This window comes from Canis lupus, chromosome 36 (assembly GCF_003254725.2).
Source record: "Canis lupus dingo isolate Sandy chromosome 36, ASM325472v2, whole genome shotgun sequence".
In the NCBI taxonomy this organism is placed as follows: Eukaryota; Metazoa; Chordata; class Mammalia; order Carnivora; family Canidae; genus Canis; species Canis lupus.
Window position 1 is genome coordinate 10796654 of NC_064278.1, and position 245868 is coordinate 11042521.

General features: G+C 37.8%; 1 protein-coding gene across 3 annotated transcripts; it reads left to right on the plus strand.

Moving 5' to 3' along the window:
- Positions 1 to 29192: 29192 nt before the first annotated feature.
- Positions 29193 to 218710, plus strand: CSRNP3 (cysteine and serine rich nuclear protein 3). 3 transcript variants are annotated; one of them, XM_025471000.3, is made up of 7 exons: positions 29193 to 29266; positions 46142 to 46312; positions 73182 to 73270; positions 146238 to 146408; positions 197784 to 198043; positions 214971 to 215267; positions 217593 to 218710. In XM_025471000.3, the coding sequence occupies exons 3-7, from the start codon at positions 73258 to 73260 to the stop codon at positions 218688 to 218690; spliced, it is 1839 nt and encodes a 612-aa protein (XP_025326785.1). In that variant the 5' UTR covers positions 29193 to 29266; positions 46142 to 46312; positions 73182 to 73257; the 3' UTR covers positions 218691 to 218710. The 3 variants fall into 3 exon arrangements, with proteins under 3 accessions (XP_025326785.1, XP_048962284.1, XP_048962285.1); XM_049106327.1 differs by lacking the exons at positions 29193 to 29266; positions 46142 to 46312 and adding an exon at positions 70833 to 70895; XM_049106328.1 differs by lacking the exons at positions 29193 to 29266; positions 46142 to 46312; positions 73182 to 73270 and adding an exon at positions 129054 to 129346.
- The last annotated feature ends 27158 nt before the right edge of the window (positions 218711 to 245868 follow it).

Consider the following 245868-nt stretch of genomic DNA (forward strand, 5'->3'; position numbering starts at 1 on the left):
CCATCCAGAGTTGCTGAATCTGAGGAGCTGGGGCAAAAATTAAAGTTTTAAAACAAGCTTTACAAGTGATTGCGATATGTCACAAAGTGACAACTTGCCTCCAATTAGTAAACCAAAGTAGAGACACAAGCTTACATCAGATTCAACTTGGGATGCCTGTTAAAAATGTCTAGACCCTGGATTCTATCCAAGGCAAGATAAAACCAAATCTGGAAGGGTGAGACCTGGAATTTTATATTTTTTAAGTGATTTATCATGCAGGACCAAGTATAGAGACCACTGCAGTTTATAGCGTTGAAGGAAGCCTTGAAATAAGAGCTGACATTTTTTTTATTCCTCTCAAAATTCTCTTGCTAGCAAGCTTTTGGAGTTCTCTGAGGTTCTATGGTTCTCAAAATGCAGATCCAGGGTCAGAAGCAACAGCATCACCTTGGAACTTCAGAAATACAAAGTCCCAAACCCCACCCCATCCCGCTGAATCGCTTAGGGTGTGGGGCTCAGTGGTCTAAGTCTTAACAAGCCCTGCATGCAATTCCAATACACGTTAGTTTGAGATCACTGGCTGAGGTCAAGTAATGAAAATTATTGTCCTTTTCTTTTCTTTTTTTCTTTTGTGGGAAGAGGAACTTTATCAGAAGCAATTTGAAACTGAAAAAATAACTTAATTCCTTAGAAGTTGTATCACTGGCAATGAATGAAGCATCATATTTTCTCTCTGGGTTTCCCTTTATGTTGTGTGCTGCAGATGTTGGCAAGGAAAGCACTGTTTTATGTATTTACATTGGGGGAGTCTGAGATCAGGGTTGAGAAGATCTTTTAAGGTTAAATTCTCACAAATACTTCCTCCCGAAGACCTTGTGCCAGTCGGTGATTTCCCAGCAGATGTTTTCCATATACAGCTACTGGGTCATGACAGACTTTCCACGGTTTGCAGTTGCTATGACAACCACATTTTTTGGTCTGCAGAGAATAGTATACAGCTCAGAGGTGTACGCTTTCTCTCAGTAATGGAAATGTTGATCCATCAAAGAAATGGATTAGTTGACAACTGTACATTTGATAAATCAGCAGTAAATTTGAAGGATCACATTTATTGTACACGCTTTATCCAGTGGACAGTATGCTGTTTCCACTAAATTTTCTAGACAAATAAAGATCCTGTGGTAAGCATACCAGTCTTTGAGACTATGAAAAGCTGGGGGAAATGTTTTGTTATTATTATAAACCATATTTTATGTGTAGGAGGAAATGATTGTAAGGAAAAGTAGCCACAAATTTTAGTGATTCATATTTTCTGTTTTACATTCATTTTGAGCCTATTTTGCCCTTGGTCACTTACTATAAAAAATGAAAGCAAGTATTAATTTTGCAAAACAATGATAATTTAAGAACATTGTAGGCTTGAAAACGATATATGTAGCATCTAATTGTTTGTAATTTCATCTGGGAACTTGTTATCTAGGGTATCATTAGATTTTATATACAGAAAAAGTCTATGGCAAAACATTTTCAGAATTAAGGTCCTTTGAAAAATGAACCAATTATCATTTTCAAATTAAATCAAGAGAAAGGTTTTTTTTTTTTTTTTTTTTCCTCTACCAGTATATGCATGGACCTGGTAATTTTTCTCTCAAGCATTATTCATAACATACTGAAATCATGTTCTGCTTGGTTTATGACCTATATGAGAATGAAAATCTTTCAAACGGAGGTATTTTAAGTTATGGTAATTACTTTTAGTACTTGGTCCTGTGAAGTCTGGGTCAATAAGTGTAGTGTTCATCCAGTAATTGTGAAATTGAACTCTAGTCCTTATATTACCACAATGATTGGGGACAAGCTTAATATTCTAATTTTTTTGGCAATAGTTTAATTTTTTAAAAAAATATTTTATTTATTTATTCATGAGAGACACAGGAGAGAGAGAGAGAGAGAGAGACACAGGCAGACGGAGAAGCAGGACTCCATGCAGGGTCCCAATGCGGGACTCAATCCCAGGTCTCCAGGATCACACCCCAGGCCAAAGGTGGCGCTAAACCACTGAGGCACCTGGGCTGCCCTGTTTAATATTTTTTTATCTTGGAATAATTTTGATTAAGTATAACCATGTATATACATCACATTGATAGGCAATTGTTTTGTTTTAGCCAATTCTTTATTTTTTGAATTGCATTAAATTTTCGATTTAATTTCAATTTTCACTCAATGAAAATTTGAAAATGTATTCCTTGTCTTGGATGATATAAAATCCTTTATATTTTTTTATTAACAAGTTTCTCTAAATTACAGGACCTTGAGAGTATTGCATTTTGGTCTTTTTTCCTTACGCTGGTGATATGTAACTTGTATTATTTCCTCTTCATAGATTACGTGCTTCCTAAAGTTCAATATTATTTCTTTGGTTTGTCTTTGCATCACTTGTAGTGCCTAACACACATATAGGTGCTCAATAGATGCTTGTTATAATCAATTGATATAAACTATTTTATCTCTCTGTAGATTTGACTTCAATGAATGTTAATCTGAAACTGCTTTATACAGATTTTTAAATTTTCCAAATGTTCTGAAATGAACATAAATGATTTTATAATCTGAAAAAAAAAAAAAAAAACTAAGCTAAGTTTCAGAGCACCTGGGTGGCCCTCTTGGTTGGGCATCTAGCTCTTGATTTTGGCTCAGGTCATGATCTCAGGGTTGTGGGATAGAGCCTCCTGTTGGGCTCCAGGCCTAGCTTGGGATTCTCTTGCTCCTTCTCTCTCAGCCCCTCCACCTTCCCTACTCTAAACAAGGAAACAAACAAACAAAAAAACGAATCTAAGCTTTATAATAACAGAAATGAAATTTAGTAGCTACTTTTCTATCTTGGCATTCTCTCAGTTCCACATCACTTGGTAAATATGACTGTGGTGTTTGTATGTATTTCTCACCTTTTACCACCTCTGAGATTGTGGATCAAATTTTTGAAGGGAGTAGGTCTGTTTATTGAAGAGGAATTCTATATACACAAAGGAAGTTGAGAGTCCCCCACCCCATCCTCCCTATCTACCTCTCATCCTGTCCTGCTCCATGTGTTTATGCCTAAGAAAAAAAGAGAAGCATGGGATTTCAGACCTGGAAGGTATTGAAGAGATATCTTTTTTTTTTTCTTAGATTTTATTTATTTATTCATGAGAGACCCAGAGAGAAAGGCAGGGACATAGGCAGAGGGAGAAGCAGGCTCTCTGCTGGGCAGCTGGATGCCAGACTCGATCCCAAGATCCCGACCTGAGCCGAAGGCAGATGCTCAACCACTGAGCCTTCCAGGGGCCCCAGGACTGAAGAAAATTCTTAAGGGCCACAGATTACAATATGGACTGCTCCTGGAGCCAGGCAGTACCACAGTGTGTGAAGTAGGTCTGCTAGGGGGAATGTCTCAGAGAATAAGCCTCATCTAAAGGGGGAAATGAAAACACAGTGTCAGCTATTATTGCTAAGTGAGAATGTAGGCCAACTCTACCAAATTTTTTTCAAAAAAATTAAAAAATGGATTTGTATGCAAGCATTCCAATTTTGAAATGTTGGCACCTGGTACTTGCAAAAAAAAAAAATACTGCCTGTCAATAAAATATATCTTCAGGCCAAAATGAGGCCATGAGCTGCCAGTTTTCCCATGTGGTTAGACTATATTCTCATTTCACAGTTGAGGAAACCTAAGCTCAGAATGATGCAAAAACTTACCTAACACCATCCTGGATCTTAGACAAAAAACTCCAGTGCTCTTCAACATAGATGTTAGTGATTTGAGTAGATATTTCTTTAAGTCAGGAAGGAAGTTTGTGAGTGTATCCTCTGTAAGAATGGAGTGTCTGGAAACCATTTTATATCTTTAATCATGAAAACAAGAAGTCATTTGTCTTGTGGATCACAAAGTAGAAACAAGGGTTTGTTCGAGTAGGTGATGTGGTCCAACATCTGAGAGGAAGAAATGGTAATACTGTTTACTTTGTATTCATTGCAATTTTTTTTTAAGTAAATCCAAACTCTTTTGTTCAGTAAAACCTAACAATCTCTGAATTTCAGTTGGAGGTTTGCACTGGAAGGAAATTTGTATATTCTATATTACTTCTACTAGACTATTATTTTGATTTAGGGGTTACTCGTAATTTAGAAAAAGAGAAAATTATTTCCTAAAGTGGCAAGAAGGATCTCTTTCCCTGAATTTATATTGTTACATTGCATTTTGTTTTTTGTTTAGTGTTCTTTCCCTAAATACTCAAGAAACTTCCTATAGATCTTTGGTAGTATCAAACAGATCATTCATAAAAGGTTTCTATTTCCTTAGACAAAATTTTAGCCATTGATGAGATTTTATATTCAAATGGGGTTCAGCATGCATTGCTCCTTGTCCCACAAACTATGCAAGATCAACTAGACCAGAAAAGGCTGAAATCTGAAGATGGGAATATGACTACAAAGATTAGGGAAGGCCTAAATCACAAAATACAATACAAGGCACACTTCAAATCTGTAAAAAAAGACTTTCTTTATCAGAGATTCTCGGGCTAGATTCCTTAGATCACCTGGGAAACTTAAAAAATATCCGTGTCCAACCATGGATTCTGATTTAATTGATCTGGAAGCTGGGCTCACATATGTCTTATGACAGTCCATCTGCATGTATGGGACTAGCACAATGGTAGAAATGGTGATGGGTCCAGAAGTAAGACAAATCTTCCTCTAAATCCTCACACCAATCCCTGTCATGTATCCCAGGATATCCAGCATCAGTATCTAAAGAAGAGGGGCAAATCTGCCTTGGCCCCCTATTGTATTTGCAATATGAGGAGTTACAGAGTTATAAGAGGTTGGTGAAGGCTATGGGGTTAACCACATACCCCAGCCATGTATTTATAATGCTTGTGATGGTCTAAGGACTGGCTGATTGTCAAAGCAATTCTTGAACACAAAGGTTAGCTCAGAGGGGGAGGCTAGATCCTCTAGTATGGCCGCTGCCACAGGCCTTGAAGTGAAAATGTTTTTGGGAAAACATTAGTCCTCTGAATCATACTTAGTGGTGAGGCCTTCATTCTTGACTAGTCTTGACCATACAGAGTTATAGCTCCTGGTGTTCATTTATTTAAATTCACCAACACAATTACCTCTCAGAGTGCTGAGCCAGTGTCATTACCAGGATGTATCCTTCCATGGGCTCAAAATCCTCATCTTCTACCTCCTTTTCAATGGCCACTCTAATCGCTAAATTTTTTCAAAGATTTATTTATTTATTCATGAAAAACAGAGACTGAGAGAGAGAGGCAGAGACATAGGCAGAGGGAGAAGCAGGCTCCATGCAGGGAGCCCGATGTGGGACTTGATCCAGGGACTCGAGGATAACGACCTGAGCCAAAGGCAGGCGCTCAACTGCTGAGCCACCCAGGGATCCCTGATAGCTAAATTTTTGACCCAATAACATCACAATTCTTATTATCCTTATGTATAGAATAACTAGAACAAATTGCCATGAGATTGTTCCTCTAGGAAACACAAACCTCAGGGATCCCATGGTGATTTTCTATGCCAGGATTTAAAGATTTGCCACTTATTTTAAGGAAAAGAAAACATGAAAAAATACTTATACATATTTTATATATGTATTTTATATACGTATATATTTTTATATATTTATTTTATCCATATATATTTTTTACAGTAAAGCTCTGAGCAATTCCCTAATTTACATTTAATTCTCTGAGCGCCTTCAGATAGAGGTTTACACAATACAGACAACTTTTATAAATTTCAACAGTTTAAGCTTCTTTAAGTTTTCATTTTAAGACTTGAAATTTTAATACTTAACTTCAAAAGAATATGCCTAGTGAGCACAAAACTTTAAATTGGTATTTCCCACACTATGTTCTGTAGATCTTGAGGTTTATGGTTTGTTAACAGTTGCTTATACACTTACATATGGGTGTAAACACACCCCCAACAGGATTTACTGGATTGGGAAATGCTGCCTTAAACGAATGTAAATGGGTTTATTTACTTTAAGATTTCAAAAGTTTTTACCAGTTAACATTAGAAAGACATAGTTTAGTATATTTTCAAAATTATTCAACCAATCAATCTGTTTTGGAGGACCACATAATGAGACTAGTGTTTTTTAAAAAGAACTTTAGAAAATGTCCAATATGATGAATTGGAAAGTTATAGATTTTGGAATTCCAGACAGGGTTCAAAAATTCTAGCTCTGTCCCTTGCCCAGCAACACGACTGTGGGCAAGTACTGGGTGTCTTGAGTAGAAATTGGACAAATGGCATCTGTCTCACAAAATTGATCTGAGATTAAAAGAGAGAAATTATGTAAAGGTATCAGGACACTGAGGTCCTCCATGTATCAATAAATCTGAATTCATTCCCTTTCTTCACTTCAGAGTCTCTGCTGTTGGCCTTTTATGCATAGGCCTATGTACTTAAACGATTCTAATCAAGTTTCACAGATGGCTCTTATTTTATTTTATTTTATTTTATTTTATTTTATTTTATTTTATTTTATTTTATTTATTTTATTTTATTTTTACTTCACTCAGTTATTTAATATGACCAGTATGAACATAGTCCATACAGGGACGCCTGGGTGGCTCAGCGGTTGAGCATCTGCTTTGACTCAGGTGTGATCCCGGGGTCCCGGGATCCAGTCTCGCATTGGGCTCTGTGCATGGAGCCTGCTTCTTCTCTCTCTTCCTATGTCTCTGCCTCTCTCTCTCTCATGAATAAATAAATAAAATCTTTTAAAAAAAAAAAAAAAAACATAGTCCATACAATTTAACAGGCCAGCTAGTATTTCATAGTATTAAACACTAGTTTCCTTGGATAATCATTTATTGTTGGACATTTGAGTTATTTTCAAATTTCCCCTTTCATAACAGCTTTGTATGAAAAGCTTGGAACAAATTACTTGTTTGCTTTTAGATTATTTTCTAGGAGTATATTCCCCAAAGTGAAATTACCAGGTCAAAGGAAAGAAACCATTATACAGTTTTTGTCACAAATAGCTCTGCACAAAATTTGAACCAATTTACAATGTCACTTAAAATATATAAGCGTATCTTTCTACCTTAACCTGTCACCAATGGATTTTTAGTGCTTTTGCTAGTTTAATGGGTACATAGTGATAACTTAAATTTGCCTTAAGGTAATTTTATTTAATATCCATAATGCTGTGAATTTTTGAGTATGCCACTTTACTGTCTTTATTTTTGTGTAAGTGTGCAAGCTGTTTATTTTACTCCTTGGATGTTTATTGACTAAAATCTGATTTTCAAGGGGTAGGATCTCTAGCCAACCTCATGTTTTAGGGCAAATATGGGTTATAGAACAATAACAACTGCTTCTGTAGGATGACTAGCAAGCTTTGTCATGTGACTCCAACCCTTTGTTCTCTTGCCACTTCCCTTCCCCCACCTTACTCTCTGAACTTGAATTTAGTGGATCTCAATTTTTTTAAATACAGGAATGATACTACAAAATATCCAGTGCTTAAATCTCTGCTTATGGTTGGCCAAAAGTGTTTATGATATCAAAATTCCTCTTAAAACTCAGTAGAGCCATGATCCCAAACTTATATCAATAATTTATACCCATGGGCAATCTTTAAATGGGATTCTGATAACTTTTAAATTAATATGGAGAGTGATAAACTATATTATATTAAATTATTACAGAGGATTGTCTACTTCATGTGTCAAACTCTCCCTACAGTATTTTTCCTTATTGCCAAAGCCACTTGGCCACTGTCAACTCTATTCTTTAGGACCAATCCTGACTTTAGACAGTAGTTGCCATCTCAGTAATATATAGCTTAGCATTAAGTTACAGGTCCTGCTAGTCCAGCCTTGGTGATGAACTTCAGTACTGATAACTAACTAATCTGCCTTGAACCCAAGGATTAAGCTTGCCTCTATTGGCACCTCATAGGGATAATTGTCTGTTTCCCAAAACTCAAACTTATTGGTGAAGGAAGAGCTGGTCTGTGACCTGTTGACTAACTGTAGACATTGACTTTCTGCTTGTCCTACGCCTTAGCAAATGCAGAGTCATCTTATTAACTCTAACAGATGAAAAGCTAGGTGAATCATAATCCAAAGCCTGAAATCCAAAGTCTTTGTTTTTCAGAGAAAAGAGCATGTGTTATTTGCATGGCAAACTGAACAGCTCTCTCTTGCCAAGGTGCACAAAATGAGAAATCTCATTTATGCCTACACATGACTCACATATTGTCTTCTCTATATTAGGGACATATGCATGCTTTGAAAAAGAAAAGATATGAAGGACTATGTACTAAAATAAAAGAGGCAGGAGAGGGAGCCATAGAGGAGATAACCCAGGAATCATCTACAGAAACAGTTCACTAGATGTCACCCCACACTTAAGTCAGGATTAATGTTTTTCTAACAGAACACATTAGCAGAAAAGGGGCCCTCAACAAACTCTTGTTCCTCCCCAACCTAAGTTGGTGGTATATCAGTATCTTTGTGTTGAAAATTATTTGAAGTCATAAAAGTAACTTTTGGCTTTAACCAAGGAGTTTTTTGATGCTCATGTAGTCTTGATATTTGGACACGGATGTACTATGCCGACCTGCTATGTAATTTTATATAGTGCATATTTATTACATAGAAATTTGAAAATGCAAATAAGCAAAAGATAAAAGCCTATATGACATGACCTTACCTCCAAAAATAAAATCACAAACATTTTTTTAAAGATTTTATTTATTTATTCATGAGAGACACAGAGAGAGTGGCAGAGACACGGGCAGAGGGAGGAGCAGGCTGCCGGCGGGGACCCAATGAGGGACTTGATCCCAAGACCCCGGATCATGACCTGAGCTGAAGGCAGATGCTCAACCACTGAGCCTCCCAGGCATCCCAATTACAAACATTTTGAAATATTTTTCTAGAGTTCTTTCTATACGTGTGTATAGAATGTGTATAAAATGTTGGTTCAAAAAAACATGTCGGTTCAGAGAATCCTTGGGTGGCTCAGTGGTTTAGCACCTGCCTTCAGCCCAGGGCATGATCTTGGAGACCCGGGATCGAGTCCCATGTCAGGCTCCCTGCATGGAGCCTGCTTCTCCCTCTGCCTGTGTCTCTGCCTCTTTCTGTGTCTCTCATAAATAAATAAAATCTTTTAAAAAGTTAGTTCATAAGGTACATATTATGAATGTTTCCATATCAATAAAAACATATTTACTATGAATATACAATATCACTTAAATGGCATAATAGCATTTTATTGTTTTTTAATTTTTATTTATTTATTCATGAGAGATAGACGAGAGAGAGAGAGAGAGAGAGAGAGGCAGAGAGGCAGAGACACAGGCAGAGGGAGAAGCAGGCTCCACGCAGGGAGCTCGACATGGGACCTATCCCAGGACTCCAGGATTACACCCCAGGCCCAAGGCAGACACTAAACCACTGAGCCATCCAGGGATCCCAGCATTTTATTATTAATCAGCTCTACATAATTAAACATTGATACTATATGCTTGAGATCCTAATATGTCAAAAAAAGACGTGAGCCTCAATATATTTTCTCATGTTTTACATTAATATTTATGACATCATCAAATCTTACTTAAAACATTTTAACATTTTTCTTTGAAGAAATTGTTTAGACTTTAAAAAATCTGAGAGTAAGCCACCTTTATCCAAGTACTCAATATAAAAATCTGTGTTACCACTTTGAAAATTAATAAAGGGGAACCTCAGTAGAACAAAGTTGGGAGGTTCGGCAGGGAAAGCTCTCTTGCCCCACCACTCCTCCTTAATTGCAAATCCAACAGGAAGAGAGGGACCTTGCACATGGATACTACTTTACTACCATCCCCACCCCCAAAACCCCAACCCTCCCCCCACCACAACAGCCCAGCCAATGAAGGACTGTCACAACTCAGCCAATATGAAGCCACTATACTTTGAACTCCCAGTTCACTCCAGTGGAGTAAACTGCTTATAAGGGTCCTCCCAACTTCCCCCTTCCCTCTATAAAAGAGTGCTCCTTTCCTTTATTCAGCAGACTTGTCTATGGCTTGTGTTGTAGCTTTGTTGTCCAGGATGCAGTTCTCTGCTATCTCCAAATAAATCCATTTGCACTGGTAAAATAACGGACATTTTTTAAAGGTTAAGCCCACCAAATTTTCAATTCTGAGGAAGAAAACTGATGGCTTGCTTGATGTGTGTATTCACTCTGAGGAAGCCTAAAATGGCCCAGGTGTCTTGTCTGACAATGGGCAGGACTGGGGAAACCAGTGGACGGGTTCTATATCCAAAATACTGTATGTATGCTCTTTACTGGCAAGAGACTATAGATTTCAAGATTTTTGAAGGGTATTAGTGATATATTCTGGAGAGTCAGATGTTCCCGTGTCCAAATTCCTTACTGAGTTAATTTAGGCAGCTTCTTTAATTTCTGTGATCTCATTTTCCCACGTGTAAATCAGAGGTCATGATACCTACCCTGAAGTGTCATTGGAATTAAGTAAGACCCTGCTTTTAAAGCTCCTGGTTCATAAAAGCACCAGGAATTTGTTTTTTATTTATTTAAATAGATCTTTCTTTTTTTCCGAAATATAATCCATACGTTCTCACATCAGTTGAGTGTAGGAGTAAATAATACATGTTTAACTCTGTATAGTTCTTCACTATGTTTTATTGAACTGCACAATTATGAGTAAACCATGTTTGCTGCTGTTGTATACATGCGGCTTTTATCATTATGTGTTTGATCTGTTTACTCTAGGCCCTATACATCCTTACAATTTTTTTCTTCCTCTGTTTCTTTTCCCCCTCCCTTTTGAATCCTTTCCTATCTAGCAAACAAAGTCATTAAAACCATCGTGAAATGAGTCCTGTTGGGTTATGAATGTATCATTTCTGTTGATATTTGCCACGTACTTATGAAATACACTCGGTTTTGAGAGAAAATAATGAGGCGATATTCTTGACAGCCCACCCTCCACTCCACATCCTTTCCATAATAGCTTGAATAACAATAGGAAAGAGGTTGCTTTCATTTGACAAAGCTTTTTATTGTCTAGCCTGATCAAGCTTCATAGCTTTGTTGGCAACTACCTAGAAGCTGAAGAAATAAAGCAAAAAAAAAAAAAAAAAAGTCTATCCTTTCTCAACAGTACATATGTTTTTTTAACAGTCTCCCCCAAAAGGATATTGTGTTCAAGGCGTACTCTATTGACCCTTTGTATTACCTTTGTCAGAAAAGGTTTCTTTCTCAGGCATGTTACTAAATAGAAAACACTACTGATCTTGACTTAGCATAGAAACAAATGAGTGTACTTGGTATACGTGTGGACATGTACATGATTTTATATACAGAAAATCCAGTTCTTTGTTCCTTAAAATTTCTCCACATTATAACAATAATAAGAAAAAAACCCAAAACTCAGTGAGGTGGGAATTTATTAATGCCTATTTGCAAGCCTTCCTCTTCTAATACCATTTTTTCTCCTTCCTTCCTTCCTTCCTTCCTTCCTTCCTTCCTTCCTTCCTTCCTTCCTTCCTTCCTTCCTTCCTTCCTTCCTTCCTTCCTTTTTTCCCAAGGTGGGCTTGTCTGAATGTTTCCAGAGGTTGGTAGGTGGCGACTTTCATCTATGCTTTCTGTGCTAAGCATGTCTGCTTTTACCTTGGATACTGTGCAGATTGTGAGGCTCCAGCTGTTTTACTGGTTAGGGTTGTACTTCCTCCAGCTGTTTACAGCAGGTTCACCACTGCTGTAACATTGAGATTGAAACATTTAAAAGAGAAGTCAAAATAAACACATCCTGTTCCTTTACTCAGTGGGTATTTATGCTTAATATGCACCAGATACTACCTGTGTTATTAAGTGTTCAATTCTTTTTATTAAATTCTCCTTCTTTGGTGTGTTTATTGTCATTTGCAGAAAGTTTTTATTCAGACTACAGTATTATATTCAACATATACCTTAAATTCAATTTGCTGCTGATTGTATACGATTCATGAGGTTTACTAGTTTTTACCTTTTTTTTTTTTTAATTTTGTCAGAAAGAATGGAAACATTTAGAATCTATTCCATCATTTCAAAGTTTAGGAAGGATTTATCCTAAGCTCATTGAAGTAGTCAGTTGAATAATTGAGTCTACCTACCTCCCCCATCAGACAGATTTCCCAGTCCCTATAAATTGCGATCAACCAACAGGAATAAAACCAGATATTTGAGGGGCTCCTGGGTGGCACAGTCAGTGAAGCTTCTGACTCTTGGTTTCAGCTCAGGTCATGTTCTCAGGGTTATGAGACTGAGTCCCTTCTAGAGTTCTCTGCTCAGTGTAGAGTCTGCTTTGGGTTTCTCTCTCCCTCGGCTCCTCCCCCCTCAAATAAATAAATCTTTAAAAAAATTAGATATTTGGTCTTGAACCCAACTGTAAATTGATATGGATAAGTGTTATTTATTCTGTTATATTTCGCAACATCTTTTTACACAAACTGGCAGAGTGCTAAACTGTGGAGATTGAATGATGAATAAAGCCACTACCTTCACAGAGGCTTCAGAGGTAAGTGATGTGCTGAGCCGTTTCGCTCCATCTGATGGAAGGATGATAGAAGCTTCCATGGGTTTTCCTGTTTATACACTACCTAAGGGTTAAATTATAAACTCAACACTGAGTTACCTAGAGTTCCTAAAATTAAGTATTTATTAGTTACTAAAACCAGTACACTATTAATATGTACTGAAAAATCTATATTACTATTTTATTATTTATTCTTTCAGCAAATATTTATTTTTAAAACATCTAGTGGGGATGCCTGGGTGGCTCAGCGGTTGAGCATCTGCCTTCGGCTCAGGGTGTGATCCTGGAGTCCCGGGATCGAGTCCCACATCGGGTTCCCTGCATGGAGCCTGCTTCTCCTTCTGCCTGTGTCTCTGCCTCGCTCTCTGTGTCTCTCACGAATAAATAAATAAAATCTTTTAAAAAATCTAGTGTTTATAATTGTTACATGCACTGTACTAAATATATATATGCATATGTGCTATATATAGTATATAAGTATAGTATTTAGTATGTTATATGCTAAATATATATATATATATACACACATATATGTGCTATAAATACAAATGTTGTCTCTTTAAGTATAAAAACAATCCTAGAAAGAAAGTATTAATACTGATTGAATTATACAGAAGAAGAAACCAAGCCAACTTAGAGAGGTTTACAATGATAGAGCCTGGACTGGAATCAAGGCTCTAGATCTGGGCCCATGCTTTTAATTCCATTGTACTAGAGGATTGAATGCCGAGCAAATCAAACACTTGTCTGACCTCATGGAGCTTATAGTCTATTAAGGAAACAGATACTAACTAAATCATCACCCCAATATATAAACACAAATAATAACATGTACTTGAAAGTACAAATACAGGATGTTAGAACAAAAATATAACAGGGAACATGACAAAATCTGACAGGGCAAGATAAAACGTTCCTGAAAAATTTAGATTTGAGCTGCTTTCTGAAGTGTAAGCAAGCATTAAGTCGGTGAATGTAACAGAAAGAGAATGGAGGTGAGCTAAAGCGCCCACAGACAGAGGGCAAGGCTGTGAAGCAGAGGAGTATGGGAGAATGAAGGGAAGTCCAAAGGGGCTGAGACAGCTCTGGCGAAAGAGAGAGTGGCATGAAAATGGTGAAGCGTTCAAGGCCAGACTGTGCTGGACGATCCAGGCAATGTTAAGAATGCTTGTCCTTTTCCCAAGAGCTATGCGAATCCATTCAGTGATTTTAAGCTTCTAAAAGTTCTATTTACCTCAAAACCCATGGGAATTTTGCAAACGTACTGCACAAACATAAACAAAGACATATTTGAAATTTCTTCAATTTTTGGCAAGAACATTTCGTTCTAAGTATGTCTTGAGTTTACTGAAGTCTTTATTTGGACTTATTATTTAAAAATTTTAATTACTTTTAGCTTATCTTCATTATCTACTTAGCTGGTTATAGAATTTTTGGCTAACCCCATTCACCTCGAATGTGTAATATTTTTTGGTTTATAATTTTTGAAGTATTACCTCAAGATTAGTATATGTTACAGTGTAAATATGTCTTAGTCCATTTGCAGCTTATAACAGACTAGGTGGCTTCTAAACAAACAAACAAACAAAAAAACCCTTTTTTTTAACAAAATAAATCTCTCTCTCACAGAGGTTGAGAAATCTCAGATAAAGGCACAAGGAGATTGAGAGCCTGGTGAGCACCTGCTTCCTGGTTCCTAGAAGGCCATCTCCTCACTGTGTCCTTACATGATAGAAGGCACAAGAGAGCTCCCTAATTCCCTTATTAATTATAAGGGAATTAATCCCATTCATGACATCTCTACCCTCACGACCCAGTCACCCCCCCAAAGGCACCGTTTCCTATACCACCACATTGGAAATTAGAAATTTAACATACAAATTTGGGGGGGAGGCAAACTTTCAGTCCATAACAAATATGATGATGTCTATCCATATTTCTATAGAAAATGCATACAACATTTCACCCTCAAAATTTTATTATATGGGAGCACTGTATGGTTATCCTTAGGGTCTTTTTTTTTTTTTTCTTCCTGCTTTGGAATATTGGGCCTAAAAAGAATATGTTTTAGGAAAAGTCTGTTTGCAGTGGGCCAAGTTCAAGAACTATTTGAGAGCCATATGGACCCACATTGCATGAGTCAGCCATGAAAAAAACCATTACCACATAATAACCCTGTTTCTGTAGTGGAGACAGGACAACGGACAGCAGAGGTAGAGGGCAAAGAGACCCCCCACCCCCACCAACCGGTATCCCCGGAAGACTTCCTAAAGAAATAGGAAGCGCTCCACACCAGGCAGTGTCTGGTCTGAGGCTCTGTGGCTAAGTGGAATTTGCCAGTTTTCTTTAATGGAAGAGAACAGAAGAAATGAAATATATGACTGCATGGAAATGAGAGAATATTACATAATTGCAGAATTATGATGGACTTAGAATTTCAGAAAGCGAACAAAGCCATGGCAGGTGATAAGGCAGGACAGGTATGCAGGTTGTGAGACATCCAGGTGGAAGTGTCTAGTTTGTTGGCTTTTGGAAACAAATCTGCTTTTCACTGAGATAGATTTTATGACCTATAACAACAGAAGACCTGTGACCAACAGAGAAGCCAGAGGCCGCGTTCAACCATGAGACTGTCTCTTGAGAATGGTTAAGTTATTCAACTTTCGTGTGAGAAATCACATAAAAATATTGTGATAGATATTGTTCAAAGGGAATGCACATTGTTGAGACTCCTTAAGCTTCCTATTTTTTATGGAAATCAGTAGTCAGGAAAAACACAAAAAGGAGATGATCAATATGTATGTACAGAGATTTGGCTCCTGATAAACACCCATATGATAACATCGGGTCTACTCAGCACATTAATGAAATTTGGCAAGATTTATGAATTGTCTTAGCAACCTCCCCAGGAAATGGAATTTGGCTGATGTAATGCCATCTTAAGAAAGGCCAGATCTGCATATCATTAACATTTGTGTTGGTGGGTTCCCAAAAATGGGTGTAGTCTGACCCAAAATGAATGTTATAATAAAAGCCCCCGCTTGCTACGGGAGTGTGAAACCATCTGAGGGAAGCAAAAAATTAGACATTTCTTCAAGCACAAATGGCTGGTGTCAAAACTAGCTGCAACAGTGCTATGTTCAGCAGCTGCACCTGCGTGGTAACCAGGGAGCTATCTGGCTATGAATGTTTGTTTCACACATCAGAATTTAAAGTACAGGATGGAGTACACTGGGCAACATCTCATGAAAATGGAATGGGGTTTTCTTCCTCCCTCCATAATTTGAGCCTCAAGCCTTAAAACAGGAGTAAACCATGACATAATAGTGTTTTCATCTGTGGAAAAATACATATTTTTCTCTGCTAGTAATGGCATTTAAAAGGGAAACATGCCTATTTGGTCACTGACCACTCCCACATCATAATTATCTTGGAATTTCCTTTTTAAGCAATCTTTCCTAGAATCCCAGTATTGGCCTGAGACCAATTTGCTCTTTGCCAAAAAGTTATTTCTCAGGCCCAATTATCTAGAAAGCTCATGAAATGTGTGCCTTGGCAGGCTGGAGAAAAAAGATTTTGTAATCAGGTTTTCCAGAGGAACTCTCAGAATTTCCAATCCAAGATCCTGTTTTGGTTGGAAGAGGGCGCACAGATAGAAACAGTAAGAAAGAAAAAAGGAGAGGCGTTGTGTCTTATACAACTCTAGGCACATTTGTTGTATCCAGTCCCTCCTAGTGGACGTGAAGCTAATGGTAAAAGGAAGGGATCTAGGATGGTTTAGGATCTCCTAAAATGCCCACGCTCCACATGACCATCTGGGTAACATTAAAGAAAGGCCTAGGGGTGCCTGGATAGCTCAGTAGTTGAGCGTCTGCCTTTGGCTCAGGGCATGATCCTGGAGATCCGGGATTGAGTCCCACGTTGGGCTCCCTGCGTGGAGCCTGCTTCTCCCTCTGCCTGTGTCTCTGCCTCTCTCTTTCTGTGTCTCTCATGAATAAATAAATAAAATATTTAAAAAAAAAAAAAAGAAAGAAAGGCCTAAATGTTAGAAGCAGTATAAGGTTTTTCTTGCCTTGATTTGAGCCAGATGAGCACATCAAAAGCAAAAAGGATCAAGAGATTAGTCTGAGATCCATATTAGATGGAGGTCCATGAGATTAATAATGACCTGGAACTTCACTTATTTATACCCAGTTGCAATGCCAGGTATGTGGCTAAGTCCAGACAGGAGCTGTCACACACCTTCAGTTGTTCAGAAACTACCTTGAATCCCTTTATTTCTGCTCCCTTATTTCTACAGCTTAAAAAAAATTCTCTTCATCCGCAAACCCAAGATCTACTCCCTTCTATTTCTTCTTTCTGAGGAGAACAACACTCTTTTAAGGAAAAAAGAAAAAAAAAGTTAACTTGAAAGGAAATGGATTTTGATCTTTAGCATTTGCTAAGCCTATCTCTTGTCACTTCTTACAATTAGCTTCTAATTTCTGCCTTTGAACATATCTCCCAAACTCTACTGCAGAAACAAAAGCATCCTCCATCCCTTTCTACTTAAAATCCAGCTCACATCTGAAAAAACCCAGGATATACTATATCTAATCATGTATTGTAAGTTCTCTATTCAGAAGTCCTACATTTCATTGATCACCAATCTGACAGACAAATTCAAAAGCTTTACAAAATACTATGTTGATGAGGCTGTGGCAAAACAAACACCAACACTTTGCATGACTCTGATGGTGATGCAGAATGGTAGGACCTCCTTTAAAAAAGGAGTTTGTTAAATTCTAGCAAAATTACACATATGGAATCTTTAATCTATAAAATTAATATAATCTTACTATTTTGAAAAATGACAAATGAAGGGGAAAAATAGATTTATTTTGCCTTATGTATATGAACTCTTAAGACAGAATAAAAATTGAAGTAAGTTTCCCAATCCCAATCTCAATCATAAGGAATGATAGGATTTGATTGTCACTGATTTTCAGCTTCCAATCAGTGGATCTAAATTATAAGTATGAATACCTAATATCAAAAACAAACAAAACAAACCCAAGTCATATTTATACTGACAGAAGCACTTATACCACCTAGAAAGTAAAAGCCTGAAGGTGATCAAAACTCAAGGTCCAAAGACAAGAGGAGCATAAATAATACCATGGAGATGCAATCAGCAAAACTGGAAGCTAATTGAGTTGTCTTGTTTTCGTGACAATATAGTTACATGCAAAAGTTCAACAAGAATATATTTCCCTTGTTTTTTTTTTTTAAGATTTTATTTCTTTATTCATGAGAGACACAGAGAGAGAGAGAGGGAGAGAGGCAGAGACACAGGCAGAGGGAGAAGCAGGCTCCCTGCAGGGGAGACCGATGTGGGACTCCATCCTGGGACTCCAGGATCATGCCCTGAACCAAAGGCAGATGCTCAACTGCTGAGCCACCCAGGCATCCCAAATCTATTTCCGTTGTAACAAGACACGACTGGAAAATTTACTTATGTTACCAAGATTTTAACTGTCAAATAGAGAGTGATGTGCATAGAATCAATATGACTAGTGTTAAGGAACCAAGGTGGAGACAATAAAACCCTCTCCAAAAAAACCTCCTAGTTTCTTGCTGTCAGGGTTTCTGGCCCCCTCCCCTCTGATGTGAGTTGAGGAAGGTCACTTCCTGACAGGTTCAGGAACCTCAGGAAAATTGGGGGCCTTGGAAAGAGAGAAATTCACCCAAATCTATAGGTATTAGAGGTAAAGTCTTAATGGCAAGCCTTGGGCTTGGCTCCCTAGCCGTGAGAGATTTTTAAAAGTCGAATGTGGGATTTCTTATAAGAGGGGCAGCAAAGCAGACTTCAGAAGGTCGTATTATGGTCATCACTGTTCTTGCTGCACTTGTGTAAGCAATCAGGCCAAGTTTAATGAGACAGGACTTATTTTGCAAAAAAATTCGTCTTACTGTGATTATCTTTGATAGAAAAGGGGGTGAGTGTAGATAGAGAAATTATGTTTCAACGGAAAACTATCACACACCCTTGAGGATATCAGATTCCAGTCCTGTGCATTGCCTGTGCAAAGGTTTTCTTACCCCATCTCTAAACTGGACTGGATCATGAACTTTTCTAGTTTCTTCAAATATCTGGCTATGACTCTCTGAACTAACATTTCCAATTGTCGCCTACCCTTCTAACCCAGAATAACTAAGAACAAAAATCACCCTTTTCCCAAAGCCCTGCCAACTGAAGTTGGACGACTCAATATAAACATAAGAGAAATCACCACAACAGTGCATGTGTGGACAAGCTTCCTGTCTGTTGCTGTGTGGGCCACTCAGAAAGTTCACCCGAATACCTGATGATATCACCAGCGACTTTGAAACTATACAAGATACTTCAAGCTTGACATGCAGGGATCTCGACGAACTGCCCTCCAGACTCAAATTGGGTTTATAGTTGACTCCAATCATTAACTTTCTTTTTCTTTTTTTTTTTTTTTTGCTTCCATGTAAATGCCTCCTATGAAATATCTGATTGCTCCCACCACACAAGCCTGACTTTGGGAGCCCACCATGCATCACCAATTCCTGAAATGAGACAAAACTGTTTAACTGAACTGATCTTTTCTCAGGACTAAGAAACGAGTTTAATGAGATGTCTACTAACTCAGATTCTAGACTGTGAAACTTCTTGTAGAAGTTCCAAATGTAGAAAACGAAGGGAAGAGAAGATGCCACCCCAACGTACGATGCTTTGGCATAAGGATAATCTTGGGCTGGTTATTTTGAGAACCAGGAGACACAGAAGAAGCTCTGAAAACATTAGAAGCCACCTTTTTGTAAGGAAATTTAAAAAGGAAATCTCCATTTGTAAGGGTATCTCTCTTTTTGTACCAGAAAGAAAGGATGACTAAACCATGAGAAACTCCCATCTTGGGAGAAAGCATCAACTTAAATCTGCCTAAGAAACCGTACCCTTGTTTACCGGGCTTTTCCTGGGGATCTCTCTGGGACAGGCCTTTCCACACCTCTTTCATCTTCAGCTGAAGATGGTCTTTAGGCCACCTTGAGTGTTTCTCATTTTAACCTGGGTATCTCCCGTGTATACATGTCAATAAACTTCTGCTTGTTTTTCTTTTGTTTATCTGTCTGTTGTTACAGTGGTCTCAGCCAAGAACTCAGAGGGTAGATGAAAAATTATTTTTCCTCCTCTACACTGCTGAATGGAATGGGAGGATGTGAAGTGGAGAATCTCATGCATGCACCCTCAGAGGAAACAAATTTAAGAATGGAGAGACTGATTTCCCACAAATACCTGATTCACAAAAGACCAAGACTTATCTTCTGTTCAATGAACATCCACCAAGAATCCTTTCCAATCCTCAAGCCAACGAACTTACTGCTTGGATTCTGGCGGGACAGGCCCCTCTTTGCACTCCTTGTTCACAAATATAGCCCAACCCAACCCCTCAACACACTCGCCAGCTTGCTACAGTAGGTGTTACCTACAGCAGTGGACAGGAACGTGACTGACACGGTACCAGTCATGAGTTGATTATCATTGAAGCTGGGTGATGGATACTTTGGGGTTATCTCATCTTTGCTTATTTTTGTATCTGTTTGGAATTATCTTTAATCAGATGCTAACGAATGTAAGGTACATTGCCTTGTGAAAAAGATAGATTTCTTGGGCCAAAGACTCCATGATTTTGATTCTGCAAATCTGAGATGAGGAACAGGGATTTGTTTTCTAGTTCAGGTCCCAAATGTTTATCATGTAGGTTATCAAAAATATACACTTCGTGTCTCTGCAGCCCTTGAATCATAAAATAATACTTGGCATGTAGATCAGCCATGATTTCAAGGAGTGTTTTTATGTTCACAACTAGACAGCAGTTCATCTTTATTCCTATTTTCCCTATCTCTCTAGTACATCCTTTATATAATAGACCTTCAAACATATTAACTTCTTAAGTGTCCTCTTGAAGAACGTATATGTGCATCAGCCTAGAAAACATTCTCCTGAAACCCACAAGTCGAAGGTAGGTTGCTAAGACATTTTATTTTATACGCTTCTCATCAATCAATTGCTATTCGCTTCAAACACTTAGATGAGAAAAAGATCACAAAACATACCCTATTCATTTTTATCCTTTTGTAAGCTTAAGAGTTTATTCCTAATCCCTTGCTTTAAAGGACTTCAGGACTGCAAAGTGATATTTATCGAAAATAATAATAATAATCACTTCACAGCATCTGCTTTGAGGAGATCAGAATTTAAAATCTCAATGTCATTTTTGTTCTTGAAAATGGAGATAGGGAGAAACCTGGGTGGATGAAAAGACTTCAGAATTGTGTGTGTGTGAGGGTGGCAAAGAAATGCAGTGATTTAGGCTGGATTGGTTTAAATTGGATCAAAAAGTTTAAACTGGATGAAAAAACTGGCCCTGGTCAATTACCCTCTAGAGATTGTTTTAAGAAGTTAGTGTAGGGTCTACTGAGTGTCAGGGTGGATCAGCGGCTGTTTTCTTTACTTCAGGAGACAAGAAAACCCAGAGTTATTCTTTGAAATTTACAGAAACTGAGAACTACCTTTGAACTAATCAAGAACCCTTTTAAAAATTGTATTGGGATTTTCAGTTTTGAAGGACATTTTGAGAAAAAGAAAATTCACCTGAAAGATTTTTACTGCCCATGTCCCTCAGGATGCCTGCTGCCATTTCAAAATTTTGAATTCCACAGGAAACTTTGGCCAAACCTCACATTACTGTACAGCCATGGCGAGATTTTCCTTGTTCTTCTTGCTGTCTTGCACATAAAACTCTTCTGTTTGCTGTGTGCAGCTGAGGATACCATTTATTTTCTTCCTGTATGAGTAGACAAAACAAATGGACTTCGAGGTTTCATTTATCAAACAGTATTATTTTGCTACTTGCCTTCTTTCACTTACTGAAAATTCATATTTAAATAATAGGGTTTTTTTTTTTTTTTTTAGAAATTCCAGGAAGTAATGCGTTCGCCCTCATTTTTATCTTTAATATAAACGGCCCTGAGTTGCTACGATTTCTTGCTGTGATCATCCCAGATTTGTAATAAATATCTATTTACTGATAAGGAAAGAGTGCCTATGCACAACACTGAGGGAGAAATGCCTCCCTGGGGGTTATGGCTGAGATCAACTTGGAGGTAATAAAATGACAAAGCATCTTTCATTTCTATCATTCCCTCGGAGATGACTACAGAACACGATGTATGGTCCTGAAGTACCCATCGTAAAGATTTACACAAATTGTTCCTTTCTTTCAGATTGCTGTTACTTTCCTCAGTGTTACATACTGTCATTAAATTCTCCACCCTCACTATTACAGCTTCCATTACCACCCACATGGCACTACGGCTTTATCCATGGGTGGCAGATGTTATCACCATATGTCATCCGATCAATTTTCCATTCAAGGGTAATGTAATGTTTGGGGGAAAGCCAACTCACACTTTAGTAAAGGCTTTCTCTGTAGTCTTCACCAGCCGTAAATGCAAGCTTCCTTTCAACTTCTTGGCTCTGATACCTAACCAAAAATCAGCAGGCATCTTAGAGATGCTTTGCATGTTTCCGTGTTAGTTGGGCTCTCTCTCACTATCACCTGCCAAATTGTTTCCTATTAAGGAGTTTGGCACTATTTTGCTTTCCTCTACTTTTATTCATCTCAGAATATTCTGGACAGAGAATCATTAGCTAGATGAATACCCAAGAAGAGTAGCAGTTTCAGTCTGGTTCACAAGGCTGTTACTTCTTGTTTATTTCTAGGATCTATATCTCACCTCCTTGTCCCAGAAGTTGGCTTTGCTCAGAGAGTTTGAAATTCTTTTTCCATATAATTCTAAAGGGTAGCCAAAGTTAAGACAAGATCAATTTATCCATACGGTTCTGATTTGTGCTTGCACGTGTTCTCTCCCTCTTTCTCTCTCTCTCTCTTTCACTCCTTTTTGTTTCCTTTTTTTTCTCCACATTTTCTCCCAACTCCACCCTCACTGCGGATTTTTATCTTTCCACACTTATCAAACCCTTATTATTTGCCACCCCCTGTGCTATGTGCTGCGTATTTAAATATTAAATAGAAGTCTTCCACGTTTTAAAGAAATCTTAAAGGTAAACCTTAAATTATTTTGGAAGCAGTCCAGTCTAAATCACTGCATTTCCCATCCAAGTTAGGTAATTCCGATGTGGAGTTTTTGGGAGGATAGGAAGAGGAAACGATTGCTTGTTTTTATTGAGCATGAAATGATCTCCCTTCCAAGTGCTCACACTGCCTATAATTTGGTAAAGAAATTTCTGTTTACATTATCCACACTCATCAATAATTTAAAGACTTGGATTATGTCTTTTTTCCATTTTTGTACCAGTTTCGAGTTATCCAAATCTCATGGCCAAACTCATTTGAAACCCCTTTTCCAACGATCGCTTGATTTGCCTTTCTCCGGATATCTTCTAGTTGTTCTAGGTCTTTCTTGAAATGTGGTAACTGGTAACTACTATGGTGTTTCAAGTGTAGACAACAAGAAATAATGTCTTTAGGCACCAAAGTGATAATCCTATGTTACCAATGATGTTCAAACATCATCATCATATTTTGAAGTTTAAATTATTTGTCCTTAAGTTATAACTTTATATCTACTCCTAATTAAACCCACCTACTACTTTATGATCCATTCATGGTGACCTGTAAAGTTCTCTATAGCTTATCCTCATTTATTTCTTATGCACCCTCCAGAAAATAGAAGTAGAATCAGAACACTTGGCTCTTTTGCTGCTCTTTAAGAACATTTTAATAATATTGCTTATTACAAGATTAACTACCATATTTGCAGCTGTTTTCAGTATGAATCCCTGGGGAAACTATGTTTTCAATTTTATTTTTTATCCAGAACATCTCATCACTAAGAAAATTCTTTATTTTTGACACACTGTTTTCCATAATCTTCTCCTAGCGGAAGTGTCATATTTTGTGACTGTTTTGGAAGCAATTTTTTAAAATTACCCTTACCCACATAAAAATTTATACTCTGATACCTCTTTTTTTAAATAATAAATTTATTGTTTATTGGTGTTCAATTTGCCAACATGCAGAATAACACCCAGTGCTCATCCTGTCAAGTGCCCCCCTCAGTGCCCATCATCCATTCACCCCCACCCCCGCCCTCCTCCCCTTCCACCACCCCTAGTTCGTTTCCCAGAGTTAGGGGTCTTTATGTTCTGTCTCTCTTTCTGATATTTCCTACCCATTTCTTCTCCCTTCCCTTCTATTCCCTTTCACTATTATTTATATTCCCCAAATGAATGAGAACATATAACGTTTGTCCTTCTCCGATTGACTTATTTCACTCAGCATCATACCCTCCAGTTCCATCCACATTGAAGCAAATGGTGGGTATTTGTCATTTCTATTGGCTGTATACTCTTATACCTCTTTAACCAAGAGATTATAAGACACATTTTTTTTCTTGCAAAAATATATCGTCACCTTTGCTCCTATAGTTATTCCAATTATTGCTATAGTTCAAAATCCTCTTTGTTATGCATTCTGTTGGGATGCATCCTGAGGGTAGGAAGTGTATCTGCTGTTTACTTTGGGTCTCTACACACTGCTTAATTAAGCACTCCACTTCCATAATATAGATCTTATATGTAATGTAAGATATAATTTCCCTCCATTAGAATGGAAACTCCATAAAATCAGAGACTTGCTTTTGTTTATTGTAGTATTTTAATACCAAAGACAGTACGTTTCACATAAAATGCTTAATACACATTTGTGAATTTATACTTTTAAGAGTACATAGTTACTTTCCTATAAGCAACTAATGAATAGATTCTTATTAAACTACATTGAACCCTAAGTGATTTTATTAAATATCATTGAGCATCTCTTACTCTCTGATGGTTATCATGGTCTTCTCACATGGGAAGAAGCCACACTAATTGATGGTCTACTAGTCTCCTGGCACCCAGGCAACTTACAGCAACATGCAAAATACTTTGGCCTGTTGCACCAAATTTTATCCTTGAATTCTTACAAACATTTGGGTGGTTGCCAACAAGTCATGCTGGTCTGTTTACTAAAGAGTCTTAGTACCTTTTTTTGTTGTTGTTTTTTGAGTCTTAGTATTTTTTTTAACACCTTTTGATTTGATAGTTCTGAATCCCAATTTCAAAAGGCAAATTAGGAATCCTTTAATGACTTCCTCTGTGAAGTTGGAAAAAAAATAATTTTCTATATACTTTTTAACCCTTGAAATGCTTATGAGACCAGAAACATGAAATAGTTCATTATTCTTCAGCTTGAATTAATATTTTTGAGGTTCTTTTAACTTTGACAGTTTGGATCCTTGCAAAGGTCTTCCTGCTTCTGAATTACATAATTTTGGATGCATCTGGACTATCACTCCTCAAAATGGTCCCAATTCCATTCACTTGGCAAGTCCTTGACTTTCAAAAATACAAGTTTTATTAAAATAATCTCTTTAGCCAGTTAAGCACGAATAATTTTTATTTAATCATTTGGAGTGCTAAGCATCATCTATTTCCTTAGTGGTCATTTGTATTATTCTGAAGCCTTACCTCCACAGCTCCACTGGAGGAAGCTTCACCCAGTTAGTGCATAAAATATTGAAGTCCCTTCCTATTACAACCAGCTCTAATTCTGAGACTTCCTTAAAGACCGGCAATTCTTTTATTCTTTTGGGTTATCTTTATTTTCCAGGTTTTTAAGAATACTTAAATGATTTAATAATAGTATTTGACTTTTAGAAAATTTTGTAATATTGCCTTGTCATGAAGGATTTTTAAAGTTACTCAGACCACTCTCAGAAGGTCTATTACCTTTGCTCTTGGCAATATGTGGCTGAGCTCCTGTGGTGATCAAGGGTCTAACTGTCATTATTCCATAGGAAAGTGTCTCGTCTCTCACTACCAGCCTCTGTTACTCTTATCACCTCTGTCAGAGGAGTGGACAAGGCAGAGACCTGCATCAGCAAACTAGGCCACTTTACACCACTGTTCATATTCAGCTCCTTTGAATTGAGACAGCCTGGTGATCAGTGTGCTAGAAGATCCTTGTTCTGGGTGTACGAAAGCACTGAACTTGTCTTCATTTTTTATTTCCCATTCATTCTTAAAACCACTTTAATCTGCCTCTTGCCTCAGCCACTCCACTGAAACTGCTGACTTTCAGTTCACCAAGAACTAAGTCATATTCAATGGGTGGCAACAGTGTTTCTAAAACTCAAGTCAGAGAAAGACAAGTACTGTATGATATCACTTATATGTGGAAGTTTTTAAAAAGCCAAACTTGTGGTTACCAGGGCCTGCGGGTTGGGGACAAGACAGATGTTGTTTAAGGGTACAAACTTACAACAAGTAGTAAATAAGTCCTAGAAATATAACGTACAGTACAGTGAATATAGACAATAATACATATTATAAACATCAGGCTTGCTAAGAGACTAAAACTTAATTATTCCAACTACTAAAAAGAAAGGATAATTATATATCCTGATAGTGATAGAGGTACCAATTATCACCACAATGATATAAAGGTATCAAATTAACATGCTGTATACCTTAAATTTACACAATATTACATGTCAAATATATTTCAATTAAGAAAAATGAATAAAGACGGGATCCCTGGGTGGCGCAGTGGTTTGGCGCCTGCCTTTGGCCCAGGGCGCGATCCTGGAGACCCGGGATCGAATCCCACGTTGGGCTCCCAGTGCATGGAGCCTGCTTCTCCCTCTGCCTGTGTCTCTGCCTCTCTCTCTCTCTCTCTCTCTCTCTCTCTCTGTGACTATCATAAATAAATAAAAATTAAAAAAAAGAGTCTCATGCTAAAAAAAGAAAAGAAAAGAAAAATGAATAAAGAATAAAACTTAAATGTGCGTACAACTCACCTGAAGATCTTATTAAAATAAAATGCAGATTGTCGGGGCACATGGGTGCCTGGGTGGCTCAGTGGGTTAAGTGTCTGCCTTTGACTGGGGTCATGATCTCAGGGGGTCCTGGGATGGAGCCCCAATCAGGCTCCCTGCTCAGTGGGGAGTCTGCTTCTCCTTCTCTCTCTGTCTTTCCCCCCACTCATGCTCACATGCTCTCTCAAATAAATAAAATATTAAAAAAATAAAATAAAATGCAGATTGTGATTCAGTTTACTGGAATGGGACCAGTGATTCTGCATTAAAGGAAACTCCAGGGGATGCCTGAACTGACTTCAGTGAATTGCACTTTGTATAACAAGGCATTAGACCCTGACATAAGCCCTTGAGCATCTTCCCAAAGGGCATCTTTCCAAAATTCTCTACTCCTTTGGATTTTGGTAGACCACTCTCTTGGTTTGCCTCCTACTGGCTAACTGTTCCTCTCATAATCTTTTCTTCATTCCACTTCTGTTTGTTCTTAAATGTAAATATACCCCAGAGTTTCATTCTCAATCTACTTCCCTTTCTAGAATGATGATTCTCAAACTTCAGTATACAATAGAGAGTTGGCTGGGAAATTTATTAGAAATGGAGCTTCCTGAACTTCACTCCAGAGATTCTGATTCAGGAGGTTTGGGTAGAGTCCATTAGTCTGCATTTTTAATTCTGTTAAAAGAATATTTTGGGCCACAATTTTGAGAAGCACTGACCTAAGGAAGCTCATCTACTCTCAATGCTGTAGCCATACTCTAGATGATCTCTAAATCACATCTACACTCCAGACCTGTACTTCATATCAACTAACTACTTAATATTTCAGTCTGGATATTCAAAAAATTCAAAATCTTCAAGCTAAATTTGTTAACCTCCCTCCCCCGCCCATCCTCTTTTTCTTCCCCTAAAATCATGATGAAATTTGGTTAGAGTTTGTGCCCAAGGAATACTTGTCTACTGGATATTGCTACCTATAGCACAGTTGGCAGAAAAATCACCCAGGAGAGTTTGCTAAAAATGCTGAGTTGCCAACTCCTGAAATGTTGATTCCTTAAATCTGGAGTGAGGTTCACAGATCTGACTTTTTAACAAGGCTTCCGCCAATGATTCTGATATAGATAGCCCCCAGCCCCCACTTTAAAAAATGCTGTCCTCGGGCTTCCTCCAGCAATTCCAAGCAATAGGACAGAGGTTTTGAAAGCATTTTCCATAGTAGAGGGGTTTGGTGGGAATAAAGGATAGTTTAACCTTCCCCTTGTATCTAGTAGGGTCTCCCAGAACTACTCCAAATAACTGCACACACAAAGTGAAATCAGTGCGCTTCTATCTGAAGTCAGCTTCAGGTCAAGTCACTAGCACTCTCTGCTAAAAAGATTGATACCCCTAAACCCTTTCCGTACAGTTATTTCTAGACTACCAATGATTTGCTCCCACGTTACTCTTGGAGATAAGGAACATTTTCTTAGCATTTTTTTCCTCTTTGTGGTCTTATTTCCATGAGGATACATTAATGATTTGAGAAATTGAATACCAAAACCTGTAATATCTCAGGTAGACAGTACATACCCCTAAGGGGGACAAAATATCTATTAATTTATATCTCCCCAAGGAAACTTTTTCGGACCACCTCCACTAGCAGAAGCTCAATTAATACCTTTTTATCTTAAAGGGCCATGGTTTGCATTCTATTTTTAAAATCAAGAAAACAATCTGTGTATAGTTTAAATTCTTTGTTAGTCCCAACCTAGCCTCTCTAAAGCTGTAGGTGGGTTTGCTTTGTTGCCTGAAAGTATTATAACTGGATGCTTTCCTCAGTTGTCCTTTTATACATGTTACGTTCTTAGTTCAAAAGTGAAATGATTTTGCCCAAGGTTATTAGAATAAAATTGGAGTTCAATTAGTCACTTTGAGACATGGCAACTAAGTGGCTGATCCCTTTTTAATCTTTAACAGGCTCCATTATTCACAAAGGCAAATTGATGCCAGCTTTTAAGGAATCTGAAGCAATGCAAACCACACAGCTTTGAAATATTTAAATATTCTAATTCTCAGGATGAAATATCTTTTTCATACTGATTAGACTCTGAAACTGGTTTTAAATGGAAACTGTGCCAAACAGAGGTTGAAATGCAAATGCATTGCATTTACATCAACGTAAAGGGTCTTGATTCATTTTAATTTTATCTCTTTGCAAGCTGCATATGCATAATGTCATCTTGCTGTTCAGTCTTAACCTCCTCTATCTACATATCAAAATATACAACGGAGAGAGAATTTCTTTTTCCCCTGAGGAAAATCAGTGGGAGCTGAAAAGACAGGCAATTTACCTAGGTCTCATCCTGAATATTTGGCTCTAATTTCAGGTGGTTGAGGCACTGATTAACGCTCTTTTCCTAAATTCAAAGCGAGACACTGTGCTTCAGCTGAGTTCACCTGCAGATTTTGTTTATGGTTTGGAGCTATTTTTTGAAATATCTTTCATCTCTTTATTCCTTTCCTCTTCATGTTCCTGTTCTCCACTCCCTCTCTCCCAGCTGCAAGGATTTGCCCTCTAAGAGAGTGGGGGTGGGAGGAAACACGGGATGGAGGCAAAGCAGGGAGCATGAGCCGGAGAATGCCAGGATCCGGCTTCGGGATTGGTTGGCTGCTGCCTGATGGATAGACGAGGGAGGAGTGAAGTCTTCAGTCTGTTCTGACGGAGCCGAAGTACAGAAACCATATTTACAGGTAAGAGCAAAAAAGAAAAAAATCTTTTTCTTCAAAACAGAATGCTTCTCAGTGCCTATTGAGACAATTTTATGATGCGAAAATTATTCTGAAGACCTTTCCTGCAAGTGTGTCCCATTCATTGCTTAAGGAAGCTTTGCAATGAGCTGGGGTTTTTCTCCCTGCCACACCATTAGCTGATAAAAACACCAGAGGCATGTCTTACCCCGGATAACTTTCTAGGAAAGTGTGATTGAAGCAAAATTAATAGATAAAATGAGTCACCGTGTGTCTTTTTTTGTTTCTATTCAAGTTTACGTGATTGGGAATGAAAGGAAAGATGAGGAAAGCCTGGGAAATTCCACAGGTTCTGAGAAAATGGAGCTTTCTCTGAATAGACGACATAAAATTTCATGTGGTGTCTTTTAATGTTTACAATACAGTAAATGGTTTAGGAAAATAATTTTTGCCGGTTGTAGGCTCTTTAAGTGCTGAATTAGAAGGAATGGTTCGTATGCATTTAAGCTCTTTTATTTAACTTACTCCTCTTGATAAATCTCATGCTATTGAGTAGTTGTATCATTTCATTTTGTAAATTGTAAACTTATGTGATGATAAAACAACTATATTTAGCAACATGCATAGGGTTGTTTTCATTTAAAAGCTCAGAAACCTGTTTATGAAGGATTAAACATTGCTGTAAAAAATAGCATCTTAATAGGCAAATTTCATTGGCGGTTTCATTTATCAATCAAATATATCTAGATAAGGGTTCCTTCGCAACATTTATATTGTTGGTAAGATCCCTAGGGCAATAATTTTTTTCTTTAACAGCTCAGAAGTTCAGATTTTACTTTACCAGCTGCTTGTATCTCTTAATATTGTCTTTTTTTAGGCAAGAGTTCTAAATGTGTAGACTACATGACACACAGGAAAAAGAAGAAAAATAATTTTATTACAAGTCATTTAATTATATAGTTAAAGTCAGAAATATTGGGTGGTTAAGGGAGGAAGGAGCTCATTAAGATCAAGCTTCTTTTAAGAGATACTGCTCTTGACTTAGGCACATTGGCGATCAATTAAGACTTGTTGATTATAATAAAATAAAAGTCTTTCACTGATTTAAATGATATGTTCAAGTACTTTTAAAATACTTCCTTTGAATGAATCACAAACTAACAATGAATATGTATAATATATAAGAATTTTTTTGATCCGGTTTTTGCTTTTTTTTGTCTGAGAAATGGATTTTGTTTTTTTAATGACAAAAGCACAACAGTTCTTGAAAAATTAAAAATAAAGGGGGAAGAAAAACTACTGGATGTTGGGAAAAGATCATCTAAATGAATGGAGAACTATCTTAAATTTCCTACACACACTGAATATAGCTAATAATATGTTTACATGCTTACGTCCTATTGATCCAAGCAAATACACTTGCATGGTTTATTTTTGCACTATCTGGTTTTCAAAAATTAGTTTATGATACTGAAGTATTGCCATGTTTCTAATTATTGATAGAATCTTCTGATCTTGGTTTTTAAAACAAAATGATGCTACAAATTTACCTCTCCCTAGATTGGAATTTAAGGTGATATATATGACTAGATAGTCACCTCCTGAAATGTATTAGAAAAAATAAATCAAGGCAGTTATATTTTTTGGAAATTATAAATTCCGAGTAAAGCTACCTCCAGGAATGAAGGGGAATTGATGAAAATTAGAGAGCAGAGTTCCACATGGTTTTAAATTATTCTGTTTCCTTGGAAACCAGCTGCTGCAGATGCATTTTGCTTTCTTTGGCTAAAAATATCATCCTTTTAATAATCGCTAAGGGAAAGGTTCTGAATAAAACCAGAGTATATTGTTGCTGCTTTTTATAATTTCCTTAATGGTTCACATATTTTGGATGAAAAGTAGATAAACCCTTTCTCAATCAGCATTTCCTATCATCCACTGGCAGACGTCTGCTTGAGGCGTCTGCATGAGACGTCTCCAGGAGATAACTATGGTAGCTTTTACTGCAGAGACTACAGGAAAAAGAGAGTGTGTGTTTGGGTGGGGGGTGGCTGTGTGTTGGGGTGGGGGGAGTGTGTGTGTTGGGGGGCAGTGTGTGTGTGCGCGCGCACACTGGAGTGGAGGCAAGAGAGAAAAAAAGAAGCATGAAAGAAAACAGTTAAGAGCTTCCTGTCCAAGTGAAGGATGGAAATAAAGCAAATGAAAACCATGTAAGGCTGTTCTGTGGGAGATGGCAAACACAATACCATTTGTTTTTTCCTTTAGAGCATTTCTTAGATTCAAATATAGGTTTTTATATGTTATGTGTTTATATGTTATGTATGTTCCTGTTGCATAATACTTTCCTTTTTCTCTTTATGTTTGTAGTGTTTAGTAGTATACTGAATGAGACAATAAAATTAAGAAACATATTTTGATGCATCAGTCATTTTAATCATAGAAAGCTTGAGATCTATGCTCAGGCTATGGGCAGTGAAGAGGATCAAATTTATATTTAGACAGATGAAGACTTTTAAACTTAGTGTCCTTACTGTTTCTGTAATACAGTAATTTCCTTACTTTTGTAGTCTAATATATAAAAAATTAAACATCACAACAACCTAAAAACCATTTAAATATTAACATATGTATCTGAAATTTAAAAGAAATTATTATAAATATACATATATTCTTTTTGTTTTATTTGAAGCCTTTTGCATTACTTGGAAATAAAATTCCATTCTATGTGGCCTTTTTTTTAATAAGAAGTAAAAATCAGAATTATCATATTTTGCCCTAGGCAATTTCCTAAGTTAAAACATTGTCATGATAATTTTTTTTTCTCCCGGCTAATTGTTGAGAGGGAAAAATCATCAAAAAGCTGTTATATCTTTCCTATTATTTTATTATAATTCAGTTAAGATTCTTATTTTCTCTTTTATTTCTCATTTAAATGTTTTTGACATATAATACTTAGTTTTCATAATATTAACCTTAGTCTATTAGATTCATTAGTCATACAGTAAATAAAGTACCACATGCTTGAAATATATTTTAATATATTTAATATTTAGCCACTACATTACTTAAATTAATTTGGTACGTCAGAACATTATTTTTCACAAAGAGGATAATGGGAGGTGTTTAGTTTTCATCAGTTAACACGAGCAAAGCACTTCAGAGGCAACACGTTCAGCGTAAAGACAGAAGACATTAACGAGCACACTGACAAAGCAGATGGATGAGGAGATGGGTCATGCAACCTATGCAGATGACCCTTATTTCAGGCACGATCGAAGTTATGAAGTGCATTTCAGGTTGCTGAAAATAACGCATTGCATAGGCTCACTCTCAGTTACAGATAATTTTAAAATTCCATTTGTTAGTAATGCCTCTTTACTGCTCTCTGGTTCATTATTTACAGAAAGAAGCTTGCCATATTCATAGGTAAGTTTACTTGGGTCTCTGAAGTCTCACAAAATGTCTTCAGAAAGATGAAATATCAATAGCTGCCCCTATAATGTAGGTAGACAACTTTATACCTGTCATGGAAACATGCTAGTTTGGCAAATAACCCATCTCTGGGAATGGAAGGGTGGGATTGAAAAGAAATGGAAGTTACATGGGGATAAGAAAGCTTGGTCCAGTTTCAACATTCAAATTGTACTAGGTACTCAGGTAATTCAAGCAGATGAGCAATTGCTTCCACCTTTGTACTATAGTAATCCATAACCCAAAAATATTGATCAGAAGTTAGTTTTGACTTAGTATATATTTAATGCCTGATAATATAACATAGGGCTTATTTAGGTATGGAAAGGGGGTTGATCCAAAGCAGCATCATTACTCTTTAATTACCACTTTGAACATCAAAAAGTAAGAACTGGATTTGATAATCAAACTAATGATCACATTTAGATCTTTCTCATACTCAGTGAATCAGTTGGGCAGATCATCTGATTTGTCAGTCAATTGTTCAGATCTCAGTTGTTATAATGGATGAAATAGTTTGACCTGAAAATTGCTGGATGTGCATATTCTGAGAATACAGACTCAACATAACTTTTCAAGCATTTAGTTCAAGATTATGATGACCTTGATAAATGTCAGTGCTAATTCTAAGAATAACACTAGCAAGAATACCACTTGACAGGAGCTCAACTTTGACATTCCTTTTAATCTTATGGCTAAGAGATGAATAGAACCTATGTGATTTATTTCCAAAGACATTCTACTTTAGTTAGATCAAGTGCTTAATGCACTAACTTGCAATACAACAACAAAAGGTGATAGACACGTTTCAATATTTCTCCTGACTCACATGCACCTTTGTACATAAACCACAAATCACCAGGTAAAAGTAGTTCTTATGTGAATTTATGTATCTTTAAAGAATATTGACTATAAAATCCTTTAGCAAATACTCATTTGATTTTCAAATATTCTCTTTGGATATTTTAGTCTTCCGTTACCTTAGAAACATGGGACTGGCCTGTAGAGATAGTTTCTTCCTGGATTGCTCGTTTTACCTATGAAGAAAGAAAGGCACAGAGGGGGATTCCCACAGTGATTTTTTAGTAAGAAACTGAGCATTTGCTTATGCAAAATAACAACAGCCAAACACTATGTGTTTGTATTAAATATTGGATATAATGCATTAAATACTGGATGCAAGAAAAGCATCCAGTTTAGAACTTTGGAAAAGACAAAAAAGCATGGTGTGGCCAGATGGTCCACAAAGCATAATGGCACAGGAATTTTAGAGTTGCACAGAACTCTCCACTTTAGACCTGCCCCTGGTATCCTTTTACTGATCTCTTTGACTTACTGTCACAGTCTCCTTGACTTTTTGTGAGCTTGCTGTCATGGTAAAAAATGCATTTTAGTTTTGTTTTCTAGTAAGTGTTGATACAGTTAGTTGCTGTCATGTTGTGGATACATCACAATATATTTAATAAGTGAAACAAATAATTTCCCAAACAGGACTCCTGAATGCATTTACAAAGATTTCCTTTTCTATCCCAGGTTAAGCTAGCCACAGAAAATCAATATCTGTCATCAGGTATGACTCTGGTACTCCTGGTTGTGATGCTGTCAGCATATTAAGCCAGAAAGAGTCTAGAAAAGGTTTTCAGACATTATTTAGAAAAAAAAAAATTCTTGTTTTGCTTTCTCAAAATTCCTTTCTGGTCACTCATAAAACTCATACTTAAAGCTTGGGATGGTTAATCTACTGTTATACCTAAATCAGTAAGGACCCCAAGTGGACTCTCCCATGCTCACAATGAAGTCCTCTAGGGCTCAGTGTCAGATGGGAAACTGAACTTGGGGACTCCCCTCTTCAGCTTATTGTTCAGAGATCTCCATACAACTTCTGTGCAGAGCCAATGAAAACAACCCAGAACTACCTAGGGCTTGTCCTGCACTTCCTGGCTTCTTGATGTGGTCACGACAGCCACTTTTTTTACCTCTCCATACATTTTTATTCAATTATCTTAACTACAATTCTTGGCGGGTGGGGTGTCCTTTGTCTCTAGCAACAACATCTAATACGATGTCTGATACATACTATGTGCCCCTAAATTGTTTTGCCGACTGCCTAAGGGAATAATTGTGTCAGATAGTTATCTTACCCTTTTCTTGTACCCTCCCAGCGACAGACACGCATTCCATTCTGAGATAGTACCTTCCTTCCAGGGGCTTCTCTGTTAATGCTTTTCAATGCAATAATGTCCATGTCCTGTAAATGTCGTTAAGTCATGCAAAATTATGTACTGCAGACAGTTTATTGTGCAAACTCCATTTGAGCTCACCTACTCTAACAGGGGATTTCATCTGCATACGTTCTGTATCTCACGACTCCCTGCACTGTGCTGTTCATTATCTGTTACTGTTTTTTTTTTTTTTTTAAAGATTTTATTTATTTATTCATAGAGACACAGCTAGAGAGAGAGAGGCAGAGACACAGGCAGAGGGAGAAGCAGGCACCACGCAGGGAGCCCGACATGGGACTCGATCCCGGGTCTCTAGGATCACACCCCGGGCTGCAGGCGGCGCTAAACCGCTGCGCCACTGGGGCTGCCCTGTTACTGTTTTTGATACATACACATACACGTCGTCATCATCATCATATATTAAGGGAATGGGTTAAATGTAAATTAACACAATTAATTATACTTTTGTATTAATATGCAATAAACATTAAATAATATTCACATAAGAAAATGTAGTGACATGTATTTTACCAATCTCTGAGTGTTCTCATATGTATACTCATTCAATTATTCTTCACTCTCTTGAGTTAAATTGTTCAGCAACATTTGATTAAAAATAGAATTACTCAGCAATATTTTTCTTCTCCTCTGGACTGTCTTTCTGCCATTTATGTTGTGTTCTGGTGAACAAGTCTAAGCCATAATGCTTGACAAGTGACAATGTTGACTTAGCTATGAAGAAATCGAGGTTGCATGCTGAGAGTTGATATATCCATTTTACTGGGGTTTAACATGTCTCGAGGTAAAGGTTGGCAGATAATATAACATTAGTAGAAGTCCTATAGTCTACCACAGCCAGGTAGAACTGACCAAAAAGAAAAAAAAAATGCCCTGATGTGATGTCTAGGAGTTTAAAGAGAAAGAGTGATTCCTAATATACCCTACTGTGCTCATTTATGTGAGAACTGTACTGTGGTGTACATATATACCCCTTAAATGGATGATTTAGTCAGCCAGTCAGTATGCCTGTTTCTAGAAATGCGTACTTTGAGCTTACAGGGTACTTTAACTTTGGCTTGCCTATTAGTTTTTAGGTAGTACAGCATAATAATTGATAGGATGCATAATGAACTTTGCAGTCAGGCCAACTGTAGTTTATCTCTTACAGATGCCATCTTACTGCCTCTGTAAATTTGGACAAGTGACAAGCTATCTGAGCTTCTGTTTCCCTTTCTGTAAAATTTGGTTATCAACCTGGGTGATATTGTAAAGACTGATAGATATGCTTCTCACCACAGAATTTGGAACATAATATGGAATTGTCTGTAATTTTCATTTGTTATTGCTAGTCATCCTTTTCTTTTCTTTTTTTTTTTAAGATTTATTTATTTATTATTTATTCATTCATTCATTCATTCATGAAAGACACACACAGAGAGAGAGGCAGAGACACAGGCAGAGGGAGAAGCAGGCTCCATGCAGGGAGCCCGACGTGGGACTTGATCCCAGGTCTCCAGGATCACACCCTGGGCTGAAGGCGGCTAAACTGCTGAGCCACCCGGGCTGCCCCATTAGTCATCCTTTTCTGTTTAGAAGCTAAGAATGGAAAGCAGGAATGGCAGAAAGGAGCCAAACAATCCCCAGGGCTTTTAATGGCCTCCTAAGTATTATTCTTCATTAAGGGATTAGAAAACTCATAAAATTCCCCTTGATTGGCAAGTTTTTCTACTTTTCCATATTAACTGCAATTAAATCATTGGATATCAGTTAGTCAAGTTAGTATAGTAGGAGATGGTATTTTTTCCATATTTTCATAATGGTGAAACCGAATCCTAGAATCAGTGACAATTAGCAATGGTAGGACTTTCAAAATATCAAACTGGTAAAACATTTTCAAAGTTCGGAAAAATTTTTTTGAATATTCCATGAAAAAAAAAATTCTGTGTTACATTTGCACGAATCTGGACAAAATTTAAACAACACCAATTTCTGTATAGCTTTTATTATACTAATGCAGTGAGATTCTTCAAAAAGGGTTTATAGTATTAAGAATTTTCAAGACTTATTTGATCATAGACCTCCCCCCCCCTTTCCAACATGAAACTTCATCCATTAAAATTCTGTGAGTCAAGTTTGGTATATGCTACATTAATCATTTTTAAGACAGACATACATCTATAATCTCCTGAAGAATCTATAACTCAAAGGTTAAAGCATGGTATATGTTTTAACAATTTTTTCAATATGAAAATAGTTCCAATGTTTTCAATATAAAAACATTTCTGAAATTACTCCATGAAATGCATATTCTTCATACTAGTAATATATTCAAAGTGTATATTCTCTTTCCCCCCATAGTTTGTTTTTAAATTTCTACAAAGTAGCATGTGCACTTATGTTTCAAAATATTTGCTGTCACAAAGGAGCCTTATGTCCAAAATACATAAGTAATGTACATTCTAAGCTTCATGTTGCTCAGTGATAACAAGGAAACAATAATACTCATTTCAGAGTCATTATAGGTGCAAATGAGATAACACATTCACAGAATTTAATTTCTGGCACCAAGTAGGGACTCAGTAACATTATTATGATCTACTTATTTAAAAGAAAGGCAATTTATTAATTAAGAAAAAAAACAGAACATAATGGACAGTATGAAGAAATCCCAAGGAATTCTGATTTAAATTCTAAGAAGACACTTGGATGTAAAAAGTGTTCATGACCTATTTCTTCTGTAAAGGTAATGTAAAAATACCAGAATCACAAACGAGTGTGCTCCTTATAGCTATAATAAAATGTCTCTAAACACAAACTCGATGAACACTTTACTGGGGAAAAAGGATGTTAAGTAATTTAGACAAATGCACACAACACGCAAACACACAGAAACCGTTAAGAATGGAAGAAAGCCTTTGGGAAAAAATAGTCCTAACTAACAAATATTCAGAGAAAACCAATTTCAAGCAGTAAGATAACAACAAAAGTCAAAAAAGAGTGTGGTAATTAAAACTATGATTACAAGTGCCAAAATGCTTGAGTTCGAATGCTTCCTCTAAGACTAATTAACTCTATGACCTTCGCCTAGTCACCTCCTTTCTCTATGCTTTGGTTTTTCTTTGGAAAATGTTATTAATAATAATGTCTACTTCATATATGTGCACTGGGGATTAAATCAGATGATGTTATATTGGTTTTTTATTATTGTGTAACAAATTACCACAAATTTAGCAACTTAAAACAAAGCTCATTTATTAGCATACAGGTCAGAAGTCCTGCACTGTGTGGCTCAGTTCTTTGCTCAGGATCTCTCAAACTGAAAACCAAGGTGTCAGTTTGGGTGAGTTCTTGCCTGATAACTGTGGGAGGCGGAAATCTACTTCCCAGCTCCTCCTTTTTGGCAGAATCAGCTCCTTTTGGTTATAGGACTGGGATCCCTGTTTGCTGCTTGCTGTGGCTGGAGCTGCTCTCAGAGCTCCTGGAGGCACATCCCATGTCACAGGACCCCTTCTATCTTCAGAGTCAACTATAGGAAATCTTATTTTGAATCCTTCTCACCCTTTAATTTAAAGGGTGAGATTTAAAGGGTTCATGTGATCAGATCAGGCCCAACTAGATAATCTCTTATCAGGTCACTGAAATGGGACCTTAAGTATGTATGCAAAATCCCTTTGCCCTATAATGTGAACAGAGTCACAGGAGTGGTATTTCACTATATTTGCAATCCTGGGGATATACAGGGTATGCACACTAGGGGATAGAGATGCCACCTTAGAATTCAGTCTAATATATATGTGAGATGCTAGGACACATGCAGTAATTACTCTAGGTGTGTAGCTCTTATTCTTAGAATATCTGAAAAACTCAGATTTAAAAAAATTTTAAACATTTATTTATTTATTAGGGAGAGAGAGAGAGAGAGTACACACTCAAGTGGAGGAAGGGTAAAGGGGGAGAATATCCAAGCAAACCCTCCTGAGTGCAGAGCCCAACATGGGACTGGAGCCTGACACGGGGCTCAATCTCATGACCCATGAGGTCAGAACCTGAGCCTAAACCAGGAGTCAGATGTTTAACTGACTGAGCCACCCAGGCACCCCAAAACTCATGAATATTTAAAAAAATAACAACGTGGGGGATCCCTGGGTGGCTCAGTGGTTTAGTGCTGCCTTCAGCCCAAGGAGTGATCCTGGAGAACTGGGATCAAGTCCCATGTTGGGCTCCCTGTGTGGAGCCTGCTTCTCCCTCTGCCTGTGTCTCTGCTTCTCTCTCTCTCTCTCTCTCTCTGTGTCTCTCATAATAAATAAATAAATAAATAAATAAATAAATAAATAAATAAATCTTAAAAAATAAAAATAAATAAAAAATAAAAAATAGCAATGCCACAGCGATGGCAAGGGTGTGGTAAAATGATACCCCAATGCACCATTGAAGAAAAAGATTGGTGAAAGCTCTCTGCCAGGTAATTTGACGATGTGTATTGAAAGCTCACTACTTCCACTTCTAGGGCTTTGTTGTAAAGATATAATCAGAGATATAGACCAAGGTATGTGAAAGAAATGTTAATTATCCTTGATTTATAATAATAAACATTTAAAAAGAAGCCAAGCATTTCCCTTTAGAATTTTGGTTAAATATTATGGCATAGCTATTCAGGGAAATGCTATTAGCTAGCCTTAAGCACAAAAGTAAAAATCAAATAAAAACACATAGGTTTTGAAAAATATTAAATGAGAAGGTCTTCATGATATAAGCGGAAAATTATAGGTTACACAATTGCATATGTGATGTTAAACAACTCACACTTTTTCCTGGAATGGTAGGTGGCCTTTTGGCTAGACATGGTCACTTGACAAGGAAGGGAACATACCCTGACAAGCCTCCTCTGATTGCTGTAGGTGAGAGTAGGTTTCTAGAGACTTTTAGGGAGTCTCAGCATCCTTCCTAGAGTTTGAAGGTAGGCTTTTGGCAAGATGGGGTCACTTAACAAGGAAGGGCACATAACATGTCTATATGGCCATGTCCATCAATCAAAACAACAAGGGCATCCTCATAAGAAGACTTTACATCATCTCTTCTCCATTTTGTGTGTGTGCGTGTGCTGTTGACGTTCATTCAACGTCTCAAAATGCAAATAATGTGGTCTGGTCGCTCATGGCTCAATTACACTCTCAGCCAAGATTTTAGAGAATGGTTTTGTTTTGTTTCAGCTATAATGCAAGACATCTGCAATACATAATGCATACCAATGGCAGAGGTAGAAGTTAACGATTATGAGGAAAGCACCAAATTTTTAAGCAACTGGCTTCCCTCTTTTCATCATATCATGATTCTTAATGGTTCTTGGGACTCTATATTTTTAAAGATATCCTCTGGAAATGTCAATGATTAGCCTAGTTTAAATCCTCTGCAGGACGTATCACTGCTTTCCCGTACCTGGAGGCAAATTAGTGGTGACAGTAACAGCGCAGAGTGCTTTTTTTTTCTCCTAAGCTTTTTCCAGCTTCAGCCTCTCAGATCTTAAATTTCAAAGTAACAGATGTGTTTTTCATTGGGGATCCAGATTATCACCACAAATTCAGATTAAAGAAATTCTTCTCTGCTCCCTCTCAGCACAAAGGTTCCATAATCTTTGGAACTAGCATTTACTAGACTCTACAGGCCAAGGTAGTTTCTCCTACCTTGTGCTCTCTACAACTAAATCCTTAACAAAAATCAATGCCCAGATGTCTCAAGTCACTGCATTGTCCATTTCTCCTTTGGGGATTTCCCTCTCTCCTTCCCAGCATCTTCTCTTTTGCCCTACTTTCCCTCCATATTCCCAGGATCATTCATTCATTTCTAGTCACCTTTATTCTGCCTCCATCTCTAGCTCCAGCAATCTATCCCACTCTTATTCTAGTTTTTCCCAGTTAACCTCAGTAATCAACCGAAGCCTACAGTTGTATCCTAACTCTGTAGGAAGTGTTCTTATTGTAGGGGAAGTAAAAAGAACATAAAAATGCATTTAAATGATTGTGGAGTTTTACTATTTAGATATTTGGGCTGTCTGATATTAGAGTTATCTAATCAAAAAATCAGCCATTGGGTATTTTGTTCTGTAAAACTTGCCTAATAACAACAACACTACGTTATTAAGGGAGATCCATATAAGTTCTAAACTATTATGTTAAAAAAATTTCCCTTTGTAGAAAGGCCAGTGTACCCAACATTCCTAGTAGTTCAACCTCAAAATGGCAAATTATATTTTTACCTTTACATTTTTTTAGTGATGTCTTGACTGTTACTTCTCATTACATCATAAGTTGAACATAAAAATAACTTACAATTTACTTCTCTTAAATGCTAATAATCTCTTGCCTTTTGAGCATCTGGATTTGTTTAAAAGTATTAAACTGTTGTTTCAAATATTTTAAAAATCTGACTATTCTATTTGACAGGTATGCAAATTGTAACTATTTTCATATTAGAAGCAGTATCAAGAAAATTATATTATTTTATATACTTCTCAAAAGGAATTATTGGATATAGGGTCAGTAATAACATAGTATTCCCATTAGGCAGATCAAGAAAACCAAGGGAAAGAAAGAAAGGGAGAAAGAAAGAAAGGAAACTAGCCAGCCTAAGAAAACTTTGTTTTTTTTTTTTGAACCTTGGAAACACAAGACCTTTTTAGGGGACCCTGAAGTAGAATTATAAAAAATACTTGACTTGTAAAAAATACACAAAAGATAGCGCAATCTTTTGGATGCTTGTAAATTTTAATTAAGTCATCTGTATGTCCTATTTGCTAACATTTTCATCCAGCTACATACTCTCAAGTCGGTATTCTGTCATGGGGTGACTTAATATTGTTTAAGAGTACTTCCACTTGGCTATGTAGATGGGAAAGACTCATGCAAGGACATTTATAACTTTCTTTGGTCTTCCTTCCCACTTCTTACTGCAGAAATCTGAATGGGGGAATATCTTTAATCTCTCACAATTTAGCTTCTCCTGCATGATCTCATGTCTGTTGCCATGGAAATAATTGTAGTATTGCAATTTTAGTACTACAACCAGAGCACACTCCAGTGGAATCAGATTGGCAGACACAATCTGTGGGATGAAATCTTTCTCTTTCAACAAGTGTCTGTTATACTTTGGGACATTTTTTTCAACTATCTCTTTTTCTGTGTGTATTTCTTCTGCTGTCTAGGTATACAGTCCAATCTCTCTTCAATGACTTTGTCCAAGATTCTAGGGCCACCAACCCACTAAATCCAAAAGCACCAAACGCAAAAGCATAAACATGAGTAAATCCATATAAATTATTTCTATTGATTTCATATCAGTCAAGGAAAAACTTCCAAATAGTTTCCTATAACTAATAAACTTCAGTTTTATCAACATTAAAAAAAATGCATCAACACCTTTCAGTCTTTAGGAGTTTTTCTGTGATTCTTCTAATACCTCTGTATGTCACTTGAAGATAAGACAGTCTCTTCAGCCAAATACTGAATGGTTATATTAGGTCACCAAGTGTCTTTTTGAGCTGGAGACTGTCTGACTTTTAAAGATATCCAGAGTCCTATAATCCCTGCAGTAACAGGTGGTGGTTGTATGCTTGACTTTAAAAATCTTAAATAAATAACTTTAGAAAGGATGGTGAATAAAATAGTTAACTCTTCGCCTCTATTTTTCCATGAATAATGGTCATTGTCCATTTATTCCCTCTTTTCTGTCAAACTAAAATATTCTTTTAGAGTGATAAAAGAGAGCTTACTTTTTTATTGTTAATTTTATTCGCCCAAGCAAGATCATAAAGTGGTACCATTGTATCTGAATTGGTCCTATTTGAAACTTAGCAGATAAGATGGCCACTGTCATAAAATAATTGGTAAATCTCGAGACAGAGATGGTTCTAGATAAAATTAAGTAAATCATATTGTTTTGGGAATCACTTTGATTCCCTCCCCCTTTTAACCTCCTTCTAAATTCTTTCCCCTGAAAAGAAACTATGACCTCTCCAGGCCTCTGACCAGTCAGGTTTTCTAACTTTAACTGCTCATCTGAGTCACTAAGTCCTCTCTAGGTATGTTCCTTAATTCTAGACCTTTCCTTTTTCCCATGAAATCTGTCATTCTTTTACCATATGCCCTGTGTTTTCTTGTGAAATAATAGGCTAACGGGAACACCTTTAAAAATGTAAGTTAGATTTTGTCACTCCACAATTTAAGCTCTGTGGTGGTTTCCATCTCCTATTGAGTAATGGCCAAAGTCCTCCCAGGTGCTACACAATCTAGCCCTCATATCTGTCTAACCTGATTACCCACTGTGCCCTGCCCAAGACCTTGGCACACACCATTGTTTTTGGCCTGAAATGCTTTTCCCCCAGATGTCAAAATTGCTGGCCCCCTTCCTTCCTCCATGTCTTCATTCTATCCTTCCTCACTGTGACATTAGCTCTCCCATCAATTAAAAATGGAATGTTCTCTATCAGCCAACCTTGTAGTCACTATACCACTTAACTGCTTGTTTTTCTCCATAACATTGATCTCCATATGACATATTGTATTTAATTTAAATATCTGTTTATTATTTGTTTATCCCTTGCTCTAGCAATACCCAGTAAATAAGCACGATAGGAGAAAGGAATATTTTTCCTGAGCTGTTATTTTATGATCCTAAATGACAGTCACTAGTTCCTGATAGAAGCATCTATTGAGATTTTCTAAATAAACAAATAATGGATAACCTCTAAAATAAGGGCAACAAACAAACAAATCTCATTTCTATAGAATGGCAAAAATGACTAAATGAGGATTCACTTTCTTAACAATTCGAACTGAGGTATACAGAAAGAATGAGCCAACTACTGTTCAGAGTTGAGACTTGTAAGATACAATGAAGTGGAGGCAGATCAGTCAAAAGCCAAAGAGCCATGTGTCAGTCGGGGATACAAGAAATCAGAAAACACAGGCAGAGGAAGCCAGTCAGCAGAAAGACTTGGACCAAATATATTCCAAGGAAATGTAGCTGCCGCAACAGAAGGAGACTATGAAGTCAATGAGAGGCACAAGGAAGGTAGCCAGTCCCAAAGTCCTTATCTTTTCTACGAAAGTCACTCTAGTTAGACTTGTTCCAAATTACCAAAAGGCATAGATAGGCCTGCCATACTGAGATATAATGGCTTAAGATGTTACCTTTCCTTGGTTCCATGTATTGTGCAATGTCTTCTGTAAAATCAGTTTATTCCTCCGGCTGATATTTTCTAGCAAAGGCAATTCAGGTATTGTGGTGGGTGACTAGAGAAGACACTGTTTTGATTTCTCAGTCTGTTAGCCCCTCCGAGTCACATATCTGAACCATTCTTCGTCTTTCTTGTAGAGCCAGTCCAAGCTGGGCTTCAAATTACAGTGTAATCTAAAAACTGACCCTTTAATGTTATAAATAAGATTAATAAGGGAAAGGGGGATGGGGAATGGAAAATGTAACAGTGTAAAAGCCTGCTTCTGAACGTGAGTGGGACATTGGCCAAGTGTTAGAGCAACTTCAGCTTGGAAACCCTGGGCTAAAATGACCTGGACCTAAGTAGCAGCATCCCCACTCTGGCTGGGTGTGTATCTCTACTTCGCCACAGTTCATGCTGCTTAGTACTGGCTCTTTGGTTGTGAAACCATTTCTTATAGTGTCTATGCTATCCTAGTGATGTGGGCTGGCTGTGTGAGGTTTGAGGACCCAGAGGGGTCCCGCAGGACCAGCCGTGTGGATCCTTGGCTTTGCACAGGATAGAAATCAAACGTGCACCGAGAGGAAGAGAGAGCAGAGTTTATGTAGAGAGAGAGCAGATAACAGGGAGAGCATCTGGGAGACTTGAAAAGGAAAGAAGAGTGAATCTCATCATTGCTTGGGGTCTGGGGGTGTTATTGAGGATTGTGGTCTGGTGCACGTCTTCTAGGCATCACGGAACAAAGACAAGTGTTTAGGTGTCCTCCATGGGTCACTTATGCCCCAGAGCCAGGGGTCTTGGAAAATCCTGCCCGGTCACTCCTTAGATGTTATCTACTGTGCTGGAAGACTCCAGAGAAGTCATTAACTCTTTGACCTTTGCAAGGAATACATACATGATCTGTTCTATAAGACATGTGGAGGTATATATCCTAGCTGGAATGGAAGCGGGAAAAGGAGCAAAGAAAGGAGTTTTTCTTGGATTCTCTTTCATTTTCCTATCTTAGTAGGGTAAAGGAGTCTTTCTTGATACCTTTGTTACAAATAACAGTAGACAAAAAAGAAGACTGAGATGACTTTATGATTTTATTACATCTGACCTTCTTCACTCATTGAGGTTACCTGCCACTGGAGGAACCACTAATCATTGTAACAGTTACTCTGGAGCTATGAAGAAATTATTACTCTCAGAGGTTTAATGATTCATCTAAATTGACATGAACAAATTTTTTAAATACATCAGGCTACCTCTGACTGGCTTTCACTGACCATGCTGATACAGAGAGTGAGATTAACATTTTATCCAGTAAAAGATTTAGGGACTGTGGTTTACCCTGCATAAAATCTATTCAGCCAACCTCCTTGGCATAGGACTCAAGTATCCCCTGTAGCTCTGCTGAATTGACTAGAAACATGATAAGGCATCTAAATTCTGCAGGTATAGCCAGCCATTCCTAGCAACCAATTTGATTTTTGACGGACAAAGAGCCCCAGGAAAGTAGATGCCTTTGTACCCGAGAAAAAAAGAAATCCCAAGCAAGATAGACATGCCCTAATCAGTATGCTCTGGGTATGACAGCATGCAAGTGAGTGATCTATTTTGTTCTGAACTCTAGCTCTGTCAATGACAGTACACGATTTACTAGAACAAATCAAATAAGTGTAATGGACTCCTGTTTTGACGTTTCAAAACATTGAACCATATTTCCTTATGCAGGGCTCTGATTCCACATTCTTAATTCTGGCTTTTTCTTCTAAAATGCTATTGTCAGAAATGAGAATGCAAATAACAGTGAATCAGGGTGCAGTGATTTTCAACGCTTTAAAGCATTATGGGAAGAATAATTTCTGCATGGGTATGATAATGTGGTAGATGTGGCTCAAAAAAATCACAGCCTCAAAAAAACGATTTGGAGACTTGGACTATGCCATGGTCAAATGTTTCAGTGCTTCGTTGCTCCCGTTCCTGTTACAGGTACATGTGACAGCGTCGCAGCTATGAGTGGAATTTTAAAGAGGAAGTTTGAAGAAGTTGACGGCTCCTCACCCTGCTCCTCTGTGCAGGAATCAGATGATGAAGTTTTTAGCTGTGACGGTGCTGACAGTGTTGATAGTGTCAATCTGTCCACTTGTAATCTTTTCACTGGTGAGTGTCTGAAGCTATATTTCAGGCTCTACTCTAAATTGGGTTGTATGGTCGATTCCTGGAGTTGCTATCTTTATCCACTGCCTTGTATCTGCTCCAAGTTTTTCATCATATCAGACATATTTGCAAAACGTGATATCATTTTGGTTAATTAAATCTCAGTAGCATTCTTCTGTTCATCTCTATGGAGTGTGAGAGGCAGAAATCAGTCCAACTGAAGGTAAGCAATTGAAAATGATTTCATATGTGCCTTCAGCTCTCTGAAATCCATCTTTTCAAAACCTGATCAATTGAGCTTTCTCGAACTTCTAATGATACTGGTCAATGTGTTATGGAATTAGCAGTGCTCGGTACAACACATTTATTTCCTAGGTGAGAAAATGACGTTTACTTTTAAAAGAATGCTGCTCTGAGATCAAAGCCTTGAAAGCCCTCAGCTTCTATCATTGTTTGAACACTGCTAACCCTCAGACTTGAGGCCCGGTTCATGCAGCAGAATAAGTGCAGCTTTCCGCATGTATATGCCTTTCCTAAGAAGTTAATGTGAACATCATTAGTGTGGGATGTTCTGACTTAAAATTCCAGCCATTCCAAACCACCTTCCCTGTAACTGACGCACATGTAACTGATTTCGGAATAGGTGAATCTTTCCCAACATCTCTGTGTCTATTCAATCCATCATTAGGGAAAGAGGGACCTCTAAATTATTTTTATTTATTTATATATTTTTAAGATATTCTTTTTAAAATTGTTTTACTTATTTATTCATGAGAGACACACAGAGAGAGGCAGAGACACAGGCTGAGGGAGAAGGAGGCTCTCTGCAGGGAGCCTGATGCGGGACTCGATTCCGGGACCCCAGGATCACAGGGGTGCCCCTGAGCCACCCGGGTGCCCCTCTAAATCAGTTTTAGAAGTTAATCATACAAAGCAAAACTAAATAAGGTCAAAGAAAGGTCCATGGGATGATGGATATCTACTTCCTTCTGGAACTCCAATTCATAAATAAAGGTAAAAATCATCCAACACAAAAGAGAGGTCTTTTTTTTTTTTTTTTTTTTTTTTTTTTTTTTTTTAAAGAGAGGTCTTGTATTTTACTTTTCCATCGTGGTTTTTTTTTCTGTAATATTTTTCTGAGGCATTTGTGTTTGGGGATTTTTAACTTACCAAAACAACCTTTTGAATTCACACTGATGTTCATGCAGTGTGGCTCTGCAACCCCTGAAATTCCATTTTTAACAGTCTTTCCTCCACTCCCAAGAATTCAAAACTTTGTTTGATATTCATGAATTCTCCTTCATCTCTGTTAGGAGCATTTAGAATAACAATAGGAATAATTTTATAAGAATGTTTATTTAGCCTCTGTGTCATTTACCTCTTGACCAAAGCCGAACTTACTTTTACAGTCTTATGGGAAGTATACAAAGTAAGGAGGAGATAAAGGAACCCTTAGGAGAAGGAAGGGAGAAAGCAACAGCTGTTTTGAGAATGGGATTTCCTAGTTACACAGAAAGGTTACTGTCAGTCAGTGGGTTTGGGGGGATAGGTTTGTTTGAGATTTATCTATATAGCCTTTCACCCCTCCCCGTAGGCGACTATAGCCCTGTGGAGGGCACATACCTTGCTGTTACTCACGGTGCTGAAGAGTACTGAGCTTTGAATGATGCTTAGACTTCTTTATTGAGTGAATGGATTACATTTAGATAATTCTTTGTTTTTCTTTTTATAATAGTTCTCTTTTTTGACAATAAACATTGTACATATTTGAGGAGTACAGCATGATGTTGTGATATATGTATGCATTGTGAAATGATCAGCACAATCAAGCTAATTTGTATTTCCATCACCTCACATAGTTACAGTTTTCATTGGTGGTGGGGAGAACACTTGAGATCTACCGTCCTGGCAAATTTCAAGTATACAATACATTATTTTTATAATTTCAGACAATTTTTAAAAGCCAGAGAGGATGAATCTATTGGATGTCTTAATCCTTAGTGTATATTTAAATTCAAGACCCTCAGGGACACTATTAAATACCTTGCCTGTGTACCTTGGAGAGCTCTCCTTCTCCAAACCCCAGAACACTGCAGGAGCTGCCTAGAATTTTTCAACTTTTTCCTTTTAGCCACTCCTGAAAAACATCATCAATCTAGACTCTATTTCTTTGAGTCTTCATCCAGTGCAGCAATTTTCACATGCTTGTGTTGATTTTTTTTTTTTAACTTTCAGCATGCTTTCAACCTCCCTGGTGTCTATGTCTCTCCTAAAGTTACAAATTGACTCTCTCCTGGAAAAATCAATTGTAGGACTCTCTATGCAAGATACCTATTGATTTCTATAGCTTGTGAGTTCACAAAGTACCTATAATGTTCATTTAAACACCATCAGGTCTTACAATTGTGGCTCAAGATGCTTTCCAGATGAAAGTGATGTTCTGGTGGCTTAGAGTAGTTTGAAAAATTATAGGTCAGGCACTTGTTATGAGCGCCTGAACACCCTGGAAAAGAAAAAGTCTGAGTGGAGAGTGGTTTTATTTGGATAAAACAAACTACTTGATAACTATTTTGGTATCTATTCACAACTTTTCTGTTTCATCATCATTGTGATGGTCTGTGGAGGAGGAGGCTCCAAGGTGCACAGAGGAGAAGTCAGGCTGATAAAGAAAGTAGCTTCAAAGTCTCATTAGCTTTCTTCTAGCACTGTTGTTAATATAATTTTCTTACTGCATTTTCAAAGGGTTTTGAGGGAAACATTTGCTGATGCGACTCTGCAAGGAAATGATATGTATTATTGACCAAGTTGTAATTGAATGTGTGATCAGAACCATGATTTGAGATAAACAATGGGAAGGAGGGGAAGGAGGAATGGATGGAAAATGTGACCTATGGATGGTTTCCTGTTATTGTGAGATATTCTTAGCTTAACCACCAAAATAAAATCTTACTGATTATTTCATAATGTTGGGCAAATGGGGGAAGAAAACTCCTTTTAATTCTTGAGAGAATACAACACTGTATAACAGAATAAGATAAAAACAATAGTAAAGAGTCAACCCTCATTTTGAATGAAAAGAGTGTTAGGACTAGTAGGGCCTTTCAGAACATGTAGACTATTTCTTATTTTTGCAGATTTGGAGATTGAGGTCCAGTGAGAGTAACTAGAGAGGAATCCAAATGTCAGCTCCTGGCAGATGACTTTCTACTAGACTAAAGGTGCTCCTTTCTGGGTCTGTTATATCATTGACTATGAAGTAGGACCCAAATAATCAAAAGAGAGACATTGCCTATATCTTTTGTGCCAGTTCCTCTTAGAAATCAAAAGAGTCTATCCTTTGGTAAAAGGGCAATTGGCATCTCATCTCTTGTCCTTTTTTTTTTTTTTTCCAATTGGTTTCTAGTGAAAGTGCTTGTATCTCCTGGATGTAATATGTGCCAGTGATGAGTTTATGAATAAATTCAATGAGCTAAAGAAATAGTGGACAGAGAATTCAATTTGAGTGTGAACGAACACTTTGCCTTCCCCTTTCAGTAAGTAAGTGACAGGGCAGACTGTTGAGACTTTCCTTGTATGTCACTGACATTGATGGAAATATCTTACAGCAAACATGTTGTTTTACATTTACACGAAGGAAATTGGTTTGTCTTGGTGACATAATGCTACTTGTGATAATGTGAAAATGTTACAATGAAAAGAAGATGAGATGAAGTATGCAGTGTGCATCTTTAACAGCAGCTAACAAACAGAGGGTTATTTCATTTACCTTAAAAGTAAAACCTTTGTATGTTCCACTTTTGCCAGAGGGGTGAACGGGCATCCTAGACTCTCTGGAAGAAAAAAAAGATAATGATATCTTTCCATCCCTTGAACTCCAGGACCCTACATTACTTGTTCAATAATTCAAGACTTCAGAAACCCACTTACCTTGCATTTCGATTAGACTCACTTAGTCACAGCTTCTGGCTGAATGCAGTAATTATATTCCATTTTGCTGCCTAGGTACAGAATTGGCTTTTATATTTGCTTGTTTGTTTTAAGCCCTGAAAAACTTAAATTTGGCTTTAAACTTAAAAGCACAATTGGTCTGAATTTCAAATAATTTTTTATATATCACTGTCATAGTGAATCCAGAAAAACCATGCTTTTTGCTTGTGGTTTTAACTCTCTGTTAGCAACCATAAAAAACTGAATGTAAATGTAGTCCTCATGGTGTTAATGGTACTATTTCTCACATCATTCAAGTGATAAAGCCCTAGTAGGATGGGATCCAAAATATATCACAGAAAATCTTTCGATTTCCCACATCTATTATTTACTCAGGATGTCTATAGGTGGAACTGATAGGGTAGCTGTATTTCATAAGAGTACAAGAATTAGAGTTGCTATTAAATATTAAAGACACCATCTTCACATTAGTGATCAGAAAATTTTCATCTGATGTAATTTCTTTACAAATATTTCATAGAGTATTTGCATGTTTTATAAACCTCTTGATAAGAATCACATCCTTATTTTGGGGTCACCTAGGAATAGTCACAGGCAATAAATAGATGATCACCCAACTGTAAAATATTGTGTGGCTTCAAAAATGGATCCAAATGAAATTTATGTGATTAAAATTCTACTAACCATTTTCAAAGCCCCATAATCTTTTGGCTTTGGTTTGAATACCAGAGGTTGACTGGCTTTATACTTGTTTATGATGATGACGATGAAATCATAGTGCCTGAAGCAAATGTCCTTGTGTTTCTCAAAAGATTTTAAAATTCATCATGCAGATTAGGCAATCTGATGCTTTCTGACAGCTCGAGGGAAGTATATTTGTGTGCATGTGAATGCAGAAAAGAATTAAATCTGGTCCTGCTTAAAAAAAAAAAAAAAAAAAAAAAAAGCCAGTTGGTGCTATTTCTAAATTGGCTGCGATATTTAACCATTTCACTCTGGAAAGTACATGTTTGTACTCTGAAAATGTTCCTTTTTTTTTTTTTTTTTTTTTTTGATCTGAGGAATTTGGGAGTAAACTGGGAATGTTTTAGGGCCACAGAATTGTTGTAGCATATGTCTTATCTGTTCAGCTGCAGTGATCTGGCTTGAACTAGAATAGTTAAATATTTCAAGTTTACTGAATTCATTTGACAGTGGGATTAAGGTTAAAAAGTATAGTTTTTACATGTAATGAAAAAATCAAATAACGAATATAACAAAAGATAAATATTTGATTTTCAGTCAAAGGTCAGCACATCAAAACTGGAAAGACATTTTTAAAAATGCTATTTAATGTTTAGGTTGGAAAGTATACTGAGTTAAAATTGAAATGGAAGCTCAGTTTGCTGCGTTTGGTTTTATCTTATCTCACAAGTATAGTAATAGAATAGTAATAAAGATTGATTTATGTAATTTCGAATTCTAGGACTTTGAATGAAATGTTATGAAACTTGATTTACATAATGAACTATTAAATCACTTGAAGATCCTTAATGGATAGCTGCAGTGGTCTTAATTAGCATGACCAAAAAAGCAAACTCTATTAAAACAATTTACAAAGCAACATGAAAGCTAGTGAAGATTGCTAGCCAGAGTGCTAAAAGCGTTAGATATTTCTGACTGCAATGCAAGAGTGAGCCCCATTAGTTGCGATATTGTGAAGACCTGAAATGCATGTAGTGCTACATATTTTTATGCCATGATTGGATGATAATGTTAGTGGATAGATTGTAAGATGAAAAATGTACATATTTAGTATTAAATTACGTTAATAAAATTACTTTAAAATATTCATGATCGAAGAATATTTAGCATATTTCATCTTAAAATTGCCCTAATGCTTACAACTCCTACATTTAAAAAACCATATATACTTTAAATCTTAACAATGCCAGGGTTTGCGGTACTTAATTCCATCCCTGAGAAACTTTGGAAGAAATAATGACTATTAATTTTAAACATTGTTAATTTTTCTAATATAGCCTGTCCTATTTCACAATTTCTCCAGAGACGTTGCCCACTATTTTCTTATTTTGTCAGATCTGACTTTCTGCTGTTTACTGTTTCTATGACAACTGTCATTTTAGCTTGGAGAGAGTAGTACCCATTTTAGATATATTTACGTTTTCAGAAACACATACACAAACATGTTTTAAGAATTTTTTACTTACCAAAATAATTGATCATTAAGCTGGCAATTGCCATGGTCATTAATCAATACCAATTTTAAATGTTATGCTAACTAAGATCATGGCTACATTAAGACGTGTATATCTTACATTTGAACTAGATTTTTTTTAATATATGCATAAAGCTAGAGAGGCTGCAAAAAAAATCTAAGAAGTAATCTTGACTTAAGTAATTTATGGATACTAATAAAAAAGTGTATATACCTAGAAATTCCCTTCAATATGAGGTAAATAAAAGTTTTGATGAAAAATTTTAAGATGAATGGAATCCAAAAAGGGTAAATGCAGCCTAAGTAAGTATTGTTATATTTTAAATGACATTTTTTAAAAAAGATTTTATTTATTCATTCATGAGAGTCACAGACTGAGAGAGAGGCAGAGACACACAGGCAGAGGGAGAAGCAGGCTCCATGTAGGAAGCCCAATGTGGGACTCAATTCCGGGACCCCAGAATCATGCCCTGAGCCAAAGGCAGATATTCAACCCCTGAGCCACCCTGGTGCCCCATGACTTTAAAAAAAAAAAAAATTCACTAGCTTTGTAGCCAGAATATGGAAAACGGTTGAAATTTATCATTACAATTATTTTAAACTCCTTGGTGGTAAGGGCTGCATACTATATTTGCCCCACATTGCTTAATGGTAATTATCACAACAAGCTTTAATTTGCCAAATGCTGTGCTAGATGCTTTAAAAAAATTGTTTTATTTCATTCTCATGCTAGATCTTAAATTTACTTTTGATTGGCATATTCATTCTTTTTCTTGAAAAAGGAGATACTTAATTGATCAAATGATTGTCAACTTGAACATGATGAGAGTCAACTGAAATAGGTTAACTGTAGAGAAATTAAGATTTGGGGCTACAATTGGGGTTACCTTCAACAGGTGCAGACTCATAGGAAAAAATGTTTTTAAATCAAATGTTCATGAAATTTCCAATTTATGCACACAATATTGCCAGTATAAGTGAAATCACTCTCCAACTCCCCCTGCATAGTTTTACCAACCTTTATTTTTTTTTAATTTTTAATTTTTTATTTATTTATGATAGTCACAGAGAGAGAGAGAGAGAGAGGCAGAGACACAGGCAGAGGGAGAAGCAGGCTCCATGCACCAGGAGCCCGACGTGGGATTCGATCCCGGGTCTCCAGGATCACGCCCTGGGCCAAAGGCAGGCGCTAAACTGCTGCGCCACCCAGGGTTCCCCCAACCTTTAAATTTATTCATTAAGTCTGGGACACCTGGATGACTCAGGGGTTGAGCATCTGCCTTTGGCTCCAGGTGTGATCCCGAGTCTGGGCATCGAGTCCTACATTGGACTTTGCGAGGAGCCCGCTTCTCCGTCTGCCTACGTCTCTGACTCTCTCTGTGTCTCTCACAAATAAATAAATATAAACCTTTAAAAAAGTTTATTCATTAAGTCAGAATATTCTAAAATTAGAACATTGAAATATTTTGAATCAATATATTTTACATTTACTTATTACTTTCAGAAGCTAAATGTATAAAACTTACAGCTTTAAGGATAATTTTTGCAGTATTTTTTCTTACGGTGAAAAATTGCACAGACTATATGGTTAAATAATCAGTGGAAAACCCATAGAGTCTATTACTATGTGGTCAACAAAAACAGTTGAGCAAATGTCTCTATTGATGTAAAACATCTTCACATTAATAAGTTTGTAAAATTATATTACATTTTCATGCCATTTGTAAAATCATATATGTATGAGGTATATATAGAATAAGATCTAGAAGTAAAAAGAGAAACATGTTTTCTGCAGAAATATAGAAAATCTTGACACATTTTTCTGGATAGTAGGTCTTGTTGTTTATATATTTCTCAGTTTTCACAATATCTAAATATTTTCTCAATTTATTTTAATGTATTTTTAGCCTAATAAGACTTGTGTTCATTCATTATAATAGGTCTTTCTAGATTTTTCACTAATATTATTCCTGCTGTTATTGCATGCTTATAGATAAATTTTAGAATAAATCCCTAAAAATAGAAATCATGGTTCAAAGGGTATCATTTTAAGATTTTTTTTTTTTCCATGAGAGACACATAGAGAGAGGCAGAGACATAGGCAGAGGGAGCAGTAGGTTCCCTGCAGGGAGCCTGATGTGGAACTCCATCCCCGAACTCTGGGATCAATCACACTCTGAGCTGAAGGCAGAAGCTCAACCGGATGAGCCACCCAGGAGTCTCTAACGGGTATCATTTTAATTGCCCTCTGGAAAGCTTTACTAATTTACGTACTTGCTTTAAGTAATTGAATGCGCATCGCCCCAACATTTTGCAAGTTGCCCCACACCATCTCCCCTGCCCTCCCCGGGGGGCAATTTGGTTTAAAACTGATTCCATTGATGGTAATTTAATTTGAATTTCTCTGAATACTAGGAAGCCAACTATTTACAAATTTATTTATTTGCCTTTTTTTTTCCTATATATATATCAGCGGTCTATTCTGGCTCTTTTTTTTACTATTATGATGATTTCTCTTTCATCATTTTATAATATTAAGAATTATTTGATGAACACATACACAATGGTGTCTTTTCTATTTTACCATTTGTCTTTTAACTCTGTTTATGTTTGCCGTGGATATATGTTTATGTGGTCAGATGTATCATGGATTCGGCTTTTAGAAAGTACGTAGGCAGAACTCTGCTCCCAAGATTAACTGTGCACAAATAATTTCTTCTAGAGCTTTCATAACTTTCTACTTTATATTTAAGTCTTTAGGCAAATTGAAAATTATGTTGGCATATTACGTGAAGTAGAAAGATGATTTTCCAGTTTTCCTAAGGTCATATACTGAATAGTATATCTTCTATTAATATGAAATTGTATTCTTTTGTTGAACCAAATTCTTACACACAATAGGATCAGTGTCTGTGGTCTCTTCTCTGTTTCATGATCTGGATGGTTATTCTAAAACCAAGAATAATGTTATATAATGACTCTATAGTGAGTTTTACTATCTCACATAAGAGTTCCCAATTTTCCTTTACCAGAACAGAAAAACCACATCCTACCATACTCTAAAGGCCCCATAAGCTATTTCACATGATCATTATTTGAATTTTAAAAGAATTCTGTCAAGCTACCAAACAAACCATTGCTAGGTCATGGAAATTACATTGAATGTATAGATGAATTTGATTCACAAGGAAGATTAACATCTTCACCGTAGTGCTTTTCCATTTTAGGAATGCCAGTGTCTTTTCATATTTAACTGTTATTTTGCCCACAGTAGAGTTTTGTGGTTTTCTTCTTGCTGTGCATTTTCCTTTCTGAGTCCCTAAGTTTTTAAAATATTTTTGTCCCTATTAGGAATGAGATTTTTTAAATATGTTGTAACAGTTTATTTTTGGCACTAAAGAGACATTGTTTTTCTTTTTTTAATGGAAATATTTCCATGGTTATATTTTATTTGGCCATAGGATAGTCTTTATCCTACATGAAGGAGGTATCCTTCCATTAAGAGTTTTTAATTAATAATCACTATAAAGTTACATCAAATTCCTCATTAGTACATATCAAAATAATCTAGTTTTTTTCTTTGACCTGTTAATAGTATGAACTGAAAAATATTTTTTTCAAATATAAAACTATTATTACCTTTCACTCTGTTACATCAGAAGGTAATTTAATCCCACATGAGGATCAAATTTAGTCTGGTAATATGTGTGCATTAAAGGGCCCTTGAAATGTTCAAGGTTAATTTAAAACCCATTTAAAAATGTGTTTCATTATGAAAAGCTGAAGGCAACACGCTTCCTGATTTCAAACCATATTATAAAACTACAGTAATTAAAGCAGTATGATACTGACATAAAAACAGATACATGGATCAATGACACAGAATAGAGACCCCAAAAATAAACTTATGCATATATGGCCAACTAATAATTCACAAGGGAACCAAAAGATTCAATGGAGAAAGGTTATTCTCTTCAGTAAACGGTGTTTTAAAAACTGGATATTCACATAATATAATATATATATAATATATGATATAAAAGAGGACCTCTGTCATATGTCATTTACAAAAATTAACTTGAAACAGACTAAGGACTTAAATGGATTAAGGACCTGAAACCATAAAACTCCTAGAAAAAACGTAGGTGAAATAGCTTTGACTTAGCAGACTTGGCAGTAAGTTTTTAGACATGACATGAAAAGCACAAGCAACAAAAGCAAAGATCAACAACTAGGACTATATCACACTAAAAGGTTCTGCATAGCAAATGAAACAATGCACAAAATTAAGAGGCATCTTATGGAATGAAGGCAATATTTGCAAACCATTTATCTGATAAGGTATTAACATCCAAAATACAGAAGGAACTAAGGCAACTCAACAACAACAGCAACAACAACAACAACAAAACAATCCAACAAAAAAATAGACAAAGGGGGATCCCTGGGTGGCGCAGCGGTTTGGCGCCTGCCTTTGGCCCAGGGCGCGATCCTGGAGACCCGGGATCGAATCCCACGTCAGGCTCCCGGTGCATGGAGCCTGCTTCTCCCTCTGCCTGTGTCTCTGCGCCTCTCTCTCTCTCTCTCTCTCTCTCTCTGTGTGACTATCATAAATAAATAAAAATTAAAAAAAAAGAGTAAAAAAAAAATAGACAAAGGACCTGGATAGAATTTTCCAAAGAAGATATGATGGCCAAAAATACATGAAAAGGTGATAAAATTTCTAATCGTCAGGGAAATGCAAATTGAAATAATAATGAAACATCACCTCAATCTTGTTAGAATGGCTATAATAAAAAAGGCAAAAGATAACAATTTTTTTAAAGATTTTATTTACTCATGAGAGACACATACATTGAGAGAGAGAGAGACAGAGAGAGACAGAGAGAGACAGAGAGAGATAGAGACATAGGCAGAGGGAGAAGCAGGCTTCATGCAGGGAGCCTGATGTGGCACTTGAGCCCAGGACTCCAGGATCATGCCCTGAGTCAAAGGCAGATGCTCAACCCCTGAGCCCACTCAAATGTACCAAGATAATAAATATTGATGAGGATGTAGAGAAGAGGGAATGTTCATGCACCATTGCTGGAAATGTAAACTGGTACAGCCCCTATAAAAACAGAATGGAAGTCCCTCAAAAAATTAAAAATAGAAGTACCACATGATCTAGCAATCCCACTTCTGGGTAAATATCAAAAGGAAATGAAATCAGTCTCTCAAAGAGAGGTCCAGAATCCCATGTTCATTAAACCATTAATTATAATAGCCATGACATGGAAAAATGAAGTGTTCACTGATGAATGAATGAATGAATAAAGAAAATGTGAGATATCTCTATCAAAATATAAAATAAAATACAACTCAGCCATAAGAGAGAAAATCCTGCCATTTGCAACAGCATGGATGGAGCTTGAGGGTATTATGCTAAGTGAAATAAGTGAGAGAAAAACTGTGTGATTCCCCTTATATGTGAAATCTTTAAAAAACACAACTCATTCGTGGTTACCAGATGCTGGAGGATGGGGAGGAATGGGGAGATGTTGGTCAAAGGCTATTGCACTGAGTGTTATAATATATGGTAGCAAATTGAATTTAAATAAAATATATACAAATAAATAAAACATTTCAAAATATATTTCAAATTCAGACACAAACGCAAATGGTAAGAAGCTAATGGTCCAAAAAAAAAAAAAAAGCCACTACCAATAACCCTTGTAGTTTTGATCTTCATTTTAATTTTAAATGCCTTGGAAACATTATCTCATTTATTCCTCACAAGACAACCTATGAGATGAGTGAGGATGATGAGCTTGGTGGGATTATTCCCATGCTGTAGATGAGGAAACTGAGAAGATAGGATAAACACGCCTAAATTCACACAGCTTGTACATGCTTGCACTGGAATTAAAAACAGCTCAAATGCCAGAGCAGCATTGCTAACCACTACACTCTGGTATGTGTTCTAAAATCCATAAGAACATAAAAATAATCATTCTATTTCCATGCCATGTAATAAATATTATGTTTCAAAATCCTTAATTTTTTGAAGAACTTTCTACATTATAGACAAGTGGTTCTTCAGTCCTCATTTACATTAAGACTACTGAGAATAAAATGAAATATCCCTGGAAGAGATAGAGATTGAGATTCCGATCAAGTTTAACCCCATCTATGCTGATTGTTGCTAAAGTTAGTTTCGTTAACTGCCAAGACTCTTGTGTCCTTGCCTGTAGTACCTCCATGACTGAAGGAGTATAAATTCTTCCCGCATCTGAAGAGTCTATTAAGATGCTATTCCTGGGCAGCCTGGGTGGCTCAGTGGTTTAGCGCCTGCCTTCAACCCAGGGCATGATCCTGGAGACCCAGGATCAAGACCCATGTCAGGCTCCCTGCATGGAGCCTGCTTCTCCCTCTGCTGTGTCTCTGCCTCTCTCTCTCTCTCTCTCTCTCTCTCTGTCTCATGAATAAATAAATCAAATCTTAAAAAAAAAAAAAGATTCTATTCCCAAGAGAATTAATGGAGAACACTGTGTATGGAAGACAATACTGGCTATGCATTACAAAATACAGGCAGAGTAAAAGCATGCTCCTATCCCGGGGAATATTCTCTCTAGATAAGTAGTCCAGAGTAATAGACATGAAACCATAATGAGAAATATCAGTTTCTATCTGGTAAATTATGTAAAATGGAGAAAAATGAACTCTGATGTCCAGGAAACTTTAACTAGAAGAGAGTACATCATTGAATGGAAACAGACTTTGGGGGTAGGGGGTGGTTTGTTGTAAGTTCATTCTTCAAAAATATTTATTGGAGAGTAAGATCTGACTTAGTTCTAGGTAGTCATAGCAAACAAACTGCTAACTACCTTTAGGATTCCGAGGATTTCTATTCTATAAAGCAAAACCCATTAATTTCTATTTTTCACTTAGCTGAGGAGTAATAAAAATATAAAGTACAGATATTGCTTGATGTGCAAGATGGAAAAGATAGAAACAATACTGTTCAGCAAACAGATCCAGTGGTCGATTGGGCCTCCTTTACCTTTCTGTTAATGGGTTAAAGGATAAATCATACACTTACATTATTAAAAAATTCTCTCTTGAATTGTTGAGGTAGGATAAAAGAGGATGAAACTGCTCTGTTTAGCATCTTATATATTATAGCTTCAGATTAACTTTAAATACATTTTTGTTTCTTTGTGGCCAATTTTTGTTTTGATAGCCTCCATCTGGCATTGATCTGCATTCCTTTTGTAGTCTGATTACCAGGCATGAATCAAAGAAATCAGTCGGTTCCTCTGTCTTAAGAAGCTGGGGGAAATTACCTTTTTAGATTCCTTTTTTTTTGTATTTAAATTCCTTATTTAAGATAAAAGAGAGAGAGAGAGAGAGAATTCACTCAGTATTATGTCAACCAAGACCTGTCAACATAACCACGTTCATTTAATTTCTTTTACTGGTAACACAGAACTATATGCATTCTTTAATTTCTTTCTTTCTTTCTTTCTTTTTTTTTTTTTTTTTTTTACTGATAATACTTGGCATTTGTCCTTGAACCTCTTTAAAACATTCAGTTAATGGTCACGGTTATATTAGTCAAGACTTTTTATTGCAAGGGAAAGAAGCCCTACATAATTAAGTTTAAACCAAAAAGAAACCTCTTAGTTTATGTAATCCAGAAAGACAGGGGTGAAGTCATATCAGGCAAAACGAATTTGGGGCTCACACGGCAGCCTTGGTGCTTTCCCCGCCCCCTATGACTTGGTTGTCTTCTCATTATGAGAAGGCCTCATTTTCTTCTACTACATATGGGATTATCGGCTTCCCTAATCTGTGGAAGGTACCTGCCTGCACATAGACATACACATCTTCCTGGCACCATGAAGGTTAGGAACAGTCTCTCCTACTCGTGGCTCCAACAGCTTAGATGGTGAAATCTCTTGTCTTGGTGTGAATTATCTTAGTATGTCAACTATATGCCCCTTTGTGCTCAGATCTAGTTTGCCCTTCCTCTGAATATTGTACCTTGCCCACTGATTTCCAGGGGGAATCAACAAATGAGAGGCACTGGTGGGACAATGGAGGGCAGGATAAAGGGATAAACCAGAGCATTCCCACCCACTCAGCCTTGCTTCAGGTGATACTTCCACTGGCCACCGCATCTCCACCATAGTTCTGGCCCTTGCTGTAATAACCCTGCTTTTGTGATCACAGATTCATGCAGCAGCCTTCCCACATATCTAGCTCCCACGAAGTAGCACCAGGTTTTGAGCTCTGGTGACATCAATCCTTCCTTTGTGCCTCTAGCTGAAGGAGTGTTAGCTTCTTCTTACTATTACTATTCCGGGTTCCTTTGTTTTCTGTTTTGTTTGGCATCCTGGGCTTAGAAAATCTTTATAACCAGTTTACCATATGAAATTCCTTCCATTGGACCACTGAACATTGCCTCTGTTTTCTGAACTGGATCCTGACTGATAACCCTAGCATGGGTCACCAGCCCTTCACTGAACCAGTTGGCTAGATCTTGTTCATTTACCCATTCTTGTGGTAATAAGAAAGGAGAAGTGGAGCATGTTACCAGAAAAAAAATAGAAGAAAGAAAGATACGTTGGATCACTGATATTAATGGCTATCATATCAGTAATTTATTTTGATACCCTCGTTAATAAACATGAAGATCTAAATTGATTTTTTAAAAAACAGCACTACACAATAAATTGTCAGTAGTGGAAATATTTCATGTCACTTGCTTTGAAAATTCATAAATACTCTATTAAAATTCTGCCCTTTTTGCTTACAAAATAATAAGAGTAAATACCAAATAAATGAGAAAAGTAAGGGAAAGGGAAAATAGGGTAAAAACAAGATTAAGTCAGGAGTGGTGTTAGGTTACCCTTTTTCTGATTAAGAGAACTAATACATTGAAGATCTGCTGTGAATCACATGATGTTTTAAATGCCTTATTTCTCTTTCCTGAAGAATACAAAATCAGAGTTTATATACCCATTTAACAGATGAAGAAATGATGTTAAGTAATTTGCCCAAAGGCACAAAGGTAAGATGAAAACATCAGCAAGATGTTATCCTCCGTGTTTTTGGTATTCCAGAGCCTAAGCACTTTCTATTACATTATTATGCCACTAATATTTCTCCCTTGAACTGTATTGAATTGGCATTTCTTTACTCATATTTAAAAAAAAAAATCTTCACTCAGGATTCATTCATATTCACCTTCTGGTAAGATCACTTTATTGTATACTCATCTATCATAAAGTCTATCAACAGACTTCTGTAACAAAATTCACTCATATAACATCCAGAATGAATCCCTCTCTCATTTATTCACACTTCATACTTAATATTGGCACAATGTCTAACAATATGGTGTTACAAGCAGACAAATTTGTGACCAAATTAATTCCATTCTTATATACACCCCATTTCTGCCTGCCACAACATGCAATGTTTCTGAAATATGAAGAAAGTACATAATCATTTATGAAATCCTAGGTGCTGGGCATTTTCTACAGGGACATAGTTGTGAGGCTTCTTATATCTTATGGTGGCAGAGAAAATAAGAATATTATATAACACAATGTCTCTGGTTTGTTCCTCATTATTCTTTAAGAGAACCCAAGTTGCCAGGGCAGCCCCAGCAACCATTTAAGACTTTATTTGGGTGTTCCGACCCTGTGGGACAGTAACTGTGTGGTTTCCATCAAGGAAATTGCCCACTATGGCTATTAAGGTGCACACCACAGGCTGCTTCAACAACTAAATGTTGAGTGAGCAAATTCTGGAAAATTTTTCCTCTTTTATTCCTATCCATGGATATTTCTTTTTCTTTCTTTTTTTTTTTTTTCTAGATTTGGTTTCTATTTTCTACAGTACACTGAAAGTACACCGTCTAACATAGGCTGCAATTTAGCTGTGTTCCTAGGACCATCTGTAAGAACTTATGCATTTCCTGGGAATCTGATCAATTTCCAGCAGCAATCCGCTATTTTCTCTCTGAGATTGAGGAGCCCTGCAATCAATTTTATATTTAAAAGTTTGTTTCTGCTTGAAAAAATTGAGCTCCCAATGTCCAGAAACCATTCTGTGCTTCAAAATTAATTTCCTGAATAATACATCCTTGTCATGGCTCTATTTTATTCTTTTTGATGATTGCAAAATATTCCAAGTTATGGGTATTTCACGTTTTTATCAATCTTTGCCTTATGAGTGTTCATTTGTTTCAGCTTTTTTAAAAAAAGATTTTATTTAATTATTCATGAGAGACACAGAGAGAGATTGAGAGAGAGAGAGAGAGAGAGGCAGAGACACAGGCAGAGGGAGAAACAGGCTCCAGGCAGGGAACCTGATACGGGACTCAATCCCAGGTCTCCAGGATTATGCTTTGGGCTGAAGGTGGTGCTAAACTGCTAAGCCACCAGGGCTGCCATGTTTCAGCTTAGTTTTTATGCTACTATGAACAAGGCTGTAATGCACATTCTTTTGAAAAATTCCTTATATACTGGTACTTTATTTTTTTCTTTTTTTTTTTAGAGAAGGAAGGAGAGAAAGAGAGAAGAAGGAGAGAGAATCCCAAGCAGCCTCCACACCCAGCATGGAACTGTCATGGGGCTCGATCTCACGACCCTGAGATCATGCATGACCTGAGCCAAAACCACTAGTCAGAGGCCCAACTGACTGACTAGGTGCCCCTAGTGTTTTATTTTTTTGAGGATAGATTCTTAATAGTAGGAGCGTTGACCTAATAGAATTGCTTTTTCAAAAAGGCAGCAAAACACATATTTCCACCTTTGGATATGATTATATTTTTCTCCATATTCCCAATAAAATGTGTTTATTTATTTATTCAAAAAGATAAAATCCTTGCTTTTAATATATTTATTTACATTAGTAGTCAAGAAAACTAATAAGTGAATAATATGATGATGACACAAATATACTGTGAAGAAAAATAAAGCAAGTTTGGGGTAGAAATAGGGATGTCTATTTTAAATAATTTGGTCATAAAAAGCTTCTCCAAGGACATGCTATTTTGATAGACATTTAATGAAGTGAAGGAGTAGGCCATGTAATATCTGGAGTGGAAGGAGGTTTCTAGAAAGAAGGAAGAGGAAATGCAAGATGTCAGCAAAGAGCTTGACACTTATATGGATGGGCAATGGGGAGTCAGTGGGGATCAGGCAAAGACCAAGTGTAAGATTGTTGTTGAATGGTGGAGGAGAGATTTCTGGGACTTGGTGAGAAGTGGTCAGACAAATATTCACAACAAATATTAAAGGTAGAGCTGATGGGAGATGCTAATGTTCAGATGTGAAGTTTAAGAAAAAGAGATACACATGAATAATTCCTAGGGTTTTTAACCAAACTCTAAAGGTTTCGAAATAATTTTAGATTCATGGCAAAGTTGCAAAAATAGCACAGAATTAGCTAAACCCTTTGCTCAGCTTCCCGCAGTGTTAACATCTTACATAACCATGGTACAGTTGTCCAGACTAAGAAGTTAACATTGTTATAGTTTATTATTATATTAGCTAAACTACAGACTCTTTTCAGATTTATTCATGGATATTCTTTTTCTTTTCTAATAAGATCTACTCAAGGATCCCATGTCAAATTTAGTTATCATATCTTGTTATTTTCCTTTGATCTGAGGTGGTTTCCCCGTCTTTCCTTGTTTTTTATAACCATTATGTTTTTGAAGAGCTTAGTTAGACTGTTCCTCGATTTTAGTTTTCTCTGGTGTTTTCTCATGATTACATGGGAATTGTGGCTCTGGAAGAGGAAAGCCACAGAGTTGAAATGCTCTTCTTGTCCGATTATATGAGGGGCTGGATGATAACCAGCAGGCTGCATCACTGGTGATGCTGTTAGCCACTTGGATAAAATGCTATCTGCCACGTTTCTCCAATCTATCATTACTTTTTTCCTCTTTCTGCATTCTAGTCTCTGGAAGTAACTTACTAAATACGGCTCACACGTAAGATAGGGGGTGGGTAAAGTGTTCCACTTCCTGAAGGGGAGAAACATCCAGATATATTTTTTGGAATACTTATAAGAAAGACTTGTTCCTTCTAACCTATTTATTTATTCAGTCATTTATTTACATCATAATTGACTCATAGATATTTATTTCATTCTTTGGGTTATAATCTAATACTGTTATCATTATCATCATCATTTTTATTTTTGCTTAAATTATTTTAACTCTGATCATTGAGAGTTCTTTCAGGTTGGTTCCTGTATCCTTTTGATATGCTTGTGCCTATTTTTTTTCCTTTCCCTTCCTTACTTTCCATCACTCTAGGATACTTCAAGTTCATTTTGTGTTTTCCCTGCCCCAGTCCCAGAATCAGCCATTTCTCAAGGAGCTACATTTTTATTACGAGTCACTGGGTAAATACTGATATCATTTACTTCACTGGAAAGACTAGAGTAGGAGGAGGAAGCCTAGATATGTTATTTTCTTTCTTTCTCTCCCATCTTTCCTTCCTTCCTTTTCTCCTTTGTTTCTTCCTTCGTTTCTTTCTTTCATTTATTATTATTATTATTATTGTTATTATTATTATTATTATTATTATTATTACATGTTAACTTTCAAAAGTATATTAGCCATTCAAGAGGAGCTGTGGAACAGGCAGTAGATATAAGAATCTACAGCCCAGAGAAGTGGTTCAAGCTAAAGAGCTAAATTTGGGATTCATAAATAAATGGTGGCATTTAAAGACATTAGACTGGATCTGCTTTTGTAAGAAAGAGTCAGAGAGAGGAAATCTCAGTCCTCAATCTACTAAAGGATTTAGGTGTCAGGAAGATTAGAAGAAATTAGGCAAGAGGTTAAGAAAGGACAGCAAATGAGGTAGGAGATAAGCCTACTTCGTGCATGGTGTCCTAGAAGCCAAGTAAAAAAGAAAAAGAAAAAAAAAGGAAAGAGATTATCTGAGTCAAATTCTCTTGAGAGACAATTTGCGATTTGGTTTGTCAAAATCCAAGTTCACTGCTGACATAGGGAAGTGCTACTTCAGTGGAGTTGTAAAAAACGAAGCCTAATTTGGAGGAGTTCAATATAGATTTGCATCTAAGCAATGGAGAATGCCCTCTCTGGGGAAGTTGCTATAAAATGGACTTGAGAAATAAGATGATGAGATGGGAAACTGTTGTAAAGGGATTTTTAAATTAAGTTTTAAATTTTAATTCCAGAATAGGTAACATACAGTGTAATACTAGTTTCAGATGTACACTATAGTGATCCAACAATCTATACATTACTCAGTGCTCATCAAGATAAGTGTACTTTTAATCCTCTCCATCTATTTCACTCATCTCCCCACCCACCTTCCCTCTGGTAACCATCTGTTCTGTATAGTTAAGAGTCTGTTTCTTGGTTTCTCTCTCTCTCTCTCTCTCTCTCTCTCTCTCTTCCTTTGCTCGTTTGTTTTGTTTCTTAAATTCCATGTATGAGTGAAACATATGGTATTTGTCTTTCTCTGACTGACTTATTTCACTTAGCATAATACTCTTTAACTCCATCCATGTTGTTGTAAATGGCAAGATTTCATCCCTTTTTATGGTTGAATCATATTCTATTATGTATATATATACCACATCTTCTTTATCCATTCATCTATTGATGGGCTGCTTCTATAATTTGGGCATTGTAAATAATGCTGCAACAAGCATTGGGGTGTAAGTTTCCCTTCGAATTAGTGTTTTTTGTAATTTGGGGGGTAAATATCCAGTAGTGCAATTACTGGATTGTAGGAAAGTCCTATTTTTAATTTTTTGAAGAACGTCATACTGTTTTCCACAGTGGCTGCACTACTTTGCATTCCCACCAACAGTGCATGAGAGTTCCTTTCTCTCCCCATCCTAACCAAACCTAGCTGTTTCTTGGGATTTTGATTTTAGCCATTCTGACAGGTGTGAGGTCATATCTCATTGTGGTTTTCATTTGCAATTTCCTGGTGATGAATGATGTTGAGTATCTTTTCATGTGTCTGTTGGCCATCTGTATGTCTTTGAAGAAATGTCTGTTCATATTTTCTGCCCATTTTTTAATTAGAATTTTTGCTTTTAGGGTGTTGATTTTATCAATTTTTTTAAACAAATATATTTTGGATATTAACTGTTTTTTGGATATGTCATTTGCAAATACCTCCTCCCATTTGGTGGGGTACCTTTTAGTTTTATTGATTGTGTTCTTTGCTGTGCTTTTTATTTTGATGTAGTCCTAGTAGTTTATTTTTGCTTTTATTTTCTTTGGCTTGTGTCTAGAAAAATAGTGCTAGAGTTGATGTCAGAGAGATTACTGCCTGTGCCCTCTTCTAGGATTTTTATGGTTTCAGGTCTCACGTTTAAATATTTAATTCATTTTGAGGTTTATTTGTGTGTATAGTGTAAAGAAGTGGTACAGTTTCCTTCTTTTGCATGTAGCTGTCCAGTTTTCCCAATACCATTTGTTGAAGAGACTTTTTCCCATTGTATGTTCTTTTCCTCCTCTGTTGAAGATTAATTGACCATATAAGTGGGTTTATTTCTGGGTTTTCTATTCTATTCCATAGACCCATGTGTCTGTTTTTGTGCTAGTACCATACTGTTTTGATTACTACAGCTTTGTAACATAGCTTGAAGTCTGAAATGGTGATACCTCCAGTTTTGTTTTTCTATTTCAAGATTGCTTTGCCTGTATGGGGCCTTTTGTGGCTCCATGTACATTTTAGGATTGTTTGTTCTGGTTCTGTGAAAAATGCTGTTGGTAATTTAATAGGGATTGCATAAAATGTGTGGCTTGCTTTGGGTAGTATAGACATTTTAACAATATATATTCTTCCAACCATGAACATGGAATGTCTTTCCATTTCCTTGCGTCATCTTCAATTTCTTTCATCATTAGATTGCAGGTCTTTCACCTCTTTGGTTGTTTATTCCTAAGCATTTTCTCATTTTTGGTGCACCTGTAAATGAGATTGTTTTCGCAACTTATTTTTCTGCTGCTTCATTTTTAGCATATAGAAATGGAAAAGTATGCTGCATTGATTATATATCCTACAGCTTTACAGAATTCATTTATCAGTTCTGGTAGTTTCTTGGTAGTCTTTTGGGTTTTCTGTATACATCTGCAAATAGTGAAAGTTTTACTTCTTCCTCGCCAATTTGGATACCTTTTATTTATTTTCATTGATTGCTGCAGCTAGGACTTCCAGTACTTCCAGTACTTGCTGAATAGTACTTCCAGTACTTTTTTAAAGTTGGGAGATACCACAACGTATTTGCAGACAGTTGGGAATAATCCAGTAAAAGGAAGGAATGGGGGAAGAATGATCCAAGAGCAAGATAAAATAATCACAGTAGCAAAGACCTAAAATTGGTGAGAGGAAATGGAATCCAAGAGAAGGGATTGATCTTAGGTTGGCGAGAGAAGTGTCTTCATTCTAACAGGATTGAAGACTGACTATATCAGTATAAATATCAAGGGTATACAAGATATAGATAAAAAGAGGAAATTGAATCGTTGTTCTTTGAATTTTCCTAGAAGCAGTATCATAAACTGAGAGAAAGGAGATGAGAAGAAATGTTGGAGAGTTGCAAAGAAGCAGAGGTGCTTCTGTTAGTAGTATCATAGGGTTGAAGTCTGTGGTCATATATCAAGAGCTATGGCAGTGATACAATATCCTACATTTTCTCTAGTCATAATTATCTGTTCAGCAACTATGAGTAGTTTCATAGGAAGAGAGCTGATTTTGGCCAAGTGATTTTTTAAATAATCATGCTGATTTGAAAAGGAGAGAGAAAAGTCTTGGAGGTGAGACTATATGCAAGGATAGTCTACCATATTGAATAAGAGACCCTAAATTAGGTGAGTAGAAAGTATTAACATGAGTGGAGGGAGTGAACAATGTGTAAAGGTCAAGAAACACTTTTGTTTGTGAGATTTATAAACAACTTGCAACCTTTTGTTATAAAGGTTTTTTAAGGCTTCCCTGTAACCTGCTGATCCTAACTGCCCTTGTGATCATAGAGCCTGAAACATCTTTTTAATCTCTTCTAATCTGTTTTATCAAGTTTGTACCTCTTCTTGGGTCAATTTCACTAATTGAAAATTTTCTAGAGAATTATATAATTCTTCAGGTTTTAAAATTTTTATCTAAGTTTTCACCTAGATTTTCTTATAAATCTTGCAAATTTCCTGTATTTGTTACCTCTTTTCCCATGTGTTAAATAGAGATCCGTCTGAACAATTCCAGAGAAATGTTTGTAAACTTTTGAGCACAGCTGATTGAGTAGAGGAATCCCATGGTGACTACCTGATACATAAATACCTAATTAGGACTGATTTAATTTGTTTTGATAACTCTTGTCCACTTTACTGAAATGGAACGACTAAGTGCTATCATTTTAGAAAACTTTTTGGTCGTGTGATACTACTTTATTATAGTTCAACACATGTTAGGAAAACATGACAATTCATTTTTTGTTGTTTGGTAAATGAGTAGATGCTGCATGTATTTTGATAACTGCACGTCAACTGTGTGTGGAGTAGGAAATTAGAATGGTGTTGTTACTTAAGAATTAATTCTAAGTAGAATCAATGTGACTGTTAGTGAGGTTTTATTCTTTTAGGAAGTCAAACTCTACATGGCAGATTCATCTTTCCTGCTAGATTCTTTTGCCCTAGGCCCTTTGTTTCTGTCAGGAAGCTGTCCTTCAGAGAGAATGATGCTTTTACTGGTTGCAGGCATATTAATTATAGAATACTCTACTTTAAGATGCAGTTGCAAATGCAATTTAACTCTTGCACTGAGCTTCTAAGTCTTATTATCACCTTAGAAATAGTGAACAGCAAAATCACCTTTCTTCACTCGTGGTCACACATTGACATTTCCTTCGGACGTACTAAAACTGATATGAGCCAGGCTTCCAGACATGCAGAAATGGTCAGCCTGGGGTTCTTAAATTCTGTGATCCTGAGAGGAACAAGTTTATTCTCAAAAACGTGGCAAGAGATTTGCAAGAGATTTTTTTAAAGATAGGAACAAGATAAGAGTGTATCTTAAGCAAGTTATATTTCCTTATAGTTAATCAATGAATCATTCATTCAGAATAATACAAGATGATCTTATGTTCAGTCAAGACTACAACTGAAATGTGACCTTCAGTAACCTCAGTGAAGTCTCGCATGATTATTGATCAAAACATGCCAACAGGAGCTTTGTGCCTCATTGGCCTGCTAAAAGTGCCCGTTAGGGAAAATGTTGAACATGGGAGAGTGCCTTTACCCTTGCCGCTCCAAACAGCTGCTGAGATTTGTAGGATGGTTTGCACTAAGGTCCATGGGCAACCAGGAAACCAAAGAATCTTGGTAGTATGAGAGGTGATATTTGCTATTCCCTCTAGCTCTGCAAGATTGCAGAAATTTCTAAAAGTGAAAAACTAGGGCTCAGGGAATTTCTTAATCAAATCCTAGATTTTAGAAAAGACCAGATAGGAACCATGAATGTTAGATGCACATTCCTAAATCATAGCATAGTAGTTTTATGTTAATGTTAATTTTCATAGAATTTATCATCATAAACTGAGCTTCTTCAGATGAACACCACAAAAATTTATGAGGACAGTGATGTTGCATTTACATTAGTATCCATGTTTCTGGTATTCCATAAATGTCACTCTCCTTGAATATTTTCCTTAGTGCCTGGGATGGTTATATTTGTCCACAAATCAGTCTTAGATGTCACCTTGTCACTGCTAAGGCCACCCATAGGAGGACTGGGACCCCTTCAAGTACTGGTATAACAGGCTATGCCAGGGGTATCCACTTTAGGTCATGATTCCTTTATAGACATAGGATTCCAGGAAAATGGCAGTCCCCACCTATCTTGCATAATACATCACCACTCATGTGCCCAGAGGCCTTGCAGGGGAAGAATACCAGCCCCTAGACTTTTCTGAGAGATACACTACCTATGGGTTATTCCTTTACAAAGTTGCCTGGGTCTCAGCATGAGTGCTCTTGATCCATAGATCTTAGCACAATTCTATAAATGCTGTCATGTATGTGTCCACACACTTCCTCACACAGTCTCATACAGCCCAAGTCCCCAAGTCACATCCAGAGAACCAAGGTGCTGAGTTGGAATGGTTTCCAGCAATAACTACAGCACCCTGTGCCCAGAGCTAGCATTGATCTTCAGATGCCCGATCTTGGAACTTTGCATTGAAAATGACATGTTCTTCCAGAATTATTTTTCCTTTGTGATGAGCTCCTTCCAGGGCCTTGACTGGCCTAAGGTTAGTCCTGTCCATTAAATATATGCTTATATATTTGACTTTCAAACAGGTCAGAGTTTGGGTTCCTTTTTCCATTACCAAGGGTCCTTTGGCCTCGTCTAAATTACATGGTAATTGCAGGTATGTAAATTTAGATACTTTTGTTTTTCTCAATAGACTACCTTAAATGCCTATAAAAAGTCTTTTATTTATTTAGTTGTAAAATACAATTCTGTTTTCAATTCCAGTTTTAACAATAGTGGTCAAAAACACTCATCTCTTTCTTCAGATTTAGCTACATGTCAAATATAGAGCAGTTAGTTTTCGTATTTATAAAATAAGGAGACTGAATTAGATAGCAGTTTCCTCTTTTTTTAAAAAAGATTTTAGTTGTTTATTTGAGAGAGAGCGTGCACGGGAGAGAGAATACACAGGGGAAATAGCAGAGGGAGAGGGAGAAGCAGGCCCCCCTGCTGAGCAAAGAGCTCCATGTGGGGCTCAATCCCGGGACCCCAAGATCATGACCTGAGCGGAAGGCAGATGCCTAACTGACTGAGCCACTCAGGCACCCCTATTTTTTTTAATAAAAACAAAACCTTTTTATTTTTAGGATAAAATCTAAAATAATACCTCAATAGGTAAAAATGACTTTAAATAATATGGAATTCATTGTAATTAACAAGAAAATTTAAATTGAGATTATAAATGACATTTATAGACATAATGCAGCATCTAACTTATTTTTAATATTTTGTTTTAATTGCAAATAATTTGCAAAGTCTTTATTCAATGGATATATTATGAGCAGGTAGAGAGATCTGTTAATATACTTGGTTACTGGTTTTTAATTGCTTGAACTGCAATCTTCAGGACATGTAGATATCATTAACAGAGAAGATGGAAAAGTTATATTCTGAAATATTCCTCAAAATTAGTGCAACAGACAATGCAAGTAATTGTTTCAGCGGTCTTAAGTATGCCATATTCTAGGATATAATGTTTTCAACGGAGTTTAAGATATTTAAAACTATACTTAAAACTGAATTTTGAATCAATCTCTCCGAAATTTCTTAAGTTCTTCTGCTGAATCTGGACTTCCTCAGAACCACACTGGACTAATAATGTCTAGTTATCTCTATAATTCTAACCATAATTTGCTAACACTTGTGAGTGAGTACTATGGATATTCTAGTCTGTTCTAAATCCATGTATACATACAGATATACATAAAGTTTAAAAGAAGAAAGAAGCATCCAGAGACACAATGTGCCTGAGAACTTTTTTCCTTAAAGATTTTGATGTTTTAAGCTTATTTGAACAACCTCAGCCTATGTTGTTTGCTCATGCTATTTCTTCTTCAAGCAACTCATATATAGTATTTCTACACTACCTATTGTTATTGACCATGGTCTATGATAGTTCATTTCTAGCAATTGTGGAAATAATAAATGAACCACTGTTCACAAACTTCTCTACCTCATCATTAAGGAAAACTTACATTTGTATATGACAAAATTATTTACTTTAACATGTTAGAATGGAAAGTTCATTAATTCTTTTTTTTTTAATTATTTTTTTTAATTTATTTATGATAGTCACACACACAGAGAGAGAGAGAGAGAGAGGCAGAGACACAGGCAGAGGGAGAAGCAGGCTCCATGCACCGGGAGCCCGATGTGGGATTCGATCCCGGGTCTCCAGGATCGCGCCCTGGGCCAAAGGCAGGCACCAAACCGCTGCGCCACCCAGGGATCCCCATTAATTCTTTAGAGAAAATGATTATGTACACTTTAGTATGAGAAAAATACAAGTGTATAATTACTGTGAGGATTTCATCACCTTCTAAATTATTGCATTAATAATTTTGAATTATGGCACTGTAATTTCAAATATAAGATTTTTCTTAAAATGTGTTTATTTTAAATTATTTATAATTTGTCTAAATTATTTTCTTAAAGCCTAAGGTATCTTAAAACCAAGCCATGTAAATGTTGGAGTTAATTTTATTATTAAATAGTTTCCTTTAAGCAAATCAGAAAACAATAAATATTCATCGTGATCTCTATCAACTATTTAGCTATATCATTTTGGTTGAGTTTCTGGATTTTTGTTTGTCTTGAAGCTATGAATCTCCTGGAAACCAGAAAGTTATTGTAATCTAATGTAATGCTGATTAATAAGATGAAATGTCTTTAGCTTCTTGCACGTAGTAATATTTGTTTATTGATTAGAAATTTGCTACATTCTTCTAGGATGGATATTCTTTCTGCTAAATTATATACGGTGTGATTATTTAGTTCTATATTTAATGCCTTGTTTGTATTTCAAGATTCTTTCCTGTGTCGCATTATATTTACATCATGCAGTTAGCTTTTCTTTTTGCAAATATAACTTTATATGACATATTGACATATTTTCTTTTTTAAGGAAAAAATAAGGAGATATCAACAGACTGAAAAGATGTTTTCAGAAGCATAGAGTCTTCAGGAAGATACTGGAGTTCATGAGATCTCAAGGTTAGCAGTCTACACATTATTTTCATGCTTTTACAGATCTGAGATATAAACTGTTCCAAGTTGTTCCTGCTGATGTGTAATTGAATACTAAGAATACATGTTTACTTAAAATACATATTTTAATGAGATCTCTTCAAAATCTTTAAAAATTCATTTATACCAGAAATCTATTGTTTAATTCAACTGGGGATGTTTAAAGGAAATGTTGCTTCAGTAGAAAACCTTTGGTTATTAAAATTTGCTTTGTTCTTTCTAATGGGTAGCACTGTTAGAATACAAATAAATAAATATTAAGCATCCTTATAAAATTTTATTTCTGATTTGTTTAAGAAATGTAATCTACTTTGCACAGTTTTCATTTATTTGTATATCTTTGGCTGCAACATATGCATATACACAAATAATTTAGAAGGATAGATGATCATCAACCTTCTACAATCCTTTGAAATTCACTCCCTGACTTTCCCTAAGTACAGTCAAAGAAATTATGCTTTTGTTGGAAAATGTGGCCTCAATAAAATGACTGTTTATATGAATGAGCAGAAGGGTTTTTGAGAACCTTCTCTATGTTGCTTAGAGTCCTAAGTCTGGAAAAGAAAAGCAAAATAAAACAGCTTATTAAATAGCTTGTAATAGTAACCTAATATAAAATACTCATTTGGAAGTTTGAATTACAGTGTAAGTTGAAATAGTTTATTCTCATGGGATAGCTGGAGAAAATGAATGATTTCTTCCTTCTTTATTTTGTAGGACCCAATATCAAAAACTCATAATTTAAAATGAGAAAATATTGATGATCTTTTATTTTGATTGCCTTGGTCAGGCTTGTCTTCTACATCTTCTACATCTTTCCTCACTCATCCAAGGATATATTCATTCAAAATTTATTTAGGACTTACCATGCACATGGCAATGGGCTAAGTGCTTTGGTTGTTTCAAAATGAATAAGATATGATTCTTCTCAAGAATTGCCCAACCAATATGTTACTCAGAAATTAATTTTATTATTAACACAAGCAACAGATAAATAGACAATCCAGATTTAAAAGGGCATGTAATGAATTCTAAAGTGCAAAGAGAATTATTTGGGGATTGTTCATATCTTCACATTATGGCTTTTATTAGCCTAGCATAGTGAGAGTTTATACCAATGGGAGTGTTGTAATCTATTACAACCCACACCCAATTGACATTTATAAAGTAACTCTTCAAGTACAACACAAGTAATATGAGATTTTAAAAAAGAAGCTTCTGTTTTTGCCACAACTGCAAATTTAATGTTGTAGAAAGTAGTTATGCAAACATCTATGAAAAGAACAAAGATGAGCATTGCCTACTTGGTGTTCTTTTTTTATTTCCAGTATATTCAGCTTCATTATTAAGCTCACCAGAGAATTAAATCATTTCCCCAATGACCTAGAAAGGCATGTATGTAGGTTTGAAAGGATTGAAAGCTATAAACCTCTAAGGGATCCACACACAAATAGTAGCTGGATGAGTAAAGAATTTACAGCTGTGTGGGAGTCCAGACTGCTTGAAATGGTGTTGCATACCACTGTGCTCCTCATGAAAAGCTTTTAAAAAGGTGATATCTGAATAAGCGAAAACAGATCAAGTCATTAAACATAGTAAAACTTTTTTGAAAAGTCAGTGAAGACATCTCCTGCTTAATTGCACCATTAGATAAGTGGTTAGATTAATTTACATAAGAGCCACAATCATTCAACAAGTATTTATTTATCAAGTGCCTACTATGTGCATGGGAGCAACAGCAGTGAATAAAACACCAGTATTTTCGCCTCAGTGGAAATTACATTCTAGAGGGTGAAAATATATAAGCAATAAAAAAATAATTATATATTATGTTAGGTGGTTAGAGTGCTATGAAGAAAAAGAAAATAGGAAAAGGAATATAGACTGTAGAGTTGGAGTGTTAAAATAAGCTGAATGACTTAATATTGCATAGTTTATACAAAAGAAATAGATACTACCTTTGCCCAAATAGTGCCAACTGAAAATGAATGTTATGAAATATGATGCCTGCTGGTGAGTTTTCTAAATCATCATTTGTTAAAGTAAATGTTGTTAATGTATATAAAATAGCTAGTATGTGTCTTAATTTCACCAGAAAGAAAAGATGTATTTTTAAAATGATAATATACTTACTACTTAATACACCACACTTACTACATGTACAGAAAATGTTGTCAAAATGTTTGCAATAAAGGCACAGTTGGATTAGTCCAATCACTTACTAAAGGGGTAAAGGCTATGACTATTCATCTGTGTAGGGGAGAAAATTAATCCAATTTTTTTGAATTGAATAAATATCATGAGCCTAAGTAGTTATAGATCTCTATGATGATACATATAGATGACACTTGGTGCTAAAAAGCTCTATATAATTGTCTTTCTGTTGCTTCATCAACAGTCTTGTTATCATTTTAGGAGAGCCCTAACTACTGGGACTAAATACAGAAGGGAGTTATTTAAATACCATCTCGTTCCCATAGTACTAATTTTTTAAAGGACACATATCTTTCTTTGTACATTTAGTAAAAGATATATGCAGATTTGGAAATTAAAATATTAATCTATTTGTGATCATCAACAAATGAGTTATCAAGTTTCTTTTGATGGTAACCTGGTTGGAATTTTCTATGAGATGTTAAGAAACATTAAGTACAGAGTAGCACAGGGATCTGGAGGTGTGTATGGCCCAGATGACCTGTGCATTTTTTGCAACCCATCTAAACTATAGATGAATGCGTCACAAGGTTTCACTAACTTGATATTTAGAAAAAGAAGTTAAATCAATTCTTTTTCTGTGTTAATAAGTCAATGCGAAAGGAATATCTAACCATCCAAATAAGCAAAAATTGGATTAGGAGGTCTCAAAACCTATCAAATATTGTAACTTCTTCAATATTACAAAAGTCAGATATTGTAAATAGTATATCATCTAAAAGAAATAAATTCCAGTATTGAAGTACTACAAGAACGATGCAGTGGGGGTGACAATTATTTGGGAGGTCTATTTTAATTAAACCAAACCAGAGAGTACTTATTACATGTAGTATGAACAGAACAGACAGTCAAGTCTATGAGTTTGACCAAAAAGAGGCAACTGGTACTCTCTGCTTTGGGAAAACCAAAAGAAAAGAAAACATAAGAGATGCAGAAGACTAGTAGAAGGTTATAAAGAAAAGAAAGACTTATTAAAATATGTTTTTTAAACTTAAAATTTTTTTATTTAAATTCAATTTAGTTAACATATAGTATATTATTTAGTTTCAGGGGTGGAATTTAGTGATTCATTACATGCAAATAACAAGGACTTCTCATGTAATTTCACTGTGTCAGAGATAAATTCCTTCCAAACCAATATTAATCTTTTTTGTATTCATCTGGAAGCTTCAAAGGAAGCTAGAAACTCTACTGTTTAAGGGTAACTGAAATGTGACTTATCAAAGGCAAGTAGAAAATTTAAATTCCCTTGCTTTCATCCTCCCTATATTCGCTTTCTAAAAGTTAAACCGAGAAATAATTTATAAATTCATATGACAAATCCAGTTCCCCATGGACTGACTCTTCCATCCTCTTGCAAACCACCACCCAGAAATAAACATTTTTGAATATCACATTACGTGGCATGCTCATGCCCTGGGTGGGGCCTTCTCCACCTTTCTTCAGTGGTTCTCCAGATGATTTCCTACCATTCTCACTCTTTCATCAGTCTTATAAATAGTTTAATCCAACTTTCTCAACCTCAATAATATTGACATTTTGATCAGATAATTCTTTATTGTGTAGGCAATGTTGTGCATTGTAGGAGGTTCAGTAGCATCCCTGGCAGTAGACACCAGGAGTACTCCTCACCTTCCATTGGGAAAACCAAAAATGTCTCTAGATGTTGCCTTTGTAAAGGCCCCTTGGGACAAATTATCCCAAGATGAGAACCACTGATCAAACCCTAACCTCCACAACCTCAATAAACATCCCCCCCATATCAACCACAAAGCCTCCTAACCACCTTCAGTATCTTGTTTTCAATTAAAACTCAACGAAAACACTTGACAGCTTCTCTTATTACTGTGAAACTCACCTCTGTCTGACCATCTATGTGGTTTTAGTTTTCTTTTATTTGCCTTTATCTGGCCTTGTGTCGAAAATGTGTCATACGACATAATGAATGGATATGAGGAAAATTAGGGAAAGGGAAAAATAAGGTAAGAAGAAGCTTAAGTCAGGAGTGGTGCTAGGTTACAAACGACATAAACCCTTTTTCGTTTCACTTCTTTTTCTTTGAATTCATGGAGACTTGGATTTTTCCATGTTCTCCAAGTCTTGCTTGAAATTTAGCTTGGGCACCAGGAGCTTAATCTCTACATTTCTACAGCCTGTCCTTTCTTACACTGTACCTGCAGTCTTCAATCCAGTAGATAGGGAACCTTCTCTTTTCTCACACCCAGGCCCAAAAGTACTGCAGGATGAAATGATCCACTCTGCAGATTTATGGTTTTCTAATCCAAGTTAGCTCCTCGATAGCATCCACTAATCCTTTCGCTCTGACCATGGTCAGCCACTATTTCAAAAGTTTATCACCCCACTCCAGCCATGCAATCTCTCCCCTTCATTCTCAGTTGCACCTGCTATTTTAACAAGAAAATTGAGGTTATTGTGTGGAAACAACTCGTGCATCCTTGCAATTCCCTCCAGCATCAAACAGCTACATCTATCAACACTCTTTCTTTCCTCCAATCTTAAATGATCAGGAATCCTTCCTATTCAAGGCAAAGCCTGTGTTTGATTGTATTCCCTCTCACTGATGCCGAGGCTTTTGGCCAGTAGTTATTTCGTTTTTGTCCTTTATCTTCAACCTTTTCTCCTTTGCTCACTCTTTTCCTTCAACCTGTATACATTCTTCAAACTTCCATCCTAAAAAGTAAATTGACAAACAAAAACAAACTGACCTCTCTCTTCAGTAGATTTCATGGGCACTACCATCCAATTTCTCTCCTCTCCAGCCCATTCAAACACTCCATACAGCAGTCTACATTCATTATCTCCGATTTCTAAGATCCAGTCACTCTGTAGCACAATGCCATCTGATTTCTAACCCCATTTAGCAGAGCACGCTCTCTCTGAAGGCACAGATGACCTAGCAGCCTGTATCTTGACTGGCTCTCTCAGGGGTATTCGACACTGTTAACTTCATTTTTCTTCTTCCACTTCCAGGACTGTTGTGACACCTCTCCCTCTTGGTTTGCCTGACACCTTGTAGACCCTTTTGTAAAGGCCCCTTTGACAGGTTCTGCTTTCTCTATTCTCTCACAAAGTTGTGAATCACACACTCAAATACTGATATGTGGCCATAGGTAATATAAATGAGTGAAGTCAGCTAATTTAAAACAATAAACAATGTAGAGGTTAAATACCAGGCCCACAAAAGTTCTTGAAATTTTACCCTTGCTCAAATTACAGTGCTCCCCAGAGATCCACCCTCAGCTTATTGTTTATCTACCTTCCTTGCTGACCCTGATCCAGCCAAACCACTCTTAAGACTTTATTAATTAGATAGCAATGACGCCAGCTTTTTTCTTTGATTAGGGGACAGAATTATATATTACACACACATGTCTGTAGGATAACAATGCCTACAAATACACATGCACAAACAAATCATCAGAGCAATGAAACAGAATGGAAAGTCCAAAAAATAGACACCATACACATTGCAATCATAAAATGCAACAAAGAAATAATCATAAGTCAATGGAGAGGCCCCTCAATGAAAGGCTATTAAGACCTCAAGCACATATAATTAATTAGTGTCTGCTAAAGAGGGTGTTTCAAATGGGGGAGAGGGAATGAAGCAGAGAAGGACGACGGCTTATGAGTAGAAGGTATTAGAACAATTCTTTAACTACTTGGGGAAAAATAAGGTGTGATCTACACATCATACAATAGTGAAGTAAAATATAGATAAATATTTAAGATATTATTTTAAAACATTTTAAATTATATACTTTTCAACATTTAAAATATTATTAAACATTAAATTCAATAGCTTTCAGGTATTTACGTGCCTTTGGTTTAGAAAAGCATTTAAATAGTGCAAAAAATGAGAAATAATTTATTCATTTTTATATTTATAAACAGTAAAATTCACTCTTCTTGGTTTTAGTTTCATGTGATTTGATCATTGCACAGAGTTCTGTAACCTTTACCACAGTCGAGATATGGAACAGTTCTGTCACCCCCAAAATAACCTTGAGCTTCCCCTTGTCAACTCTCCCCTCCCCCCGAAATCCCTGGCAACTGATCTGTTCTGTGTCACTATAGTTTTGCCTTTTCCAGAATATCATATGAATAGAAACATACAGAATGTAGTCTTTCAAATCTGGCCTTTTTCAGTTAGCATAATGCATTCGAGATTCATTCTTGCTGTTATGTGTATCTCTAGTTTGTTTCCCATTATTGGGAAACAGATTATTACTAAGTAGTATTCCATTGTCCGCATGTACCGCAGTTTGTTTATCCATTCACCCATCGAAGGACACTTGGGTTGTTTAATTCTTGATGTTTTTGAATAGAGCTGCAATAAGCATCCACGTAGAAATTTTTGTGAGAAACTATGTTTTCATTTATCATGGGTAGATGCCCAAGTGAGATTGTGTATCACATGTTAACTATATGTTTACCTTTCTAACACTGTTAAGACTGTTTTCCAGAATAGCTTACACCATCTTGCATGTCCATCAACAATGTACGAGCATTCATGTTGCTCCACCCCTTCACCACCAGCATTTGGTATTATCAGTTTTTATTTTATTTCAGCCATTCTAACTGTCATTGTGGTTTTTAATTTTCAGCTTCTTAAAGAATAATAATATTGAGCAAATTTTCTTGTGCATATTCACCACCTATATATCTTTGTGAAGTATTTATCCAAGCATTTGAAATACTTTGTCCAACTTTTTCAAAAACTGTTTTTAGACCCGTTTTACCTAGATTCACAGCAAAATTGAGAGGAAGATATAAAAATTTCACATATATTCTCTGCCCCCACATGTGCACAATCTCCCCCATTATTGACAGCCTCTACCAGAGTGAGACATAGGTCATAATTGATGAACCTCCCTTAATACATTATAATCACTCAAAGTTCACAGTTTACTTTAGGTTTCATCCTTGGTGTTGTATATTCTGTGGGTTTGGACAAATGTATAATGCTATCACTGTGTCATAGAGAGCATTTTCACTATCCAAAAAAATCTTTTGTAACTCCATCTATTTATCCTTCCTCCCCATCCCCATAATCCCCTGGCAACCACTAATGTTTTTACTGTCTCCACAGTTTTGTCCTTTTCATAATGTTGTATAGTTGGAATCATATAATATGTAGACTTCTCAGGTTGGCTTTTTTCACTTAGTAATATGCATTTAAGTTTTCTCCAGGTCTTTTTTGTGGCTTGATAACCCATTTCTTTTTAGCACTGAAAAATATTCCCTTGTCTGGGTGTATCACACTTTATTCACCTACCCAAGGACATCTTGGTAGCCTCTAAGTTCTGGCAGTGATGAATAAAGCTTCTAGAAACATTCATGTGCAGAAGTTTTGCTTGGATATAAATATTCAACTCCTTTGGGTAAATACCAAGGAGCACAATTGCTAAGTCAAATGGTGAGAGTAGATTTAGTTTTATAAGAACCCACCAAAGTAGGGCCCCTGGGTGGCTCAGTCTTTTGAGCCTTTGACTCTTGATTTTGGCTCAAGTCATTATTTCAGAGTCATAGGATTGGTCCCCAAGTCTGGCTTCATGCTCAGCAAGGAATCTGCTTAAGATTGTCTTTGCCTCCCCCTATACTCCCCATCCCTCACATTCTCTCTCTCAACTCCCCCCCCCAAAAGAAAAACAAAAAGCAACAAAAAAAAAACAAGAACCCACCAAAATGTCGTCAGAAGTGTTGTACCATTCTGCATTTCCAACAATGAATGAGAATTTTTCTTGCTCCTCATCCTCTCCAGCATTTTGTACTGTCAGTGTTCTGGATTTTGGCCATCTAATAGGTGTTAATAGTACTTTATTTTCATTTGTATTTCCCTGATGACATAAGATATGGAACATCTTTCCATATGCTTATTTGTCATCTGTATATCTTTTTAGGTGAGGTGTCTGTGCAGGTCTTTGGCCATTTTTTTAAATGCTTTGTTTCTTTTCATTAAGTTTTAAGAATTCTTTGTATATTTTATTTTGCTCAATTTTTTATTGAGTTGCTTTCTATTTTTGAGTTTTGAGAGCTCTTTATAAATATTTTGGATAAAAATCTTTTGGGGAATGTGAAATTTGTAAACTTTTCCCTTTCTGTGGCTTTTTTTTTTTTTTATTCCTAACTTGTGCACAGAGTAAGCGTTTTTTACTTTTTTGAAGTCTTATCTACCAATTACTTTTCTCTTATGGGTTGTGGTTTTGGTTTTGTATCAATAAATTCTTTGTCTAACCTAAGATCACAAGGATTTTCACTTCTTCTTCTAAGTATTTTATAATTTCATGTTTTACATTTAGCTTATGATTAATTTTGAGTAAAGTTTTGATAATGGAAAAAACTGAGATTCAGTATTTTGCATACAGACATCCAACTGTTCCGTCACCATTTTTTAAAAAGACTATCTTATCTTGATTAAATTGCCTCTGTACCTTTGTCAAAAATCAATCATATTTGTTTAGGTCTATTTCTGGCCTCTGATGTTCTTTCCCACTGATGTATGTATTTATATGTTATTCCATTATCACATTGTCTTGATTACTGTAGCTTTATAGTAAATCTTCAGATCAGATAGTGTGCATCCTCTTCTTTTTCAAAAATTGCTTTGGTATTCTAACTCCTTTGCTTTGACCTATAAATTTTAGAATCAGCTTGTTGATATCTGCAAAAAATCCTGCTGGGATTTTGATTGGAAAATCCCTTGATGTATATTAGAAAATGCTCCAAATACAACTTACATAAGAAAAGACACTAGAAAAAATATTCACAGGATATGTACTCACAAATGGTCAATATTATTAAAATACAGAGAGTTGTTAGATATCACTGAGAAAATCCAAACTTCATTAGGATAACTGGCAAGGCCTTGAAGAAACTTTTTACAAAAGAAGTTCTGGTGACCTCTAAGCTTGAAAAAGAAAATGTTCAACATAACCACTGAGAAAATCCAAACTTCATTAGGATAACTGGCAAGGCCTTGAGGAAACTTTTTTACAAAAGAAGTTCTGGTGACCTCTAAACTTGAAAAAGAAAATGTTCAACATAACCAGTAATCAGACACTTGATAAATAATGCTCACATAAACATAAAAAACTTTGTGAAATAGTGTAGCATACTGACAAAGTGCATCATTTTTAAGGTCAGACTGAACTTTGAGTCCATTTTCTACTTGTCTATGAGGTTTTAGGAAAATTATTTTTTTTTAAGATTTTATTTATTTATTTTAGAGAGAGAGGGAAAGGGAGAATGCATGAGCAGGAGGAGGGCAAAGGAAGAAGAGAGAGAGATTCCAAAGCAGCCTCCATCCTGAGTGTGGAGCCTGATGCAAGACTTGAACCCAAATTATCCTGACAAGCCAAAATCAAGATTTAGAAGCTTGATTGACTGAGCCACCCGGGTGCTCCAGGAGTTAGGCAAACTTTAAACTTTCTGATGTTCAGACAATTTACCAGTAAAATAATAATAGAATCTGGTGCATTGTAAACACACATGTATATTATCATCGTAAGTATATCAAATATTGGTGAAGATGTGGAGAAATGAACCATGTCACACTACAGGGATGGACAGGTAAATTGATTCAACTTTTCTAGAAAGCAATTTGTCATTATATATAAATGATCTTACTCTCTGTATACTCTTTGACCTAGGGATTCCAAATTTTTTTAAAAAAGATTTTATTTATTCATGAGAGACAGAGAGAGAGGCACAGACCTAGGGAAAGGGAGAAGCAGGCTCTCAGCAGGGAGCCTGATAAGGGACTTGATCCTTGACCCGGGATCAGGCGCTGAGCTGAAAGCAAATGCCCAATGGCAATCCAGGCACCCCGGGATTCCAAATTTTTATTTATTCTTCTTTTTTAAAGATTTTATTTATTTATTCATGAGAGAGAGAGAGGCAGAGGGAAAAGCAGGCTCCATGCAGGGAGCCTGAAGTGGGACTCAATCCCGGGTCTCCAGGATCACACCCTGGGCTGAAGGCAGGCGCTTAGCTGCTGAGCCACCCGGGCGTCCCCCAGGATTCCAAATTTTTAAAAGCCTTAATGAATAGTCAATTGTGAACAAAGAACTATGTATACAAAGATATTTACTGAGATAATATTGAAATTAATGAAAACTAGAAACCTCTGCGTGTCTGGAAATAACGAATTAATTAAATAAATTATTAAATATCCACTCAAAGCAGTATTCTGAGGTAGTTAAAATAAGAGTTTTCCCACAACATATTTTATTATTGGAGACCTCTCTGAAATATACTAATAAGTAAAAAAGGAGGCTATAAAACTGCACTCACCGTATGATGCCATTAATGCTCTCAAATGATGTGTAATGCATGAAAGAAAGGATGATTATATAAATGCATATTACATACATATATACATTACATAAATGCATATATGCATGCATACACATATACACATAATAAAACTGGTTATATTTGCATAGTTAAGTATACATTTAATTTATCGTCTTGGTGTTTTCCAGTAGCCTCCAAATTTTCTCAAAATACATCTTATTATTATAAGAAAAGATAACTTAAAATATAAAATATGAAAGAACAGAAAATCATAAACTGCTATCAACTATAAAAAGATAAATAGCCAACTACTTAAAACATTATTTCTTAGGTGACAGCGAAGGGTGATTATCCTTATTATTTAAGGACATCCACAAATTAATAAGAGCATCAATAAGACTCCATTTAAAAAATGGCATAAAAGAAATGAAAGAACAACTTACATAAAAAAGAAATATAAATAGCTAATTAACAAATGAAAAATTCATCTTCAACAGTACTCAAATGGCAATAAAATGTTATAATTTTATGCCTACCAAATGAACAAGATTTTTTTTTTAAGATTTTATTTATTTATTCATGAGAGACACACAGAGAGAGAGAGAGAAAGAAAGAGAGAGAGACAGAGACACAGGCAGAGGGAGGAACAGGCTCCATGCAGGGAGCCCGACGTGGGACTCGATCCTGGGACTCCAGGATAACACCCTGGGCTGAATGTACTGCTAAACCGCTGAGCCACCTGGGCTGACCTGAACAAGATTTTTTATTGCAAATCTGTTTCACTGTCCTATATTCTTGAGGGAAATATGTTATTAGCAAAATATGTCAAACTTTCATATGCTTATGTTTTCTAAACTTAAACAAGCAGTAGATTCCCAGACAAAAGGAAATATATCATAATATTATGTCTATAATGCTCTTTATCCTTGTTTGAAATATTGAAAATAACACACTTGTCCTGTATTAGACGAATTGTTTTACATATTGTGGTACCTCCAGAAGATAAAATATTACATAGCTGCTAAATTTCATTTACAAGAAATTTCAAAGACATGAAATGTCATTAAATATAAAATTTATTAGACTATGTTAGGTGAGAAAAATAGACATAAAAAGAGTGGAGATAATATAAATTATATATACACAAAGGACCATTAAAGTAAATAAAGGACTGGGAGAAATTAAATGATTGGCCAATATTTTATAATAATGTAAATATTATAAATAGTGTCTGAAATACAGAACTTTCCTTTCAAAAGTAGAATGACAAGTGATTTGTCTTTTTTATTCATTTATAAATGTTTATAATTTTTTTTAAGAATTTATTTATTCATGAAGGACACAGAGAGGCAGAGACATAGGCAGAGCCTGATGTAGGACTCGATCCCAGAATCCTGGGATCACGACCTGAGCTGAAAGCAGATGCTCAACCACTGAGCCACTCAGGCACCCCATAAATGTTTATAATTTTAATATAAATCTTAATTTTAAAAAGAATCTGCTTATCTCCTCTCTGGCCCAAATCTTTTCCTGCTAATGTGTTTACTATCTCAGTTAAAAATAGCTGATCATTGGGACACCTGGGTGGCTCAGTCAGTTAAGGGATCAACTCTTGGTTTCAGCTCAGGGCCTGATCCCATGAGAATGAGCCCCATGTCGGGCTCTGTGCTCAGTGTGGAGTCTACTTCAGATTCTCTCTCTCTCTCTCTCTCTCTCCCTTCAGCTCACACATACTTTCTCTCTCTCTCTCTCTCTCAAATACATAAATAAAATCTTAAAAAAAAAAAAAGTAGCCAGTCATCTAAGTTAGAAAGCTACAAAGTAACTAAGATTATTCCTTCTTACTCACTGGACACTTCCAGAAAATCATGACTGAATTCTATGGAGTTTCTTCCTCATGCTACTTTTCATCTCCTCCTGAGTGCTGCGTTGTCACAGCTTTAATTCTGTTGCTTTTCATCTCTCACCTGGATAATGTGAGAGCCTACTGATGAGTATTACAGATTCCATTTGTGTCTCTTCACATCCAATCTCAGTACAGCTACCCAGAGACTCAACCTGAAACAAACATCTGACCATGACCTTCAGTCACCCTCTTAAATTTCTTCAAAGATTTCCCATACATTGACAGGATCCAAGCTCTACCACTGAGCCAGCTGGGTGCCCCATCACTCTCCTCTTTATACAGAGAGGTTTATTATATCTAATGACTTTTCCAGAAAGTCTCTCTGTGTTCTAGCACCTTTTTATTTATGTCTATCAGATAATTGGCCACCTTATTCAAATTATCTATGTACATGTTATCCTCCCCTCAAGACCAGTGAGCTCTAAAGTCTAATGCATATAACCTGTGGGGGTGAGCAAGATCTTTTGAGAAGCAAAGGAAAAATAGCATCTAGAATTTAAATGAAAATTTGAAAAAAAAAATGAGAAGTGTTATTCCTATTATTTTTATTTTTCACATGAATATTATGCTAAAAAATTGTTGAAAAATAAAGAAATCAACTAAATTGATCAAAAATATCTATATTTATGATTTTTGTCATTTTTAACTTCTATGTCTAAATATTCATATAATTTAGATAATATATTTGTAGTTATATATTCTATCACACACACACATGTATATATATATGAGTGAAGTACATGCAGAAACTTTTTTTTACTGATGGGGATATATGATTTAAAATGCTTGAAGACCATTGCTCTGAAGCTTCTCAAGAGCAAGGAATACACTTTATTTATCCAGAACATCATACAGCAAAGTGTTGGGCACTTACAGATTCTATGTGAACTTTACCGAAATTAAAATTTTAGCAAACTCCTATCCACATTTATGAAGTTAGCAATGAAGTCATTAAAAATTTGGATTAAGGTGGTAAATTCTCCATCTCATTTACTAAACCGAATGTGTATGAGAGTTAGAGGGAACTTAAAAGAGAAAAATAGAAAACAACAGAGGAAAAGGTCCATGCTAAAGTAATTTTCATGATTGCAAATATTTTTAAATTGCAAGGAATATAAAGGTTTTTTTTTTCTTTAGGAATATAAAGTTTTAACAGATGCATGCTTATAGTTTTTCAAAGGTAGCTAAAATAAAGTGTTATAGACTAGATCTATAGTGATTTATAAGAGTATACATTTTTAAAGCAAATGAAATTTTGAGGATAGCCTATGTTTGTTGATCCCAACTCTACAAGGTCAGAATTCAAAAGTCCTTTACAATTTTACAAGGAGCTGTCCAATTTATGCAGTATTGACATGCTCATGGGGATTATCTGCCAATCAATTCCAATACTAATCTCATAGAAGAACTAGAAGTCTAAACCACAGAGAGTTCGGTTCAAGTAAGTTTGATTATCTTACAGTGAATGACTTTCTTAATTTTAGTAAAATTATAGTTCCAATTTTGTATAATTCCAGGCAATAAGCATAGGAAAAACGTAAAAAAAAAAAAAAGTCAACTTTTGTATAAGGCCATGGATACATAAGTGAATGAATAAAATATTTACAAGCTATGTTTTAATTTTGTTTTCAGGGTAAAGTTGAAAGTATATATCTAAATATAACATCAGATATTGGAGAGGAATTTTTCTCATCTAATTAGTTTTTAAGAAACATTTTCTGAACATGATGAATTTGGAGATCCTTTTGGATTTTCGTTTTCTACACAATATTATAGCTCTATGTTTTTCCTGCTCTCTCCTTTATTTTAAGCAGAGCTGGTTCTAATTTAATTGTTTTTAAGTTTTTAACATCAAGCCCAAAATAAGCATCTAAAACTTAGTATTACTCTTTGAAAATTTTGTTCTATTCTAACATTTTCTGAAACAATGTTATTTTTATACCACTCATGATTACCTTTAAGAATCAAAAGAAATGAATACACAGTATGAGATAGTTCTCATATGGCCTCACATATTAGAAAAAAAAATAAAACCAACAGATGGAACCTATTTCAGAACACCTAAAAAAAATCCCTTAGTATTAAAGTTCTTTTGTTTTCCAAAATGGTTTTTCAAAACAGGATAATATGATATAGTTTGAGCACAATCAGTTAAGGAATTTTTTCAACACAGGTATGATTTCCAGTTGTCAGTACCATATAACTATTTCTTTTACACCCAGCAGAGGTGGCAGCTTTACCATTTTCTTCAATATAAAATGGAAGTGTTGGGAGAAAAAATGGCTGTAATTTTGTGCATTATTTTATCTCGAGGTATTTTCTTTTTCAGGTCTAAAGAAAGAAATATGGCCTAAGTAACAGCCCAAAATACAAAAGTGCAATTAGAATTATACACTGACTCATTCCCAAACTCTCCTTAATTATCATCACCCTCGTCTCAGACTGATTGAGGAACTATCCTGCTTTGAAATCCATTTTTTGATGCATCCTATTGCAATGGGAATCCTTTACTGGGCTCTCTCAACTCAACAATTTCATAAGGGTAAAGGGCATAACAAACTGCTAAAAGAGGCCAAGCTGCCTCATGCTCACATTGTGTGCTCTGTGTTGAAACTTCCAGAGGTTTATTGATGCAGTGGGACTAGAAAAATGAGAACAGAACCAATTTTCTCCATGGCCTTCACCCTTTCTCATAGACCACAAGATAACCGCTGTTATCAAAAGGAAACTAGAATTTTCCTCTTCTGTTTTTTGTCAAGCTAAAATAATGGGATTTCTTTTTTCTTCTCAAGGATGTTTTACTAGGTTAAATATAATCTTAGCAGGATATGGCTTACATTTGGAACAAGCAGTGTATTTCCATTTCTTTTCCTCTATTACTGATATGTGAATAATATGAGTATTAAAATGATCTTATATTTAAATTTAAAGGTTTTACACCAACTTGACAAAAGTTAGAAAATTTTGTGTATGCAAGAACAAAATATAATTTTTTATGGTTTCCAACATACCATAAAAAGTTTGTGTTGATAAAATCAATACAACATATAATAAATCCTAAATCTAGAAGAGAATGAATTCTTCTCATAAGTATAAAATTTGAGAAAAAATATAAAGAAAGAAAATAAGGCTAAAATAAAATGTGTGTACTGAAATTAATTCATCAAAGATTATGCTACTTTCTCTAGTAAAGGAAGATCTTGCTTTAAAATTAAAGAATCAGGATCACGCCTGGATGGCTCAGCTGTTGAGCGTCTGCCTTTGGATCAGGGCATGAACCCGGGTCTGGGGATCGAGTCCCACATGGGGCTCCCTGAAGGGAGTCCGCTTCTCCCTCTGTCTATGTCTCTCTGCTTCTCTCTGTGTGTCATGAATAAATAAATACAATCTTTAAAGGAAAATTAAATTAAGAATCAAAATGTGGTGTATTCCAGTAAGATGAGGGCTGAAAAAACTGGCAGCCTGAGAACTAAAGATTTATTTTGTGTAGCCATCATAGACTAACCCCCACCTAGTCAAAATTGCTGAATTTCCACTACTTCCCCTTTTCTTACCTTCTGCTGTTTCACATATTTTTTTTTTGTCTGTCTGGCCCTGAAGTCGCCTGAATTTGTAACCTCAGCTTTAAAAAGTAATTGCATGTTTTCAAAAACATTGACAAGTGTGTAAAACAGATCCTCTTACATATTATTCGTAGATATGTAAATTCTTTACAATGTTTTTGAGAATATTTGTCAATATTTACCAAAACATTAATTCCTTCAACTCTTCTATCTTTTGGAAGTTATTCTACAGAAACACTCATACAGGTGCATAAAGGTTGTTCACTGATACATTGATGAAATTAAAAATTGGAAATCTTCCAAATACTTGTCAATAAGCTATTAATTTAATAAATTATAGTCAATCCATATAATGAAATATTATATAGCTCTTATAAAAAAAGAATAAAGTAATTCTAATAAACACTGACATGAAAAAAGAAATATTAAGTAAAAAAAGAAAGTGGAAATTTCATGTTTCTGTGAAAAAATATTTCATTAATATAATAATACAATAGTATATTGCTAATATAAACCAAACTGGTATTAGTAGCTATCTCTGATGGGGTGGGTAGAATTATGATATATTTCTTGTATTCTAAACCCATATTCCTGTAATATTTAAATTAGTAGAACAGGCATATATGACACATAATAAAAATCTAAGCTATAAAATCTAAAACACCAAAACTTTCTATTAAAAAAATCAGATAAAAAATACATTTTCCTATATTTAAGAAAATGGCTATTGACAGTAAGAATAATGGTATATAATATGGTTCAAATTATAAACAATCCTTGGGTTATGTTTACTAGCCTTTTGTTACTTTTTTGTTTTCCTATTTAAATGAATAAAATGTATTTTTAGATATATAAGAAAATTGTCAAATTCTAACTCATTCTTTGATAGAGGAACACTTAAATATTTAGGAATAGATTTTTCATAGACATAAGAAGAAGAACATGTTTGGAGCTTCATGAATAGTGTTATGCTGAGGATCAGGTCTATTCCAAACGCTTTAGATATCTCTTCTTCTGACTCACACTTTTTAAAAATTCTGTAATAACCTGTTTTGGAAGGAAAGGAAAGAAAAAGTGTAATCCTCCTACTGTTGAGAAGAAAAATTTGTCATCTCTGACTTAATCATGAACTAGGCAGTAAGTTACAAAGTAAACTGGGCAAAATTTAGATGCCCTGTCCTTGTAAACCACTTGGTCTACAAATGGACAGATGATTTACAGTATGACCTTCCTGTCATCAAGGATAGGATCAAGAGTGAGGCAAGCTTGCATGCAGGAGAAGGAATTTGTGTGCTAGCCTTGTAAAATTTTATGTCTGACCTGATCTCAGTGACAGGTTTATTGCCATGATGAGAGAGAATTAAAACCTTCCTGGCCTAGAGAGAAGCTTGAAAATAAAGAGGGGATCACACTCTGGAAAATGAGATCATGGCTTGGACTATTGTCATCATTATCAATAGCAAACATATACCGAGAACCCACCAGATGAAAGGCACTGAATAAAGGGTGGTGAGCCTGATGTTATAAAAGCCACATGAGAAGCTGACAGAATGATATATATTTACACAGTTGATTTACTAGTGTATTTAGTTATTGTGGACATCATCAGAATTGGTAACATTTGAACATTTCTGTCTCCGTGACACCAAGTCTCCTCCCTGGCGAAAAATGCACACAGAAGTTTGCATGTAAAATTGGAGGTTTGTTCCTCCATATATCCCTGGCTTTACTTTAAAATGAGCTTTTTAGGTTAACACTAGAGATGGAAAAGACAATCTGGATTTGAAAGCCAGGGTGTATGTACATTTGTGTGCCAATAATAAGCTTTCAAAATTTATTTTAATTAAATATTGACCAAATATGTCAACACAACCTTTCTGAACATTCGTCAGTTTAAATAGAAAATGTCATATATCCTAGTTGCTTGTCAAATGATTGTTGTTGTTGCCGCCTTAATGTTAGTTCGGAATACGCAGCCTCTAGGCTTAAAATGCAGATTGATTTGACCTCAAATAACTCTTATCTATTTATTATTAATCATGCTGAAATGGGTTGCTTCAAAGTGCATCTGGTATGCTTTTTACTCCTTTCCTAAGAGTCGATGACTAAAGTTTCTACAGTGTCGCCATAAATTAAAGCTGAATATACTTTTCCCACAATTCTACTCATTAAAGAACATGCCAATATCCCATGACCACAGGAAAACTATACTTTATCATTGATAGTATTGGTTCCGTCAAGTGACAAATAGATAACAACTGTCTTTAAGACTTAGGTATTTTTCTAGGTGTTTATCGACCTCACCTTTATGAAATTACTCTTAAAATTTCTGGAGTATGTAACATCAAATATGTGTCAAGCCCTTCAAATCAATATAGCTATCAGGAATGTGTATAAGATTGTTTGAACTCTGGGGCTCCTGGGTGGCTTAGTCGGTTAAGTGGCTGCCTTAGGCTCTGGTCACGATCCTGGGGTCCTGAGATCGAGCCCCGCCTCAGGCTCCCTACTCAGCGGGGAGTCTGCTTCTCCCCTTCCCTTTGCTCCTCATCCAGCTCCTACTCACGCATGTGTTCTCTCGCTCTCTCTCAAATAAATGAGATCTTTAAAAAAAAAAAAAAAAAAAAAGATTGTTTGAGCTCTGACTCTGCCACAGAGATGCTGATACAAACAGATTCTGGCAAAATCTGCTCATCCTTCCAAAAGTGATATTTAATCATGATCCACGATAGGTACTTCTTTCACATTTGTTAGTTATTGGACACATTAGGTGTTACAGGAGAACAAGATTTTAAATTATGTTTTCGATTATACAGATGAATAAGTAATATGCATTCATATTAATTGATACGTATTAATTAAGATCTGCTGCAAGACTGTATGTCATTGCCCTGGGTACAGCTATTGTCTCCATATTGTGTGTATGACAGTCCCCAAAGGGACACTGAAAACAGGACACTTAAAGTGAACAATCGAACAGGAAGCTGCCTTCCCTCTCCTGTCTCAGTGGACCTTCCAAAAGAACTACCCACTGCAGTTCGTACATCTATTTTCGCATCGCTCTATTGTCTCTGCTGCCCAGCACGAAGATAAATCAGCTCCTTCAAATGTCAGGAAAGAAGGACAGTGGATAACCAACTTGACTGTTACTGACACATTCAACTCCATGCTGCTTTTTTTGTATTTGTGGCAAAGGGACAAAGCACGGGGGTGGAAAGTAACCACTTGCTGAGTGCCAGTGTTTTACAGATTCTGACTTGGTGAATACTGAGCCTCAGCGATTTGTTGGCCATCCAGTAAAGACATTCAGACACCGAACAACAGGGCACCCAAAGACCCGTAATGCCAGAAACTTTGCCTTGAATTTTGCAAAAGGGAGTATCTTTGGATCCTAGATATATGATGAATCATATTTATCTGCTCTCTTATATCAGTGTTGTATTATGAGTACCTGAAAGAGTTTTTGCCATCCCTATCTTCTGTCAATATTGTGTATAAAAGGGGAAAAGTTATTACTAACTTCAGCCTCACTTCATATGGATTATTAGTAATTACACAGAATGTAACACAGCCTTCAACAACCCATATAAATATATATTTATAAATATAAATATATTTATAAAAATATAAATATATATTATTCATAAATATAAATATATATTTATATAAATATATATAAATATATATTTTTTACATCTCATTTCTGGTACCTCAAAGGAGCATCATTATACTTCTTACTCGGAATTTCCTTCTCTGTGCCCTCTTGCTCTTCCTTTTCCCCACCTTCCCCTCCCCCCTTTCCATTTTCTTCTCTTATTGATCTTTGAGTTGCCTTCCTTCTGCCTTGATTACATGTATGACCCAGAGCTGCTGCTTGCCTTCCATTTTTCTTTTTGATTCGTTCAATTCAGAAAGCATTTATTATCTACCATGTGTGCAAGCACTGAGCATCGTAAGTAAAGAAGAAATAGGAAACTAGGGAGCTTTTTTCCCTTTGGCTCCTAAGGAGGGGTGAGAAAAGCAAAACTAGAACGCTTGAGGATAGAGGAAGAAGACAGAGTCAGCCTTGATCTTTAGTATTCCTAGCGAGGACCACCGCGCCAGCAGTAACCCCAGTAGTTCAGCAGTGGCTACAGTTCCTCAAAGGGGCAAAATCTTCCACTTGATGCTATAGCAGTGTCTATAAATACAAATACCCCTAAGAGAAATCTGGTTAATTAAGCTCTCCCTATTTGGGATTCCCATGGTGCATTGTTTAATTTATTTTATTATTATTATTATTATTATTATTATTATTATTTACCTCTTTGTCTCTAATTGTGCTATTTCCCCCAAACCAGTAGGAGAAAAGTGGGGCAGGCCATTTTGAGACTCTGGGATTCCAATTTCCAGTGATACCTTTTCCCACTCACTAGCATTCTCTCTTCTTTGGAGATCATATTAGCTGCCTCTACTTTTCCATATTCTTCATAAAGTCATTATCTTGTGTTCTCTACCACTTACTCACTGGCCACACTTCCATTCTACCTGTTTCCCTATAACTCTAAGAAAGGAGGAACATGTCCAGTCTTTCATTATTTCCAGGTAACTTTAAGAACCATTTTTCTGGAATTGCTTTTGAAATGGATCATTGCCTTTTTCAATGGCATTCCTCCTTAGCATCTTGGCTTGACATTTCTTCCGTGCTTTTCATAATAGTCTCCAGGAATAGAAACAGATATTCTATTCCTTTGCTTCAGTTGAAGTGTCCCTTTCCCCTTAATTAAATAATAATGAAATGGCTTCTCTTTACTCTGAGTCTTGACATATTTTCTGGAATGTGACAATACATTTGTGAATACTATTTTAGGGATATACTCCTCATTTATGAAGGATCTAGCATCTGTCACCATTGCTAAGTACCTGCCTTAGCAAATTCTCAAATAGCAAAACCTGCTATGGGTAACATTTCTAGCACTTCTTACTTTAAAATCACCCCAAATATATTTAGGATTTTCCCCACATTTGTTAAAGAACTATTCTTTTTTTTTTTTAAGATTTATTTATTTATTTATTCAGAGAGAGCGAAAGAGAGGCAGAGACACAGGCAGAGAGAGAAGCAGGCTGTACGCAGGGAGTCTGACGTGGGACTCGATCCCGGGTCTCCAGGATCACACCCCGGGCTGCAGGCGGCGCTAAGCCGCTGCGCCACCAGGGCTGCCCAAGAACTATTCTTCACGATGGACTACAGCAAACATGAGCTATCATAGGATAGCAGGTTGAGAAAGTAAAATGTTATTCAAGCAACCATGATAGGCTTAAGTTTTCTTTGAGTCTTACTCTTTTTCTTTAAAATTCATGCAACTCTCTGTATTCAGCTTCATGGCATACTTACATGTATTATAACACAATGGGATGTTTTGATTGCTTAAAGCATTTTCTCCAAAATGTTTTCAGTAAAACCAAAAGATCAATATGCCCTGTTTTTACTCTGTGGTTTCATATTATGTCCAACTTGCCTCACTTGATAGGCAGCGAAAGACAAGAATTTGCTTTTTCCTTCATCCTGCTCAACTAGGATAGAATTTTTGTAGCTAACCTACTTGATTTTCTTCCAGTCATGTACTTTTTCCCTCACTCTTAAGTAAACTGACATTTCTCCTGACATTATATAAAAGCCTCACCTATTTGTCCAATATGTAATTATTTTTCCCAATACTTATATATTTTTAGCATTTTTTATAGCTGTTTCTAGATGTCTTTGATTAAGAACTCCAAGGGGACAAATGCTTTGTTCTTTTCTATAATTTACGTTGTGACCTGCACAGCTAATGTGTAACAGGATGTTTAATAAAGGCATCTTGATGATGATTTTAAAATTTATTTTCCACAGCTTTCTTTATATAACCTTCTTGCTTGAACTAACGTGGATTTATATTGCACTGCAGGTGATTCCGTGTCAGAGACATGGTTAACAATAAGAAAGAAGTAGGCAATAACAGCAGCAATTGTTGATATCAAAATGGCATACATTTTTAAAATTAATATGTAAGAGATTTTATTTTTATTTGAGACTAGTTCTTGGCTGAGGATGTCTGTTAGTGACTATTTTTGGGACAAATTATAAAAATACTCTCTTGACTTAAAACCAAAGGTGCTAGAGATCAGAATAAATCTGCAGGTGAAGCCTCATCCTTGAACTAGAGAGATCTCCAGAGTTGTTGGTAATATGCCAATAAACCCAAAAGATGAAATGCCAGATGTAATTGACCTATAGTCCATCCCCAATAAAACAACATGAAATTACAATCTTCTGCAGCCCAAACCTCTAACCTATTACTATTCCTGGAGAGAAGAGTGCACTGTTTCACTGAGGCAAGGTGTCGGCAGGCAACCAGAGCTCCTTCTCTTTTTGCTCTAAAATGCATTGACTAGGCTGTTGAACTTGTTTATATTATTTGCTTCAGTGGCTTGCCTTGGCAAATTACTCCCTGTCTTTATTGTTAAATTCAGTGTTCTGGTTGTGTTTTAATTTTAGTTTGTAGCCTAGTGTTTAACGTTTCCACTAGTGTAAACAATATTGGATAAGTTAATATTCTCTCTGAGATAGAAGTTCATAAATTTTATCTGGTCCTCTATTTGGAAGTCTTTTACTCAATACGCCTTTATTTTTTGCATTTAAAAGTATCTTAATTTTATGGGAACCATAATTAATACCTATAATTTTATCCTCTGCTCTGCTGCTAGGCAAGACATTCTCTTCCTTATCTTCTTTGAATGCTTAATGGTGAAGTCAGTTTCTCCCTACTGTTCTTTACTCACTAAGCTCTAGAGACATACAGACTTCCCCCTCTATTTCACAAGACACCTCATTGATCTTTCCAGTTTTATTGTACCAGTTCTTTGTTTTCCACAGGAATCCCTGCTGGCTTGTACCTACAGGATTCTTGCTATATTCTGAATTACCTCATTAGTCTAAATCTCTAAACCTGAATTCTGAGTTCTGTAACTCAGAGGGAGAACTTAGCTGCCCGGTCCTGACTAGAAGAGACAGTCCATTTTCTGGGCGCGGTAGTTTGATAGTCCTTCTGTATTTTTCTTTAACATGGTTTCTAGATATTTGTGTAATTTATACATCTAGAAATAGCATCCCAGGAACATTTTGCATATATTTTAAAAAGTCAAATATTTTTATATGGCAGGGTTTTCTCTGAAAGTGCACCTTTCCAAAAAAACTGTCAGATAACAACATCATATATTACCCTGACTTCTTGAATTTGGAGTATTTAATATTCCATCGATCAACTTCTTTTGCTTGAATACCAGCTGAACAGTCAGTTGCTGTTCAGAGTTCAAATTCTAGTCCAATCCGTAATCTGGAGCTTCTGGCCTCTCTCTACCCCATGGCCTGGTAGGTAATCACATGCTTTCTACCACTTGGATTTTTTAGACAGTGAGAAAGGACTGTGGGGTTCTTTTATTTATTGTGTTACTCACTATTGGAGACTGTAGTTTATGAAGGAAAAATCCTTTTGCTTTGTTCTCTACCCAATGGCTTTTCACATAGCTTCTAGAAATTGGGCTCTCGTGACTGATGAGCATTATAGAGATTGTCCTAAGGCCTCTCTCCTTTGTCTTTAGCGTCTTCAACCTAACTTTAAAATTGGAGGTCTGCCTACCATATAATGGGTGGTACCTTCCTCTGAAATTTTCTGCTCATTTTTTTCTTTCTTTTTTTTTTTTTTCTGCTCATTTTATAGCACAGATTCTTCTCACACATCTAGAGCACTGCAGGGCATCCAGCCCCACTGACACATACCATGAGATACAAAGATGAATTAGGTCATCTATGCCTACAGAAACCATGGATATGGACACAATAGCTACCGAGCTCACACATGGCCGTGACAAATGTCATGCCCCTCTTTCTACTCTAAGTACATAAGTCATAACCTAAGCTGTTGTTTCCATTCCTCCATTGTGTACTCCATGCAGGGACAAATGTCCATAAACCTCAGGTTTAGGGTAAATGCTCACATTTGCCAAACTAGTGGGGTAGACAGTCAATTAATTCCTTTCACAGATTTTTTTTTTCAAGATGTTTATATAGTATCAGAAAATCAAGTCACATAGGTACAGGACAAAACTGTCTTCTTACCACTGAGGAAACTTGGACTATGTGGGGTCAAGTGATTTGTCCAAAGTCTTGGCCAGGTCTAGAACCTGGAAATCTGTTTCCTACTATAGTGTCCTTGCAGGCAGTTTTGAAATCTAGCTATCACAGCCTTGGAGCAGTGGTTAAAATTGTCAAAGACTATTTTTCAAATTGCTCATTCTCTTCTAGAACTTTTAATACTTCACCCTAACACTTCTGACATTCTACTCCCTCCTTTGGAAAATTAGTTTGCTTATTTCAGAGTATCCCTGATGGGATTATTCTGTGTGAGTGAATGGCATGAAAAAACTAGACGTGTTGAAAACCAGGCCTTTGAGAATCAGATGAACTTTCTTAACAACAACAACAACAACAACAAAACCCCACACCCCAAAATGTTTATATATGATTTCCTAGAACTCATGAAATTCTTAAAACTCATTATTACTACTTGGTACTGATGCTGTCAGCATTTGTGAAAAAAAAATATGATACATGCTGTGAAATAAATATATTGATACACGATAGATATGTGTATGTATATAAACATCTTATATTTAAACCAAAAGACTCAATTTATAGTGTAACATTAGTTGCTTTTTTCAGTTGTCAGTATATTATGAACCTTTTTTCATATCAGCAAATATTCAGTGATCTCACAATTTTAATGGCTGAGTTATATCACCCTGTATGGGTATATCATATTATACTATACTAAGACATATACTATGTTCTAAACAATGAGGTTGTTTATAGTTTCCCACTATTCCTAATGAACCTTTTAAATCTTTGAATACATATAGGATTGTTTTCTGTGCATAAATTCCTAGAAATGAATTTTAAGACTTTTGATAAGCAATATCAAATCAATGGACATTTATCTTACATAGTTCTAATTGCAAATGATTGTGACAACCTCTCTTAGTAATAGACTATTATGTTGGAATAGACATGATTATTTAGAGTAGTCATACCTATTAAGATCTCTGGTGGTAAGTTTTTATGGAGTATTCAAAAGTAAATCTGAATGATAGTTTTCTGAATTTATCAGGAATCTGTGCTTTAATATGTAGCAGTGGACTCTCAAACTCCTCCGAATCAGATTGAACAACCAGTGGGCTCTTATTAGTAGTTGAGATATGTTGTGTGGCTGTGTCCTTTCCTGAATAGGCTGAGGGGACAGATATCTGGCTTCTTGGAATGGCTGAAACATCAACTGAGGCCTTAGGATTTTCTTCTACCTGAACCAGACCAGGCTATCTCATCTATCTTCCCTAACTATGCCAGACATCTACCTAGACTGCAAAGCTCCAGCAGCTCTTGTCCCTAAGTTCTTTCTATTTTTTTTTAAAGATTTTATTTATTTATTCATGAGAGACACACAGAGAGAGGCAGAGACACAGGCAGAGGGAGAAGCAGGCTCCATGCAGGGAGCCCAACGTGGGATTTGATCTCAGGACTCTAGGATCATGCCCTGGGCCAAAGGCAGGTGCTAAATCACTGAGCCACCCAGGCATCCCCCTAAGTTATTTCTAGATTCTTATATTTGTTAGCCTTTCGTTAATGAAATGTATATCTAATTGGTCAGTTTTTTTAATTAATAGAATAAAACGCTTGTCACAAGAGGCCTGCAACTTAAATTATACTTAACTAGTAAAGATAGAAATAAAAATTAGTTGAAATGATTTACCTAAAATCTTGTGAACATTTAAATTATATATTTTTTTAAGATTTTTTTTTAAATTCCTGAGAGACACAGAGAGAGAGAGAGAGAGAGAGAGGCAGAGACACAGGCAGAGAAAGAAAGAAGCAGGCTTCACGTAGGGAGCCCGATGTGGGACTTGATCCCAGGACTCCAGGCCCACACCCTGGGCCGAAGGCAGGTGCTAAACCGCTGAGCCACCCAGGGATCCCCTTAAATTATATTTTAAACAGAATTTGAAACTGGATGTGCAATTATTATTATTAGTAGTAGTAGTAGTAGACTCTACACCCAGTGTGAGGCTTGAACTCATGACCCCAAGATCAAGAGTCATGTGTTCTCCCAACTGAACCAGCCAGTCACCCCTGAATATGCAATTATTACCACATTTTCAGTATCATCTAGTTCTAGATTAAAAAGGTTAAGTATATTATTTTCTGTTAATTAAAAAAAAAAAAGCTGATTTACCCAGAGGAAGGACAGACTTCTCAGTCATTGAAATCAGTTATTTTCATTCTATTCAGGATTGTGTTGATTCCTCTAATGAAGGTAGAAGTTGATCAAAATAGTAGGATTTAGCTTATTTTAAACCTGCAATTACATCAGTGATTTTAAATCATACATTCAATAAATACTCATGAAGCTTCTACTATGTGCAAAGTCTTATTCTAGGGCCTTGAACACATCAATGAATAGAAGAGATCGAAATACCTGCCTTCCAGGAGTTTATTTTCCAGTGAAAGAGGACAGAAATTAGAAACTCTATAAAATTATGTTATATTTCTATATTATATATACATATTGTGTATCATATAAAATATCATGTACACATATTATATAAAAACATGTAGAAAGTGATATGAAAAAAAGAAAAACAGAACTGGGGAAATGGGATCTGAAATACAGAGTGGGAGGCAGATTGTAAATTTAGGCTTTACCGAAAGGGGAAAAAAGGAAAGAAGTGGTGGCCCAGGCTTACCTGGGACGTTAGTGTTCCAGGCAGAGGGGACAGCCGGAATGGAGGCCCTTGGTGGGAGGAAGCTCTCATGACCACAGTACAGCAGGGAGGCTATAAGTGGCTCAGGTGATGAAGACTGAGTAAAGGAAGAGTTGTAGGTGGGAGAGTCAGAGGAGTGGAAGGGCTTTGTTTATAGAGGCTCTTTTGGCTAATAAAAGACCTTATTACTCTGAGTAAAAGAGAGAGCCCTTGAAGGGTTTTGAGAAGAGTGTGGCATCATCTGACTCAGAGTTTTGAAAGGATCCACGAGGCTGCCATGTTAAAAAATTTACTGCCCAAGAGAAAAAAAGGCAAAACATGGAGACCTTTCAGGAGGCTTAGGCTGGGTGAAAGCTGTGGAGGCACTCAAAAAAATAGGGTCTAAATTCTGGTTCTGTTTTGAAGATAGTTCCAATGGGGTTTATTGACAGTTTTCATGTGCTAGAATAGGAGAAGAAATCAAAATAATGGAGCAACTGGGAGTCAAATATGATCAGTAGACATAGAGAAGGTGACAGCAGGATTGAGCAGAAAATCAGAAGTTCAGGTGAGAACATAATAAGTTTAAAATTATTGGCATCCAGGGTGCCAGGGTGGTTCAGAGAGTTAAATGTTAGACTCTTGATTTTGACTCAGGCCATGATTTCAGGGCCACGCACTAGATGTGGAGCCTGCTTGGGATTCTCTCTCCTTCTCCTTCTGCCTCTCCCACTGGTCTCTAAATAAATAAATAAATAAGTTATACATTGAAGTGGAGATATTGAGAGGGGCAGCTAAATATCAGGCATGGAGTTCAGAACAGTCTTGACAAGGACACCAAGTGGTTCAGCAGTTGGGCATCTGCCTTTGACTCAGGGCATGATCCTGGGGTCCTGGAATTGAGTCCCACGTCGGGCAAGCCTGCTTCTCCCTCTGCCTCTGTCTCTGCCTCTCTCTCTCATGAATAAATAAATAAAATATTTTTTAAAAAAGTTTAAAAAAAGAACGATCTTTATAGAACATACAGGTTTGGGAGTCTTCAGACTATAGGTGATAGGTAAAACCATGAGGCAGCACGAGATCACAAAGGCAGTAAATATAAATTAAAACAAGAGCCAAGTCTTGAAATCTGACCCTCTCCAATTTAATTAAGATTTGGGAGAGGAGAGCAGTACCACCAGAGGAAACTGAGAAAGACTAACCAGTAAAGTAGGATTGTAACCCCAAAGATGTGGCTCCATGGGTCACAAGTGAAGAATGTGCATCAATGAGAAGGGAATGATTGGTTCTGTCAGTTGCTTCTGATGGGTCAAGCAAAAGGCAGATTGAGAATTAGCCATTGTGCTTAATTAACACCATGGAGACCACTGATGGCCTTGATGAGAGCAGTTTTATTTAGTGTACTGGTGAGATTAAAGTCTGATTTAGGGAGGTTTAAGAGAGAATGGGTAAAGAAGATTTAGTGTGCATAGATAATTATTTCAAGGAGTTTCTCCACAAAAGGGAGCAAAGAAAGCGACAGTAACCAGAGGGGAGATGGCATCAGGAGAAGGTTGTTATTTTTTTAATCAAAGAGATAACAGCATATTTATAGGAAAATAATCCAACGGAGAGTGAGGGATTAATGACATGGGAGAAGGAAAGAATTACTGCTTCAGTGTCCTTGACCAAGCAAGATGGGATGGGATCTAGTGCATAGAGAAAAGGAAGATAGTGGAGAGATTTTTAAATATACTTTGACCCTATATAATGTCAAGGGGTCATTTTAAAAATAGTTCAAGGAGTCCGAGATTCAGAGTGGAGGTTGGGAGCGCATTGATAGGTGTCTGGGGTTGTTGTCACTTTTTTTCCATGTTATTAATTTTTTAGCTCTTAAACAGTGGCCATGAGGATAGCAGCCAAATATATTTGATCTACTCTGTGTGTCTGGTGCCTCACATGGATCCTGGCACATTAAATAGGTATTTAATAAATATTTACCAATTGGCTGATTAGATGAAGGAGATATTTTATTTTCTTCTCCTTTACTTGTATTTCTTAAAATTAACTTAACATTTATTGCTTTTTAAATTAAAGAATGAACATTATTAATCTTTTTTTTTCTAAAAAACGTTATTTATTTACTCATGAGAGACACAGAGAGAGAAGCAGAGACCCAGGCAGAGGGAGAAGCAGGCTCCATGCAGGGAGCCCGACGTGGGACTCGATCAGGGGCCTCCAGGATCACGCCGTGGGCTGAAGGCAGGCACTCAACCACTGAGTCACCCAGATGCCCCAAGAATGAACATTATTAATCTTAAAGAGATTCCTGGATTCAGGAATCTATGATTGATGATTTCAAGTGAAGTACAACATTTGAAACAGTCTACCGTGGGTGATTGCTAAATACTGTGTAATTTTGAACCAAAATTAAAGAATTTATTTATTCATGAGAGACACAGAGAGAGAGAGAGAGAGACAGAGACACAAGCAGAGGGAGAAGCAGGCCCCCTGCAGGGAGCCCAATGTGGGACTCAATCCCAGGACCCCAGGATCACACCCTGGTCTGAAGGCAGATGCTCAACCGCTGAGCCACCGAGGCATCCTTGTGAACTAAAATAATGTGCACTGGATGCCAATAATTTGGTAAAGTTTCACATTTATCTAGTAAAATATGAAAACCAGCTCCATTTTACAGATGAGGGAAACTGAGGCTCACAGATATTAAGTAACTTGTCTGAAACCACAATGAGAAGTGAAAGACCTGGACCCATTCTGGATCCGTCTGACTCTCCGCTCCTTTCACAAAGCTGTCTGTTGCAATGCCAGCACCCTGCACAAAAATCTTACCCAAATGCCCGGTGCAAAGCTTTCTTCAAATCAGACTCCTTCTGAGCTGTTTCTTCACCACAAAAATTCAGAACTGCCTTCTATTAGCCTCTTAGGATGTCTAGAAGCACATTTGAATGAGGTCAGATTGTCCCCCAACAACATAATGTACAGCCAGGATGTGTTTGATGGTAGATACCTATCTAGTACCCAAGGGGTGGTGCGGGGAGAGACGCCCCTTCCCATATTGAAAGCCATCCTAATCTGGGACCCTAGAAAACTACAAAGCAGAAAGTGAATTACTTGTGCTTTTTTCAAAAGTGGAATGCCAACTGACTGAGGGAAAAGTAGAGAACTTAAGTCAACGTTAGCTGTGTTCGGATCTTTTAAGAACTTGTGGTGCATTAGTAAGCGTTGTAAAAATCTTTTCAAACAACATGAAATCTATTAAGCAAAAGGTGAACGCTTCCTCCGTATCTCCCTCTGATTTACCCCCCTCATAACTGATAAGCACAGTCCACACAAGCCAGGTGTCCTCTGAAGCCTTTTTCTGTATACAGTAAAAAACCCAGTATCTTAGTGTTTTCTTCTTTGGAATCTACCGATGACCCACATTCATGTTAACACTTGCAGAGTATTTCACACTGTGAATGTGTCATTACTCATGCAACTATTTCTATATGGAAGGACATTTGAGAGTCTCTTCAGAGTTTCACTATTGCGGATAGTGCTGCAACAGCATCTATGTATTTCCAAAGAATATGTTCCTAGACATAAAATTACTAATCGAAAGTTTTGGCCATTTGAAAATTTTGACAAATTATGCCAAATTGCGGAACAAAAGAACTGTGTCCTCAACAATGTAGGCAGAAGCCTGCTATCAAAGCCCTTTGCCAACACTGGATATTATCAGTCTTAAAATCTGCCAATCTGGGGTGTGTGTGTGTGTGTGCATGTGTGTGTGCGCGCGCGTGTGTGTTTTATTGGTGTCTGAGGTTTGTTGTTGTTTTGGGTGCCTGGATTTTAATTTGCAGTTTTCTGATTATTGGAGAAGATGAGCATCCTTTCATATATGTATTGGCAGTTGGTATTTCTTTTCTCTGTGAGGTACCTGAATAGAATTCAAAATATGCTCAGCTTCTCAAAGATTTCTCCTTTTAGTTTTTACTGAAATATTCCAGAGGGTACCTGAATTTCACCCAGAAAATAATAGTGTATATGTCCAGGTCGTTATTTTCAAAACACAAAGTATTTATTTTCGTGGAATCTTTTCTTGACTATAAAAGTAAGTTGCAAAAGATCCAGGTGTGTAGAAAACTATTAAAAAAAAAACTATTAAGAAACCATTAAGAAAAATGTTAAAACCACGTACAATAACAACATGGGTAGCCACTAGTAACATTTGGGTTAAGATATATATGTGGTTAATGTGGTTTTATAATACACCATTTTACAAAAGTGACAAAAGATTACACATTTTGAAACCTGCAGTATTATTTTAAATTTTAAAATTTTATTTTGCTTTTATTGTGAAAATAATGCACACTCATGGTAAAGCATGCAAATACACAGAGAAGTGTGCTGTGGAACTCAGAAGTTTCTGCGGCACCCTGCCCTGGTGATTTTTTGGTTTATTAAATTACTTCCTTAAAACCTGCCTTATTATTTTGGCATTCAGACCCATATGGAAAGCCTACTTAAATAAGAGTGAGGTAGAAATTCCCTCAAAATATGCACTGACAATAACTAATCCAGAATTTTGCTTTCCCTGAAGTGGCATACATAGCCTTGGGGTTTGAAGACATGATCGGAGTCCCATTTCTGCCATTTAAAACATTAAAAACTGCTTCATTCCTTCTTGGTTGTAAAATGAGATTAGTAACACATACTTCTCCAAGATATTCTGTGAATTAAATGACAATACTGCCTGACACATGGGAAAGTGCCCAATAAATTTGATTTGACTTTGAATTATCCAAACTACTCTATATAACTGTATTTATCTTATAACTAGATTTATACAGGAAATGATGTTATTTTCACCTCATTTATTCATAACCCAAAGTCTGTCTTATCACAAAGATGCCAGAGAAGATTTCTTTTTAAGTACTGTGTCATAAAACTTAAGAGCTTCACCAGGTCATAACATTTATTATTTTCAAGCAAAGGGAGTCTAAACTGTTTGAAATCATTTACGTCCTCAAAATTAAGAGATACATAAATATGAACAAGCACATAAAACCTACAAGTAGTCCCTGGTTTTGTTGTTCTTGTTTTTATTGACATGAGAGTGATATATTTAATCATGATATCTTAATATTTCTGTGAAGAATCTATTGTGGACAGGAGTAGTCTCTAAATAAATGGTTTAGCCAGAATGATGTCAACAATTAATATAATCCATATCTTTGGCATTTTTCAGAACTACTCCTTTAGGAATTTCTGTTCCAGTCTAAATAAAATGAGAATTAGCTTTTAAAAATATTTTCCCACTACTTACTTTCCTATCCTTTTAACTTTTTAAAAATTGTTTTACTGAGGTAATGTCTATGATTTTTTTTTTTTTTTTTGGTAAGTTGTAAAAAGACTTTTATGGCTTACTTAAGGGAAACACTTCTGCATTCTGGATTTTTTTGAATCTAGCTACTTAATCTAATCTTAGTTATATTGAGATTGCCTGAAAGGCCTTGAAGGAATAATTTTGAGCTGGTGTTTCCTATTGTAAAGATATTTCTATTTATAATCTGCGCTAATAGAGACTGCATTGTTATGAAGTCTCCATCTTAGAACCCTACTAAATCTGGTAAGGACGAGACATGGTTGTCATTTTTTTTCAGCGTGAAAATATGATATTGTTTCCAAGACTCAAAACTAAAATCTATTCATTTAATTGGGAGAGTTGGAAGTCAAGGTAATAAATGTGAATTTATACTTGTGTGACCAATTTGAAAGTTTATATCTACATCTACTAACCTAAGGTAACAGCAATTGCTGCTTATGAAACTAGGCTAATAGAGAACTTGGCCTCTCTAACATTGATAGTGCTGGGGTTCAGTCAATTCTTTACTTAAAAAAAATACCCTAGCTACTTACTCAACCTTAATTTAAGCTTAACTGTGGTCCTCTCAGCTACATAAACATTATTGTTCTCAATGAGCTGTTACATTTTTCTTCTGTGTTATTCCATGTAAATCTTCACAAAATTTCTCAAAGACCCATCTCTTTACTAGCACTCAATTTGGGAAGAATCGAAGGGGTGGGGAATATGATACGATCTAGCATGACAATGCTAGATAGAGACCCTATTTTTCTTTATCCATTAAAACCCCCTACAAGGCCACAAAGGCTCTAGAGTACAATGAAGATTCATTGTTATGGCCGCCTGAAGGAGCTTTCAGTTTTTCTGTAGTCCATATGGTACAGATGATGTGTCTTTCCACGTTTGTATTGATGTCTAGAGATAATCATCAAAATGACCTTGGAAATGTGCAGAGGAAAAAAAAAAATCAGCCCAGCCCATGGTTTTCCTATATAGTCTGTGGCTCCTCACTGAAGTATTCTAACATTTTAGAGTGGGAAACATAATCAAATATTTAACAATAAAATTGTTATTACATGTGTAAGACCATGAGTATTCTAAGATCTGGCCAAATAACCTTAGCCTTAGCAAAGAATTCTACATGTAGTAAGATATAAACATTTTTCCCAGACTATGCTGATCCTTGTTAATGATTTGAGGGCAAAAACAAGGACATTAATAAAAAAAAAAAACTACCAAATTTTCAAATGTCACTGGAAATGCATGAACAAAAACAGAAAAGAGAAAGGAAGAAATGCAGGCCAACTGAAAGAAGGCAAAATGTTATTCTGATATTGTAGAATGCTACTGTAAATAAGACCCTGTTTTAGAGAGCAATTTACTATATCAGTGAGCCTGTGGATGAATTATGATGTGGTCCTGTGGGAGAAGGAAAATCAAGGGGAACAGAGTGGACAATTTATTTTGAGTAGAGTGGGGATGGTATTAACAGCTCAATTAAGTGCCAGCAGTTTAGAATTAGCTAAGAGTCATTGTCTTCCTGGGACAGATAAATTCTAGCTGATATAACTTGTTTTATGTTTCACATAAATGTGAACTAAAATGTGCTTACATTGTTCTGTTGATAACAGAACAAACCAAAAAAAAGGCTTCATCTGCCGAGTAGAAATGAAGACTCATCCACCCTTGTTTCCTAGCTCACTGTCAAGGCACAAATTCTTTTATGTTTCTGCACTTAGATTAATGTAGATGCATTTTGATGGGAGAAATTTGGCCCAGTCTATTCTGAATCTCCCCCATTCTTACCTGTCCTACTTTCTCCCTCCAGCACTTGTTCCCTGGTGGGCTGTCTTAGGAGGCCACCATCACTCTGTAGGTAAATAAGGTTTTTTCATCATTTGTTCTGCACTGGGTTCAGGGCTCTGACAAGAGCAGAGGTCAGCTTTTCCTCAAACACAGGTTTTTTTTTTTTTTTGCATTTTTACTATTATCACATCATCTTACTTGTTCCACCTCACCTCCTGAAGACTTATTTTCCTTTACCTCTAAAGTCACTCTTTCAGGTCTACCTTCTTTTGACATTCTCCATCATTTGTTTTCAGAGCTAGATAGCTTTTACAGTCCCTTCCTGGGCTACCACTCTGTGATTCCAGATCTGCCTGAGACTAAACATAATCCCAAGGTCATTCCCACAGGGAGTGTTAAAGCTCTTGTTTCACACTTATTGGATCAAGCTAATACCCCTGGAATTGGGAGAAAGTGGAGTCAGTTCAGCTCCACTCCGAGACCTAGGATAGACATACTGTTACGCGTTGTCCCCACCCAGTACAAACTCTATAAAAGAATATTGAAACAGACATTTTGAAAGATCCCACCAAGAGAAAATGAAGTATCCTTCACACCTTATTTCCATAGTGCCTTGTTTATTCCCACCCCCCCCCAAATCTTTTAGTCTCCTCCAATACCCAAGAGGATAGTGGGAACTCCTGCTGTCTCTCTGTTTGCCCCTCATCTTTCTCCTTCTCTGTTGTCCCTAAGTGCTAAATCACGAGAGGAGATGGGGAAATTACACATTAAAAACTCTCCTGTGTACCCAGCAATGGCAGAAGTCAGTTTCAAAAGCCCCTGCAGATCTTGATAATAACTATTTCTTTCTAATTCTAGCTGTTCGTTGTTAAAATAGAAAGCCAGGAGCAGAACAAAGTCATATTTCCAGAGGAATCTAACTGGTAACACTTCGTAACAAAGTAGAAATTATGCTTACTAAAGTGCTGGTTTATAAACTATGACTATATCATAAAATCCTGGGTTACCTCTTTGGATCCACTAGTAAAACAGGAAAATGTAGATAATTCCAAAAAGATTAGCTCAGAACTCCCTACACGTTTAAGCTATAATGTCAACCTGTCTTCAAATGAGCCAGATACAGCGAAGGAAATCTTCAAGAGTATTTTAACAGTCACAGAAATTCGATAAATACAAAAAAAAAATGTGAAAAAGCAATCATGTTTATTTCCAGTAAAGAGTCTAGCTTATTAATTCTCATGACATGATGATAAATCAATAAGAGAGCCTCCGTCCTCGGTTTATGAAGACTTTATAAAGAATACTGGCCTCCAAAATATGGAAAATTCACTCTACTGGGAAAGCTAGTGTTCTCATGTAAAATCTCTGATCACTTTCATTTATAAGCATGTCGAGCAGGGTCACTCAAGGAAAATTTAATTAAAAGAAAAAAAGGCTATTAGTTTGTCTAAATAGGGAAACCGTAATTACGTGGAATTCCTTGTTAATATAAGATGATACACTGTAATAGCCTCATCACAGGAATTCCACTTCTTGGTGCTCTGCTTCTTGGTGCTCCTCAAGCCCACCCCTACTACAGACCCCTGCAGCCATCTAGATCAGTAATCTGGTTAGGAAACCAAACAGTAGTTGCAACACAGAGCTCATCCTGACAGTATTAAGGTGAGTCATGCTTTGGTGTTGACAACATAGTTGTCAGCTATGGACAAGATGGGATAATACAAGGTGGTATTTATTGAGTTCACATGGATTGGTTACTCTGTTAATTGCTTAATATTCATATCTCCTGTAATCTGCAGCAACCTGAAAGGTACAGACTATCATTACCTTCCTATACAGTTATTTACAGGCCCCATATCACTCCCTCCTTCCCTGAAGATTGCAGCACTTGTCTCACCAATACTCTCCCTAACACCACACCTTCGTAATTTTCGGATTATATGAATATCCGTGTAGATGATATCCAGTAGTAGCTTTATGACTACCTTCTCCAATAGTGTTCTCTTTTACTTTCCTTCTGTGTACAAACCATACAACTTTTTATCATCAATAATTGCAGTCCTTTCATGATCTCAATCTTAAGGAGCCCATTCTCCAACCACTAATTCTTATCTTTCTAGCTCCTTCCCTCTAGTAATCTGATTCTTTTAAAAAAAAAGATTTTATTTATTTATTCATGAGAGACACACACACACACAGAGAGACAGAGACACAAGCAGAGGGAGAAGCAGACTCCATGCAGGGAGCCCAACACAGGACTCGATCCCAGGTCTCCAGGATCACACCCTAGGCTGAAGGCGGCACTAAACCTCTGAGCCACCTGGGCTGCTCTAGTAATCTGATTCTTATAATTCTTCAGCCTCATTAGGACCTATAATGCATTGATCCCACCACCTTTCCATTCATATCTTCCTGAAATAAATGAGATTCCGTGGTCCATGATTGTAATTGCTTTCTTTAATTTACCCCTGACTCCCTACCTCTTTTGCTGGCATGATCCCAGCCTAGGTTCATACTCTGCCTATTTCATACCTATTTCTAGCTGAACATGGCTGGGAAAAATGTGCAACTATTTATTAAAATATTTAAATTAATAACTGCCAATTCAACTGAGCTGTGTTGGTAGCCACCAATCCTATCTTATTTTCCAGATCCACCCAGTTCTTTCCAGATTCTCTCTTCTTACAACAAAACTTTAACACTATCCCCACCATCTTCAAGATCAGCTTATGATCTTATTTTCTCTTTCACTGGAAAAAGAAGAGAACTTTCTTAGGTTCTCTCCTGGCCTACCCATATCTCTACTTTCTATTTGTCATTATGGATGAACTGTTGATGTTTCTATTTAAGACCAGATGCTCAGCTTGTGTACTGGATCTCATTCCTTGTCGCTTACTCAAATATATTTCTCCACTAGATACCCTCTCTACTATATATATTATCAGTATCTCCCTCTTCTATATCATCTCTATCAGCATATGAGTATATTTTTTCCTTAAAAGTGAAAAGTATCTTTTCTCCTACATTAGCTTCCACTAACTTCCTCATTTCTATCTACTCACTTAGTAAAACATCTTGAAAGAGCTGTTTGCATTCTCTGGTCAAGCAATGCCCCTACTGCTTTATCAAAACTGCTTGTCAAGGTCACATTGTTTTCCATGTTTCTAAATCTAATTGTAAATTCACAGTCTTCCACTTACTTGACCTATCAGTAGCCTTTGAGAGAAAGGATCACTCCCTCCTTCACCTAACTCCCCACCTTTTTAAAACCTTCTTTACTTTGCTGTCAGAAAAATCACACTTTCCTGGTTTCCTCTTACCTGGTTTGCTGTCTCTTCACAGTTTCCTTTGCTGGTTCTTCCTCATTTCCTCAGTCACTGCACATTGGCGTGCACAGGTCTTAGTCCTCAGACTGCCTCTCTGCTCTGTTTATGGTCTGGAGGCTTTAAATATTTGCTCAATGGAAAATTTTTATCTTTAGCTAGAATCCTTCTATGGACTTCATCTCATATGAATAGTTAGATAGAGCTACCTATTTGACTTCTCCACCTGAATATATAGTAGGCATCTCAAAGTTAATTTGGCTGAACCTGAACTCCTGTTCTTACCCATCCTTTGGAAAACTTTTGCAGGCTTTCCCAGCACAAAGTGCTAACACCCTCCTTGAAACTACACAAGTGAGAATCCTTGGAGTCGGGTTGTCTCCTCTCTTTTCTCCCACTCAGTATCCAGCAAATCCTTTTGATTCTACTCTAAAATATATTCATAACAAACCATTGTTTGACCATCTTCACCTGATCCAAGACACCATCATCTTTCATCCAGATTAGAGTAGCAGACTCCTAACTTGTCCTTCTTTGAACCCCTGCTCTGCTACAGTGTATTTTCAACACCACAGCCAAAATCATCTTTGACCTTAATCAGATCATTCATTCCTCTGCTCAAGATCCTCCAGTGACTCTTTATTTCACATGGAATAAAAATCAAAGTCCTTAGCATAGGCTACGAGTGATAGCACTGTCTCCAGCTCTTCTTACTCCCTGAGCACCTTGCCCAAATCTCTGGTCTTATCTCCTCTTCCTCCCTCCCTTGCTTACTATTCTCCAATATTTTGCTTCCATGTTATTCCTGGAACATGCCAGAGCCTTTGTACTTACTATTTCTTTCTGGAATTTTCTTCACCCAGCTATTCTTATGGCTCATTTCCTCACTTCCTTCGGGTCTGCGCTCAAATATCACTTCAGAGCGAGGCCTATTCTAATCACTTTATTTAAAATTTGCCAACCACTTCCCATGTTTCACTTTATTCTCCATCCCTTGTGCACTTACCACTATATAACACACTGTATATTTTATGTAGTTGCTTTCTTTTTACCTACTTATTTTGTCTCTTTCATCACCTACTTCCACTAGAATGAATGTTCCTAGAAGGTGAGAAAAAGTTTGTGTCTAGAAGAATACCTGAAACATAGTATATGCTTAATAAGTATTTTTTTCAAGAATGAATTTCATTTCCAGTTTAAAGATGAAGCTTAGAACATATAAGCCCAAAACCATAGAGCAAATTTGCTTGCTGCTAGGATTGGAACCCAGGCAGTCTGACTCTCGTGGCTTGCCAAGTGTTCTTCACCCAGGCCTGATTACCAGGTACTGAAGGAGGAGCTGGAGAGGCAACAACAAGTCATACCTTGATTACTCAATAATGGTGAAGCTGAGACAGTTACGGAAGACAGAAGTTGTACTTTCAATACAATTTGGCAAATCAAATGGAAACAATGAGGAAAGCCTTTTGACTAGTTTTACAATTTCAGAGGCTGAATCTTAATAGATGAGTAGGCATTAGCTAGATGAAGAAAAGAGGAGATATTTTAAGTGATAGGAATAGCATCTACAAAGATGTGAGGTATATAGTTGCATTTTATGTTCAGTTCCCTATTCCTGGGAGATAATAATAATGAACACACACACACACACACACACACAAACACACGGGATTTGATAGAACATAAGACTGAGGCAGGAAGCAGAGTCCAAGTGGTGAAGAGTCTTGGAACCATGCTAAGAATACTGACAATGAGTCACTCAGGAGTTCATTAGAGAAGTTTCTTGATTACAGTTGTTTTAAATTGCCCACCTGGTGGCAGCATGAAGGGGAGACTAGTAACTAGACTTGGTGCCATAGTCCAGTTCAGCAAAGAAGCCCTGGCCTTGGACTGTGGCAGTCAGGATGCTGCTGAAGAGGCAGAAGAAAGAAACTTTTGGAAGGAAAGCCAGTTATTGTTAGTACCTAACTAAGTAGAACCAGGAGTGACAGCAGGGAAGCATTGAGGATGATTCTAAGTTTCTTGACTGTAGCAGCAGAGTGGTGTTGCTGGAATAAGACACAGGATGTAAGAGAAAAGTGTCTGGTGGTAACAGTACAGGTTCATTGTTGGACACACTGACTTTGAGACACCTCAGGGAAATCCAAGTGGTGAATGAGTCTGACTGTCTAGGTGAGATGTGAAGATCAGAGACACAGACAGGAAGGGCACCTGCGTAGAAGTGAAAAGTCAAACCCTAAGAGTAGATCAGACGGGCAAGGCAAGGACAGGGTACACAAAACAGGGGGTCAGGAATGCTGGGGAATACCTAGTGGGAAGGGTTGCAGAAAAGAGGCTTGACTGGAGGGGAACTGCCATGGAAGTCAAGAATCAAAAGTCAGAGAGGTAGAAGATAACTAGAGGAATTTAATGCAAGTAATGGTATTAGAATATTTTCAAAAGGGGAAAAGGTAAGGGGAAAGTTTCTTCTGGAAAGTTCAGTTTTAAAGGAATGGTGGGAGCACATACCTTATTAAAGAACGGATGAAGAATTAGAACAATTTTCAAAAATACTGGCAATAAAGAGGAGAGAAGGGGGCAATATCAAGATGGCAGTACAAGAAGAGTTTTGTTTTGTTCTTTGGGTGAGATAAGAAAACTGTGATCTAGGCTATTAGTTACAGCAAGATTACCCTCTATTTTTTTCCTTAAAGATCTATCTATCTATCTATCTATCTATCTATCTATCTATCTATCTAAGGGGGGGGAGAGAGAGAGAGAGAGAGGGAATGCTGGGGGTGGGGGGATGGCAGGAAGGGACAGAGGGAAAGGGAGAGAGAATCCAAGCAGACTCTGTGCTGAGCATGGAGCCCATTGCGAGGCTCTATCCCACAACCCTGAGATCACAACCTGAGCCAAAACCAAGAGTTGGATGCTTGACCAACTGCAGCACCCAGGTGCCCCTACCTACTAGTTTTTTATGGCTGGTACCAATCTGGTTGGCTGTTTTATCTATTCTGAATGGTCAGAACCCAGAGTCATTAGTTAATGCCCAGAGTCCCTGCTAAATATCTTTAACATTCTCTTTTTAAATGTTTTTGATATTCTCTCAATTATAGGCTGAGGGGAAGAAAGCAGAGAAGAGGAATGGCAATCTTTTATAGCAGAGGTCAGCAAACTAAGGCTGAGGGCCAAATTTGACCACTACCTCTTTTCAGAGTCCCTCAAACAAAGAAGGGCTCTTAGGTGATTGAAAAAAAAAACTAAGAGGAACATTTCACAGCACATAACAATTTTATGAAATTCAAATTTTGGTGTCCATATATAAAGTTTTATTAGAACATGGACACATCCATGTGTTTCTGTATTGTCTACAGCTGCTCTTGCATTAGAGCAACAGAGTTGAGTAGTTGTGACAGCCACCATATGTCTTGCAAAAATCTAAAATATTTACTATCTGGTCTATTACAGAGAAGACTTGTTGACTACTGATTTATAGTACAATTTCCAAGAAGATAAAGGAAGATGGGATCAAGGTACATAAAGGGGTATTGGCCTTGAACGGGCAAATGGATACTTGATCTTATGAAGTTGGGAAAGGGTGAGAGGATTGTGCAAATACAAACAAGTTTGTAGCTAGAGGAGAAAGAGTTCGGAGCCCTGCATCACATCCACCCCATGCTCTCAGTTAAATGCACTGGCTGCCATCGACCATGACATTCTGGAGGACAAAAACTGTGTCGTGTTCATCTGTCTCCCCCACAGTGTTCAGCACAGTGCTTTCCTTTCAGCCACTCTCACTAAATATTTAATTGAATCCCAGGTGAAACTCTATTATAAGCACATTCCTAGAAACCTCTGCCCTTAGGGCCTTGCATTTAATTCTCTTGCTATCTGGGTTCACATTTATTAAAGTTTGATGTTATGTTTAGAGGTGTGAAAAGCATGGAAGCTGGCTTCCTATTTAGTTAATTTCCAGTTCGCTAAATGGAGGCAATATAGCAGAGAGTTAATATTCTTATTCAAATTGACCTGTTTTCCCCCTTTTTCAGCCTGAATAGTTCCATAAATCACTAATGGGTTCTGAGACTAAAACTATACAAATAGCATTTATTAAGCTACTAACAATGTAAAAAACAAAAACAAAAACAAAAAAGAACCGCCAGAGAGTTGAGAAAGTTAAGGGGGAAAAATTATTACAGAGTACAATATATGGCAACCCTTACTTATTTTATTTAGCCAGCTTTTAAGAGTTTGGGTTTTAACACCCTTGGCTATATACTACTCACTCACAATTCACAGTCTCACACCTGCTCATACAAATATACTGCCAGCCTGGACCTGAGAAGTACTTAAATTTGCTAATGAAGAATTATCTGAAAGCACAAGAACAGTCCAGATGACCAGCTTGAGTTTAGTTTTATTATAACCCCCCCACACACACACACACATTTATGTTCACCCCAATCACCCAAATCACCAGATCTCTCTTGTTTACCTAAGAAGTAGCAGCATGATAGTGGTAATCATATTGCAATACGTAGATGTATCAACACGATTATACACCTTAAACTTACACAATGTTATATGTCAATTACATGTCAATAAATTAATAAACACCAAATTAAAAAAATAACAGCATCTATGTGAAAGTCTCTGTGATTTTACCTCCTAATCTATTATGAATGGAAAAATTAATTTTTCAGGCATTCAGCTATCTAATGGTCTTTAGTCTCTTCAATAAATCTTCACATCTCCAAAGGGAGTTAAACATGTGATGACCTATAATGCTATTCATCTTGCCATGATCGTCCTTATCACTAATCTTCTATCTAGTAAGACAGAGATTGCTGAAAAGAATACTCTAAAGTGACTGATAGAACTGTAGTGCTTGGACACAGAATGGATCTACGCGTGCAACCTCATAGCCACGAGCACATTTTCATACTGTCATACCATAGCCTCTAATCTACAGACTAACTCTTCTGTAGTATAGTACCAACTTCTAGGAAAGTGATGTGTCAGAAACTGTTAAGTGAGAGAGAATGAAGAAGATGTGGAAAGAAAAAGAAAGCACAATAGGCTGCCTGTTAATTCATATGGGAATCGGAATATAGGAATATAGTTTCTTCTTTCTGATTGCATTATTTTCAACATATACAAAATGTTATTTCTTTGCTACTTTCTTCAATAAATAACCCTGATACCAGAAAAAAAAAAAAGCAGTGTTTGGTCTGTGAAGGTGAGAGAAACAGCAATAAAAATATGGTCTGTCAACTGTTGATTTCTACCAATAAAGGTGTACCACTAAGATTGCTTGTTCTAAGTGGTATTAAACTCCTCATAAATAAAGGCTAGGGAAAACAGGATATGGTCGTCAGTTGTACATGCTTTTTTCCAAATGTCTTATTTAGGCTTTCTAACTGAACAACTTGAAACGCATTAGACCAAGATAAATGTTGGAAAGCTGACTTTAATAAAAAAATGAACTAAACATAATTTATTAGCAGACTGTTCTTTGGAAGGTGTCCCAGAGTCATTCATGAAGTAAAGAAAAGGGATATAAAATGGAACTAATAGTTGTACTAATGAGAAAAATCAGGTTCTGTTGCCACCATTTAGCTTTGACACATTAGAATTTAAGGGAATATAACTAAATTAAGAGATCTGTAAGAATGAATAGGAAAAATATTAAATTTGTGTTTTTAAGTCATCTTTCTGCAATCCTATTTGTTCTATATTATGGAATTACTCTCTATATCATACTTTTAAAAAATGCACAGACTTTTTTATTTATCTTTAGTCCAAGGACTAACGGTTACAGTTAGGAAGCTCAAAAACCTTTTAATTGTTTTACCTGGAAGTCTCCTCCTTTTTAAATGATGGAGGGAATAGAATTTTTCCTAAAAATATTTTTTGAATGGGAATATCAAACTTAAATAGTATAGATATACTCCTTCTAGAGGCAAAATAAATTGTTCAGTGACTTCTCTGTAAAGCCATTTTGTATCTTTTTTTTTGTAAAGCCATTTTGAGGATGACCAATGGTTACCACCCTTTGTTAGCACTCCCCTCGACCACACTTTCCATAACCAACTCTGGACGATGCTTATCTATCTCTTTTCCTGCATCCTCCTCTGTCATGTTACTCTATAGCCAGCCTGAGACGTATGCTATCTTTTTCCTCGTGGTTCTTGATGAATGTTTCTGACTGCTCCAAAGCTTTCCCATCTTCTCTGAGTGTCCACCAAACCACCAGAAGTCTGGCTGCTATATTGTCGCATTTGCTACCAAACTGAGCTCGAGTTACTCAAATCATTCTTTTTTTTCACAGTAAAATCACTGTGGTAATCAGGTGATAAAGTATTACCTAAAAGCAAAGCTCAAAATATTTATGTATAATTTGGTGAACTACTCAATCCGATCTGAAATGCAGGTCCGTATGGGGAACTAGATGTTGTCCCTTTATGTACTTGGCTTGTCGATCTAGTTTTTTAGTGATCTGTCTTTAATCTCTAAACCATTTTTTTCATTAGTGTGTATGATGTGGTTTGGTTCACTGAAGCTTAAACATTCAAGAGACCAAAAAAATGTTATTATTTTTATATTTAGTTAGCTGTCCACTTTGTGTGTTTAAGGCCAAGAAACATCCCTTTAAACCCTATCCATTCATCTAACATATAAAAGGAAATACTTTAATTCCTTATATTAGTTACTAAGGACTACCACTTGTCAAATATATTCCTGCAGTTAAATAATAAAAAGCCAGAGCACTTGAGTGAAAAAAAAACATTTCTCTAAGCTAAGAAAATGGCCACTTGAAGTATTTATGCCTTACTTTTCCTGTCGGTAAAACAGGATAAAGTTACAAGTGATCTTTCTACTTTGCATGGTAACTTATGAGGGAAAAAATTGTTTAAAACATCTCAGGAGAAAATTCAAGTCCTTCCAAAGGTTGAACAAATTCAAGTTCGGCAGCACAAACTCCCTAAAAGGCCACGTGAATTTGGACTTATAAAGACAGAATGGTTGAGATCTTTTTTCTTCCTCTCCAAGAATAATTTCTTACTTTTTCTATTCAGTAATAATTCTTCTGTTTGTTCTGTGTTCTTTTGATATTGTACAAAAAGTCATTGCAATTTTGGCAATATAGTCACTGAATCCCAAAATGGACTGTTCATTTGAATTTTATTTTCTCTGCAAATATTATAAAATTACATTTACTCTTTCTTCTACAAATTTAATGCCAATGTTTATAAAATTGGTGCAATATAGGCCACATTAAAAGCTCTTTGGTCCTGTGAAATTCTTCATTACTAAATTGAAATTTTACTATTTTCCACGGCACAGTATGCCCCTTTCCTGAAGAGGAAATAGGCAGTTGTGATAGACAAAAACTTAGGAAGGAATTTCTACTTTGTAAACCCTTTTTCTTTCTGGTCCATCTGTTGTAGGTTTGATGGGGGATAGGGGTTTCTCATTATCAATCAATGTCTGAAGCAGTATTTCTTATGTTAATGACTATTGAAGTCCAGTGAAATTAATGCTAAATGAATACAAATGAAAAGCTCCTCTACATGTAATATCAACACATGGACATTTTTGTCTACCTTATATAGTTTTGACAATATGAGTTGACAGAGAGCCTCTATGGACAGAAATAGTCCTCTTAAAATGTCTTACCTCTTGGCAGATGTGTTGATCCAAAATATGAAAATGTTTGTAAAGGCTCATTAGCAAAGCCTTGATACCTCTTGCTGTGCAAGTGTCTGTATTCTCAAAGAACTCTACCTATGACTTCAAAGAGCCTGTGTTAGGTAAGTAAATGTGTGCAAAGTAACTGTGAAACACATCTTTTCTGCATTTGAAGGAAAAGAAGGAAAGGGAAAAAATTATTGGCAAGAGGCGTAGTAATAATGATTCATATTTGAGAAACAGGCTTAAAAATTTTATCAGTAGGAGAAATTTTCAACAAAGGTGTAAATGTGTTGCCAACTGTGGAATGGCTATAAGAGGAGGTAAATTGCAAGATATCCTATCTGATCCAATTTTCCTAACTGTTGTGGGGGACGTGGAAGGGAAGGGTATGCAAGATCTCCAGCTTTTTATGTCTTTTTTTTTTTTTTTAAGACAAGCTCCAAAAACACAAACTGGAAACTGGTGTGAAACAGTAATTCTGTCCTCTGAATAACAGCCTGTAGGTTACCAGCATCATCAAACATTCTAAGGACAGCTTTCTAAAGGCCCGTGTATACTTTATGTTCTAAAAACACACTCACAAGAACTTGTTCAACAGCAGTGAGCATCTCTAATGTGAAAGCCTTGAGGTAGGCTCTAAGGATATAAACATGCACATGACAGAGCCTTTATCTTTGAGATCCCAGTTTATTGTTATCTTTCTAGAATGCAAACACATTAATACAGTATGATGTTGTAAAATGTATAGTCAAGTAATAAACATGAAAGAGAGAGAAAGGAATGCTTTCTTTCTTCCCATGTGCAGAGGATATGGAGATAGGCTTTAAAGGGACAGCACTTTTGAGCCGAGTCTTTAAAGGGACTCAGAGTTCACCTGATAAGAAATCAGAGGGGCATCTTACAATTCATACTGTGCTACGGACTGTGAGTGGGCTTCTATTCCAAACTCTCCCATTTACAGCCAAAGATTTATTGGTCAATGCAGATTAAACGTTGCCCCTCACTTTGTTGCCTGGGAAACACTTTCAAAATCTATTATGGTTGGTTCTTACCTATGTACAATTAATATCTGTACCCAAATTCACTGACAGTGTGTTTGGGTTTGGATGTCTCAGCATCATGCCTGTCTGGGAGAGCAAGAAAGCAAGAGTTCAGTTGCTGGACTTCTGTATGGCAAGCACTCTCCAAGCATAAGGGAGACTTAGTATGAAGACACTAATATTTTCCCAATTCAGCATTTCACTCCAGGCCTTCCACTTTTTCTGTTGTTAAATTTCTACTGGAACTACATAATGCCCAGCTACAGATTTTTTTTTTTTAATTCTCAAGCTCTTTCTCCATTTTAAACATGTAACATGTCCCTCTAGTATCCTAACTAGTTTTGCTATAATACAATCTCTTTCCTCCAGGCAAGTGAAATAATTCACTACAATGTGGGGGTAAGAAGGAAGGTTCCTCACTCACACCTTACTGCGTCACCTGCAATCACCCATTTGGGTCCATTGCCACTGAGACAGGGGGTGGGAGTAGATAAATGAACCTCCTTGTAGTGTCTCAGTAGTGAATTTAGGGAAACAACATAGTGTATGATTTCCTGAAGAAAGCGTTGGAAAGATTTCTGTTCATCAATCAAAAGCAATAATGTCTTAAGGGAGCCTCGTAGACAGGATGGCATCAAGCACCAAATCCAGCCTGAGGATAGAATATGGAGACAGAGTTCAATTTCCCTGACATCTAAAAGCTTAAACTTATAGCAGATGAAATCATTTGAACAATATTCTTATTTTGAAATGCTTTTCTTATTATTAAACTAATTCTAGCATAGTTAATTTCAACCTACCAATTCAAATATCGTTAAATTTTACATTGTGTTATTAGTAACAGGAAAAAGAACACCTGTGAAATACATAAAAAGCTAAAATTGAAAACCAAAATCACCTATTACCAAATATCCAAGAGATAATTATTTTTATGATTTTTATGCTATTTTTCCAATCATTTTATGCTTTTATATATTTAAAATATTGAGATCAACGTGTGCATATTGCTTTATAGACTCACATACTCCCTTAAGGCCTTTAGTTCCTCTCTAATCTTTTTCCATGCATCTTAATCATAATAGTATTTGTTAGTATTTCTGGTGAATTTTTTCACTAATTTTGGAAACTTTTTTTTTGTTTTTATATAGTCAGAATGATTCTGATTCTAATGGCTGTCTCATATTGAACTACATTAATAAACATGTATTAAGTATATTTAGATGATTTCAAGTTTTAATTATTCTAAGTGTGGTTTCTTGAAATATCTTTGTATTTAAAAGCCTTTTTCTTTCTGTAGTCCATGAAATCATAAATTTATTGCTGGTACCTGGTTCTGTAGTGGCCACAGAACATAGTAAGTTAGAGTATGCTGGAAGTGGGGCGATGTCCCCATCAGCTTCCTGGGTCAGAGGAACACTATGTAAATACAACGTAACAAACATATACAGACAAGGTTAAAGTCACTCCACTGTGAATGGAATGGAAAACAGTAACAATATGATGCTCAATTTTTTTCTCAGCCATCATAATTGCATGTTCCACAGATGACTATCAGTAATTAAAGAGGCAAAGATCCCAGTTATGCTCTGGCCTCCGAAGAGTGGCAATTGCTGCAGTATCCATGGTTGTCAACTAAAGTTATCTGAGATCATAATACTCAAATAAAATGTGTTTACACTTTTCTCTATTCTTAATCCCACATGGTTTGCTATTGACACAAGAAATTCTTAGGATATCCAGATAGATTTTATTGAGACTATGATCAAAACTTGTTTTCACTAGTTTATTTATGAGGCTAATGGCTTTTTATTTCAATGGCATAGTTTTAATTCTAAACTAAAACAGGTATGAAAAGAATATCTATCCTTTAGCCTGACCACCCAAACTAAATAGCACCACATTCTAATATGAAGGGACACGTATATACTATGATCACATATGGACAGAATAATCATATTCCAGTATAGTAAGGGTGTATAATTTTCTTCTCTCTACAGATAAAAATTAGAGCCAAACATGCTTGGATCATGGTTTCATGTAATCGTGCTCTTTGATAAAAATAGACATGAATAATGAATACTAAATAGGAAGCTGACTATATGAACAAGAAAGAAAATGCATGCCTCATTTCAAAGAAGCCAGTCACTAGCATTAATAGCAAGCCACAGGATTAAGCTCATTAAAATATTTGCCTAAAGGAGAAATCTAATTTATTTCTTGTATTTCTTCATGTTGTATGATTATTAGAAAGTATGGATGTGGATTTTGTGATCTGGATCATGATTTTAATCTGCACAGAACACATATATTATATATATATATATATATATATATATATATATATATATATATAACCACCACAATTAAGTTCAATTGATGGTATTCCAGATTTGAAGTTTTATTATGGACAAGTCACCTTTGTTCTTTTTTAACCTTTAATCAGGCCACTGAGAGAAATCCTATACTCTTACAAGTTATCTGTGATGGAGGGAATTGCGTATCTGGGTAATAGTTTCTGTCTGTGAGCTCCTCTGGCAGGCATTGAACACACAAGGGGCCCAGATGGCATCTTTGTATCCTTAAAACCTTATACTCTTGCCTGATACATGGTGGGCCTTCCGTGTTTACTACTGAATGGCTCTACATCTAAGCTTCTTTCGCTGTTTCTAACCATGGCTAGTGGTGTCCTCATCCATGCTGTCTCCCAAATTAAAATTCCTGGATTTAGGGATTTTGTTCACTTCCAGACTAAATATCTGTTGATTTACTTTCTCAATATGTTTCCTCTCAGTTCCCTGGGGTGCCACTGTCTTCGTTCAGAGCTTTGTAAATTTTCTGGGATATTTCAACCGTCTCATTTGGTATCCCTTCTTCTAGACCCTCTCCAATTCATTCTCCAGAGTTACCTAATAAATCACAAGCAAGCCACTTAAATACCCGGGGGTACAAACTGATGCCAAGGTGAGTTCCAAACATCCCAGCATCCCAAATGCACCATCCCATGAAGATCAAATAACCCTACCATTCTCACAGTGAAATTTTTAGTTTCCTTCACACATATATTAGTCATGCCTCGGAATCTATATATTCCAGCCCTCTGCCTAGAATACACTTCTTCTTTTCCAAAAAAGAACTCCTACTCGTCCCTTGAGATTTATTTCCCATGTCACCCCTTCTGTAAAGACTGACATGACTGCTTTAGGTTACATGCTCCTAGTAGAGCCGCACTGCATTAAAGCCATACTGCCTGGGTTTGGATACTGATTGTCACATTGGCAAGTCACTTAACCAATCTGGGCCTCAATCATCTTATCCATGAAGTAGAGATGGTGAAAGTAGCTATTTCATAGGCTTTTGCAATGGTTACATGAGTTAATTAATACATATAGAGTAAAGCACTTCAGTCTTAGTAAGTGCTTGATAACTATTAGCTATTTTTATATAGTATTATTCACTCCTGTCCTGATGTTCTTATATATTCTTCAATTATAAAACCTACCCCGTTATGCTGTAACTCTTTATATCTGTTTCTACCTCTAGATGGACAGCCACTTAGTTTGTAGACTGTGACTTATTCATCACTTTAAGCTATCAGAGCAATGGGGATCCCTGGGTGGCTCAGCAGTTTGGTGCCTGCCTTTGGCCCAGGGCATGATCCTGGAGTCCTGGGATCGAGTCCTGCGTCGGGCTCCCGGCATGGAGCCTGCTTCTCCCTCTGCCTGTGTCTCTGTCTCTCTCTCTCTCTCTCTGTCTATCATGAATAAATAAATAAAATCTTTAAAAAAAAATAAACTATCAGAGCACTGAACCAGTTTCTGAGCACATAGTACTCAGTGAATGTGAAATGAAAAAATGTATGAATGAATGAATGAACAAATGAATGAACTCAGGTAAATAATATGCCAAAGCTGTTTCTGTATAATTCTATTATATAAGCCAAAGTAGACTCAGCCTGTCAGCCAAGTATTTACAGACTTACATGGATGAGATAAAATATAGGAAACTTTTGTGCGTGCCTTACCCCAATAGCAGCCCTTTAGTTATGGTGCAACCTTCCCATTGACAAGGAAAAGCCACCAATCCTATTAAATTATTCTTTTTTTTTTTTTTTACCTGCTCAGTTTATGTTTGATTTTTGCTGATATGCTGTTTGACTCCATATTTTTTTGTCCCAGGTTAGACATCTAATTCAGCAAAGAAGAAATCATTGTAATTAACTTTGATGGTTACTGAGAAATAAATGTATTCTTTGTGTTCTCAGGGAGGAGGTTTGCTTCATTTACTCTATTCTCTTGATAAATGCTGTTTTCTAATGCCTTTGTGGTGATAAAGAGACTGAAGGGTAGTGGGGAAATCTGGATACTTTCTTCTCTGGGTCACTTTGCATAAAGACTTCTTACAGCCATGTTCCCATGATTTATGTACATAATTGTATGTGCAGTACAGCAATTATAGAGCTCTTCCTACCATTTAACCTGCATCATTCTGAGTGGCCATTCACTGGCCACTTAACATCTGCTACCTTGGTAGCCTCATATCCAGATAGAAAGAAGATGCAAAAGGATAAAACTCCCAACAGGCTTGTTTACTTTGGTAGGTAAAGGTGTGTATGTGTGTGTGTTGTTTCACTTTGTGTCATCCAAAATTACCTGTTTTTTTATCTTTACAGAATGAGGGCATATTTGTCATTTCCCTACATTGTTTTCCTAACTTAGGAATCAGTCAACAGGGAAATATAAGTACTCTCCCCAACGTACGTTATTTAGGGAAGGTCCTGTTGCTTTTGTCTTTTGCAGTCTCCCAAACACAGCATATCTGATAAGAACAATTTTTCACAATATCTGAATGTTGACAAACTGAGGCCAATACGAATGAAAATACTGGTGACATGACTAAATCTGTCTAACAAAACCAGTTTAATGTGCTCTCTGCTTGTCATATCTTTGGTAACTGACTCATAGAACCATTGACTTTTAAAGCCGTAAAAGATCAGAGACTGGCTCGTCCAACCTTCTTTCTTCATGACTAATTCTTTTCTTCTCATTCCTCACTCAGTATCTTTAGTTCAGATGCTCATCATTTCTTCCTATCTCCTCTTCATCAGCCTCCCTGCTGCTGCCTCAGCTCCCCATGGTCTAGCCACTTCCTAAGTGTCAGAGCTGCCTTCTTTACCACTTTGACCACACCTCTTTGCTTATGTGTTGGTGACTTTTCAACATCAATGTTGCAAAAATCTCCTCATCTCAAGCTTCAGAGCACTCCTAGAAAGATCATCAGATTTCTCTTTTCTCTTTCATCCTCCCATCACTTGCCTGTCATCCCAATTTCCTCAGAGTTCCTCTCATAATAAAGCTCTTACATTGGTTCTGGGATTTTCCCAAAGCACCATTTTGCAAATGGGAATTACTATGTCTCTCAGCTACTTATGCAGTTTCTTTTCTATTTGTTCAGAAACCCCCTTCCTGCAGTACAATCTTCTCAGATAACTCAGTCCTTCTTATTTTGAACCCTCCTTGAATATTTTTGCTTCTCTTTTTTTCATGCTTCCAAGTTGTAGTTCCTTTTTAATACACCCATTCGGTGCCTTCATTTTATTGAATGAAATTGCTGGACTTCACTGAATATGTGTATCAGATTGTAGTTTTGTGTACTTTAGATTTATTATATTGTCTCTGTCATATGTTCCAGTTAGTCATTGCCGAGTAACTACCACAAGGCTTAAGTCGCTTAAAACAGCAACCATTTTATTATATCTTACGAATTCCAACAGACAAGAATTTGAGAAAAGCTCAGCTAGGTGATTCTTTTCCACATAGTGGCAACTAGAATCATTTTTTGGTGTCTATTCGGTGGATGGGTAGGTTTTGAGGGGCCAAGATAGCACTTTATACATGTGTCAAGCATCAGGAATGGCTAAGATGTTGGGCTCAGTTGCGATTGTTGACCAGAGAGTTTATATGTGGCTTCACCCTAGCAGTCTTAGGGTACTCAGATCTTTTCTGTGGCAGTCAGGCTCCTGAAGAGTGGTCCAAGAGGTTCAAGTATAAATGGCAACATTTCTTAGCACTGCACTGAAATTTCCAAAACATCAACTTCGCAGCCTCTGTTGGTTAAGCAAATCATTAAGACTACCTTAGAATAAAGGTGGGGGAAATGAGATTCAGCCTCTTGATGAGAAATATAGCACAGAATTTGCAGCTATCATATGTGTGTGTGTATTTGATAAACGATTCTTAATTACCGTAATGATTTTCTGATTTTAGTAAACAATACTTAAAATGTAGAAATTGTATTGATTGTACATAAAATGCATGTTAAGTCAATAATATATTCAAACTTGAAAAAACATGTCCATACTTTACTACCCTCCTATAACATGTTCAGCAACTTCTTTCTTTCTTTTTTATTTATTTATTTGCTAGAGAAATTAAAATCTTCCTAGGAACAATGTATATTTCATTTTTTATATCCCTAGCAACTGTTTCAGAGCTTGGTACATGGTAACCTCTCAATAGGGGTTTGTTGAATTGAATTGAATTAGCCCTGGATTTTGATGCTGACATGGGCAACTTATTGACTTCTCTGAATTTGTTGTAAAGGAGGATGAAATGTATCAAGAAAATCCTGCCTGGTCAAGAGTAAATCCAACAGGAGGTGCTGGTATATATGCCAATTAATACGGTTCCAGGAAACACACGTGATGGTATAAGTACCTCTCCTCCATCTTCCTTCATGCAATTGAATGTTCAAAAGATCATTCATTTAGCATATCTCTGCCCAAATTACTGCATGAGCTCAATAGCACACATTTTGGGTCACATTTGAGTTATACAATAAGCTTTGGTTATTTTGTAGAAAAGGGAGGGGGCAAATGAAATGATTCTATGATGCTTCTTTCTCATTAGAGAAAAACCAAGCCAATAAGAGTCAATTGTAAAAATCAAATATCTTTTTTCAATTCACAGTTTTTAGTGTAACAGTAAATTAAAACATCCTTTTAATCTTGGATGGAATTTGCTCCTTTAAGTTGTGATCTTGTGTTTCTCTGTTAATTTCAAATTTTAAGAATTCTTGGCTGATGAAACTGTTATATAAGCAGAGGCACCATTGTTCATTGTGTAATGTGAGAATCAGATGCTCTGCTGTAATTCTCTTGTCATGTCACTGACAGAGAGTTCCAGAATTTTTTTTTTTTTGGAAAGATGGGTATATTTTGTAATTTGTTTTAATCCTAAGATAATTTTATGAGTGTTGTTCTCAAATTAGTTACTACTTTATTTCTATTTTTTTCTGCATGTAATAGAATAAAATCATCTCTTGCTTCTGTTTGTCTCTGCTAGTAGGATAATGTGTTTAAAAATTCTTTTCAACAATCATTAGGATTTTACATCATCTTTTCTTATTTTACTAATATTCGTTGACAATGCTTGATTAAGGCCAATTTAGAGAACTAAACTATAAAAATATTGCCATATATTAACATGACATACTTCCCAAAGACCTTTCTCTTCCTGTTTGCAGACTTAAAAATTAAAGCACGAAATGCTAGAATAATTCACCAAATGACCAAGGTCATTTAAGACAATAGCAGACCTGGAAAGATTATTACTATTTCATAATCATTCTGTCCTTTTCTAGATCTTTCTAGTTCTGTTGTCCACCTTTAAATACCTTTTATAAAATATTATTGGACTAAATAGGCTTTTACATTTAAGTTTATAGACTATGGTCTTTCCATGGGAGACTTATTATTTTGCCGGTATTTGTTTTAATTGCTAGTTATTTCTATATTCCTTGTGTTTGATTATTTATTCTCCTTATTGTAAATTATTTATTCACATGCATTCATTCAAACTTCACATACATGTAGTTTTTATTTCCAATTTCACACCCCGTGCCCTCCCTTTCCTAAGATTTTGGAAGTAATTTAGTTTTCTGCTGATTCTTTCCTTCCATTTGGCAACCATTTTATTCACTGTTTTTGAAGTGATGCAGTAAAGGAAAAATGGCTGCCTTTTGTTTATTTCCTTGTACATTAACATGATGACATCATCAAAGATATTAGCTAGAATGTACATATCTTTAAAAACCTAGAAGCACATCATAATATAAGAGCACCGTTTCCCTTTTTCTTTTAATGCCCCAAGGTTTTGTGGCTTTAGCGTAGCTCTTGTGTGCAGAGGAAAAAATGAACATGAGCATTTTGGAACAAATAAATTAAAATGGTGGCACTTAAAACATAGCTAAATAGTTTTCAATGTTAAGAAAGGCCTACCAAAAGGCATTTACTTACGTCACAAAACATTCTAAATCAGTGTTAACCCAACAAATATTGTAAAGAACAATGTTAGGTCATTGTATACAAGGACTGGGCTATTTAGCTACACTTGCCTAGTCTGGCTTAAAATTATTTTTAAAAAATTTCAGTTGACAACAAAAATTTTAAGTGGGAGTTGGTTCCAGAAAATAATTTCTTATTAATGGAAGGCTTAAGCAGGTATATACGTTTACTCATTTTAAGATTACTGTATTATTTACAAACACTATTAAAATGCACTGTACGTCTAACTATACAGAAAATTTATTTTCTGGTCTTCATTTATGGTGCTTCCATCCTTTCCTTCTGTGCTCTTTGTTGCACTTTGCATGTATCTGTCATAAAATTTCAACTGAGATTAGCAAGCAACAAGCTTTCAATTACCAATTCAATGTAGATAGATTATTAAAGAGATAAGAAATTGATTTTTTCATCAACTTCCGATAACTAAATAGCTTTTTCATTTGGAAATCCACAATCCATTTTTGAATGGGAGGAAATAATTTTAAACAATTATTTAATTATTTAAAAAAACATTTTTAGATAATCTGCCTATACATGTGTACGTACATACATATGCATGTGTGTACATACACACATATGTACATATGCACATATGTGTGTGCATATATTAATTCAATATCTATAGAGCAGAAAATTCCTGTGAATGTTAAATAGTCAGCTCTGAAACTACTTGTTAACACTGAAATCAGATAAGGTAAACCATATGCTTTATTGAGGTTAGCTGTCTAGAATAAGTTACTGCGATTTTAAGAATTAATATGAACCACATGTCCTTTAGATCTTTAAATTGAAATCTTCATTGTTCTTTTAAGTCAGCTGTTCTAGGAATGTGTCATCTTTTGAGAAGATAAATTAATCACCTACCTCATTTATATACATCAATAAGAGACTCGCCCTCTTATCTACTTTATCAAAAGTAATTAGAATAACTCTATTTTTATTCATATGTAGTATCTCTCAGTGATTGAAATTTTCATTGAGGAGATTTTCAGAGAAACAGCCACTTGTCCTTTTAGAGAATAACCTCCTCTAAGAAAAAGAAACACCAGCAATCTAAAGGTTAAAAACATACCGTCAAATCATTCAGTTGAGCAAGGCTCTTTAATAACATTTGTACAAAAGTACTTGCAGAAAGCAGAAGGTAGAAAACCGCTTTTTGCTAGTTCCCTTTCCTTAAATTATTATTCAGCCTCTTATTAAAATAAAATCTAGTTAACTTCTTTTGAATGCCTGTTCAAACGTTTTCCATAATAATAACAATAAAAAAAATCTTGTGAAAGGATTTCCATAAGTCGGGCTGCATTAATGACTTAGAGCAGCTTCATAATCTGTTATTCCTTCCTCCTAGCAGACCTCAGCTGATAAAAATATCCATAGACACAGTGAAGTCAGTGGCATGCCTGGCTTTCTCAGACAAAACTCCCATGTGATCACATATAGGCAGCCTCAGTGAGGCTGATGCCGTGCAGCAAGCAGTAGGTAATGAGTCTTTGTGCAGAGTGAAGCTCTTGTCGCTGAACAATAAAGCATACGGTACCAGCAATAAAACACAGGGCTGGCAAATTTAAGAAGATTCCGCTGAACCAGGAAGAACAGTGCCTTCGGTGATGCTGACACATATTATAAAATGATAATCAATTTATTTTGGATTCTAATGAATAAAGAGTGCAAGGACTAAGACTACAGCTATTTGAACAGGTCAGTGATTTTATAAATTACTCCAACACTTCCTTGTGTTTGATTGGATTTAAATGAGGATGGGCTAATATGTGTTTTCCCTTAAACAAAAACTTTGCAAGATATTCGCAGTGTGTAATATGAAGGATGCACTTGAATTGACCCAATGTGATTAAATTGTTGCTGTAGTCAGATGTGATAGAGAAATGTTTGTTTGAATCTAGTAAACTGAAAAGTTATTTATCCTATTTAAAAATTTATGGGTAAGAAAAAATTCATCCAGTGATTCCTAAGCTTCTCTATATGCAGAAATAATAGAAGTCAGAATACTACTAATAAATAGCTCAAATTAAAAGCTCCAGATTTATTTTTCCAGTGTTAAAAAATCCTGTATTGCAATAGTTTACATGTCCTATAAATTGATGATATATCATTCAGATTTTATTGATGTCTTTCCGTACACAGCAAGAGGAAGGTTTGGCATATTTAATGATTTAAATGAAAAATTTCTAAATAAGAAAATTTTGAAACGTTAATAATGCTACTATTAGAACAATGCATTTTATATTTAACTACCGTAATATATACCTATATTAATTTGTTGTGTGCCTTTTATTTTCATCTTATGTTTCTTTTGATAGGTGGAAAATAAATACTTCCTAAAACCTTTTATTTTATAGATATCATTCCCTCACTAATGGAGAAAAACAAATTAGCTTAATTTTCAAAACAAGAATGGATTAATTTTGTGATGATGCATATTTCCATCGACTCACCATTTAGAAAAGAATGTGTGCCTTCATGTCTATGTATAAAAATATGTACACACATGACCTTCTGTATCTAGAAAATAACCACTTCTTAGGTTTATGAGCAATAGAGAAGTTTATGTTTTAAATAGAGAGATTGCTGTGTGTAGGAAGACAAGGGAAGAAATAACTCTAGCAAATAATAGCACAACACTGAACATCTTTGGCAAAGACAGACAAGCATTACTGCTACATGGATCTTTAAATTTCAATGCACAGTTTAACTTTGCTCTACATTTTTACTGCTGTATTGTTTGAAAGGCATCTTGGGACCTAAATTCTTAACAATTAATGTCTTGGACACCATTTAGGAGACGATCGTCTTTAAAACACGAGGGCACATTTAACATTTTATAGAATTACTATCGTGACTTCCTATATTTGCATAGTAACTAAAATACATCTATGCTTGTAAAATGCTGTTTAAACCACCACCACGACAACACAAAATACCCTCTGTCCCTGATTATGCATGCAATATGTACGCCAGTGGGAAAGAAAATAGCTAGGTCTCAAAAACAAGGGAAGTTAATGAAATTTTTAAATTGGTTTTCCACATGTATTTAAATGAAGTATTTGACTATTTGGGTTTCCTTGGTTACCAGAGTTGCTGCTGACAGCTTCTTTTGGTGGGGAGGTGGGGGGGGGGGGGTGATGCAGGACTCTAAAACAAAGAGTTAAAAACACTTATCCGTTAATAGACCCGGGGTCTGGCTGCTGGCAGCCCAGGGAAGCCGGTGCCCACTCCCCATGGCCTGCTGCCCCCCTCGGGTGATTCAGGTATTGGGGCCGGACTGCAGTTCCAGGCTCCCTTACCCAGCATTCCGTTTCAGCTGCTGGAGGGCTGCCTGAACCTTATGCAAATGAGACCAGCTCCTGAAGCTTTGACTGCAGAAGCGAGGGGGGTTGAGGGGGGCAAGAAGGGAGTTCAAAGGTCACAGGGCTGGTGGAAGGCTGGAGCAGTTGCCTGGAAAAAAGAAATGCACTGAGCTTCTCTGCAGCAGTGTTTTTGCAGCAGTTAAATGAAGTGTGCTTTATTTCTCAGAGTGAAGATTTTACAGCGTGTGGGCCATAGTGGTTGAAAGTGCACGCAGGTACGGTGACAGATCTCATGATGCGCTGACTCTGTCCCTGGGAAAGGCCTGGAGGAGGACTGGCTATTTTAATTCATTGTGGAAATGGGCAGGGTGTTCTCAGCTCTCAGCTTCCCTTAACTAGTTTATTAAAGCTTCTTATTGTTTTGTTTTGTTTTCAGTTTGAAACATGGGTGTTTTGTTCCAATGGCATAATTTCATGTTAGGACGAAATTGAAATTGGGGGGCCTCTAAATCATCCTATTTTTTTGGAAAGTTTCTCATGGCACCCAGAGAAGCCTGGGTTGAGACATCTAAATAAATAAATATCAAGACTTGCAACTTTTACAGGATTTTCCACATTTTTAAGAACTGTATTTTAAATTAGAACTGGGTTCACAGCCTAAGACTCTTGTGAGGTATCTGGAATAAAATAATGGAATTCTTTTGTTCATATCCCACAAGACCTCATAAGGACAGTTTTAATAAGTTGTATTTTCATTTCATTTTAAGAGAGGGTTTCAGTTTTGGTAGTGTTCATTCTATATTTTATTGCTAAGCACTGTATCAAAGAAAGGATTTATTATTTGGGGGTTAGATTTTTTAAAATGCTTCTTTAATTTTTCCAGTTGTTACTAATTTTCTTTGGGATTTTTTTAGACAATGCCATTTTGAACTCCACATGTTCAACTTCCTATGACTTTTCCCTTCAGTTAAGTCTGGATTGTAAAGTGATTCTCATAAATGTCACAGGCAGGGCAGAAGTCTTCCTTTTCCATGCACAAAATATCACACTTTGGTAAAATGTGTGATTACATCATAGTAAAGTCTGACCTGTACCAAACAAACGTGTACTCACTTTTATTGTTCATATTGCTTTATTTCCAAAACATATTTTTAAATAAACTTAATTAAAGCAGCATGATCAGACTACGTTTATCCGTATCATTAAAAATTTTAAATATATCAATTCAGCAGTTAAAATGTTGATGGGGGAAAAAATGTCTAATTTGCATCAAGTGTGCATCTGTCTATATTACAGGTTGTATGTGTATGAAAATTTATGTTGGAAAGATGAAGAGACAAAATAATGTTTAGTCATGAAATTACTGCTTTATGCTTTTTTATTTGCATAAGATCTTAAAATGAATTCTATGAAGCTTACATACAAAGAGCTAATACATATTTAGATAAACTTAATTACTTTCTTTGCACTGAAAAGAGGGCATTAATTTTATTATAATGATTAAGACTTGGTAGTTTGGCAACAATATCTTTTATTTAAAAATGGGGAGGTGGGGTGGGTAGAGGATGGAGCAAAACAAGAGGCTAGCCGTTTAAAACAGTGAAGGACAGTTATTTCAAATATTTATGAAATCCCTTTGTGGTAGTCAGTTAGGGCCAGATTCTTAACCTTTATCACTTCGTGGGGACATTATGACATTTATCCCGGATCCTGAGATCAATTTAGGAAAAGGAATTCATGTCTTGTGTGAGTTTTTTAAAAATGCAAAAACTGCCCTTTTCTTCTAAACTCTCTTTTGAAACTTTCAATAATGACTGCAGCTAAAGGGGTATATTTTAAATAATTTCCTTCTTGTGTGTGTTGAATGGAATATGCTGTCTTTTGGTCCAAACACCATATTTGTAGACTTTTGTTTTACGTATATATATTTATATGTGTGTATGTGTATGTGTATATGTGTGTGTGTATAAATATGTATAGATACACTTTACATATGTTAATATTACAATATATATGATATATATTATATACATATGCAACCAAATAAAATCTTTCTTGTGGTCAATCATTTTTAATTGAACAGTTTTGAAACACAATTTTGAAACAATTTTATTTTACTTCTACCTCAGGTCATGCCCATAGTTTGGGTCTACTAACCTCTGTGTGTGTTCTAAGCAGAGCGCAGTGATGAGGAAAGAGCCCAATTTAAAATTCATTTAGGCAATCCAATACTGTTAACTTTTAAATGCAATCACTACCACTTAGCACATTCTGAATATAGAAATAAAAACACTACAGGCCAAAAAGGAGACTCTGTGAAGGTTCCTGGAGAAAACTTGGTAATAGACAAATGTGAAATAAAGAGAATTGTGCTTCCGTAAGCCACAAGAGAGCTATATATGTCCTGCAGCAAATTTATGGCTTTGAATATCCTGGATAATTTATGTCTCTATGCAAATTCAGTCAAAACTTTGAAGTCTTTTTTGCATTAGCTTGAGCCACACTACTTCCATACAAATCTCAGCAGCATGTACATAGTAGGTTCACGGGCTGGATATTTAAATGTATATAGAAAAATGTATTTGTGTAAGTGCAGTTCTAATCAAATTCGTAAAGTAAAAGAGTAATATAAAAACAAATCATTGAAGGATATGCAGTTAGTGTACTTGAAGAAAGAGTGTTATATCAGATTTCAAAGGAATCTTTAATGATTTTTCAAAAATTAATTTCCTGCTTTCTGATTACCAGTCTGTCTTTGTCATCACTCAAAACTAGAGACCATATTGTAAGCTTGGAAAGGATTTTAGGGCAAATATGTTTTACTCAGTCTAGCAGTATGGAACATCGTCTAAAATCTACAAATAACTGTTGTTATCTTAAAATCACATGTGTAGGTTTTACGTTGTATTATCACTATATATGTCATTCTCCTGAGCTTCTGGTGCCTATAAAATAGAAATGAGAGCAAAATGACTTATAATGTATAAAAGGAAAATGCTCAAAATAATTGAGTATTCAAAACAATTGCATTCTTTCTTTCTTTTAACCTGGCATTTCTTAGGAAACAATCAAAATAAATGGTTGCATTTTTAGTCACCTATTCTAGAATTTAAATAGAATTGTATTATTTTTATCGAAAAGTACAATAAGATTATAGTTTTTTAAAGACTTATGTTTATTCCATATTATTAGACATGTGGCAGTGCTATAGTAATACTTTGTCTAGGACAGTTGGGAAAGAATCTGCACTAAATAAACCAATTTTCCAAATAGGTGAAGTTTGTAACTTTAATGGCCAGCTTTTTAAAATCTTAATTACTTTCATGGAAGCAAAATATAGAACTATCATTCTGCTTCATTGAGCAAGTGGAAATCAGTTTAGGCTTTTCTTCATGGCATAAGAATCATTATTCCCACCATTACGTTGGACTTATTGGAAAAGATAAAACTGCTTCCCAAATGTTCCCCAACACCAAATGGTGTTGCTATTGGATGTTTTTGGTATACAATTGTACAGGCTTTTTACATATTTATATGCTTTTTATAATTTTACTGTTTTCTCAGATTTCTACTTATTATTTTTTAATAGTAATTGCTCTTCATCTGAGAGCAATTTAAAAATGAAGTGTATGCACTGTGTTTTACATTAAATTCTAAGTCTTTTAGGCTTTCTCAGGCAAAGGGAGGGAGATAAACATCCCTCCATACTTTTCCTATATACTGAACTTCCAACACGTGCACATACATGGTATAGTAAGCACAGAAACATTAAAAAAAAAACTTAGTTTGTCTTATATTCAGGATATTGAAAATCATGTTTGAACTCCAGTTCTTGTTACTACAATGAGAATCTGGCATATTATACCATCGGCAGGAATTTGAACCTGTTTTGTCCAATAGGGACAAAAGACAAAAATCATACAATTAAATTAAATGGTATCCCTGAAAATAACATGATTTTAAAACACAGATGATTTTAAAACTCACAAGTAAAGGGAACTACTTATTGTTCAAAATGTTCATTAAACCCCAATAACTGTTCATTGCCATCTTTATCTATAGTCATGCTGAGTAAAGCTATAGCTAAATGGAAGTTCAAGTGCATTCATGAGGTGTTCGTGTTTACATCTAATTATCTGCAGTCTCTCAGAGAAAGCAAAAGTAACTACAAGTAGTGCTCTGCCAGAAACTGGTTCCTTGACCAACAGTGCCACTTTAGCATGCAATGCATTGGTTCACTCTAAAGGGGTCACAGCCATTGATGACAAGAGGCTTTATATTTTTATATGGTCCATCTTTTGGTGCATATGAAACAAGATTTTTTTTTAATGTTAACTGTTCTCAGACACTTTGGAGTTACTGTCATCCTTCCCATTTCCACTAGCTGAATAGGTCTTCTCATGCACTCTGAAGATGTGAAGGAATGTTGATTCCATGAACTTAGTGTCAAAGATGCTCTGTAAGAATGAGAGCTAGTCCAAAGTACTGAGGTGGGGCGTAGAGGGTGGGAGAGGCTTCCTCTTCTGGTCTTCTTTTTCCCATTAACATTTTAAAGAGCCTGAGAACTACTTCAACAAACCTGGGTAATTTTGTTCTATCCAATAGTGATTTATAAATTACGGGAATTCATGAACAACTAAACAACCAGGAAAATAGTGTGTTGTTTTCTTGATGGGTAAATGTCTTTATTATGTAGTTTCTTGGGTAGGTGAGTTCTAAGTTTGAAGAGTGTGAAGAAACTGAAGAGGATAGTGCTTAGGAGCTAAGGTTTAAATTCCAACCCTGTGTCACTTCCAAGACATGGTCTGCCCCTCAAATCCATGTGGCCTTAGACATGATACTTGAAATCTGTAAGCCTCATCTTCATCTGCACAGTGGGGTACATCATCTCTATGTTCTTTTATGAAAGTGAAATGACATGATGCATGCCTGGCACATTTTAAGAACTTTATAAATGATATTCCTATCAATCATAGGAGTTGATCCCCTGGTGTTGCTGATAAGGCAAGTTCAGCTTAAGCCTGTAGTTACAAAGACTCTTGATGAAACATCTTCAATTTCAGCAGATGAGGAAGAGACTTGTTTTCCAAAAACAGAAATCCATGAGCAGTTTATCGGAGATTATACCTCCCTAGTACCATTTTCTATTCAGATGCAGCAAGTAGAGAAGGCAGGCACCACAGTCATCAAAGTTCAAACTATATGTGGCTTCATAGATACCTTGAATCTTTCCAACTGGAAGCACAGTCTCCACAAAAATCCTCACATATGTTGTGGCAATATGTACTTTTATGAGCTCTCATTTTATATCCTTTATTGCTTTAAAAATGTTCATCTATGTGCCTTTGCTCTACTTTTCTTTTCCAAATTTCCATGTTGCCTACAACTGAGATATTAGTCATTCACCTCAGCTCCATCCAGAATTTCTGTCTCATCCATAGACTATGGACTTTTCAATTACAGAGAGCACCTGGGGCATATTAGATACCCAAGAAATGTTTGCTGATCCAATGGTGTTATGCAGCATAAAGAGTCTGATTCTAACTAATGAGCTAAAAGTGCTAATTTCTCTGATTCATGAAACAATCTCTCTGTCACAGGTTTGCTGTTTTAAAGTTCCTGTAGACCAGAATGATGTTTAGAAATATTGTATCAACTGATGTAGTCATAAGGTTTTCCAAAAGAAATTCGGTAGCATTCCTAGAAGTGCTTTTTGATAAATATACTTGGGTAACAAATGTTGAATAAATTGAAGGGGAGGAGGGTCACAGCTCTCTGCTTTTGTAAGACTTGGTGGAACTTCTCTAAGTAGTGAGTTTCCAACTTTTAGAAGATTGTAGGAGTTTGATGGGACTTCTGTTATGAACCAGTTTTAATCAGTGCCAGTCAAACCTTCACAAGATTTTAGAACCCAGATATTTAATCTTATACTCTATATCATTTGAACTAATTGCTCCTTAATGCAATGTTAGCTGCATAGTTGAAAAATTTGTTCTGTGCCCGAGGTAATAAAAATCTATATCTTGCCTAAGGTGGGGATTCATTTTAAAGAATGTTCAAAGTACTTTTTTCAATTTATTCTAATTTTTAAAATCTCCTTTATTTTTTGCACAGTATCTCTGGCAGGATCCCAGTGCTTGGATGGGTATAGTCTTAAAGCATGGCCATATATTACCCTGATGTCCACTTTAGACTACTTTATGAAGAAAATGTTTTCAAAGTTCTTTTTCCTTCAGACTATTCTGCTGATTCTTTCGTGGAAAAGGATATCACATCCCTACCCCCTAAATACCATTTGATCTACACTGGCTTGTCTACTTTACTATTTAATCAGAAGCTTTCTAAAAGACTGAAGAGAAACTTCTTAAGTGCTAAGGAGAAAAAAAAGATGTTGTCTTTCAGTCTTGCAGTAATAATTGTAAATGCCTCTACGTATGTGAGGTCTTTTTTTTTTTCTCCTTAACGCAGTAAGTCTTGCTATTCGCCCAAGAAATCAGGCTAAGTACTGTTCTTTAGTCTTAATAGCAAGCACATAAAATAAATTTTTCATTGGCACTTTTCTTAGAGTAGGAAAAATAGGCTTACAATGGGAACTTGATCAATTTTCAACAGTTTTAAAAGCTTTATCATGTTCTTGGTTTGTTTTCTTTCTTCCTGCTAAGTAAAAGAGTTAACCTGGAGGTGAACTTTAGGAGAGGACTTTGGCTTCTAGTTCACATGTATTCTGGTGCCGTCTTGTCAAATACTAACTAGTGATCAATGTTTAGGGTGAAGAAGCATTAAAAATCAAGTTCTGTCTTTCTTACATTGGTACTAATCTTAATGGCAGGTAACGTGGGAAGCTTCTTGGGGTCCCCCAGCCAGAGAGTCATAAAGAGCACTTTTACCACTAGTAGGTAGATGAGCCATTGATCAGCAAGGCCTTTATCTGCAGGGCCTGAGTCAATTTAAGCCCTTGTCATTTGCATATAGTGAGGGAAGATGGTATGGAGAATTAAGAGGCACCTGCCTTTGATGGAGGCCATGGCTTTTATCATTCACTACCAGGTATGGGGAATATATTGCATCAGAGCCTATTCTTACCAGTTATGTCTGCCCCTTATTTTGATACAAGTAGAAATCGAGACCCAAGGAGGTAATCCTCTTACTTAAAATTAGACCATTTGTTAGTAGCTGATCCAGGATTAGACTCCACAAATTGATGACCATTCATTTACTGAGCAAGCACTTGAGTACATATTCAGTCCATGAGGAACCTTACAGTCAAGTGTGAGAGAATGGCAGGTAAGCCAGCAATTATGGTAGAATTTGATAAGTACCACATGCTGTCAGTGCAGAGAGGTCCCTTAACCTACACTGTGGTGCTGGTCACGGAATACTTTTCAGAGAAAGGTTGGGTCAGACTTCTTGGGAAAATTATCTAGATTTCTGAAATCTTAGTTTCCCTTGTTAAGATTCCCTTGCAAAATTCGGAAAACAATTGCATACAGAGAATAGGCGCAAAGGATCTAGCCCATAGTAGGTGCTCACTAAAAGCTGACTGGTATTATATAAATGGAACAAGGCAATCTAACTACAATTTCCCCAAGACAGATGCTATTTTGAGGAGATTATACTGCAACCTAGAACGATTTACCAAGCCACAAAGTTCCAGAGGAGGTCAGTTCTCAGTGGTTGTCTTAGAGAAGTAGGTGGCAGCCAAGAGAAGAATGAAGAAAGCAAGCCCTAAAATTGGTATGGAATGTCTGCCTTGAGACTAGGCCTTTGGGCCCTTGAGATTAGGCCAAGTAGGGCCCTTGGTGCGACAGCAGGAGGAACCGAGAGCTGGAAGGACCCTTGCCCTAGGAAGAGGACGGCCCTGTTGGTAAAAGGAATAAGAGGCAACAGATTCTCAAACTTCTTTGATACTTTTAACTAATTTTCACAATGAATCACTTCTCCAGTTTCTGGAGATCCACCAAAGCTAGGGGAATGGTGTAAATCACCAGAGCAGAGGTTCTTAACCACGGAGTCCACAGATGGATGGCATGCAGTTGTGCTTATGTGCCCTATTTTTCCCCTATGGAAAGCATTCATTTCTTTCATCAAATTCTCAAGCTGCAAATCGGCAAGCTGCAAAAATGTTGAGATCCCAAGCACATAAAGTGACTCAGACCTTTAACTCAAGGTCACGGGCAACTCTGGCACAAGGAATTCATACATAATTGGGGAACCCTGCAATCATTCCTCCAACAAAAATATTCATTAGACAGGCGTGCCCCTGGGGTTCTTGGCCGAAGCAGGCACCTGGGCAAGAGAGGTGTATTTGGCCAACTTGCGCTTCTCCTGTTGGCAAGCCACCAGCAGCATTTTTCACATTGGAGGTGCCCCGTGGAAACACCTTGCAGGATGCTACCTTGTGAGATCGTTGCCAAATCCTTATCCTCTTGGCGGCAGATATGTGCATGTCTTGCCAAATGGGTTAAATCAGAAATGGTCCTAATATTGTGGAAGAAGATATCCCCTCTTTTTTTTTTTTAATAAGAGAGCTGCACAGTTCTGAGAACATGTTGAGTGATAAGTGTTCAAGGCATAGCATCTGATGCCAGCTTCTTAAAGCAATGACTTTTCTTATTTCACAGAGACTTTAGTCCACAATCAGTGTTTGATTAACAGACTAGTTAGTGTCAAGGCAGTAGTAATGTCAGTATTAGGGCAGAAAATCACAGATTACTCAAACTCATGGCTTAAAAAAAATTGGGGGTGAAAAGGATTTAATACATTTAATATGATTAAGATCATATCCCAATAGGAACACATCTGGATAACTAAAGGTATCATGCCAAAGAATTCAAAATAACACAGTATGATTTTTCTTAGCTAATCTCTGCTTTCTTAAATATTGGAATAAAACCTATACACCATTAATTGAGCAACTGTCCTCTTCATCCTCTATCTGGCCCAGTAACAATCTGGCTGATGAAGTGTGACATTGTGAATAATCTTGCTTTTGCCAGCTAGGCTTTTCCCACCTGCTATCACAGATGAGCCACACACCGGTATTTTCGTCAACCTGTTTGCAGTGCTGCTCAGCTCATCATTAATCTGGTGAGGCAACCACAAGAAACATCAAAACTGCTTTCCATTCTGAAAGAAAGTAAAGAAAAGTAGGTTTGTTTTTTCTATGCAATTTAATCCCAACATTGGTGTTTCCTGGGCCCCAGGCCCATCACTGTTTGAAGCAAGCAAGCTTATCTTATCGAAGTCTTTGCAGTAGAATTTTATCATAGTTTCTTAGCTTTTAGTGCCTGTTGGAAGAATTTGATGAGATCATAAAATAAGTGATTTAGTTCTTTGATTAATCATGAAGAAATGTCCTCCCTGTCATGTTGTAATGCAAGGTAACGTGCCCCTTGATGTACGGCACATCACCAAGACACCACATGTCCCTGTGAATGACCCTTGCAGTTAAAGATGAGCCTCACTTGGGTTAACTACAAAACTAGCAGGGAAGTAATGCGAAGGATAAACCCAGGCCCCAGGGAGAAAGTGAACGTTGGGATTCCAGATGCAACCCTTTTTTACCTCAGAGGATACCATGTAAGGCTTATGGTCTCAGCAGCTTCCATGGAATAAGGGCCTACCAGGTCAGATGAACTGGGAACTCAGAGCTCACCACTCTTTTTTTTTTTTTTTTTTCCACCTGGCCAGAGAAGAGACAGCATTTCACTAAAAGACCTCCTCGTTCTCATAGAAGGAAATTCTTGCCATGCCAGAATTACTTCCTTTTAAATTCCTTCTTCCTGCACCAGTGATAGGCCAAGCCTGTTCTTAACCTATTAACCACTACCAACCTCCCCACCTTTTTTCATTTGTTTGATAAACTCATGATTCACCCTAATAACCTTTCAAGTTTTACTTACTGAGTTTCATCTGATTGATAAAGCCCAGAAATATTCATGTTTGGTAGCTCCAGTTGATAAGTGGCATTTCTTATTTGGATGGTTTTGTTCATTTCATAGTCATTCTTCTTTCTTCTCAAGAGGCAAGATGCAGGATGCCTAGTTACATTTGAATTTCAGATAAACAACAAATAATAAGTACAAATATATCTTGAAGGTGATTTTTTTAATCTAAAATTCTAATTTAACTGGGTGCTCTGTATTTTTATTTGCTAAACCTGGTAGCCATAGAGTGGTTCTACAAATCAGATAACTCACTCCTCAGAATTTGGGGATTGATGATATTCTTAAGGCATATTTCTGTGATAATTTCCTTACAATACAGAGCAAAGCATTATTAAATAAGGACAGAGTAAAAGAAGAAAATGGGGTTAAACATTAGATGAATATAAGTGGGGTGATAAGAACTCAATGAGCCACCTATGAAATCTATGAGATTTTTACACTGTCAGAAGAGAGTGATATGAACAAGATCCCAACAAATACCCAAAGTTAGTTTCAGTCATTCTTCCAAATGCATTAAAATGTACATTTCTATCCAGCTTCTTGTTTTGGCATTCTTAGCGAAGCTCTCCCAGTTACTTCAGTCTGCATCCTTCTGGCTTCTGATATTTTTTTCCAGAAATACACGAAACAAAAGAAACGCACTTATAACCATAAAACATCTAGTGTAGTTCATTGGTTGTTTTTTTTGTTTGTTTGTAGAGAGATTTGAAAACATTACTTTTCTATTACTTTTTCATTAAATGTGCTCAGAGGCTTCTGATCAATGGTTACATCTAATAAAAATTTAAGAACCATAGTATATGTTAGTCAAGAATAGTGGCTATCCAGGATCACAAGATGCTTATTGGAGTTTTATAATGAAGTGGTTATTAATTAAATTTGGCAACAGAAAGGGCATGAGGGTGCAGGGAAAGGGGATGCTGTCCAAGTGGAGAATTCATAGACTATACTAATAAATGAAAAAAGACGATAAATCAGTGTCTCTTAGACAAGGAGAGAACATTGGCTTTGAAATGCAACTGAACTTATTCAGGCCTCCAAGTGAGATTCTCTGGAGTAGTACCTAATTGAGTGGCTCTTTGCCTTCTGGCCATGCAGCTGAGTGATCAAAGAGCTGACCCCTGACCCAAGATGGGCTAAAATGTTTCTTACTCCTTGAAACTTTAAACTGTGAGACCCAGAAGTTGCTGGGCTCAAACTTGCTGACGGTGATGGTGGTGCTGTAGAGGAAAGATCAAGGAATATCTACAGTCATAATCCTAGAAGCTATCCTTATTCCTGCCTTTCTTTAATTTTGGATTTCAGCTCGATCTTAGATGGCATGAACTAGTTCAGTATTTTTCCAACAGATGTCTGTGTGCTTAAGTTAGCTAGAATTTGCTTTTGGGTTACTTGCAAGCAAAAAAAAAAAAAAAATTGTATGATGTTTCGAGGTCAATTTCATCTTTCCTTTTGATTCTCATTCAATCAAAAATGCCAGATATTTTGTTAGGAGGGATAGACTGGTCAATGAGATGAGCATGAGCATGATTTTTATTTTGTGGAGCTTTCAGTCTAGCAGAGTAAACAGACATTGATAAAGTAATTAAAGTATAGAAGGGTTTCATTCATTCATCAACAGATATCTATTGAGCACCTATAATATATAAGGTACTGTTTCTAGACCATTGGTACAATAGTAAAGAAGACAAAGATCCCTGCCCTTGTATCTCTTAGCAAGGGATGAAAATGGTCAGCAATAAACATCAAATATATAATGGATTTGGAAGGTGGTAAATGCTATGGGAAAATAAATTAAAAAGGAGATTGGAAGGAATGTATATCAAAAGGCCTGTAGGCCAGAGAGAAATGGCAGGTTGGAGAAACTGAAAGATTATGAGAGCTAAAATAGTGACGACAAGGCAATGGCTCAAAATGACGCTGAAAAGGTTAGCCAAAGTAGATTGCTAAGGACTTTATAAGCCATTTTAAGGATTTTGAACTCATCCTAAGACAATCCAAAGCCACTTAAGAGTTTTAAGCTGTAGACTGACATGATAAGATTTGCATTTTAGATTTATCATTCTGCTTGCAACCTGGAAAACACATCGAAAGCAAACAGTAGTAGATAGGAGAGAATAATTAGGAAGCTCTTGTCCTAGTCCAAATGAGAAATGGTGACGCTCTTGACTAGCATATGTTTCATGAATTGGAAAACAGTAGCTGTGTTAAAATGGCTGTTATTGAGGCTTAGACTTTCAGCTTCTCATATTTAGAACAAATTAATGCCTGTCCAGATTTATCTTCTGTTCTCTGGGCTTTGATGCTATATAAAGCCAATTTGAAATGTTGACCACTTTTTCATTGGCTTCATATCCAAGAAGTTTCATTATGTCTCATCTTTAGGAACAAAAATATGATAAGTGTATATTTAAGGAGCTGTGGCAGCCATAAGACAGGCATTCATTCTACTCACTTGCATCTGTACCTAACTAGCCACATACTGTCATCCTGAAATTCTAGGAAAACCAATACATAATGCAAACAAACTAGGTATATACAACTCCTTTCTTAACAGGGCCTTCCCCAGTTCTTGTATTCTTTCCTCCCTAGTGAGAAGCGTAGATGATGTAGAAGAAAACCACAAAAAAAAAAAAAAAAAAAAAAAAGAAGAAGAAGAAAACCACATGCTCATTTTTACCACTCCACCATTGGATTTAGATGAGTGGTTATATTCCTATAAACAATGGGTCGTTTGACTCTCATAATTTGTTGTGACATTTTGTTGCACTCACATAAGTACTTTTTAAAGGCAATGGAACTAAACAAGTGCTATGTTTGCTTGCTGCATTTAATAATACTGGTTAAATTCAGCACTTAACCAATATCATGGGTATATGTTAAGGTTATGCCCTTCTGTAATTATTTGAATTTTTGATTTCCAGCTTACATACTAATCCCAAACTAAGTGGTCAGATGTCCCTTCTTTCTTTTGAGCTGTGTCTAGCTCAGGCTCTTTCAATCTCAAAGATGAAGACAGAAATTATATCTAACCTGCAACTTCCTTGCTTCCCAGTCCCAAATGTGATAACAAAAAGAAAGAGAGATTTTTCACTCTCCTTATCATCCCTCCAAAACTTTCCCTTCCTATTCCTGAGAAGAAGAGTACTGAGTACCACTTTTTACAATATTGGAACATGGTTCTCTGTGGTCCAATTGAATGTCCTTGGTTCTTGAGAAATCTGCCTTTCCTAAGGATGCTGGGAGTGATGGAATGGGGAAATAAAGCTTAAGGGTATGGTTTTTAACTGTTCTCGTTGCAATATCTTATTATAAAAATGTACTTTTTAAACATGGGTTTCCATCTTGTATTACTTTGTGTCTTGGAGTCTCTCCCTCATGAATTACTTTGCATCTTGTTTGAAGTGAACCATTTTAAAATTTATATCCTGTCCTACTTTTATTTCAAGAACTTTACTTAAAATATCTTTTTTTTCTCTTACCCTGCTCAGATATGCATGAACATTTTATGCATTTCACACTCTTTAAGATAGAGAAAATAATATGCTAATTTGAATAGTGGTAAAAATCAGAGTCAGAATAGAGATTTTATTCTCAGAGAGTGGACATTGCAATATCTTCATATGGCTATCAGTTACCTGCATTGTTAATATAAGTCATGCAAAAGATGTGGATTCGTAACACAAGGCAGTAGAACATGAATTTGGGAGTACTCTCAGTGGGATGAAACGAGCGTAGTGGATATTTGCTCCTTGAGGGCAGGTAACGTATTCTACTCCCTTTTGTATCATCTACTCCACTCAAGGAGTCAAGCATATACATACCACTTACACAACATGTACTTAGATGAGTAGATTGAAATTAATGATAAATACTTATGACACATCTGGTACTCTACTTAATTTTATGAGAAATCACACAGGGGATGGCAAAAGAAGAGATTTTGGCCAGGTTTTCAGTACTGAGTTATGTCACTCTAGGGCTGGTATGCGGACACCCCAAAGGAAGGAAGAGCCCAGGAAGGGAGCTGCTGAAGAGCAGACTAGAAATGAGACAAGTGGTCCTCCAATTTGAGTATGCAGAGTGCTAGGCACTGCCTCCTGGGAGTTTCTGATTCAGTAGATCTGAAGTGGGGCCCAAGAATTTGCGTTTCTCACAATCCCCCCCCCTCCCCGCAAGGTGATGCTGATGCTACTAATCCAAGTAGCCCACTTAAAAACTACAGAATTAGACCTTGGAGAGCTGGCTCAGCTGAAGGACCGGGGCAGACTGCTTGCTGTGTGATCTGCACAGAGAAGGGTGGGGCGATTTCAGAGACATCTGAGGGCAGTATCTAGAATAGTTTTAAGTCTTGCTTCCTCTCAGTCAACAGGACTGATGGCTACACTCTGGCAGGAAAACGAGAGAGTGGTTTCATGAACTCAAATGAGAGTTAAAATCAGCTGACATAAATGAGATGGAAGTTAACCTAATTTAGCAATGTAAGACCATGTGCATATATATATACATATATATATTTAAGCTAATTTATATATAGGTAATTCCCCGAAATATCCTTACACTGCAAGGAAAGTTTATGCTCTTTAGCTGACTATGCATACGTCAAGGTAAATGGGGAAGGTGAAGAAAGGGCAGCCCAAGGAGAGAGGAAAGCCCATTCATCCTAAAGAAAGCATTTAGGAGAAACCACTCCCACCCATCCCTCTTCCCACTCAACACCATCTCTCAGGTAAATAGCCTTAGGAGGTTTCTGAAACCGTGGCAAGGGCTTCAGTAACCAGGTGTCCTGGGAACACATCTCATCTTATTGCAGTACTGAAATGGAAACACCCTAAAATTTAGAACTGATTTCATAGGCTTTGTTGTGTTCGGCTAATTAGGTTCTTGCATTTTTAAAACTCAGACTATGAAGTTTTTGCATACTTATCTGTGTTTCTTTCAGAGGAATTTTGTATAAGGCAAGAAACATTTAGGACTTTGAGGAAATATTGGCATTTTTTTCGTTACAGAATTTCATGGGTTCAGGTGGATTTTCTCAATTTGCCAACAACAAAAAAAAAAGAATAGAGACATTACACTAAAATGAACTGCATCTTTTTAAAAAGCACATTTTGGTAACCAAATAGTTGCTCGTATTTAATTTAATTTAGTTTTTGTTAATTTGAAAATATTTTTAAAAAAACTGCTTAGTGATCTTTTCAAGGAAAGGCTCAGCTCATATATTAAACACACACACACACACACACACACACACACGTAAAAACGACTCTGGAGACCTTGGCTACACATCTAGCGGTCAAATATTTCAATGCTTCGTTGCTCCCGTTCCTGTTACAGGTACATGTGACAGCGCCGCAGCTATGAGTGGAATTTTAAAGAGGAAGTTTGAAGAAGTTGACGGCTCCTCACCCTGCTCCTCTGTGCGGGAATCAGATGATGAAGTTTCCAGCAGTGAAAGTGCTGACAGTGGGGACAGTGTCAATCCATCCACTTCTAATCATTTTCCCCGTGAGTACTGAAACCATACCAGAAGCTGGTTGTCATCTAATGTGGCAGTGAAAATAAATGTCATCTTGATCATTTTTTTAAACCTTTATTACTAGTTCTGTTTTGTTTTTGTAATTGATATAAAAACAAAACATGATTAAGTAAAAATGAAACATCTTTGAGGCATCAGTAGATTTATTTGGACTGCTTTTGGCAATGGATTATTTGATGGTGTTAACCGACTGACTCAATGAAAAAATAGTATTTTATTATTAATAATTTTTAAAGGAAGAATCCTACTGAGAGTAGATGGGGATAGACAAGTCTAGGCACAAAAATGTATCCTCTCATAGCTGAAAACATATTGGGGGGAAGAGGAAGAAAATGGATGTATTTGGGAGTGGAAGGTCAAGGTTATGATGAGAAAGAGCTTGCCAACCATGCATGAAGAGACGAGGAAGCTGAGAAACTCTTCCAAGTATGCAAGTGCATGCAGTTGATACTTCTTTCTGCTCATTCTTTTATCCTTTATCCTCAAGAATAATATTTAAAGCCCACAAAGATAAAAAAGAGATGTATGCCTTCTCATTGATTCCTTTTTCTGCCACACTCTAATGGTAGCCTTTCCTGTCAAGAAAGGTATTATGAGTTTTGCAGGACTGATGAGAAAAATTCTTAAAGTAATACAATCCACAAGCTAAAAGAAGTAGATTAGTAATAGCTAAAAGATCTTAAATTTATGTTTCCCACAAGAAGATTTTACTATATCTTAATACCATAGTAGATAACGAGTCTACGTTTCTCCATTTTTCAATTAAGTGGCTGATTTTATTAATATATGATTCTGTAACATAGGATTGATTTTGGAAATGTGACCACCCAGAAAACCAAAAGAATTAGCAATAGTTTTAAAGGGTAATAAGGATCTCAATAAAACTGATGAGTATGAAACAAACATACTAAAATCAGAAGCATTCCTTTAAACAGGCAAAACTAATAGAAAATATAATGAAAGGGCAATTACAATGATCATAGCAGATAAAGAAAACATAAAATATTCAGGGACATGGTTATTGTGTAATGTGGGAGATCTACAAATACATTTATATATGTCATGATGATATGAGGTGAGCTTGTGTTTTTGATTTAAAAGAAGATACATGTGTACCTATTTGGTCTTATATGAAGAGTGATAATAGCAACAACATGATCATCTGATGGAGTTTCATGAGAATCAACAGAGCAAGTGAGATGAAACATGAAACATGAAATAACTTTGAAATACACATGAAACAACTTTGTAAAATGCTAAGTACTAAGAACATGTTATATTGAAAATTATGATCATAGCTAACATTTATTACATAAATGCTCCAAAAGCTTTATATACATTATACCTACTCTTTTTATCAGTTCTGGAGGTACTATTACCTTCAGTTTAAGAGGAAATACCTGAGGCTCAGAGAGGCTAAGCACCTTGCCCAAGATCACACACGATTTGAGCCTAGATACATATGTATATGTGTGTGTTTCACTTCATAGTCTTTGCTTTTTTCCATTACCTCATGCTGCTCCTTACGTGTATAATATTGGACATATCTCTAAAGTGTTTAATGTGAATTATAAAAGAATTAGATGAATTAGTAAAGAGATAAGTTATGTTTCTGGATATAAAAATAATTATTAAAGCTTTCCACATTAATCTATACATATAAGCATAATGTCAATAAAGTTCTCAGCTGCGTTTTCTTAGAAGGCAATAGAATGACAAAAATCTATTTGGGAAAATAAGCTAATGAGAATGTAGGTTTATTTTTAAAAAGAAGCTATAAAGGTTGAAAAGTCATTCTAGACCTCAAATCATAATAGAAAATGATATAATTTATCTTTTTTGATACTGTGCTAGATCTGGGAAAATATAGAAAAATCTCAACATGTTATATATGTTTAATATATAAGAATAGAGCACTACAGAGCAATGACAAAGGAAAAAGTATTTAATAAATAACCATTTATTAAAGAGTTTGAGAAAGAAGTAATTTAGATACACATCTCACAACATAAGCCAAAATACATTCCAGATGGATTAAATAATTTTTTTAATCAAATTATGGGGATATCGCTTATTTGTCTTTGGTAGAATCATTATCTGAGCTTTGAAGTAACAAAGTCACATTGCAAAATATTTATGATATATTAAATATATTATTTATTATATTTAATTTAATAAAAAACATGAATTCTTAGATAACCCCCAAAGACGATCCACACAATAGGAAATATGATTAGCAAACATTTTAAAGCATTTAACAATAATAATAACAATGCAGATTAAAATAATACTAATGGGCTTCCATTAGTATGAAGTCACAGAAATTTCATCTCTGAAATTAGCGCTCTTCTCTCCAATAAAAACTATTACCTGAGTGTCGGTGAAAGTCACAGTATAAATCACATGTACGTACATTGTGACTAATGACAGTGAAATTTACAAAGCACTTGGTTAATACAAGAGCCACAATATTATTCATAAATCTGTACTTCAGATAGTTTACCTAAAGGATGAAACATCGAAAACAAGGAAAAAACTGCAGAAGTGAAAATGTTGGTGATTAGTGGTAGTACCAAAAATGGGGGTTAAAAAAATGGGGGTTGTTGGTGGGGAAGAGAAAGATAAGTTTAGGAGCAGGGAAATGCTCCATTAAGTTATAGTGACTTACACAATTGATTTTCATGATAGTTCTGAAGACCTTATGACAATTATGTAAAATGTTCATGAGATAATGTTAAGGAAAAACGAATATAAAATTTTACCTATACCATCAGGGAAAACCGATGTATGTGTAAAGGCGAGGAATGGTATAACCGCCTAAGCACTGATAATGATTTGATTTTTCTGAGGTATTAAAAAAAAGATGGATGAATTTCTATACTTATTAATTTTCATCTCTATTGATATTTTATGTCTCCCACAACAACAAAAAAAAGCTTTAAATTTAAACTAAAATGATGACTTTGGTTCAAATTGTGTTTATGTATGTGGACAGCAGTTTGAAATGGCATAATCAGCTAAATCATGCAATACTGCAGCTAACTAGTAAAAACTTTTATAAGTTATGTCTAACAAAATGATTTTTCTTATTAAAGAAAATAGACATATTTTATGATGTCCAACAAGTCATCAAAATGTGAGTGCCTGCCTCTTGATCTTGGGTTGTGAGTTTAAGCCCCACATTGGGTATAGAGATTGCTTAAAAATAAAATCTTAAAAAAATTAAAATACATATTAAAAATAAAGAAGTTCTCAAAATCTGTCAGCTCATCATTTATTAGCAGTGGTAGTTGGCAATGTGTTAGTTTACTAAATTGCTGATTTAACTGTATTAAATGAAATCTGACAGATTTTTCATAATTTTTAGAGATAATTAAATGATTAATTTAATTTAAAAGTACCCTTTTCAATAAATAGTCTGCTTAGTTCACTGTATTCATGTTATGGAGAGGGAGAAAAAATGGGAGGGAAAAGCACAGAATCAAGAGATAAAAATTCTACCTAGAATATTTTTTTGTGTGAAAGACCTGTGGATGTTAACTGATGTGAGAAGAGTAGTTGAAAGGGTTTCTTGTTTCTAGAAATGCATTTCGGATTATTCACTTGTTCAAAAATGTATGTACAGGTTTTTAGAAAATGTTTGGGGTTTTTTTCATCTTGATTAAAGTATGTACTTAGCCGCAGTGGTCTTATCTGCATGTGAATCTATGGATATAAATTTTTAGGAATGTTATTATTGGTGAATTCTGTTTCTTTAGAATTTATCTCTACTTTCAAAAAAAAAAAAAAAAACCTGTCTTAGAGTAAAGGATTTTTGATGACTTATCAAATTTGTGTAGCATTAGGAAACCAAATTTAGTTTCACATTGAGATTTTTTTAAACGTGGTTATTTAAATCTCACCCATCATGAGCTCATCTTTCAAATTAAAAATATCCCACGTTCTCAGTGCTTTATAGGCATAGACATATTGTGTAGCATAACATTTTGTTGTCATTACAGATACAGGCATTGATAAGATTGTTTGGTACGTGTCAGCAGCTGTGATAGTAAAAAATTCCATGCTATTCTAAGCTTTCTGTAAGGATACTCCATTTGCAGCGCATCACATTGTGAGAGCTTCAAAATATAAATCAATAAGGGAATTATGCCTTTTTTCCACGGACTTCTGAGTTTTGCTAGGCAACTAGCATGCTTACCAACGATCAACCAAGGTCATATCTTGTACTTCCCTTGAGATAGAAGCATCTGGATTCTGTATTGCTGTGGAACGCTTTGTTTCATCAAATCCCTGTGGTTCTATAGCCAATCAGCCTGTACTGGAGCACTGTCGAAAGGAAAGCTGCAGTGAAGCTACTAGAGAGGAAGGATGTTTTTCCTGCCCTCTCAAGGTTCTTGGCGCTTCACACAAGTAATGAGAAGCTGTGTGATGAAACATCCCCCCAAAAGCAACACATTATTTTTCCTGAAACAGTGTTTCTACAAATAAGTGTAGAGAATTCAGGAAGTAAAAATATCAAGAGGTAAAAGGATAGTTCTAAACTGCACGTGGAAGCAGGTAGTAGATGTCTTATATAAAGAGGGATACTATTTTCTAATGGACAAATCACTTTCACATTCTTGGGTTCATTTGATATCCCAAAATTGTTGTGTGACTAGAAGCTATTATTGTAACCATTTTTTAAAAGTAGAAATTACCATTCAGAGATGTATTCTTAATTTACCCGAAGGCTAAGATTGTGTTTCCCTCCCTCCGTCTTTCTTTTCTTTATTTCCCTCCCTTTCCTCTCTGAGCCCCACACAGGGCAAAAATATGCTACCATGTGCAACCGAGTCAGACTGTTTCTCCAATGTCATTTCCCTCCCACTGACTGCACATTTCTTAATGGGATTAGAGATCAAGAATCCACAGAAAACAGATTTTGCCACGAAACTTTGTACTGGAAGTTTGACTAAAACATACCTATTCTCTTACACAAGCAGTTAAAATGCACTGAAGATTTAGATTCAGTTCCAACGAATAGAGTGTATCTTATATTCCAGGTTCTGAGGTCGGTGCTTTCAGATGTGACAAAATGATAGAATACAAGTGGTAAATACAACTTAAATACACGGGGGCAGGTCATGTCTACCCAGCACTGTGGTTTACTTTGGGAACTTCCTATGCCAAAAATAAACGTAGCAATCTACCTCTGAACCTTTGATTTTTCAAACCATGGAGGAATGTTCAAGCAGGAACCCAACACAGGAGTTTTAAGGGAAGTCTTTGATTAAGCAGGAGGTGGGGTCACATGACCCCCAAAATCTCTTTTCAGTTCTGTGATAATATGATTCTAAGAATGAGGATCAAAAAGTATCTTAAGTTAGATCTGAGACCAAGTAAGAAGAGGTAAGCAGCGTAAGTCAAGAAAATGTACAATTAAGAGATTTCCAGATCGTCTGCATCCCCTGCGTTGAAGACCAGTTAGGATGGCCCTTGTCAGATCAGACCTGGAACCGGTTGCAGATGTACTTATACTAGGTCAGTGTCCCTATCTGAACACCAGACATGGCCAGTTGAATCTTCAGGTATTTAATTGGTTGGGGAAATGGGAATATGGGATATAATTTGGAGTGGAGGATGATAGATACGAGTCAGTGGTCCATTTAGAAAATACTCATTTGAATGCCCCGTAAAGTCCAATTCCAATGCAATGGAATTGTTTTCAGATCATTTCATCTGAGAGATCTGAGAGAGCCGGTATGATGAATCAGAGATGGTTAACCATTGCTGCCTCCTCTGGCCTTACTGAGACCATCCTTCGGGCTGAAATGTCTTCTCTGCCTCCCAGTGTCTATGAAGTTCTGCATCTGCTTTAAGATTCACATCAAATATTTCTTTCTCCATGAAAACTTTACCAAGTCTCTCATTTTACTCTGCTCTTTACCTGAATCTTTTGGTATTTTGCCAACATTCACAAATTTTGACTGTGGTTTTGTGTCTTCTTTCCATCCCAGGATTTCCCCCCAAACCATCATGTCAGTAGCCACGTGAGGGCTCACTGAACCATTAGCCTCATGTTTCCCTGACCACCTCTATTCTGAAGTCTTTATTTCTATCCTATTTATGTCCTTTACCTCCACTCCATTCAATTGCTCATGTGCACAGCCTTACCCAGCGTATTGTTACAAACTGCAACAGCTCTACCACCAAAATATCACATTCCAGTATTCCTCAGACCACAACTCCTTTTCCTTCCATGTCCTTCCTCCCCGACCACTTTTTTTACCTCATCTTGTTTTCCCCACCTCTTGTTTTTACCTATCTTCCTACCTTTTACCATGTGCTCCATTATTTCTGGGGTTTTTTGGGTTTTGTTTTTTAATTTGGAGGCCAGGGCTTTTAATCATTTTCTTCCTATATTCTTCACTCCATATTCCCTTTTTATTCAAATATCTAAAAACTTGAAAGAAGTTTTAAAGAAAATGGAAAAAAAAAAAAAAACCACTGTGCATTTCAGACTCAGCTGCTCAGGACTGCCTCACTGCCATCCTGCTAGGTGCCCCCAGTCGGCTTTCTCTCCCACTTCACAGCGCAGAGTGTGTCAGACTCGTGTCACTCCACCTGCTACCTCATCCTCAGCAGACCTTTCCTTCTCATCATTGTAGACCCTGCCTTCAATAACTGTCCTTCTCCCTTTAAGCAGGGCACTCAAAATGAGTTTTGAAGGAATGAGTATAAGCTCATCAAAGGCAGGAAATAGGTCTTTGTATGCCCAGCTTCTAGTAAACACTTAATAAATATTTCCATAAATGGCTGAATGAATGGATGCTTATTAAACACGTGCTGTTTGCCATTCACTGCACAAGTAGTAGGAGCTAGAAATATAAAAGTCAATGAGACATGATTCAGCTTCCGTAGAAACTCACAGCCTAATAGCACTAAAGCACGTATCCACCACTGCCCAAATTCTGTTTCACAAGGTAGTTATTGGTGCACACACCTTATCTTTTCTGGAGATTTACAGAGCTTACGCTTGTGTTCTTCTCAGTGCTGACTGGTGCAAGTTCAATTACTGTTAAAGGCTTGATAAATAACAGTTAGCTTTGTAAAGAGTGGTCTTTTTTTTTTTTTTTTTTTTTTTTTTTAGTACAACTAAACCATACAGAGGAAAAAAAATAATGCATTTATTGTAGGACTTTATAAGGGCATGGGCATTAGTGGAAATAAATACCAATTTACAAGCTAACTCTGTAATTTATGATTTTGATGGGTGTCATTGTGATATATCAGGTTCTTGATTTAGCAGTTATTATATCCAAATACATGTAATGGTGAACCGTGTTTTAAATAGGGTCTGACTGTAATTATGTATTCCTAACATGTACCTTTCTGGTTTCATTTGCTTATATATAGCTTTCCCAGGCAGAAACATCACTGTTTAATTGGATGCCATGCAGCTCTTTATGCAGTAGCTGTATAACACACTTGAGGGAGTCCGAGTTGCTTTCACCTTCACCATCCTTTGATTCGGCTAAGAAAAAAAAGGCATTACCAAGTCAGATCACTAACATTATATAAATACAGTTCCTTTAGTTGTTGTTTGATTTGGTTTAAATTCAGCATCAAGACCTCAGATTTAGCCTTAATAAATGGTAACGTCAGACTTAGCTCTTTATTCCAGATGATCAAAAATTCTGTTATTGTTTCCTTCTTTGCTTTTCCTCCCCCAGTCATGTGTCCTATAAATATGCCTCTGATCTGTCCACTTACCTCCATTTGTGTTGCCACCCAAAGGACATCTGACTTTTGTCTCTCTCCTGGACTCCTGTAGGAGCCTTCCAGCTGTTTTCTGCTTCCTCTCGTGTGGGAGCCTCAGTGTTATCTCTCTGCAGGAGTACATTGGCTCTCATCACTTCCCTACTTAAATCCTTAAGTTGCTTTCGGATGTTCTCATTACTGAGGCCTCCAAAACCCTATCCAGCCCCATGATTGAGCCCATGCATTCCTCCCCAACTTCCCTTCTCAATCTTCCCTTCATCTCTAAAATTCAGTCACACTGATTATGAGTCAGGTTTTTATTTTTTATTTTTTTTAAGATTTATCCATTTATTCATGAGAGACATGAGAGAGTGAGAGAGAGAGAGAGAGAGAGATAGGCAGAGGGAGAAGCAGGGCCCGCAGGAAGCCCAATGTGGGATTCGATCCAGGATCCCAGGATCACGCCCTGAGCTGAAGGCAGACGCTCAACCGCTGAGCCACGCAAGAGTCCCGAGTCAGTTTGTTTTTTAATGTTTTTTATTTAGATTCTAATTAGTTAACATACAGTGTAATATTAGTTTTAAGTGTAACCTAACAAACCCTTCTTGCCCTAAGGTCCTGCCTGGGACAGTCTTTGCATGACTGTCGCTTTATACTTCAGGTTCAGCTTAAATATCAGCTCTTTCTTGGAGCTGTCCCTGATCACCCATCCAAGGAAGGCAGGCCCAAAGTTCTCATCTCTTAGAGATGTATATTTCATCTCTTAGAGATTAAATTTTACAGTGAAAAATGCTATCTTGGAGTTACTTTTAAATAACCCAGAAAAAAAAAAAAAAAGAAGAGTGAGAGAGAGAAAATGAGATTGAAAAAATATATATATTACTCTATATTTTTATATAATTAACATTTTACATAATACATTTTAAAAGCATGTAGGTCCAACTTATCCTTAAATTCCTGTGAAAGGGTCAAGGGCTTAAAAAATGACCAAGTAAAATTTTGAAAAAGAATAAGGAAAAAGGAAAGCATGCTGACCTTTAGAGATTTCAATACCTCAAATGCTACAATAGTTAAAACACATAAAATTAGCTCAGACTGCACATGGAATAAATAGAGAGCTTAGAAACAAACCCACATTTAAATGGCAGTTTGGTATGTGACGGAGGACACTGAAGATGAGTTGGAAAAGGAGAGATTGTTCTAATAAATGACCTTTTAACAACTGGCCAGTCACATTAAAAAAGATAAAATTAGTGGGGCGTCTGTCTGCGTGGCTCAGTCTGTCGAGCATCTGACTCTTGATTTTGGCTCAGGTCATGATCTCAGGGTTGTGAGATCCAGCCCCTCTTCAGGCTCTTTGCTCAGAGGGGAGCTTGCTGAAGATTCTCTCTCTCCCTCCCCCTCTGTCCTTTCCCCCCCAGCTCTTGAGCACATGTGCTCTCTCTCTCTCTAAAAGAAAGAGATAAAATTAGATCCGTACCTCATACCATACATGAAAATTAATCCCCAATGAACCAAAAACCAAAAAGTAAAAAAACAAACTATACTATAAAAGCTGTAGAAAAAGATGAGCTGCAGACTGGAAAAATATTTGCAATTCACTAATTGATAAGAAATTAGTATTTGAATATAAAAGGAACTCCTACAAAAATAAAGAAGAGCCAATGCAATAAAAAAAAAGAGAACATGAATAGATAAGACACAGAAAAAAGAACTAATACAATTCTGAACAGATGTTCAGTTCTGTTAATAATAAGGGAAATTAAAATTGAAAGAAGACACCATATTACATGTATCAAATCATCAGATTTTAATGTTTCACAATATCACATATTGACAAGCATGTGTTGATGCAGGAACTCCCACAATGCCAGTGTGAGTGTCAGATAGTTCAATCACCTAGCAAACCCCATAATGAAAGTTAAAAGAAAGATTAACTGTGCATCAGTATAGGATTGGATAACTGTAGTTTGCTCCTATAATCATAAATTGAATAACATATTGAACTGAATAGCCAAGTTTACATGTACGTACTGTTAAGTGACATATGCAAATTGCAAAACTCTATGTGATACACTTAAGTAATGAAAACACACACAACAATACTATATTTTATAGAAGTAAAAATACGTATAGGAAGGAATGATACACAGCAATGTAAGGATCGGTACCTGTGAGATGAAGAGTGTAAGAATGGGTGGTAGGTGCTTACCTATACTTCCTCGCTTTTGTCTATATTTTAAATTAGCAATCTGAAGTAAATATGGTAAAATACTAACATCCATAAATATGGATAGTAAGGGATGCCTGGTGGCCCAGCAGTTGAGCATCAGCCTTGGGCTCAGGGCGTGATCCCACGGTTCTGGAATCGAGTCCCGTATCAGGCTCCTTGCATGGGGCCTGCTTCTCCCTCTATGTCTCTGCCTCTCTCTGTGTGTTTCTCATGAATACATAAATAAAATCTTTTTTTAAAAATATGGATTGTAAGTACATATTTTTTCTGGAAGTTTGGAATATTTTATCATTTTTAACAAGTTCTACATACCTTTTGCTAGAGATCAAAGTCTATAGATTATCCCACCATTCACTTTCTCAGCATCCTTTTTTTCCCTTCACAGTACATAGCACAATTTGAACTATTCTATAGTGTATTTGTTTTGGTTTGGTTCTTTGAGAGTCAAGGAGAGACAGAGAGAGAGCACGCACACATTCACGTGAGAGCACGAGCAAGCAAGCACAAGTAGGGGGTGGGGGTGCATAGGAAAAGAGAGAATCCCAAGGAGGTTCCATGCTCAGCATGAAGCTCAAATCTTGTGATTCTGAGATCATGACCTGAGCCAAAATCAGGAGTCAGATGCTCAACCAACTGAACCACGCAGGTGCCTAAGTATATTTGTTTATGCTTGTATATTTTTATATATTTGTTTATATTTGTGTGCCTGTTTTGCTTAGCATTGTATTCCTAATAGGAAAAGGCTGAAGAGCCCTGTAGCACATTAGAAACTTCCAGGCCAAATGAGGTCAGTAAGTAGAACTAAATTTAATATATTCATTGAGAGTCTTCATCTTGTCCACAGTGATAGCCAAGTGATATTGCCAAATGTTTCCCCGAAATCCCTTCACACACATCCATTGCCTAAATCCTAAAATGTAGAGAGCTGTATCCTCCCCAGGTATTAGGCTCTAGGATGTACAGTGACATTTAGAAAAATTATTGTTAGAAATTGCTTCTTGTGCTTATAAAATGCACTATCCACTGTTACGCTATATATACAGCTAGTCCCACATGACCTTTCCCCTCTTGTGATGTTAAGGTAGGATATTGTTTCTTTAGTTGATCTTCAGCGAGGGAGTTGCTTGTGTTTGGGAGCCATTGTGAGAGAAAAATGTTTAGGTTTGCTGTGATTTTTCTTTCCCTAATGCATCAGTTGAATTTGTGAAAATGAGACTCTATTGCAAATTTCTTCAGTTTGTTATAATTGGAAAATCCACAACCAAGGAGCCACAAGATCCCCAATATAGTCTTAGTTCTGTTATAAGCAGCTCTGACTGTAGTTAAATCATTTAACCTGCTTCTTCATTTGAAAAATGCGAGAATAGATTGGTTTTCAAGGTATGGTAATTTGCATGAGTTTCAGGTAATCCTTCTTCCCTCTGAATATAATATGCTACTGAAAACCCTTTATGCTTGAGTTATTTATATCGTATTTGAGGATATCTTTCAATGTTTATGCTTGTGTACAGTTGGAATATCTATATACAAGTCCAACAGATTATTCCATTTGGTGATTTTACCTTGTGATTTCCACATAAATAAGTGAAAATCACGTGAATTATTTTAATTGATTTGCTTTAGGATGTCTTGATTAAGTAGATAAAATACTCAAAGCATAGTATATTAGAACTATAAAAAAGACAGTTTAATAATATAGGACTGAGTAAAAATAAATTATGATATATGTTGGTCTGTTGGCAGAGAACTATTGGAGAAATAAGTAGAATATTCAGATACTTAAATGATTTTTAAAAATTATTTTCAGGGCTATCCTTAGCTAAAATGTGTAAGTAAACACTCTGGAACATCTCATTACCACAAAGGAATATTCTAACTGAAAATTTCTAAAGAAAGTCACAAAAGAATGAAGGATTCGCAGAAATTTTTTATCTGGTACATTTTTTAAGTTCATGGTCATTTGATATCATAAAATGTTATTTATAACTGAATTTCTGCGTTCGTCTCATCTATGTGCTAATTGTGTTTTAATATTGGTGAGGTCAACCCTGCTTGTGAACAGATTGTGCAGGCGGTTAGACAGTATATTTTAAGAGGCATTTCTGTCCTGAAATATCTTCTACCACATGACTGAAAGTTTCATCATGAATGTAATCCCTTTGGGATGACTATTAAAATCTACATATACGTGGCCTATCTAGTATTCTAAAATACGATGTCTGGACTGAAATCGCCTAGATTCTCATCAAAGATTTTCAACTCAGAGGCAAATAATGTGATATCTCTAATATTTGGCTTCCTCATCTTTGAATGCCGATAGAAAAAAAATACTACCTACATTGTAAGTTTGATGGTAGCTTAAATGAGTGAATAAAGGCAAATTGCTTTATACTGTACTTGCTATTTAGTAAAGGTCCAAACAGTATTAGCTGTGCTGATGGTGATTCCAATGAGGGACAACTCAAATTTTATTAATAGTTATTCTAGAAAACAGCCTATATGGACAGTATGTCACCAAAGGAAAGAGACATATTTCAGTTATGTTTTTGATAGAGTGGGAGAGAAGTCTGGAAAGATCTAGGTAACGGATGTAAATCCTGGATCTTCAGATCCAAGGAAGTGATATAACTGTGAGAAAGCAGCCAGGTGTATGACAAGAGGGCATGGTGGCCCTTGACTATATCTTCCTAAAGGCTTTATATTTAATAATAGTAATAATAATGATAAACCTATCTAATCCAGGGAAATTCTTCTTAAAGCTATTTTCAGTTTACTATCGTACCTGTTTGCTATTCCTAGTCTAGGCAGTGGAGCATTACTTAGAAGACATCACAATATTCAATCCTGGCTGCTGCAGAAGGAAGAATTTCCAGCATATACTTATCATTCTTGCCAGCATTAGTCCTAAAAAATTCTGGGGATTAAGAATAATAATCATAGCAGTAATAACTAGCATTTATTGAATTTTCATTAAATGTCCAGTGCTAGGAACTGCACTCACATTGGTCTCTTACTTAATTAGCTCAACGTATGAAGCATCTGATGCTGATTTTAAGTAGGTGCCCAGAATCACAAAGCTAATAAGCTTGTGATCTTTGCATCATTCTGACTCTGAATCCTGTATGTTATACTATTGTTTTCTTTTTTTTATACTATTGTTTTCTGTAATTAATGTTGAAAACAGCATTATCAATCTTTCTCATGCTAGCATCACTTTTCAGACTTCTGAAAACATCTCCTGACAGTTTCCAATTTAGAAAATATAGTAAAGTCTACTGCTAATTACTCCAATAGCACACAGATTCCATTTTAAATGAGAGAAGCTCGATAAAGAGTGCATGGATTGAGTTCAAAGCTCCATTTGCTTGCTAATTCTCTCACGCATACAACTTTTTGCACTGATCATAAACCTTGTATTCAAATGCTGTGGTTGATAGAACTTGGCCCTGTTAGATTTTTTTGAGGCTGAATTGGTCTCTTTCTGAGCAGTGTTTTCTTTCCCAAGAAAAAAACGCAGGGAGGAAGAGATGCTGACATTGTTATGACTGAGAGAGTAAGTCTGGGCATTGTGGTACCTCCCAGCCAAGCCCCCTTCCCTGTGGGAAGTGTTTCAGGGCTGCAGAGAGGGGGCATTTTGGCAGCTGCCCCCCCACTTTGATTGACCACATCAGGCTTTAAAAACATCTATGGGTTCATTAGCATCAGCCATTTGCGGAGCTCTTCTGTAGACCATCTTAATGGAAACACGTGAGAGCTTTTATGAGTGTACTCCAAGATAGGATTTATGGGAAATAGTCACAGCAAGTGTTTGATGTCTTTTGGACTTAGGCTCCTAAACTCTAGGCACCATCAGGACATCAATAAAGCATGACTTTTGTGTAAATATCAGGAGAGAAATAAGTGTTGGCGCAGTTATTTCTGGAAATTTTTCTATAACAGTTATCAAGGACAATTTACTAGAACAAATGGATAGTAACTTTAGACTTAAAAGTCAAGCAGAGGGAAGAAAGGAGGGAGGGAGACAGAGGGGGGAGGGAAGATAATGAGGTCAATTGGACTGAAGATGTGTACTTATATACTCAGAATATGGGATTAGGGAAGAGAAAGGCATTTGAACAGGAAAACCATTGCAGGATGGAGGGCTGTGCTTGCTCAAGCACCTGGCACACTTAGCAAACACATGGGTGGTAAATAAACATATGCATTATAATACCAGTTGTTACTGTTCCAGTTAGCATCTCTCAAAGTTTCCAGTTAAGAGACAAAATCTATTGCTACCTCCTGAGAAAGGTGGGCTTCTTTTGAAATGGTAAAAAAAAAAATGTGAGGTTTTAAAAAATATTTGCTACTACACTTTACATGCATTAACACATGCAGTTGTTACAGCAATCCTAGGAATAGCGTATTACTTTTAATCCTAATCATACAGATGATAAAACGGGAGTTCAGAGAAGGTTAGTGACTTTTCCAGAGTCCTACTGTTATTAGTAAGGGGTAGAACCAGATTCAAGCCCTGGCCAGCCTCACTGTGGTGTTTGACCTCTTCAATGTACGCCTTATGGAAGCCTCAAAGGACCTGCTCAATGAAAACTTCTCTTTATCTTTGATATGCAGTTCTTAATCTAGGCTTAGTCTAGGCTTTGTAGAAATCTTTCTACTTTCTATGTAGAAAATGAAATCACTGTCAAATGACTTCATTTAAAAAGTCTTTGTTACGCAGCTTTGATTTGTATTGCCTAAAAAGTAAAGACATCTATAATTCAATATATTTGCTCTTGCCTTTAACTCTTTTTTTATAATGTTCACCTTCATATTGTCTAGGAAATGTTTATAAAACCACAAGATGCTTGCCAAAGTGTTAAATGCCATTTGCACTTCTTACAAACATTATTTTTGTTGTTTTTCTTGGCAATCAATTTGTTCTCTAATATTCACAATTATATTTTGTATACAGCAGCATTATTAATTACCTTAGAATTGCTGAATAATAGAACTATGCATATGTAAAGGAGAGTGAGAATGCTATATGACTTGGATTCATTTTTTTCAAAGTTTTAAGGATATATGAGTAAGAATATCAGTTATAACCATCAAAACAGTGAAATTCCAGAAAGATTGTCTTTCATAGATCAAATAGCTCTTTAGTTTTTGTCTTTATGCTTATTTTGTACTTTGAATCATTCCCACAAAAAATGATATTAACATAAAATTATATTAACTGAATTTTTCAGCTATGGTGTGGGTATTTGCATCATGGAGATTGGCAGACAACACACATCAGAATCATGAATTTATTGCTTTATAGATAGTGTAGACTTAAGAAAGCAATGAGAAAATGTGAATACAAATTAAAATTATGTAATTTCTGTAGCTTTTACATTGTACATAGCATAAAAAGATGAAAAGTCTTTTAATAGTCAAAAGTTATCCTATCCTAACAAAGAAGTCATTCATGTCATCAATGGATGAGTTGTCTCAACATGTCTTCAATGCTTTATTGTCTCATTTACTTAAATGAAAATGTCAACCAGTATTTATATCTAAACAACCTTTATCTGTCGGTTGCAACTAGAGGTTGGTGATGGATACATAAATTAAGCAAAAATCAATTGACAGTTGATTCCATGAGAACCAATTGATTAAATGGAATTACAATAAAGAGAATTTATATTTTATTATTATTTGTAAATCATGGGTTACGCTTCTTTATATAAGTAAAATTTATAATAAATATATGCATTTTTTGTGGGGAGCCAGCTGTTAAATATTTACCAGAACACCACTGGGTTCACTCTATGATTATATTTAAACTCACCAGTTTTTTTTACATTTTTCTGCACTTCTCTTTTATTCTTTTCAATGCCCTGGGTGTAAAATTTTAGTGTTTTTTAACTGACAAAATATTTTGTCAACTTTTGTAAATACTAACTCATCACAAAATCTTAAAACTATAAGAATTTGGGGGGGAGTATTACATGCCATTCATTACAATGAAATGAAAAAAAAGAATTCGGGTGATAATTTGTAGGTATTTTTCATTTTAGTATTCAAAAAAAATCCAGCTTTGCTTTTATGTTTCTCAACTGTTTCTGGTCCTCTTTTGCTGATTTGTGATCAGTTATCTCAGCTAGTTAGAATTTGAATGTTAATATCAAACTTAAACCCAGACTGACTGCTAGCTCAGCTTCATTTTCTTCCACTAATATAGGTTAACCCTAATTTTGATCAGATAGCTCTGATATCTATCTTCAATACTATAGAAACTGGCTAGAAGATAAATAAGTAAATGAAAATGCATCACGGTACCAGAAAAACACAGTTCAAAATGTGTGATGCTCCATGACCTTTGTATACAGACCATAGTCCCAAAGATCAACAAAAATATTCCATCTGTGACATTTTAATGTCATACAGTTGAGGCAGGTGTTTTTACTGTGTCATCTTCAAGCAGTTGCTTGAAAAACTATGAGTATTTTTCCCCCTCTTGGAAATTGAAGTGTATTATCTTATTAACATAGTGGTCATTGTCATTAGCATTAACTAACATTAACACTCAAATGGTACTGTTATTTAATTGGACTCTATAAAATTCACAAAGTTAGGCAACCTTGCTATTGAGGAGCAATAGTAACAGGGAGACAGTATGAACCAAGAACTAAACAACTTGCCATTTACACAGATTATACCATTTATATAATTATGTAACTGGCATTAAGAAATCTTTGCTATTGGGACACCTGAGTGGCTCAGCGGTTGAGCGACTGCCTTTAGCTCAGGGCATGATCCTGGAGTCCCGGGATCAAGTCCCACATCGGGCTCCCTGCATGGAGCCTGCTTCTCCCTCTGCCTGTGTCTCTGCCTCTCTCTCTCCATGTCTCTCATGAATAAATAAATAAATAAAATCTTAAACAAAACAAACAAAAAAAAGAAATCTTTGCTATTCATTCACCTCTTCCCTCCGTCCACAGCCCATACAGAGCAAATTATATATGTGGAAGGATTATGGAGTGCTAGAGATAACATCCATCATAGTGATGGGAAATCCTCTGAAGTTTTGTTTTTTTGTTGTTGTTGTTGCTTTTTTTTTTTTTCTTCTTAATAAAGGGTTTATTAGGAGAACCAAGTTTTGAGTTTGGCTTAAAGAATTATGTGGTAATGTATTAGAAGTTAGAAAAAGAAGTTTTTTGCTAGAGATTATGCTAGATTATCATTATGAATATTGTTATTTATATGATGTGAGTTTGGGAGGCTATTCAAAAATGCTATAACATGTTAAGAACACATTCCTTTTCATTTAGACTCACTTTTTTCATTCTTTTGGGATTGTAATATTAGGACTTTACTTTTTTAATATTTTATTTATTTATTCATGAGAGACAGAGAGAGAGGCAGAGACATAGGCGGAGGGAGAAGCAGGCTTGCAACAGGAAGCCTAATGCAGGACTTGATCCCCGGCCAGGACCCAGGAACACGACCTGAGCTGAAGGTAGACACTCAGCCACTGACTCACCCAAGTGCCCCAGTATTAGGACTCTAAAGTCACAAAACTATCAGGCACACCCAAGGTAGTATGAGTGACTTTGTTTCTAATAGAGGGCTTATGGGGTCCCAGTAGTGTTCTGTGTATCTGAATAATAGAAGAATTACAATAAAATCAAGAAAAAGAACAACAAAAAAAGAGAACTAAAGTCAAATGTCTTCTAATTCATAATTTTACCTGAAATTGTTCCTAGGAGAACACAGAGTAGATGAGATTTATCATACAAAAATCCTCTCTTCTATATCCTAATTTTCTATGTGTTGAGTTGTGAAATTAAAAATCACAAGGTAGGGATCCCTGGGTGGCTCAGCGGTTTAGCACCTGCCTCTGGCCCAGGGTGTGATCTTGGAGCCCCGGGATCGAGTCCCAAGTCGGGCTCCCTGCATGGAGACTGCTTCTCCCTCTGCCTGTGTTTCTGCTGCAAACCCCCTGCCCCCCGTGTCTCTCATTAAAAAAAAAAAAAAAAAAAATCACAAGGTATTTTTTTCTTATCTAAACTTTTTTTTTTTTTAACTCAAATCGTAATCTGCAGATTATAGGGATGGAATCACATTGACTCTTTTTGCTACCACAATAATTTCATTACAGTTTAATAGTGAGCCTAGGAAGCAAACAATGCTTCTTGGTGAGTTGGATTGTTCACAGCCACGTGTGATCGCCTCCACCCATACACCCATATTGTACCTCATGGCTGCTGGCAAAATCAAGAAAGTGACAGAAATATCAAGAGAGAACATGTCAGAGAGAGATAGAGAGACAGAGAGAGAACATGCCTTTTTAAGTCAATTATAAAGTTCTGCACACACAACATGTAAAGCACTATCAAAAAGAAAAGAGTTGGAGGTTCAGAAATTCTTGCCTTGTATCCTAGAATTTATTTGCTGACAGATCCTACTATAGGTCATTCTTACCTTGGGAATTTCCCTTCTAGCTCAATCTGATAAAGATATTGCATTGCTATGCAACCACTGAAGTCAGGAGGACTTAGAAATTCCATAGATAAAGAGTTTAAAGAGTTCTTTCAAACTTAATAGTGAAGTCATTCATTTAATTATTAATTAGGCTAAACTTATTACTCTGGCTGGAGGAATAGCTTCTTCCTAAGAGTAAGGATTAGAAATCAAAGAAAAATTCTCAAATGAAGGGCATATATCTGAAGTGGGCATTCAAAGGAAATGCAACCTTTTTTCTTATTTCTTGAGATTTTATTCGGTGGACCCTCGAACAATATGAAGATTAGTTAGGGGTGCTGACCCCTCTGTCAGTCAAAGCTCCACATAAAGTTGTTGACTCCTCAAAAACTTAATTACTAATAGCCTACTATAGACCAGAAGCTTTACTGATAACACAGTTGATTAGCACATAGTTTTTGTTATATGCATTATATACTGTATTACAATAAAATGGAGAAGTTATTAAAATCATAAGAGAAAATACATTTACAGTATGTACTGTATTTATAAGAAAAATCCAAGTGTAAGTGGATCTGTGTCATTCAAAACTGTGTTGTTTAAAGGTCAACTGTAAATAACATAAGCAAGAATATTTTATTGCAAAAGCTTTTAAAAAGTTGAATTAACAGCAGCTTTGGAGTTAATCGTTACTGACAACATGGCTTTCTAGAAATGTTACATGATAAAGCATATAAACAATTTAAATTTTTACAGTTTTTCTTTTTTGATCAATTTGATCCAGCCAGAGTTCATGCCTGAATAAACCTCCCAACAATTATTTAAGATGTCTGATCATCTGCTGTTCAAAAAAAAAGAAAAGAAATGAAACATCATCTGCAAAGTGAATAAATATTTTGAATTTTCTTTTTTTTTGGAAGTCTATGCAGATGCTGTTATATTCAGTTAAAATAATTACAAAAAAAATAATAATTACAAGTCCAAAGTGGCTTCTCTTTACATGTATTTATCAATTAAAAGATAATGTGGGGAATGGTAACTTTGATAGTAAAAGGGAGCCCCAGCCTTGAAAACATTGAAAAACCATTGTTCTAGATATTAAAATATGATTTATTCAGAAATAAGGTTATGTCCAATGTGGTCCACCAGGTAGACCATTCAGCATTTACTAGTTTGTCACGGATGTCTCTATCACGTCCTAGAAGTTTACTTTGTTCAAATGAACACTACATAAAAGCTTCCTTTAAGAATTGTGCAGGTTAATAAAGCAGAAAAGTTTTTAAATATTACTATAAGATTTGTGAAATATTTTAAGCAGGCCCTTGATAGACTGTGACTGCTTTTCTATTATATTCTGTAAAGTAAGCCCGTAGTGGGTAGTGGGTAGGCATAATTCCAGTGGCTGAAATCTTACATTTGGTTTTATAAGGTCTTCCTCATTCAATGGATGCTCACATACATTCATAGGAGGAACTTACCTGAAGGATATTACACTATAGTTCCCTTTCCACAACCGAAATGTCAATGTTACCTATGGATTAAATGGCCTCAAATTTTGTTTACTATCCCCCAATTTTACCCCTTCCTTGTGTGTACATGAGATATGATAATATATAATAAAGGCATTATTTATTATGATAAATATGCATAATATAATAAACATGTTTTATAACATATATAATCAGTTCTTTTCTTTTAAAGATTATATTTATTTATTCATGAGAGACACAGAGAGAGAGAGAGAGGCAGAGACACAGGCAGAGGGAGAAGGAGGCTCCATGCAGGGAGCCAGTGTGGGACTAGATCTCCAAGCCCAGGGATCACGTCCTCAGCTGAAGGCAGATGCTCAACCACTGAGCCACCCAGGGGCCCCTATAATGATCAGTTCTTTAACTGACCTTCTTCTAGCCTGCTTTTCTTCACTTTTACACTTTTTTAAAAAAGAATTTATTTCTTTATTCATGAGAGACACACAGAGAGAGGCAGAGACACAGGCAGAGGGAGAAGCAGGCTCCATGCAGGGAGCCCGATGTGGGCCTCGATCCCAGGACCCCAGGATCACATCCTGGGCTGAAGGCAGACGCTCAACACTGAGCCACCCAGGTGCCCCATCACCTTTATGCTTTATAAGAGGAATGACCACCACATTAACCCCCCTTCTTACCTTATTTTAATTTCTTTCCTCATTGAAAATGATCATAAAACTACCGCCACCGTGTGCTACCTCTTCCATTGGAAACCAGAAGCCCAAGTAAAGAAATAGCAGTTCTTGGGAAGCAGTCTTGGTCCTTGCAGTCCTGGGTGTTATGCTGAGTCCTGTCCCACCACAGCTGTTCCTGGCAGCTCTGACTGCCAGCGTCCTACCAAAGTATTATCATTTGTGTTTGGCCCGCCTCCTTCGATCCTTCTTTTTGAAATACCATTGATGCCAACTCTGGCTTTCTGTCCTGGCTTTTCATCTCACTTTCCTTCCAGCAGACACAAGTTCCCTCAAGTATTCTTCTATCTGATTAGGCTAAGAATGGAAGACACGAAGAAATAAAACATGGCCAGGCCCTTTAGGAACTCCTAGTGTCACTGAGGGGAAAAGAAGACGCAAACAGTTTTCAGCAGAGCACAAAAAGGAGTCAGTGACGATGAGGGAAAATCTGTGGAGCAGCACAGAAGCAGGATGTGTTACTGCGTAAAGGGATGGGGACCAAGAAGGTCTTCCAGAGGAGGGGGTGTTGGAACTTTCTGGCATTATTTAATTGCAAATCCTATCATTTCTGCGTTCAAGTGGATTTAGAGTGAAGGCCTCCTCATTGCACCTCTCTGCCTTTTCTTGGTCTTTGAGAGCGAGAGGCAGAGACACAGGCAGAGGGAGAAGCCGACTCCCCGCTGAGCAGGGAGCCCGATGAGGGACTCGATCCCAGGACCCTGCGATCATGACCTGAGCCAAAGGCAGAAGCTCAACCACTGAGCCACCCAGGTACCCTTTTTCTTGGTCTTAATACAGTTTACAGCATTGGGAAAAAAAATCAATCTGTTTTAAAGAGTCTCCACAGACACCTCACGCACACTTTGTCTTGCTTCCCCTATTTTGGCCTCATTTATTCCTTGCCTTCCCACTTGATATTCCTACTCATGTGTGATAGTGAATGTTTCTACAGATGAGAATGTTTATTTTGTCCTTCAGAGCCTTCAGCTTTACTATTTAGAGAATTTTCTACGGGTCATTTAACATGTTCCCCTTCTCTTACCACCCTCAAAGGCAGGCAGGGCTTCCCTCTTTGTGTGGGTCTTTCCATTCTACTTGGAAGTGTCTCCATTCTAATACACATCTTACCATATTTCTGCCCTGGTTTTCCACATTAAGAAAATGACTTCTGGGGATCCCTGGGTGGCTCAGCAGTTTAGCACCTGCCTTCGGCCCAGGGCATGATCCTGGGGTCCCAGGATCGAGTCCCACATCAGGCTCCCTGCATGGAGCCTGCTTCTCCCTCTGCCTGCGTCTCTGCCTCTCTCTCTCTCTCTCTCTCTCTCTCTCTCATGAATAAATAAAATCTTTTAAAAAGAGAAAAGAAATGACTTCTGAAGTTACTGTGGCAGTCAGAAAAGAGAATGTCTCAAATCGAACTTAAAAAGTTCTTCCTTACAAATAAATATTTGCAAGTCCAGCAGCCCATTTCCCGTTTTCCTATGTGTATTTTTCCACTACGTTACTGTGCAGCAAAGCCTCCCGAATTCACATCTGGCTTTATAGATCCCTTGACGGATTAGTTCTGGGGCTGTACTTTTTTGTGAGAGTCAAAATAAGTACTTAAAAAAATAATATGTTAAAGAGAGGCATATGTCTAAATAGCTTTTTCTTTGGTGTCTATGTATTAGTTTGGCTGCTGTAACAGAATAGTAGTAGTTTTAGTGACATCATAGAATATAGCTGATGCTCAAGGTTATTATTAGCTTAAACAAAATGGAATTTCACTTCTCTCTAAACATAAGGGTCTAATCATGAACAGCCCACTGCCATATGATGTAGCAGCTCCCTGGGTTGGGGAACTCAGGTTACGTCTGTCCTATTGAGCTACCATGCTCCATGCCCAGCTTCCGTCTTGTGTTCAAGGCTGCTGTTTGGTCCCCCGCCACCATGTTCACATTCCTGCCAGTGAGTAGAGGGTAAGGGAAAAAAAAAATGAGGGAAAAGACATTTCCCTTAAAAACAAGATCCAGAAGTTGCACATGCTGTTCTTACTCATACATATTGATCAGAATCTAGTCATTTCATGACCCCACTGAAGTGCCAGGGAGGCGGGGTGATTGGCTTAAAATAGCATGACTAGAGAAGAAATCAAGATATTGGAGAAAGGACCACCGGTCTCTATGCCAGTGGACACTCATGCATTCTACTTTCTTCTCCAACTCTAACCTCCTGTCTTTAAACCCATTGGTGCTCCGCCTCTCTGAAGAGTCTTCGTGCCTTCTGATAGAATAGGCTTTTGTACTACGTTTCCATTTCTTGGTTCCCTCATGTCCCTATGCAGCAGAGTCTTCGGCCGTCCAGTATTTTGAGGATGCGCAGTCATGAATGGGCTCTTTCCCTTCCTCCTGAATTCCCACTTTTGTGACTTGGTTTCTACTTCTAGGTGGCTATCTTGGAAGCTTTTCCTCCCCTGCCATCACTTTTTCTAATGCTCTTCTCTTCCCTTTTCGAGCAACCTCAAGTGGGGTGACTCTTGTATGTCTCCTCATTTCCAACAAAGGCAATTAGGCTCCTTGTCCCTGCAGCACGAGACGTCTGTCAGCTTCATTTTTCCATTTGTCTCTGGGTTTTCCTCTTGCCACCCCCGATCCATACATGCAGTAACAAGAGTCCCAGCTACCCTGTACCTGCTCGGTTACCTTGTGTCTGCTTTCATCCTGGACCATAAAGAAGATTCAGGAAAACTAGCCTAGAATTTTGGGGGGAGAGGAGGCAATTAGCCCTTAATTTACCTAATTTTGAATTTTTAATAAAGGAATTTTATTATTTTTATCTCTTTTGAGCTTTTCCATATGTATTCAGAAGCTAAAGGGTAAAATAATCTTTATCAAAACACAGGCCCAGGTTTGGATCCTGAATATGTACGCCCTAGCCTGGTTCCATGGAGCCTCCTGGGGGAAGGAAGAAAGAAAAGCTCCAGTGCCCTCTCTATAGAATAGCCACGGAGAGCTTCCGTCAGACTGGTCCTTTTTTCTTCCTAAGACCTTCTCCAAAGTCAGTCTTTTTTTTTTTCTCTCTTTGATGTAAGCTTACAATCTCCTCACTTTCGGGGATTTAAATTACTACAAGTGTTCTGTGGTTTCATCCATTTTTTTTTCTCCTTGAATTTTTGTCTTTGAGGCAAAATGCACATAAAATTCACATTTCAAAAAATGTCCAGCTTTCAATATACATATATTTCAAAGGATATACTTTTTTAAATTAACCTTGATTTTCATCATTTATCATGAAGGATCAAGATACATGTTTCATTATTGTTTTTTAACAAAAATGTATATATTTAAGGTGTATAATGATTACTATAGTCAAGCTGATTAACACCCAACTCCATATCGTTACCATTTGTGATTGTGTGTGTGTGTGTGTGTGTGTGTGTGTTGGAGGGTAGTGGTGAGAACACCTGAAATCTACTCTCTTAGTAAAGTTCCAGTTAATGATACAGTATTATTATTAGTGTTACAGTATTATTAGAGTCCTCAGGTTGTACATTAGCTCCCTAGACTTATTCATCCTGTATGACTACAACTTTTAAAGGTTCGTCCACTTTGAGGTACCATGGTACCTGCAGGGTCCCTTGCGGGCCAGCTGCCCCCATCCATTGTTAAGCTGGCACTTCATAAATTTTCCCTTAAAGGACCTTTCTCTTCACAAAAGCTGCCTGGGTTTTCTTCTCCTAACTAAGAAGCCTTCTGTTCCCCTACACCCCTCAAGGAAGGCCAAATACACTTTGGAAAGCCAGAGTTCTCACCTTTCCTTCCCCTGCCTCTCCCCTTCTTTTTCCTAACACCTCATTCTATTATTTATTTTGTCCACTCCAGTGGTGTCACCTCCCATTCACTAGGATTCTCGTAGGTGCCAGATGTTATACTTGTTAATCTCCACGACCCAGTGGGGGAGATATTCTCATTTTACAAAGAGGAAACCGGCCTAGAGAGGTTACGAAGTCTCAGGAAGGTGGGAAACTAAATAGTGGCTGAGCCAGGATTGAAATCCCACTGTGACCCTGGGGCCAACACCGTGTCACGCTGCCCTTCAGACACATTTGTCACGTCACAGTTTTCAGAGAGGTCATGCAAATAATTAAAACAATGTGACAGTCCAAAAGATCCGATTTCAAATCCTGACTCCACCATTTGGGTCGTGATCCTAGGCAAATCACTACACTTCTGAGTTCCTCACCAGCAAAATGGGGCCAGTGATCCATTCTTTCCTTCAGTAAACATTTATGGAGCACCTCTTTCGTGCCAGCCACTGTCGTAGGCATTTAGAGTATGGCAGTGAATAAGACCGGTGCTTCTGTTCTCGAAGAACCAAGGTGTTAGTGGGAAGACAGATAGTAGGTATATATATATACTGTGTAGTTGTAGGTGCTCGAAAGAAAAATAAGGAAAGAAAGGGGAAGAAAAGGCTTTTCCAAGAAGGTGAAACTTAAGCAGAGATGCAAAGTAAGTAAGGGAGGAGCCACATGGACATCTGGGATAAGAATATTCTAGGCAAAAGGAAAAGTGCAAAAACCTAAAGGCTGCATTTAATAAGAACTAGCTCAAAAGCTTGTAATGATTAAGTTAATGTTTACAGGCCGTATAATTGGTCTCTTCCAGGCGCAGTAATGTCTTCCTTCTCCCTTCAAAGTTTCCGTGTGTTGCTAACACTGTGTCCTTGCTCAAAGCATTTTGGAGAGCTGACCACATTTAAAAACCTATGTTTTGGGGATCCCTGGGGGGCTCAGCCATTTAGCGCCTGCCTTTGGCCCAGGGCGCGATCCTGAAGACCCGGGATGGAGTCCCACGTCGGGCTCCTGGCATGGAGCCTGCTTCTCCCTCCTCCTGTGTCTCCTCTGCCAATCTCTCTCTCTCTCTCTCTCTCTCTCTCTCTCTCTCTATTATAAGTAAATAAATAAATAAATCTTAAAAAAAAAAAAAAAAAAAAAAACCTACTGTCTTGGCTCGTTGCTGTGACCCGCTGGGCCTCTTCCCGCCCTCCTGCGGGTGGGCCCAGGGCCGCTGCTGCCACCCATGTCCCACCGCCTCCCATCCCCTCTGTCTCTGTACCAGTGACCAAGTGGCTTCACCTCAGTGTCAACCAACCTCCCCCACGGGGGAAAGCACTTGCTTCTCCGTTGCTGGTTGGCCCAGGGTTACCTCTGTTAGTCTCAAACCGGAGAACAGGCCCACTCCACACCCCACCAACACAGTGGCCGGCTTCCTTTCCCTTCTCCAGCTGCACTTCCTTCACCATCGCGCAGGCCTGTCGCCAGCCTCCTTTGTCCTCCTGCCATACCTGTGGCTTTTTGTGGCTTTGGGCTTTCGTGCACTTTAGAGAAGGTGGTTTCTCCAGGGCCTCCCATCCCTCTGTGCCCTTCCAGCCCTGCTGGCCACCCCAGGGCTTCTGCTACTGGGCCTTTGCCCGCCCAGGGCTGGGCCACCCTGAGATCTTGGGGGACCCACTTCCCTGGGCCCCCCTCCACAGTCTCCTTCACTCCTTTCCCTCTGACGCCAGCCCACAGTCGCCTCTCTTCCGCAGGTGTGATCATTTTCCTTTCATTCCCTTGATTTCCCCGTCGTGTGCTCTGAGCTAGTTTGTTTTTCCTCTGCCGCCCGAAGTCCTTTGCCGCCCCCCCCCCGCCCCCAAGCCCCTCTGCACTAGCTGCCCTTTGCACCAGGCCACAAGTAGCTTCCTGAGCTCTGCTCTCTTTCAGGCTGGCCCCTCGAAGGAGGAAGCATAGCCTAGCTTTACTGCGAAGTGATTTGTGCCAGTCTGTTTGAAATAGCTTTTTCTGCCTTTTTTTTTTTTTTAAAAAAAAGAGTGCACTGACATCCTCTCTCCTTGGAAACCCCACTTCTCCTTCACATCACAATGATGACTTGAGCCACATGCAAACCATGTTTTTGTGCCCTCCTGGTTTAGTTCTAAGCACTTTCTACCTAAAAAGAAAACTTTCCAGTAAGTAACCCTTTCTTCCTCTTGTCTCATGACCTTAGTTTTCACAAATATTGTCCCGACCACGGGTAAATGCAATTGAGTCAATTGCATTTATTTTATTTTTATCTTCGCCACCCAGGGACAGGGTCAGGGTAGACACTCGTTCTTCCATGGACAAAAAACTGTCATCTGGGGGCACCTGGGTGGTTGAGTGTCTGCCTTTGGCTCAAGTCGCTGTCCCTGGTGTCCTGGGATCAAGTCCTACATCAGGCTCCCCATGGGGAGCGTACTCCTCCCTCTGCCTCTGTCTCTGCCTCTCTTTGTGTGTCTCTCATGAACAAATAAATAAAATCTTAGATTAAAAAAAAAAAAGAAGAAAACCTGTGATCTGAGAGATTATGCAGCCCTACTCCCTGCCCCCCAAGTTCACAGCCAATAAAGAGCTGCCACTTGGACCCTGTCTTCTGTAGACCCTCCCCCTCCAGCACCCTCTTACACTTGCCCCAGCAAACTGCACCGGAGCTGTTGATGCCTTACAACACTTGCTAAAACCAATTAACAGATTCTCTTGGAGCCATTGTTGGGTTCCTAAAGAGAATGGATAGTTCTTAGTCTCAGCCTGTTCCATGGAATCGTCTCAAAACGTTTCCTGCTACTCTACTCTGGTATCATTTTATTAGTCAGCCTTACCCTTAGATTTCCGTGTGGTCACTCCTCTTCTCACATCACCAATCAGCCCTGGGGGACGTGCTCCAGGTATGTCCCTACCCTGAACCACAAACATACTCTACTTTCTGGTCTCCTGTATTCTTGAGACACCATTTTAGACCCTTTACCCCCTATTCCACTTCTCTCGTCCTCTTGGCTTTATCAACGTGCCACCATGTACCAATTTCTTTCTATACTTCCCAGCTCCTGGCTCTTGCAGCTCATTCACAAAGATAACGAGAGCTCCCGTGATTTTTCTTCAAAATGCTATGACTTCCAGAGTGCACGTATTATCTCCCCATGTCTGTAGAGCTGCTGAAGCACCCGCAGATACGTGACCTGTCCAAGGTCACTCGGTTACTTGTCAAGTCAGGAGACAGGCCAGAATCAGAGGCAGAGTGTCATCTTCTCCCTTCAGCGTCGCTCATGAAATATTCAACCATGTGACAAATGAAGATATCTCCAGACATGTTCGTTTCCGATTAGTAAACATTAAACTCCAGGACCATCAAATTACTGCTTGTGAAAACCAGAAGCGGTGGCCCAGCATTAATCCTATTCGATCACCCTCTTTTCTTCCCTTTAAAAGTTTTCGTCTTTATTTATCTTCATTTTGCATTCCACCTTTCATTGATTTCCTCTTTTATCCCTGGATGCCCTGCCTGCAGCATTCAGCAAGCCATTCCCTCTCTCAGATCTAGAGGACCCCAAGCTGATTTCCTGTGGCTCAGTTCTCAACCACTTGAAAGAAAGGTTGCAGCTTTTCCTTTTGTAGTCAGGTGAATTTGATTGTTTAAAACAAGCTTGCTTTCAAAGAATCGCACCAGACTCTACAAAAGCTTAATCATCGTTTCTGTGTGCAGACTAAAATAAGACCCAGGGCACACCACCCAAGGGTGCCTGTTCTTTGATTTTTGAAGAAATATAAAAGCTCCTTTTTGTCTCCTCTTCTGCCTGAAAAAATTAAATTCTAGTATTCTTAGTGAACAAAGTATTAATCCGAAAAGCATGCATATATATTTTGAATTGGTCTTTTCATTTTCTAAGACAGCATTTATAATTGCCATTCTGATTTCTTCTGCACCGAAATCTGACTCCCTTCCTCCAACTGTTTATTCACTCTGCTTTATTGACTTTCCTGCCCTTTCCTTAATCACTTTGAAATCCACCATATTTTTTTTCCTGACTGTTCCCTGCCCCTTGTTCCCTTAACTCCAGTGAGTGGTGGACACATTTTGGGTGCCCATGGCAGCATGTCCTGGAACTTTGCTTTTTCAGCTGGACACCAACAGCTCTCCAGCCTGGGACTCCAGGGCCTCTCATTGTATCCTCTCCTCTCCCAGATATAAAATAGACTCTTCATGTTTACTCTGTACATGAATGTATCTCTCACTTGTTGTAAACTTTAATACCATTTGAGGAAATACCGACCTTGGACAGCTCTCCTAGTGGGGATTTTATCAGAAATTCTTTTATGTCTCATATCATAAAATTGCTTACATTCAACATGTTCCAAGCCAGCCCTTCAGTTCTTCGGAGCTTGTGGAGCGTAGGCCTATTGCACTCATTCACTCAACAAACGTTTATTAAAAGCCTACCCAGGGACATACCAGGACATGTGAATGCCCCAGGGAAGCTAATTATTTGTTCAACGTTTTCTTATTAGGGCCAGGGTTTTCAATTATTTGTGTACCTTTTTCATTATGTTCAAAATGAGAGATTTATTACCTGCACTAAACATTATATAACATTATAACTTAATTGTAATTGCCTTGCTATTGCAATTTTCTGAACCAGATAACTTCTGAGGAGGCATATAAGAGGGCTTTAAATTTAAATGATAAAATAAATCACATGTTCCCAGTAAACAGCAGTTATGCATCGTGCGCTATCAGAATCTCAGCTCCCAGTGACTGCGCCTTCAGGCAGCTGACTCGGGCTGGGGGCAGCATATGTGCAGGAACGTGGTGCTTCTGCCTGTCGTTGCAAGGAGCAGCATGGTGTGCACGCCATGTGTATCCTCAACAGAGATTAGTGATGCCAGTGAAGTCTTTTTATATTCTCACTCATGGGAGCTGTTGACTTTGGTGGGAACAAGACCAATTTATAAGTTGCCAGTTTTCTGTGGAAATCCAGTCTTCCTGGCACATATCTTTTATTTATTCCAGTGATATTTCAATAACCCATGATGGATGCCCCTACAGAAGCTCTTTGCCACTGCCCAGCTATCCTGCTCTGAATGGATTAGAGATATTAAAGAAAAGCAAAATGCACTCCACGCTCCCAAAGACCACAGTCTAGCAGAGGAGGAAGCAGACAAATGACACAAATTAGCAATTAGGCAACCAGAATATGTCATTGTATTTGGATTATATTTTTATAGCGATAATCTATTTTATAGATTTCAGCAAGACTACAACCCTTGTAGGCCAAACCCGTCCTGTCATCCTATTTTGTAAGTAAAGTTTTATTAGAATGCAGCTACTCTCATTCATTTACATATCGCACATATGGTCTGTGGCTGCTCTTGCACTATAATAGCAGAGTCAAATAGTTGCAAGAGACCCAATGGCCCACAAAACCAAAATGCTTACCATCTGGCCCTTTATAGAAAAAAGTTTGTTGACCCCTTCAATAAAATATGTATGAACCTGTTTCAAAAGAATGGGCTCAAATACTATTGGCATTTAAAGCACCGCCTCAAGACTTGCTTGCATGGCCCGATCTGGAAACAAAATGAGATATGACCATCATCACACTAATGATAATGGAAAACCATCAAACATCTCACGAGTGCTTAGAATACAGCCTAGATATTAATTCTGAATTTAGTGAGGAAATGTTCTTTTTTTATTGTCACTGTGACAAATGTGTCATCCTTTTAAGAAAAAAAAAAGTGAGGGATCCCTGGGTGGCGCAGCGGTTTGGCGCCTGCCTTTGGCCCAGGGCGTGATCCTGGAGACCCGGGATCGAATCCCACATCGGGCTCCCTGCATGGAGCCTGCTTCTCCCTCTGCCTATGTCTCTGCCTCTCTCTCTCTGTGTGACTGTCATGAATAAATAAATAAAATCTTAAATAAAATAAAATAAAATTGGAAAACCCACTCGTTTAAAAAAAAAAAAAAGAAAAAGAAAAAAAAAAGTGAAATAAACCAAATGTTGTTGTTTCTCTCTTCATTGTCCTTGCAATGGGACTTTAGAGCCTTACATCTACATTTAAAAAATCTGTATCTAAAAATCAACAAATCTAAATCATTTAAATTTTAACAAATTTTTCATCAGAATATCTCATTTTGATTCATAAAGAAAAACCTTGAATTAAATGATTATTTTTTTCATGGGATATTTCCAACAAGTATAATTATGCTGTGCCCCATGGTTCACCCACATCTTTATTTTGCTACTGTTGTTATCAGAACTTTGCACTCTCGAGGTGGGTTGAACAACAGCTAAACTAAGCGACTAACCAGCTGTCAATTTTCACTTAATAACTGCAGAATAGAGCTCCTTTATCTCATCTGTAGCGCCGTGCTGTGAATTAATGAGATAAAACATGAGACATGCTTTGCACTGTGGTAAACATGTGAGAAATGTTAGTTACCTTCCCTTTTTTGATATATTCTGGAATTTTTGAACATTTTTATATCATATTTAATGCAAATGTTCCTGTCACTTTAAACTTAGGAAAAGGACCACCTGAGTGAGCCAGACATTGATTATGGGGTTAAGCTTATTTAACGTCTCTTAAGCATTCATCCCAGTCGTTACTAGATAATAGCATCAAGTGATTTAAACTTAGGGATGCCCTGCTCCGGAGGACTGATAATGCAATTGCATTGTTCAAAGGAAGGCAGCCAGGACTGTCCTTTATTGTTTCTTTCTATCATTTAAATCACCCATAACTGTGTTGGAACAGGAGCGTTAACCTCCTGCAGCCAGCAGGTTTTGAGTCTCTATCTTTAAGAAAGAATGTACCAGCCTATCACGGAGCCTCCAGTGCTGCCATTAATAACATTTTGATCTTGTTATTTTTTCCAGGATTTCTTATGAACCTGCATGGGAAATGTTCAGATATTTTTTAATTAAAAAAAAAAAGAAAGCAATCCCTTCTGAGATTCGCAGCATCCTCAGTCTTGCTTTATTCAACTTTCTAATGCCTTTCTTTGTTTTCCACATAATAACTTCAATCCCCCAGCTCACTAGCTTCCCAAGACTTCCCACTGAGTACAGAATAAAAATCCAGTCTCCTGATTGCAAGATTTAAACATAAAACCAAACTGTTAAAATAGCCTGTTCACCTCTTTCCTGCTGAATACCAGGTCTTGTGTCTTATGCCTTTGTTCATTTCCTCGGTGCTGAGAATAGTGTCTGACACATAGTAGGTGCTCAGTACATATTGGTGCATTGAGCTAGTAAGTGAAGTATAAACAGACCCTCCTCTGTCAGCACCCACCAAAGATACAATGGTGAATAAGATTGGCAAAGGCCCCGTTCTTAACAAAGCATATGTGTTGATGGTCAAGGTGCGTAGTAGACTGATATGTAACATCAGGCAGGGGATACGGACTCTGACAAAAAACAGAAGAGGGCAAGGAATGGATGGGGGGAAGGAATGGAGGGAAGGATGGGCAGGTGGCTCTCCCACACAGGGAGCTTAGAGATGGTCTCTGTGAATAAAGACATAGATTTCACAAGGAAGTATGCTAGGTCTCGTGCTAGGTGACAAGAATATAGAGACTGGTGAAGCATGTCCCTTGCTCACAATGTCGTGAACAGAGCTACCTGTTAGGTGATGGTGATTACACTTCAGAATGCTAACCCGACCTGTGGAGGAAAGCCGTCCTGACACTGTTATGGTGGCCTTGCTATTTTATGTGCTTCTGTGGTCTATATTGTAATCTCGTCTGGAGCCGTGTGCTGTTCATCTTGCTAGGCCCCGGAGTGCTTACAGTCCCCGTGTGCTCTAGACCCAGCAGGCTGTGGATTCAGCCCCTGCATCCTGAGGAGAGCCTTCCCAGCACTTAAGCTGGAGCTGGGGGAGGAGCCACCTGGACCTCCTGTCTTGGTGTTCTCAGCAGAGGGAGCTGAATGCTCTCCCCTTGTGAATTACTGTACACACTGAGAAGCCCTGTGGCAGCACATCTGATCAGTGGGAGAGCTGCCAAAGCAGTGCAGCCACGCGGGGCCCCCGGGGTGCCCATGAGGTCATCCTCTTCTGTTTGAAAAGCTTACTGTGATCATAGTGGAGATCAGTGGGCAGAACCTGGAGAAACTCATTCTTTTGCCTCCATATATATTAAAAATGTACCCCAGTGCCACAGAAGACATTTTAATTCATCTTGGTTGACACAAATCTGCCTCTATTTCCCCCCAGGAAAAGAGGAGATTTTAAGTGGAAACTTTAAATTCCAAAGTCTTCAGAAACTCATTTTCAGAGGCACATTTGAGACTTGACTCTCTGGGATAATCAGCTGCTTTGATAAAGGGACTGGTGTTTGGTGAGGCAGAAAGAAACAGCGAGTGACAAAGGGCAAGTGAGTAATTTGTGCTCCAGTAAGAACATGGCATCATAGAATGTTCGTATACACAGGACGAAAGCTATTTTAAATCCCTAATCTTATTCATATATTATTTACATGTGAGACAATATTATCTTGGTTACATACAGTATCTTACCTAGTGGTAAGACTAGTCTAGGCTAGTCTAGGTTTTGTGTTAGATGATAGTAGTCATCTAGTTGTTCTGGTCATGGCCCAGTGCAATTCACCAGGATTGCAAGCCAGAATTACGTGATTCTGTAGAACTGAAAATTGATTTCAGAGTCATGGGTAATCATTGCATGGTAAAACATGCAACCTTCCTTCATCTCTGTGACTCTACTGTTCCTCACTCCACACTCATTCTCTTTTCCCTCCCGAAGTGCTGCCCTGAGAGCTGCAAGTCACTTCCTTCCATCATGCAAAGCCCGTTGATCCCTCTAGCTTCTGCTCCCTAACTCACATATCCAAACACAACATGGGGAGTAGCAGACTTAGGGGTAGAAAAATAACTGGTTTTTGTTGTTCCTCTGTTTCCCGAATCTGTGTAAACACATGACATTGTTTTAATAGAATTCCCATTAACATTAAGAGCAACAATGTCTTCTGTTGGATCGAATGAACTTCCTTGTTCTCATCAGCTATGGCCAATGACAAACTCATATATAGGCAAATTGACAATTTATGCAGAACCCACTTAGAAATTGCATGGGTTATAGGTACTTAATAGATATTTATTCAGTGAATGAATAAATATGAATGTATGCGCTCATAATTGGATGCATAAATTAGGAGTGCGTAGGTGAGGAGCTCTTTGAAAGAGTGAATAACATAGGAAGATAATCGGTGTGTTTTTAGAGATCTGTGTATGAGGAAAATTTTTCTAATTCCACCAGTAAGACATGTATCTTGAGGTGTTTTTCCAGTAATGTTGATGTTTTTGTAAAATTCACATACTTCTCTCCCATTAAGTTCTCATAACTAATAGCATTTATGTGCAAAACATGTGACATGTGACCAGTATCACCATGTATAACCTTGGCTTCACAAGAACCAAATTAGCAAATCAATCAGATATACTTATCATAAATGGATATATGACTGTAAAACATAAATATGTGTTATCTGTATATATAAGTCATGTGCGTATTTAAATTCTAGAAAACTTAGACTTTATGGATACGTGGCCACCCATTCCAAAATTCCATCAGGCTAATACTATTTTTCTTTTTTTTTTTTTTCTAGAGTATTAAGCATTAGCTATTTATTAGCCTTTGGGGCCAAAGAAGGCTTTGGGGGCTTTTATCAGTGCTGGAGCAGAGCCCAGAGATTTCGGTGGATCGGGACTGAGGGCAGTCACTGGACAGTAGGTTTTACCCCTGTGTGAGACAACCAGCAGTCCTAGTCACAATGCTGCAGGTGTTATGGGATACTCAGTTCTAATCTAGGCCAATTTTCTAGGTTTTGTTTTTTATTTTTCGGTAAAATGTCTGATATGGTGGAAAGAAGTATGGCTGGATCAGAGAAATAGGCAGGTCACAATGCTATGCTTTTAGGATGATTCGACAAAGCTATAGCAGGAACTCGTAAAATAGCTTGCAATTAAAGGAACAAAGACCAAATCCTGAGTAGGACGAAAGGGGTAATAGAGACTAGAGCTCTTACCCTCTTCGAACTATCTGGGTCTTTATATACCAATTTGGCAGGAATGCTACTATCCAGTGCATATGAGTATGCCCTGAGAAAAAGGATGGACTAAGTGTGTACCTGGCATGGCAATGGAGACTGAGCTATTAATGCATTTCCAGGCCCATTCGCATTGGCTCAGAGTTAGTACTAACAGTTGGTCGTGATAGGACAGTCAAGGAATGATACATTCATAGCCATTATAGACTGGTTTAGGCTCTTGAACATACTTTATGGAATTCTATATATTGGTACTTGTACCTATGTTTAACAGAATTTTGAAAATGGGAAACATATGGTCATAAGTGCTAGGGTATAAGATGACTCATTTAGAGTAATGCCACTTCATGAATATATTAAACAATTTTATTGTCTTATGTTCAGAAAGCTATAGAGAAGGGTTTCTTTTAAAAAAAATATTTTATTTATTTATTCATGAGAGACACACAGAAAGAGAGAGGCAGAGACACAGGCAGAGGGAGAAGCAGGCTCCATGCAGGAAGCCCGACGTGGGACTCGATCCCGGGTCTCCAGGATCACGCCGTGGGCTGAAGGCGGCGCTAAACAGCTGAGCCACCTGGGCCACCTGAGAAGTGTTTCTTAAAATGCAAAAGGGAGAGTTTAAAGTCTGAAAACTTTTTACTCTTTGTCATGTTAATTGTATAAAAGTTGGAAAATTCAAAACAGTATAAAACAGACTTAAAAATACATATATAATCCTATCATTCTGAATAACAATATTTGCATTTTAGTGTACTGTCCTAATATTTCCTTTGTATATTATTATAGTAGCTATATATTGTTCAGCAATTTTTTTTTCTAATCTACTATTTTTTTCACTGGACATTATAGCAGACCTTATCTAGTATTGTTAAAAACCATCTGCAAGATTAATTTTACTAGCTATAAGAATATCTCTTCATACAGATAGAACCTCATCTTACTCAACCTTTTCTATAGTGTCGAGCATTTAGGTGGTTTTTGATTTGTCATTATTATGCATAACTTAACGATGGGCATGCTTGGATATAAATAATTTTCTAAAGCTCTGATTATATCCTGAAGGCTTAATCCTAGATTCAGAATTATTTTTATTCAAAAAAGATGAAGATTTTTCTAAGGCTCTTGGTATATATTGAGAAATTGCGTTTTGAAAATGTTGTATAATGGTATGGAAAAGTATTCATCTCTTCGTACTATTGCCACAATTTAGGATTATTATAATTTTGTATTATTTACTAAGTGGATGAGAGAAGCTTGATCTTTATTATTGTTTTTATTTTTATTTATTAGTGAGGTTGAACACTTTATATATGCTAAACATTTGAATATCGTTTTATGTCACCTTTCTATTTATTAGCTTCACTCCTCAATCAGTTGTTGGGAAAATGGCCCACAGAGAAGAAAAGTACATACAGCTGATTCTCATTATCACGGTGGTTATGTTCTATCAGGTTACAGCGAATACTAAATTAGCAGATACTGAACCCCTGCTCGTAGGGGAAATAGAGGGTCAGGTTTCTGGGAGCTTCTGGTCATAATGTTTTCATCCACTGATCAATACATACTTTGTTTAGTGTATTTCTATCTTGAAGACACCTTACTGAGTATATATTGTTGCTTGATTAACATTATACTCATGGCCTACAGCACTGTAACTCACGCTTGAACCAAGCTCCTCCATCACATCTATTTTCTCAAGAAGACACATCACTGCCTTCTCACACTTGGGAACACAAGGCAGCTCTTCAGCACTACATGGTGGGGCCATTTTAAACAGCAAAATGACCAAAGAAGAGCCCAAAAGTGCAAATGATGTGGCTCTAAACATACGACCTAAAGTGAAAACAAGAAGGTGGACAGTTACCATGTTTGGCCTCAGCTGGGAATGTAAGGCTACTTAAATTTTTCACTGCTCTGGGCCTGTGAATGACCATGAAAGTGCCACGAATATTGATTTGGGGGCTACATATAAGGTTTAGCGAGTAGGGAAATTTACAAATATAAAATCCATGAATAACAAGGATTGACTCTATCTTCATATTTTATTTTTTTAAGATTTTATTAATTTATTCATGAGAGTCACAGAGAGAGAGAGAGAGGCAGAGACATAGGCAGAGAGAGAAGCAGGCTCTCTGCAGGGAGCCCGGTGTGGGACTCGATCCCAGGACCCCAGGATCATACCTTGAGCCAAAGGCCGATGCCCAACCACTGAGCCACTCAGGTGCCCCTACTCTATCTTCATATTTTAGTAGCCTGGCCACAGTTGAATGGTGAAAAATATAGGTAAGTAAAGAACTGAATGAATGGACAGATAAATACAAATCATTTTAAAGGGAATGAGTAAAAATCAGTGTCCTTTAAATCCTGTAATTTTGAAATACAGACAGGAAGTACCATACCCACAGCAAGGAAAGTGCGAAGCTGAGACTGGCAAAATCAATATGCTGACACCTGAGGAGAAACACCCCACGGGAAGACTGCAAAGGGCTCCCACATGAAGGCAGACAGAGACGAATGTGAGCCTCATTTCCCAGCTTGTGACCTTGGTGAAAACCACTTGGAGCCTCTATTTTTCTTCTCCACAAAATCAATATTAACATATCCCCCTTAGACTAAATGTCTCCTAAGGGTACATTTTCTCTCTTAGTCACAGATACAATCCTAGGATTTTGCAAAATTCCAAATATATATATATATATAGCAGTATATATTTGCAGTATATGCATGTAGACATATATATACACACATACACACACATATATCAATTCTCTGTCAGATATGTCAGATACTCAATGTCCAAAATGTACCAAAATGAATGCAAGAAACCTCCCAAAACGTTTTTAAAGTACAGAATGTTGTACGTTTAAAGTACAACAATAAAACACTTATTTTGTACAGAATAAAACATTTTTACTGTAAAGCCCTTGTCATGTGGGACCAATCCCTGCCAATAAATAGTTTACACATATTGATCGTTCTATTTAGACACTCTACTGCTTTATATAAATGATTTATGTGAATCCAAATTCTATGAATGATTTATTTATTTATTTATTTTTATTTAACAAACACTTATACAGTACTATGCACCAGGCATTGTTTAACGCTTTATAAATATTAATTTATAATCCTTGTAACAACACTATTCAGTAGGTTTTATTATTAAAAGCATTTTATAACATAAGGCGTAGAAAGAGTAAGTAACTTGCCCAAGGTCACATAACAAGTAAATGGCAGACCCAGGATCTGAACTAAGTGCTGTGGCTGCAGAGTTCATGTTTATAACCTCTGCTTCTTCACTATAGCTGGAGGTTCCAAACAAGGAAACAGGAGTTAAGCAACTGACCCAAGGTGGCAATGAACCCACTGGTGCGTCTGATTCCAAAGCCTGTGTCTTTAGGATTTATGGCTCCAGGCTATTAGTGGTCTGGTAATAAAACAACAGAGGTTCACAATGATTTGCTACTAATGCTGCTTCTAACTGCTTCCAAGGCACAGGCAACTTGCTTTCTCTTCCTGTTTTCTTAATAATGCAGCTAGATTATCATTGCCATGATTTTGGATTCTGTGGGTTGTGGAGCAGGTGTTCATGGAATATAAGAAAGAGTTTTAGCCCATTCTAGGACTAAGAAAGGGAGGCAGTATGTTGTCAAGATAACAGCTTGAGCTATGGACTGACACTGTCTGCATTCAAATCAGGCTGCTCTGCTACCAGCTGTGAAGTTTTGGTAAATTGCTTCACCTCTCTGGACCTCACTTTCATTTATAAAATCGGTACAGTTTTACCCATTCAAACCATGATTGCTCTGACTCGAGGATTCAGTGAATTAATACCTATAAAGCAGTGAGAAAGGTCTTTGGCACTTGGTAAACACACGAATAAAATTTCACTGATAGATGCAATACTTTGAAAGTAGCCCAGTTTGTCTTTTAGACAGTTTCACGTCTCGTGTACTAGTAGTTTCCCACATTTTTGTGATCACACACCTCTGTCGGTGCAATTGACATGTATATCCTTATTTTATGTATAAATGATGGAAATTACATTGCTATAGTAATGGATTTCATGAAATTTTAAGCTAGACCACAGGCTCACCAGGTCCTCATTCATCTTGCCCCAATACCCTCAAGCTGTCCTGGGGCACCCCTGGATTGTTGCGCCTCTCTTCCCCAAAGAATTCTTTGTTCAAAGCTGCCTATGGCCTCCTCCAGTCCTTCTCAATTCCAATGACTTACTAAAGAAAAAGGGGTAGCTGTTGAAGGAAAGTAATTATATCCACTACCATCTGGGAATAATAGTAGTCATCGTAGTCCCTCAGCTCTTCCAAGATTATTCACACACTCAAAAAAAAAAAAAAAAAAAAAAAAAAAAAACATCCTGTGTTATCCTTACTGAATCCTTCACCAAAGACTAGAAGTCTGGGGGCCAAGGTAGGGTCGGCCTTAAATTGATTCTACTTCTTACTTTTTCCTTCTCCAACTTCAAACTCCAAGAGCCTGTTTGGTGAGTGCCATGGTTCTCTAGCAGGGTTAGTGATGAATATTATGCTAGTGTAAATCACTTAAAAACTAGACTCAAAGACATTGAAGACCATAGGCATGTGAGAACGAAGTCAGAGGAAGTGATTAGTAAAGAATGCTGAGAACCAGGTTTTGGAATTTGAGTTTGCTCCAGATGACAAAACAAACAGAAGTCATTGAAGAGTGATGCTCTTTAAAGGTAGGAGAGGATGAATCCTGCTTTTATAAAATGCAGTATACTCATTGCTCTGCTCAGTTTTTATTTCCATCCCAAGAAATACAAACACTTAAAATGTAGAAGAAAAAGAAACCTCTTTATTTTTTCCCTTCTTCCTTATATAGTCCATCCTGAGATTACATTTGGCTTTGGGAAAAAAAAAAAAACAAACTTTCTTGTAGCAAATAACCCACATGTCATAATAGCATAGGAAAGGGCAAACATGGATCCTTTGGGATTGCTATGCATCCAGGAGATACCTATAATATATATTCTTAAATATATATATATATTTTTTTCCTACGCGTCGTTAGATGTGATAGTAGCTGACACCAGTCTTGGGAGCTGCCAAAATTGTGCTACAGATCTGTGGACTGATTGTCTCCTTTGACAAGATAGGAAGTATCCATGAACTATGAAGAGACCTAGAGAAAAAAAGTGATTTACTTCATAGGAATAAAAATACCTCACTAAACATTCTTCAAGAAACTCTTTAGTTCATAGACATTTTGCAGGAAACATTGTTTCTTCGTGTGTTATGAATATTGCTTTCCCGTACTAAGGGATAGTTACAATAAACATGCCTGTGAAATGATCATTTCACAAGAATTACAAGGTTTAATAAGAGAAGAAGCCCGTCAATAAATCCCACTCATTCATTAAACAGCGATGTACCGAATATTACGCCAGACCCTATTCCAGGTGCTTGGGATATATGAATGAACAAAATAAACAAATTTAAAAACTTCCTTAGGTTTTTGCATTCCTACGTGTCTTTCTGAGGATGTCAAGAATGCAGTGTTGGGTTGGTAGGAAGCAACCTTGAGGGATGAGGTTATGTCTCCTCTGGGGACACAGAATGGGATTCTTTTTGCGTGCCAAGAACCCCTGGGTTCTCAAGCTCGTTAGGCCTTTGGTACAATGCAGACCTGCCATGTGTAGCATTTCTCTGCTGCCGTGGACAGTTTGGAGGACAAAGAATACAACAGAAATAGGATGCCCGTGCCTTTTGCTGTGCCACGAACAGTAAAGTTTTATTTGGACTCAAGAGTCGCATGCCTTTTACCTCCATCTGTGAAACATCCACAGGATGACTTTGTAGCTTTAGGGTAAAACCAGTCCCATGCATGGCAGGTTTCTGCCCTCATTCCACTTCTATTCTAGCCGATATTGTTTCGGTTCTGTCCTACTTTTATATTTTAACAAAAATTTAGAATTCTCCTGGCTTATTTCTGCTGCTTGTCTCAGGATGTCACCTGGGCCTTTTACTTGTGTCTCTTCACCACTACCACCAAAAAGAGAAACATTGTCTTATAACATGACAATATATGATAAAGTTTCATGGGAAATTAATAAATCTTGAGCAATGTGATTTTTATTTTCACAGGACAGTCCCTGCTCTGAGGCAAAGATGACAATTTCAATACTAAGAGAGAGAAGCATTTTGTAGATCTATCACTAATGGACCGCTGAAGGCAGGAATTTCAGTCATGTTTTTTGCTGGAGGTCAATACTAATTAGTGATATTTTGTCAGCGGGATTTCTCTTTCAAAATTATTTTGTAATTCTCAGGTAACTCTTCCTCCTCCCCGCTACTTGCTTTTTAGAGTTGGATTTACAAGCTCATTATTGATGGATTGTTTAGAGGTCTCTTATGATGCCAGAGTTGGCTTGCTATGTTAGATCCTCTGATATGTAAAATATAGCATATTTCAAATGGTTCCTAATACAAATGTTACGTGTACCCTCAAGCCATGAGGGCGATGTGTCCTCTCTCCAATACATACATTTTTATTTTTCACTGAAAAGGACCCCGGCGGGGAAATAAAATGACTAACAGCAAGGAAGGGAGGAAGGAAGACGTGTTGAGCCTGAAGCTTCAGGGAAGAGCTGTTAAATGTCACCTTACCATTTAAGATTAGGGAAAACATATTTAGGAAATGTAAATATGTGCTTAGCCCAGAGTTCAGTTATTCATTCATCTAATTTAGTTAAACAGACACTAATCAAGGAATCCTATGCCGAGAGTTTCCCCAGAGGGTAAGATAGGGTCCTTGTGCCTGAGGTCCGAAGCTCATAGTAGAGTAGAAACGTACACTCAGGGACTGCCTGGGTGGCTCAGTGGTTGAGCATCTGCCTTTGGCTCAGGTCCTGGGGTCAAGTCCTGCATCAGGCAGCCCACAGGGAGCCTGCTTCTCCCTCTACCTATGTCTCTGCCTCTCTCTCTCTCTCTGTGTCCCTCATGAATAAATAAATAAAATCTTAAAAAAGGAAAGAAAAGAAACGCACACTCAGATTATCAGTGCCAAGGCAAGGATGATCCAGAAATTCGTAAAATGAGCACTCACCTCATTCTTAGGCAGTCTATGAAAGGCTTTCTGGAGTTGACGTTTGGGATGAGTCTTCATTTTACTTTTCTAGTAGATGTTGGGTGATAATGCTATTATGCCAGACATGGTGCTGAAGCGATTCATAGTCTTAAAAAAACATTAAAACAGACAATCAGGGCAATATTAAAAATTGAAGCATATGCTCAATCAAAAAATATGTGCATTAGAGAAAAAGTCAAAGTTAAAAGTTTTTCTTTTTGCTTTTGATGTTTACAGTCCTCCCAAATCACTCACTGACAGCACCTCAGTAACCCCAGCCGCCCCCTCCCGCTGGCTGCATTCCCAGCCTCATCTTTCATCCCAACTCTGCAGCCGTGTCTCTTTTTTAAACCTAGATTTCTGACATATGGAGCCAGTAATACAGCATTGATGAATTTCTTCCTTTTATGTTTCTCAATGATTTGGATTTCTATTTGGGATAAATATAGTAAAGGCCTTTTAGGCTTTCATATTTAAAAAAAAATGCTTCCAGATTTCATCCTTCCTGGCAAAGGTCAAAGTTCAACATATAATCTTTGACTCTGTGTTGCTCTCCAGAATGGTTGGATCTTAGAAACGTCTTGTTGCTCTTGTTTTTGAAGCTTTGGATTTGGTTTGGTTGTGGTTATTGTTAAGTGATGTTCTGACCTGGATTATCATGATATATTAGGCTTGATGGGGCTGTATTGTGGGACCAGATGAAATACTGTGTGGGAAAGTCATCGAGCAGGTGGAAAGTGCTGTTTAATTCTTCTAACAGGAGAGGCTCACAGTGGTATGGAGAAAATGTAAAAAGCAGCAGAACAGGTTAGTAGAGCCGGAGAACAGCAAATGTCTCCTCTGTCATTGTGTGCAGATTTTAATCAAATGGCCTGCCTCACGCAGCTTTATTTTGCATTGAGAGATATTCCATGTCCCCAAAATATTTCTCCGATGGTGGTAATGAATCGCATTGCCCTCTCGGTTGTAAGAGTGCGGGTACTCTGCTGCGGAGCCATATGGTTCCCATTTATTTTAATGTGTCTTTGACATCAGGAGAATTGCTGAGACAGCACAGGAAAGTGCTTACATCTTGGACTGCAGCCAGAGCTACGATTATTTATGTGTAGTAACAACCACCTTTTTCCCCCAGTAAGAAACAGTATGGTCTTAAGATGGTATCCATGTTGAGATTCTAATAAAATGAGAGTATAGATTTATATATTTTGCAAATGGCTGTTTCTCTAGTAGTAGCGAAATGTGTTTCTTAAGCAGGAGGTTTTAGGGCTTAACTGCACGTATGAGAAATTAAGGAAATAAACTGGGAAGTAGGTGGTCCTTATTTTCTCACTGATAATAGAGGAGTACTTTTTATTTGGTTTTAACAGCATCACCAAGATAGTACTCTGTATATGTAATGCTTTCCATCTGTGATTCTTAAGGCTTTTTACAAAGGTAATTATTCCTGGTAATATTCCTATGAGGTAGATAAACATAATTCTGAAAATATGAATGGAGGAGCTGAGACATGCGGATGCTCATGAAGGTAATTTGTACAATGGATCGTAGCAATTATTAGAATTCAGAGTTTTGATTGATTACATTATTTAACAATTTATTGTTTTCTGGGTCCCAGGACAGGATCATGTTTTTCTAATTCATTAGTAATATTACATGCTTACAATAAAGAAATGTCCTTTACGAATAAGAAGACAAATAAACACCTCCATAACAATGTATGTGCCATATGTTCCATGTGTAAATGTTAACATTGAATCCTCCAGATTCCTTGGAAAAGTTTAGTATTATCCAAAGAGATGTATATAGTGTGAAAAGAGAAAAGAATTGACTTGATCAAAATCCTATACTAGCTCCTACCAGTAACAATGTCAGGTGGTTAGAGGAGTACGTGGACCAGATGGAGAAAATTCCCAATTTCCAGTCTACTTTGGGCAAAACTGAGCAGATTTAGCAAAACCATGTCACATAACATTGTGTTTCAAGTATTTTATGCAAGGATTTGAATTTATAAATTTCATTTAAGTAATGTATTACAAAAAGACAAAACTGAATCGGAAGGAAGACTGCACATCACATAGAATTGGAACAACAAAATTGATGATATGAGTCCCTGTAAATTTGATGGATGGATTGATAAGAAATGAAAATGAGTAGATAACTCAGTGAGTGGTATTATTTAATCTATAGTTTGATCTGAATTTATTTTAGTTTGGCAATTCACCATCCCCAATATCAATCGCATTTTCTATTGATGGCTAGGGCACTCTGCGGTCAGAGCACACTTGCAGTACAACGTCAAATTAATGCAAGGGGGCTCAAGGTTAGTGTTAAGTCAATTATCTATAAAGGAGAACATGATTTCTTTCTAAAATTTTTGATGCTTCAATTTTTCAATTTCAATTTTATAACTTTAAAATATAATATTTATCCCTTCTGTCTTAACACATATGAGAGCAAATGATTCCTTCCCTTTCTTTTATTCATAAGAATCAGGGGGACAGTGCAGGGGACATCTTGAATAAAATAGAAATGTGTGGATAAAAAATAGCTAGTTCTGAAAAATGATCATTGTGAGTTAGTCATTTTAATTATTTATGACATCAAAGCTGGGAGGGAGGTCCAAGTTTACACTTAGACATAATTTTTTATATGCAGCTTTCTGAATTTACATCAAAATCTTGGGTGGTAAATCTTATTTTCTTAAGCTGAGAACTGCAAATAGACAATTATGCTGTAAAAGCACCCCAATAATGTCAAAACCAGCTTGCAGCATCTGAGCAGCATGGGCTGTAGCTGTCTGGAGAGACTCAGGAGAGAGCCTGTCCCCTCTGTGCGGTTCTCTCGCTTGCTTGTATGGACGTAGTCGACAGACTGAATGGATGACGACGTGACATGCATGTTCATGATCCAAAACAAAGCTTTAGTCATCCAGACTCTAGGGTCATCTTTTATATTATTTCTATTTTTGCTAGTTTGTTGTTGTCATTGTTGAATTGCATGTGCAGCATGTGGACGTATCTTGATGGAAAACTGACTTCACACAGTCTTGTATGGGAAGGTTTTTGTTTGGTTTTGTTTTTGCAAACTGGTGACTTAAACAAAAGGGTGTCATCTTGAATTTTTTTCACTTAGAAGCTGCAATTCACAAAAGACATTATTAGTCTTGAGGGAAATCCATTGTGAATATTTTCAACTTAGTATTAGAATGGAAAATAACGTGTAGCTAAATGATTAAACTACCTCATCTTGCCTGAGAATTATAAAACTATTCCTCCCCTACAGAAGGACTGAAATCACAATGATGACTGGTTCTTATGTATGTTTATTATGATAAACATGTGGTGCAAGACTGCTTGCCCCTTTACTAGCACACGAGTTGTTTGGTTGGTTTGAGATGGGGAAGAGTGACATTTAGAGCCTCGGGAGAGAGATGTGCTACAATTTTAAAAGCATTTGGAGCTATCATTCACACTGTAGGGAGCCAAATACAAACTTGGGTTTGACATCTCGGGCATCCCTGTAAGTGGGAGCTATTTTTCTTTGATTTTTGTTTTTGAATGCTATTTCGTAGTAAAAGGGCAGTAATACTAAAGGGGAAAAAACCCTGACTTACTATTTGGAGGATTCTGACATTTTCTTACATTTCCTGGTTCTGTCTTAGCTCTGATTACTTTTTTGGAAATGCAAAGCACTTCAATTCCAAAACATTGAGTATACCCCAGTAGTGCCCATCCAATTGTTTGGGAGATTCTTTTTCTTTTGTTTGTGACCGTCTGTATGTGTCTTTCTACCCTTCATAACCAAGTATAAAATAACATACTGAGTACACAACAACGTAACATGGATTTAGCCATAGATGATAGATCACTTTACATCCCACATTTAAGATAATTTGGGTTTTGTTCATGAGTCGGAAAGAAAACATCCTCAATTAGTTCTTATTTTTGTCTTGCCTCTCATTCACTCATGTCCCAGACATTTCCTTATTATCAATCCTGTGGAGTTTCTCCCACCTGAATGATTCACTCATGCCCTAAATACCTCACTTGAGCAAAATAATAAATGGAGTGACTGGGGCAAGTATTTTCAGGAAGCTTGAGAATGTAACTTAAAAGAATTAAAGGGGAGAACTAGAACAAGGAAGGATTGCTTTTAATAGCAAACTATACTTCATTTTCAAAGAAACTACTCCTATATTTCTTGGTTGCTGGATCCATTTTCACTCTGTGGTTAGGATTTGAGACCATGTAGTTGACACCTAATCAAGAGGGGCCAACCTGGACTGCCATGGCAAGCTGGAGGACACATAAAAATATGATCACTGGACATTTACAGAAGTCACTTGTAAAGATTAGGGACTTTTTTTTTATCTGAATAACTTTAACCATTGGAAATCAACTTAATATCTGAGTTATTAGGCTAGTTTTTATACAAAATATTTTCTGATGAAACCAGATTTTTTGTTTATAAGCTAGGTAGGCTTCATGACTTCATAACTGATTTGATCTTCATTTGTTTTTCAAAGAAGAACATGCATACTTTGAGAGCCCCTGATTAATTTGGGGTGTATGTTTTAAAAAAAAATACCAAGATTTACCAGATAAGTTAATTTCAGTAATCTCATTTTGCTTAGACTAACTTCCCCCCAAATAAATGAAAAATAAACTCAAAATATAGACTTACAAATCATGTGGTATTGGAATGCCTGGGTGGCTCAGTGGTTTGGCACCTGCCTTTGGCCCAGGGCATGATCCTGGAGTTCCAGGATTGAGTCCTACATGGGGCTCCCTGCCTGCTTCTCTCTCTGCCTGTCTCTCTCTCTCTCTCTCTCTCTCTATCTATCTATCTAACTATCTATCTATCTCTCATGAATTAAGAAATCAAGTCTTTGAAAAAAAATCATCTGGTATTTTCCTTTTGAGCATAGTGCATAGGAGAGAGAAGTGTATCATTGACTTTAGACCCAAATGGTAGAATTAATATTTTCCATAATTTGCCTCTTGTTTAACATCAGACTGGACCACAAACTCTCAACCTGCATGTACCAAATATAGTGCCAAGAAACATAGCTCTTACTGCTTTCTGCCTTTCTGGCTTTCACAGTGCTTTGCTGATGGTTGTTGACATTAAAAAGAACAAGCGCCTTGAGAGGGTAACTAGCGTGCTGCTCAAGCATAGTTAGCTCCAGAGTGGCTGCACTGTGGTGGAGCCAGTGGTCTAAGATCTGGTCTTTAATTTTATAGGCCCAGACACATCACAGTCTCCTGCATGCAGACAAGACAATCTCCAGTGTAATGACACATACTATGCATATTCAGAAATGACTGTTAAACATCTGAAACAAATTTGATTATTTTCAGCAAAAGAAAAAAATTAATGTATCAACTAGATAGTCTTGTTGATCTGAAGATGTATTCCAATTTGTATGAATAGGTTGGTTTAGGAGTGTGGAAGTGGAGCCAAGTCAGAAGCATTTTCTTAGAGTTTAATTTGATTCAACTGTGATACTTTGATATATTCATCTCCTCTGTTGGATCAAATATTCATGTCATCACAGCATTGGCTTCCCTGGATGGTTTTGGAAACACACTGTCCAGTTCTTAGTTTTGGCTTCCATTTTTAATCCACTCTGTGCATGAACTCTATATAATTTATGGCACGGATTATTTTGTCTACTTACATTCTTACCCTGACATTGTGAACTAGACAATTTCTCAATTGTCTTCTGCATTCACTTTTAAAGCATTATTTTAAGAAAGCTATATTCTGCAGACAACTAACATCAGTTACTCTGTGCTATTTATTCCTGTAGTTTACAAAGATCAATACTATCTCCATAAAATGTGATCATTTGACAGTAACAGCAGTGTACCCTGATGGGAGCCATAATGGTGCTCTCCAGAGCTGTCCTGGGCAGCGTACACAGTACTGTCGCATTTACGCACTTCCACCTCCGGGTGGTAACTATGAATGAGATCAAAGAAAACGGGTTGAAAGACACACAAAAAAATTTGTATCATGTATGAAAACAGACTAATTATTTTCAAAGCGGTAATGAAAGACACCTCCACCCTTTTTTTTACTTGCTCTTGACCTCACAGTGGTGAAATGAATTCTGAACTCTATAGAGGCACAAAGTAGAGTTCAATCCCTCTGCAAATGGCACAAATTAGTAGGTAGGCATATGAGGGAGGTTTCCGATTCCCTAAGGCAGCTGTGCTGAGTGAATTTGGCCTGTTTTTCCCAGGCTTGAAGAACACAGACTCTTTTTTATGGCTTCATTTTGCGATGTTAGTCAAATTGGGGCCTGGAGGCAGGAGATAGCCCATAAAGGCCCATTCTAGCGCTCCAATTCAATCATCAGAAGAGAGACGTGGGTGGCTCCTATATTCAGGAAAGCCACATTTAAAGTATCTCCCATAAGGCTGATCTTATAGTATTTCAAAGCCTTCCTTTTAAACATATTCCATAGGCATTTCGATCTTTGTTTTTACGGTGCTATTTATAATATGCAAATTCTAGGACAAGGATAAGCACAGGTTTGAATTATAAACCCTTGTGGATAGGAACTGACACCAATCCAATCCTAACACACTTTGACCATGTTAGCAATGCCAAGAGTCCCGCTGAAGGGACTCTATAGTTGCCACTATTGTTATCCTCAAAGCCTTAGAAAATTGTCTCTAAACTCTATCTTTTGGGGAAAATATAATCTGACTTTTTAGGAAATAGTAGATTCATATCACAATAGATTTATCCAGAATATTGAAGAATTTTTATAATCTAGAAGTACAAGTACAAGTCTAAATAAGTGTTAAAAAGAAAATTTGTTGGGATCCCTGGGTGGCTCAGTGGTTTGGCGCCTGCCTTTGGCTCAGGGCGTGATCCTGGAGAGCCAGGATCGAGTCCCACATCGGGCTTCCTGCATGGAGCCCAGTTCTCCCTCTGCCTGTGTCTCTGCCTCTCTCTGTCTCTCTGTGTCTCTCGTGAAAAAAAATAAATAAAATCTTAAAAAAAAAGAAAGAAAATTTGTCTAGACTACTACCATGAATTGTCTAAAAAATAATTAATAAAATCATCAGAGATGTTTATGATAATTATTTTAAATCGGTTCATTAAAATATTTTTTTAATTTATAAATTCATGGCCTTGAAAGATAATGTCTGAAGGGCATCATTTTATGATAATAAGAGTGAAAAAGGTTGAAGGTTATCACCCCAAAACCAGTAGCTCTCGCCTGCTGTAAGACAGGTGACAGATGAGGCTGTCAGGGTGGCAGATTCGTAGGCAGGTTGTTGAATTTTTCTTTCTACGGTAATCTTTCACATTTTGACAAATTCTTCCCTGTTTTGAGATGATTTAAACATACCGTTATGAAGCAGATCAGAGCTTTTAAATCAAAGTTGAAAACTGTCTCTGCTGCCAGGAGTACAAGTATGTGTAGTGAACATGTACATAAATAAATGGGGAAATTATGTGCACGTTTGAAAGCCTTTGCTTTCTGGCAATCTCCTCTGGAGAGGTAAAACAGTAGAAAAAAGAAGTTCGGAAAATGAAATTCTTGCCCAAATGTCATATTTCTCTTACTCCGTAAACTTTTGAGTCTGTTCATTCTGCCTGAGTTTCTCATCGCTGGAAATGGAAGTTCCATGTGGGCAGGAATCACCATCTGGTTTTTTCACCAATATATCCAATCATCCAGAAAGTGCCGGGCACATAGCAGGCCCTTGATTTATATTTATTGAATAAACCAGTTCATGAAATGAGATTAATCATAACAGCCTCTCTGTATTTAGGTTGAATGCTTTATGAGGTGGAGGACATAGGAGACTAAGGAACCTGAACTCCCTTGTTAAAAGATTCTTATATAAATTCAAAGTGATAGTGTAGTCCCTTTTCTCTCATTGTGTAGCCTTCCAAATCAAAATCATCTCTGAAGGCAGCAGCAGTTGACATCTACCAGAAGTAGTATGACAGCAAGTTTCAGCCTTGTTTGGTTCCCTCAGGGTGGCTTTAGTTCTCTCTGTGAAATGGTGGTTAAGAGCCTGGACCTTGAAATAATGAACCCCAGCTTCACAACTGGTTATATGACTTTAGCAATGTTATTCAACCTTTGGTGACTTGGTTTCCTCACATGGAGACATGGGTAATATCAACCCAAGGAGATGTAAGGATAAAATGAGATAATTCATGTAAAATTCTTTGCATGGTCCAGCACTTGGGAAGTACTCCATAAGCTCCATAAACGTTAGCTTATATTACTCGTTGCTATCCAAGGATTTTTGTCCTCATTTATTGTTTCTGCCTATTTTTCTACTTGAATGTGCATATTAGTTTAGAAACAAAGTACCACTAACTCAGTGACTTAGAACAACGAAAATTTCTTGTCTCAACAGTTCTGGAGACAAGATTGAAATCAACATGTTTGCAGAACTGTGCTTTCTATGAAAGCAGGGGCTTTCCTTGCATTTCCAGCTCCTGGTAGCCCTAGGCATCCCTTAGCTTTCTGCAGCATACTCCTAATCTCTGTTATCCATCTTCACACAGATTTCTCCCTTTGTCTCTTTACATCATCCCTCTCTGCATGTGAGTTTATATTTTCCCTCTTTATATGGACACCATTTGTACTGGATTAGCACCCACCCTGATGATCTCACCTCAACTTGATCACCTGTATAAGGACCTCGTTCCCTAATAAACTTACATCCTGGGGTATCGAGGGCTAGAACCTCAACAAATTGGTAGCAGTGGGAAGGAAATGACCCATAAGAGCATGATTCTATATTTTCCTCCTCAATTCAGTGTACTTCCTTCCCCAATGGAGAAGTGTCTATAATATGGCACCAGAGTGGGAGCTTTTAAGTTTGAGTGTAGCCTTGCCACTAACTACCTTCATTGAAAATACTCAAATTCTGCAAGTCTGGGCTACTTTATAAAATAGAAGGACCGGGTTAGATGGTGTCTAGCATGTCTTCCATCTCCAAAAGGTCATGTTTATAATGTGTGGCTCTTTCTCAACCACAGCGTGTATCTCAAACTTACACGATGTTCAATGCATCTTGGTGGCCTTGTAACTAATAATAAAGGTTCTGATGTAGTTCATGACCATTGTCAATCATCTCAGTATATACTTGTATTAAAATCCCACTGTCTGCAATGCTTTAGTGGGGTTCTTACCAAATCAAAGCTTTGTTAGATCTAGGTTGTAAAAATGTCTAAATAGTGCCACTGAGCCTTTTTATGTGAGTTTTTATTGCTTTGTGAAATTTTCTAAAATTTGTAAATAGACATTTTTCTATGCCAAATGCCCCTGATATCAAAATAAGATCCAGAATATAAGAGTTTGTAGTGTAGTGTGCCTTTTCTGATTAGACTATGATGCAACTCTCGTGAAAACCATAAAACCAAAACTTAAGACGTTAGGGAAAATAAAATTAAATCCTGCCACTGACTCATAGACTGTTGGCAACTTTCCTGAAAGTTTGCTTAGACTACCATTACAGAGGGCTTAAAAGTCTACTCTACTACAGCTAGAAGAAAATTCAAGAAAGGAAATAGAAATCTATGCCAGCTCTCAGATACAACATCTTTAGTGTCTCCTAGCCAAAAAGGGTTGACTGTAGATTCAATATCATCAAATGGCACTTTCTAATTCTTCACCTCATCTGAAACCTGCTGCCCTAGGTGTTCACTGAATTGTTTCTTTCTCTTCCAGCCTCCTCCATCCTCAAAAGAGAGAAGCGGCTAAGGACAAAGAATGTGCATTTCAGTTGTGTCACCGTGTACTACTTCACCAGGAGGCAAGGCTTCACGAGCGTGCCCAGTCAAGGGGGCAGCACCCTGGGCATGTCCAGCCGCCATAACAGCGTGCGCCAGTACACTCTTGGTGAATTTGCAAGAGAGCAAGAGAGGCTCCACCGGGAGATGTTGAGAGAACACCTCAGGGAGGAAAAACTGAACTCTTTAAAACTAAAGGTAAAAAAGCATTAGGAACTCACTTTTTGCAAAACCTTGTATCCTTACCTTGATTTGGTTGAATTATCCGTTTTCATACTTGTTACATACTTTCATACTTTTCATACTTCGTGGACCAAGCTGGACATTTTACACAACAGACTACCTGCCTGCCGAGGCTTTTTTTTTTTTCTTTTAAGCGAAAACAGTAATGTCTTCACTGAAAGCTATGTGGAAAGCCTATCTGACATCATTTAGTTATTCATTCAATAAATATTTGTTATTGAGTACCACCAGGTCATAGAGCCTATGCTTGGGCTGGGGCCAACTGGTATCAAAAATAGATGTGATCCCTTCTCTTCTGGAACTTTTATATTAATAGGAAAGAAAAATATCAATCATGTAGACAAAATAGAATCATAGCTTCATTAAGTGCTATAAAGGAGATTTGCAAAGGCTGTGAAAGTATGTAACAGGGCATTGGTGTGGTCCAGAGGCCAAGGAAGGCGTCTTCAAGGAAGTGACGACTGAATGGAAATCCGAACAACTAACTAGGCCAAAGGGTTGGCAAGAGTGGTTCAGGCAACAGGAAGAGCCAGAACTGCCTTGTGCTGGAGGAGGAAGCATAGTGAGTACTAGTGTGGCTGGAACAGAGTCTACTTCATGAAGTAGACTATACATGGAGGAGGCAGGACGAGACTTTGTAGACCATGTTAAGGCACCTTTTTTTCTCTTCATCTAAGACCATCAAAAGACATCTGAGAGTTTTGGGCATTGGGGTCAGGGTAGTAGAATAATATGATCGGGTTCATCCTATGCTGTGAGAATAGTTTTGGGGTAAGGGCTGCCATGCTTAAGGGTGGGGGAGCATACAGGATTAACCAGTTAAGAGGCTATCGCAGTAGTCCAGGAGAAGGATGATGGTGAGTTAGATAGACTGATGATAGGAGAGATGAAGAGAAATGGACAGAGGAAGAAGTTTCGAGAGTAAAGTCAACAGCTCTTGGTGACAGGCTGGTTTTGAAAGGAAAAGAGGGCTGGGCTTGGAAAGAAGATACAACCCAAGAGATTGCTGGGAAAGGCAAGGCTTCATTCCAGGTGAATCAGTGGCTAACCTGGCTAGAAACTGCTGAAGAAGAAGTGTCTGAGGAAGAAGCTGACTAAAGAACCAGCCAAAGCCTCGAATTGTGCAAAACATACCATTGCTATGACCAAACTGCATTTGACCTAACCACTGCAAAAAGTCATTCTGCTGTAATGTTTTCACAATATTTAAAGCAGAAGCACATCAGTTAGTGTTTCCCTTTGCATAAGGATTTTTTTGTAGTGTAATGTCTTAATCATAGTCTACCATCAAATATTTTAGGAGTATCTTTAATGTTTAGATAGTATTTTAGTAGCATGTGATAATTACATCCTAAATCTTCCAGCAGGCAAGGACCGTCTTTGCTGCCGGTTACTGTAGGCTGTTTGAAGTTAGAAGATTGAACAGCAATACTGGATACTGTAGAAATGCACTTTTCTCAGGAATATTGTGTTGTTGCAATATTTGATTATCCATTTGGTTGTTACAGAAAAATTCTTAACTGTGGTTACTTGTTGCTGTAATAGTATATTGCCTGTATTTCTACCTCCCGTAATAGGATTTATGTGCTAGATTTTAATATCCTTGAACCTGGGCAAGTGCAAAAGTCTTTTTAAAAGAAACATGGTTTACTTGCACAAAACTGATCAATTTTGAGAGACCATTCCTGCCCTTGACGTGGTTTTGTGGGTGTGGAACAAATGGTAATGATTTGAATTGGTCCCTCTTATTATAGTATTGAAGTTAAGTCTACATAATTTATCAAATTATGTTCTTGCCCTGATCTTATTTACTTGTATCTATCAATGAACATTGTGATACTTAGAGGGAAAAAAAAAAAGGAGGAGTCAAGAATGATTCCTGGATTTCTGGCTTACACAAATGAACAGGTTGTGGGTAATAGTAGCTTTCTCTATGAGGATATGGCAAGGAATCCAGGAAGAGGAGTAGGGTGGGCCTGGGATTGGAAGGGAAGGGATAGATAATGAGATTATTTTTGAACATACTGATTTTGGAGAGGCTTTTGAGTTAGTAAAGAGATGTCAGAGATGTGTCCAGGCCATATTAGAGATTAAGTGGAGAGAAACACAGCTCAGAAAACATCAACCAAAGACAATCTTTAAACATGTACTGCTCCATCAGCCTATCAAAATATAGGAATGCTCTCCCACTATTATGGGACAAAGGAAATGTTTTTTAGGTAATCCAGGATACTTAACATGAAGAGCCTCTTATTAAATCGCTGAAGCACCAATGAGCACACCTGTGTTACGTGTAACTCTAGTTCCCAGTACAAAGTCAGACAGCAGAGGTGTGCCGTGTGTTTTAAAATACCTTGTTTTTATGTATTTTGCAATTTATGTATCTGCCTTGCTCCCAATTGTATAAGAAGGCCATTGCTTAAATTAAGCGAGGCACAATCTAGCCTAGAGCTTATCTCATATTTCCTTTGGTGATATTTTTGACAAATTTCATTGGAAGTCTCTTAAGATTTTTTTGGTAGCAGCCCACTGTTATTATTGTTTTCCTGATTGCTTTGCATATAGCTTATTTTAATAATAAGTCTTAGATTTGCTTTTGAAATCTGCCCTCTACCTTTCTAAACCACTGTAAACCAACTCTATGCCCTACTCAAAGAACAAAGTCATTCCCAATCAAATATTGGCAAAACAATAGTAATGGCCGCCATTCATTAAGTGATTTTTATTTGCCAGGCATTTGGTAAACATCATTCAATTTAATCTTAACAAAGACCCAGTGGGATAAGTAAATTATTGGACCATGTGTGCTGAAGAAAAAGAAACTCGATGTTAAACACTGACTCACTCAATAGAAAACTGGTTATATTATCCTGTTACTTCTTATTCTAAAATTAATTGATTATCCCCCCTAGGCATTGGGAAAGCCAATCTCTGTACCTATAGGGAGTCATACCTTTCTGAGGTTTGGTACTGTGTACAGTGGTTTTTAGCAGCTGGGAGACTATAATTCTGAGAACCAAAAGATTTATTGTGGCGAACTTTGAGGCACATTATACATGTGATGAATGTTGGGAGAGCCACACACCTACAGGAACCTTCCATATCAGGCAGTAATATATTCTGATACTGTAATTTGTATTCAGCGACTTTTATGCTTTTTCTTTAATAAGCTGCAGAAGAAAAGAAGAACCAAAAAGAAAGAAAGAAAGAAAGAAAGAAAGAAAGAAAGAAAGAAAGAAAGAAAGAATTCTCCTATTGATTCATCTTTTATTTTTAATCGTACTTAGTGTTGGAAGTTGGAGAGGCAGTCATGGCTCGGTTTGTCATTGATAAGTGAAAACACGCAACTTCCCTTTTTGGTGAAGATGTAAACAGAAGACATTTGGATATCATTGCTCCTTTCAAATGAATACCAAGCAAAAAGATAATGGGATTCTAAGGTGTCTGATTTTAGCCTCTCTGTGTTGAAAATATTTAGAAACTCAGAAACATGTCACACGAACCTAATAAAAGATCATAGCAATGCGGACCAGTTTGCTTTAAAAAAAAATCTGAGAAGACCGAATGAAGAAACAGTTGTATATTTTCTTAAAGATTTTTTTAAATTTACATATTCATGATAGATGGAGGGGCGGGGGGGCAGAGACACAGGCAGAGGGAGAAGCAGGCTCCATGCCAGGAGCCCAACGCGGGACTCGATCCCGGGACTCCAGGTTCACACCCTGGGCCAAAGGCAGGCGCTAAACCGCTGAGCCACCCAGGGGGATCCCCAACAGTTGTATATTTTAATTATAATTCCTCTATTATATTAACTTTTAAGATTTTTAAAATATCATTGACTATACTTATCTAGGGTTTAGCTATCCAAAATCTAAAATTAGCTTCCAAAAACATTCGCTATCCAAAAATATCACTCTGATACTTAAAAATTTGACTTTTAATGTAACATTTGTCTTGAAATACTAATACCTCTGGAGTAAGTAATAAAATAAATGTAGCTAAATTGATTCCATTATTTTGACTGGGGCAGCAGGAGGTTTGCTGGCACAGAACAGGGTCAAAAGAGGAAAGCAAGGATTGTACAAACTTCTCCACTTTGGCTTTGGCTGGAGGTGGTCCTCTGTGAGTGGCAGTGAGCTTTCTATGGAGTAAGAGAGAGAAGACAACTTCTGACAAGACAAACACTTTCCAAAGCCCTCCCCATGGAGACCAGCCGCAACACCACAGGAAACCCACTGGATGTGGAACCGAGTCATTTCCCTTTTCCTTATTTGAGAACCAACAGCCCAGAACAGTAAGGAGAAGTTCCTCTTTCCACTGTGCCTCCAAGTCTTCCCAGGGCATTTCACTAGGTTCCAAATAGAGAGCCTGCCTCTGTAATGGCACCCCTTCTGATGCTGCCTTTCAGTGAAAGATTTGTAGACAGAAACATACACCACACACTTCTTGAAACAAACTACACACACACTACACACTTTGGAAACAAGTAAGAATAGGAATTTAGTTTTTCACTGTAAAATCGCTTCTTATTTCGAAATCCATCTCTTAATCAAATTATGAGCTAGCCACATTGGGAAATAATATATCCAATTAGATGTGTAGAAAAAAAAAATCCAATTCTATTTGGGCTCTCAGGTGTCTTTTTTGTTGATGGTGTTGGTGCTCCAAACAATGTCACAAAACAATCAATAGAGAAAGCTAAATGAATAAAATTCTTGTTCCTAGAAGAAATAACTAGCTTTAGATTTCTGAATTACAGAGAGTATCCGTTTTGCCTGTCAAGCCCATTCAAACATGTCATACTCTTCACAGTAATCAAGGCGGTCATCTTAATACTGTACTCTTTTCCAAATTAAGTGCTTAGATTTCATCATCTGCACCACATTGTTGAACAATTACATTAGCCTTTATTCCCATTTCTCATGTATCTGCAAAATGCATTAGGCAGCCATTTATGTTTCAAAGAGCCTTGGCATTCCAATTGCCTCTGGGTTGTATCTTACTGGATTCTACTACCTTGTTCTAAGAAATTTAATTTAGCTTTCACAGCTTTGACTGGCTTTCCTTCTCAATGTTTTTTCAATCTTGATTGTTCTTTTTCTCCTTTCTGAGATCAAAGGACTGTCTGCACTCTGGTACCACTTCCAATTACTTCCCAGAATTAGTTTTCTCAATCCTTCAGTCACATGTTCCTTGAGTAATGCTTGGTTGTTTGCACTCTCTCTTTATTAAAAAAAAAAAAAAAAATGCCAGGTGGTAACTCTTCCTTTAATGATCAACCCTTTAAAAATCTCTACCTAAATTTTCTTCACCTGAAATCTTACCCTTATGGTTGTGCTTTATTCACTTAGTGACTCACCCATACAACATAATTCTCCACCTTAACCTCTAGCCCTGTTCCTTATATCTCTTAAACAGTCTTGTGATTTACTAACTTCTAGGTAAATATCCTAAATGCTCTCGAAAATATAAAGGATTATGAGAAATGGTTGCCACAGGCTATTATCTCAAATCTATGTTTCCAAACTTTTGGATGTGTCTTTAACTAATTCATCATACTATAATTCTTTATCAGACAGATCAGAGTCTGCTGGTCATGGTATTTTTTACCTCCATTTATCCCTACAGAACTTCTCTGTTAGACTCTGTACAGCTTGCTCAAGAGCACAGGTAGTGCCAGTGCTTCCAGAATGTATACCTAAATGGAGGCCTGCTCCAACACCAAATGAAAAACAGAAAAAATACACCTGATCAAAGCGATGGAGACTGAGAGACTGGGCTACAGCCCTGGGCAAATGCAATATATTTAAGAATATGTTCTTTCAAAATATTGCTGGTATTTAATTTTAATAGAACAATTAAGCATATGTAATCTCTACATCCTTCCTATGCAATATACATTGATCCTCTGGGGTTCAGGAGAAATCAATTGAACTGATTCTCCTGATTAAACTATGGGGTGCATCCAGTGGTGTGCTCCAGCCAGCTCACAAAAGTTGCTCACTAAAGTGTATTGTGCATATATTCTCCCAATGGTAGCTTGAAATCAGCCATGAGGACACTATTTACACCATAGGACTTGACAAACACAACGTGTTAGAACCTTTTATTTTTTTTCCAGTGACATCCTTGTTAAATATTTACCAGTACACTGTTGGATTTATTTGGCTTAGTAGCCACCACTGAAAGAAACAATGTTGGTCTAAACCAGAGGGAGGATAACAGAAAGTATGAAGGTTTATACGTCTTATATGTTGATATTATCATCCTTTTTGGTGACTTTAGTGGTGGTACATAAGCCACAGACACATTGTAAATTCAGGTTGTTGAAGTTCTTAGAAGCTGACAAAACAGTCAAATCTTCCTGGTTCTTTGAGGGCATAATTAAATTGGTTCCAGTTTGCCACCTGTAGTTAACAAGTAATGAGCAGAAGAATTATAAGATTTGACTGAATATCAAAATAATATGGATATTTTTCTTCAGTTTGCCAGAGAATTAGTGACTAGATTGTCTATCTAACTCATACCACAAAACCATGTCCTCTACAAAGCCACTTACTACACATCTTTCATGACCCAGAGAATACTGCTTTTTGAGAGAGCCAATTCTATTTATCCAGCTGTAATTGTTAGAGAGTTCTTCTTTACATTGACTAGTATGCTGCCATCTAATTATATCTTTTGACCCTAGTCCTGCCTTCAAGGTAAACAGAATAAATCCTGCTCCTGTTCTCCAAACTCCAAGTGTTTGAAAGCAATGGTGATGGATATGCCAATATTTGACAAGCGGGTTATGTGGGCTCCATGTGTTGCTGTTCTTTTTTTTTTAATTATTTTTTATTGGAGTTTGATTTGCCAACATATAGCATAACACCCAGTGCTCATCCCGTCAAGTGCCCCCCTCAGTGCCCATCACCCAGTCATCCCATCCCCCTGCCCACCTCCCCTTCCACTTTCCCTTGTTCCTTTCCCAGAGTTAGGAGTTTCTCATGTTCTGTCTCCCTCACTGATATTTCCCACTCATTTTCCCTCCTTTCCCCTTTAATCCTTTTCACTATTTTTTATATTCCCCAAATGAATGAGACCATATAATGTTTGTCCTTCTCCGATTGACTTACTTCACTGAGCATAATACCCTCCAGTTCCCTCCACGTTGAAGCAAATGGTGGGTATTTGTCATTTCTAATGGTTGAGTAATATTCCATTATATACATGAACCACATCTTCTTTATCCATTCATCTTTCGATGGACACCGAGGCTCCTTCCACAGTTTGGCTATCGTGGCCATTGCTGCTATAAACGTCGGGGTGCAGGTGTCCCGGTGTTTCACTGCATCTGTATCTTTGGGGTAAATCCCCAGCAGTGCAATTGCTGGGTCATAGGGCAGGTCTATTTTTAACTCTTTGAGGAACCTCCACATAGTTTCCAGAGTGGCTGCACCAGTTCACATTCCCACCAACAGTGCAAGAGGGTTCCCCTTTCTCCACATCCTCTCCAACATTTGTTGTTTCCTGCCTTGTTAATTTTCCCCATTCTCACTGGTGTGAGGTGGTATCTCATTGTGGTTTTGATTGTATTTCCCTGATGGCAAGTGATGCAGAGCATTTTCTCATGTGCATGTTGGCCATGTCTATGTCTTCCTCTGTGAGATTTCTCTTCATGTCTTTTGCCCATTTCATGATTGGATTGTTTGTTTCTTTGCTGTTGAGTTTCATAAGTTCTTTATGGATCTTGGAAACTAGCCCTTTATCTGATAGGTCATTTGCAAATATCTTCTCCCATTCTGTAGGTTGTCTTTTGGTTTTGTTGACTGTTTCTTTTGCTGTGCAGAAGCTTTTTATCTTAAGTCCCAATAATTCATTTTTGCTTTTGTTGCTCTTGCCTTCATAGATGTATCTTGCAAGAAGTGGCTGTGGCCATGTTCAAAAAGGGTGTTGCCTGTGTTCTCCTCTAGGATTTTGATGGATTCTTGTCTCACATTTAGATCTTTCACCCATTTTGAGTTTATCTTTGTGTATGGTGAAAGAGAATGGTCTAGTTTCATTCTTCTGCATGTGGCTGTCCATATGTGTTGCTGTTCTATGAGATTAGACATCCTTAGTTCTTCCCACTAATCCTCCCAGGGTGTGGTTTTCTGACATTTTCACTCCAGTTACATTCCCTGGATACAATGCTGTTTGTTAATGTCTACCTCGAAACATGGTATTTGATCTGGATCTTGTACTCTAGATGGGATGTATCCACGGTGTATAGGAATATGTTACGTTATCCTCCTCACCCCCCTGCCTTAAGTTGTAGATGCTCTATCCTTGAGTACATACTAAAGGTACGGGAGCTTTTTGGATCTTGATGAGTTTGTTTGTTCATATTAAGTAAGTAAAAGAGCAACAACAAAAAGCAGGCAAACAAACAAAGCCCGGTAAGTCAGGTCAGCATCATCAAAACTTTGTACATCTCTAGGCAAGAATCCTCTTTAGTGTGGGACATGACATACAGAGCAATCAATAAAGTTTATTCTTTAATTTAAATAAACCTGATCTTGTCATCCTCCAATGTGATAATCCCACCTCTCAGTCTTCATCCATGCTTTGATTTAAAAACTATATTTAACAAGACAGGATCAAGTTCAGGATATCCTCTCAGAGTAGTGATCCTCAGGGGGACAGGGGGACTTTCTTCTTTACCCATCCCACCATGACCTCTGCTGATACTTGTTGGTATTTGTGCCACACCCCTCTTCCCAGGCTCACTGGTGTGCAAAAGAGCTGAGCATCCCTGTTATTAGAGACATTTTCAACTGTTCAAATAACTAAAAATCCACATATCCAACCATACTCTTATTAATGAGTTTGCATTTTGCCCTTCATGGAAAGAACATACAAAATTTTGTCCGAGCATCTTAGGACTAGAGTGGTTTTCTAGTTAGTTGTGTTCCATGGGGTCAGAGTTCTCTGTACCTTACTTCCGCTTTTATCTATTTTATAGCTTGAGGTTCTGCACGGGGTTCAATATGAAAAGTAGGACATTCTCTCTTTAGTGAACTCAAGCAATAACTCCAGTAGTCACTACTCTCTTTCTTCAAATGTACAAAGACCATTTGTTTAAATCATCTTTTCTAGAATATTACCTGCAATTAATTTTCCTTTTTAAACAATTCACTCCCATGTTGACCATCTTTTGATTCCTTTCCCCATAGTGCTTCACACATGTTAGACTGAACAACTATAGCTTCACACTTTTTCTTTGCTCGAGAGCATGAATGGCCTGGACCTGGAGATTCTCACATGAAGCAGCTGAGTACTAGTCTCACTCTTTCCCCACCTTTTGTTGTATGTTAAATCCTTACTAACTGGGCGGCCCCTGTGGCGCAGCGGTTTAGCACCACCTGCAGCCCAGGGTGCGATCCTGGAGACCGGGATCGAGTCCCACGTCGGGCTCCTTGCATGGAGCCTGCCTGTGTCTCTGCCTCTCTCTCTCTCTCTCTCTCTCTCTGTGTGTGTGTGTGTTTCTCATGAATAAAAAAAATTAATTAATTAAAAAAAATCCTTACTAACATATCCATTCTCCCATTTCTGGTTTGAAGGTTTTCTCCTTGAGAGAGACTGTAGAATCAGAATAGGAACTAAATAATCCTTCTCTGTGTCTGTCCTTCCATTTCACTGATCTATCATTTCCTTTTCCCTGCCACTTCTATAACTTGCACATATATTTTGTTCCCTTACTGCATTGTATATTTATTGCGTGATCATCTCTCCACCAGGCTGGAAGCTCTTTAGATGACGAATTGTTATACATCTGTAAATCCTGACACCTAGTACAATGGCTGGCAGTATAGCATAGTGCTTAAGCATTCATTCATTCATTCATTCACTCATTCGTTTATTCAAAAATATTTATTAAGCAATTGCTGTCAGACTGCAATTAGCAAAGTGCCTGGGGATAAAGAGGTGAACAAGCCTGACTTGGTCTCTGTCTCAGTGTGTGCACATTATGTTGGGGGAAATATACATGAAGCTAATCTCCAAAACTAATATATTATCACAAACTTAGGCAGCATAGTCTGCTAATTAACTGCAGGCCAGGGTAAATGAGTCAAAAGTCATCTGAGAAAGTTTAACAGTGGTAGCTATCGCTTAGACTAGCTTCTTCTACTGGCATCTCCATTAGAAAGTCCGCCACCACACGCTCACAGATTAGGTACCAAAGAAATGTCCTGTATCTTTAGCTTGCTTCCTCTTTTCTTCTTTTCTGAGCTTTTGTTCTCTGTGTCTGAATCATATTTTTCATTTCTGAATGAGCTAAGTCTAAGGAAGCTTGTACTGCTCTTTTGTCTGCTACCCTATAGCACTGAGATCAGCTCTTGGAATGTGGCTGCAACCATATCCTTTTTTTCTTATGTACAGGGTTCCTCTAAGTATTCCTACTCTAAACTGGTCTCAAGAACCTGGCTTTAGCTTTGAGGTCAAATAGACCTGAGTTTGATTCTCAGTACAAACACTAGCTAGACTTTGGTAAATTATCTTCTCAAGGCTCCAATGTTCTCAACTATTAAAAACATACTTCATAAGACTATTGTACAAATTAGATGAGATAATTTATATAAAGTATGGAGCCCACTGACTGGTTTTCAATATACGGTAGCTTGGGTCTTTCTTAACATCATTATCATCACTGCAATAGGCAGTAATCAGTGTTTGTGGAATTGAATTATTTTCACATCCTTATTTCTTTCCATTATTATATTCACATATGTTAATAACTTGGTAATAACCAGGAGACATTATTACTAAGAGTACCTTTTAACTCCCAAATGGGAGTGTTTTTGTTTTTGTGGGTTTTTGTCCTGTCTTTGCACTTTGAATCTACATTTTCAGTAGTGTTTCCCTCTCTATAATCACTTGGCATTGAAATAGTCCTTTCAGGTACTTAATTCACCCAAAATTTCATCTGTTTGGAATTCATCCCCACATGACATGGCGAAAAAAAAAAAAAGGCAGGGGATTGAATGCTGACTTTCATTTGAACCCCCCTTGCCTAAGACTTGACCTAGAGCAGTCTGAGAATCATTCCTCTAATGTATCCTATCCTTCAAGTGTATTTAGATGGGTAAATTGGGCTTGGGAACTATTTGTTCATACTTATCAGCACGAATCAGACAGATTTGCAAAATTAAGATGTTTGAATTCTGTCTACCTAAAGAAAGTTAAAATCCTTTCAATTGTAGAATGAGTCTGGACAAGTTTACCCAGTGACTTAAGAACTAAGTCTCATCTTAATTATTCTTGGAACAAAGCTAGCAAATACATGTACATGTGCACACACATGCAAACACACACACACACTCTAGAGTCCTTGACCTTGAGATCCTTCCAATATAATATAAATCAATGTACACAAATTTGGGATAAATCTAAAATAAGATAAAGATTATTTAATCAAATCATGAGTTAGGTCATTACTTATCACCTCTAAGGTGATTAAGGCAGAGGAACAGAGGAGCTATTCCCTAGAGGTCTACTATTTATTTACTTTTTGTTCCTTGCTTATGGACCAAGACAGGAAGGGATCCTGTACAAGTCCAGTCCTCTGAATAATTTGTAGGCCAATAAAAGCACCAGGCTCTGTTCCATGTCAGACCTTTGAAATTGTATTGTTGCTGAGAGTGAAATCCTTCTGTCTGCACTTGTTCATCTCACGGCTACTCAGTCTTCAGAGTTAAGTTTACATGTGGAAGTCTTCTTCATCACCCCACCACCAGCACCCCCTCTAGGTGCCCTGTGCTCATTCTCAGCTTGGAAAGCCCTTTGAACTGGATTAAAATGACTAGATTCCTCACCTCTTTAATCCATTGAGATCAGCACCTGTATCTTGTGCACTGACATACCTAATACTTGTATACAAAGTAAACACAAAGGCTATTCAACATATTTTAATATATAAAAGCCATATATATGTATTATCATGGCAATTAAGAGCACATGCTGCAGAGTCAGATATCTAAGGCCGTGACTTGGTGCCCACCCTTACTGCTTGTGATCTTGGACAAGTTATTTACCACCCAGTGCCTCTGTTTCATCATCAGTTAAATGAGTAAAATGCTAATATCTACCTAATGAGATTTTTGTGATGTTTAATGAAGGTAAAGTGCTTAGAGTAGCGCTGGGCACCGAGCAAAAATTGCTCTTATTCGTATTGTTAATCTCCTCTCACTTCTCTCCCACTTCTCTTTCATCCTCACCTCCAACCTCTCTTTTTACACACATACGTGCACAGAAACAAAAGCAGGGGTCAGGGCCAGCATTATTCGGTAGTTTACCACAGTGTAATTAAGCCACATTTTGGCAAGTTTTTTCTTAGCTCTTGGAAAGGCAACGTTACATTGGGGAAAGAGCGCAGAACTAGAAATGGTCCATGTCACAGATAGTCTTGTCTCTGTCTCAAAAAAGAAGCATTCCTTTGAATGTGCTCATTACTCTGTATGCATTTTTTTTAATGAACAGAAGAGGTTTTTAGATACATCGTGTTTAATTCCACAGAAGGATTCCAGCATGACATTGCCTGCCATCAGAAACGTGGAACTTTGAGATACAGGGAAAAGCATAGGGGTCAGGGAATTAGGTTCTAGAAGTGTGTTTTGGAGAGGTCACAGTTAATCTGGGCCTCATTACTGCATAAAATAAGGAGGCTGCATCCGATAAACTAAAGCCTGAAAATTCAATGGATCTATTTTGAGATAGAGAAAAGACATTTAAAGGTAACACTCCTGTTGACAGAGAGAAATGTTCTATATATGCAATGGAATCGTCTCCAGCCGTGAGAAGGAAGGATATCCTGCCGTTTGCGACAAATGGATGGACCGTGAGGGCATTACGCTAAGTGGAGTAAGTCAGACAGATAAAGATGAATGCGGTATGATAGCTCTTCTGTGTGGAACCTAAAAAAGCAGAACTCACAGAAATAGAGAGTAGAACAGTGGTTGCCGGGAGCTGGAAAATAAGGGAAATGGGGAGACGTTGGTCAAAGGTTATAAATTTCCAGTTGTAAAATGAATAAGTTCTGGAGATCTAATGTACAGCACGGTGATTGTGGCTCACAATTCTGTGTTTCACACTTGACCGTTGCCAAGAGAGTCCATCTGAAATGTTCCCATCACAAAAAAGAAGTGGGAATTATGTGCTATGATGGAGATGTCAGCTAACGCTAGTGGTAATCATGATGCAATATCCAAGGGCATTAAATCAAAACACACCTCTTAAGCTTACACAATGTCATATGTCAATTATGTCTCAATAATGTTGGGGTTGGGGGGGAAAGAGATGTACAAAGTGAATACTCTTGTGAAGCTGGGTGATAGGTCCGGAAAAGTAGGCGAGGCAATCTTGAAGACTCCCTGGCTTCTCTGCACCAGGTCTTGAGAGCATGATGGACAGGAGTTGTGCCCCGAAATAGGGAGCTCACTGACTTTGTTCCCCATTGCTCTAATATGAGAAGATGCTTTTGAAAATAATCTATGCAATTCAACATTTTTATTTTATTTTAAAGATTGTATTTATTCATTTGAGGGAAAGAGAGCATACACATGAGCAAGGGGGGAAGAGACAGAGGGAGAAGGAGAGGCAGACGCCCCACTGAGCAGGGAGCCCGACGTGACATGGGGCTCTATTCCAGGACCTGAGGCAAAGGCAGGCACGCAACCATCTGAGCCACCCAGGTGTTCCTGTAATGCATCGATTTTAGAGAGCATTTAAACTCAGTAAGTTTGGCCTGGGGTTTTTTTGTTGGGTTTTTTTTTTTGTTTTTTTTTTTTTTTTGTATATTCTTTTATTGGAGTTCGATTTGCCAACATATAGTATGTGGCTTGGATTTAAAAGAAACAAATGGGCACAGACCACAGGAGGGCCTGGGGAGGCAGAGAGTATCTCTCAATGGCTGCTTACCACACCAGAAACTGAGGAAGGGGAGAAAAGGCAACTGACCAGGATGAACTCAAATATTTCTAGTCTTCATTAAAAATGGCAGAGATAAGTAGCTCCTGGGTGGCTCGGTCCACTAAGCATCTGACTCTTGGTTTCATGATCTCGGGGTCATGAGATCAAGCCCCAAGTGGGGTGCTCAGCAGGGTATCTGCTTGAGAGTCTCTCTCCTTCTGCCTCTGCCTGCCCACCTCCACTGCTTAAGCACATTCTCTCTCTCTCTCTCTCTCTCTCTCTCTCTCTCTCTCAAGTAAAATAAATTAAAAAAACGGCAAGGATGATAGTGGAGAGGTGAGGAGAAAACCTTGCCAGATCTCTTCAATGTTAACGTGAGATTTTGAAATCTAGATTAGGGCCCCTGCAGGTTCCTAAACAAGAGTGAAAACAGTATGTAGCTCTGAGTGAAGAGCTTTTAGATTCTTAATTGAATTTTTATCTTGAAATGAAATTGTTTGTTGTAATTTAAATATGTGGGATAAGAATAAGAATAAGAGACTAAGATTGTATTTTTAAGAGCGCTTATATTTGGAATAAGCATCATCTATCTCTGTAACTTATTTGAGAAAGCTTCTTTTAAAATTTTTAGATGCCAACTGGTAATTCATATTCCCCTAACTATTTGCACTGATATGTTAGACAGCAGTCTTTTTCTTTTTTAAATCAAACCCTATTGATATAAAATGGAGGGCTTTTCGTCGTTTTGTGATGTTACCAGTTACATGAGGGAGCATTAGTATAGAACATGGAGATTAAGTAGGAAGGAAATATTAAAATGAATCGTGCTCACCAAGTCCTAGGTGTTCTACGTGAGCTGTGGAGTCAGACAAGGTTCACATAGACAGGCCAGGAATTAATGAAAACCAATCTAAATGCCACAGAAGTGACAAGATGGGAAAGGTAATGCCTCCTATTTGTTAATGCAGCTTTACCTATCGAGGAGGATTGAGTATGTGCTAGGCAATCGCACACGTGAATTTCTTAGGAAATCAGATCTTCACGGATAGATGCTTCTATCAGCAAATTAATTCTTAACAAAAATGATAACAGCAAGCAATCAAAGTAACATCCTAGTAGTTGGACATCACAGAAACATGGTAGCAGCTTAGCCAATACAGCATAAAGAAATGCCAACAAGGAAAATGCACTGCAGATCACACTGAGAAGCAAAACCCAATAAAGGGGAAGGCCCATTGTTGCCTGAACACAGATCTAAGCTCTGAAATATTTAAAAAATATATATAATTTAGTAGCTTTTGAACATGAAGTTCAGAGCCCATCTGTAAAATATTTAAATATACACTTGCTACTGTGTTGTTTCCTCTTCTTGAGGGTAAGGACCAGTGATCTATTTGTTTTCCAACATATTCAGAGTTTGTGGGGTTTGGTCAGTAAAAAGTATTTTTGTCTATATACTGGACTTTCTTCTCCTAAGATAAAAGAATGGTGTCTGATGTCATCAGAGTATTTTAACTGTGTAATAACTGAACCGTTATTAAGATGAAAAACAGCATGGGGGCACCTGGGTGGCTCAGTCAGTTAAGTGTCTGCCTTTAGCTCAGGTCACGATCTTGGGGATCCCTGCAAAATGGGAATCTGCTTCCCTACTCTTACCCTCGCCCATGGACTCTCTCTCTTTCCCTCTCAAATAAGTAAATTTTTAAAAATCGCATGGTAATAATTACAACTAATAAAGTTTGTCAAGTAACACATTTAAAATCAAAGAATCAAAGTAGCTTCTGTATTTGGAGTAAGCCCTTGCGGAGTTTCTGCATTTATTCGTGTGCTGCTTCTCCGGATACATTTCTCGCTGATAGAGAAAATGCCTCTTTTCCGAGTGCTTTTCTATGCAGGAAGCATAGTAAAGTGCTGGTACAACAGAAGTAAAATACTGATTCAGGGTTTACTGATGGATGAAATTAATTTAGAAAAGAAATATCAGTAGATGCAGAATAGTTAGGAGTAGACGAGCCATAGCCATGGACGAGCCACATGAGCTATGACGCAGGAGCCAGTGCTTTGGGCACAGGTTCACGTGAGCCCCTTTGGCGGTTGAGTTTATTGCTTGGGTGTCGGTTGGCAAGAGCCTGCCAGCCCTGCCCTCTCCTCCTTGCCTTTCTGGTAGCACCCTGACCTGACGGATTACTCCATATCAAGGCCTCGTTCTTGGAATGTTCTGCAGGGTAACCAGGTTTGTGACCCCAAAGCACAGCGCAGCACGATGTTATTTCCTCGTTCATGGCTTTGCTGGCGCCCAAGAGACAGAGTGGTTATTTCAAGGACAGTTTGCTGATTTAGGCGGCAGTGGCTTCTGCTAGGATGCTATCGCCTGGGAACAAGGACACGTCGACTCCACCATCAGAGCTGCCCATCGCGAACTGAGTCTAAAGATAGCTTTCACTGATGGGCAGCTGTAACCTTTGGCCTTTTGTCACATCGTGCTGGCTACCAACTCTAACGACTCTGGCTCCTTGCATTAGGAGGTTAAGAGTCCCAATTACATTTAAAAGCCTCTCATTTCGATGTCTTCCTTTTTCTTTCTGGTGACTTTTTTTTTTTTTTTTTTTTTTAGATTTTATTTATTTATGATAGACAGAGAGAGAGAGAGAGAGAGAGAGAGAGGCAGTGGGAGAGGCAGGCTCCATGCCAGGAGCCCAACGTGGGACTCGATCCCGGGACCCCAGGATCACACCCTGGGCCAAAGGCAGGCGCTAAACCGCTGAGCCACCCAGGGATCCCCCTTTCTCCTGACTTCTCCAAAGAGGAAGAGAAAAGGAAATAAAGTGACCCACAAACGCTATGGATTATGGGGACGTGGTGTTTTATGACTCCGTTTTGTTCTGCCAAGGGTAAGGGTAGGGATTTGAGGGCCCCGCCGACGCTAAGTCTGTTGGCCGCTTTGTGCTTCCAGATGACCAAGAATGGCACAGTGGAATCCGAAGAAGCTAGCACCCTTACCGTGGATGACATTTCGGATGATGATATTGATTTAGACAACACCGAGGTAGACGAGTACTTCTTCCTGCAACCGCTGCCGACGAAGAAAAGGAGAGCGCTGCTGCGGGCCTCTGGGGTGAAGAAGATTGACGTGGAAGAAAAGCATGAGCTGCGCGCCATCCGCCTGTCGCGGGAGGACTGTGGCTGCGACTGCCGAGTGTTCTGTGATCCAGAAACGTGTACCTGCAGCCTGGCGGGCATCAAGTGTCAGGTAAGGCTTTGCATGTCGAGGACTCCGGAGGTGGCACCTCCTACAGCACCTACAGCACCCCGCCTGTGACAGGTAAAGAAGCTTCTCACACACAGGAAGGCACTCTGGAGCAAGGCCAGGCCTGGGGTTCCAGCGGGGAGAAATAGTGAGTCAAGGACGTTTGTGGGTGTGCCCACAGGCTGACACACGCACGAGATGATGTGAGAGGCAGCCCAAGCTGTAGCTAAGCCCATCCGAAGGACTTCCCCCTGGATCGCTTTATTGTGCTCGCTTCTGGGGGGGTTTACAAGCACTCAGAGAGATGATGACACCTCTGACGTGTGAGATCGTGTCTTCTGGTCCATCCGTGGGGGACACGATGGTGAGAGGTTAGAGGTGGCACTACTGGTGGAAAAATTATGCGACTGGGACTTCAGAAAATGGAGTTCGACCCCTGGCTCTGCTTTCTGCCAGGTACGTGAAATAGGCAAGTCAGGTCAACTTTCTGGGCACCGTGTGCTTATCCCAAAAATGAAAGGGCTGGACTAGATCAGAGGTTGGCAAGCTATAGCTCACAGGACAAATCTGGCCGGCCACCTGTCTCCGTAAGTAACACGTTAGTGAGGCCCAGTCATTTTGTGTCTCTTTGTTTGCCTGTTGTGGTGTTGCCCATGACTGCTTTCATGCTTTCACAACAGCAATGAGTAGTCGCCAGAGACGCTGTATGGCCCACAAAGCCTAAAATATTTATTCTCTGGCCCTTTACCAAGAAAAAGAAGGAAAAGGAAAAGGGAAGAAAGAAAAAGAAAAAAGAGAAAGAGAGTTTACGAACCCCCAGACTAGGTGATTCTCAAGCCCCCGTACATCTCTATGATTTACACTCCATGATTAGTTAGGTGTTATTATTTTATGAGGAAACTTGCCTTTTTTTGACAAGGACAGCCCCTCGGGCAGGCAGAAAGAGAGGACAGTTCTGGAAAAGGGATGCATGAGTAAGAAAACAGCTATAGATTCTGGGTCCGCCCCCTGCCCCTACTTTTTCCTGAAACCAGGATGACTGCTGGAGTCTGCCCTCTTCTCTGGAGCAGAGGAAACTCCCTGCGCCTGGATAAGGTGGCAAGCGGCTCTTTGTGGGTGCCTGTGCTCTGGTGTGCATGCAGGGTAATCGGTAGCAGTCAGCAATTAGCAAATGTCTAAGGGGTGCCCTTGGATGGCTGGGAATACCACCTATCACCTGAGTGACGAGTTCAGTCCCATGACACTTGGTGAACCCAGACACTGTCAGCAGAGCCCAGTCGCTCTGATTCTGGGAGACTGAATCTGGGAGGCCTATGGCCTACTGGAGTGGAGAAGGGCAAGGGAGAGCCAGGCCCCCCCAAATGCATGGGTCCATCGGTCAGAGTCATAAATGTGTGCAACCGTCACAGTCCTGCAGGACACACGCAGGCGCCACGGACCAAGGATCCAAACAAATGAGAAGAAAACACAACGAGGACGAATTGTCAGGCCGCATGATCCAAAGCGGTGTCCATATGGACACGTCAGGCAGAAAAATTCATGTTAGAGTAAGCCAAGAAGCGGGGGGTGTGGCTGGTAGGCAAAATGTCAAATAACTTTGATTAAAAATAGTAGGTAGGGATGGGGGCAGTAAGCGTGTGTGGTTTAAAACTGGGCATGAGGAAAAAAAAAATTAAAAAAAAAAAAAAAAAACTGGGCATGAGGGACGCCTGGGTGACTCATGGTTGAGTGTCTGTCTTCAGCTCAGGGCGTGATCCCGGGGTCCTGGGATCCAGTCCCACACGGGGCTCCTGCACGGAGCCTGCTTGTCCCTCTGCCTGTGTCTCTGCCTCTGTGCGTGTGTGTGTGTGTGTGTGTGTGTCTCTCATGAATAAATAAAGAATCTAAAAAAAAAAAAAAAAAAAAAAAAAAACCTGTGCATGTGAGCTGGCGTGCAGCAGAAGTGAGCCGGGCTTGGGGAATGGAGAGGCTTTAAAAAGACTCGAGGGGAAAAAAAAAAAAAAAAAAAAAAAAAAGACGGGAGGGAAAGTACCAGGATGGAGAAGGAGGGGGGAACGGAGAACGAAGGCGGGGGGGGGGGGGTCGGTCCATGAGCTCGCACGCCCGCTGACAGCCATGGCTCCTTTCTCTTGAGTACAGATCTTGCAGCCAGGTTGCCTCTCGGGCTGGCAGGCTCCCCTTCCCCTCCGGGCGCCTGTGCGGGGGGGTGGCTGTCGCTGGTGGCGGCGCCGCTGGGGTCCGGCAGCCCAGGTCCCCGGGGCGCGGGGGAGGGGCGGGCGGGTCGGCCGGGGGGCGTGGCACGGGGCTAACTGTGTTCTTCCCTCCAAGGTGGATCGAATGTCTTTCCCGTGCGGCTGCACGAAAGAAGGATGTAGTAACACAGCAGGTAGAATTGAGTTTAACCCCATCCGTGTCCGGACTCACTTTTTGCACACGATAATGAAACTTGAACTGGAGAAGAGCCGGGAGCAGCAGATCCCGGCGCTGAACGGCTGCCACGCGGAGGCGAGCGCGCACGGCAGCGCCGTGGGCCCCGTGGCGCACTCGGTGGAATATTCCATCGCGGACAATTTCGAGATCGAAGCCGAGCCGCAGGCCGCCGTGCTGCACCTGCAGTCCGCCGAGGAGCTGGACTGCCAAGGAGAGGAGGAGGAGGAGGAGGAAGAGGAGGAGGAGGAGGAGGAAGAGGAGGAGGAGGAGGAGGACGGCAGCAGCTTCTGCAGCGGAGTCACCGACTCGAGCACCCAGAGCCTGGCGCCCAGTGAGTCGGAGGAGGAGGAGGAGGAGGAGGAGGACGAGGACGAGGAGGAGGAGGAGGACGAGGACGACGACGACAAAGGGGACAGCTTCGTGGACGGCCTGGGCGCGCACGCCGAGGTGGTGCCTCTGCCGTCGGTCCTGTGCTACTCCGACGGCGGCGCGGTGCACGAGGGCCCGGCCAAGGGCGCGTCCTTCTACGCCAGCTCCTCCACCCTCTACTACCAAATAGACAGCCACGTCCCGGGGCCGCCCGGCCCGGCCGCCGACGGCTACTCCGCCCGGGAGCCCGGGAAGGCCGGGGCCCTCTCGCTGGTGCCTTACAGCATGACGCCCGAGCAGTTCGCCGACTACGCCCGGCAGGCCGAGGAGGCCTACGGGCCCCCCCACTACCCGGCCGCCAGCCCCTCGGTCATCGTGTGCTGCTCGTCGGCCGACGACGGCGGCGTGCCCTGCACCAGCCTGTACCCCGACCGCAGGCCCAGCCACCCGCAGGTGGAATTCCACTCGTACTTGAAGGGCCCCCCCCCGGAAGGGTTCGTGTCCCCGTTGCACGGGGACGGCCACCTCCCCGAGCACCCCGCGGAGAAGCCTTTGAGTCTGGCCGACAAGAGCAGACTGCACGACGAGTGCATCACGTCCCCCGTGGTGGAGACGGTCCCCGTGTAGGCGCCCCGCGACCCCCCCCTCCCCCCGGGCCGGCCCCGCCCCGCCCTCCTTCGAGGCGCCCCACCCCCTTGCATCCACCCGGCCCGCGGTTCTGCAAGCTGAGGACCAAGAACCCCCCCGGACCGCGGCGAATCTTCCAGACTGTATTTTGTTCTCTCCTTTCTAGCTACGTGTCGGTGGCTTTGCACAAATACAGTCTCTATGAGGATTTTAAAAGATTTCAGACCCTTTTGATAGAAAAATGCTAATTTAAAAAAAAAAAAAAAGCCTATCTCACAGTTGCCTACCTGTCAAACTGTGTGAAACCTGCCAAGCTGTGTAGATCAGAGCTCCAAGTTTTGGATTATCGGGCCTGTGCAAGATTGTTAACTTAAGACTGGGAAATAATAAGATGTAGAGTCCTAATTTTCGATAAATCTGAAGATGATGGTGACTTTTTAAATGTAAAAGTACCTATTGTAAGAAAAAAAAAAGATTTAATCGTTCCATGTGTATTTTATTTATGGTAGTTAGAAGTCACGTTTTGATGAAAATGAACAGCAGCATGTTCTTTTAAGCTGAAGATGCATAGTTAGTACCACCGAGCATGCCCACATGGATTGCATCTGGAATCCATTCACGTTTTTATGATCATGACTGATCAGATTTGCAAATACTTTCTTAAGGGTGAAATAGGCCTATTTTTGCTATTTTGGACAAATAAATGAGTCTATATGTGCAGGTCCTTACACAGTTTTCTCTAAAGTTAAGAGTTAGGACAATCCTCCGGTGAGGGTCCAGTCACTGCCCTCCCTCAGTTGACTCCAGAGATGGAGGTAGAAGGAATTGCCTTTCTTTTTTAAACAGCATCATCTTGGTTCTTAGCTCGGACAGCACCTTTAAACTCTACTCCCCTACATCCAAATGCACTTTAGTGCCCCTTCGTGGTACCTTGTGAGGGGTGGGGACTGAGAACTCTTTGAGATGAAAAATTTAAAAAAAAGAAAAAAAAAAAGAAAAAAATTTTTAAATCTGTAACTATTATAAGGTTCATATAATTACTATAGAGGAATCATCCAATGATACTTTATGAAGGAAAAATGACCTTTTTTTTTTTCCTTCGCCACTCTGAAGACCTAACTCGGTAAAAGCAGAGGCAGAGGAAACGTGGAAGAGACACATCCTCAGCTACCAGCCTTTTCTACAGCGTGATCAATCCATCTCTACAAAACGAGTATAGAAGGAGATTTCCTTTTAGTGACTAGCTGATTGATTGAAGGGGGGGCCTCTACCCAAATACTCAACTAGGCCTTACTTTTCTGAAGCATTTTGATTTCTCTTGCCTGGGACAATTAGCAGAACAGTCCAGAATGCATTGAATACTTTTCGAATTACCTCACGTTCTCTTGTTAAAGGGGACAGATAGAAATAAAACATGCACTCCCCACCTTTAGATTATCTCTACTTGGTTCCTCGGAGGACTTCTAAGATCCCGTTTTCCTGTAAATTAATTTAGGTGACTCAATGGTATGTTCTATCTTCTTCCCCCCCACCCACCCACGCGATATGACTACGCTGAGTCCGTTTCATATTTTTGACCTTCCGTTGTTATATCATTTCACACTTTATGCCTCTTTGAAATGTGGACATGCCTTGCTATTCAGTGACTGCATCGCTAATTTTTATGTCTTTTAGACTTAGATTGTTTAGAAATATGGATATAAATATATTGTAGATCTCGATTCCTTAAAAAATACTATTTTATTTAATTGAACTAAAAAATGTTTGATCTAGAGAAAGTCCTCCAGTGGAAAAGTTTCTACTAAAACTTGATTTGGGGAAAACATGTTCACTCGGCAGCTCTTCCACTGTGCAGTTGGTTCCTGCCCTGTCTCTACCCCGCTCCCCGGGGCCAAATTTCTAACCGTGAATATTAACATTAAAGGAGCTTTGGGTTTGTCCTTATGGAAGTCGCAGTGATGAGGGCAGGGATGTTACTTTTGAATGATAAGCCCTTTGGGTTAACCCGATTGGGGTTTTGCTCAGATCTAGGTAGTGTAGCTCATATTGTTTACTAAGTTACACTTTTTAGTGCTGGATTTCCAAAATTGTTTCCCTTACCAATACAATCTAAAGAGCAGAGGCCCAAAGAAAAATGACAAGAGGCTTCTGTTCCTCCATGTAGGCGTGTGAAAAGATCACATGTGCCATATTTGCTGGACCATTACAAGCCCTCGACGTATTCACTTGTGAAGCGGTCAGCATATTCTCGGAACATGGACTGTGGCAGAGTGGGGAAGAGGCGACTCTGGCTGGGGCGACGTTGAAGGATAGAATGTCAGTCCAGTTTCTGAAAGGAGAGAGATTTAATTTGGTTCAGCTTTACATTCACAAGGAGGTTGACGCCTACTTCTTTGTTTGGCAAGGTCTCTGTTTTGTAGCTTCATTTCCAAAAGGATGCTGCACCTAAAACAGGCAAACAGAAAAATGAGAGCTTTTTCAGCTATTTGTGCAATTGGGGTTGAAAGTCACTGTGCACAGAAGGATTAACCTTCCAAGCATGAATTCCAGACCAAATTTTTGTATAGATAACCTAACCCCTAGCATCTCCCACAAACTACATGCACAAATTACCTATTAAAACACCACTGTAACACACACACACACACACACACACACACACACACACAATGCATGTCACACACTGGAGGATGACAGATTTTAGGCAGCGGCCAATAATGAACACTGTTTTTTCCCCACCCTAGGATTTGACTGGGTTTTATGATCAAAAAATAAGGTTGAGAAAAGGAGATGATAATTTGTAAGGCTATAGTTTAAAAATGTTGGGTCAAAGTTGCAAATAATATTAATGATGGATTCATTTCATTGTTACTTCCTTTCCCAGAAAAGCTAAGAGAGCACAGTGTTCCATCTGACTTTTTTTTCCCAGTTAAATAGCCCTTCTATTCAACAGAAACTGCCCACATGCCAGGAGAGCGCTACAGTTTTTCTGAGCTTTTTGAAATGGGGATCAAGCTAGATGCAGCCAGTTGGGATACCTAAGATCTTTATACTGAGACACAGTGACACCTGACCTGTAGCTGTTGTATTGCCCCCACAGTATACCTAACCAAATTATTGTCTTTTTCTGACACACAGCTTTTTCATCATTCACTGTCAATGGCAAAGCTTCATGCTCTGGTCTCTGTTGTTTTAGCACCAGCCCTATACTTTTTATTGGGACTCCAGTCCCAGTTATAATCTAGGCCAGATTGATTTGCAAGTAAAGAGGCTGGGGCAGCTTGCATTTCCTTTGTCATTCTAGGTTTCCTTTGGGAGAAAGAAGTCAACAAAAGAGATTTACTTAAGTTCCCCCCCCCCCCCATCATTTAATCATTGGTTATTAAGACATTAGTAAAATTTGTTCGACTCATGTCTTTTCTTAACTGAATAATATGGTTACTTTCGAAAAGTCAACCTTTTCTTTGTGATAAAACTATTTTCCTCAGTGTGCCAGCCACATATAAAACGTGAAATTAATATTATTAGAGTCGGAAGATCTTCACAATGATATATGGCCCCTCCTTAAAAAACCTCTATGGAATACAGAAACCTTGGCCACAAAATAATCAAGAAGCAAAGAGATTGTAAGTGATTATGTTCTTTATATTTTTACATTCTAGTAGCTGTCATTTAGGCAAAATTCTGGTTTGGTTATCATTAAATAGGGAAATACATCATGATTTATTGCCTATAAATGGATATCTCATTGTTTCTTTGATTGAACTTCTGATATTGCACAAGTTTATATTTCTTTGGTCTTGATATTAAGAATTTACGAAGTATCAACTCTATCAACAAATATTTATGAAACACCTACTCTATTAGAGGAAGTGGTCTAAGCGATAAAAAGAGATAAAACACTATATATTCTAAGGGAATGTGATGATGAAGAGGAGCAGCATGAAATAATCAAGCCTCACTCTAATTCTTTTAACTGGCGATTTTGTAACATGATATTAGAAAAAGTGATATAATTATTGCCTAATTATATGCAAACTATAACTAAAAAGATACTTCCTTTTCCCAAATCAATGGGATTAACTGGATGCTCTTTTTTCCCTCTCCCCCATCCAAAATCTCTGAATTAAATCTAGACTCAGCTAGAGGAACTGAATCGAATGAAAAAGAGATTTTCAGCTACTTGCTTCTGCAGCATTAGATCTATATAAGTGATGCTAAATTTATACTAGCAAACTCCTACCAGATAGTTTCAAAAGCTGGTTGACTCATATATAAACCAGGAAACATTTCAGGAAAACTTTAAAACAATGATGTGCAACATAATCACTCTTACTTCTATTTATAAACAGCCTAAAAAATTAGCAAAACCATAGTTCCAAGTTCCAAAGGCATTGCCTTGTAGCCTATAGAAAACAGAGGTCATTCTGGCCACTTCACTTTTCGATGGGGTCACAAAGCCACCAAATTAGCAGGTGGAAGATGGACATTCTCAGAAGTCAGATAGAGACTGCTTTTTTAAAAGGTGCCAGGAAGCCTTCTATTTCTCCAAAAATGACTTCACCTTTCTCATTAAAAATGGCATCTGCTCCTTATTCTCTTGCAGAGAGTTTAGACTGTTATTACTGTAGTCAGTATATAAAATACCAACCTTAAGTGGAAAGTACCTTCTTGCTTTGGCAAGGCTTGACTGTCACTTGAAACCACGACTATCTGGGTATTCTTACCACATGGACTTGGAAAGTTTAAAGCCTTAATCACTCTCAGTTCTAACACAAATTTGCAACTTCTGATTACATTATTCTTTCTGAGATCTGCTAACTTGTGCTCAAGTAACTTAAATGCCTAAGCCAAATACCACAGCTTTGCACAAATAGCACAGCTCAACAGATGTTTTCTGTAGCATTAAAGAATCTAATTGACTTAATTTAACTGAATATCAGCAATTTAAAAGCCCACTAAAATTATGGAAGTGTCAGGGTGGAGTGAGGATGGAATATAAGCGTAATAAGTGGTAGTGTCTCCTGGGAACCATAAAGTTTCAGCAGAGCTGAACGACTAAAATTTTCACCAGGAAAACCAGATTCACAAATGGCAGCCTGAAACCTAGAAGGGGCGGTGACAATGTGGAAACTCAGAGCCCAGTTGGTGCTCACATCTGCTGCCCACCATCCACATCGATTATGTCTAACTCTCTAAAAATCATTTGATGCTTGCTTTAAGAAATAAAAAAAAACACTGAGCTACAACATGCTAAAGAAACTATTTTTAAGATTTAGACACATTTTATATTAAAGTGACTGACAGACTATTGTCAAAAGTGATGAATATGGAAATAAAAGAGCTCTTTAATATTTTACCTGTCAAATCTGCATATTTAATGTGACTTTTTAAAATAGTCACTTCTAAGTTTTACTTCAACTCCTTTCAGCTTTCAAACTAGACTATGAGACCCCCTTCCGACCAACCAGTGCAGGTGGGGGGGGGGGGTTTGGTTTATTTTCTTTCTTATCAGAAATTCAAACTCAAAAGCTTGATATGTCCTGGGTTTTACCTGGTGAGTTGTCCTGCAGTTAGTCTAACCCTGCGCTGTCTGGAGAATACATGGAATGCCTTGGGTATTGATCTCTGACAGTAGTGATTCAGATAGGATTATTGGAAGCAGGAAGGCGAATGAATACAACCAGATTCAAAGCCTAAACCAGTTCATCCTTTATAGGCAATTATTGTAACCTAATTGACACATAGCCTAGGATTTGAGTAAACGCAGGTACATGTTACGTTCATGGAAAATGAAGTAATTTCAAAGATTTAAGTCATGTTGTTGACTGCTTTCTTTCACTTGTGATAAATATATCACTATACAGGGTAATTGTTTCTTATTGGCTACTTTACACTTGCTTATAAGTCAAGAAAAGCCAACTTTAGTGTGTCATTTTATTTTATCTCATAAGTTGTTGGCAGAACTAAAGTTTCAAGAGAATATGAAAGAATTTATTTTGGGCAATATTTGCATTTCATGTGCTAATGATGACATTCCTTTCTTCGCGTTACTCATTACCATGGTGATAATCAAGTCAGTTCAATAACTTTCATTTTAGTGACATGTATGAGGCCATTTCAATATTTTAAGATAATGTATATTGATTTGAAGGATTTAGGAGAAGATAAATTTATGGTAGAAATTAGCCTTGCCTTTGTCTAAGTGATTTATGTGGCCTGATTGAATGGTTTTAATTGCAATTTTAGAATATCTGTTTTATAAGGTATGCCTTTTCTTCTACTTTGGCTTTCTCCTAATATCTTTATCTGCTTGGGGATATCTTAAAAGTTATTTAAAAATAAGTATTTGGAAGGAAATTGATTTAGAAAATATCTCTTTAAAAATTATCTAGGAGCTTCTATCACCAGAGATCTTTATAAAGTGTTACTGCCAGGCTATGTAAGACCAGAAACCCCATTGTCAGGGATGTGTCCTACAAATATGGTTTTGTTGTTGTCTCTACATAGGAAACCTATTAAAATTAGATTAAAATGTTAAACTTTGTAACATAATTTATCCGGTTTTGTTTATCCAGTTTTTTATGTTTGTCAGTAGGCTTTTCCCCTTAGCCCTAAAGAAAGCCACCCATCTTTAAAACAAATTCAAAGGAATTTGAAATTTATTTATTTATTGAAATTTTATTTAAATATAAAAGAAAAGGAAGGAAGGAAATAAAATCAAAACCTGAATTCTCCTAAAAAGGAGAAACCTAAATATCTAAGCCTAAGAAATAAATTGCCTGAGGCTATTGGGTTTTTTTAATCAAGTGTTGATCCTTGGATGCTTTAATGATACCCAAATAATATCTGAACTTGATAGACTTTAAATTTTAGTAGTTGGCACAGTTATTTCCTTTGTACCACAATCAAATAGGGTCCTCTGCCAAAGGTTATGCTCTGAATCTTGATTCATTAGACGCTAGTCATGCCAAACGGGTATCTTAGACTAGTTTAATCTTTTCAAGGATACTCACAATGGCCAACTGTGTGTGAATAATGAAAAGTTTGAGATTCTTGTGTATTCTTCAAATTTTATAGTCCTGAGACTAGAAGAGATCTCCAGAGGTCATCTGGCTCATCCATCTATCTCCAGGGAGGACTGTCATTCAGGCATGCCCAACAGGATAGATACCCATCTATTCTTAACATCTCTAGGGAAAGCGGTTTCCTTGGCAACACAATCCAGCTCTCTTAGGTTTTTCTCACAATAAGAAAATATCTTGGCCAGTCTTTGTGGGCCAGGCACCTGGCAACAGTTGTGGTGATTTGGACCATTGTCCTGGCAGACTCAAAGGACATTGGGTTTCCCCTTTCTTTGATGCTTATTGTATCTGATGACTCCATAAGTCTCCTAAGAAATCAGACTTTGTAGAAAGGTGTGAGTATTGAGATCATGCTCAATAACATAACCTGCTTTCAATAAATATGACGGTGGTTTTCATTTTCGTTTTCATTTTTATTTTTTTGTTTGTGTTCACTGCTGCTGTAATGTCAGGAGTTAATGTCAAGAGAAGTGACTGTTGCAGATCCCCAGTGAAAGACATCAGAGTTAGGATCAAGTGACTTGATTTGCTCAGTTTTCTGAGAAGTTACAATTACATAAAGTGAGCATTTTCTATCTTCTTCCTTCCAAATAAGTACCTTCTCATTAATCTTTCTTTACTCTAAAATGACAAATGAGAATCTCAAGCTTTTCCACTCCTGCTGGGGAAGATGTGACTTAGCTTTGGAGAGTCTGCTGTGGAACAAAATGACTCCAGAGAATTACTCAGCCACCATTTGATCCCAGTCTTTGTCCCCATGTTATTTAAACAATGGCTGCCTGCCTTCTCAGGGATCAGCAGAATGATTTAAAAATTTGTCATCTTGACAAGGCCTGAAATCGAAGGGAGGAGTCTGGGAGGATGGTGACTTTTTTTTTTTTTTTTTCCTGAGTATATCACTTGACCCAAGCACCCCCTGCAGCTTTCAGAGCATTTTCTGTTTGCTCAGAGTTGCTTCCAACTCAGAGTCAGAAATAACTGGAAGATGAGGAGCACTCCTGAAATCAATGTTTCCTTTCTCTATGGGATTTTTTTCAATCTAAATATGGCTGCTTATCTCCCCAACTCGGATGCTCTTGTGAAATGACAGCCACCTCAGTGTGGTTGTCTCCCACAAACAACACGAGGGGAAGTAACCCTTTTTGCTTTAAAAAAAAAAAAAACTATAGAATGTTTATGTAAAGAATGTTGAATAATTTGGCCCATGTTTTAATTGACTCTAGACACCTCTATGGAAATAAGTCTGAGGCGTAGTTTGTGAAACATGTTTCAAAAGTGTTTGATGTAAAATAAATGCTAGACATTTACAGTACAGACATAGTTAAAAAATTTTAAAAACCTGTAGATTACAACTCTGTTCCTAAGAACCTCAGCCTTTATTGTGTCTTAGTAAAGTTGATCTGCTTTCATTTTAGTTTATTGCATTTCTGGTGTAATAGCCTCTTAAGATAGAACTATTAATACATATGTACTGGTTAATGCCTGTTAATGCAGAAAATGGCACTTTGTTATTTCAATGTGTTTCCCTCAATGTCACAGGGTATATCAATTTGATAGGAAAAGGTCATTTGACATTGGTCAAAAATGCATTTTCCCCATTTAAAATATATATGTACAATCGGTTGCATAGACAAATGGCACCTTTCGCAGTATCTTTATCTTGATCATAGTCTTAGATGTCAACTGTGTCTCCACTTTCCAGCTGCCATAGAAATTTGGAGCATTTGCAAATTCTGGTGAAATCGAGTGAGCTGAATGTAATGGTAGATCAAATAATCCAAAGGACTTGAGTGTTATCGTTCAGTCTATGTTGAACCATTCAGACATTGGGAATGGTCTTTACACAAGGGAAGTCTTTTGAGAGTGTTTTTTGTTTAGTTTGGTTTGGTTTTTTGTTTGCCTTTTTGCTGGCAAAAAAAAAAAAAAGTAATTTAAAACCTTAGTGATATAAACTCACTGTAACATTTTTTTGACATTGTGATTGGTTTTATCTTTTAGTTCTGTTATTACTTTTACTCAATTTCAACAGTATTTCAGTAGACATTTTCTTACTGTTATGTTCAATTTAATCACTCAGAAAGGTTGAAAGGGAAGAAAATCAAACAACAGTTCATACATACAATCACTTTACACTAAAACGTCATATTGTGTGTCACACAGTTTCTAGATTGATTTCTCTTGTGTATAAGTTATAACATCAAAGATGCCAAAGGGTATATAAAATAAGCTACAATAATATTCAACAGAACTTAACCTGGACCTTATGTTGTAATAATTTATTCATATTAGATGTAGTCTTCTGTATTTATATTTTCAGTATTTATTATGAATGACATGGAAATTCGTGTATTTATTGTGGCTTTTTATTGCAGTGTGTATATATATATATCACAAATAAGCATTTTTAAGTCTTATCCTTAAGTTTCTTTTATTAGTGGCACTTGTATTATGCTGTACTTTTTATTATATATTGTACAATATCTTGTCCATTTGTTTGCAGCAGAGTAAAACCGGTTTCTAAGTTGTATTTACTGTTGCATTCTTTCGCATTTTGTGTAAATCCTTTGTTCTTATATGCTGAGCTGTCACAAAACATGCAGGAATACCTCCCTCCCTCTGTGTAACAGAGTCCCGAAACCAGTTCCTGTGAATGGCTTCTTACATTATCATCTCAAAGATGTGTTAACTTTATTATGATTGATCCCTAAGCGGAGCCCCTGCTGACATTTTTCTTCTTCAACTATTCAACTCCTTCATCAAAAAATGATATGTAAACAAATATGAGGGCCAGAGAGGAACTCCCTATTCAAATGAAATTTGGGAGGATGTTTTGACAAAGACAAATCCAATCTCTTGCAAGTAGTATCCTGCAGTACACCTGATTAGTAGTATTTTTGTTTCTGCTTTGCTTAAAGCAGACTCTGTGTGATTTGCTGTTTAGAATATTTGTGTACACATAGAGCAGATACATGCTTACCTGTCTGATAATGCTGAATTAAGGCAACCTTTTACTGGCAATAGAACAAAGAGAAAACAAATCCTTTTTCATCCCCTATTATATGCAAGTCGCTGTCCTCAAACAACCGGTTTTCTTACTTCTGGACCCTAGATTTTTTTTTTAAGAATTTATTTATTTATTCCTGAGAGACATGGAGATAGAGGCAGAGCCACAGGCAGAGGGAGAAGCAGGCTCCCTGCAGGGAGCGCAAGGTGAAACTTGGTCCCAGGACCCCAAGATCATGCACTGAGCCCAAGGCAGGCGCTCAACCACTGAGCCACCCAGGTGCCCCTAGATTTATACTTTTGAAAGTGAAATCATAATATGCTATTGTGTGAACATCCTACAACTCAGATTCGATCATGTTGCTCGCTTACTTAAAATATCTTCTGTGATAGTCCTTCCTCACTGCCCACAAGATAAAATCCAGATTCTTTGGAATGCCCCACGAGATCGCCCAAGATCTGGGCGCAACAAACATTTCCAACCTTTTTGCTCATCAGACTCTGCTTTTCATGTCCTCCTTCGCCCACAGGACAGTCTGCTACTCCATTTTTCACCGCCTCTATGGAGCATGCCCCTTCGGTCCAGAACACACACCCCACAACCCTGTCCTACCAGCACAATTCTAATGACCATCTGCTTGTTTTTCAAGAGAAAACTCAGATGTCTCTTCCTTTGCATTGTCTTTCTGATTCTCCTGAAACCGGATTACCTGTTTTATACCCGGTGCAGATATTTCCCTTCAAGTTGCACTGCCCTCATTTATGTACCTACTCCCTCTACAGGACTCCCTGAGAACAGAAAAATGTGTCTCTCTTTTCCATATCCTTGGTATCCAGCTTAGTGCCTGGAACATAGTAGACACTGAAAATGTTTGCTCATATATTTGCGATATGATAATGAAGGGTGCATTTACAGGAGTTCAGATGGGGAAAAGGTGGCTGGCTGAAAGAGAGGAGGAGGAGTCAGATTCAAGGGGAGGAAGAGTTTCAGCTGGTAGGGGGACTTTATGGGTCAGCTTGAGGAGAGTCTGAGTCAGGACCAAGTCACCCCTTTCTGTACTGAGCAGAGGGACGCTGCTAAGAGCAGATGATTTGCCTTTGGAACAAATGAGCAATCAGGGGAGAATCAATTCAGATACTGCAAAGCTCTGAGAAGCTTGGACCCTATCCAAGGAATCTGACTCTTATCCTTAGGGAAATAGGGAAATCCCCAAAACATCACGGAATCAGAGTGGTCGCCGCAAACAGACAGTTTGGGAAGACGAGAATGCCAGCATAAAACTCTGCTCTGGAGCTCTTGCAATCACTATCCTTTCCAAAAAACAATTGCTGAGGGCCTACTCTGTTTAGAGCATGCGCTGGAGGATGAGGGGGGCAGCCGTGCACAAGACAGGCAAGCTCCCTCCAGACAAGTGAGGGTAGGGGCCTGAGGGATTATGGCAAAAAAAAAAAAAAGGTCAGCTATTTGAAGCCCTACAGAGGTGTGAGAGATTAAGAGTAACAGCAAGATTATGAGCTTAAAATACTGTAGATGGACCATGGGAAAGGATTTAAGGGAATAGATATGTCATTATCAGACGTTAGCAGGTTACAAGAAGGAAGATGTGTTCATTTTGGACATTGACTTGATGCTGGAATACTTCAGGAAAATAACAAACGATGGAAGGAAATAGGAGTCTCAAACTTCGATGTAGATGTAAGACTGGGGTGGAGTGTTCTCTCAGAGGGAACACAGGTTCCCCTACTACCTGAAAGTAGAGCGTTCCCATGAAACCTTTCATAAGCCAGAATGGCAGAGGGTGAAGAAGCAATTACTATTCCACAAAATCAAATATCCTCTGCAGAGTTCTTTTGTTATCGAAAACAGATACAGCTAGGCCTTTCACAAAACCAGGTGGCCTGACATTAAGGAACTTTCAGAGAGTGGGAAAAACCTGGACAGAGCGAAAAAGAGGAGTAGGATGGAGAGCACTGAGCACTTGCGAGGCTGGCCTTGCAGGCTGTGTTCCCCAGAAGCGGATGCTGGGATGGAGTTGAGCAAGCCGTGTTTCCATTAGGGCTCAGTCCTTGTGGGAGCTGGGGGAGAAAGCATATCAGCAAGAGGGAGGAAGCAAGCTCTGATGCAGACCCCACAAAGCCCCAGCCGGGCCACCCCCACGGGGGTGCCCAGAACATAAATAGCTCCTCTGACCTTGGCGGGCTGAAAATGGCTGGGCCTTCCTAGCCGGCCACCACCAGTCTCTGGGTGTAGTCCACCCCAGGAAGGGAGTCCTCGGGGGTGCCGTGGCACTCAGTAGTAGAGGAACACTCTCAGGAGCTGGGAAAATCCTTCCATGAAGAGAAACCCTTGAAGCTGGCACAGCCCCGTGTGTTCCACATTCCATCCCTGGGACCCACTTCTTCATTTAAATTTCGGGGAGCAGGCCTTGCAGGATTCTGGAAAACTTAGAAGGGTTTGGTTAGTAGAATAAATTATAGCCCCTGCCACTCCAGCTGGTCTTGAACCACAACTGATACTCATCATCTCCCTCTTTCATTATAAATTCTATAATCTCTGCAGCTTCAGCAGCCACCCCTGCTAGTCTCGGTGGCCTACTTGGTGGTATGACCCAGACCTAAGAGGCATCGAGGTAGTTATTCCTTCCTGCTCCCATCGTATAATATCAGCTCTATCTCGTCCTGATGATCAAGGTCAAGTATTTCCACCAGGACGGTGACTCTCTTCTCCCTGCCCCAAATGTCCAGGCAGCAGCAGGACCTGAAGTTCTATGGGAATCTTTAGCCCCCTGATAGAGTTGCCCTGAGAACCAGGACCTTTAATCCGGTGGAGCCTACAGAGTTGTGGGGTAGCAAGCACAGTTTTCCCCAGTGGGTCATGTTAAATGAGTCCACTTCTGCTTTTCCCCCATGGAAGGAAGCTATACCTTGGTAATAACTGAAAAGTACCCAGGTTGGCTGCCCATCTACTTTATCTCTAGATATACCAGTTTCTATTAACTGTTTCCATAACTTTCTGTGGGTCAAGACGCCTTGGCTGCCACTCTAACTCTGCTGCTCATTATAACTGCATCCTCCTTGTTTTTTAGTACTGATGTGTCCCCACCTGTCCTCTATTGTTTTAGAGTTCTATCGTCCCCGTTGGCCTACTACTTTGGGTCAGGGAATGTCTATGCTCCATATACCATCAGTAAGAGAATCCACATTACTAGGCAAGTGGTAAGTACAGCTCCAAAACTCCATGCTATCAACTGATATTTTGGGCCATCCCTCGTACCAAATGTCAGATTGGGTTTTCTAGAGGCAGACCCTAAAATGGAATTTTTAGAGTAGGATATTTATTAGGTACCAACACCTGTGGAAGCAAGGAGAAAAAGCATTTGAACACAGGGACAGGTTCAACTGTGACGCAGATCTAACAAGGCCTCAGGCCAACTCACAGAGTCGATGTGGCCCACTGGAGATGTCCCCTAGTGAGCCAGAAATGTCAGATCTTTATGTCCCTGCCATGAGCAGTCATTGGATGTGAGTATCCCAGGTAGGTCATGCTTTTGAGCAAGACATCTCTCTGCAGCTGAGGTCATTCCCAAAAGCGAGATAAGTTTGCCCTGATATGAATTTGGCTGGTAGATCTCCATATCCATCACATGAAAAAAAGAAGGAAAGACACGTGGCAGTAAAAGAGATCAATGTAAAGTTTTGGACTTAGATTTTAAAAAATGAATACGTGTATTTACCAGCACTATGGTTAAGGAGCTATCTTCGCTGGAATCTCTCAACAACACCTCAACAACACTAATGTACTTCTTCATAGATGTTTTCCATGCACATGTTCCCTATGATTACCACCACCCTGTCGGTATGGAACAGCCTGTGCTTCTTTGTCAAGGTTTCACTGGTAAAGCAAAGCAGCAAGCCAATTACTGAGATCATTCAGATGAAAATTTTACTTTTGCCTGAATTAGCCAGAGAATTGAAGCATAAATAGACCTTTTCACTTGACTGATTGAGATAATTGCCTCACTTTTCTAGGGGAGACCTATAGCTTGGAGGCTGTGTTTGGTCACCAAAACATGTTTGTAATATGCATTATTGACTTTTCTTGAAACAACTATGCTTGGCTAGTTGCCACACTCAAACGCTTGCCCTCATGAAACAATACACAATAATACCATACCTGGAAAAACTCAACGCTTGAATTCTTTCATTTTGGGCAAGTCCCAAAACACACCAGCTCAGACCTCCAGAAGGGGGAAAATGGCATCTAGGGGGGTCTGGGAGGAGGCGGCAGGGCAGGGGGTTGGCTCAGTGGATAAGATGCAGGAAGTGAGAATTAGCTCCAGGTGCATGGGAACAAATGGCTTTTCCTGAAAGGAGTGGGTAGGTGGACTTGAAAGAAACATGTAATTTCCATGTATTATTGGAGGGGTGAGAGGAGTTAATAAAGAGACCTGAGTAGGGGCAGACATTAGAGCAGCAGCAGGACTCAGATCACAGCCTTTGGCCTGGATCCTGTGTAATAGAAGCTTTTTCTAACAGCATGGGACACGGGGAGAGAGAGATTCCAAAGAAACAGCACAGCATCTGAGCTTTTCTGCAGCATTTACTACTGGTGGCCTGCCGTTTCGGCAGCATGGTCAGCAATGACCTAGAAAATTCACTGAAGAACAAGGTACACATTAGAAAAACCCTCACAAACTTGAAATCTAGGAGAAATGGTTGGCATGTGTCTGCAATTACTTTGTGATGGCTCCCCTTACTGGCCAACTGGCAGATCGTCTTAGATCCTGAAGATGGGTGGGAAGACATGCCCTGAGACATCCTACTTCACTTCTAAGTTGCCTGCACTTAAAAAGGAAAAAAATAAAGTTGCTAAAGTAGATTTTATTTGCTGAGTATCAAGGTAACCGAAGGGAAATCTCAGCCATGGAATTTCTAAAATCCAGCAGAAATTATTTTCTGATTTCTATATTTATTTGTCTTGGTTGGATGTCTAAAGGATTCGGTGTTAGGATTTGTGATTACCAAATAACAGGATTGCTTTGTGCTTTTTAATTTTTTAATATTTTATATCACATCTAAGTTTTAAAACCGAGCACACAGACACACGCACACACGCACCCACATCAGGATTGATATATCTAAATAAGCTGCTTTTTTGAGGAGACACAGAAGAGAGGCTGCCATTGCTCGAAGCTATCTTGGATTTCACTTTAAAAAATTGGAATACAGCTTTAATTGTGACAAATCTTACTACCTTAACAATCTATTTGGCTTTTTAAAATATCCGTGTCATTCAGAATCCGTTATGTTGAAACCCTGATGAACTAGTAAAGTTGAACTATTTATCTAAAATAATAAAAGTAGGTGCACCTAGGTGGCTCAGTCAGTTATGCATCTGACTTGTGATTTCAGCTCGGGTCTGAATCTCAGGGTCATGAGTTCAAGCCCCATGTTAGGCTCCATGCTGGGTGTGGAACCTACTTAAATAAAATAAAATAATAAAAATAAAATATATGTCTTCTAAATTGTTCCCCAGGACTCCCCCCAAAATGATATTAAAAATATCAGATAACATAATAAGTATATATCCATTCATCTTTCAACAGATTTTGTATGTGGCTATATATTTGAATATAAGAACTGGAATATTTTATTTAAAAAATTTTTAATTTTATTTATTTATTCATGAGAGACACAGAGAGAGAGAGGCAGAGACAGAGTCAAAGGGAGAAGCAGGGTCCCTGCACGGAGCCCCACGTAGGACTCTACTCCCAAGACTCCAGGTCACGGCCCAGGCCAAAGGCAGGCACTCAACCATGCGACCCAGGCGTCCCTTTTATTAAAATTCTTAAAAACAATTTTACATGTGGGCATCATCAAATTTTTTTTAAAGATTTTATTTATTCATTTATGATAGACATAGAGAAAGAGAGAGACAGAGAGAGAGAGGCAGAGACCCAGGCAGAGGGAGAAGCAAGCTCCATGCAGGGAGCCCGACGTGGGACTCGATCAAACGTCTCCAGGATCATGCCCTGGGCTGAAGGCAGGCGCCAAACCGCTGAGCCACCCAGAGATCCCCTGCTCTAATATTTTTATGTACATTTTGTCCTCAAGAAGTCTGAGAAGACTAATTCAGTCAGTAGTACAGGGCTAATTTTTTGCTTTGACCTAAGCCAAGAACAATAAATCTTGCTTGCGAGATAAAAATACCGGCATAGAAAAAAATAATAATAATAACACCTTAAACTAATTATTTTATTTAAGCTGATCCTCCGATAGACAAGATATTCTTGAAATCCACAGTTTACATTGAATTGTTCATTGTCCTCACATTTCCCACTCTTTCCGTTTGATTTTCATTCACTTTTACTTGAGCATCGCCAGTGTATGAGTTAAAAGACTCTAGATGATGCTGTGTTTAGAAACAAGCCTCTAAATCTCAGTGGTCGGGCAGCCCCAGTGGCTCAGCCTTTGGCGCCGCCTCCGGCCCAGGGCGTGATCCTGGAGACCCGGGATCGAGTCCCACGTCGGGCTCCCTGCGTGGGGCCTGCCTCTGCCTGTCTCTCTCTCTCTCTCTATCTCACATGAATGAATAAATAAGATCTTATTAAAAATAAAAATAAATAAATCTCAGCGGTCTACACCTTGGTCTCTACTGCAGGGGACAGGATAGGACACCATCCTAAGGCGCAGGTCCATCTCAGCGGGTGAGGCGCCCGGCTCTAAGCCGACCTCTGGGGGGGCCTCCACCGTCTGAACCCTGCGGGCGGGCTCCCTTCCCACCTCCAGCCGCAGGTGACACACGTCACTCCCACTGCCACTGCATTGGTCAAAACCAATCACACGGACAGAGGGCGGGGGGGGGGGGGTTTGCATTTTACTTCCTACCCTCCGACCTGATTGCCAGCAAAGGTACTTGGATTATTGCAAAACGGGAGGGGCCTCCTGCTACGAGCTTGAGGACCAGGGGCTGGGGGGGGGGGGCGGCCCCCCTTAACCTCGATGCGGAGCAAGGGGACAGGGCGTCTCAGCCGAGATTCAAATACAGCCCCAGGACGGCGTCAGAGTTCAAATGCACCGATTTTGGTTTGTTTCGCGGACGAGGCCTCGCATCGTTATTCGCTCTCAGGTTTGGTGGCCGGTTTCCCTTCCGCGTCTTCCTATTTTTACTGCAATAAACGGTGCTTAAACGGAGCCCGGGGGGGCCGCAGGGGTCTGTGAGGCCGCGCGGGGGGCGCCCGGGGCGGCTGTGCCCCCCCCCCCCCCCCCCGGCTTGGGCGTTGCCATGGCGACAGCCGCCGGGAGCACGCCTGGAGCCCCGTGGGCACCCTGGTGGCCGGAGCCTGTGTCACCCGGTGTCCCACCCCCAGCCTTGCCGAATCACCTCCTGAGCCCCTCCGCCAGGGCCTTTCTGCTGACTCACCCGGGGGACAGTTTATCCTCGCTTGAACTGTCACTCGCCAGATGTCCATTTCGAAAGCCAACCTGTTTTCTCTTCCTTCCTGCACTCTCCCTCCCACCTTAGTTTCATATCACGCCCCCGTCGTTTTTTTTTTTTTTTCTCATGTGATTGCTGTGGAGGTAACGTCATTCATAGAGCGACTCACAAACTTCGATGCAATGGCAAATCCAAAGAAACAAGTAGGGCCCCTTCGCACAGCATTGACCGATGGAACTTTCTGCGATGGTAGAAATGTTCCAGATTCGAACTGTTCAGTGCAGCAGCCACTGGGCATATACGGCTACTCAGCACTTTAAGCGTAGACAGTCCAACCGAGTAACTAAAGTTTTAGATTTCTTTAATTTAATTCCTTTTAATTTTAATTAAAATAGCTGCATGTGGCTAGGACTATTGTACTGAACAGTGCAGAATCATATTCAAGCCCGGTCACTTGTGCCGCCTACGGCTAGTCAGGGAGGAATCACCCTCAGCAGCTTGCTCTCATTGGGAATCGCATGTTTATTATCTGCTCTAGAGCATATTATTCTTATTGCCACATAAGGTACGCCTTGGCCTGCACTAACCGCCTCTTGTAAATTTAATTATGCAGCTAAAGAAAGAGGAGGGAAAGGAGACGTGATGATTTGGGCCATTACAGGTAATAATCATCTAGAAGCAACCTTTAAGGGGAAAGATGCTACTGTTTCTAAATAATACATTGGCCACGTTACTGTGGTTCTGCCAAAGAACCAGCCCCTAACTAGAAGTCATCAGTTCTAGTTCCAGATTTTATGCTAGTTAACTGTGTTACTTGGAAAAGACACACAGCAGAGGGGGTTTTGGCCTAAAAATCCTTTTCTGTATGAAAAGGGAGACAAGGGATCCCTGGGTGGCGCAGCGGTTTGGCGCCTGCCTTTGGCCCAGGGCGCGATCCTGGAGACCCGGGATCGAATCCCACGTCGGGTTCCCGGTGCATGGAGCCTGCTTCTCCCTCTGCCTGTGTCTCTGCCTCTCTCTCTCTCTCTCTGTGACTATCATAAATAAATAAAAATTGAAAAAAAAATATTAAAAATAAATGCTTTTAAAAAAAAAAAAAGGAGACAATAATAGTCACCGTGTGTTTACTAATATGCCGGGGGCTTTATTTGAATCTCATTTATTCCTTTTAACAAATTAATAAAGGAGGGATTATTACAGACATTCCACAGAGGAGGAAGTTGAAGCTCAGGAGAGGTAAGAGGTCAACACTTCCTAGCTAGTAACTGGAAGAACCAAAAGTCATTCAACCTCAAGTCTATCTCCAAAGCCCAAGCTCTGCCTCCAGAATCTCGTTAGAATAGGTCTAACATCACTCCCAATTCTCATCACTGAAGTGAGTATCATGCATTTAACAACTTGAAATAACTTTGCATACAACTAAATGTAGAATTCTTGACTGTACTCCATTAAAAAAAAAACAACACATAATAATGACTGTAACTATTAGTAACTTCCAACCCGGACCCATCTATGGGTCACCCTAATTCGGTGGTTTTCCACCCTGGCTTCACATTAGAATTACTTGGAGAGTTATTAACAATCCGGACGCCAGAGATCCTTCTCAAACCAGTTAAATCAGAATCTCCAGGAGGAATAGATCCCAAGGATAACTTCAGATCCTCAAGTGATTCCAATATACGGGGGGGGGGGGGGGGGGCTGAGAACCGATGTGTCAGATGTGGAAGTAAGTGGCAGAAACTTGGCTCTCTTGGGCCACCTGCCAGGTCTTCATGGATTTGCCTCCAGGAGAAAGCCCTTTGGTATCTTGGTCGATATGTTTCATTCTGTGGACTCATGCTGGAGGAATCTATCAAGTTAAGATGGGAAAACCATCTCACGTAAACAAGCTTCTTCTGACCCTCGACTAACCATGAAACGAAGAATTTTTCATTCTAATCCTCAAGGCCCAGAAGCCTGTCACATGCAAAACCAGAAGGAACATGGTGCAGAGATTAATTATCTGATGGGAGAAGGAAGGACATGCCAGCTTTGTTCTGAATTCCTTTTCGTGTGCATGGGTGCTGTAGTACAGCGTGTCTGCGTTCAGGTTGCTAGAGGGCTTGAAAGGCTTCTCATCAGTTGTGCAAAAACGGTGCTCATCACATTTTGTGCCTTTAGTGCCCATCACCCAATTCCCCCTTCCCCTTCCCCACCTCCCCTCCACCAACCCTCAGTTTGTTTCCTGTAGTTATCTATTATTATATGAGTCTCTCATGGGTTTTCTCCTTCTCTGGTGACTTCCTCTTCAATTTTCCCCTCTCTCCCCCTGTGATGCTCTCTGCTATTTCTTATATTCCACATATGAGTGAAACCATATGATAATCGTCTTTCTCTGTTTGACTTATTTCTCTTAGCATAATACCCGCCCGTTCCATCCACGTCTAAGTATTATTGAATGCTACATCTGAAACTAAGGATGTACTCTATGTTGGCTAATTGAATTTAAATAATAATTTTTTTTAAAAAAGGCTTCCCAGCTGGCAGGTAACACCATAGGAATACAGGCATTCCGAAGCAGGGTTTTCCCAAGGAGCAAAGGAGTTTAATAACTAAGGTGGTTCATAGACTAAAAAAGCAGGCTTGCTCATACTGTCACATCTAAACCAATACCTTTTGTCTTTCTTTGATCTGAGTTCTAAGCAGAACGATCCTTTACCACACACACACACACACACACACACACAAAGCAACCTTACACCAAACATTCAAGAGCCCTCAACACAGCTTAACTCTCACATTTTTATTTTTATTTCACTTTATTTTATTTTTTAAGATTTTATTTATTTATTCATGAGAGACACACAGAGAGAGGCAGAGACATAGGCAGAGGGAGAAGCAGACTCCCTGCAGGGAGCCCGACATGGGACTCGATCCCAGGACCCCGGGATCACACCCTGAACCAAAGGCAGATAGATGCTCAACCACTGAGCCACCCAGGTGCCCCTATACTCACATGATTTTAAAGAGCTCCAAATTTATGTTAAAAGACTGTTTTACTAATTTCACTCCTCTACTCATCCTCAAAAATCTTAAGCAACATGCCTGTCTCAGCAGCAGAAATTTAAAAACTTGGACAGTCTTGTTTAAAATGCATATTCTGGACCCTACTCCTGGAGATCTGGAAAGGGACTCATTCGAAATCTGTGTATTTTAGGGAGTCCAGTAAACTGTAGTAGCTGCCTGTGATGGGCTCAGTAATGGGCCTCTGAAGATGTCCCGCTTGTAACCTGTGAATACATTAACTTAAGTGACAAAAGGATCCTTGCAGACATGATGGGGTTAAAGGCCTTGAGATGAGGTGATCCAGCATCATCCCAAGGGCCCTAATCAGAGGGAGACAAGAGGGGTCAAAGGAAAAAAAAAAACAGAAGATGTGACATTGGGACCAGCGGTTGCAGTGATGTGCTTTGACGATGGAGGAAGGAGCCATGGGCCAAAGGATATAGACACTCTCTAGAAGCTGAAAAAGGCAAGGAGAAGTCTCAGACTGTCTCCTGAAGCCTCCGGAAGAAATGCTGCTCTGATTAGACTTCTGGTCTCTAGAACTGTAAAAGAATAAATATGTGTTGCTTTAAGCCGCTAAGTTCGTGGTCATCTGTTAGAGCAGTAATAGTAAACGAATACAGTGATCCCTGAAATACAACATTAACCTAAAGAGGATTTTGTATAGAAATCAACGTCAGTGCCTGTCTTAACTATAATGACAAGGAACCTAGAACAGGGAGAGTGAAGTACACTATCCAACTTCATTCAGACTTGGGGAAAGCCCAGGATAAAAGTGGCATTCTCTCTCAGTTTGGTTCTTTCTACTTTATCCTGACGTTCAAGGTATCCTTCTCCATCTAGGCCAGCCTCCCCCGCCTGTTCCTCTATCCTACTCCTATGGACAAAGCAAACGAGTAGACACATTTCCCTCCCCTGCCCCGCCCCAAATAAGCCATATAATTTGCTTTTCACTGCCTTAGTATATATACTTCCCCTAAGTCCTTGTATTCTTGGACGTTGGGGTTCCTTGAGGCTCAGGCCTGCCTCTCCCTGAGCTAGCCAGCATCAGAGGAGCACTGACCTCTGGCCTCTCGGGTGTCGATACAACTGCTCCTTAGGGATCGAATGAAGAATCCCCAGTTCATCTATTTATTCCCTCAGTGTGACCATCTGATTAGCCCGGGGCTTGCTGATAGTCCCTAAAGTAATAGCGAGGCAGGAATAGATGACTAAAGACCTTTAATCCAAGTCAGGTGCCTCGAGTTTCAAGTGCTAACTCCTTATGAATTTCCTTTAATTTATTTCAACAACTTTTAAGTAATAAATAATAAATGTGAATGACCTGCTTTGTTAGTGTAGATAGATACCTTCCTTGTTTAACAATTAAATTCTTAAAAAAAAAAAAACAATTAAATTCTTGGAGTGCTTAGGGTGCTCAGTCCATTAAGCATCTGACTCTTGGTTTTGGCTCAGGTCATGATCTCAGGGTTGTGAGATTGAGCCCCATGTTGGGCTCTGCTCTGGGCGTAGAGCCTGCCTGGGATCCTCTCTCTTCTTCGCTCTCTGCCTCTCTCCCCACACTCTCTCTTCCTCTCTAGAAAAACCCAAATCAAAAAAAAAAAAAAACTCTTCTCGGTTACTTGATTTATAGATGGCAACCTCAATATTTACATCTCAGTAGAGTAACACAGGCTTTTTAAAGCATATTCCTTATTGAGACATAATTCACAACCATAAACTTCACCATTTAAAGTTGTTTTTGATACATTTACAGAGTTGTGCAACCATCACCACTCATTCCAGGATGCTCTCACTACTCTCTCTCTCGCCAAAAAATCCTTTAACCATTATTTCTCCCTTCTTCCCAGCCATGCCCTAGCCCCTGACAACCACTAATCAGTTTTCTCTCTCTATGGATTTTCCTGGCCCATGTAAATTAAATCATCCAATAAGAGGTCTTTGCGGCTGGCTTGTTTTACTAAGCTTCCTGTTTTTAAGGTTCAACCATAAGTAACAGAATCCCATTTCTTGTCATGGTTGAATAATAGTCTCCTGTATGGATATACCACATTTTTAAAAATCCATTCATCAATTGACAGATGTTTGGGTAGTTTCCACTTATTAGGTGATATGAATAATGCTATAAACATCTGTGAACCAGGCTTTTTTTTTCGGTGTGTGAAAATATGTTTTCAATTCTATTTGGTATATACCTAGCAGTAGAATTGTTAGATCATATGAAAACCTACATATCACTTTTTGACTTATTACTAAACTGTTTCCCACCGTTTTGGTGACTACACCATTTTCTATTCTCACCAGCAATATATAAAGATTACAATTTCTCCATATCTTTGCCAACACTTGTTATTTTCTTTTTTTATTTTAATTATAGCCTTTCTATTGGGCATGCAATAGTATCTCACTGTGGTTTTTATTCGCATTTCCCTTCCCTAATAGATAATGATGCAGAACGTCTTTTCTTGTGCTTTACTGACCATTTATATATCTTTAGAGAAATGTCTCTCAAATTTTTTGCCTGTTTTTAGTTATTTATCTTCTTTATTGTAAAGATCACACAGTCTCTTAGATTAATGTAAGAGTCCCGAATTTGCCAGGAATTAGTTGGCATCTTTCTCCTTTTCATAGATTCATTTGTGTGTTTCAGGGCATCAGCCCCACTACAGCATCCCCTCTCCCACCGCAATCAAACTTAGGACTAGGAAATGAGGAGAGAAACCACCCTTCAAGCTCCAAAGAAGTTCGGAGGGACGATTGCATGGCTCTCTCCTTGCAACTCAGATCTCTCAGAGTCTTTGACCATCTAATCCACGGCACTCATTTTCTAGTTACGTTACTTTGTTTCATACTTTTTGTGAAATATGAAAAGAACTACCTAAGAACTTTCCAGAGGGATTGTTAGGTCATCTAGAATCAGAGCGCCTAAATAACCTCTTTATTTTATTTTATTTTATTTTATTTTATTATTTTATTTTATTTATTCTATTTTCTGTGTTTAAGAAAATCTGGCAAACCACAAATGTACTCATATTCAATAGCAATTATCAGAAGTAATTCTGCATTCTAGAAACTAATTTAACTCAATGAATGTGGTGAGCTAGTTTAAAGTCAATCAGAAAAAAAAAAAAAAAAAGTTAGATGCCTTCATTCTTCCCACCCTGGTAAATAAAGCATAGTGAATAATCCATGTTCAATTCTTGCATAATTTTAGGCTTATCATATGCATTTGTTTTATTGCTACCAGAGACAGAAAAGAAGGTGTGAAAGTACATCACTCCCCAGAAAACAGCATTATAGCAGCACTTACCAGTAGTCACATACATCTAAATTCAAATCCTAGCTCTGCCACTCACCATCAGTAGAAACTTGGCCAAGATGGTGAAGTTATCTGAGCCCCTCTCCCCCACTTTTTTTTTTTTTAAGGAAAATGAGGATAATAGTACAATCTTATAGAAGAGTTTTGAGGATTGAAAACAATATTGTATCTAGTATTGCATTTCTTACAATAGGTGATCTGTAAATGTTAGCTGTTTTCCTTTCTTTAAATGTTTATTTCATCTACAACTTTGTTATGGTGTGTGGGAGAGAGAGAAATTAGGTAAAAGTAGTATAACAAAAAGAAAGGACACTAGGGAAAACAAAATAAGGCTCATTATGTCTTTGGATACCAGCTAATGAAGGTCCACTCCAGACTTTCAGGTAGGAACCCAGCGATCTGTGTCTTAACAAGTTCCTCAAGGATCTTGGTGATTGGCTAAGATAGAATATTGGGAGTGCCTGGGTGGCACAGTTGGGTAAGCGTCCAACTCTTGGTTTCAGCTCAGGTCCTGATCTGAGGGTCCTGAGATTGAACCCTAGCTTGGGCTCCAAGCTCAGCGGGGAATCTGCTTGAAACTCTCTCCCTCTCCTTTCTCTGCCTCTTCCCCCCATGCTTATGCTCTCTCTCTCTCTGCCTCTCAAATAATAAATAAATCTTTTAAAAATATAGGAAGTGGATGCTGTATCTTTTATTTCTTTCCCTGAGTAACTAATAAAGCTCAAAGTTGAACATTAAAGATAGCCAGAGTGCAGTTGGCTTAATTATTGGGATAGAAATGATGATAAATAAATTATTAGAAACTTTTGTTAGGACTGCAAGAATGGGCTGCTAAAGACCCATTGTACCCAGCACAGGGAAGGCGACGATTTGCTGGAGACACGTCAGTCACATGCTGGTGCCTATGGGCCATGAAACTCAAGACTCCTGATTCCCAGCCAAGATCAGTTTTCCTCTTCTGTAACTGCATCTAATGGAATATGTGCAAAACTGAAAGTTGTTTTAATTCAAAAGTAAAAATGCATAATGCATTTCTTAGTTTACAGTCTTTGTTCCCAAGTTAGCTCTAAATTAGTTGCTTAGAAGCACATAAATATCTTTTCAAAGCTATAGTAAATGGCGCAAATGGTTAATTTACTTTTAGATTTTTGCAGCATATTAAATTTCTATTTGAAATAACATAATAGAAGAACAGTTCGAAGAGACCTATTTTAAGTTCTGGAAATAGAAGGTCATGGAGAGAGAATGAAGCAAACACAAAGAGGTGAGAAAAGGGCAAATGAAGGGAAAGCATGTCTCTTCTTCTTGCCTGAATGTGGGATTTACCATAACGAAAATGTTTTTTCCTCTTTCGTTGCCTTTTTGGCACCTGCCTCCACTGGTGTGCAGTGTCCTCAGAGTTAAACTACAGGAGGGCCAACCCTAACCCAAGCAAGTTTCTCCTCTACTTAGTGCACACATGCCTTATACCTCCAGTAAGTGCAAAAATCCCTCCAGGTTCAGCAGGAAAACCTTGATCTCATACCTAACCCTTTTATCATCTCTATTGAACCTACAGTGTTTTATGGAGGCTGTCATCCAAGATATACATCATATATAGAACTTAAGGAATATCCAGGAACACAAAGCAGTGAGGGACAATGACAATAACAACAATGAAGGTAGACTAATGGCAGGAACACAAGGGCCTCTAGTTTTAACCTAGTATTAAAAACAAACAAACAAACAAACAAAAAAAAACATGAGGGGTACTGTTTATTGCAATATCTATGCTGTTGGAAATGTGAAAATTGTCTATGGAGTCTTCAAAGCCTCAAATTTCTCTCATTCATGGATAGTCCCAATTCTCTTAAATAGGCAGTGCTTGAAATTAAGCTACCAAAATCTCAGTAATACTCAGCTTTTCTTTATATAAATATATAAATTATATTTATTTATTTTATTTATTTTAGAACATGAGCAAGTGAGAAGAGGGAGGGGCAGGGGGAGAGAATCACAAGCAGACTCCCACTGAGCATGGAGCCCATGTGGACCTCAATCCCACCATGATGAGATCACGACCTGAGTGGAAAGCAAGAGTCTGGCTCTTAACTGACCGAGCCATCCAGGCACCTCACCCAGCTTTTCATAATACACCAGGCAAAGAGATGCAGAGATAATCTTTTACTTTAATTGTTTGTGTCAGTGTTTTCATCATGCTAAGAAGAAAAGTAGAATCAAAATAGAGATTCACTGTTATTTTTTCATTTCGTTCTCTTTTTAGAACATTGTAGTAGTTTTAATTTGTCCATAATTTTACATGTATAGAAAAGTTTCAAGAGTGCTACAAAAAATTTCCATATTCCCTTTGCGCAGATCCCCCAAATGTTAAATTTTACAGTCTTTGCTGTATCTCTCAAATATTCCCCATCCCACGGCCCCCAAAAATCTGAGTTTAAGTTGCAGAAATGATGTATCACTAAATCCTTCAACATTTTACAGTGATTTGGATCCACTCTACTTGCTGGGTGGACCCTCCGAGGCACACAGGCTGGGGGGTGATAATGCCTCTCTCCCAAGGCTTTCCGATCAATATTAGACCCAAGCTTCTATTGACTGGAACATCTCCTCAGAAATTTGGAGCAGCTTCTGGAGTCTCATGAAAAAAAAAAAAAAAAAAAAAAAGAGCAGTAACTATTGTCTTTCCTCTCAGGGCCTCTGCTTTCTAATGCTTTTCGACATCCAGAGCTGCTCCAGTATTTAAAAAAAAAAAACTGTTCCCCTCCCACCTTAGCTGCTGACCTAATTCTGCTGAACACACCCTATTAAATATTTACTAAACATCAGTTCGTGGAAGCACTATATCAAATGGGTACACAGAGGCAATGCCCACTGGGCAGGTTTCCAGTAAATCAAAAAGCACAGTTCTGAATTAGGAGAGTGGCTGACGCTCTGAGAAGAGTAAGTGTAACATGCACTTGACTATTTGGAAAAATGGTTCTGCACAAAGGCAGGAAATAGAAAGAGCTAGGTTAAAAAGCAGAACCAGAAACAGCAGAAGTGCAGCATAGGAGAAGCTACGTCTCTTCCTGCGTTGATGTGGAAATAATCTTCCTTCATTTATCATTTGTCTTTCAGATGTGCAATTGCTCATTTTCTGGAGCACCAAGGGCAGATCTAAATGTTGTGGATGCTGACACTTTTACAATTTAGGGGTTTCTCGTTATGAAACTAAAACATAAAGTTATGAACATAGAGTCCCGACTTAAGTATATCTATAAAGAGAATTTAAATGTCAACAAATAAGCA

What these genes read in the sequence shown, in the direction of transcription:
- CSRNP3 (XM_025471000.3), top strand. An exon ending in TGAACTCTTTAAAACTAAAG is followed by an intron (nt 198,044 to 214,970) that starts GTAAAAAAGCAT and finishes TTGTGCTTCCAG; the next exon opens with ATGACCAAGAATGGCACAGT. An exon ending in TGGCGGGCATCAAGTGTCAG is followed by an intron (nt 215,268 to 217,592) that starts GTAAGGCTTTGC and finishes CTTCCCTCCAAG; the next exon opens with GTGGATCGAATGTCTTTCCC.